The 280,490-nt window shown below is 40.4% G+C and overlaps 11 protein-coding genes, 1 long non-coding RNA gene and 1 other non-coding gene across 23 annotated transcripts in view; 9 read left to right on the top strand and 4 right to left on the bottom strand.

Moving 5' to 3' along the window:
• The first annotated feature begins 3,044 nt into the window (after positions 1–3,044).
• LOC105452682 (mitochondrial genome maintenance exonuclease 1-like) lies at positions 3,045–6,537 on the top strand. 2 transcript variants are annotated; one of them, XM_011694020.1, is made up of 6 exons: positions 3,045–3,271; positions 3,575–3,699; positions 3,793–4,452; positions 4,536–4,743; positions 5,564–5,696; positions 5,937–6,537. In XM_011694020.1, exons 2-6 carry the CDS (start codon positions 3,651–3,653, stop codon positions 6,117–6,119), a joined length of 1,233 nt encoding a protein of 410 aa, XP_011692322.1. In that variant the 5' UTR covers positions 3,045–3,271; positions 3,575–3,650; the 3' UTR covers positions 6,120–6,537. The 2 variants fall into 2 exon arrangements, with proteins under 2 accessions (XP_011692322.1, XP_011692321.1); XM_011694019.1 differs by having other exon boundaries at positions 3,575–4,452; positions 5,937–6,120; positions 6,187–6,537.
• Positions 6,538–62,759: 56,222 nt separating this feature from the next.
• LOC105452681 (fasciclin-2) lies at positions 62,760–155,780 on the top strand. 5 transcript variants are annotated; one of them, XM_011694015.1, is made up of 11 exons: positions 62,760–63,110; positions 131,243–131,414; positions 132,126–132,134; positions 134,071–134,234; positions 134,687–134,955; positions 135,290–136,352; positions 136,652–137,104; positions 148,103–148,234; positions 148,751–148,820; positions 149,402–149,527; positions 151,656–155,780. In XM_011694015.1, exons 1-11 carry the CDS (start codon positions 63,044–63,046, stop codon positions 151,795–151,797), a joined length of 2,667 nt encoding a protein of 888 aa, XP_011692317.1. In that variant the 5' UTR covers positions 62,760–63,043; the 3' UTR covers positions 151,798–155,780. The 5 variants fall into 5 exon arrangements, with proteins under 5 accessions (XP_011692317.1, XP_011692316.1, XP_011692318.1 ...); XM_011694014.1 differs by having other exon boundaries at positions 132,099–132,134; XM_011694016.1 differs by lacking the exon at positions 132,126–132,134.
• A 98-nt stretch (positions 155,781–155,878) lies between these two features.
• On the bottom strand, positions 155,879–158,492 carry LOC105452680 (galactosylgalactosylxylosylprotein 3-beta-glucuronosyltransferase I). Of its 2 annotated transcripts, none has more exons than XM_011694011.1 (4): positions 158,318–158,492; positions 156,976–157,502; positions 156,553–156,849; positions 155,879–156,450 (listed from the first exon to the last, which is right to left on the bottom strand). In XM_011694011.1, exons 1-4 carry the CDS (start codon positions 158,442–158,444, stop codon positions 156,352–156,354), a joined length of 1,050 nt encoding a protein of 349 aa, XP_011692313.1. In that variant the 5' UTR covers positions 158,445–158,492; the 3' UTR covers positions 155,879–156,351. The 2 variants fall into 2 exon arrangements, with proteins under 2 accessions (XP_011692313.1, XP_011692314.1); XM_011694012.1 differs by having other exon boundaries at positions 158,322–158,397.
• A 1,425-nt stretch (positions 158,493–159,917) lies between these two features.
• Positions 159,918–185,823, top strand: LOC105452679 (protein FAM135A). Of its 3 annotated transcripts, XM_011694009.1 has the most exons (18): positions 159,918–160,436; positions 176,507–176,763; positions 176,894–176,970; positions 177,416–177,629; positions 178,324–178,458; positions 178,593–178,622; positions 179,021–179,105; positions 179,229–179,423; positions 179,495–179,629; positions 179,771–180,011; positions 180,221–180,452; positions 180,534–180,901; positions 181,284–182,239; positions 182,349–183,139; positions 183,586–183,901; positions 184,144–184,393; positions 184,484–184,711; positions 184,867–185,823. In XM_011694009.1, exons 2-18 carry the CDS (start codon positions 176,687–176,689, stop codon positions 185,070–185,072), a joined length of 4,536 nt encoding a protein of 1,511 aa, XP_011692311.1. In that variant the 5' UTR covers positions 159,918–160,436; positions 176,507–176,686; the 3' UTR covers positions 185,073–185,823. The 3 variants fall into 3 exon arrangements, with proteins under 3 accessions (XP_011692311.1, XP_011692312.1, XP_011692310.1); XM_011694010.1 differs by having other exon boundaries at positions 180,221–180,901; positions 183,700–183,901; XM_011694008.1 differs by having other exon boundaries at positions 180,221–180,901.
• A 5,934-nt stretch (positions 185,824–191,757) lies between these two features.
• Positions 191,758–198,143, bottom strand: LOC105452892 (kelch-like protein 10). The gene is made up of 9 exons (XM_011694445.1): positions 197,851–198,143; positions 196,986–197,320; positions 196,413–196,744; positions 195,779–195,960; positions 195,072–195,283; positions 193,959–194,294; positions 193,196–193,318; positions 192,651–192,818; positions 191,758–192,196 (listed from the first exon to the last, which is right to left on the bottom strand). Exons 1-9 carry the CDS (start codon positions 198,141–198,143, stop codon positions 191,964–191,966), a joined length of 2,214 nt encoding a protein of 737 aa, XP_011692747.1. The 3' UTR covers positions 191,758–191,963.
• Positions 198,144–198,256: 113 nt separating this feature from the next.
• Positions 198,257–199,171, top strand: LOC105452678. Its single transcript, XR_974766.1, has 2 exons — positions 198,257–198,341; positions 198,669–199,171. It is a non-coding gene; the product is annotated as an uncharacterized LOC105452678 (long non-coding RNA).
• A 28,117-nt stretch (positions 199,172–227,288) lies between these two features.
• On the top strand, positions 227,289–249,915 carry LOC105452677 (retinal guanylyl cyclase 2). The gene is made up of 21 exons (XM_011694007.1): positions 227,289–227,565; positions 229,071–229,234; positions 230,835–230,961; positions 231,891–232,043; positions 234,732–235,113; positions 236,455–236,753; positions 237,213–237,315; positions 237,902–238,004; positions 239,149–239,337; positions 240,206–240,286; positions 240,375–240,551; positions 240,913–241,072; positions 241,546–241,695; positions 242,256–242,427; positions 242,803–242,943; positions 243,370–243,562; positions 243,917–244,088; positions 244,517–244,787; positions 246,074–246,085; positions 247,015–247,619; positions 248,023–249,915. Exons 1-21 carry the CDS (start codon positions 227,289–227,291, stop codon positions 248,274–248,276), a joined length of 4,185 nt encoding a protein of 1,394 aa, XP_011692309.1. The 3' UTR covers positions 248,277–249,915.
• A 3,396-nt stretch (positions 249,916–253,311) lies between these two features.
• Positions 253,312–256,222, bottom strand: LOC105452676. Its single transcript, XM_011694006.1, has 4 exons — positions 256,105–256,222; positions 255,363–255,595; positions 254,868–255,047; positions 253,312–254,561 (listed from the first exon to the last, which is right to left on the bottom strand). Exons 2-4 carry the CDS (start codon positions 255,593–255,595, stop codon positions 254,552–254,554), a joined length of 423 nt encoding a protein of 140 aa, XP_011692308.1. The 5' UTR covers positions 256,105–256,222; the 3' UTR covers positions 253,312–254,551.
• Positions 256,223–259,967: 3,745 nt separating this feature from the next.
• LOC105452674 (MAM and LDL-receptor class A domain-containing protein 1-like) lies at positions 259,968–268,305 on the bottom strand. Of its 2 annotated transcripts, none has more exons than XM_011694002.1 (10): positions 267,896–268,305; positions 266,633–266,803; positions 265,872–266,036; positions 264,388–264,558; positions 264,166–264,274; positions 263,632–263,785; positions 262,784–262,910; positions 262,155–262,322; positions 261,720–262,040; positions 259,968–261,113 (listed from the first exon to the last, which is right to left on the bottom strand). In XM_011694002.1, the coding sequence occupies exons 1-10, from the start codon at positions 267,969–267,971 to the stop codon at positions 260,851–260,853; spliced, it is 1,725 nt and encodes a 574-aa protein (XP_011692304.1). In that variant the 5' UTR covers positions 267,972–268,305; the 3' UTR covers positions 259,968–260,850. The 2 variants fall into 2 exon arrangements, with proteins under 2 accessions (XP_011692304.1, XP_011692305.1); XM_011694003.1 differs by lacking the exon at positions 267,896–268,305 and adding an exon at positions 266,379–266,475 and having other exon boundaries at positions 266,633–266,719.
• A 749-nt stretch (positions 268,306–269,054) lies between these two features.
• On the top strand, positions 269,055–269,126 carry Trnat-cgu. The gene has a single exon. It is a non-coding gene; the product is annotated as a tRNA-Thr (tRNA).
• Positions 269,127–269,837: 711 nt separating this feature from the next.
• Positions 269,838–274,173, top strand: LOC105452675 (poly [ADP-ribose] polymerase-like). Its single transcript, XM_011694004.1, has 5 exons — positions 269,838–270,051; positions 270,701–270,842; positions 270,929–271,461; positions 271,589–271,794; positions 271,913–274,173. Exons 1-5 carry the CDS (start codon positions 269,938–269,940, stop codon positions 273,867–273,869), a joined length of 2,952 nt encoding a protein of 983 aa, XP_011692306.1. The 5' UTR covers positions 269,838–269,937; the 3' UTR covers positions 273,870–274,173.
• An 872-nt stretch (positions 274,174–275,045) lies between these two features.
• Positions 275,046–277,888, top strand: LOC105452670 (poly [ADP-ribose] polymerase-like). Its single transcript, XM_011693993.1, has 4 exons — positions 275,046–275,338; positions 275,980–276,588; positions 276,703–276,908; positions 277,043–277,888. The coding sequence occupies exons 1-4, from the start codon at positions 275,156–275,158 to the stop codon at positions 277,518–277,520; spliced, it is 1,476 nt and encodes a 491-aa protein (XP_011692295.1). The 5' UTR covers positions 275,046–275,155; the 3' UTR covers positions 277,521–277,888.
• Positions 277,276–280,490, top strand: part of LOC105452671 (poly [ADP-ribose] polymerase 1-like) — a 4,976-nt gene continuing 1,761 nt past the window's right edge. The window contains exons 1-3 of one of the 2 annotated variants that reach the window (XM_011693995.1): positions 277,276–277,364; positions 278,644–279,033; positions 279,584–280,420. In XM_011693995.1, coding sequence (XP_011692297.1) covers positions 278,701–279,033; positions 279,584–280,420 — 1,170 coding nt within the window. In that variant the 5' untranslated portion in view covers positions 277,276–277,364; positions 278,644–278,700. Of the gene's footprint in view, positions 277,365–277,991; positions 279,034–279,583; positions 280,421–280,490 lie in introns of those variants that run through there. The other variant, XM_011693994.1, reaches the window with a different exon arrangement.

Here is a 280,490-nt window from a genome sequence, read left to right as displayed (position 1 = left end):
CCAAGGAGGAGCAGTCGTTATTCTCGAGAGATGAAATGTTTGGATTAACTGCATAATTCAAGTACGATGTAGAATTAACAGGTTTCTCGTAGAACTTCTCTTGGATTGAATTAGAAGGGTTGAGAATTGCAAATGAGATACCTACCTAAGATCGATTGGACGATGTAATTATTGACATGTCACATCTATCTTCTATTAATTTGTAAGCGCTGAATTCTTTCAACAGAATAAACTAAGAACTTTCGCGCAAGTTGAGTTGATTGAACAATTTTTATCGCATTAAGAGTACACATTCAATCTTGCTATTTTTTAAACTGAAACTTTCGGTAAGCTCAACCATTTTTATCGCATTAAAGGTACATGTAATCTCGTCACTTTTTAAAATTGAAATCTCGTAAATCCTTGGACTTTCAAAGTGATTATCTCAAGGTAGAGCCAGGGCACTTTACCCGGTCAAATCCCTTTATTCCGTCATTATGGATAGGATTATAATTCGAAAGGACAATGGGTTACTCAACCCAGAATTAGTTAACTTGAACTCGAGCCGAACTCGATACAATTAATCCTCATGAATGTGGAAAGAGAGATATCGCATGACATCGCTGATATACCTCCTATTATATCTTTGGCGTATCTACTATATACAATATTATATACGTATTACGTAAATGTAATTTTCCTGCTTTAAATATACGTAATAATGTGTGATCCATTGGTACTCATTTCGATTCATTGATTGCAACAACGTGCTTTTTCTGTTACACATACGCTTTTTCTGTATACATCTTAAATTTCATACATGACGAAACTTTCACTGTTGCACGGCTCTGCGACGATGGTTTTCAGTTGCAGCATTACGTAAAAACGTGCATGGAGACATTTTTTCGTCCAGTTCACCTCTTGCTGCAGTTCCTTTCTGTAACAACCTATCGTATGTCCCGTGATTGACGAAACAGAAAGAAGAGAAAAAATACAAACAGCAAAAATAGTAAATAAATGAAAAAATCTGAATAAAATTTAGAATCGATTTTTATCTCTTTTTTCAGAGATTCTTAAAAAATTTGCCTATAAAAATAATACGAATAATATACGAGTATTTTAATTGTGTGGCTCTTTTAACGTGTCGTATAATTATTCGAAATATACGGCAAAAAATCCTGTTTACAACTAAATGGCGAAAAAAAGGATTAATTTCTAAATAAACGGCGCCATATATCACTGTCCGCTGCAAGCGTTATCTTCCTGTTACTTCGACGCCACTCGGGATAATCGCCGTTTTACAAATGGTCTGCCATGAACTCGATTCGACAGCAGGCCGTTATTAAATTAACAGAAAAATCCTCGTTAATCATGGGAAAGAGGGCAGGAGGTACACCCTCGAGCCTTCGAAAGGGCCATAAGTCCGGTAAGGTCTTACGTCAGCGCGCAGCCGATAGGCTCACAATCAGCGGTATCGGGGCACGTCAAACAATAAAGCACGTCATATCGTTAATTTTCTGCGCGAGGGGGGGAAAGGGAGAAAGTTCTACCGCATCAAAGGTCGCCCGTGAACGATTGTTGCGTAAGCCCGCAATGAGGGGCAGGGGGTTGCACCAGGCATACCCCGCCTGACCAATGCTGGCTAGGCGAGAAATCGCGGTGATCGGACTTGCAATGTATGTAACTATGACTACCACGATACCGGATATAAGCGCTACATCCTTTGTTCACACTGTGCCACCCCCCGTCTTTTTCTATATGTTCCAGAACTTATGTAGTATCGACTAATTAGTTTCGCCATGATCTAAATGATGAAATATATGTATTTTACGAATGCATTTCTTAAAACCGAATCAATAAGGATTTCTAAATACATAACTACTATACATACAGAACGAGAATATTTTTTACTAAAAAAGTTCTAGGATATGCTTTACATATATACTTGACGAATAAAAAAAATGGCATTTTATTTTCTGCAAAAGGCTCACAATGCTCGCATTCCTTTTTATCTATATAAATTTTTATTTAAAATATTTTAATGATAATTGTGTATACCTATCATGAATCGCATATGATAAAGATAAACATCGATTTTTCTTTAGAGAGTACGAACGTCGAAATCGATAAAGAGCGGCGTAAAAATGATACTTCTTTTAATAGTACGCAATTCGAGGCAATGAAATAAAACGTACGATCAAACGGCTGCTTCAGGCTCAGCTTTGCGGATTCTTATTGCGAAATGCGCTCGTAATACCGCGATCGCGCGAATGCCGATAACGCGAAAATATGTCGGCGATAATATAAGAGCGATGGCTGATAGTATATCAATGCATCTTATTACTATCCCGCCACAGTAGTGCAAAATTAGATTTAATTGTTGGATATAAAACGGCCTCAATGATCGTATAAGATTGTACAAAGTCTGGAATTTTTCATTCAGTAAAATTGTTCGCGGATGTATGATTTGTACATAGTTAGCGTAACTGACGCAATATTCTACAGGTATTTATCTATATGCTTGCAACGTACGCATATAATACATATATATTTCATATACGTTCACGTACGTATATACATTGCGTTAAAGCGCACTGGTAATTATAATTAGCAATTCTAAAATGATAAAAAAATTAAAATGTAAAATTATGTTAATTACATATAGATTTAATAATTATTAAAGTAATATATATTATCATTAAAATTAATATTTCCTGATTATTAAATATATTAACTGTATTATAATAGTAAAAAATAATAATAATATACTGCAGCAATACTATTCATTTCCTATTCAATTAGTATTTAAATATTTAATCAAGATTTAATATGATATGTTACATAAATAAAATTACGAAAATTCTGTTATAATAATTTCTTCATAATTAAAAACTTGAAAATTTTTTATGACATAATAATAATAATTAAAAAATTACAATTGATTACCCGACAGATATTATCATTGTGACATTTATACCAAATATCGATAACGAAATAATGTGGAAAAATTATACACGATTCATTTGTAGATGGCAGTAAAATGCTTTTGGTTAAGTTGGGTTAAGTTTATCACATGATAACATAACCTCTCTTTAGTGTTTTGAAGTTGTGTAGTGTATAGAGCAGATTATATATTTTTATATAATTAAAGGGTCAAATAAAAATTAATTTTAGTGGATTTCTAAAGATATTATTTGAGATTATATATAATTTTTATTTTTATATCTAGCTCTTTTATAATAATTGTTTCCTGGACTACAAAATCAGCTAAAGACAAAAGGCTCTTTTCCCGGTAAGTTTTGTTTAGATTTTATTAATTTTATTTAACTCTATCGCAATCGAAAAGTATAAATATATTTATGTAAAATATTTTGACAACTAAAAATTACAACAGAAAAATTTAAATTTTTTTACCTGTAGTATCTCTCTATGTAAAATTATTTAATATGATATATAATGTACATAATTACTGATTTATCAGACATCAATATCTCTTTATATTTCAAAATGAAACATTAGACGTTTTTCAATATTCTAAGAAAAAACAGAATATTATTGCTTATTCATAGTGTATTATTTAATTATTTATTAATAGAGCTATCAGAGGATCAAGTATATGTAAGGCAAGAAATAAGCAGCTATATATTTTAAATATCCACAACACTACAATTATGTTGGTTACTTCGAAATATGTTTCATATATATCTCCTAGTATACAAGGTATATGTCAGCCGTTCATTAAAAGATACTCTTCAAAGTCTGACAGAATTAAAAGGTTGATGAAAGAACATAATTCACTATTTGGTCCGTTAGTTGAAACAAGAGCCCAAAAGAAGAAAAGACTAAAATTAGAGAAAAAAGGAAAGATACTCCCTCAAAAGCCGAATATGGTAGATACAGAAAAGTTCTGGATTATGGAGAAAACTCGCCAAAAACTCACAAAGATTATTTTCACTGAGCCACAAAACGAGTCATCAAATGATAAAGATTATAGTTCTGTGAAAAACTTTAGCGAGATGGAAGTTCAAAGCTCAACTGATCAACCTACAGAAACTCTTTTTCATTCTGAATCCAATCAAGTTGCCAAAGAAATAGAACTTGGGTTTACTAACACAACATCTGATTTGTCAACAAAAAATAGTAATAACGAAGTTGCATTGCCCAACTCAAATGTATCTGATAATGAAGACGCAACCACAAAACACATATCTTCTAAGTTTGAAGGACTGCCTGACATTATTATAAAGAACTTGCTATCTTTTCCAATTACGAGCAGCAAGCAAGAATTGCCCATGCAACCAACAGAAATATTATCTGTATCTGGGAGAGATGATCTAGAGACAATGAAATTTCCTAGTGTAACTAAGATTCTTTCGCAAACCATGTCACCAGAGTCAAAGTTAGCTTTAGAGGCATGGAAGGAGAGAATGATAAAGAAACTCGGGCAAGAAGGATTTGAAACGCATCAGAAAGGTATTTGATAAGTTGTTTCACGAAAAAGAGGAATTTTAATTTTTATATATGATAAGCTTAATAAATCTATTTGCTCCTGGCAGCATTGCTAGAAGATGGAGCATCTTTTCATTCGTGCATAGCACACAACCTGCTCGGAAAAGAGTATGAAGTGCCATCAAGAATCGAACCGGTTTTTCAGAGCATTCGATGCGTCTTAGGGGATGTGCACGACGTGAAAGCGATCGAAACACATGTAGCTCATATGAAATTGCGTTACAAAGGCGTAGTCGACTGCATAGCCTCTTATAGGTAAAACAGAAGTTTTGCTTTGCCATCGTCAGAAAACTCTATTTCTAATCGAAACAGGCAAGAGGTCACTGCCTGGTTTCTAATCAGCTCTTTATTTTATATTTTTTATTGTAAAATATGTGTATATGCTCTAAATATGGCTAATATAAACTGATTTAACCAACTACTCTATATTATTCAAGTAAATGATAATTTTAGATTGAATTCTTAATATTTACAGTTTATTTATTAAATAAAAAAAATTATACTTTTATGAAAAATTGAAATTATCTTTTTTTAAAGATCGATTTAAATATCAGAGATATAAATTTTGAAGATGTTTTCTCGAATATTCAAAGGATAAAGCTGAAAATACTCATTCATTATAAATACTTATTCATTATAAATATTTTTTATAAATAATATCCATGATATTTTTCAATACTTTTCTCTTTGGTACATTTTTAATTTGTTTTTAATAAACAGATTTTTGAGAATATGGTATTTATAACTTATTTTACGTAAAAGTTTTGTTTGAAATAATATCCCGAATCTTGACATTATTTGATTTTCTCAAATATAGTCGACGTCTAGTAAATTTATTATTTTTATATACTATAATTTTTCAGATTTTATTAATTGGCCTGATTTCTCTGTTAATCCATATTCACAGAAATAGAGTTTCCTGAAATTTGTTATATATACTTTGTACAATACATGTAGGATTTTAAATTATAACAATTTTTATTTTCACGTTTTCCAATGATAAAATTTAAAATCATATATATATATGTATGTATGTATATACAAAATAGTCTCACATGTACATACTAACCCGCAGGGATGAAAAATACTTAATCGATTGGAAAAAATCAGATAGAAAAAAATTGAACTTGAAGGAAACGTATGACGCGCCTGTACAACTCGCCGCTTACATTGGAGCTATCAATGCCTCTAATCTGTATCCCTTTGTGGTAAATATCCCGTCACAATAAAAATCTCACTTAAAAATGATAGTCAAAAACGTTTTTTATTTTATGGAAATTAATTCGTTTTCAAGTATTGTCACTTTATTTACTATATTTGTTCGTCAAGTGCTTCGCGTAATAAAGATAGTTGCTTTCTTTTTTTATTAATGTTACTTTCTAAAGATATAATTGAACAGACAGCAGAGCCACTTTTCTAAGACAGTCGTGTTCCTCGTGTTTCTTCAGATAAAACGAGGATTACTCGTGATTGCCTACACGTGCGGCACACCGGCAACAATCCACGAAGTGTCCAACAACACGCTGCAGCAATACTGGACAGCGTGGCTGCGCCGCCTGCAAAAGTACCACGTGGAAACGGCGACGGGCGGCGATGACAACGGGAACATTCATACCCCAATAAAGCATTAATGTACCATGTCGCATATATTCATTAAAACTTTCCCGCACAAAAGCCAATTAAATCCTTATCCGTCAGCCACAGGTAACTCCCGGCAGGAGTCGGGCGGGAGAAGTTTTTAATTCCATCCTTTGCGCGTCAGAAGTTGCAATAATCTATAGTCTTCGGGGAGTAGTTGGGAAAGCCCTCTCCGTAGGAAACCGAGAGGACGCGGGGATACACAGCAAGAGAGGAAAAGGGACCGCGCCGATACGCCGACTTATTAAGCCCTGCGGTCGGCTCGGCATTTATGATTTATGACAAACCTATGCGCGCATTTTCCGCGCAACGCTACGGGGTAGCGGGGGTTATTAAGAAAATACGCGACGGACGCACTGTAATTTGCAGAATACATTTACGCTGTTATTAAAAGTATTGCAATTTATAAAAGCTTGTATTTTTTCAAAGTTCGTGAAACCTCAGAAGATTAATGTTCCCCGATCGAGCTCGGAGAAGTTTAACGATTAAAGCTTTTTCCGACGAAGGAGATATTGTCTTTTTTTAAAAAAAGTTCGCAGATTCGACGTAAACATATTAATTTTTTATGCTATTGTTGCATCGCTCCAATCCAAGTTAACTAAGAAGTTAACTTTTCCATTTTGGACCTTGATTTCATGATAGTTTTATGCTCAATTTTGATATTTATTATTGAGTTGTTTGTCGAGAACTTATCTCGCTTCCAAACAGACTTTTGATTTCGCGAGCACTAGCGTCGCAGGTGAAGAATAGTGTAACACTAAGAACGTAATGAGCAGGCCGGAAAAACGCGGTCACCATCCCGGTCGTCGAGTTAACATACAGCAATTATAACTTTCGCCAGCAGGGCGGAGGAGGTCTGAAGGGGGCACTACGTTACGCGGCACCCCGTTACAGAGCCCTATAAACATTGCGACCAACCCTTCGTGCGCCCTTGGGGATCGTAAACTAATGGTGAAGCGGTGTAGCAGAATTATATCGTTCGTTGTTTCCGCATACCTGGATCACACATAGAGATCGGGCGTATATCGCGCTAGGATATCAGATATTACGCATCCTGTACGTCCAAACGGTCTGTGACATATGTGGCAGTATCAATTTGCAATAATATTGTTGTCATAATGGTACGTTAGCTTGAATTTTCACATTTTCGTTTTATTCTTTTTTTTCACCTATTTCCTGTTTGCAAAAATACTGTGTGCTGTGAGACGTTCATCACTTCTTGCTGCATTTTTTTCGGATATTAATATAAATTTAGAACCTTTTATAAATTCATATTAGCTTTTAAATAAATAAGGAAATAAAATTGAAAGATAATAGAGTATTATAATAGAGTAAATATTTTTTGCTTTTGATATTAAAATTCAACTTCTTTACTATATTACGTTATAATAAACTAAAAATTTAAAATGTTTAAAAAGCTGCTTATAATTACGATGACAAAAGAAATCATAAAAATTTTAAAAAGTCCTTAAAAAATTGTATTTAATGAAAAAAATATACTTACTGGAATGTCAACTCATTATTTCACTCGAGAATTTCTTTTTCTTTTAAAATTGTTTATTTCCTGTGTTATCTTTTATTCCGCTAATAATACTTTCATACGCTTTCCACGATATTCAGCTTTACAAGCCCCTGCAAGCGGGGTACTGTTTTACATCAAAGAAATTTTTTATTAAAATGCAAAGCAGCTACACAAAGCAGTTACTGATCTTTGTTTTTCGTGAAGCAGATATCATTATGGAACAAATGCAACATGTTGACGTACCGATAAATAGAAAAATGAGAGAGAGAGAGAGAGAGAGACTTATGACTTATTTTGTCTGCTCGTACTGCTTTCACAATAGCTATAATTAAAAATCCTTTGAAGAAATTAATTCACTGATATATTATCAACTCGATTCAGTACATTTCTGTTAATTAGAAAATATTGAAAAGATCATTTTGAGTGAGCGGATATTGCTAGGAAAATTCAGTGATGATGCAGACGCAAACGAGAGATAATCGTGAGATAATCACAAAGTATACCACGGTAAACCTGACAACGTTGATTCAGTGCAAGCATCGTTACTTATGATGCATTTCTTTCATTTCCTTGCCAGGAGGATTCCAGATCAGAAGAACGAGGACCTACTGTACCGCAATCCGTTTTACGTAATACAACGCTAACGTTGCAAAGTGATATTTAGTGCGGGTCGCGGATTTATCCGTCGAGAATTCCGTCCGTTTGCGCGTAAGTACATCCCCCGGCGTCCTGCCGACATCCTGAGAGCAAAGACAACCATATTTCCGGATTAGATATTTAGCGAGCGCCCAGTCCCCAGATGAATCTAAATCTCACGGCTAAGCCCCGCTAATCCTCCCCGTAACAGCGGCATATTTTCATCGGCCGGTCGATTCCCCCCTTTGAACGCGAAGAGTTATGAAAACGATAACTTTAACTCGTCGGACGAACCCTCGCTCCCTCCCCGCCTTTGTCCCCCTACGGACGCGCAAGATCGGAGAAAACTCGGGGAAAATGTGCCGCTGGAACTATTGAGCTCGCAATTTATCGAAGACCTTCCAAGCAGGATGCCCTCCAAGCGATTTCTTATATTGCTCGTCTTTAATGCAGCGACGAATGGCAGCGGATTTTTATTAAGTCCACACCACGATCCGATAAACCTCCAGCAATTTCTCATTCTACTATAAATATTGTGCGAAAGCTTTCAATAATTCTTAATTATATTTTCAATTCCGAGATATGTTTTCGAAGCCGCAGAATAATTGCAAATACTAAATTCGAAATGCGATATCTTGATAAAGACACATTTAATACGAAAGCTGAGACTTTTAACAATTTCTTAATGTAAAAATTAATGATTATTTTAAATGTGTGATATTAAAAAAGGGTAAAAGAATAATAATCTTAATAATTTTTATTAATGAAAATATTTTATGCGTTATATAAAGTGTATTAAAATATATGCGGCGTACTCTTGATAATTGTGCTTTTTATCTCTTTAAAGCTTTATACATATGCAATACTTTTTCCTGGAATTGTAAAACATTTTCACGCCAGACTGCGCTATCGGGAGCAATCGCGAAATTGTTCTCCATGATAGAACCGTCGGCGTATTTCTCCTATTAATAGCCGGTCGAGTACGCCGCTCAAAACTTTTCGTCTCGACGCGTAACAGTCCCCGGGAGCGTAAGCGCGTCTGCAAGAGATCGCAATAGAGCTCGGCTGAAGTCATCAACGGGCAAACTGGAGCACGTCCGAAATTACGAAGTTTTCATCGTCCTGCCAACGTCGAGAAATCTCTCGACGTCAATATCCTTCAGAGAAGTTCGGACCGGGGTAGGGGTAGGGTCCGCGTCGAGACTCTTCCGACTGACGCCACGCCGAGTGGCGAGTGCCTTCCAACGGCGAAAAGTTTATAAATACGATGGATGGGGGGGGGAGGGGGGTCGACGTTCCGACGGAAAATCGACGAGCACGAAGACCGATGATAAAGGCAGAAGCGTCCATCCGTCCGAGGAGGAGTCTCGCTTGCCCGAATTAATCCTCCTCGGGCGCGCGGCGCGGCGCGACGCGACGCGACGCGACGCGACGCGCGGCGCTTCATCGTGCATGAATTATCGATCGCCACCGCGCGCGCAACGGTCACGCTACATTTGCCTTCCAATAATAATTAATAATCAAGCGAAGCGAAGCGCGCCAGGGCCAACTTACAAAGGACCGGATTACACGCGAGACGGGAAAACGACCATGCTGGTGTCAGTGGATCTCTCTGAGCGTTAGAGGATGCACCCCGCGCGTCTTTACGCCGTAACTTCGGCGAACCTGACTCCCTGCATACTGCGGTAACTGAATCGATAAGTAATTGTTTACCAATAAGGGGAATCTGTATTTTTTGGGAAGCTTGTGAAGTAATGCAACGTCGATACATGATATATAAAATTATAAATATATATGGATAATTTTTTGGAAATAAATATATAATATTCATTTGCTTCTTTATTATTTTAATATCATCAGTTATAAATTGTTTATAATATATATTAGCCCTTTCAACCATTTCGTCTTTTAACTTTGAAAGGTGTATTTATTTTACTATAGGGTAAAAAGCGCCCTTCGCGGTAAAATTAAGTAAAATAAAGTGCCTTTACGTTGTTACACGTACTAACAAGAGCAATTTTGTCGCTTCTACAAAATGATCGTCGTTTCGTAAACACTGCGTCGGGCGGCTTATGCACTTATAGTGCACATTTCGCAACGCGGTTTCTCCTTGGGGGACTTGCTCAGGTAGCACACCTGTGGCCAATTAGCGAGCGCGCATTAAAAGCTGTTCAAACTGCGTTCTGAAACGAAACGTCGTGTAATTGTGTCCCGTTATTGTTGGCCCGCGCCCAGACCGCGTGTGCGTAATAATGCGGCATCTTGCCGTCGCCGAAATCAATAAGGCACGCGGATAAAACATTCGCGGGATACAGCGGGAAGGAATCTGCTAGGTTTCATCCGCGATGGTGGCGAGTGCTCTTAATGAAATTAGTTTCATTTAACAGCCGCAATATATAATTTCACGAGATCCTCAAGTTCTTTATACACTGAATATATAAGTATCATATTTCAAAGAATATACTTTAATCTACGAAACGCACATCAGATAACCTGCAGCTTTATTTTTTTGAAATTAATTAGTGAAGTTTTTAAAGAGTCAGAAGAGTAAAAAAAACGTATGGAGATCGATTTTTTGAAAATTTAATTTTTTCGAGAAAAATTCGTTGAGAACTCTGTCGTTGAAAAAAAAAAATAACGGATTTTGTGAAATATTCTCTTAAACAGAAAAGAACATTATTTTTTCGGGGTTTTTTTTCGAACTAGATGTTGCACTTTAGCGCGATCCCGAAAAGCGCCGATTAAACCGAAGCGAGTGGGGAATCAGGGTGCAAGTAGTTTTCCTCTGTGTGTCGTCAAATTCGCATACCGTAGTACTTTCGCAACCGGCTTGGCTCGTATTGCACAACTCTCGCTTATACCCGGTGTGTTCCTCGTCGCGCAATACGTCATCGAGCCGCTCGCGAGCAATTTCACGGGGTGCTATATCTCACCGGGGGGGAGAAAACTCCCCGGCAGAGGTATATTGCGAAATCGGCGAGAGATCTGCCGCAAGCCTGAAAATATAACTCCGGCTATAGCGGGAGGGCCGTACTCTCAGTTCCCCGATGCTCCTATTTCTCGGGTTCGCGCGCCGGATTTCGGTCGAAAACAACGCGAGGAATCAAACTATCTTTTTCTCATACGTTTCTAAATGCACCAAAATAGATTTTTCACCAGCGATCTTCGTACGTAATTATTTACCGTAACTTTTCAACGTTAGATGAGTTTCTCGGCAATTAAAACCTAGAGTGAATTTCTGTTGAAATTATATTGAAATATATAGTTGAAATGAATTTAATCTCCGCCTTTGCTTGACCAATGTGAACTTCTAAAAACATTAATCTTCCTCTAACTTAAACTTCAAGTCTTTAATCTATATGATATTCTGAATATTAATTTCAAAATCCTCTATCGTTATCATATAATTATTTATAAAAGCCGATCTGCAGAATCTCAATGATAGAGCAACTGTTATTACGAATTGCTATTGAATATCCATTGTGAAGAAGAGCTCGCGATAAATCTAAAACATTCTCTCTACGTCTTTAACTCAATAAATTTAAGTGTTTCACGGGACGCTGCAAGTTTACGAGGCGTTTGAAAAATTTTCAATTTTCTTCGTCTCAACTGCGCTCGCGAGCGGTAACGTAAGACGCAACTAAAATGCGAGTTATGCGTCGGTATTACACGCGCCCAGAACGTCGGCCGAATATTCTTCCAGCTTTAAAAATGGCATAATTGTGCGAGGAGAGGAAGGCTCAATTTCCTGAAAGATAAACCAACGGAAGCCGTGGAAAGTCATGGGGCTACGGATTTTCAAGAGCGGCGTTCTGTTGGATAAATTTCCGCATTTTTCAAGCTTCACTCCGAGTTGTCATTGAAAAGAACCGGGGTCTGGCGAGGTTTCTTTGTCGACAAGTTATGGCCGATGGGTGGCACTTAGTCTTCTCGCAAAGAAAAATTCCAGGGGGAGGGAAGGAGTCGGGCGTCGTGCTGGGTGCGCACCAACACCACGAGTGCAATGCCGGAAGTGCATTACTTAATTAAACTTTAGCCGCCCGAAGTTATGCTGGTCGTAAAAAAGAGCCGCGGTATTTTCCGGGTATAGAAATCATCGGGTTACTCGAAGGAAGATTAAGAGCAGCAAGAGTCTGAGTTCGTCGCGAGTTTTTCCTTTCCCCTTTTTTTTCAAGCACGTTAAGCGAACCGGGTCAACGAGATCTTGTATCCGCAGGAGTTATTTGCACACGTGAACGACAATTCTGAGCGAGTTCTGATTATTATCGATTAGCGTCCTCGAAAAGTTGAAGGGTGTATATCATAACACAAGGTTACGCTGCACTAGATATATAATTTTAGACAAAGTTACGGCAAGCATACAGCGTTCAGGAACTTATTGTAATAATGCTGGCACGAAAATAATAATTTATGTTCCTCTTCGAAAGTACAAATAAAAAATAAAATCGCTGATGCATACTTAATACTTTTGTGGTTTATTGACGGCACAAAGTCGTCCCTCAAATATCGATGTTATAGTTCACACGGCACACAGGTGGTATAAGAATATTAAGGATAGATTTTCAAAAAGATTTTTCATGCCATTTATGAAATTCGAGATGTTAAAAGTCTTTCTTGAAAATGGTTAAATTTTTAATTATATTTTTTGTCCATTTCTAACAATCGGTGCCTTGAAAATTTTTCTTATTTAAATTTTCGATTATATCTTTTGTCCGTTTCTAGCAATCGATGTTTTGAACATTTGACATTTTTCTCATTTTCTCTTTTAATATAAATCTCAACAAAATTTTTTTCTATTGTCTTTGGCGAGATAAAAGTTTAAAATTTATATCTTTTCAGAATAGTTTCAATCGAGTTCTTGTAAAAAAATTCTATCGTGAAAGTAGTCGAAAATGCCGAATATCAAAGTTCGAAAAGCAGACGGAGTTATCTAACAATAGTCGGCCTAACAAAAGACGATATTCAAGGGAATCAATCAATTGATATAGATACTCGACAATCCCTTGAGGATCGTATAGTCGGGGTGACAAAGAGATATTGAATTCCTATTCTCCAATCTTAAATGATGTTTGTAATCAGAAAAAAAATTCAGTCTTTCTATCACGATAAAAAAAGGAGGTCGTCTGCAAATGCAGGACAAAATGCAGTTTGTAGCAGTGCGGTCGTTTCCGCCGTTCGGAATTGATGTTCCTCGCTCGAGTTCCACGCCGTGTCGATCGTGGCATGCCCGAGGAACCGAGCGGAATTCCACAAGCGGCTTGGGGAGACGATAGTTCGAGTGCGTCCGCAATTCCGCGGAAGAGGAGACGCGCGCGCGCGCGCGACGAAAGAGAAAGAAGCGGGGAAAACGCTCGATTTCACAGCCATTGGCTCGAGAAAATGCGACTATACGGGGTAGTCATGTGCGCCGGAACGTGCATACGCGCGAAAGCGGTCGGTGGCGACGATAGAAGTGCCCCGTTACGTGTGCAAGGACATGCTGAATGCGGACACGTACGTGGGGAGGGTAGACTTGCTAGGTAGGTAGAGAGAGGCGACGCGCGCGGTTTTCGTACGTGCACGCTGACGCGACGTCGCCGACGTGTGCGTGTCATGGCAAGCGCATCGCCGCGCGCGTGACGTGAACGCTCGTATATTCTTCTTCTATCCCGTGAATCCCCGTGATATAGTTGCAGCATGCCTTGCGGCGGAAAGAAGGAAGAGATTTTTTTTTGTGACCTATCCAATTCTTCGAGGGTTTTTCGTTAAATTTGAAAAATAGTTCTTTTCCGAAGAACGTTTAACCGTGCGTACCGATTTTTCCGTACCTATTTTATTTTAATTTAATAATATCTCGCCCGACTTTATAACCAATCTCTTCTTTATCTTGATTCGAAATTCTACGAAGGAAGGAAGAGAGTCGATTTGAAAATAAATGGAGCGCTTTCGTCGAAGTATAACGTATAATTTTGCGGAACGTTCCGCGTTCACTCGTTTACATCCTACCGCTTTCGGGAATTTTCTAAATCTGCCGACCGTCAGGAAACAAACGTGGAAGAACGCGAAACGATTTTCACCGTCCAAGTAACTTTCGGCCGGGTCCGGGTCTTAAGCGCTCCTATAGACGCCAGCCTATAGCATCCCCAAGGAGCTCGAAGGTGAAACTTGGAGCGGTTTGCGGCATCGGGCGGGTGGCAGGACCGCATGAAAAGGGCAAGGAGACGAAGAGCGGGAGTATCGCACGCACGACGTGGCAGGAACCTTCTCGGTTAAATGAGGCTACCTCTCTTTCTCTCTCTTCCCCTCACTTCTCCATCTCTCTCTCTCTCTCTCTCTCCCTCTTTCTCTTCCCGCCGCCCCTTTTATCCCGTCATTCTCTCCCTCGCAGAGAACCTCCTCTCCTACCCTCTCGCTCGAAGTCGAACTCTCGCCGTGTCGGGCTCACTGGGCGCGGCCCCGCACCGACCGAAATCGATTTTGGGAAGACGAAGAGAGCGAGGGGACGATGGTTGTGTAAAGGAGAAAGATGTGATACAGATTACGGACCAGCCGAGCTTCCCTCTGATCTCCTCTGTATGTATCGGGAGGGTTTCCCTCTTTCCCCACCATAGGAGGTCGCGGCTGGTAAGCAGCTCTTCTCCCTTGCCAGCTCTGCCCCGGTCACAGGAGGACCCACCAAAACGCGTCTCCATGTGCCATGCACAGCGATTTCCTGGCTCTCGTTTGGCTTGTCCAAAACTGGGATCGTAGAAATCCACTTAATACCTATATATTCTTTTTAATAGAGCGCGTCTAAGGCATCGACGTGAGAGAAGGGAGGGACGGAGTGGAGGAAGATATGAGAAGAAGAAATGGCGAAGACACGTGAATGGACAGAAAAAAATGCATCTGTTTTAAGATTTGCAGCGTAGAATCAAAACTACTGACACGCGTCTCAGAAAGGCGAAAGACATGTATATAAAACATTGTTGCAGGTACTTTCGTTTTATCGTCGTCATCTGCGCCAATGTCCACCGTCGTTTACGACGATGATGAAAATAATACTACATGTAACCGCTGGCCTCTCGCTATGAAATATTCAATGAAAATGTAATACGTACCACAAGCCAGAGATATTGGTAGCAAAAATTTTATGGAAGAAAATCGCGTGCAAAATCGGTAAATTGATCTTCTAATGGAGATACACGAGAAGCGATATTTTGTTCGAAGCACAGCTCCTCCCGTAACTGTGAATTTTTCCTCTAAATGGGAAATGTGAAAATATCGTTTATAATTATATTTGATTATAATTGACAGCTTGTCCTATTCATCTTTCACGTTCGTTATTTTATTTTAATAACATGCTTGACGAATTTATAATTAATCTATTTTTAACTAATTTTCATGCTACATAAAAAAAATTTCGTTATTAAACTTGATATTAATATTGCTAACACATAGATACATCAAAAAGTTGCAAATTTTTTGCTATATACTGCACTTTATTAATTCAGTTTAACTCACCGTTAAATCAAATAGATTTTTTTACTCATACAACCTTTTTGTAATCCGAATTGCATAGACAATAGAAGAAGGGAATACGGAATGACCCAGAAATGTCTCTGTAATCTTGCGCATCCCAAATAATTTCGTTAAAAATGCGTGGTTTGCTTCATAAAAAAAAGCCTCATTAGTCTCTACATCAAAGGAACGTTACGTAACGAGACACTGAAATGCAAGGAAATGCAAGCAACGAAATGTTCCATAAATTGTACACGAGATGCAACGAGAATTTCATATCGACATTTCAGACATTTGTTATCTGCTGTTGCACATTTCTTTTCCATCACGGAAGATGCATAGAATTTTCTAAATAATCGGTAGCCGCTTTTCATTAACAAGATCATTTATCGATTATACTTCAATGTTCTATGATCGTGACGGTGAAAAGCGCGAGATTCTATCGATCTATTATACGCCAGAGTATACGATGCAGATCACGCAGGATGTCGTGCACTCCCGGATTTTCCCTGATCTGACATATCGAGAGGGTTCTTCTCAGGTAGAAAGCTCGACGCTTCTCTTCCCTCTTTCGATAGAACGAGCTTAAGCCCACGACATACAGAACTCGTTTTGTTTCCTTACGGACTGTGTCTCAAGACCTATCCGACGCGTACAAGCGAATCACGTGCAAGGCATGTGCTTTAGAGCTTACGAAAAATTAAATTTTTATTTGTTCCACATACCTCAGTCTATACTACCAATCTTACACGGGATTATGGCTTCATTGGACAATAATTTTTATAAATTCTGCATGCAGTGTAAGATTCAAAAAATTCTAACACAAAAAATATTAATTTCTCTACTATTCTAACACAAAATGTATTCGTTTCTCTAATCCAATTTGTATATTAAAACAAGTTATGCCGTGTGTGTCGCAGACTCTATATTCGTATCGAGAATCGCGCGACATCTGTAACGAGCGTTGCTCGATGAGCGTTATGAGCGAGATGGGTCGATTGAATTTTGTCCAGAAGGGGTCCAGCCTGCGTTTGAAAATTAGATTTTAAGCCGGCGCTCGCATGTATCCGGTTATCGAACATTGAATTTTCCTCCCGCGGGGCGGAATTTTTTTTTCTTCTTTAACGCAGCGTCACATTGAAGAGTGCACGGCGTATAACCGCTATCCAGGATTTTGATACAAACGATATTAATCAATGGAAAGTGAAATTGATTATTGCAATCGTTTGCATGATATTACTTGCTGCGATTTATAACGCCGCGTACCTACAACGTAACGATTTGTTTGAGTGTATGTTTATGTCCTATAATCCTTGTAGTAATATAATTGTACTAAAACAATTTTTGAAAAAAAATAGAGAATGTTTGCGAAAATACTTATTCTTTATATTTTTTCATTTTTAACGGTTTAAAAGCGAATCAAGATTATTGTTAAGAAAAAATTCACTTTAAATTGCAATACGGATATGTTATAAAATCATCGAAGAAATAGCCTTCGTAAGTATTATAAAATTTATCACTGACGTGGAATCGATATTTCCGCGTGACTGTTGACGGGGAAAAAGAAGCTTAACGATCCGCTTCTTACGATCGTCGCTCTTGCCAGTGTTTTCCTTCAGGAATTTTCCGCGAGACGACGACGGTCCCATCGCGAGAGGGATCAATACCGCGTCGTACCCAACGAAAGCTCCTTTTATCCCGTATCGGGACACATTCTCGTCTCCTTCGGTTAGGCATGAGTGCCACCTCGCCGTCACAGGCGACCCCGAATAAAAGTCGCGTGAGACCTATCTCCGTTCGCGTAAGATGACGTTCCGCCTTCAGCCTTCCAATTTTAGAACGTCTCACTAGATATCTCATTTAATATTCCCGAAATGTCCTGCTGTACTTTAAAGTTAAACTCACGTTCGTATTCATAGTCAAATGAATCTTCTTGCGAACTAATTTAATTTAAAACCTCGTCTTCGTTGAGTAACTCGTTTAGGAATCTAAGGAAAGAGAGATTATTTTTTCTTAGTCCTTTTCCTAGGTTTTTTTTTGTAACAATAATTACAGCTTTGATATTTCTAAAAATATTTTGAATTCAAAACTTTAATTAAATTTTAATTTTTTCGATAATTTAATTTAACGGCATATTTTTTAATGAGATGGATTTTTCCAAGAATAAAAACGGATATTATTCTTTTAGAGAACGATATCATTCATACCACATAGTTCAAGTATAAAATATTTAATATTCTATTGTACTTTCACAATTCAAAAATCTGGCCTCACAGTTTTTTTTCCACAAGTGAATTTGTCGTTTCAACCGCGAATTTTGATCAAACTTTCTCGTTTCTGAATTCTTCGCGGAGAGAATAATACCGAACTATGCCGTTTTTAACTCCGATCGTGGTGATCTTTTTAAAAAAAATGCAAATGCCACACGGAAATACATATGGAAATCATATCCGGGATGTTCGACTCTGTTTCAAGCACAATGCGAGCTGGATATTCGAGAAAGTCAGAAGCGCATGGGTGGATGTAAAAGTAATAAGACGTCTCGTTGCGACGGGCGTAAACTAATGCATTCCCGGGAAAAGTGAGAGAAGCGACGTTACGCTTGACGGTAGCTTTGTTTCTAGACGAGCTCTTTTTGCAATTCTGACATTTACACAAGTACTTTTTACTTCTCTCCTTGAAATTTTACTGATGTAATCGCGCGTAAGTAATTTCTTTTTAATCAGTCTTATTTTACTTGTTCCATCTAGGTTGTTCCTGAATATTAGAACCCTCATTATTACGATTACCAAGTGCAATCGTTTATAAAAAATTTTAAGATCTTTATTTTATTTTGAGTCTTTAATTTGTTAACTAGGATTTTTAACTAAAAATATCCTTTGCACGTAGTTACAAATCTGAAAAGTTAACTCATTTATCCACTATAGTAGTCTTTTCAAATGACGAATTAACTTGTCTTAGACCGGTTAAGAATTTAAAGTCGACTTCTCGTATGAAAATTTCATGATAGCTCAATCTATTACTTAATTTTAAATAAGCCTTTAAAGCTTATAAAGCGACTAAAAATTCAATTAAAAATATTACTATAACGAAGATGTGAAAAGTAGAGTATTCAGAGATTGAATATTCAAATAAACTTTACTGAAAAATTTCTTCTAATTTGCTCAAATATCCATAGATGATGAGAAATGCGGTAACCAGAAACACTCTTTGCAGAAACGTGCTGCATATCGCTAATTGCACTTCAATAAATAATGAGTATACATTTTCGCCGATGAGCCGCAGTTTGTATAAGATAATTCGAACTTAAGATCTCTAGTTTACACTTTGATAGCACGCACTTACCTTACGCGGTAACCGCATAAATCGTGGAAAATGTAACACACTTAGGCGCAGAATTAAACTTCAAGATGCGCGACATACGTAGGGCGACGTTTCGTCTACGCGAGACTTCCGTTCCGAGTGCCGAGACGCAAATAAGTTAGCGTGCGCGCGCGGTAATCAGCCGGTTGCCGAGGGACCGTTATGAGAAACGTGTCTGGCATGTCGTATATCCGCCGGTAATTAAATTGTTGCGCCTACATATCCGTCTACGTAGCCGCTCGCTAAGTAACCTGTCGTCGGATTACGCGAGACATGTCCCGCCTCATTCAGAATCAATTCACGTCGCGCTACCCTAATTCGAGCCTCCGCCGATTCGTTTCGCGATACTCGCCCCTTCATTTGGGAAGGGAGAGAGGAGCGGGGTATACGTATCGATTTTTACCTCTGCTGCACATTTCCCAAATTCCTGCCCCAAAATACACAGAGGGCAATCGATCTCACAATGCGCGACTCCGCTTTTTACTGCAGCGTTATTATTTTCGAAACCGTGACACACGAAATCGTGCGGATCAAAATGTAGTTCTCATATTCTGTAACGTTATAAAAAAAAATACAATCTCATCGCAAGCGCGAACAGAATGCAGATTAAATATTGATTAAATTGATTTTAAAATATATGAGCAAAATTTAGATACGCGCGGTGTCATTTTGGAAATTCGTGATTCACCGATTGTTAACAATATTGTCGACGGAACAAATTTTTATTTCTGAAATTTTTCGTGGCTTGCGATAAAAAAAGGTACGAAAAATTGAAAGGACTCTATTATATGCCTTCCTGTAGATATAGTAATATAATATCTATGTCCTCGCGAGTAACTGACAATCATGACTTATTTTCAATCCTGAATTATTTACTTTTTATACTTTTTATTCCAACTAGATTTGTAAAGCGGCTTAGTACCCAATAGAAACCTTAAGAATCTAAGTTATATCGTCAAGCGTGTGTCGCGTTTCAAGCCACTCGCGGCTTTTATTGGTCCGCGTCCAAAGGAAACGTGGGATCGATAGAGCCTCTCAATTTTCGTCTCTTTCCCGGAGTGCTCTCGTGGTGGCTAGCGAAAGAGAAAGAAAGAAGGAAAGAGAAAGAGAGAAAGAAGAAACAGAGAGAGTTCGTGCTGTAATTTGGCATGTTTCAGGATCAGGGGTCAGGCCGTAAAGCACGCCCGGACGTAGCCATAAAATCACTCACAAAACCGCTGGTGTAGCGCGGCGCCATCGTATAACGAAAAGTAACCCGACCGCTCGTGCTTCATTTCCTCGTTAATTTTATACGCATTTATAGGCACTGACATTTACCCGCTTTATAGCAAGCGCGGATGTTTAGCTCTCTCGCGCGCGTATGGTATTACTCGCGCTTTCCGCCTTATCTAAAATTCGTACGTAACACACGATCGTTTCCAAAGTGGTGCACAAGCGCGGTTTTAAACATTATAAATTTTAATGAGCACAAGCCAATGTACGCTGATGGCGGTATATCGATTTTAGTGCAACGCGAAATTAAATTACGACCAGGATAAATCAGTCGTTAAACCTTCGTAAAACCGTGAGATGAGGTAGGGCAGGCATCAAGTTTCGGATAAATTAAGGACATTCTACTAGGTGCATGTCATACCGTATATTACATCGAATCACAAAATATAACGAAAAAGTTAACCGTCGGCACGTCGGCTGCGGCGATTCAAACTTGCTCGTCTGTGAAAAATTGCTAAATCGTGAGCTCAGAAATTTTGACTGATCATTCAAAAGTTTCGAATCAAGTAAGTTCCAAAGTTTGAGAATGTTTTACAATGATATTAGAAGGCAGTATCCAATAAGTAACACTTATACATAATACAGTAATTCTCAATGCAATAAAAATTGTTGCAGTGAATAAAACGGGACAGTTTCTCAAATAATTTTAAACTTTCTTTTCACTTTTGCCCGAAGTATACATTCACCTCTTATCGTTTCGCTTTGTACAGTTCTCAGAGGTCCAATTAATTCCTGCTCAACCGTACCATGTCGTCATGGTTTGTTACTCAGGGCTTCAGACCCCGAAATAGGTGGCATCAGAAACAACGGATAGCATTGTTGCCCTGGAATGTCTTGAATTTCGTCAAACAGAACGCACGTCGCGGGTGCCGATACCCGGAATTCCTACTGACGGTGATTGCATTATTCCGAGCACATCCCATCGCATGGCTGCCGCCGGCATGAGCTTTAACCCGATATGCAGTATTCGCAAACATCGACGGATCCGTTTCCTAACGGACTTTAGCAGGAAACGAACGAAGATTTCGTGCACGAAATTATGACAACATGGCGCATCCGTCGAAGTAAATATCGCACGATGGCATGAATATTTTGTAAGTAAATATTTTAACGCATCTTTTCCAACAGTACTTCTATCGGTAAAAAATTACTGCTTTCTCGCATTTAAAAATATACAAGATATGTAAGATAAGCAAAGTATGTATCATATAATACTAAAAGTATGTATGTCTGAACCATTTAATTAAATTTAATTAAAAGTATCTTGATATATTTCGCTGGAGACACCAATGTCGCTACTGATTAATCACGCAATTAGGGATAAAACGCAAGTCGTGATGAAAAGTACCGTGTATTCGGTTTTTGTGAGGGTAATATCTGTCCTCAGGGACGTTACATCGTGCGAGAAAGGATCGACACCTTGTCGACGGCACTTCATTAATCACTCCCAGTCTCCCGCATGTGCTTTTCTTTGATGTATACACACTTTTCCAGATATGTATATTCACAGAAACTTTTCGTATTATATGTATACATGTGCTCATCGTTGTCGTTCAATGGAATTTTTTATATGAAATTTTTTTTCACAAAATGTGATTATATTTAATGTTAAAAATTAAGTGTATATAGTTATTAATATTTTAAATATTAAAAAATAAGAGGCCCGTTTTTTAAATTTTCTATAAAATCGAAAATGCTAATTTACATTATTAGAATTTAAAAAAATTGTAAGATGTTCCATAAATACTTAAATCTTTTTTTTATATAAAAATATAATAAATATAAAATTAAAGCTTGTACATATATTAATTTATATACATCTTTAATTTGAAACATCAATTTCATTATTAATACTTTTCGACGAAGCGGGTCTTAGAATATCTAGCTTGTAAAGCCACGTTTTCCTTGGCTGAACCAAAGTTTCCTGTAATCTCGCAGTTGTTTTAGCGAAGGGGATGAAGCACAAAAGCGACAACCCTAAGAATTGTCCTCCGCGAGAAGCGCTCGTGAAACAATAATTAGATCGCCCCTTAGAGAAAGTGCGGAAGGAAGGGGTGAACCGGTAGGCTTAATTAGGTGATTGGCCTGCCTATATCTAGAATCGATCGGTCCCTAGGACAGTCGTACTAATGCCGTTTTAATCAACCGCACGGTATGCGAGACCTTGTTAGGCCTCGGAGAGATGCCAAAGGAAAGTTCTGTAACCTTCAGCGGGTTCCGGCTATTACTCTACCCCTAATTTGATGGAATGAATAAGTAAAAGTTCTCTCTTTTGTGGTACTTGAATCGGATGAAAAAAGTTGGCGTTCTCTCTGTTTCTATGTGCTTTCATGAATAATGCTGGCTAAGTTTGTTATCCAGCTTTCATTTAAATTGACATCAAGTTGAATTGACATTGATCGATTAAGTTGCAACAAAAAAAAATGAATATAGAGAATTTATATTGACAGTTGAAACGTAGTTGAAATAGTTAAAGAGATAAATGCTTTTTAAATTCATCGACTTCTCGTAACAATTCGGCATTTATCACATACATTAGAGAAAGACTTCACACAATGCTTTCGTTAAAAAATCAAATTGTAATTGTTCTCTTTCTGCTTTTGAAACTATAAAAGGGATAATAATACTAAAAGAAATAGGACATTATTATAATAAAATTTTCGAGCAAATTATTAAACTCCGTGCGACACCGATCGATATTTTAAAGCGGCTAGGACAACTGGACGACTTAATATAAAATTATACTCGATTCTATTCAAATATACGCGCGACAAAGGGATGTTTTACGATCGCCATGAATGCAACAGAAGCGCGAGAGCTAGTGATTTTTCTTCGACACCGAGAAGAGAGAAGATTCGCCGCACGGATCTCTCGGCGTGCCGAGCAAACTGATGTACTTTAAAGCGATGCTCGTAGCCTTGTAACCGAGACATCTGAGACACGAGCACATGTTATCGATACATCTACGTGCCTACATACATAGTATCGGAAGGTACGTGGAACAGGCAGGAGAGAACGGAGGAAGGAGGAGGAGACAGCAGGTTTGAGCATCTAATCCGAGGTTTAACGTGCGCGGCTCGCCGGGTTCGTGCCCGCTAATGGAACGCTAAGCCAGCTGAGCCTGGGCTAACTTTGTACACCTTATCGAGCAAGGAGGGCCTGATCGAAAGCTCTCGTTTACCTCGGCGTCGCGACGCCTTGTTCTCGTCGATCAAACAGGTGTTCGCCTCGGGCAGACGTTTACGACGACAACGATCCGTTTAAAAGGTCTCGCGCGATCAGGGGATATTTCCTTCGAGCGCGCGAACGTCGCTCTCAATTATAAAATACACCGACGCCCGACAGACTAGTTTCGATAATCGGATACTTAATCATCGATAGGAGATGAGAAATGAAACTTCATAAGTTATCTAGCATGTATATAGTAGGGACGTCACGGATCATTAAGACTTGGCTGATAACGATAGAGAAGTTGATAAGAGCGCCGTAGTACTATGTCATTAAGCAATTAAGTTATAATGATACTAATTAATTATGCTAATTAAAGTATAATTCTTTTATAGCCTGTTACAGTATGTACGAACTTTTATCAGTAATGTGACGTCTGATGCTCAGCATTCGTCACTTCTATTTTAATATTCGACATTCTTCAGAAACTTAAAATACATATATACAGCTGAAATTTGTTAATTAACAGATTAATAAATCAATTTAACGAGCAGTTTCGCTTGACACCGAAACTTGGACCGAGCGCAACGACATTATCGAGCAACGCACAATCTTTCTCTGTTGACAATAAATCGTGCCGCGCAAGAAGTATTAGTCGCGTTATTAGACGCATAAGTTCATTCTCTCGTGCAATTAAGTCGTAAAGCTAAGTATTTCGTAGAAGATGTTTGCCTCTCGCGACATCAGGCGCGGTTACGAAACCACACAGGTGCTAGACCTCGTGATATTTGCCTTTTGGAAGGCAACTGGAAGAAGCGCGCTACGGAACACGCTCGGATAAGATAAGACCTGCCCGCGGTTCGCCTGTCTGCGATCGCAGCCAAGTTTCCAAGGCTCGTCTTCCCCACGGATTCACCGCGAAAGAAGCGGAAAGCTCCGATATCAGGAGAGCAGCAAAATCGCATTCGTGCGATTAGCCTCATGCGAAGTTTCGCGAACCGCTGAATTCAAATGGCGAAGTTAACACTTGAGATCGCGGCCAGTGGCGTAACGGGATCCCTCTGCCCTTTTAGTTGCCATCCTTTTTACTTAGAACGAAGCGAGCGCGATACGAATACAAAATCGTTGAATGTTCTGCGAACGGCAAATTATCCAGAGAGCGAGCCAATTAAGGGTAACGATTGTTCTAATAACACAGCGTCCGTTATTTAACACGTTTTTCGCAAATAAAAGCTCGAAATTGTAATTAAATAGTAAAAATATAGTTTTAATTAATTTTATTTCATTTAGCTTTGCATCCTCCCAGTTACGCCGCTCGATTCGCGAGCACCGTGTACACCGTAGGGAGGGAGCATTAAATCCAATCGGATCTAAATCGTGCGTGCAAGTCGGAAAGCTCGGAAGCACAAGGACCTGGTTCAGGAGAGGAGAGAAACTCAAGCTCGTACATTTATTTCACAAATTACAGCCCGCGGATGCGGGCAACGTTCGAATACACCTGCAGCTAAAGAAAACTTATGGCCTCGATCGAAGTCGTATATCGAGGTAGGAAGTATCGCGGGATAAGTGTCTTCGCTTCGAAGAAAATCCGTTAAGCAACTGGGAGGGGGGGAAGGGGGAGGAGGGGGAGATATCGGCTGTTTCCTGAACTACATTTTCTGCAGCGACAAAGTTAGCTAAAAGATTGCGTTTTCTCTTTGTAAGCTCAAAAGATATGCTTTAATCTTTAGAAATTGTTTCATGGAAATAAGAACTCGCGTATCGAATTACGATATAAATGATATTATCGCAAAAACTTTACAAAATTATAAATAATACCAATATATGCACTATAAAGAAGAATTAAGATTCAATAAAATTTACGTTCTCAATTCCTAAATATTCTTTATAAAAATTATTTTAAAAATTTATGTAATGAGTTGTAGGCATTTAGTTATTATAGAAATCAAAACTGTATTGACAATATCATCTAATTTTATAAATTTGAAAACAGTACCCATTAAGATAGCTTAGTCCGTACAAATTCGAACGTACTATTATTAGGATTTCGAATCACATAATTTATAACGACGTAAAAAATCGGACTTGTCAGGAATATATTTGTTAACAGAACAGCATTGAGTAGCAATTCAATAGCGGACCTGCCAAAGTTCCACAATGTCACTATCTTCTTACCAGCACAGAGTACCGTGAAAATCCTGTTATCTACTTAGTATGAATAAATTTCAAGCCTGCGTGCTCGGTACAGCGACGTCATTACCATAGAATTTACTAACTATAAAATATGGCTTCCGAGGTTCGTCGTTTTACGTGCTTAACGTGCTCAGATTTTTCCAAAGAGCGCGTCGCCGCCGAAGATTCTCGCCGAGAGGAAACTTTAAATAGCAAACGGTGAGTGGAGTATCGATTCACCGTTCAGAATCCTGTCGCGACAACGTCGTAGTTCGACAGAAATAGCGCAAATTACATGAACCGATTAGTGTAAGTCAATTTTTACCGATCTCCTCGTAAAATAAAAATTTCAGGTAGGAAATGGGAAGAAATATTTTTATATGGAGATAAAATGAGACTTGCAATACCTAACATAATTCAAATTTTTTTCTTAAGGCAGATTGATCTGGAAAAGTTCAAAAAAACTTATCCGTTCTATTTCTGACCATTAATGTGCAAAAATTATCAACATAAAATATACATGAATTAAACGTGTCTGGAAATTTGTGCTAAAAAAACTGATTTAAAATTTACTCAAAACTTTTCCTAGAATAATTTTTTGGACAACTTTTGCATATTAGAAAAATAATATTACAAAGCGGGATACATAACAATATCGTACTTACAGTCACTTTCTGAAATGCACTTCTAGTGCGTACCAACCAAAATTACCGAGCTGGACTTCAAACACTTTGGAAACTAAGGGTAACTCACGTGCCGCTGAGAGACTCGTTCCGGTTCGTTTCTTCCGCGGATGCGTCACAGGGTGACGCAGGAGAAGAATGAGACGAAGGGAAGGAAACGAGAAGACGGACGCGCGCGTGGCACTTAATTTGTTTCCTAGGGCACGTTGCGCGATGCAGCCATTAAGCGAGAATGGGCAAGAGGGCGATTTATGCGCGCCGAGATTATCCGACGGATAACCGACAGCGGCCAGATAACCAACGGAATTTCGGCGGCCTCTCCGCTTCCGTATACGGAGGACAGATCAAATTTATCACCATCGACCTACTTAACTACTATCGCGCCGTGCGCGCTCTCGGGGCGCGGTTCCATAGGGCGCCCAAGTAAACGAAACTTTTGTAATTGTTCTATCGAATCCCCGGCCCGGTCCCTGCCTTCCCCTTTGTTGTCCTTTAACGATCATCGAATACATTGTCTCGACTTGGGAACGAGCGGCGGGATGAAATTAGCGAAAGTCCGTCGAAATGTATGTCGTTGTTGAACAATGGGGGTTGAACGTATATAAGCGTGCGCGCGATCAATTTTACGCATTTTTCATGAAGTTATAAAGGCAATGGATAATAACCGCAGGCATTATATAGATTTATAGAGTATACATTTGACGTGCATATAATTGCGAAACATTAATATGCGCTATTTAAAATTTCACGAATTTTACGTATTTATATTGAATTTGTAAACACTGAATAATAACAGTGAGAGCCTATACGTATATATTTTGAATATTTAAACGATCAAATAGAATGTGCAATGGATTATTACATATTAATTTGAAATGTTTATATTTAGTAATTTGCATAATTCTTTTACACCATTGCTAATCAATGAAATACATAGAAATATTATTGCAAATATTGATGCGTTTAGCATGAAATCTGAAATCTTTTTTTTTCCGTTTATGTCAATGTCCAGAATAAGATCTTTTACTGGGCTAGTAGCTTTACAGTCCAATCTTATATCTTATTCAAGATCTTTTTAAGTGCGGATCTCAAGTATTCATTGGTCATTTCATTGGTTGGATGGAGATTTAAGACTGCCCAGATTTAAGACGATCTTGAAGATCGGACTATGAATACCGTCAAGTCAAGTCATGGGCGATCTTAAAATTTTATCTAACCGATGCAATGAAATTACTTGTGAAGACGTAGACAATCTTAAATATAAGATTGGATTGCGGAAATAGTTTACTTTCACATCAGAAGATGCATTACCAAAAATGCCATAATGTTTATAACCGGAATGACGTGAAATTAGTACAATTATGCCGATTTCAAATCTGCTCTCTTCTCTTAATCGCTAATTATACGTAAATGTACGAGAATGCGCGGCAGTGCAATATTAACTCGACACGAATTATGAAAACGCATAAATTTTGGAAAACGTGCGAGTGCAAAATAAATTGCTAATTCCTTAAAATGCCTCACCGAGTAATTCCGGGTTATTAATGCAAATACGAGCGCGAAAGCGGAGTGGAACCATTCCATTATCATCGCAGAACGTTATAAAATGTTAAAAGCATGTCGTGTTTTCTGGTTCTATAATGTTTGCGGGCCTCGGTTAATTTTCAGTCGAAAAACTGAAAAATCTATTGTTTTATTCAGGCACAATTAAAAAGTGTAACCGAGATTAAAAACGAGCGCGCTCGGCGGCTCGCGGAGCCGTGATTCACGCAGAACGAAACTTTCGTAATTGTTCTATCGATTTCCTTTCGTTTCGCCCTACCTCTCTCTTTCCATTTCCTTGGAAAATAAATGCTCTCGTCGTATACCTAGCCGTAGCCGACCGAACGACGCGCAACTATTCAAAATTAAAATAAACGGTCAGAACCCTGAGTTTCTCTCGTCATCATTAAATAAATTATGCACGTGAGTTGTAGTAGAATCTTTTCACGATCAACTCGTGGGCCATTGTCACGCTGAATGTATTGCTCGAAAATTTGATTATGACGAATTTCCTGTACGGGATAAATACTAGCCGGAATCGATCGGGACAATTCAGTAAAATTTTATTATAACCCAAATTTCGTTCGCTCTGTAACGTGATTTTTCGTTTGTTTTTGCCAGTGTCCGATTCGTCGATCGTCAAATGAAGCGGGTGCCGGGCAAGTTCGCGGACAAACAAGCCGTGGCGACTCGTAAATTTTCAGACGGATCTTGCGTATACAGCTCACGCGACAACGCGTCACCGGGTCGTTTTAATAAGGGCACCCAGCCACGTAACTGCAGAAGTCAGGGTATACTCGCTTCGTATTACTCCCGTTTTATATATATACATATATGTATCTGTTGTGCGTATACAGCCGCTATCACATTACTAAAGCCCGGCGGGGGCGACGAGACGCAGAGAGGTTTCCTCGCGGCAACGAGTCGGTCGGCTGGTCGATTTTGGTCTAAACTAAATATAAACATATTCGCTAAACAAATTGAATTAACATTATTTCCCCAAATAAAATTTAAATATCCTATAAATCTTGAAATGTGAGGAAAATGATCTGAAATGTATAAATATATAAATATCATATAAAAAATCAATACAATCTAAGCTGGCTAAAGAAAGAATTTTCCTGTAAACTAGTTTAATGATTCTCGAATTTGAATAATTGTGTGTGTGCTGGAATAATGTACCGCAACATTTCATATCATATATTAGAGATCACAATTAATACACCTGCGACAACCATCAGATTTAGCACCACATAAAATCGTTCCTTTGACGCAATTCGATCTAATCGTCCCTGACTCATTTTACGCACGTTTTAGCAAATGACAGTGTGATGCAATATAGCACGTTGCCCGACTTGTTGGGCGTATACATATAGTATTTTAGGCTGGTAGGATCGCGTCGACGACGAGAGGCAGAGGCCGAGGGGAAAGCAGCAGGCGCGTATCACCTTTATACCGCTACTACTCGCGAGTTATTTATTTTTATGGGGTTTCCCTCCTTCACCTCCCTTCCTCCCGCGCCGTGGTCTTCCAGAACTTGAGGAGCGGACGAGGAGAGGAACGAGTTCGGATAGTCGAACGACGGGCGAGGGTGGGCGACGGCAGGGCGGCGTTACGGCCTTCTCTCGTCTCCCGCTTCTGCCGGAGATACCCTCAGCGCGCCGGGGAGAGAAACCCCGTGCCCGCTTAATGGCGTTACGGGGTTGCCATGGCTACGGGGAACCCCATGGAACCGACGCCACCGCCGCGCCCAGCGGAAAGCCCATTTATTCTGGAAAAACATTATAAGAACGCGCGCGCGGCACGAGCCGCACCAAGGTCGTTGCTCGCCGCCACTTGCATCCCCGTCCGTCCATCCGTCCGTCCGTCCATCCATCCATCGGACTCACCCTCTGTTGCGCGCCCGGTGAGAGAGTGCAATCCGAGTGCTCGTGCGTTTTTCGAAGAGATGACGATAAGCTGCGGGGAAGGTAACCCTCCGCGAGACGTACAGATTGCCGGGCGCGTGAGACCGATGAGAAAAGCAGCACGTGAAGTCAGAAATCACGAGTTTCCGCCTCCCGCGTTGGAGGTCTTCTTGCGACTTTCGCGAGGGGGAATCGATTCGGTTTATTATCTCGCGTCAGGCGAGAGGCTGACATACGCTTCCTCCGCTTCCTCCTGCTTCCTTGATTAGCTTCGGCGGCTCCCCTCGTAGAAATTTAAAAAGAATAGCGGAAAAATTAATTAAAATATTTCGTGAGCTAATTTGTAAAAAAATCTTATTCTCTATACAAGGTAATTATAACAAAATAGATATTTATTTAAATAAATAGTTACACTATTGTATATTACCGTGATTCGAATAAAATGAAGAGATTAATAAAGGAAGGTAATCAGTGTGTTTGCATATAAAATTTAGCTGTTCAAAAGGAAGGTTTGAATTCCAAACAAGAGCAAACGATTTATTGCCTTAGATCGCTAATATATTATGTTGCATGAATTAATACACTGATTAGCATTTTTCCACCGACGACGTGATGTGAAAACTGTATGCAGAGGACCTCATCGTTCAACCCGGTTTTGATCCAATTTATCACAGTACATCAGCCGAAAATAGCTTACACATACACAATTTTATTGTGCGGGAGAACGAGAGAGGGAAAGAGGCGTATGGTCTTCCACTCAGTGCAGCGTCAAAGCGGAGAGAGACGAGACGTATTAATTAAAACAACATAGAATTGCATTGCGCAAATACCAACCGCTACTGTAAACACATACGTCGCGGTATGATACCGTAGTGTATCACGGTGACGATATTACCATCACAAACTGATGAATTGGTAGACATATTAAACGTATTAATAAATCCGCTTACACGCTGCGTTGCGAAATAATAATCCACTGAATAATTCGCGAAATATGCCACCGCAATCGACCATACGCGCTTGTTGGTACATAAAGGCTATTTTAGAATTGTTCAACGGTAGTTTTAATCACGGATTTTCCGGTTAATTTATAAACAATTTTCACAAAAATATTAAATATCAGTTTCAATATCAACATCAATAACAAATAAAGTAAGACAGTTCTCGATTTGTATACAACTGTCAGTGTAAGTCTTTTAATAAACTAAATTTCTGAGGTTAAAATTGTTAAGTACTTTTTTTACTTAAATTATGTATGGTATATAATATAATCTTGATTTAAAGTCACATCATCAAAATATTTTATAAAACTATAGTAAGATTCAATCAATATGGTTAAATTTGAACGTAAAAATCAAGAAGCTATACTGTATCCAAACATAAATGTAATTTTTAATTCAAAAACATGCAATCCTAAAAATCACAACAAAGAATTTGTTGATTTGTTAATTTCGTACTAATCGATGTATAATAAATGACGCGGATAAGTTCTTACTTTCAAAAATTTAATTTTCTCTCTTTTAATTCCGTTCAAATTCTCGAGCTCGTGCAATCGTACGAAACGGCGCACAGGGAAAATAGTTAAAGCTCGCCGCTAGTGACTGTGGCCAGCCGTAAAAACCCTTTGTGGATAACTCGCGCGTCAAAACATCGGGCAATTAACCCTCGAGGGAATTTAAAAGCGGGCGCAAGGAGCGTCGTGCGAGAGACAGAGAGGGGAACAATGGGCACTCATATGTCCCAAGAGGGGAGGGGGTGGGAGGATGGGGGAGGATGGTGGTACTCGCCAAGGGAGGCCAAGTCGTGGGTTCCTGCGCGACCACAAGGGAATTATTGAGGATTACATGAAAATTCTATTATCGTCTTAACGTCGCGCCTCATGAACCCCGACGAAATCGGACCCGATGTTACGTATCAGTCCTCGTTTGAACGCGATGCGTCCCGATGGATGCGCCGCGCCGGATGCACTTCAGCTGTGCTGCGCGCGACATGCTTTTATTCAGTTTGCAGCTGGCAGATCTTGACACGTATCACTATCAGCGTCGATATCGCAGTTATGGATATACAAACTCGTGGTTTTCCCATGCTACCTATACAGACATTTATCAGAAAGGGAGCCAGAGATAGTGTGGTATCTGGTTTACTTTTTTGCTAACCAGGACATGTCAAATGTTCGGTCGTGCAAGTTAATAGATCGTTCTACATTCTGCATCGAGCTTCACATATATAGACTTTGAGTTTATCAATAGTGCGCTAGAAGATTACTATTCTGAAACAGGAATTCAGTGCTCAATTTGGGATGACGGTCAATTTTGAAAACTCGGTTAACGCTGAACCATGCAAACGATTTTGAGATTTTTAGACGTATAATTATAATTACGTCACTTATGATGTAATTACGTTTCGTATATAAAAAAAAGATGTTTCTCATTTGGCCTGATATTGTCTTTAAAATATAATATTCAATAATTATTTATAAAACCATCATTGTGTTAAACGAAAGTAAATTCAAATATCATATAGAGTTTGGAAACAAATTGGAACTGATTGTGAATGGCGAAATGCATTCGTCGAAAGCAATCATATTTTACGATGGCTAAAATTTATAGGAAAACTCAATATGCGATCCACTTAACGGACCGCGCCGCGTACGTGAGAAACGAAGGCAGGCAAATCCCATGTCCATTATCCAAAACGACCCCTGGCTAAGCGGTCTTAACGTTATGTTTAACGTCACTGACGCGTGTGTGATGCGCGATCCGATAATGCGAGGCGCGAAACGCCGAGCGATTGCTCGCGCAACTCTCGAAATTGGCGTCACGCAATAAATTGATGACCCGACCCGTTGTTCGTCATGTTGCCGGCAACGCCGGTGTATATACGCGACGCCATGTATCGCGGGGCTTTATAAGGGGATGTGGTCCAGAGCGAGAGAGAGGGGAGGGAGGGAAGAGGGACGCGAGCTCTCGCCGCAGCCAATTACCGCTCCCTCATTAATCCGATTAATCATGAATTACACAAAAAGTCCGTTATCGCCTTAAAACGCGTGTCGCGCCGGCTCTATAATGAATAATGAAATCACACACACACACACACACACGTGTCGGCGACGCGTAGCAAGTTCAACGTGTCATCGATCGCCTCTCGCGTATATTTCCATACGCCTCATTAACCGTCAGAGCGATGTTCTCGCGAAGAGACGCGAGTGCGAGAGCCCTTAACCCTGAATATGAACAACGTTACGAAATTAGAGCTTTAACCAACACGAGGGGAGGAATATCACACCTCGGATGAAATCTTCCCGAATTCAAGAGAGGAGATAATTTCACGAATAAAAGCACTGCCTGCTAGAATTATTGTACTAATTCCTTTTGGTTAAAATCATAAGCCTTACACACAGTTACACAATTCTCAACACTTCAAACGTTTTTGAAACAGAGAAATAAATAAATACTAAAAAGGTTCTAAATGTCAAAAATATTCTATACAAATACAAATTCTTACTCAGATTGGTACAATAATCACAAATAAGATTGTTATTTTAAAATATTCGAATTTTTAATAGGTACCTGAAAATATACATTGATTACATTGATGTTTCTGTCAATTGCAATCAGTAACAGACATGAAACAGTAAAATAAATTTAATCATTGCATAAAAAATAAACTAATTATATCAGTTTCATTAAAGATTTAAGCTAATTATCGTTATTCATCACTCATTTATGATTAGCACATGTATATTTCCTCATTAATGATTAATTAAAATGTAACGTTGAAATGTTACTCTAACAAAACGTACTAAGCGACAATCATTTTCGTATTAGAACGAAGAACTTGGTTGGCTCCCGCGTGCGCCCCTGACCTGGTCGGGGGTTGTCGCCACGTCATCGTATTTTCCGACAATTACCCTGTATACGCAGAGACAAATACGCGAGTGCTCTCTCTCTCTCTCTCTCTCTCTCTGTTTCTCTCTCTGTTTCTCCTCCTGCGCGCGTGTCTCGCTCGCCCTCGCACGCTCTCAAATTGAACGTGACGATCGGTGCCCAGGACCAGCAAGTGTAGCGAACGATCGGCGGTGGTTGGTCGGCGTGGGCGGCTCGCCGCAACCAATTACCGCTCTCTCATTAACCCTGTAATAATCGCCACGCTGTCTGCATCTCTCTTGCACTCCCTCGCTTTAGATGCACAACTCGTGCGCAACACGCGGGTATATAATTGTACATGAAAAAGGGAGAACGGTACTCGAAAATGAAATAATCAACGGCGGATGCAACGTACGGCGCCAGGATCGGATCTAATGCGAGGCGGTCGCTTAGGATTTCTCTCTTAACACGCTATCGGTTGACGACATTTTGCACGGATTATCTATAGTCGGTGAAATTTAGAAATAGATGTATACGTTACAAAATCGCTGACAGACTGAATATTCGAAGAGTAATCGATATCTTTTATACGTACTTAAATAGACAACATTTATTTTTATCGATCGTTAAAGCTAGAATCGTCTAATTTTAGGCGATCAATCTTTAATGTATTAGGAAAAGAATTTTTAGATAACTATTCGTTTTCTTTAAATAATTTTTTAGCTTAGTTTATCATTAGATTGACAATAAGATATAGAAAATGAGATAAATTTCTCGAAGGTAACACTCGTTTCTTTGTTATACAAATTCGCAAAAATGCCCTATTCGAATCTTTCTACTTCAAGCTCTGACAATGAGATATATATAACGCCGAGTCTGGCTGGCACACGCATATGCATATGTTTGTACAATAATCGCTGTTCGAGAGCCAAGGATTCCGAGAATAGTCCAAGTTTCGAGAATTATATAGACACGAGAAAATGCGTCTTAGGCCGATCCCTGGTGGGTTTTCGCCATCATGAATAAACATGAAGTCGTTTAATTTAATGGATGCCGCCAGCCAATATCAGTCAGTCCAAACCGCATTAACTAAATTGTCTTTCTCCATCTGTATCATAGATAAGCGCTACAATCGAGGAGAACAAGATTAATAATAGCTAACTATATTTACTAAAACAAACTCGTCGACAGAAGTCGACGTTTAGAGACCCTTCTCAAGTGCCTGCGGCAACGGAATCTGAATCGACCGATGTTACGTCGCTCTCGATTTATCGTCGTATTGTAGAAAACGTATTTCTATTTCGTCCAGACGATAGACTGATGTTAATTAAGAAAATTAAGCTACTTATTGCGGAGTCCGTCTTCCTCTTTTCTCTCTATCCCTCTCTTTGCCTACTCCTCGTCGTTCTCCCTCTAACTTCCTTCTCAATTCGCGCACAAAGCAAACCTGACCCTTGGCGCGCCCCTCACTTGGTGTGCCAGTCCTCCTTAATGAGCGCGTGGCTAATTGGTCGGAACTTTATTAACGCCAGAAGCATCGAAATCGGCGGCGATATCGGAGAAGTTCGCGGATGAAGAACGGCGACGCGATTTTACGCGAGTACTCGAGTGTTCATTAAATACGACGACTGTTCCCGTGGCGCGACCCCTGGGAACGATACTCTCGTATCGGAAAAATCGATCGAGTCGTTCATTCCGCGCCGCGATGCAATTGCTGCAACCACGGCGACGTTTCCCAATTTATAAATCTTCGCAAACGATTTCGCGAAAAATAATTCACTGTAATCTTGTTTTAAGCAAGATTATTTCTATTGCTTTCCGCTTTTAACTGACAAGAAGAAAAATCGATTAAATTAAATTCAGTGATGTAGATATATAGGAAGAATAATTATTTCATTATCATATGTATTTGCGGATTTTATAAACCAATATATGAGTGCCATCAATAATATTTCATAACAATGAAAATTAAACCCACTCTGTATTATGTATCGGTCGTATCGGATTTCAGGACAGATTTTTATTTAGAATTTTATGCGTATTTTACAATAATATATATATATATATATAATATATATAATATATATGTATATATACATGGATTAATAATTTATTATTATTATATAAAAAATTATTCTATTCCGTTCGCGTTAAATATTTTATTCATCTGTTTCAAAGTAAATGTTAAATAAAATCAACATATAATTTTTAGCAAAAAACCTCTTTTCTTAAAAATGAAATTTATAAAATTTTATAAATAAAAACCGATTCTTAAAAAATTTTAAAAATTATAAATTGTAAACGCGTATATAAAAACCATGTGTGTCGCGCAGGGATTAATTCCGTCCAGATAACAAATAACAAATAAATAATAAGTTTCATTTATATATGATTATTTTGCCGTTACCAGATATTTCCTTCTTCTCTTTTTTTTTCTTTTTCTCAGATTTCTTCGTTACTTATACACACTCACGATTAATTATACTTAATTGCACGTGCATTAATTACATAATCGCGACACCTTATACGGACACTCGCAACGCGCGCTTAATGACATCGTGACAGAAGAAGAACACGAGAAAAATAAAGTTACACATGAAACTACATATAATTTGCTCGAAGTATCTCGAGACGTTTCGAAAATTAGCAGACAAATAAATCTTGGAAAGTACAAAGATTTAATAAATTACTGTAAATACAAACAACGAATTTATACTGCACTGCAAATATTAAAATACAGAATTAATTACGACTTATGTACATATTTAGGTAAAACCGTTCAACTTGAAGTCAACCCACTCCGCTCAGTCAATAAATTAAGTTGACAGCTAATTAAGAATTTCATGTTGGACCATCTGTAAATCTACTGTCAAAATTTAATATTGCAATCTATTCCGAGAATATATCGAAGAAGTAATTATCGCTTATAATATCGTGAAGCAATAATCTGCGATTTCCATTCCGTACAGTTTGAATTCGTATTTTAATTAAACAATTTGCGCAAAATGTCAATTTCGACAAATTATCGTTGCGAATTACGCTTAAGAGTCGTTGATTGTAAGTATATTAATTAATTTAGACTAACAATCATTACTTATTCATAGTAAATACTTGCGTCGGCATTTGTCGCGAGAGAAAATAAATAAAATAATATATGAAGCATCTTGCGTGGCTACCTGCTCGAGTCTCGTTGCGCAAATAATAATACCGAGCAACATGAAGGAACTTCTATATGCCATAACATGTTACTAGTAAACGAACACCAAGGCTGTGTATCAGTCAGCCTTGCTTTTACAAAATTTCGTACACTGAAATAACTACAACGTATTGGGAAGAAAGTGTATACAACGGTCGTACGCCGTTATACAAAAATAAATGTACCGTGCGTCTCAATCGATTTCTTCTAAAATAATGTTTGATTTGCTGTAAAGTAAATATATTTTCTCCGTTTTTTTTTTACGTTTTAGATCATTAAAACAAATGATTAATTAGAGTTTTTCGTTACTAGAACTACTAATCTAGCGTCTCATAAGTTGTGCTCTCCGTTTTCTCAATGAAAATGATGCAACTTATACTTGAATGGGTAAAAGATTAAAAAAAAAAACAAAATGAAATATGCATTGCGATGCGAGAATGTATAAGCCGTAATTAACTTCGTATTTTAATATCTGTCTGCGCCTCACAAACTCTTGCCGTTTGTACATACGATGATTCATTAAAATCCTCTACTTTTCAAGTTTCATCTGTTACTCAAATTTGCGAAACATCACGAGACTGGAATCCAAGTGTAACAAAAGAGAACATTTTCTTCGCGATAAATATCGTAATATAAATTATATTTGTCATTTTTCTTATTTCTTTTCTCAAAAAGTAAATGTCACGTGAAATATTCAGTGGAATAAACAACTGATACATCATGAGCTATTAATCGTGGGAGTTAATTGATCGCTTGTCGATAGTGTAATTTCATCAATCGTGCGGAATGGCAGCGTTTAAACGTCTCCGGCTACTCGCAATCGCGTTTCGGAAGGTAATAACGACGACACCATGTCGGAGCGGCCCATGCTGTTACCTGTTCCCGCCGAATCCCATCGCGTAAATGACAAAATTTGCGTGGCGTGTGGCATCACGTACGAGAGCGCGTCGCACGCCGCAACACAAACAGACAGATAACAAATTAAATCATCAGCTAATCTCACCGTTATGATTTGACATATTATATAAAATACTTAATTTAATTTAAATCAACACCGATAAGTGGTTTGGAAATAACATACACATTTTGCGTCCTGTGGACTCTTTATTATCTCACAGCAAGTAGTACTTGCTGTAAGATAACGATTATAATTCTGCCTAATTTATAAAAAGTTACTGAAAAGCTTAGTAGAGATATTACTGCTTGAATCCTAATTTAACAGGTGTGCTGCAATGCGAGACGTAAACAACAAATTTTAATTATAATCTGCTAATATATTAACTGATTCCTATATAAGTAAGTGATGTATTTATAATTGGAAATAACGTTCATCATAACTGATTTCATATCTTCTGCAAGAATGTTTTTGATGGAAAATGAAATCGATTATACCGTTAATTTATTCCATCAGAGTACAATATAAACAGACTTTTATGAAAAATATAAACGATCTGTCTACGATCTGAGTCGACGGGAATCCCGGATATTTCCTCCTCATACATTTTGAGCACATTTTTTTTTATACTAGCCTACGGATCTCTTTATTGCAACTTTTCGTTTTCGCGATTTAACATCTGACTGATAAAATATTGCGTTTCTCGTTATAAAGGTCTCACTTATAAGAAAATGCGAACTCGCTGTATCGTAAAAAGGAGTGAAGCGAAGTCATACCAACTAAGATAACTCCAATTCCGTAGTAAAAAAATTGTGAAATTATATGTAGTTTTTTTCTAAGTTATCAATAAGCAACAAAATTCTATAATGAAAATAAGATTTTTTTATTTGATTAAATGTATCTTTGCTCAATTAGAATTTTAAATTAAGTTAAATGAATTAAGATAATGTTTAATCAAATTTTTACTAAGCATAGATTCGTTTCAACTGGATAAAAAATACGCAGATCTTGCGGAACTAATACAAAAATCAAAAGACACGAATTCATACCTTGTACCAAATATCATTGTCACATGCAGCAAGCAAAATAGATATCGTATATCTGCATATTTTGTATCTTCAAGAAAACATCGTAAATCTTTACTTTTCCTTATCTGCTTTTGTGTCAAATTAATATCGCGAGGAACGAATGGAAAATAGCATGGGCTTATTCATATTCCAGAAAATGAAAATAATATAAGCTTATTTCGCGCATAACGTCATGTCATCCGACTAAGATATTCACGGGACAAGAATGGAAATTTACGGTAAAGATCGACGATAAAAATGCCAAAGATTCCGCCTGATTCTTTCTTCCGTATTTCGTAGTAACCCACTTCGCCTTATTTCGACTTTTTCGACGACTCTCGTACCTCTCGGGCGGAATATTGAAATTTTCGTCACACACGCCGAGACATAAGGGCCCGTTCGCACATATACAGCTGCGTGATAAAGGACACGCTGCTTATTGCGGAACGGAAAGTCATACACTAGGTGGAGATCGTTGTTTTCCCTTTATGGGGTGCGTGCAACTGCGAATGGAATATACATGAGCGGATCCGCGGTCATAGGCATGCGAGGGATACTACTCGGCAGCTATAGTGTTAGCGCATCCCGGCACGTGAACCGGCAGGAGCCTCTCCAAGGAGGATGTGCCCCCGGAGACCGTAGGAATGTATCCCGTTTACCGAACATCTCGGGACGACCCTTAATTTTGTACTTACCATTGGTGCGACAGACTTTTGTCAGTTCTCGGTCCGTTCCCGTGGGAACTCTCGCGAAAAAAAAGCGCGCCACACCCGGGAATATGTCGAATTCCTTCCTGCAATTTTTATGTTACAATATAACATGTTAAATATAACATAAATTAAAATAGATTAAAATAAAAATTTAAGTTGAAGTGATTGCACAGGACACATTATTTACTTGATTATTCCTATTTTAAGATTGATTTAAAAGATTATCTTTTTGCTATTATATCTTATATTTCATATAGCATACCACATGTATAAAATAAAGTTTTCAATATTTTTTCTAAAAATTGCACTCTATATATCTACAATGTTTCTTTATAGACCGAGATGCAGCTCGCGCATTGTTACGTCACAGACGCATTTTTACGGTTGTCGCGAAAGCAAAAACATCCTGATATTCGTTGCGCCGCAGGTCTATTTTTACACATTCCACTCGTTATCGCGGCGTTCTGACGTTACTTTTATTATGCGTCAAATTCACAAGCCGAAATTTATCGCAGCACGAGGGCGAGAGAGGAAATATCGGATGGCGCAGACGACGCGGAATTTTCGGTTCCACCGGAGAGTTTATCGAAACATCGTTAAGCAGTTAGCTTCGACACGGTCGATGGCGTCATTCGTTTTGTTGCAGTCGATGGTGCTGGAGGACCACGTAAGTGTTTCTTGTGAAATGTTTAGGTTCGGAAAGGCGAAACCGGTCACGTTCTCGATATCGGAGGCGTCGCCGTGCTTAGTACACATACACGGAAAGAACAATTTTGCTGGATCCAGATCAAAAAAATAATTTTTGTTCAATAATCAAAATAATTTTGTTGAAAAGTCAAAATGATTGCTAGAATATCAAAATATATAGTTTTATAGCAATGCCTATATTTTTAACTTTCCAACAAATTATTTTGACTATTGAACAAAAATTATTTTCATATCTGTATTCAACAAAATTTTTGAACCTTTCTTTAGATTTTTAGACCTTTCAACAAAATCGTTCTTTCCGTATATACGAACCCTCCTTTCAGCGAAGAATTAATGGGTCAACGAACTGACCGAGTAAGTCGCACAAGAGATCTCTGTGTTTTTCGACCTGCCCTCATACTTATAAATTTCAAAATTTTGTTGCTTTAGTTTTTAGTTAAAGTAATAATTCTTACTTATTGTTAGATATAAATGTTAAAATATAAATCTATGTTTTCTGTAAACAAAAGTGATATTAAAACAGAAAAAATATTTTAAATTCTATTTGATAAATATTGCTCGTTGTGTGTATATATTGTATAATAAGTAAAATAATATATAATTAAAATTAAAAATTAGAAAATTAGAACGCGCGCAAGAATAATCAATGGCTCTTTATCTATCTCAAAATTTCCTTTGAAGATATCCTGTATAACCACAGCGCTTTTCCTACAATATTTTTCACGTGGTTAGACATGGACATGCCTTCGTTCTTTTTTCTTATCGATTTTCGCAAACCTAGTTTCTTCTCCCCTATATTTCTTTCAGCCGTCTGATACCTATATATTATATGATTTAGTAACTTAATAAAATTTTGAGATAATTGAGATCTCGAGTGATCATCTTGAAGCTGTCAATCCGTTCTGGAAATTCTCTGCATGCCACTTAAAAGTTCACAATAAAGAACAGATGAATAATTTCATGCCTTGTAAGGTCGACTCGAAATTGTCGACTTGTCAGCTTGACGAAAGTATTCTAAACTTCGAAGTTAATAAACTTTTCGAAGTAAATATGTTTGTTTCTATTAGCCCGCGATATTTTCATCTTAATTGATACTTTAGTTAGAAACTATTATTAGTTTTAACACAATTTTGCCTCTGGCAAATATCCTCAATTTTCTCGACAAATTGCGTGCCAAAGTTGCCTTAAATATGTACTCAAGTACAAAATATTTAAGTCATTTTCCGATGTGTTTCGATATTTTATTTAAGATAACAACGAATTTACGTTTAAAATTATATATGTTGACTTTAATAATAATATTTCAATTCCTCAAAACTTTAATACTTCTGATATTAAATAACTTCGCAACTATTTGTATTTGAAATCCATCATTATCCTGATGTTATCTTGTTTAATTTATACAACATTCACGGTTCCCAAAATTGTCTCCCTGTATAATTTTAGAAATATATTATTTTTTTCTGAACAGCAGACTGTGACTCATGAAATACAACAGTAACTCTTCGATCGGAGGACATCATCCCTATGTGCTCGGTTGACAAGAGTAACGTTCAATATAGGGACTATTCGGTCCGTATTGACAGCACAAAAGTATATCTACAACTGACAATGCACTGCATTTCCAAATTGTCCACGATATAAGTTCGTCGACATCCATATTAATGTCCACTTGTCTGCGTTACATCTTCACCGAGGAAGGATCACCGCGCGAATCCATCATGCACGAGCGGATCTTCAAATAATCAACATATTTTGCAAATGATAAATATGCTTGACAATAGATTGCACGTCGCCATGATTAATCGTTTCTCTTCAACGCGACCCTTTGCATTTATGAATCGCGACGGTGCAAAGACGTAGGGAGACGGGGAGGAGGGGCGATCCCTCCCGAGTTCTTTATCAATATTCGCACGAACTGCCGTTGCGTAAGTCACAGTACATCGGTATTAATATTCGTTTGCCCTCGTCCCTCCATTTTCGCCTCTGCGTTCTTCGTTCTAATGATGCTTTTTCCGCTCTCTTTCATTTTCCTGGCGTACAAAGCGTCTCCGGTAAATTATATGCGCATTAAATAAAAAATACGCGAAAACTACCTGAGTTGATGATCGCTTTTAAGTTCATGCTTATTAAAAATTTCGTTTCATTTATTTCAGTTATAGAATTTCTCAAAAATTTCCTTTCTACTCCTCTCTCAAACGTGGTCTAAAGATACTCCTATATCATATTCTGAATGTGTCATCGCACGTGGGCATCTTCAGTATAGAATACAACATATAGTAGCTTGATGCGCTGGCTGCTGGTGCTTCAATGTAACGCTACCACGCGCCTCTCATAGACGAAGTTCAACCCCGAAGCCGCAGATTGATGCGTCGAATTATATTTGTCGCGCCGCGCAGCTGCTGTCTAAATTATACGCTACATTTAGCTGCCGTTCTATCCTGTGGACGTCCCTCGACCCCGCCGCGACTGTCCTTTCCCCCGCTTTATCGGCTTTGATGTACTCTCAGGATCATGGCAGTCGATGAATTTTATTCCACCTTTGCGGCTGCCGAGAACCGGAATCTTCCAACGCGATCAATGTCGGATTACGATTAAGCTCTTTTTAACGAGGACTAAAACTCGTCGTTATTGGCGTGTGCCTCTGATCAATGCAGCAGTCAAAAATAAGCCTAATTGCAACGAGGGAAAAAAATTTAACGACATAAATAGTTTATTAATGTACGATTTAAATATATTTATAATGTATAACTCTGGCATATTTGTAATTTTAATATTTCTCCAAAATTTCATTAGGTTCGATAGAAAAAAATATATTTAGAAATTTTTTTATTAAATTTAAATTTTTGAACTTAAGTTTTGGATACGTCATATATGATAGATCTTTTAAATGGATCAACTTGAAGCCGAGAAGATTTTCAACCTGAGTCTGACGACGATCTAAAATTTTATTCATCCCCATATCTTCCATTATTCAAAACAGGAGTCCCTCAAATCTGGGCAAGAAAAGACGTCGTCTATGCAAACATTACCACCATTTTCCCGAAGACGTTTATTCCAAGTGATTTCGATAAAAGTAAAAAACGAATATTAGTGGGATCGACCTGATAAAAACTGAAGGTACAATAGGATTTCATTCGTCGGAAATTCTTTTATCCGCAAGAATTGCGTAAAAGCTCGACGGAAAACGACTGTCATCACAATTCTCGCTTCGAAGATTACGATACACTTTAAACTCAGTTAAACTCACTTAATATCATTACTCTCTTTTGCTATAAATTATATTTTTATTCAGATATTTTTTTAAACATTTCTAAGCTTTTCTTTTAAAGTAAATATCTAGTAGAAAAAAGTGATTAATATTAACATTAAGTGACTGCAGAAGCTTATATAAAATTAATAAACGCGGGTAATTTTGAGTTTAACTTCTTTTTTATGGTCACCGGGGCACAATGCCGCATAAAGGTTTTTCCAACCATTAACCATCACAGACCTTGTTCTATGAACTGTAAGACCCCGGTTTTCTGTATCGCTTCCAATGAATTCAACGCCTACGGCTAGGCAAGCTTGATAACAGCGGTAGACAGCTGGTAAACAGGGAAGTAACTGAGGTCCCAGTATGCAAGAGAAGAGAAGAGCTGGCGTTAATTCCACGGGACGAAAATTTACAAAGCAGGCACCGAGGACACGGAAGATCATCTTTTATAGTAGGTCATAATCGCCGGAAACGATAAAGACCCATCTGACCCAGCTCTCAAGCGAACAAGCTAAAAACTAACGTCGACGGCGTTGAAGTTAATACAATGTGGCTTAGTATCGAGAATACCATGTCCATAAAAGACTTGTAGAGTCATTATTTAAAGAGACGCGGCCAGTCTTAGCATATATTATACGTATATAATATATAAATATATATTTTTTTCTTTTTTAATACTTGACACCAAGCCACTACCGTCTCCTGATGACTCATATATCGTCACTATTATATATTAAAGCGATACCTTTTAAAATAGAAACTGATGAGATATTTAATCACAGGATTAATTAAAAATGTCACGTATTATTATTATCACATATTGATCTTATTGTTAGTGTTAAGTTGTTCTAGTTAATCCTAAGATATCCTAAGATATCCTAAGATTAATACATCTAGTTAAATTGAACTTAGCCAATACATCACTTTTGATTTGAAACTATCGACACATTGTGATGTAGACAATTACGTTACGTGTCACATGCAATAACTCCTATAAATTAAGATCAGTATATTGAATAACGGAGGAAATATTCATTTTTCAATGCAAAGTGTGTCACACAAAAAGTAAAAATGACTCAAAAATTCTTTCGTTACAAAAGAATAAAACTGTCATAGTTATCTAAGAAATAGTTGAAATACTGTAAAAGCAAATATGTGAGTATCAAATTTTAGAAATATTTTCATACTTAAAAAATCATGTCTAACTCCCTATGCTGACTTTCCGCATCGCAACAGTGTGAAAAAGAGACATCATCGCCCGCAGCAACGTATAACTTGCATAATTCATCAGATTTCGTTGAGTTTCGCGTGATGACGCGATCGGTCGTGCGCGTTAAAGTCGATAGCACACGTGGGAGTAGGTGGACTTGTCGATAGCGTGTCGACGATGAAGAGACCGTATTAGCGACACGCTGTTCCACGAAGATGTGGGTGACAGCGCCGGGTCTCGCTGAGCTGACAGACACGTGTTACACGCGGAACGCTAGCCGCGCGCACCGTGGAGCGGAGCAGCACGGCCGCTCTCGCGTCGCGTCGTATCGAGCCGGCGGTGCGTGCGCGTGTGTGCATGCAGTTTCTCTCTCTCTCGCAGCATTTCCCCACGAATTCCGGATAGGCGGACAACGCGACGCCCGGCTGCCGGGGAAATTCGTCGACCTTTAGCGTAATAACCCGGGGGCCGTCGCCGGGAACGACGACGACGTCGCGCGATCGTTGTTGTTCCCCCGCTCGGCCGGTTATCCTCTTTATTCGTCGACGTCGGGGGACCCCGTCGTGCCTCTCATACGTGACTCGCAAAAATGAAAGGCGAGACGACGATCGCGCGGATAAAAACTAACGGAAATGCGGAAGGAAGGTAGCACAATGCATACTTTTGTGCATGCGTCGCTGTACATGTGAGAGGAATTGCTATGATTCTCGAGAATAACGATAGGTCTGCGGCGGCATTCCAGGAATCGTAAGGATAACAATTTTCAAGACCGGTACTCGACGTTATTATTGTTATCGTTTCGCGACCAATTTTTCGCTGGCTGCAATTTGCAGACTTACGGTTTTAGCATATTCCAGTTTCTTGACATAAATCTTAACGAAAATGATATAAGATTTGACGCATGTTTAAAAACGCATGTTTAAAAACGCATTTATGCAATTATATATGATTTACAATTTTATATGCTGTCTAAGAAAATGTCTATCACGTTGTTGCAACTCTTCATCGACATTTCATTGTCTCGGTGCATTTTGCCGTACATCGAAAATTCGCTAAATCTCCTCGGCAGAGAGTTAATGTTATACCTCGTCTCCCGCGTCCCGCCATTGAACGCGGCGATTCGATCGATAAAATTAATCCATTTAGATATTTCAAATGAACCTGGCGGGTGCGCCTGAATGCACCCCATCCGCCGGGGCTCACGGCGCTCCACATCGAGCATACAAATTCGAGTAGCGGCGAGTTTTCAAGTGGTCGATCGCGAACCGAGGCTCGGGTAGCGCGCCTCGTCCGCCGACCTTCGCGGAATATTGTACGCGGCACACGCCGGGCTCCATGAATTATGCATATTTTCCGCGATATGAGTGCCTGAGTGATGGCCCGGCACATAGCTTTGACAGGCTGTAAATTAGAATGCCGGAAAACCGGCGGAGGCGGCTACGAGCATCGCTCGATTTCGACCGAAGAAGCGACGAAGGGGCCTCGAGTGGTTTTCTCGAGGATACGCCAACTTCCTCACCGACACTCTGTATTTTATGTAGTGTCTTATTACCGTGTACGTACCGCAAGATAGAAAGATTTTTACATCTCTCCTTTTGCACGAAATTTGTTACGACATTCATTACATTCTGTTGCCTTCCACGAGATTAATATTACGATCAACACAAAAGAATAAATGTTTTATCAATAGAACGATAAATTCTAATATTAATTTTAATATTTCGCGGTAAAATCTTACAAAATCATTTTAACTGTATAAAAAGAGCTTAAATAAATAGAATAAAAAAATGTTCGGATTTTTTATAGGAACAATTGTATATTTTGCAGTCTCTGCGTGTTGCCGTTAGGATTGAAATCGTGCACCCACGACTGCCGTTAAGTTCCGAGAGAATGGTGCATTCCGAAATCGTCATGCGGTCCGCCAATCCGTCAGCTGCGCCCCATGACACACGTGGGACGGGGGCACGTATCGGAAAACGGCGGAAGGAAGTATACGTAAAATATGAACGCGACGACTGTGCTACGCTTGTGTTTTTCACCCGCAACAAATTGGTGAGATATGTGGATGCGCCATAGGGACATGTGTACTTTGCGTGTTACGATGTTTTGGAATTGATCCAAGCGAAAACTGGTGCTCGTTTATTGTGGTTATTCGAACAACGCCGGGTCGCAATCACGTATCACGAGAGATAAGGTGGCAAAGGTAATAAAATCAATCCCTACCAATTAATGCTGTCAAATTAAGAATGATTTTGTGATTAATATGATTAATATCCCGAAATACTCGACGTTGATTTTAATAAGAGATTTTTGACAAATGTTGGAGAGGTGTCAACACATCACGTTTTCGGTATATACGAAATTTGCAGTCGGACTTCGCGCATTCTAGCACATAAAATAAATATGAATATTCGATTCCCATGTCATATGCTATCCTCGTGCGGCTCCGTCTGCGTTAAAAAATACATGCGATACAATATATATATGCTGTCTGCGCCACCAATAGTTTAGGAGAACATACTGTGCGTATATAAAATATAGAATTCTGTACAATATTCAACATTATAATGGCGCCGCAATTTTTATATATATCGAGTATTGCAACAATTTTAATATCAACATTGGAATATTTTAATATAATAACGCTAAAATATTAATATAAAATTTTTGCGTATTTTTCTCGCGAGATAATTTTATATTTATATACCTTTGATGCCTTCAAAACAGAGGATGTACAAAAAATGTATGATCATATTTTTTACAATATATGGAGATGCGACACATTCTCTACCTTTCTTCATCAAATTTTCCGTTACTCTCTCTTCATCCCTGATGTATTTTTATCATTTCATCATACGTTGACCTTATATTCAATATGTAAAGGATATATAATATATTATGCAGGTTCTTACAATATTATGTGGGATACCCTGATCTCCTCACGTTTGAGCCAAGTAACGCCAATGTCGTGAATATGATGGATATCTATGACTATACATAAAAAGCAGTAATCTGTCAGACTTTTCATGATATAAGACGCTTTTGGAAAAGTTCGATTAAACCAAGGAATTTAATACACTATTTTTAGAATTATTTTTTAGTAAGCAATACAAAATACGATAAAATATTTATATACCTAGATTTAATAGATTCAATTTGGACAATAAACTTTTGAAAATATTTTCGACGAGAACGATCGCACAATGCTATGAAATTAAAATTATTTCCTTCTTATTCTTTTTTTTTTGTATGCGTTTAAAATTTTATGTATGAGAACCTCGAACTAACGTATCATCGCTTCATTGTTCGTTTGATGATAATATAATATGTTGAAGAAGATTTTAGAAAACATGTTGCAAAGCCACGGCCGTTCAACAACGTGACATACATACGCACAATAACGCATGGGAGACCGTTTTCAATAGCAAATGAACACCGATATTCGTGCACGAATGCTACATGCGAGCGGAGTTGGAGGAGGACACATCTCAATGATCGTTATTCCATTATTCAACGATCACTTGACCCTTTCGGTAGCGTTAAAGAGCCTATCGAGTGCTTCCAATTATACACAAAGCTACGGGGGGTGTTTCACCTCGTGTAAAAATTTCCCCGTTCAGCGTTACACACGTCGATCGCAATACAATGACGGGCGGGCATCCGCGGAACTTTCCAAACACGTCGTTCAAATCCTTCTCTCCAAACCGTGCACACGCACCACGGTCGTTTTATTGCGCGTGACGATGCCGCAAAAGTTAGAAGGTATATATCCGCGAAAGTTTCGTTGTCGGAATAAAAGGCGAAATAGGTACATCGGTCAGCTCTGATAACGGCGTAGCCGTATAACGCGCGACGCGAGTTGTCCCGCCTAATCGATATCTTGGTTGCATCTGTCGAATTTACCCTTCCGCAGGTTGAACGCACCATAATTCCGCTTCGTGATCCACCCATGGCGCTTTTATATCCCTCTCCAACCGTCCGCCTCGTCCCACCCCTACGGATCCCGCTCTCTCCGATCGGCCCAAACAATACTGCAGCATATTGCTGCGTATTATACGAATTATTACGCAGGCACGGCATTAAGCGCATCGGCCTTGAACAAATATAATATATATACCGGGTGGTCTGGACGATCTAGGCGCATACCGCACGCGGACGCCGGGCGCGCTGTTAACGCGCGCCAGACCTTATGGCATCGATGTTTCCGCTTACGCTACATTTATCAGTGACCCCGTCGGCATGAATGCCCCCCGCCTAACGTACGTACGTATGTATCTGGGTCGAAAGATAATGGTCTGAAATCTCGTAATACACGCGCTCCATCGCATTTCGGTTAATACGCGAATCGATCGAGGACGGAATCGATCATCCCCGGATGATCAATTGCGGGAGATGTCGAAAATATTACCGAACAATGACAACGTAATGGTTATATTAAAGTGCAAAGTTCGCTCTAATGCGAAATACGTGGAGCGGTATGCCGGGAGCGGCGTTAAAAATATAGTCGTTACGTGCGAGCTGTAACGAAAGGTCAGTGGTTTCGTACCCTCCCCCGTCTATGCGCCTTAACGTGCAGTTAATCACTTGGCAGTGTTTCGCACAATAATTCGATATCTTTCGGTATATAATGACTTAAAAACCCGTTTCCACGCGATCTACAATTCCGCGCGTATATTCTTTATACGCGACAGTTTCTATACCCGATGCTTAGCGATACATGAAATATTCGTGCCGACATTGCCAACGTCGCCCGATCAGTACAGTAATCGAAGATTAATTTGATAGCTCGACTTGAATGTTACCTTCGCCGGCGAAAGTTGCTTTTCAGGCCTTCTTTCGAGAAATACGTAAACGTGACTGCATGCACGTTCGTATACATTTTCTATAGACTTTTCTAAGACGTTGCTTCGCATTTGCGATGTTCCGCGCGCCACATCGTCGTCCCGGGGGTAAGCGAAAGGGTTGCTAACCCCGCCGCGCAATAACATTTCGCCCGCCCACAATCGACGACGCGTTCGCAAGATACGTCGACTCGACCTGAAAAATTTGCAAACGCGCTCACAGCCCTTTATTCGCCTTACCACCACCGGGCTTTATCTCCTTCGGGATATCCCTTTATGGTAACATCGCCGCAAAACGGGTGAATCGATTCGCTGGCAACGGTGTTAGCTTCAAAGCCAATTCGTCAGGCTTGTCTCAGAAAGTGGCGTCGGCACGAATTCGCGACGTTAACCCAGAATCGTTGTCCTTGGAGGTGGTCCAGCCGCGTCGCGCCGCGCCGCGCCGGCTGGGTCGCCGGTTGCCAGGATACCCCGGACTTCTGCGAGAGATCGCCGTGGAAAATACGCGGCGGGCGCTTTTTGCGAGCCACCCGCTCTCGGCCCGAAACGGGATTCAAGCCAGCGCACGGTGTTTCCCCGTTAAAGAGATCGTCGCGAGGGTTTTCATGCTTCGTAAAAGGATAAAACTGCTGCTGCCACTCGTAACGCGAATGACAAGAGAGACGGGGAGTTTTAACGAGACAAATTTGTAACCAACCGTTTTTAAATGTGTTTTAACTTAATCCTTTCAGCCTGTGTTTTTCAAACAATCGCGGATATGATTCTTTATTTGTAACGGAGAAAGAACATTAACGTAATATTCTATAGAGAAATAACAAATATATCTTTTATATTCGATGCTGAATATATATAAATATAAATATAAATATATATATATATATATATATATATACACGATCCAAGAGCACATATGTATTTCCTACATGTATTTGTTTAATATTCGTCATACAATTTTGTAAAGTAAAAGTAAGTATTTTATCTAGTAAACATCACTCTGGTCGAGCTACTGTACTTGTGCGTGCACACGCAATGTTATCAGTCAAAACAAACTCTCTGCAGCTGCAATACAATGGGAACTTTGTTAAAATACGTAAATACTTTACATGAATTGCGCTTTTTATTATTACCACTCTCATCATGCTTAAAGTGCAAACTACAATTGCACTTCAACTGCAACACTATAACGGTGAGGATTTCATTGCACATTGTAGTTGTACGCGTTATTGTGTGGCAAAGTGCACTTGAGAAATTTCCGTTGGGAATTGAGATTTTCCGTATTATTCCGCATTTCTGTCCTGTCCTATTGCATTCGCAAACATTTCTACGAGAGTAAAAGGAAAATGTTTATAAAGCAAATATAAAGTTTCGTCCGTCGGCGTTATGTCTCTTATGGCAACAGTAATACGTATACTCTGAATTTAACTCGGAAATGTAAAAACTTTACCATTTTTTCATTACGAAATCTTTCATTTTTAAACTTCCATTAATACAATTTATTTTTAAATAAGAACTTTTGACATTACGAGAAAGATGTACCTAGATATGCGAAAGATATGGAGGAGAATCAGTCAGACAGATTTTAATATACCTACAAGAAAGAAAGCTTCTCGAAATATGTATTAAATCAGTGTACATTAAATGTATAAATTATTTACGAGTCCATTTAGCGAGCACGTACAAAATTACGATACTTTCCCCAACTATTTCCCTTGTCGCGTAAATTTGGGTCATGCGTCTTCAGCATTAAATTCTTTCGCGCGAATGGCACTTACGCGTTTATCGGTGTATGTACACACATGCGCGTGGCAACGTTCGCAAGTGAAATAGGGAGATGAAAGGCGCACTTTGTACTTAAGGGAAGGTATATATATCGAGTAAATGAGATATAAATTTCCTCTCCCGTGTTTCGTCGATCATTTATTCGACGGTTCTCGATCGGTCGCGGATGGAGGAACACGGAGCGAGCGCGCCAGAGGGGGGCGGCGTACACTTAAATAAAGGGTCGCCACGTCGCTCGTGGACGTCCTAAATAGATGGGCAATGGGTTCTTGAATTATGAGCATCGGTATCGACTCGGCCTAATGCAATTATCTCTTTTAGAGTATATTGGCTCCATTTGTATATTAAAATTGAGCACAGCCGCGTGTGCCATTGCACTCCTATCAGATTCGATTAAATGGACTTTAATTTGAGTAAAAGGCGAACGAAAGAATCTACAGAAAGTAGTTATTTCGACTATTAACAGCATTATGCATTCCTCCGTGACAGATGGGATATTTAAAGAGAAGAATCGCTCCTTCTAGTACATTTATCAATAATTTATTAAAATGGTTTAAGAAATAACTTTTACCATTAACTACAATAGTTATAATTTACTCTCTAAATTGATTTTTTTTTAACCAAACACCGTTGTTGAAAATACGAGAAATTAAAAATCGACCGTTGAAATTACATACATACACATGGTTCAATTCTCTGCAGAGGAGAATTGTTACCGTTGAGATTGTCGCTTATAAAAGAAAGGTTTAATATGAAAAGAACAAAATACTAAAAGCGGCAAATTGAATATGTAGAATGTCAAGAATCTGTTTTTATTTTGCATCGTAAATAGTAAAGAATGGAAAAGCCAGTGTTCCGCAACGCCCGAGGCGTTGCGTTGCAAACGAGAAAATGTGTTCGCAGCTAATGTACAAGGGGAGATCCAATTATGACAGCAAAGCATTTAGCAGATAGCCCAACGCAAAATATAGCTTCTCATCTTTATCATATATTTACGACGTTCGTGCGATATTTTATCTGCTTACCTTGTCGGATTACAAACACGCACTGATTTCAAGGTGAATTTTGTTGTTTTGGCTCGCACAAACTCCATGTGACCACTATTGAATGCTTCTGAAACAAATATTTAAAGAGTGACTATTAATAAAAATATTTGTAAAAAAAAACAACTGCTTCATTATTTCAGTGCACTACAAAAAAAAATCCGAAATAAAACAAGAGCCAACTAACAAGAAAGATTTATTTTAATGAAAACATTGTAATATTAAAAATCAATTGCGCGTATAAAATATAAAACAGAAATAAAAGGAATCGTTTATATATTAAAATATTATTTAATGGCAGTTATTTGAATAATATTTGTTTGAATAAGTCACACACGCAATTTTTGTTTACTTTTATTAAAATTTTCAAATATTGACGCTTGCAGTGCATGTTTGCTAAAAAATAAATTCTTCTTTATTTGTGCAAATATACACGTATCATATAATATGTAAAAGATATCTTTCTATAGAAATATTTTTGTCAGCTATAAAACCATGTCGGGATGATCAGAAATGGCGCATGAGCAGCTTTCGCGATATATCGAAAGCCGCACGTTTTACAGTATCGAGGGAACGTGGGATACGCGGGAAACCTTCGTCAGGGATTTACGCCGCGAGGTTTTTCGTGCGGTATAGCTGTATTGATAAGCGCGGCGAGAGGATGCGGCTCTCGAGATGCTTTTGTACGTATCGTTCCGGCCGCAACCAGTAAAGATAGCGGTTTCAGTAGTGTCCAAGGGTGAGAGGGTTTCGCTCGCGGTACAAATTCGAGGACCACGGTAATTCCGCAATACGAGCGGCAACGAGGGTAACGAGCTTCCCGCCAGATTATCTGGCCGACGGCGAGGGGGAGGGGAGGGGGGGGGCGGAGGATTGTGTTGGCAACGCGTATCCTTCTGCCCACCGCTGTGTTCCACCGCCGGGGGAGCACGTCGCGGAAAATATCGATCCTCGTCTCCGTTCCGCGCGGCCTTCTCTCCGCGGGCGGCGTTTAACAAGCGCATTACGTTAGCCCCTTTTAAAAGATCGCACTTCTGACTTCAATGGGCCGTGTAATCGGATTAGGATCGACACAATGCGCCTGTGCCGCGAACGTGTAACGTTCCGCGTCGATTCCATCTGCCAAGTCTCGCCATCGGGCTGTACGTCCGATGCATATGTCCGGCCGTCGCCGTATCTCTCTGTGGCATCCTCGAAGACGAAGGGTCGCAATACGAGGAGATGTAAGAACGACACGAGAGATACAAGCCGTAGTAGAGATACAAACGAAGATTACTTCGTTTATTTCGATTATTAAATCGCGCTGTGGGAGATGTGACCAAAAGCTTTTAATTTAATTCCAAATTCGAGTCCAGAACGTGAGGCTTGTGAAAATATTAATTAAAAATATTAAAAAAAAATATCTGTAAATTCATCTGTAAATTTCTTCTAAAAGAGATATTATCGTTATAAATGATAATATAATACACGTGATAAAATGATATTGTAATTAGTTAATTCTAAATACATCCTCATTAAAATATTGATTTATGATTCCTCTCACGATCCGCATAATACAGAGAGAGAACGAAGGACAGAATATTCGCATTACGAAATTGTTTGCTCCTAACCGAGGATTTATTGCCATTTTGTCCCTCTCTTTCCCTTTTCCCTCTGTCTTCCATTCTCTCGAATATTCACGATAAGCGAACGGAATTGCGGACACTGAAATAAAGACGCATTACGCAGTACGATAATTAACGTATTTCAAACGCGCAATTATCATGTTTCAAATGCGCAATTCTCATCGTAAATGGATGTCAAACCGCGTGTCTTTTCCTCAATTATCCGCAAAATTAATCCGTTAAGTTTATCCGAATGAATATTTCGTCATCACGAACGATCCGTCAACGTCAACTCGTGTGGCGGTTATGCGCGTTCGAATGAACCGTTAATTATCAGTTGCACTCTGCAGTCTGCACGCTTCTCAGAACCATACATCAGCATCGGGCCCATGGCGTGTCTCGAGCTAAAGCACATTACTTCGTAACGATAATATTTACTGAATTCAAATCGCAGACTCGAGTTGATATCGCGAGCGTATTAAATTTGCGATAAACAGTCGGCTGCATTGAATAACGTGTACACACACGGAGTATGTCGAATTTTTCCTATCAGCACCGAAAAAATATCCGGTAACAGTTGAGCCGTTGCGATACCATTATCTTACGTGCGATTACAATATTTGATAAAAAATGAGAAATCGAGAAGTCAATACGTCACAGCAGTTTTATTTATCACAAACAATCTGTGATTTTTCTGAACAAATTTATGATCGCTTTAATAATTCCTATTGAAAATAAAATTAAATTTCAGAATTTAGTTATTAAGAGTTAAAACGGATATAAATATTAGAGAGAAGCTTTTAATTAATCATAAACTCAAGTAATAAGCATTATATGCGAATTTCAGAATATTTTATATGCGTAAGATTATATTTCCTTTTCATTCGTTTCATAAAACTTCAATATACACACTATTACGCCCTTCGATATTGAGGCAGAAAGAATTGTCTATCGTGAAAAGCCGTTATGTATCCCGCTTGCTTCATTTTCCCGGCGTAGCCCTACAAAACGCAACATAAAATTCAATATAGTGTGTTTACGCCTCTGGAAAACGGTAGGCGGTTATTCAAAATGAAACAAATGGGCGAACCCATTTTTAGGAAGCTGCGGCGCGGCGGCGAAGCGGCCTTCGCGGTTTAAATTATTCAAGCCGTTTCATATTAACCGGCAGCCCGCCTTATTCCGCGTTGAATTTCTCCGAACATCCTCTTTTCATCCGCGAATTACCATAATTCGTCGGCCTGACAGCGTAATTTTTCGTTTAAATATCACGTAAAGCTTCATGTAAGGCGACGGTTTTAATCCACGAGTATTCCACGAACGGAGCGAGACGTCGCGGTCGTGCCGCGACTGCGGGAGGCTCGTGCGTTAAATAAGTGAGCGCTTTTCGTGTCCTGGAAGAAATTTTGCAGCAACCAAGCGAATTTGCGAGTCCGCCCTCGGTTCTCCTCGGTAACGCGGCTCCTCGTATCCCCGAGATCTGGGACTGCGGTTCGTCAATCAGTAAGTTACGAGGGACATTCGGGCTTTACGGGCCCTCATACGTCTCCTTCGTCTTATCGGGGGCGCACGCGAAACGAACGAGAAATAAATCCATCTGTCCTTCTTTCTGCCACGCTCTCGTCCCCCCTCCACCCCCCCCTCCTTTACCGTGGCATCGTTCAGACCAAACTTCTGCCTTCCGGCCGTCGCAAAGTGTTTATACTCTCTCGCCAGGAAGAAGAGAGAGAGAGAGAGAGGTGAGACAAAGTGATATCCCTCCGCAAAATAGAACGAGAGGGCGAGAGAGGAACCGGGAGAGGCGTGGACACAATGCCGCCCTTTTACGGCAAGAAGCAGTCACGCCGTCGGCGTTTGAAAGTTTCCCCCCTTGGAAAAATATCACCTTCCTGCTCGGGGGACCAAATAAATGTAACTCCGTTACCGCGGGAGAAGCACCCCCCTGTCGCGCCTCGCGCCTTTCCACGGAAACTCGGGCTCGATTTCTCCTTGCCTCTCATTTCCTCCTGGGAACTCGCGGTTAAGATTGCACTCAGCCTTTACTTATCTAACGGAATCGAAACCGACTTTCTTGGAATTCTAACGACGGCAGGGACTCCATACGTATGCGCCTATTGATATGAAAATCCTCCGATAAGTGATGGGATTAAGTGGATGAAGAAAATGTGTATCGCGCGATTAGTAAGTTCGCAGATGTCGAAACTGATAATAAAAGTGACGATAAATCGAACGATTTGTCCGCGGTATTATTGGACTGTACCATAATGCTATACCTTACCTTTGAAATATTGCGCTACGAAGTTTGATCGACGAAAACGATTCGACAAACCAATAGAATGCTATCATAACCGCTGATGCAATTTATTTTCTAGTTCATGGCGGCAACTGACAGAAAACGATGTCGTTAGCAACGTATATGTAGGTTTCTATATAAGTGGAAATATTGGACTATTTGATCACGTATTGATTGCACGCTGTTTGTCTAATCGATCAAGGAGAGTACATTTAATCTCAACCAAACTCAAATAAAGTATAGATATTTTTTAATAAAGCGTAGAGTTTTAATATTTAGATATAGAGAGTATAAGATATTTCTGTAAAAAAAAAGTAATACCAGAGAAAATGAAACGAAATTCATGAACATATGCTGCAGTTCTGAATCGGAATTAAAACAACGTGTAGATATATTCCGTAATGCTACTAATTAATAACATATTTTCAGTCAGTAACTAAAATTATGACGATAGCGGTATCACGTATTAATCTTTGCTTGACGATTGAACAGTAATCGCGCTTATTTCCCAGTAAACACGCCGACATCAAACGAGCCCCCTTTGAAACGCATATCCGCCTCTTTATTTCCAGCCGCGCTCTCCTCTCGTGTATTTACCTCTGTTGCGTTAACGAGTTTCGCGTACTTTGCCCAGCCTCCGGGCGCTTTTCATATCCCTGTGGCGCGCGCGGTTCGCGGCGGCATCAAAAAACAGCACCGGGGGACGCCTCGCCTCTTTCTTTCCGAGCAGTCGACCGGCCTTTCCATCCAGGCCAGGACGAGGACGTTGCCGGGGTGTCGTCTTCCAGGCTGTTGCCTTGCCACGATACGGTCTCCGAGGCGTGCATCGACGGAGCAACCTCTCCTTCTCCTTCCCGGCCTCTCTGCCACCGTCTCCGTCTCTCTGCCTTTCTCGCACTCGTTCCTCGGTGCGCTCGGTGTTCCGTATTATCCCGCCCTCGCTCTCGTTTTATCTGTCCCGCTCCGGCTCGCGGATGAACGGCGACGACAGACGCCGCCGTTCTCGTCGGTGGAACGAGGCGAAACCCTTTCGAGCGACGGCGGCGCCCGCCTGGCTGCCTGCTTTTCAGGCGCCGGCGAACCTGCTCCAACACCAAGGCGCGTACGCGCACAGACTGAACGTGTACAAACACAAACGCCGCAACGCGCGCCGGACGAAGGTACGAAAGAGAAAGAGGACATAGAAGTGGAAATGGCGAAAGTGAGAGAAGAGGAAATGCGGACGAATAGAATCGGATTCATCATTCAGTTTCCAAGTCTCGGCACGACCTTCCCCTTTTCGCTCTTCTCCGCTCTGGTCCTCCGACCATAATCCCGACCCTCCGCCCTATCGATGATCGACCGAATTACAGTCGACACGATAGCGCGCCTTGGATGCAAAGCGCGCACCTGTTGGCGGTTTAATCGTGTAAGCGGTTCAGCGAGATGAGATTGATCGATGCAGCGAAATTGCCATGGCGAATATACAAGGGCCGTTTGTATTTGTTTGGGAACAATTAATCGTTGTTATCGCAAACCGCTCGCGAATCGAGTTAGGCGGAAGTACCGAGGTACCGAGGTAGCTGTCTCGACTTCTCGGGGAGATATAATGCCGCAGTGTGACGCGAGCGTCGAATATGAAACGCGGCGGGCGTTGCAACGCGAAGATGTAGGCGCATCTTTAAATCGCCGTCGGCAGAATCCAAATTTTCCACGGAGATAAAATCACAAGCAGCTGCGTCTGTTCTTTTCTCCTCTCCCTCTCCCCCCTCCACCACTCTCTTTACCTCGTAAAAGGTACTATTTCATCTACTTTCTTTCCAGTTGCCTTCCCGAAGATTGATACCGAGAATGATTCATCGCGACCATTCATTTCGCCCTTGCTTTCTTTCGTATTCCTATTACTTCTTCCTCCCTTCTTCCTTCCTACGCCGACAGAGAAGTTTTCCCTTTTTTTACACGAGAAAGCCTTGTCGTGTGCCAGTAATTGTATGTAAATATAATTTCGTACAAAGCGTAAATAAACACTTTGTGGATATCACAGACATGTACATACGTAACACGCGAGATGTACAATTAATTTAATATTTCAAAAATGTACTTGGAAAAGAATATACATTTTTCTTGTTGAATACAAAAATACGCAGAGAAAAAAATGTCTGCATGAATTGAAAATCTGATTTAGGCTAGAATACAGAACAGAATGCGTCACGAATGAGGTTTCCGAATTTAACCATTCTATTCCGCAAACTCTCCCATCATGATCTGAATTGGACTTCGAGCTTGGAAATTGACAGTTTTCATTTCCGTAATCCTTTGAATATCTACTAACATTCGAAAATCTAATTCATATGCATTCGTATTTTTTTACACTCTTTTTTAGGAATCTAGGACAATTTTGCTCGTTGGTTTTTTTTCAAATGTATCTGGAACTCTAATGTCTTTCAAATGTGTCTCTTATAAATGTATCTGGAATTCTATCGCTTGCTTGTGTCAATGCAAAGACTCGATTGCATATTAAAATCGGAGAACGGCGAGCTCTCGGTATATCTCAGCTCAGCAACGGCAATTGGTGAATCGAAAATTCGATGAAACGAAATATTTCTATTTATTTATCGTCCAGAGGCTGTCGTCGTCGGAAGATCGTGGAATAAATATTTAGTTTAGCGGCAGTCGCTTTTGAAGAGGAGCAGGAACGACGCATCGCGCTGTCTCTCATAAATTTATTTCTCGCATCTCCCATCTCCTTTTCCTCCCGCTTATTGTTCCTACGGGCTTTTGGCATCGCTTTTTTTTTATTTTGTGCACCGAGGAAGATTTAAGTGTTTAATAACCGGCTCGCTCGTAAACCTGGTAGATGAAAGATACAAGCGTTTCGAGGCATTATTTAGCATGGCTCGTTCTCTAACATTTTTCTCCGTCGCTCTTGTTCCAGTCTCGGGCATCCACTTTTTTGACTTGTCCTCTTCTAGTCCCTATCTCTCTTTTAGTCCCAACGTATATGCGAGAATTGATGATCTAGCAAGAGTATTTATTAGTCCCTGTCGGTGCAACGCGGCAACGGAAGATTGAACGAAACAATTAGAAGGCAAGGGAAACGTGGTCAGTCAATTTTGTTGACGAATTAATTTTAAAGAAAGCACAAGAATTCATGGTCATAAAAAATGTTTTTGCATATTTTTCCGTATACTTTATCATAAAAATAAATATACAAAATAAATATAAGAGAGATAAATGTATAAAATAAATTGAATAATTGAATAATAAGAAAATTAAATTACTTATCAATGTAATTTCTCTTTTTCAACAATTTTTTTACTAGATTTATATTTAGTTTTAAAAATGCAATAATTTTTCAATTAAAAAATATATAATAATCTGCAAAGAATTTTTGAAATAAATTTTTTTACTAGATTTATATTTGATTTAAAAAATTCAATAATTTTTCAATTAAAAAATATATAATAATCTGCAAGAAATTTTTGAAATAATTTGATATTATATATAGAAATTAGTTTATCGAAAAAACATCTGTTATTCTTTTTTTTCTCATGTTATTTTTACGATACTGGAACGCAGAAAGAATTGTATTGCGAATATTCCAAAGCTTCACAAATATTGTTAACAAAGTTATTAAATTGCTATACTCAATTTTGTTATTAAAATATAGCGATGCCGCGGAATATTCATCGTTATGAAAAGAGTGGCGCACTTTGGTGAAACGAGATCCACTTTCGAGGCTTGCTAAGCCGTCAGAAAACCAGTGAATAGCGTGACAGATTTTCTAGGGCAGCTTTAAGACGATAAAACCTTAACGCCATGTTTTAGCAGGCGTCGCGCAAGAATTACGATCTATCATCTTAACAGACGCGGGCTCGTTTTGCCGAATTAGTCGCGCAAGAAGCGCGTTAAGTTTCTTACTAATGAATTGTAAACAATGCCGGAGATAAACTTTAAAATAATGGTGGATAATCGTGGATAGCATTTAATTAATTCTGCATGACCTTTCGCGCGGCAGTAATCGAAGATTAATTGACCTCTCTGTATTATAAATTCACGCAAATGTTGCCGCGGCATTAACGATAGGTTCATAATTATGTCTCTCCTGTATATAATTACTTGGAAATCGAAAGCTTACGGCGTGCGATATTCGTGACATAATGATGCTCCCACGACAGCTCTATTTTCCCCCAGGAATTTAATAAAAATGACGTTCAATTTTCGACTTAACCGCGCCAATTGTCCCCTAACGAGCACAGTCCTTTTTATTGCCAGACGATCGATCAATACGACAGACGTCACAAAGGACAACGTGAGTGTCACGTTGACTTCACGTTGCAGGAAAAAGATGTGAGACTGTTCTCTGTGTCCACAAGATTGTATAGTTCACGCTTCGGCGCAAATAGACCGCTGACAAATGATAAACAAGCGAGGCGCCCACTTTGTCTGCACCTTCTGCTTTTTCCTCGTCTCTCAGAATCATCATCATAAGACACAACTACGTTTTCGCCCCGTGACACGAAAGACCGAGGGTCCAACCCGCGTGAGGGGCACGCGAGGGTCGGCGAGTTTATTTGAAAAAGGACGGCCCTCTTGAGAGAAGGATGAGGTGGAGACCTCGTAACCGACGATGGAGTTTGTATACTTCTCGAAATAAGCTGGAGAGGAGGGACACTCGTGGCTGCGTCGGAGCAGCATCACCTTCGAGTTTCGGCCATGACGATACGCGTAACGGGATGAATCCAGGATCGATATATCTAGCACAATGGGTTCAAGGAATTCTCATAATAAACGTAGCAATATAGATTCGCTCTGGAGAAAAGAAAAGAGATCTCCGAATAAAGTTCCGCTTGGCGATTTTATGCGCTCGGATAGATATGATACTTTAGTTGAATTCAGACCTTTCCTGTCCCAGATAAGATTGTCGTCCTTTCTCCAGCAGAATGCGGCGAACCCGATTTTCCGCCTATTTCCATCGAGCTTGTCTCCGTGTAAATTCAGAATAAGCCGCTCCTTTCGCGCGCCGTAAGCTCTCCGAGTAATTGTATATACACAAGAGTCGTAATTACGGGCCTATCATTAACGCCGGCGTGGCAATATTTGCGTGAATATACAGCACGCGATACAGATACGCTATCAATCTTCGGGATCTTAGCTGAAGACGACGACGACGACGACGACGACGACGACGACGACGATCGTCGGATGCGCGAGGAAAGCTCCTTTGCCGTGCGTGCCATAAATCTCGCGACGGCGGGAAGGGATTCTATTCGCTAAATGACGACATTTAAGGCACGTGGCATAATAGCGACGAAAGAGGGGTATAATACTCGCACGTGTCGAGTTCCGGGTATTAATTTCCCGCAACAATGTTATTAAAAGTAAATCTAAATTGAATCGTCATTCAAACTTACTCTAGAATTAATATTACGTTATATACTTCATTTCCGTTGGTATATAATCATTTTAATTCACCACATTTCCTGAAATTAATGAGCCAATGAGTTATTCAGTTCTCAAGTCTATCAATCTTGCTGCGCGTCGTCCTGTCAAACAGATTAGATAGTGTTCAAATTTTTATCACAGTACATTGCAACGAGATACGTGTTTGTATACGTGCGCATCCGATGCGTGCGGCGTGCGCGTGTACGTGTACTTACACCGGCGCGGCGACTGGATAAGCCGGTGCCATAAATCGCCGATTTTTGCATATGCGGGCAGAGCATAGAGCGAAACAAATTCCCGAAACAAGATTGCTGTATATATACATATATCCTATAAACAAAAATCCCTCGCCGCCGAGAGATTTATATTCGTTTGGGAAAGTGTTACGCCCGCGTGTTTACGAGCGTACGATGCAACGACGTACGCGGGGAAGAGGGAAGATAAATGGTCGATCTAGGAAAAGTCGATATATGGAGGGGTAGCGCGTCCAATATTGGGCCTCGTACCTGTGAAAAATGTAGAGCTAACGCGCGGGCGCGTTTAATCCGAGTAATAAATAGCGACGCCTCGTACGCGACTTGTACAACTCGAGCGATACTTGGAGAATAATCCGCGATGCGCCGCGTATACGCTCGGGACGCGACAGCTTCGCGATTCGCCATTTTTGTGTTTTAACCCGCGATTATATTTTCAAGTCGAATTTTTAGTACGCGCTCGTCGGAATTAATACGAAATGAACTTACGTTCCCGAGAATCCCGAGGATGTCGTCGAAGTTCGGGGAGAAACGTGGTTACAGGATTCAGAAAGGTTTCGGAAGGTCTCGCGCGCGCGAAACGAAACGCGCGTCACGTTATCCCTCCTTCCGCGGCGACACGGGCCCGCGTACCTGCCTGCCTGCGTGCCGACGGAGACGGCCGAGTCACGTGAGCGGCCGGGAACGGCCGAGCGCGGCCGAAGGTCGTGCCGAGCGCGCGAGCGGCGCTCCTCGCCACAGTTCGAGATAGGCTAGCGCGACGTAGCGACGTTCCATCGTAGTCGATCGAAGAGTCGCCTGGATCGCTCGAATGCGTCGCGCCGCTTGATCCCCCCGCGTCGATCGGATCGGTGAGTTTCGGGAAAGTCGCGCGCGGTCGCGGTGTGGTGTCAGTGTGAACGGTAAAATACGGCAGCGAGAGAAATAAGGAGAGAAAGAGAACGGAATAGAACGGAAAGAAACGGTGTGGTGTGAGGACTGTCTTCCTGCCGGTGGAGAGTGAAGATAGGCAGCGATCAACGTCGCGATGGCAGCCCGTCGTGAGCAGCGTTCCACCTGCGTGGCGATCGCCGTTCTGCTGCTGCAGCTAACAGGTATGTCGGAGCAAAAGTATCCGTCGCGCGACAACGCGCCGGTATGCGCAGGAATCCCGTGTCTGTCGGTTGGAATCTCGCACATGGTTTCCCACGGGATCGCTCGCGTTACGGTACCGTTTGCCGCACCTCGGTGTAGAAGGCGCGCGAGAGAGAGAGACGGATAGACGGAGTGAGAGGGAAACGCGAGACGGGCAAGGCACGCGAGTGCACTCAGCAGGTGGTTTAACCGTCGTGCCCGCGCCACTCTGGAATTCGATGTGAAGTTCTGTGTGCGAAGTTCGGGCGCGCTCTCAATGTCGCAAGTTCGAATTTGAGCTTGAAATGGCGCGCGTTCACTGGCGTCGCATCGCGTCCCGTCCCGTTCCGTTTCTTCGTTCGTTCTGCGGCAATGCATCGCGTTGCGCGTTCGTTCAAATTCGAAACGACCGCTACGGGCCTAACGGCCGTCGGCAGTCGCGGCCGGTTTGATTTCACGAGCGTCCTTTTGTTCCGGCGGTACTTACGCGTTACTTTTCGCAGGATTCGTGCTCGACTCGACTCGACTCGACTTTCCACATTCATTCGTCCGGCCGCTGTCGTGTAATTGCGCTCGTTGCACCACGTCAAACGGAAGCGTTCAAATTCGTCAGCGATGAATCATTAGCGTTGGCTAATTCGCAATAAACGTGAATCATATCTCGAAAAGTTTGATCGTGTACGATATTTCTTAAACGATATAAAGAAATTTTCAAACTATCTTAAAAGTTATACATATATATATATATATTAATATATTTTTGTGATATAAAATTTAGATTACATATTTGGAGTATATCGCATTTAATTGTATACATTTTGAATCGTTCTTGTACGAAATGAGAGAGAGAGAATATCATTCTTATCCGATCGTTATAATTTTAATTTCTTAAATGAACTTAATGTAGATCTGGTAGAAATTTCTTAGCAGTAGAAATTTTGTTTTTAGCACTGCTTCTTTCTTCTAAAGTTTTTATCATAATATTTGGAAGCTATCCAAAATTAATATATTTGAATATTTAAATTTATCCTAAAGAATATTTAACGATGACAATTTTAAAAAATTATTGATCATCTCGAGAGAAAAGAATGAGAAGGAAAGAAAGAATGAGATTCCACAATCTCAACGGACGTTCGAGTAACGTACTACGTCGTAGTATCCATCCATTCTTCCTTTTTTTTATATATAGAAAAATTCGCAATTTTTCACGATTCTATTCGAGCTATCCCGCATAGCTTTTATCGTATCTTTTGTGTCTGAGAATGCGAGAAATCTTTGCATTCTCGGGTTCTCTCTCTCTCGGCAAATCCTTGAAATCGAGGTAGGTAGGCCCTCCGATGCCGCACCTGAGCAAACCACCCATTTCGCGCACCTGTTAAGCGCTCAGAAGGGCCCATGGTGCGTCCCTCCTGAAAAGGGTCCTCCGCTAACAATACACGCCGCGGCTGTGTAGGCCTTTGTGCAAGCTGTAGGAAAAGGAACTCGTGGAAAAGGTACCTGTAAGTCAAGGCCGCGTGGATCTATTCGTATCCCCGCGCGAGATCACTTTTCTCTCAAAATTGCTCGTTCGACCTCGACCGGGGAGGCTCTTCGTCCGTTACCTGCGGTGGATCTCGCACAAATTGCAGCGAAAGAAGGAGGACCTGCCTCTCTTCCCTTCCTATCTCTTCCTTCTCCTCTCGAGTATTTTTCCTTTCGTTTCGATCACGTTCGTTTATGATCCGGACTCTCCGCGAGGCCATCGTCGCGCGACGTCTCTTTCTTTCTTCCTTTCCGTCTTCTCCTGCGTTCCTTCTCACCGCGGTCCGGTTTTACTCCGAGTCGCTCCGAAACACGTCGTCGTCGTTGTCGTCCGTTTTCTTTTTTTATCTTCTTCTTTTCACCTTGTCCTTCCACTTTACAAGCGCCGTTGCTCCGCTCACCAATATGATTTGTAAAGTATGCGTGCCACGTGTGAGCGAAAAGAAAGGATGATAAAAAAAAGTACCGTTCGTCGCGACGTTTCACTTTCCAGTCTTCGCACCTACTTGGACGACATACTCTGCTTCTTAGACATGTCGCGTTTTCCTTTCTACGATATAAACTTGGAAACAGTGAACTTGATCGATTAGCACAACGTCTCAGTAAAACTCGCACCGATGATGGCGCATACTTGGATCAATTGAACGTGTTATTACTTCTTTCGGTTTTTTTTTCAACGAATATTGAAATAATCACGAAAATTTCAAGAATTTGGAAAGCAATTCTAGACATTTAAATTTTATGATATATTTCTGACTTTAGAAAAATTATATAATAAGTGGAAATAATTTAGCAAAAAAAAAAAGAATAGTTTTATTAGTCAGGATAAGAGATTAACTGACACCTATATTTCGCTCGTCTTTGGCCTCTTATCCTGACTATTGTTTACAATACGAGCTGGTAATTTGAATAATTTTATATATTATGTTTTATGTATTCGATTTTAGAATTACATTGTTTTAGCATTGCGTATATTTTTACCGTTGAGAAATTTAAATGTGACATTTCTCAGTTTGAATTGCTTTCGTCCGAAGAGTACAATGCATATAATAGACAGAGAGAGAGAAAGAGAGACAGGTATCGTCACGTGAATGGAGAGCGACGAGCGTGATCATCTCGCGCGTTTTTTTAACAATGAAACGTGAAGAGTCTCGGGGGGGAGAGGGGAAGGGAGGGGGGCAGCAAAGAAAGAGTCGGGTGATGTCGCGACGGATAAAGAGTTCAGCGGGTCTTTTGCAGTTTCCATCGTAAATTACGACGCGCCGTCACTCTCGATCGCGAGTTCTTTTTTCAGTCGACGATGGATCGTCTTTCCCTTCCCCCCTTTTTTTTCCGTGTCGTCTCATCGTCGCGGTCTGTCCGGCGCGCATATAAATTATGGTGGCTGATGTTACGTCTGCGTAATTGTATGGATCTTCGTCACGTCACGAGTCGGGCCGCGCGCTTGTCGTGAACCTCCTGGGAAATATTTCTCCGGTACGTTGCCGAGACTCTATGCTCGGCGGCGATAGATGCGCGTGTCCGCGGAAACTCCGGTCATCCGTCACTGTTTGAACTTCGTCCGGCACTTCAGCGAAACAGTACCGCAAATCGGAAGGGTCAGTTTATTAAAGTAGCTTCCGAAGCTGAATCAATAATATCAAATGCGAATTAGAAGAGTGCCGAAGAGTAAATTACATTAAAGTTCGTTGCAACGTCAGGTGGAAGTGTAATTACCGAGAGATACTTCGTTGGATACTAAGTAGTTAGTAGCGGCAGTGAAAAAAAATCACCAAAGTATCCGCCATTCATATTAATGACACTGGCTCGAGGGTAATTAGGTTTCATCTTGCGTTTTTTTGATATAATTATCCTTCAAATACCTCTCTGCCGTAATATACGTTCGTTATACAAGATATTCGTCGATAAATGTTCGGTCAACTTTTTTGTAAGTCAATGAGAAATTGAATTGCTTCCTATTTTCGATATTTACTGAAATGAGATCGCTCTCTCCCCCTCCCCCCCTTTCCTCCTACCTACTTTTTCCTTCCACAATGTTTTTTGACTTCTCAAGAGTTTTGTGCAAGAAACGATAAACTCGAACGCGCGGAGAGCGAACGCCGCGAAAGAAACTTTAGAGAGAGGACTTATCGTACACATCGTAGATTTTCCTGCCGTGGCCGGCCGCCTGTCGGCAAAAACCGAGATGAAAGGCGACGGGAAAACGCCGCCGCGGCGACCGCGCACCGCCCGTCGCGTCAGTGTGGTCGGGGCAGTTTATCGCGCCGTTATTCGTGAGAGAGAAAGAGATACGCGTTGATTATGGTTATTACGCTGTTCGCGCGCGCGCGGCCCGGGAAAAATGTATTCCGCGGAAACCCAGCGACGGGGCGAACCGGCGCCAGTTAATGAGCCGTGGCGGGTTTTTTTTTTAACGGACATCGTCACCGTAAAAAGTGAGTCCGAGACCCTGCTGTTGCGTTAGAGACGACGACGACGAAGACGAGGGGAGAAAAGATCCTTAACGCGTGTTACCATCATCACATCGATAATTAGCGATCCTCTTGGAGGGAAAATTTGGGCAGAGAGAGAACTCCGTGAAAATTACGCCCTGCGTTTGGGCGTAAATGCGGATCTTTCGGCGGTAAAAATGCCGGACACGCAGCAAACGTCTGCCTTCATTTATTGCTTCCGGAACCCACAACGCGTATTTTAATTACGATTCTTGCACGCAGTAATTTGCTTTGCCTCACGGCGGATCTTTTTAATGGTATCATAGTTCGCTGCCAGCGTTTCCATTATTGCTATTTCGAATTCGTTTTGCGGTCGATTGTTTTTAATTTCATTTTAAACTAAATTTATAGGAAATAGATATTTTTTTTTGATAGGAAAGACGTTAATATATATCCTGTATTTTCTATAGTATTTGCTCGTGGTTTTAATCAAAAAAGATACGTGATACGTTCTCGTTAACGAAAAAAAAAAATTGTAATTGCATACAACACTCTATAAAATTCCGGGCGATGTTTCCATTAATATGCACCGTTTGATACCGATTCGATTGCAACGATTATTGCTTATCATCTCGATTTCATTTATCTCAACGTGATCATTGCGCGTTGCAAGTATTTAGATTTCCTACCGTCGTTGTACGTGATGATACTGCGCAAATAAATGTTGCATCGTAAATCGTCAGCAGGAAGTTTCGCTCCATTACGAAGCAACTTGCACAACTAACAATACCCCAGGAGTCTTCTTTTTTCTCCGTCATGTTTTCGTGTCGATCGTAAAAAGTATTGTTCTCCAGCGAGTCGCAGATTTCCGTTTTGTATTCCCGAGAATACATACAATCTAAAATATGTGGCTTGTTTTTATCTTTCTTACTTTGCAGTTGGTTAGTCAATTGTATATTGTTTAAAGAATAAAGAAGTTGCGGATCTCAAAAATTTAATTGTATGTAATAATTTGAAATATAGTCTATGAATGGAGTAGAAAGAGACAGACAGACAGAAAGGGGGGGGGACATCATACATTATAAACAAATTTTTTAAAAATTTATTAAAATGTTTTTTTTTTTAGCATTTATCCTAATATAACATAGTATTATTATATAACATTAATATAACATAAAATTCAGATTTTTAATTTTTTTTCTGTAACAACTAGCGTATCGTAATCGTAGCGTGATAGAGTCAGAGAAAAATCACCGAATCCGCCGCCGGAAAGGGTTCGTTGTTCCGTGGAAGCGCGAATACGCCGTTAAATTGCTCTCGAACTCTCGTGAATTATCCTGCAGAACGAGAGCAGCAGTGGTTATCCTTGGATCGTAATAAGTGACGCAAGGCTTAATGAGGTAGTAAAACTCGGGCGCGTGGGTGTTTTTCAGGATAATAAAAGATTGTGTGCACACGGCGCCGCAGTTTGCAATTGCGACTGCGCACGTTTAAAGCATTACGAAAACTTCTCGCCAGCATCAATTTTCTTATCTTTTCCTTTTTATTAGGGGTCTTGAAAAAAAAACGAATTTGATACCCTATTGTGACAAAATTGCGTCATATTTCGTACAGATAGTCCTTGCGACATTCTAAACATATATTAATGTAATTTTTTTTTTAAATTAATTTACGTGTGCTAACGTTAAATTAATACAAGTAAAATTTATGTACAAAGCTTACTGTAAAGTTATGTAAATGTTATGTATTCTAGACACAGAAAGTGAATAAATTTCCATTCCGGGAATAAACTTCTAAAACTTTGTGTTGAAAATTTGTCTCATAAACTACATTAGGAATTGTTACGTAGCATTATTTGCAATTTGTTATCTAGGCCATAAAATCCACGCGTTTCGCACCGAATAGTTCAATTGCCACGTGAGGAGCGCGTGATATTCTCGCTCAGAATCGCGCGATGGAGACGTTACGCCTAATTGAATCGGCGTGTAATTGAAATACATGTTTTCAGTGCAAACGTTTGCTATATCCCAACCGTCTATAAACAGAGCGCTTCTTTTTATCGTGTAACGACGTGCGTCTGCAATATCGATCGCGCGGTCGATATCGGTAAACACCGTTTCATAAGAAAAATAGCGTACCACCTGCTCTCGTTTGCGTAGCGGGAGCAAACTCGTCGAACTCTCGTCTCGTTGGAGCACCGTCGCGTCGTGCTCTGAAAATCCGTTTCGATATCTTATCTCCGGTAAAGCCTTGCGACAAAAATGCCATGTTATCAAAGACCACTTCAGAATCGACGCTCGTCGCACGCAAAGCTTGGGAAATCGTTTGAATGAAAATAACAATCAATAATTAAAAGCTAATAAAGAATCTAAGAAAAAAAGATTTCGATACAAAATTGAACTTTGTATAAAAGTGCTCTATTTAAAGAAATTATAAATATCTCTGTTTTTTTTTTCGGTTATATTATAATTGCAAAGTAACGTACGTGGAGCGCAATAATTTCTATATAATGGAATAAGAATATGTAATAATTGTTTGCTCATAATCAAATGCAACAATTGTTTACTATTAATGATCGCTATTGTATAATTACGAATATGCATCTCGCATAAACGAACATTCATGCACTCATGTGCATATGTATTCTATAACATCGCTTCATTGCAATTACTAATCAGGTAATTGAAATACATCGATGTTCGCCGTATTTCGCCGTCACGGTCGTCGCTCTATTGCTCTCACGATCGTGGAAATACAATAAATCTCGCTGTCAGAGTCTTCTCTCTCTTTCTCTATTTCCTCTTACGCGCATCTTATGTGCATCGCTCGTATTATAGATCGTACTCGCTGCAATCTTCCCGCGCGCTGACTCGTAAATAATTGTTTCTTCTTAGTTGAGAGATCAGGTTCGATATCAATAACGGCCCTCAGATAATTTAATCACGAACTTAAAGAGACGAACGTGAGAAGATATACTCGAAATATTTTTCCTCATAACGCTTATCGTTATATTACAAAACGCGAACGTCGATTTATTCCGATGACTAAACATTCTGGATTCCGTGTTATGCAATAATAACATCATTGGCAGTAAGTGACGTTTGAAAGTCACGAACTGGAAGAATTTCAGTTTACGTAACGTTGAATAAAATAAAATAACGTAATAATTTTCTTATACATTTGTTTCTTATCGTTTGATGATACATTATTTAATTTTTTTATCGTGTGATATATATTTTAATATTGGACATTTTATCATTGTAGTAAGATATCTCAATAATCCATTTTTTCTCTTCTCTCTTTTTCTCACTCACTCACGTTTTAATAAATTTGTAGCCACCTTTCTATTCACAACGGACAGAAATTGAACATGCTCGCACAGTAGAATGCATGAATGAGATCTGGGGGATGCGCCTTGTTCAGGCCTCTATACAACGTCGAGATGAATGAAACGTTCTGTTGCATCGCGTATTCAACGCGCGCGCAATCGAGGCACGAGACTTGTTGTTAACGACTCAAAGGATTCGGTGATGTCACTAGGATTAACTAGCTAAATACCCAACGTGAATTGAACTCACATGCCCACCCGTGTCTCGCGGTCGTCGCCGGGAGGCGAAGAAGGCGGCGAGCGCTAACTTGCTGGAATAACAGTCCGTGTTATTCAAATTACCGTTCGTCTCTTGAAAAAGAAAAATATTCTCTCCGTCCCCGAGAGTGCAGTCGATATTACAATCGACAAAAATAATAGACACTGATATAATCAGAAGTGGGTACAGAAATATATTTTCAAAACGGAAATACGGACACTGTTTTAATTGTTAGACTACTTCAGTCTTGTCTGATGTCTCCTGTCTATTTTTAGGTATGTAATTAAATTGATATCGAGATAAATTCATGTCGATACCAGTACCGCTCGATGTCGACTGGGTTGAGCTTTATGCGGAGTTTTCGATTAAACTTTCATCCAGCCAAGGGTGAACTTTCGGTTTTACATTGTCGTAAAATGGCGCGCATACGAATGCCCTTTTCGGTAGAATAATTCAGCGAGCGAGCGCAGCACCCGCCCGTCGGGTCGCTTTTACGATCGGCCGTTCATAAAGGGGACAAATTACAACAACGCCGCGAGGCGTCGGCGTCGCGTCGCGTCGCGTCCCGCGCGCGGCCGTGACTTTTCCCGTTTGCGAAATTATAAAAGTCGTTCTCGAAAAGGAACAAGATAAAAACGTATTATCGCGGAAATAGGGTTTAATTAAAATATCTCGGCGTCGTCCAGATGGCGAACCGTTTCGGTGTGCAGTGCGCTTATTAAAAGAAAACGAGCGAGCTACGGTGAACGCGAAAAAAAAAGGATTCTCGAACGAATTGCTCGAGAATTAGCGGCGCGTTGTAATTCGATTTATCATGCGCAATTTTATTAACCGAATTTCTTCTTTCTGAACCTTTCCGAAGAACCGTTAATTATTAATACGCATGAATAAATTTTTTGGGGAAACAAAATTTATTATTGTTAAAAAAAATAGTCTATATAAATTCGCAAATTTCGTATGATTAAAACAATAAGAAAATTAATGTATTTCATTTAATTACAAGAAATACTATTCTCTATAGATTATCAATTCTGGATGATAATGAATTAAAGCGTCGAAGTTATTCGATTGTTGTAACATTCTTTATTACTTGTTATCCGCTAACTAAGTTTATTGGCGATTAAAAGAGTTACGAACATGTGCAAGAAGAATGAAATGTTTGACTTACACGTTTGATTTATTATTATCGAAAATTGATTACAATTCTGCAATTATTTCGGAATTATATCTCATGCTGGATTTCGCGATCGGTCGGACAAATACAGCGGCGCAATGCCGTTTGCGGCGTTCCCGAACGTCGGGGATTCCGAAACTAATAATCGTCCTTGCGTCTGTGCTGGCCGTTTCGAAACACACATGTGCGACTGACCGATACAATCGGATTCGAAAAAGCTCATCAAAGCGATATTGCGTCGTAAAGCACCTGTGATTACTAAGCGGAACAAAACCGCCGTTATACATCGCCTCCGATGTTCGCTAAATATTGCTAATATCCTGTAATCAAAGTGAATTTTTTAATTACAGTGCTTAATTAATTTTGTTGCAAAATTATCAAATTGTTTCAAAGTATACAATAATCAAAGTCTTTCCTTAAATAGATGATACATCCATAATATTATAAAATTTATAGCCAACTCCGAGTTAATTCCAGTCGAAGAGTCCCTAAATCAAAGGAAGAGAGTGCGAGTTATTTGAGACCTTTATAGTGCTCCACTTCCACGGCGGGTATAACGTATATATACGCGGGATCCGATCTGAAATACGTGGAAAGGAAAGAATGAAAGAAATAGCGGGGCACGCGAAATATTTCCTTCGAAATGAAGAGGAAGAAAGGGAGGAAGAGAGGTTAAAAAAAGCAGCCCTCATACCTCGACCGTTTTTATAAAAACCTGTTTCGGTGTTCTGCCTGCAACCTGCCTCATGCACCTGCGCGGACAAAGAAGACCCTTTTTCAACGTCTCAACGGACCACCGCGAGCCTCCCCCTTTGAGTCATCGCCTCACCGTTACAACGGGTGTCTCACGAATTATCAATCTCACGCATGAGTTAAAACTGATTTTAAAATTATATTGTAAAAAAGGAGGAGAAGAGGGGAAATGCCGAAAATCGGCGGCGCGTGCATCTCGCTATAATTCGCCGATAGAAGTTGCGATTGAATTATAAACTTTGACGAAACGCATCGACGGGTAAACCACTGAAATTTGCGCATATAAACTCGAGGCATTAGCAGTTAACAGATATTATTGAAATGGGAATTAGCGCATAAATATTTGATAACGATGGATCATCTCTTCATTTCGTGGGAAATATTGCTTGGAATAATTTTGCGCGCAAATACATTTTACAGAAATTATTGAAGTTTTTTTTTCTAAAAGCATTAGTTTAACAGTGCATTATTTTGCGTAATATCGTGAGTTACTTGCTCGATATCCGGATAGTAAACAGAAATTGGTATATAAATTTTTCGTTGGCAGTTAATCCCTCCGGTCCGAGCCGACTCGTAAAACCGAACTCGTAACACTAAATTCATGAATTTTACAAAAACCGTCGAATCCGTCGAGAGCATGTTTGTGACACGGAACGGAAGTCTCGAATTGCCCATTGGCGCGGAAGCCTTACTTTTCTCGCAATAGCGAATGGCTTTACAGTTATTTAGCGGAAATCGAGATTTACCGCTAAGTTACAGTTACAAACAACCTACGCTGACACTATAATTTTTTTTTTGCACGGATCTGCTTTTAGTTTCCTGAGTAGCATCTTGGCTCTCGATCTCCTGCTTTCTTCTTAATTCTAAGAGGCTACGTGACGACGATCACAGAGCGAAAGAGTAGCTCTCGTCGTCTTTGTGTCCAGGCTATCCACCTTGCTATCCGACCCTCTAATGGGAGTTAGGGGTCCGTCATTAAGGCGATAGGTCGGCCGTGACTCCCTGTAGCTGCTCGGCCGCGCTTCCGTTAGGTTCGTTTTCGCGTGAACTGGATTAGAACGAGCCCGAGCCGGGCCTGGCATCCCCGGGATAACGATCCGTGGGAATTGGACTAGCGGGTTAAGGCGGCGATAACGATGACGACGCCGACGAGACCCGACGATGGCGTCACACGGATTTCGACTTGACGTTCCGTATTCCTCGTCGGTCGTTAAACCCGCTTGTTGTCGCGTGAAATATACATGGGTTTACGCCGACTTGCACATTACCTGGTGTTACCACGTGTACGAGTCTACCTACGTGTATCAAATTCGACTGACTCGTCTTCTCTTACTATATCGGGTATCACTTTACACGAAAGAAGTATGATCGATTAATTCATATTTTTTATATCTTTAATCTTCCGCATAATTCAATGTCTATATTTTTACAAATTGAAGAGGAATTGGTTTGAATGTCTACTCGTAGTATTTTTTAAGTACATTGCAGGTGGTGTTTTCTTAAAAAAATTTGTTTATTAAAACGAATACTTTATTGTTGACATATATGTCAATGAAGAAGATATGATAATTTAAATAAAGAAACGTATAATAATTGTAGCACTTATAATGCAAAATTTATTAATTAGGCAAATTTTTAATTTATATTAATTAATGTTTATATATAGAGATTATTTTTCGAATCATTTTTATATTTTTAAATTAATAGCTGATAATTTGAAACGATATGTAATTAAAATAATATATTCGTGTTGCGGATTTTGCGGACACCCTGTGTAGCCTAGCAGCCGTATGACGTCCAGGCGGAAGGAAGTCCCGTCAACCGTCACGTTTTTGCAAATATTCCAATCGATGCATCAACGCTGCTGGCTACATTTATTTTCGAGTTGTACCTCACGTTACACATCACGGTTTGTCGCCTATAAATTATTTTATCATCATTTCCACGTTTCAACAATACATCGAGACTTCGCCGTCATACAAGACTATATGTTTGTCAAATTATTGTCGCGCGTTTATAATTAATCGCATGAGTTTTTTCATTTGATCGCGAAACATGGAGCCATAAATAATATCTGCCATAATAAATAGAAGTGTAAAGTGATAGGAAGTCATAAGAAATATTTCATAAAACGAACGTTCTCATTAATGACAGGATGTATAAGGCGTCGTGTTTCAATTCACCGACGACTAAACGACGCGAGCATTTGTCTCATTTAATTTTAAACTTCCTCTTTTTCTCTCGTGTTCTCCTCACATTTCTCGCTTTATACGCTTGATTATTGGTGTCATTAGCATCCGTATATCCGACAGCATCGCGGTTCGAAACGTCTTCACGCGAGTAAGGCGACATTCACATGTAAATCCCCGACACTCTCCGCTATCACTATTAAGGGTAATTATCGAGAAAGTGTCTCGTCGAAGTGCACCGAAACCGGACGATTAATCAACCTTGAATCTCGCTGATTACTTGCTGCGCGCGGGGGGCAGGACATTCCCGCAGCACACGTGTCCCGGTCCACCGCTGCATATCGCAATCCCGCGTTAATAACTCTTCGCTTTCGTGACGTAGCTACGAGCGCAATTAACACGTTTCGTTTTTTTTTCTCCGCGCTCCGAAGAGCGTAAAATCGATCCGCAACAATCCGCGTTGCCATGTTGCAATTGCAGTGAGCTATAGTTATTGAACGTATCAAACGCACAAATATAGAAAGGCTGGATTAAAATATACAGTCACGTGTTACTTTGGTTCACGTTACATCATTGTGTTGTGTCCTTTTATCAGAGAAAATACGCATGGTTTTTTTTCCCTTTTTGTTTTCCAAGTTAAAGGGAGTAATACGCCGAAGTGCTTGGTCGAGGAGGATCCATGACGTCCAATAAATATTTATCCGTTGCCACGGGCTTTATTAGTGGCAAACATTTGGTCGTATTTACGGCGCCGCGAGCGACAAATAGTACCGATAGAGCGAGTAAAGGGGGACACAGCCCCTCTCGTCTCTCGTATACGAATCTCTCTGTGCCGCCCATAAACGGACTCGACCGAGCGAATAATTTATTACTCGCAACGCGAGCGCGGTGAGATTTGCATAAAACAGGGGTTTTCGCGCGCGAATCGATCGCGAATCAAGCACGACATTCGCTCGCCTGTATTCAGCACTTATGCACTATGCGCCGGTTGTATCAAACGTGTGTGTTTTCACGTTTGCGTTACGTTTAGTATTTTGATTTCAACATTTGGATTTTCGGAGATTTTTCTATCTCTTTGACAAATTTTCTATATTTCTTGCTCCAAATATAAGTAAATTAATAAATTAATTCACCGCGAAATTAGTGATGCCATAGCAAACTAAATTATTTTAATTTCTTTTTGCAGTATAACAAAACGTAATAGATTATTTTGTTTTATTTTACGTCCGCGATCAAACGACAATAGCAACGCACTTATTTATAATGCATGTATCGCTCACTTTTGTAGCTGTATTCGTTTAGCCGCAAGCATGTTTCTATGCTGATGTTTTCCCTCGTAACTAATTGTATCTGCGGCCGCTTTAATATTGCATCCTTAAACAGCGCTGATTATGCATGTATACGCACCGCGTCGATGTGCACGATCGATGTGATTAATAAATTAGCGCGTCGCTGCGCGCCGCTCGAACGAATATCGCAATTATCGAAAACGCAGTAGCCCACGCGGTGTTGCATTATGAGCTCGTGAAAGCGGGTTGCATCGCGTGCGCGAATGATTAAGGGGATCATATCCGCCCTCTTCCTCTCCACCTGTTCCCTCTATTTACGTCTCTCCTCCCACCCCTCCCCCTCCTTCTCTTTCTCTCTCTTGTATCCCAGCGATTTGACCGATCCGACCGATTCGTTCTGATTATCTTCGCGATCGTTTCGCGCATCGACTTTCTGAAAATTACGAGTGCGTTTGAAATGATGATAGCGATCGATTTGTATTCGTGTGATCGGCACAATCGGACAGAAATACCAGCGTGGCGATGCGAACACGATATAAAACGCATTTACCGTATTTTTAGTTAAACCCGACATCCGACGCTACGTTTGGGAATACGCTTTTTCTGAAATATACCCGGCACTATTCGAAGTACTTCGCGTTACGATAGTTGTTTTATTGGCCCGCCTATCGAATAAATTTTTTTCCGCGTCCCGACGTATTTTTCTTTTACGATCTATATAAATCGTGCTTTTCGGAAACAAAACGCAGTGTCTGTTTTGTAGGTCAATATAAATATTTAAAATTTATTAAAAATTGTTACGCAACATCGGATAAAATGATATTTTCACCGGTTTTTTTTTCTGAACTTGTGCAGTATTAACTTGTGATATATTGCGTTATATTGTTTAAATATAAGTGAATAAATTCAGTAACCGACAAAACGTGTAGCTCTGGTGCTATTTAATAATTTATTAGCCTTTGATGAGATGCCTTAATCTTAATTATTTCATTAACAGGCCATGATATTTTGATGTCAAAAAAATTAGTAGCATCGTTCAAGCTATCACAAACACTCGCATGGCACATTAATTTCAAGTGTTATTTTTCGCTGCTTATCGCAGTAATTGCGTCCCGCTGCGACGAGAGGGCTTTAATTTTGTTTGAAAAACGATGTCATGTTTTCACACATCGCACGCGATTAACAAATCAGATAAGACGAATTAATACAATCCGACGTATTTTTTGTGTGAATTCTTGTATTTAAAAAACGATATTTAAAATTAGTATTACTATACATTGAATATTATTACACTAATATATGTCAAAATTAATTCTCAACATAATCTTTACATGTAATCAACAATAAAAATATTGTTAGCAATTATAATTTTGTATCCAAATACAAATTTATATAGATTCCGGTAGATGAAAAATTTGGATTCGAAGCGTAGTTAGATCCTTAGATAACGAAGCATAGTTAGATCCTTAGATAACGAAGCATAGTTAGATCCTTAGATAACGAGTTTACAAAATAATATTAGCAATTATTGAAGAAGACATTCGAACACATATTTCCGCACACATAATTCTATACGTGTCACGATGCGGCTTTCGCGAAAATTATGCCATTTCGTTATCATGTCTTAATTTCAAGTTGGACAGTCGACCGTGGATAAGGGAAGGGCAACGATCTATTTGATCTTGAGGGCAAACATTTGCCTTGGGTATGAGTGGACGCTCGATAGAGATAGGAAGGGGATTTCCTCGTTGAAATCCCGTGGATGACGAGGTCGGCTTATTGTAATTAATAACCGCGGAGTGCGGCGACCGAGTGAAGCCGGCATGCAGGCGGAGCCATTTCGTTTGAATGGACCGTAATTCAGCGTCGTTTCTTCTGAATAGGGCTTAATTCCGGACTTGCGCGTTACCACCGTGTCGCGCGCGTCTTCCACAACGAGAATCGGTGAGCGAGGCCCACATATAGGAGACGTTAAGGGTTGATTTTGATGGATTACCGCTGTCGTCCTCGTAGAATTTCAACGAATCCCGCGGGAGCGTCGTCGCGGATACGCCGTCGCTCGACGACTTGACAGGGAAATGCACTCAAGCACGCCGCACGTGTGATCTCTTCACCCTTTTTTCTCTCCCGATAGTGTCGGATAGCAAACCAATTATCTTTTTGTAATGCCAAAGTTGCTCTCGCTTTTAACGAAGTCGTGTTATCGCGACGATCAACGGGGCAATTTTCTCGTCCGCTTAACCGCGTAAACACTTTTTAAGTTTAAATCGAGTTAAATGTCCAGCGTGTAGCTCACATTAAATCGACTTTATCATCCTATCGCGTAGAAGATAGAAGTTGTTCACATCTTATCTCCTATAAAACTTTATTGAAGGACGAAATCGTTATATTCGATCTTTCGTTATAACGCGATTGTTTTTACACGAGATTTATTTGTTTTCTACGTCCACGTTCCTATAAAAATAAATTGTTTGTTCAAATATTAGAGAAGGACAGAGAAAATTCTTTCGAATGGAAATTAATATGTTAAATGAATAACGTATCATTGAAATAATATCAGATAATTCTTGTTATTATTGCAATTTTGTGCACATCAAATTTCTTTATAATTTTAAACTAATTTCAGTTGCATTTATTATGTAGCTTTACTTGTTTAATTGTTTTCTCACAATCAAAAACATCGATATTAAATTACTAATTTTATTAATACGATGTTTTTCCGTTTTGTTACAATGCACAAATGTGCAATCACGATTTATTACGGTGAATAAAGTTTGAGTGCGCGTAACCTATATATGTATGTTGCAGCCTGTTTTTAAGGCAGCAACTATTTGAACTTTTGGCAACTCATACCTTCTTGGTAATTTTAAGGTACGGTAGCTTCGCCGAGAGCCAATAAGTTTCCGAAGGGTCGTGATACATAAACGTTGGTTGCATGTCGCCAGTACACAGATTAGGGCAGCACGTGTTCCTGTTTACCATATCCATGTATATTTATGCTCTCGCGGACTGGCGAGTAGAGAACACGTGTTTCCGCGCGGCCTCACGTAAAATCCAAAAGTTCGTAAAAGTCTAACGAGCGTCGTTTGTGCGGAGGCAAATTTTTAGGCGAGCGCAAGAGAAATGGTAAAAGTTTTACTCGGGGATAGAGTTACCGAGCACATATAACTGGTACAATTGTATATTACACCAGTCGGCATTGAAAATTGCAATAACTTTCTTAGAAAAACGTAACAATTAACTACTGATTCATATTAGTAGAATTAAAAAATCATAAAACAGAGAGAGAGAGAGAAAGAGAGAGAGAGAGAATCAGTATTTATATTAGATTTTTTACTTTATTATTTGAATGTTGGATTTTTAGCCAACCTTAAAAAATGGATCAATTTTTATATTGTCGATGTATGTACATTTGATAAAATTGCTATTTTAGAAAAAAAGATAGGAAGATTCATTTAAGCATTTAAACAAACTCCTTAACATTCGTACTGTTATTGTCGTTTTAATTGGAATGTTAAACAGTTAGGAAGCGTAGAAACGTTATAACGGATTCAAGTTTGCGTAGCTGCGAGAAAAACGAACGCGTATAGCGTATCCTCTGCCTCCGTTGGCGATAATTTCGTGGGAGCACATATGACGCACATGAAATACGAGTCTGCGCCAATTAAGTTGTTTGCTCGCGCGCTAGTTATAGCCTCGCGCAAATAATTCATTAACGAATGTTGGCGAGAGGTAACGCGCTCGGGTGGATGAACTGCTCGCCCGGAGTCAGCAGGTGGTTTAAAGTCCGCGAGAGTCGACTTTAAGCTTCTTCTACCACGTGAGTCGCTCACGTAATACCCGTGTTGCGAGTTTTCGGGGTGAGGGGAGGGGGGGGGCAGTTACTGCCGGGCGAAATTTGTCTCGGCGCGCGCGCACGCCTTCGCGCGCTTCGCGTTCGGAATTACTTACGTCGGATTTTCGAGCGCTCGATACCTGGAGGCATCTCCAACGGCGAGGGGGATGGGCAAATAATTGAATTTAGATTGAAGGGTTGTTTCACGACGGCGCACGGCGTCTCCTCCACCGCCGCCGAAGTCGTCGTCTCGCTTCGTCGATTAATTTGCAGGGCTTCTCTCGCGTGTGCTTGCTTTCAATCCTCTCTTCGCACAGAGGGTTCTTACTTACCGTTGTCCTGTAAGTCTTCGACGCGCGGAAAAACACTGTCGGGGGATAATTTCGCGCCGTGCTCTCCGCTCTTCGTCGTCTCTCTCGATCGTTTATCATCCCGTTTAAAAGCGTTCGCACGGGAAGGACATTTAATTTACGCAAAGCTGCGATTGCAGCCGGCAGACGGGAAAGCGGACAGTGATTTTAAGTGTTTTCACAGGTCCTCGGCATTTGCACACGTAAAAACTTCGCAATTGTTTCATTGATCGTGATTTTAATGTCGTCAGAATATATTTTAGCTGCAGGATTTTTAACGCGTGCTGTTTTGTATGATCGTTAAAACGCGAAAAGACTCGTGATTATTAAATCTAGGAATCGTGTAAGGGAATTGAATGCGTAGTGCCCGACTTTCGTATAACGACTAAATCGCTCTCTTTAAATTTCAGTGAGTACGATGACCCATTCGCCTTTCGCGCAATCCCCTTAATGATTACTTCGCGGTACATTACCGACCGACTTTCGTAACAGGAGGAAGTCCACGCGTTGAACATTACAGATGACGAGATGTGATACGCTGACGTGGCCGCGTATTTAATATGCGAGTTGCGCAACTCCAAACATACCGACTCGGTTCCTATAATACGCGTCGCGTACAGGCGCGCGTGCCTATAAAAGGAAAAATGCGTTTCGCGGAAAATTGTCTTCCTTCTACCCGTAATTTTTCCCGCCTCGAAAACGCACATTCTTCGCGTCGCGACGCAAAAGAGGAACGGGGAGGAGGGGGGAAGCCAGTTTTTCTGCTTCTCCAGGTTTTTTTAGATTGCGAGTCGCGTCCGCGGGGCGAGACTATACGGCATCGCGAGTATTTACGGAAACTGCGTGCGTTATGAATTATTAATGGCCACTCGGTACAATCGTACGCGTCCGTGGCACGTCGGGCTAAATAAAGCATTTTTCATATCGCGTAAATTACGGGCTCCCGCAGCACCATGGCGCATTCTCTCCGACTGGAATACGTTACCATCGATGTAATTACAAAGCTGTTCGGTCGAAAGTACGCGCGACGTAAACGAGAATTTGGTCTGTTATTCCATAGCCGCGCGAACTGAATTATTTCGAGTCTCGGTTGCTCTTTCGGAATTATTCAAACGGTTTCGACGGAACGTGTTCTCTCTGGTGCAGTTGAAATACTGCACGTTTCTATCCAAGCAGACTCTTGATGAAGAAATGTGAGCTTTTGCTTTTCGTACTTGTAAATGTAACTTTCCGGGCTCGTAATGAACTTTATATGCACCTCATTTAGGAGCGCTCGTATTTAACAGTTTGCTCATCGGGATCGGATTGCGGAGATCCGCGAGAACAATTTCCGTGTTTTGCACCGCGTGCAAATAATGCATTTGCAACCGTCGATCGGAGATACACATTACGGAATATCAATAAATATTAAAAATAGATTACGTATTATTTATGTTAATACATATTATTTCTTTCGGAATCAATGTGTAACGAGATTCTAATAAACTGATAATGGTCATGATAAAATTACAGCTGTTAATTCATGCACAATTCAATTTACATTTTTATCTCTTGCGTATAACATATTACAAATCGAGTACGTTTTTTTATTTTTATTACTGATTTAAATCAACTTTTTTATCACGATTCCTCTGACGTTTTGAAATGTTTTTGAACGCAAATGTTAATAATACTTGAATTACAGCGATATGAATTTTTTGAAAGTTTTCTGTGGAGTGTCCTATATGGTGGGAAACACAAATGTATCCAGGATATAATAATAGATAGAAGATCTTATAATTAGCTAAATTATATTTATTTTTCGTTTTATGTAAAGACTGCATTTCATTTTTTTCCACATTATTTGAAAAATTATTAACTGCGCAGTCAGCATTTTTTAAATTAGCTGGTGCAGCGATACCTCAAATACGAAGACGATTATTATTGGCCTATTACCCTATCGATGCACGATAAATTACCTCAGCGGAAATGTATTGCAATTAAAAACACTATCGAGCACCCTCATTCCCATCGACTGCGTGATTTATAGGGGCGTAATTGTACTTGTGAGCATCGAAGCCGAAAGCTCGCGCGTATCGCTCACATCGCCGTGCAAATCGAGCCGAGTCAGGGGTCGGCCCGTCGAAATCCCCGAAGAGCAGCCAGGCGCAATTTTGTCGTGCGATTAATGACGGTCGCAATAATGGATCGCAGGTATTATTCAAGAGATAGCGCGGTTTCAAGGCGTACTGGACACGCGGTTTTCCCGTAGGTCATTCCTGGCGCAGACTAAAAGCTCGCGCGTAGAATATTTTTGCTCAATTTCACTGTCGGCTGATAATTGCATATCACATCTATTCACGTGGACAAAAAAGATATTCGTGGTTCTTTAATTAAGTATTTCACTTTGACATTATTCACGAATTTAGGTATACGATACACGGCGATTGTCGATAAATTTTCATATCTTCATAAAAAATAATACGTCGTCAAATATTAATTTTATTTCGAATTTGTACCTCTTGGAAAGAAGACTTTTCTCTAAAACGTCGTTTTTATTCTCTAATATAATATAATATACACGGCAAAACCGCTAGTTAGAGCGCCATTTATCGTAGCGCGACTAGCCCATTTTGGGCAAGAAGGGAAAGGTGAGAGGCGGCACAGCTGCGACGCGGTGCGTACACTTAAGATGCACAAATGGCACAATTGGCCCGCGGCGGCGGCAATGCCGGTTTGCCATAACATGACACTAACTACTTGGATTTAAAGCGAGACAAAGCGCGTGTAACTCGAGCAGCGCCAGGAAATCTCGCGATTCCGGTGTCTTTCTCAGCCCCCTTCGTCGGGACTCGACCTACGCCAGTTACGACTACCTTCTATTCCTTATCCACCCACACTGCAACGCGTACGTATGTATATATGTGAACGACTATGGTACTGTTTCCGAGTGGCTGACTGGACAAATTAAAGTTTCAGCCACTTGTCTGTCTGTTCGTGCTTGCCTTTGAAATTCCCATTGAAATTCTCGTAATGAGCTATCATGATATGGAAATATATTTACGTTTTTCTAACATTTTCTGTATCTCTTCAAAGTTAATTAAAATTATTTAAATATATTAAAATTTAGGCTTTTTAGGCAAAAATAAAAATTGATGTGAATTAATTTACAAGTAACATAAATGTTTTCTATATAGATTTTAAGAGTTTATTTAAAATTTTTTAGTTTATAACCATTGTATTTGTTTTTCAAGTAACTAATTTTGAATTTTATTCGTCTACGTATTCAACATTAATCTGTGAGAATTAGGAAAGCCTTATTTAATGCTATATATACATATATGTGATGACACAGTAGGGAGCGTCACCCGGAACGTCTTTTTATGCGACACCGCTAGCTAACTCTATTAATTTAACTTCCATGTACTCTTGGTGCCTTCAGGGCGTCGCGTCGGCGTAATTTCGTTTTTCGCGATACTTAATTCTCTCCGCTTTCTAAACGCAATTTCTCTCTTGCGTTTTTCGTGGAAAAGAAGCGCGGAGCGGAAGTGCGCGCGGAGAGCGCGCTCTTAGGCACATTTTCCCTGTGAGTAATTCTCACGATCGGCGACAACGTCATTTATTGAAGTATTCTTTTTTTTTCCCCCCTTTTGTTCGCGTATCGTCAGGCCAAAGAGGAAGCGCAGCGACCATGTAATTATCACCAGCCATCCAGGCGACGAAATAGCACGCCGCGAATGGGGAAATTAAATTTTTCTTTTCCCAGGCATTCGACTCGAGATGCGTCTTTCGCCTGCTCCGTCCTTAAAACGAGCAGCTACTTCTCCCTGTCTCTCTTTCTCTCCCTTTTTCTGTCTCGCTTTTTGCCATCTTCCACGATGTCCGACCGTTCCTCCCGACTAGTCCCACGCCCGTAATTGCGATCGTTAAAAAAAATTTACTTCCGGGGGGAACGTAAATGCGACGTGCTGCCTTCGTACCTTTGCCTAATTATAATAACTTCCTTCTGCCGAGATAGAGAGGAAAGGAAAACGGTTGAAAAGGTTAGCGCGATTTTCAGGATTCTAAAGGAAGATTGCACCCTCTTTTAGGATCCCGGCAGACCCCGAACACCAAAAGATAAAATTTACTTTATGTGAGAAACTTGCCCGCGATAAAGCGCCGCACGGCGTCGTCGCGCCTTCGCTTTGCTCTCGCGCTTCTCGCTCCGTCTCCTCTTCTCCTTACGACTTTATAAAAGAGGTATGCGCTCGGCGGAGTGTTTATCCCTCCCGGACAGAGTCAATGTTTGCCCGGACTCGGCTCGGACTTCCACGAAGAGGACCACCTGCCAAAATTAGCGAGTCAGATCAAGGAAACCGTTTTCCCGTAAGGATCACACGTCCCTCCGAATTTCTCTGGCCGAGTCTCGGCGTGCAAAGTCAATCAGAAATTCTCAAGGGGAACTTCCACGAGGAAACAAGCTGTTCAAACTTTATTCTATGGTCTTAAGAGGAGCGATATCTTCGTACGACGTGATTCTTACCGTCCGTCCTCACCGACTTCGCTAATGCTGTCATTACAACGAACGAACGCTCGTGGACTTTGCGATGCGAAAGGGGCGGGAGAAGCGTCTACGTGAAAAATATCGATCTGTCGGCCTGCATCATCCGTCAAAAGAATCGAGTTCAATAACCTGGACATCATAAATCCTTCGGCGACCCTCTCATCGAACCAGCCGTCCAATCGTAACGCCCGCTTGTCAGCGTTCCGATTCTAATTGGAATGAAATCTGTTATAGCCGATTGACGCGTTTTTTTACATTGTTTTCAATAGATCATTACTCGATTTGAGACATTGATTAGATCATCCAGAGACAAACAAAAAAATCTAACATAAAATCGGCACGATATATTTGAACGGATAATCAACGAATATGTTCTACGACTGATTGCTTTGTGTTTACACGAAAGTCTTCAGTGTTACAAAATAGGGAGATTAGATTTTTGCGTCTGACAGAAAAGGATGTTGGCATGTTTTTCTGGCGGTTTGACCTTTGATTATATTATCGACAATTTTTTGCCGCTTTCCTTTTTTTTTGTCGTCATAAATTTCGTTCCCACGTCTTTGTCCGCGTCATCTCTTTTGGAGGTTCTACGGATGCAACTGAACCTGGCACAAAGGCCCGAGATATCGTGGTCACGGACCCGGCCTTATCTGTCTACGACTCAAATATGCGTTGCGTTAAAGGCAACACAAAAACAAACAAGTGCAACTCTGGCCGCACGTGTTTCGTCTACGCTGTGCAATCGGAACGCTCGGCGTGGCGCTCGTGTGAACGCGACTTCCGCGCTTTCTCAAACATGAACGAGGCCCTTGATTAACCCTTATTCGGACATCCGGATGCTTTCATTTCTGCAAATGAAAGGAAAACGTCAGACTTATTTTAAAGCATAAAATAAACAAATTACTTGATTACAAGACAAATCGATTTGATAGAATTTTCGAAAGAAAAAAATGACAGTTTGTTAGATATTTGACGTAGTACATCTAAAAATACCGATCTGGAATTTGGTTATTAATTAATATCGGAAATCGGTTTGGAATTAAGATTTTGTAGAAATAGCAAGCGGTACAAATTGTGCTAGAATATCGAATGAATATTTCATTGCGTTTGTTTCAGATCGGAGATCCTTCGAGTACGAACGCTAACATTTAATTATAGGAGATCATTTAATTAATAAGAGTTGGTATGATATACTACCTTCGCGAGAGAGATAATTTTCGACGATCCATATCCGCACGTAATTCTGACAGAAGCAAACTTTCGCGGAGATTAACGTGCTTCTTTGTTTGACAAATTAAATATGAGTATCTGGATATACTATACTATTAAGATAATTGAATTATTCAACAAATAATTCATTAATTTCTATATATTTGTACAAGGAGAATGTATGAATTTAATATTTTATCTTACATTTACATTCGTACATTATTATTCGTTTATTATATTTTTCATTTTTTTATAATTTTGCATTATTAACAGCTATACCTTCATTTTTGTTACTACATTGTAAGAAATTCTGACATATCTATCTCTTTTTCGTGCATTACTTTTCTTTCCCTGTCACGGCGCTGTTACCTGATATCCTAATCGATTTATTCGAGAAAGTTTCTTCATGCCTTCTCGACGTTTCTCTAACTTGGGGGGGGAAAGAAATGCGGTGGTCCGTGGCGAACTCGAGAGAGAAATTCGATCTGCGAACGTAAGGACCCGTTACTTTTACGGTTTACCGCGCGTATTATCGGATCATCGGGCCAATAAGGTCCTCCGGCAGCCCTTCCACAGCCTCGACGTTAATTACAGTCCGATAATCTTTCTCTTTCCGGGGCGCGACACGAGTGGGAAATCTCCCGCCAAAGATCATTCCGAATCCTTGTATCCTTGGAAACGACCACGAATTAAGAATTAGGGAAACCTATCGCCCGAAAGGGCGCAATCTTGCCTGGCAATGATCCTCAATTGGAGGGAAGCTCCATCTCTCTTGGTGGAAGGCATCTGTCAATTTTACCACTGAGCTTTTCGAATACAAATATCGAGATTAGATCAGACAATATTAGATTCAGGGCATATTTTAGAAATAAATACCTCGAAATTTTTATGATCATATCTCTCTCTCTTTCTCTCAGAGTATGTCTTTTTTCATATTATTATTTACAATTTTGACTACCAATTATCGAGAATGGACTATCAAACAGTAGTAAACGAGTAGTCAAACGAATGCTTACAGTTATGATTACTTACGTAGTTATCTTTTTTTCTGGAAAGTCATATTTTACGAAAGAAGGGGATATCATTTCACGCGCGTATGTCTTTTATATTATTATTTATAATTTTGACTACCGATCATTGAGAATGGATTATCAAATACTACCAAACGACCACCAATCGAGTAGTAATGGTCGTTTTTTAATTTTTAGTAGTGGAGGGGGGGCAACTTTACATAGCTCGGATATTGTCAGTGCTGGAACTAAATCAGATATTTGATGAAGAAAAAATTACGGGCAATTTTCACTTCGTTAGAAGGCCGAAGGGCCGCCCTTCAGGTTTTGCCCCCTTTCGCTCTATATAGTGCATCAAATCCCGGGGGGATCGGGGGCTTTTCCATCCCTTTTCCAGCGTGCTCCACCGTTCCTTCCCCTTCCCCTCCATCCTCTCATCCCTCTCTGTCTCTCTTTCGAATTATATCCTTTGAATCTACAATTATGGGGCGCCGCGGGCATGCGGGACACGTTTTCACGAAAGTTTGCGCGCCGAATACTAAAGCCGCGTGGCAAACAGGATCAATACCTCGTGTCGCAGGAAGAAGGCATACGACGGTCCTGTCTGTGATATCCCGCTGTCCTTTGGTTGGCCGCCCGGTCGTTTTGTGTGCTTTCCTTCCGTTCTTCCTTCCTGCTCGCCGTCGCACCGCGGAGACGTCGGAGGACAACACCCTACGTCGTAAAGGACGAAGGGATATCGTGTCGTAGCGCTGAGGTCTCTTATGGTTCATGCGTTCTACCAAGGGATCTTCCTGGTTTCCCCTTTATGTGTTGTCGAGAAAGCACCGTGGCGTAATATAATTACGTATTACATAAATTTACAGAAATAAATTATATATTGGATATATTACGGCTAAAAGGATACAAATCCGTTTTTTATTACGAGAGATTCGATTTAAGCATGAGTATTTTAAATTTGAGAATTCTGAACTGTGAATTATGCAATTAATCGTGAAATGGAAGCACAGTAATTGCAAGCGCGTTGAGTAAATTGTTATGAAAGTTTAGAATAATATTAATTCAATTAGCTTCTTCGTCTGTATATATTTTAGAAAATTATAATTGTATTTTAGGAAATAATTTTTGTATTATAACACTTTTATAAGACAAAAGTCACAAAGGACAAATTTTTCTCCCTTCTCTCTCTCTCAACTAAATACGCGCTCTTTCAGATACTTCATAAAATGTATTGCATCCAGATTTTTCCCATCTATAACAAGCCGGAGTTAAAAATAACTGTCCTTGGTCCCAAGAGAGTTTTGCTGCCTCCGCATCTTTTTCCTATCACTGACATCGACGCGTCTCGAAGCGTCTTGAGGCATTCATCGTTCTTTTCGGGAGCTGCCTTTCCTTCGACGCGATTTGTCTTACGTGTTTTTTCCCCATAAAATTTCTTGGAGTTTTTTTTATCGCGAACGTTAACCCCTTCCCACGTCAAGAATGTTTGCGACAGCGTTGTAATGGAGCGTGATCTTCCGCGAAAGATATAACGCGTAGACGTAAACAAGATTCTTTCGCGATCGATATGATGTTATCTATTAATACACATGGATAAGTGTCACAGATTAAGACTTTTCGAGAAAGATAAATTCTGAGGATCGGAAGTCGCGTATGAATGATATCCGCTAGAGTTTTGAACATTAAAAATTTGCGATTAGGCAGTATTTTGTAATAAATTTTAATGCTTTTTGTTGCAGGTAAGCGACCTTCTCCTTGCAAAATGCAGTATTTATTTGCTGAATAAGTAAGTAACTCAGAGAGCCAACGAAAATATTACGCAACTGTATTTCCTCTTATTTCGTGCGTCACAACCATCTGCGTCTTGCAGCTTGTCGCGGTTGTCCATGCGAAATCGTTCTAGTTTAAAATCGTTTTGATCCTGAGAATCTTCATGGACTTCCGTTGGCAAATATTCAAGCATTTCCGAGATTGATGTCACAGGGACACTATAAGCAACTTGGCAAGACTCTAAATAAACCTCTAACTCCCACTCGTGTTGTCATGCAATAATATTATGAGGGTATATTTATTTTCTTAATCTTTTCATGTATATTTTGCTTCATATATTATCTTTTCATGCATATTTTGCTTCATATATTATCTTAAAATTTTAAGCATTACATTTTCAAATTGCTCTAAGAAATGTTCTCATTTTGTATTACTTTGCCGCGATGTGTAGTATTACGTAATTCCAGATTTTCAACTAGATCACGGTAATAAAAACGTGAACTTGACAACTCCACCATTAAAAAAAAGTTCGAACATACACATGCCATAATTAACAGATATTGCTACACGTGTTTTTCAGAAGTGGGAATGCTAGCGTAACGTGACGTTAGCGCCCCTCCACTTTTGATTCATTTCCTGTGAACGAGCAATGAATTCGGGACTAAATTAGCAATAAATTAGCAGCAAATTAACACTTAATTGTGGTATATATTCGAATTTGTTTTTAATGGTGGGGACGCTCGGGCCACAGACGTAATAAACAGTATCGATCGTCCGTCTAATCCAACACTGTAATACGCATTACGCGGTTGTAGTAACGCGCGACACGAGAAGATATACTCGAGCGTATACGTATGATATATGTATTACACGACATACGATCCCCGTTTAATCGCTTTACCCGCGTAGCGTTCTATCCGACAACACTCGCCTGTTCACCCGTACGGGGCGATCCGAAGCGAAAACGGTCGATTCATCGTGACACTTAAAGTACCGACCGAAACCACCTCCGCTTCCACGGAGAACGACGTGCCCGCAATACGGTGCAAAGTCCCAGGTGCAGCATCTTACTGTAGCACGCGAATCAGCCACTCGCAGCCACGTAACTCCGTCTTTAGCACCGCATTCACCGCTAAATGCGGTAGCTTGATTTCATTCCGGCTCCTCTTATCCTAGATTTTTCTTTTCTAAAAATCCCTTACCAAAGCTGATTAACTTTAACTGTACTTTTAAATCTTGATGCAGAAATAGAAAAAGGAAAAAAATAGTTTTAAACTGACTATTACGGAAGATAAAAATTTAATACAAGAAATTAATTTTATTAATTAGAATACAGATAAAAAATATATTTTCTTCAAAATTGCCTGATTTACTTAATTTAAATTTGCGTTCATATCAATATGAAATGAAAATTAAATGCTCTTAATTATGTTTAAAATATGCGCGTGCGAACACAGAGGGATTTCGATCATAGACTAGTTTCTTATATCTCGAAGGATTTAAGAAATGTGATTGAAACGTATTGAGTTGAACGACGCTTTTCACGATAAGATCAACATTAAAAAAATTTTTTTCTATGGAAAAAAAAATATTCCGCTCAACGGAAAAATTTTGTCGAATACATCGACCGAAATTCGATATCGGTAAATCCCCCCGTTATCGAACTCGACAGAAGGAGGACGTGTATAAGGGCGCGATGGGGAGGAAAAGGGAAGGAAGAGAGAGAGGAAGTGGAAGAAGAGGACGTTTCGAATTTCTCGATAAACTCCCTCCATGTACGCATCTCTTCCCACGTGAAACAATGGTAGAGTGGCGTGGAAAGACGTCTCGAATTTCGCTGAATCAAAGGTGGTGCGGCTTGAGAGGGGGAGTACGCGCGAGGGATAGAGGATATCGGGGAAGCGTTTCGCGGCGTGGGCCAAGAGTGAAATCGATTTCGTCTACGGCCCTGCGTGCAGCCCATATTATCCCCCGCGGTTTTCTATAGTGTCATTGTTGGCGATGAAGCCGAAAGTGGGCGATAGGAGAGAGAGAGAGACAGAGGGACCGTGTTATAAGAAAAGGTCGAGAGGTAAGGGGATGGAGAGGAAGCGCGCCGGTTTAAGTGGACTTGCCGCACAAAGCGTCTATATTACGTTTCCACTCTTATTTTTCTAGTGTCTCCACCGGAACCGACGGCACGTCGTCATTGCGTTTCGCAATGAAAAGGCTTTCTCTCTCTGCGCAGGGCGATGGAAAGCTCATATGAATTTGAATATCTCGAATCGGTATTAATGAAGATTTTGAAATATTTTACAAACACGAAAGCACGATATAAAAAAAAAATGACGATATGATCGTACGCGATCGTGCAGTTGGCAAAGTTAATTTATACAAAATTTATTCTATTTTTATTAAATTCCACATTTTTTTTATTAAGTTCTCACAAGAATATCTTCTGAAATGGCATTTTGAAACGACACATTTTGCGGGACCATAAAATTATTTAAAATCGTGTCTACAGTAATATAGTATTTCAATTTGGAATTCGAGAGATTTCAAATTTCATAATGACATATGACATGATCAGTGAGACACCTTGTATAACGAGTAAACTAGAGTTGAATGTGTCTGGAGTCGTGAAATTCACGACGCGGTTTTGCAGTCGCGCGTAATGTGTTCTCCGAAAGTCGTGTTTCGCTTCACGTCAGGATCGCGTTACAAATTAAGCGCGGAAACGTATGTATCACACCACCAGGTTCTCCCGGGCTGACGCGTTTTCAACGTACTGCGCTCGTTAGCATTCGTTGCGTATGCGAGCGTAATTGTATTACGCAACTAACCAACATTTAACACAAACCGAGATAATTGACTTGAAAATTAGAATATTATGGAGTAAAATCTATTTTTCAATGCGACATTTAAATTGCGATAACATAATTGATGTTCTTTTTGCGCTGCAACAGGACGTTGTGTGTAGCATGAGAAAAACACGACTATCCAATTAAAACTTTTGTTTCGACTATTTCCGTGTAAAGAGAAGAGTAAGCAGCGTCTCTTTTTTAGCTACAAATGTTCTTGCGGTTCTTAGAAATATTTATAGTTCTTAAAAATAATTAAGCTTAAAGCTTTTAAGGCGTCGGTTAATCTGCAAAGTAGGTTAAAAAATTAAATTTAGTTCCGTGCTGCATAATAGACGAGTCGGAGAAGAGAATCTCGAAGAGAAAAATTAATAATTCAACATTTCCCTTTATAATTCGCCACGTATATCTAGCGCTCGTCCAGTCCAGGAGGAAGGAAGGTAAATCGCACGCGATGGATTAACCCGGACTCTCTAATCCGCTTTCGCGTTGTCGAGAGAAAAAATTCATTTCTCGCGAGTCGAAGTATTAGAAAATGTAGGTTACTAGACCTTCGTGCGAAATATTGATAATTATTCATGCGCGCAAACAATATGTTAACGCCACGCCACACCTATTTTCCTGTCACACGAGTGAAAGAACGGTCTACGTGTAGTAGGCTAAAATAATTTAAGCCTAGGTCAGTCGATTTGCCGTGTTGATATCGATGAATAATAATAGTAATAGCAATAGTGATAAAGTAACGAATTATGCATATATATACTTCCCATTGTATTAAACTTATTCTTTTACTATTTTACTAGTATCATTATGAGATTAAAATTGCTTTATAATTACTATCATTTATACGAGATTATATTTTTTTAAAATTATTTTGACCTATTACGTGACGTCGAAACTGTTAGAATAACCGCTCTATCGAGGTTGAGCAAACTCCAGTATTTGAAGTTACTGCAAGTAATTTACATATCCCTCTAAATCCCTGTACAGTGTATACAAACGTGCGAGATACCTTAAGACGCGCATCGAGATTTATTTACTCTGCCTATACGTGCTTTCTCTCGAGAGCAACGAGTGGCCGTTTCATGAATCTCCCCAATTGACGGTGCAGGAAGAAAGGGAGAAATGGTATTCCGGGCCCCACACGGGCAACGCGCGCGCACGCGGGGACGGGATTTGCGGTTACCTTGAAAATTCAATCTGAAAACTCGGGTGTGCGAGTACCGCACTGGCTCGCGGGCGCGTCGAAGGATTAAAGGCGGCACGAATTGGATTAACGTCCTGTCCCGAGCGCTGCAGGCGTAGGATATGGATAGGTATACAACACAGTCGGTTTTAAATTAAAGCGCCCTTGGGCGTGCCGTTGGCACGGATCTTCCCGTATGTTTCTCTTATCCCGAGCCCGAAGGTGCGGCTAATTTTTTTAATTGAAGTTCAGCCGCACGTCGAGACGTTTCTCGCTGTCGCCTTTGATCCGTACAAACTACTCGGTTATGTCAACACGGAAAAGCTATCGCGCTGGAAGAGGAGGCTCCCCTGCGTGTTTTCTACTTGTCACGGTTTTGATAAATCACATCAGAATTGCTTCAATTGCAACTTTCACGCATGAGATCTCATCAGATTTAAAGTATGTCCTCTTCACTTCGCTTCAAAACATTCGAAATTGTATTTCCCTTCGTTTGTACACTTCGAAATGTCTAAACTTTTCTCGACTGTCTATCGAATTTTCATATCGACCCGCGCGTTACTCTTTCCCAAGAGTCCCAGTTTTCACTCGTGACATTGACTCTGTCAGGATAAAATTTTATTTGCCATGTGGCGCATTTATTATTTTCATTTTGAGGTTTTCAGAGACTTATTTTGCACCTCAATTTATTTAGCTTAAAAATATTCTTCGAAATTTTTTATTCATTCTGTATTTTATATACAAATTACTTCAAATTGAATTTATATATTCCAATAATGTAACGACTGTTTTAAAAGCTGGGAGAGAAAAGGGTTAAAGCAAACAGACTGAATAGATTAAACATAGACGTCGATTGAACGGCGATGTTTAATTTTCATGAATCGCTAATGCGGCCGTCGGATCTTTTTTCTCGGGATTGGGCGCAGATGCAACTCTTTTCATGTCGGGGCTGACATACGCGATTTCTCCCTTCCGAATTAGAGGTCCCCCCCCGACTGAATCCGCTTTCATGGCTCAATTCCATCGAGCTAAATGCACGTTACGCGGCCGAGGATGCAATTAAGAAGTCTAGGAGGAAATTAAAGGTCGGTGGTTGGTCAAAGTTCAATCTAATCCTCCCTGTCAAGGCCTCGCGTTTCAAATTAAAGGGACAGTACGACAGTACGCTGCATTGCGGATGATTCAGAGATCTTATCTTCTTCATAATAATCACATGAGAAAGTACATTTCTTGTTCTAAGATAAGAAGTTTAATCGCTAGAGAATCTTTATAATTTTTAAGCGACAAACAGAAAGACAAATATATTCAAGCGATTCTTTAATTTAACGTTTTATGGTGATGACAACGAAATATGATATCACTTTAAAAAGATTTTATATATCTGACAGTTCGTAGTGTAATTTAATTTCCTATTAATATTTTAACAGCTTTAAAGCAAATCGTTGTTAAAATTACTTAAAATATTATATATGTATTGTGTAATTAGACATTATTTATTCGCGCTTTCGAAGCTTAATATTAAATATTTGTATAATCTCCTGCTATCTCTGTAATCCCAAACTTTGTATTTATCTAAAAATACATAGAGTGCACGATGACTCAATAGATCAGGGATATTCGGCAAATATAGTTCCGGATTATTTAATCCGGATATAACGTGGAATTGGGAAAGCCAGATAACCACGGTATTTTAAACGGGATGAAAGCTTCCGCCCAGCATTCCCCGCCCCCTTCTCTCTTTCCGTCTCTCTCGCCCTTGTGACCGCAGTGTAACCATCGTCGTTTATACCGACTAGCGATTCGAATTAGCCGGTCGAGTTTACCTTGGCTTGCAAAATCCGGCTTGAAGCTTGCCGTCGTGACGAACCCCTCGTTAACCCCGACGATCGACTTTGGCTCCGGTCGTTGTCCGGAGGTGGTCCTCCTTAATTACCGCAGACCGACACTTTACCATAGCTCTCGACAAAGGAGATCGCGTTGGCGATCAGCCGGCAAGAAGTGGAGCGTGAAAAGGATATTAGAAAATCGGGCGGAGAGCACGCGAGATGCTTCGACTCTTCATGCAGCGGATAATCGGTTCGTTCGCGACGACGGACGGATTGTCCCGGAATGGCAATGAATCACGATTATCGCCGCCTGAAAACAATGACTGCCGCGCGCGGCTCAACCTCTCGCACTCCCCGACTTAGTAATCCTGATGCATAGGCATATCCGACGCTTGCGAGTTCGTGTTAGGGTATCTTCAAAGCAAGCCCCGTGTCACGCGCGAAAATTATGTGTCTGTCTTTTGGAAAGCTGGTTCGATAAAAATCTCAAAAATTTGATTTATCATATTAATGCACCTGCTGCTACTTTCGTTTAAGCAGTTATAATAAAAATTGTCAATATTTTCTCGGAAGAGTAATTAAAGTATCATTTTGGTATAATAATTATGTTTAGAAATATTACATTATCATCGTTACATGATCACCACAATTTCAATTTGAAAATTGCGATAAATATTTACTGACTATTGAAAATTTGATATTTCGTTCACGTAAATTATTTGAAAAATCATTTACACTTCTAAATTTGCAATCGTGGTCTAATCATTTAAATTATTTAAAAAAACAGCTTTTTTAAAAAAATGTAAATTTATTTTGTATCATAAATTTGTAGCGGATTTATTATCTGTAAATTCACGCGAAATAATAATAATTCACTCAGCCTGAAACGTGATAAGGGTAATAATCAAAATGCGATAATGAATTCCGCGGGATATAATGGTTTCCTAACGTACGAGTATTATAAATTATACTTTTATATTATCATGCAAAAAAGCATGCGTATAAATTTCACGTGCATACGGCACGAGAGACAGTGGTACTAGTACTACAATATATTACGGAGGAGATAAAAAAAGAGCACATAATTTACGATAGATGTTAATGATTATTCATATGAATTAAGGACGTAACATATACGCTTATTGGATAGCATCTTGAATTATTATTGCGAGCTTAAATTTGCATGGCGGATACATTTCTTTGTGTGATTCTCAAAGCCGAGATAATTACTGATTAATTAATACGATTTTTTATTTTTGATTAATATCTTTTTATGATATAATTATCTATTATTTACGTTTTATTTATTCTCTGCTTTCCTGAAAGTTATTTATAATTCAGTTAAAATTAACAAGCGAAAGCTTTCCCCCCTTCGTCATTAACCTTAATGTTAACGCTTCGTAAGCCTCAAGGTCGAAAGTTCTGCTCTCAGAAGCGGTAAACCGCAGCTTACTGCGAGATTTAATATTTTGCAACTGAAAGTTTCTACGGAAATTCTTATATTATCAAAAGCATTATACAGAAATGAAGACGGTAGAAAGCAGCATAAAATATTTTCGTTTCAATTCCCCGCAGGAAACTCCGCAAGTTCCGTGATTCTCTCTCTCGACTTGAAATGTCTGTGAATTTTCTCTCTCTCTCTCTCTCTCTCTCTCTCTCTCTCTCTCTCCCTGCGGCATTAGCACGATTCCGCCTGACGACCACCGTTAAAAAATGGCACCGTTTTATGCCAAACCCGATGCGCGCAGTAAAATGCTCTTTCTCGTAAAAAAAAAATGAGGAAGAAAAGGACACTTCAACGATAAATGATGTATATGACGCACAAAAGCCCCTGTAGACAGTGAGGATAATATTTCTGTTGAATCTGCAAAGACGCCGAGAGATGTTTCGATCGAACGAGTTCGGTTGCAATCTACAAATTCATAAAATTCCTCTTAAAAACGACGAATGGTCTCGCATCCTTTACACGGATCGTCCTTCCTCTTCTGCTACTGCACGGTGCGTTTTATTGCGAATTTTTAGAGCGCTCCGCCGAGAAACGACCACCCTCGGGAAAAAAAAACAGAAAAGCACAACGGGGAAAACGGACGTGCCTCGCCTCGACGTGAGGAGGGAGGGAGTCGCGTAACTTCGTTGCGGAGGGTTGCACTTAAGTCTCCTCCGGAGGTGGTTCGCCGTCGGAAAGATGAAAGTGATATTTTAGTTCACAGCAGGCGGAGAACGAGAGAGGGGTAGCGGGATGTTTCATCGAGCAGGGAAACCTCGATTGAGCGACACGCGTCAGTGGAATCTCCAGGATGCGTGCAGAATATCTAAAGCCTGGGCACTGCCTTGACCGTGAGGCTAAATGGATTGTGCACGAGTCATCTTTTTAGAGCACAAGTTTTATTTCTAGAGAATATCGCTATTTTATTAAAATTATTTTTATTTTTATATACAAATTTACATGAAAAGGAAAGTAGAATTATGTAAGTAAAATTCTTTCAATGTCAGGGCTTGGATATTCTACGGATAGACGATTGTTATTTGTGAGTATGCTGCCTGGCGTTTTATTTAATTTTCCACTGACACGCGTATTACTTGGTCTGGTTAGAGGCTCGGCTTAGGGAGGCCGTGAACCGCACGAGATACTATTTTCGTTCCATTACGCGCCGTAATTGCCGTGAGCGCACAAATGAGAGTATCCGCCGTACGGCTCTGTCTGCGTCTCTGTATACAGAATTTACATAAACAAATGCTGTCGAATTTCGTTTCTCGTGGATGGAATTGTTTATACACTTCTGGATACTGTTGCACTTTGGGATATAATATTTATAAAAATACACGGGTGGTTAATGCACGTAATTGTTACTATAATTATAATCCCAGTAAACATGTTATTACATTTGTGCAATATGGAAACATTAATTACACGTTTCATTTCCGCTCTTTAGCTTGTATTATTACTGATTTATGATTTTGGCGCCGAATTAATATCTTTTCTTGAACAACCAATACACCCCGTCCAAAGTGGTCCGCTCTGGAATAATTACGCATGTACTAAATCGAGAGGTTTACATATACTGTGTACTTAATATTTCGCACGGAAATATCTCCGGCTATACGAGAAGAACGAACATGAAGAAGATCGACGTGAGTTCGTTAAATGTCCCGAGGAAATTGGGAGCGCGCGTCGTACATGCGCGAGAATTAGCTCGAAAATGATATTTTGATTTACGAGTGGGAGGGGACCCTGCGTCAATGAGAGGAGAAACCCCTTCGATCGAACTTGCGTCAGCAGCTAGGGCTGCTGCTCGACCGCTCTCTGTTTTTCTTCGTAGCAACATGGTAGATACATCGTGCGATCACGGGGAGTGATGAAGGCGACGTGGATGGCTGATTGCCTTTGTCATCGAAAAAATAGAGATGACGTCATTTCCGATATTATAGATTAATCTCCAGTCTTCTAAATATAAACGTAAAACAAATAAATACAAAAATAGTAAGCGTTAATTTTTTTCTTACTCACTTGAGATAAAGCGACATTATTTCTGATAGAAGTGCAAAAAAAAATAAAATAAAAGGTTTTATTGTTAAATTAACTTAAAATTGAATTATATCGCACTTCTAATCTCGATGTGAGCGTTAACAGAAACTTAATTTAATATTAATAACGTCGATCTCTTTCTCCCCGCAACGTTCGTCTTTGGTTTATCCTCAATTAGCGGGCGCACGAAAACTTCTCATCGCCTGTACGGTCGTTAAAATTATCAGTCCGAACGAATTCAGTCTGAGCGTGCAATACGCGAGCAGCACGTACGATACGAGGGGTGTACGTGTTCTCATATTCGCGCCCCCTCGAGAAAATCGTGGATTGTCGTGTATATGCGGTACACGCACATGCGTGTGAACGTGTCCTCGCATTCACTCGTATTCGGATTCTGGACAAAGAGAGGGACAGAGAAGTGAAGCATACGTACACACGGGACGACGGGAAAATTTCCTCTTTCGTTGCTTTTCCCCCGACGGGTGAAGTCGTTTTGTCACAATGGTGATAAAAGCAACCCTGTCTCTCTCTCTCTCTCTCTCTCTCTCATTCACTCACTCACTCACTCACTCACTCTCTTCCGTTCTCCCCGAGCGACATCGACGCTACGCTCGCGCGAACGCCCCCGCAATTATGCTGTTTATGTAAGGGCGTGGTTTCCTCGAGACTAATTCGAGGCCGCATAAACGCGTCTCCTCTGCAGCCTGAGTACGTACACGGGATATACGTAAACAGAGCCGCGGGCTATATCGCTTTGAGGATCGGCAAATTCGGCCTAATGGTCAGCGATGACCTAATCATATTCGGTACATAGTGAATCATACGAAAAGGGAGGATTTGCGATCCGCGAGAGAGACCCTCGAAAATGGATATTTAATACAGGATGATAACGCATAACATAACATATATACGCTGCTTAAATTTTAATATTTTTAAAACAACTGAAAGTAGATGTTGGTAATGTCAAAATATCGGTAATATCCTTGTGATGTTTTTTTTTTACTGGATTTGTAAAACACATTCTGCATCCGAAAGTTGTGCGTATTCCATTAAAATACCGATCCCTCCACGCTAATAGTTGCGGCTTTTATCCTGAAAAGGAAATTTTAATGCTTTTTTATATATTTTAAATTAACGTTCTATGCAACGCGTTGCACCGACGGATATATGCAACGAAGCAAATAATCCATTATTATGTGACGCAGCCATGTAGAACACATTAAAACGACCGGGTGAAAAAAGTTTCTTTAATTGTTAGTAAAATTTAATATAATTCTTTTTTTCATCTTTACATTTATTTCTCATTGCGCTGTGCAGACATTTTAATAGCAGGATCATAAATCATAATCAAACTTGTAAACAGATATTAGCTAGAAAGTAGAAATAGTTTGTAACTTTTCCTATTACGACTTGCCATGTTATACAAAACGGTCAATTTTTTATTTCTTTTTAAATCTGCACTTCAGACTGTATACTAATAAATTTTCCTACTCGATTTGCAACCACGCGTGGACAAGTCAATTTTTCATTTTTAGGTAAAAAAAAGAAAAATTATCAAAATTCAAATAAAACATAGAAATCTGCGTGTTTCGACGAGATCTCGATCGACAGGCACCGCGCATTTTTTGCGTGTACCGTATACACTGTGCGTGAAGCATCTCTAACTACGAGATCGCCTCTTACCGTCGAGAGCAGCGAAAGAGCGTATTCGGCGTGGGAGGAAGCGCGTAACGATGATTGACCGGCTGTTATTATTACTGCATCGTCGCGAGAGAGGGAGAGCACGCGCGCGCGCGACGGGAGAAAAATAAACCGATGACTCCGATGGCGTGGCGCAACGCGCGCACGAGGGGACATAATCATCCGGCTGGACATTTATGATCGCCATACAGGCCGCTATTATTAATTATTGCCTCGCGTCGTTATCCTCAAATATTTGTAGCGACTGCAGCCGTCCGAACGTTTTCCACTGCCGGCGTACAGTGTATGACATAATCAGCGAATTTCACGATGCCATTACTTCGAATCGTACAAATCAGTGAATAATGCACAAAAATGGCAGAGGGGACTTACCTATGTATTCGAAATTATTTCAGTTACGCGCGCACATATAGCTCCACCGATGGCGAGAATTATTTGTCAAACTTGTCTGTTGCATTATTGCGAAGAATGTAATTGCCGGCTAACAGCCAACTGACTTATTATGGGGACGGCTTAACGGATCAATTCCACGGATCATTCCATTCGAAAATAATATATAACATATATGACGCCGTCATTAGATACGGTTACGTTACTGATTTCTGTTTACATAATAGGACCATTGCATTCGACATTGTTGGCAGAGAACCAAAGGACCGTATTTAGCTTAAATGTGATCGTTTGCCTAATATGAAGATAAATACGCTACGTTATTAATGTAGAACAAAATAGTCGCATCTCACACAAAATACGCTGCACATAATGTATATAAAAACAATGATAAATAGACAAATAATGTTTAATAATGTATATAAGCTAATTTTTAAACTTTGTTCCGGATATTTTTGTATTGCAAATCATATTTTAATTTATATTTGACGTTGAGATGCATTTACTTGACAGTCGTTGATTTATCTTTTATACATTAACATCTTTTTTATGCCAGTATTCTATTTGCTTTCCTATATTTAGAAATTTTTTCAATATTTATATATGGATTCTACGATGCGATTTTCCAAGTTTAATCCTGAGTTGTCCGTAACTCGTATATGTATATTGCATCCCGCATTTCATTACGACGTCAAAATTGCACGAACCAAAAACATTATTCGCCCGACAGAATATCCGCGGCGATAACTCTGGCGATCGCCAGTGGAGTCTACCGTCATAAATAGTACTCTCGCTATCTCCGGCGGCTCTGGTTAAATTGAAACTTGGTTTACCCTTAAATTCCCGCGGGTAAGTCTCAGTTTAATCCCCTCGGCGTAAACTTGGATCCCGATTTTCAGCCTCTCATTTCTCCGAGGTATTAACGTTTTCTTACGCGAGTTCGCGAAGCTGAGTTATTTCGGAGTTATTCTCGATGCCACTTTTAGAATTTCTTCGAAGGAAGGAAATGAAGTGTCGGGGCGATCGAATAATCCGAATAAACGAAATTACGCGGCAACAAATTTCGCGCCGTTCGTGCGAGAAGGTGAGCGAATATATATTACGCGGTTATTTAATAAAATCTAATTACGATCTCGATTAAACACCGGTAGGCTTCTCAGGTCAGGTCCTTTCACATAGTCAAATCTTCGTCATATTCTTCACGAGACAAGTGAATAAAGCGACTTATACGACGTAGCTAAATGTGCGAAGTTAACCACGCGGTTACTCTGTACGCTTTTATGACGCTCGTTATGAAAACGGGGTGCAGTATATTATGCAAATTCATCGTAAACCGGTCTTAACGCAGTTTGACGTTATTAGAAATGCCGCGTTTTCTCGCGAAGGATACAGAGCTTTTCTCATCTTTATTCCAACGTCGAAAGTTATCGTCACCGTGATCGAAGTTCTCTCCTTGACGTGTCAAGAAACGTATCCCTGAAAACGGCACGTTTACGTAGGATCAAAGATAAAGCATGAACCGTCTAGACCTAGACACCCTTTGGGCACATATTGGATATTTATAAAGCATAAAAATAAATTGAAATATATTTGATATAATAATATATATTTGGATTATCTTTTATGCTATGAAAATATAATTTAGAAAGAAATTATTTTTATCGAATGAAAGTGAGAAAGATATAATTATTTTTGGAAAAATTGTAAGAAATAATCATTGAACATTTTTAGAAAAAATATAAAATGGAATAAAAATATTCTATGAAAGAAAACTTTGGACACAGAATAACATATATAAATTATTTAATTAAAAAAACATGAAATAATTTTTAAACAGATTTGCTTATAAATATAATTCGCTTATAAATAAGTTCACACAATTATTCGATAATTGTATAATTGCCTAAAAAATGATAATTTTACTTAATTAACGTTTAGAGATACTTTGTTCTTCGAAGCGACGTAGGATATCTGATACACCGTAATGTAACGCGGCACTCGGCATAGAAATGGCACGCGAAATTTTATGCAAACGTTCTCGGATACCGTATACATACACACGAGAGACGAAGGCGCCGTAAGTAAAGGAAGCGGGCGCGATTCGCGTTGATACCTGATGCGCTCGTAATATATATGTATCTTAACGAACGCAACTCCGGCTGTAACTTTCCCGGCCGAGAACTAACTTCGCGGTCGGGGCTTCTATCCGAGTGCCGACGCGCCCTCCATGAAACTACATCTTACCAGTTTGGAGTTCAACCGCGCGGAAATTTTCCGGACTGCGTGCCGTTAATCGAGTAACTGCGCGATTGAATGGTTCTATGGGGTAACTGGACGAAACGCAGCAGGAAATCCCAAAGTCGGCCCGCGTCGTTTGGAAACTTCATCAAGCGTTTTGCTCTATCTCCGGAGAGAACTTATTAATGCAGATATTATGGCTATTATAGAAACGTAACAACTCGATCACAAAAATCAAGCAATTTCTGCGAATTTAATTATGGACTTTTTTTAAATAAATTCAATGTACTTAATTATTGCGCGCGATATTAAATGACTGAATTATTCATGTGTAAACATTAGTTTACTATCACATTATTGTAATCACTTTAATTATGAAAATGGTAGATAATTAACTTTATAGACTAAGATCTTCAAATCCTCCTTAAAGAATTAATCTTCTTTGTCTTTATCGTTGGCCACTTATTCACGGTGTATTCACAACGAAGCGTTGCACAATTTTCGGAACGTCATTATTAATTTCGTTCTCATTAAATTATATTAATTCCCTCGGAACCGACGGAAATTTCACAGTACTGCTGTGCGCTCGCGTGAAATTCAACCCGTCGGCGGCGGCACCGTTATTAATTTTCTTCGAGCGCGATGAAGTGAACACTTTTTTACGGTTTTTTTTCGGAAACTGAAACCGCATTGCTTCAGTCAATTCTCGACAATTTACGTAAACGAGCCTCACAATTATATGTACGTACTGAAAAATTTATAAAGTCAAATAATACAGTATATATATTTAATTAATTCGTAAATGAAAGTTATTAAAAATTCTGATTAATTATTGAGAAATTTTAGTACTGAAAATATTTATGAATGCTATTAAAATTTTTATGCATTTTGCTGTTAACATTGTTAATTTAAAAATATGTTTTTGAAGAAATAAAAAGATTCGGTGAAACAATTTTTAAGAAAGGGTTATTATTTAGATAAATAGTTTTGCTCGTCTTTTCTGACATATTGTGTGAATTTTTGTGAAAGAATTTTCTAGACATACAAAGGAACGCTCGCAACGTTGAAAAAGTCTTCGTGTATATAATATTGACATTGTATAAATTTTTTGTGCAAAACTGGAACCTTTTTTTCAAAGTGTAGAGACTTTCACGAATTCAACTACCACCAACGTGCAATATTGCAATCAGAATTGGAAATGAACCGGCGCAATATGAATCGCTTGCATTCTCCCCGATGAAAATTAATAACTGTTACAAGATGAAATATTGAACGTTAACATCATTTTTGTTAACATCGGTATACCGACTATCATATATCATAATGCAATTCAATCTATCTTTGATTTCACTAAATTTATAAAACATTTCGTTTTTAATGCCTTCACGATTTCACATCTAATTCTTCTTTCACTTCATGAGGTCGAGCATAAAAGTAACTCGGCTCACAAAGTTGATGCTGCTTGTCAATTTATTAATATAAAATTTATTCTACATGTAACGCCATTTTATTATTTGGATCAAAATAATTTATTAATTATTATTAGCTATACTAATTATTTAAGTTTAATATTAATAATAATATTATTGAGTTATAGTTATTGCTATAATCATCTTATCAAACGCTTAGCAATTTGACTATAATTCGCTTTATTTTATTCTTTCATCACATATATAAATTTTTTAAATACCAGTTTAAAATAATGTAGAGAATAGGTAATTATGGAAATTTTGTTACAATATTGCAGTCACTTTAAAGTTCCACAGTACGGTTTTATATTAGAAATTGATTCAAGATTATTCGATTTTCTCAAATATATTACCCTCGAGATTTTTGTTAAGAAAAATTCGATTTCCAGTTCTTGCCAACGAATATATTTCTATTGCCGATACCCACCCACTTTGTCGAACCATCTAGCATATATTGTACATAGCCGGTAGCTGTCCCGGGGGGGTATAACCGACGCGGAAAAGAAATCGCCGGAGACGGCGATAGATAACGAAACGTCAGAAGCGAAAGAAAAGCAAGGAGAGAAAGAGGGAGAGATGCAATCATGGGGCGGCGAGAAAATTCATATCACGCGGGACAAGTCCGGGAACAATTCGCCGGAGCGACATTTGATCGCCGGAGTAAACAGAAGCGCGATCGATGCCCGACGTTTGTGCAACGTGCATACATATACGCGTACGTGTGTGAATGTGTATGTGTGTACGTGCTCTCGCGTATTTGATACGTCCGCCTTTCTACGAGCGGGAGAATGATTCTTCGGCAAACAATGACGTCACCCCGTGGATATATACGAGAGAGAGACAGTTTCTTCTCAACGCTCCGTCACATTTTGCGACGTCGTTTGTAACGGATTTTCCCCCCTCCCGCACCCTCCTGACCGCGTCGGCGCTAATTTCTCCGCCATCTTCCTTCCTGCCTAATTCCGGAGGCACGGATTTAATGCGAGTGGGGTTTTGTTCCCCGTCGAGGCCACCCTTGTCGCGGCTACTGCGAAGAAGGGGGCGAGGAGAGAGAGAGAGAGAGTCTCTGAACCGTACCAGCGTGGCGCGGCGCGGCGTGGCGTGGCGACGAGTAATTTTGATATATCGACGAATACGTGGCAGGGACGGAACCACGCTCCGGGAACTGTTTTCCCGATATAATATTGCTCCGTCGGGATGCAACGGGATGTCGGCATCCGCTTTCCAGCTCGGACCCGACTCGACATAATGCTCCTCGACTCTTCGGGCCGGAAATCGATTGCGAGCTGCCGGCCAAGCAATTCCGTGAAAACGCGCTCGGGATGCCGCTCCGCGCCGAAGGGGAAATTTGTCCGACGAGTGATTTCGTTCGCGACTGCAATCTCGACTCCGGCGCGATGCGCACAATTTCTTTCTCCAAATGTACGTCCTCCGTTAAACCGTTCGTTTGAATTTTTTTGATATACTGATTCATACAGTAATAAATATGACCCTAGCGACATGTTTATTTTACTTTCACGTTTTTTGGATATATATTTATTAAATATCCGGATTTCAGGTTTGATTAATTGTTATTTTTTTCTTGAAGTTTCAAGTCAGAAAAAACTTTATCTTTTTTGTCAACTTTTAACTTGTCAGTGTTATTAAGTTGACGATTCAAAATTTTACGACAATTTATAGAGTATTGCGTGGAATGATCCTCACGCGAGAATAAATTAAGTGCGAATTACGTAACTTGATGTATAACAATATAGAAGTGCTTAAAGATTAGCAATATTTTTTTCGAGATTTTATCGTAGTTGGAAAATTAACTCATACTATGCATTCGGGAAAATCGAATTTCTCTGCTCCTCCCCGCAATTCAGCGATTCTCACAATTAATTCTTAGGGCATCGAACTTCCTAATGAAATCACATTCATGGGACCCCGTCCCCTTGATTCGTCACGATCTTCGTTGATCGTGACTCGCGGCGATAAAGCTATACCGGCTAGTCACGCGTGGTCGTTCGCCTAGGAGCTGCCGAGTCCCGGAATAGCCGGGGAAATGAGGGAAACAAGTGCCCCTGCAAGTTCATTCTTAACGAAATATGACGTATCCGCTTGTTCGGGAGGGTGCGCCAATTGACCAATTCATCAAGATTTCGGCGCTTATCGCGCCGTAGCGAGACCCTTTTTCCGACCTTCTCCCCCGCCTCTCGCGGAAAAGTCGTTCTCCCCGATTTTTCATATTTTGAACGTTAACGCCCTGCAGCTCAGCCCACCCTGTCTAACGCAGAGCGTCGGTTTACTCCCGATGGCCAATGACTCGCGATAAATCAGCCGTGTCGAATTGCCGAGGTGACATATGCCGTGCGGAAATAAATTCCGTCTGCTTATCCGCGGACGTATTTTTAGTTTTATTTTTTTTTGCAGCAGAAAAGAGAGAATACGACGCCACGCGTCGACACGTGCCGATTCGAGATGCTTATGTATGCTCTATCTAACACCCCGCCTGTTTATACGAATACACCGAGAGATCCCATTTTCGGCATTTCTGAGAGGGTGTGAATGACAAACGAAAATAGTGTCGTTTACATATAGTATTATATTCTAAAAAAATCATTCGCGATACATCAGACATGTCAATATTTAAAGTTATCTTTATAAAAATTTCAAAATAAATAACCGCGATAAAATCAAATTACATCAATCCGATTTTCATTTAAAAAATATATTAATTTTTATACAACAATATATTTGAGAAAAATATGTCAAAAAGTCTAATTAGTTCAAAAGAATAGTTTTGCGCAACATAATTCGAAATAAGAGACAATTGCAGTCAACGTCAAATGCATCAAAGTAAAAAGAATCTCAATATTATACTTTGCTATCTCAATATTATCGTTCCTTACCAAAAATCATATTGGACAAGTTAGTTATAGTGCTATTCCTCGCAATCCTTTGTTACATTCAAGGGAAAATCGAATTCAATTGTTCAGATAAATCAATGAATGCGCAGTCGTTTTTGACGTTTTACGCAAATACGCGTCGAAGCGCGACATCGTGCGTGGCGTACACAACATGCATTCCAGTCGGCGCAGATCGACGAATGCATTTTTTCGGGGCGAAAGTGGATACGCGCGCGTTGAAATTTAATTTGGCGGGGCCAATTTAACTCGCGCCTCCGATTAATGGACCGTAAACGGGCATTCGCCGAATGCAAAAACAATGGTGTTCTCGATAACGAAATATTTTAGCGTTTATTTATACCAGTCTATCATCATGCGCGATGTAGTCTTTATTAAACCTGCCTTTGTTGTTCGTAACTCGAGCAAAATATCGAATGGCGTTGTAATGGATACAGTCATTTATCGCGTTGCTATTGCGAACACTCCGTGTTGGTGGAATTACTTTTAATCGAGGTACAATGTAATGAACATGTTTTTAACCCGCATGACCATAATTCCTCAATGTTCTATATATGTTTTTCACTAAAAAACACACATTACAAAAAAATAATAGGTGTCTTTTAGCTTCTGAATAAGCTTCGATGATATAATTCTATACGCGGAATTATATATGCGCCTGAAATAGAGGCAATTATTTAGAAATATCCTATATAATGTATGTATATATATGTATATATATACACATATGCAACATACAATTTGACAAAGTAGTGTAAATTAACAGCGTGCATTTAATAATCTATAACAATAACGCTATAACATTAATGTTGTATAATATAATGTTAAACTATACGAGCGAGGAGAAATTATAGTATTGCGTATTCCCCGCGAAGTAATCGATTGAACAAATATTCAAATTTTGCGAGTATCCGGGGAAATAATTGCGCACGAAGCCAGTCGAGCAGGCAGCAGCTCGACGAGTATTGAGGCTCGACATCGTGACGCAGAGACGTACGCCAGAGCAATCAAAGCAGCGCAGCGCGGTGGATGATGAAGAGGGGTTGCCATTAAAGGATGTATCTACTTAATGACAATGGCGTGCCATTTGCATCGTTCTCTTTAGCCCCGAGGAAGCGGATAAGTGCATCGTCGTCGTTATCGTCGTCGTCGTCATCGTCGGCGCGGAGACGAGAGCGGGCTCCTCTCTCCGTGGGCGTGCTGACGACGGCAGAGACGGGAGATCGTTGCACCGAACAATAATTGAGACAAACTTCTCTTCTTAAAGTTCAACTGGCGAAGCGGCTGGTTACCGGCCGCTTCGTCGTCATCGTCGTCTCTGTAGGACATACATTATCGGTGATTATTCGGCGGCTTAATAATCGCCCTGTCGACGGAAGGACGGGGAGGCTGGGCATTGTTACCAAGAAACCGGCGCGGCGGCGTAATTGCATCGCGTGGGCGTAGATTTACGTCCGGCCGATCATTACGAGGCTAATTAAATCGAGATGAGATTCGACTAAAGCCTCGTTACGGCAACAATCACGACAAGTCGGGTCAGTGCACGAGAGTTGTTAATCGAACGATTAGCAGCTAAATCTCCTTTCCTTTCCGTTGAGCGCCAACAAGACGTACATTGTTAGATCACGAACGCGTCGTCTTTCCATTCCCGAGTAGTGAACTACATTATTCGCTCGTTACACAAAGATAACGATATACGAGAATAATCGTCGCGTAGGTCATACACCTTTGTGATAAATGAACACTTTTTGTTCTCGAAATAGAAAAGCAATTGTCTAATGTGCGCTCGCTCGCTCTCTCTTTCTCTCTCTCTCTCTCTTTCTCTCTCTTTCTCTCTCTCTCTCTCCTTCTCAATAGTATTTAATTCCAATTTTAAATGTCAAAAATAGTTACATTAAATAATTCTTGCTTATTGCTATTTATTTTTAATTTTAGAGGAAATTTTATTATGCTTTTTTAATTAATTATTTTTACGTACTTTTATTTTTTGACTCATTAATTTTTATATATTTGTCACATTTTATTTGTTTACATTGTCACATTTGATTATTATATGGTTGATAACTTTAATTAATCCAGGATATTGCGTAATAAATTTTCTGTTCAATCTCGATCGTTGCCGCTGGTAGGTACAACGCGAAAAAAATAGCCCACTCTCGTAAAAACCGAACCAACAAAGGACATTTCACCATCTCCACCCGCAGTTACAGCACGACGAGTGGAGTAGTACATTATATCTAATATACATCAATCTCACTAATGGACGTCCCAACGTCAACCCGCAATGCGTTTCGTCGCATCTATCACACGACGCGTATTTCGACACCGCGAGGCGTAATGCGCTTTTATCGGTTTCTGACCCCGTAAAAGAAACTCCTAATAATTACGTCGTCGAAGCGTAATACCACGGTGCGAGTCAGCCCGACATTAGTTATTTACAAAGTCGAGTACGTGGAATGAAAGTCCACTCGACTTCTCAATCGCGACGTAATGTATATATAAATCAGATTCCGAACCCCGACAACTATTCACTTTTCTCTCATGGCAAGCTTTCCCAGCTAGTAGTGTGTAATCGGAGAAATTTCCGATTGTGCTTCGCTAGTCTCCTGTACCGGATTTAAGAGGGAGAGAAAAAGAGAAACAGAGAGAAAGAGAGAGAGCTAGAACGACGTCGTCACTCGAGTGTACGCGTATTATGACTGATCGCGGATTAGCTTCTTTTCATTAAATATAACAGCTACACGAGGGAGAGAAGAGTAGAAACGGGTGTGACGGGGCCCTGACGAGTGACGGCTCTCTGGCATACCCAGTGCTTTATAATTGACGTTTCTCAGGGGGGTGGCCCGGTTTCCGTCTCTGGTGTTGGACCGCGTGCGGACCACCTCTCTCTCTCTCTTCTCTCGCGGAGGGATGCGCACCCATCCGATGTGGGTAGAAGGGGGGAAATTGAGATTGACAGTTAATTTCGTTGTGCCGCACGTAGTCGGGGCGGTCCGAAATTTCGAAGCGTCGGGATTGACCTTCCGCTCCGTTGGAAATCCGACCGCCACCCATCCAAGTATCGCGAGAACAGGAGATGTTCGAGGGATCTTCCAGTCACGTGTGTGTGTACCGCGTGAACGCGCGGCGTGCCGGATTAGACGCGTAGGGTCTATTCAGGCTTCTGTGATTTTGTCAATATTTAACGACGACGTCGCTTTTGTGTTAGCCGTGTTTAATGCGTAAGGATTGTTCTCGTTGTGTCTCGTGAGGGCGAGATCTGTTTGACGAAAGTTGGATGCTAATGTGATTCCGATGTCAGTTACAATTTTGGGTATACTTACCCTTGGCTGGAGTTAGCAGTCTGGCTCGGTTGGGTAAAACTCGTCAGAAAGATTATTTTTTGTTTTATGACCAAACTCAAGAATAACCTATTGTACTTGTGTCACCTTTGTGAATACGTGCGAATGAATAATTCAGCCGAAGTATAAACCTAGTAGTATAATGACTGTGGTAACAGAGTGATGGCCTTTTTGAATGGCAAGTTAAAAGAAGCAAAACAAGGGTGATTTATTTGCACGTATTCAAGTTTGGGAAGTAAATAACAGCTCTGAATTGTTCTATATAAATCTAACTTTGCATTTAATGTTCTTCCTTGACGTTTTAACGGTTATAGCGCGGCCACATATGTCATTTATAATTAGATTAATTAGATTATAACGTCCGTTAAATACCACCCACGTAAAATAGCACGCTTAACAAAGGAAATCAGATCTTTCACATTTAATAACCGCATCGATGGCGCCAGGGCAGGTCGCAGCAAAAACATCAAAAGCCCCCCTCGGTGCCGGCGCACTGTTTTGTGATTGTGTCACACTTAAGCTTCGTCCGCCGGCTGCGCGACGAATTATTAATCTTCCGGTTTGCACGACGGCGACCGGCGTGAAAATTATTCGCGCGCTGCGGGACGGTTTAATCCCCGATATAGTGACGACGACAAACGGGAACGAGTGCGGGAATTCGGTTGTAAGAACGTTTCGTTCGTTTGCGAGGCATCCCTTGAAAGCGGAAGCCCGGGATTACCGGCAGAAATCGAGTTTGCCGCGGCGCTCAATTTGCGACGTTTCCTATATGCCTTCTTACCCAATTTTCGCATTAATGGGACCGTGCCGCATACCACTCGGATGAGTCGATTTATTCTCCCTCGACGTGGATCCTTCGAGGAGTCGCTTTATTGACATTCAGTGTCGTAAAAAGCGTAAAAAAAAAATACTTTAAAAATTCATTAATTTTTTATATTTTATTTTTGCTGTTTTATTTGAAAAAAAAATTATTTACTGAACTTTAAACTTTCCTCTGCATCAACATTGATTTAAATCTATGCATTGTACACAGCTATGAAAATTAATACTCAACACGCCTCTGTGTTTCCTTGCCTTTCGCATCTACCTGACGTTTCACTTATTATCGTTGCACCAAGGCATTTCTTTTTTGCCGTCCAATGATTAATAATCCCTCATTAATCTGCGCTTGCACGCGACTGAAAATGATCGTGCGATATCCCAGTTATATAATATTATGCTGTTGCACGAGCGTGCGCAGGCGATGATCGCAGGAATTTCGGCAAGAATGATTTTCATTTCGCCCGGTCCCCGGTGTGTTTGTTCGTGCATAGTGCAATGCGGTTGTGCGGTATGTGCGCGCGAAATGCGTGCCTGTTTGCGCAAAAGGATGCATTGTGACCGTAGCATCCCGCCTCGCTCCCGCGGAATTGTACGCGCATCGCACTAATGTTAGCGCTTATCGACCGTACAATGCAGCAGTTACCTCTGTCTCTCTCTCTCCCTCCCTCCCTCCCTCCCTCCCGGCAGTCTCTATTGTAACCCGTCCGCTTGTAATGAGGGCTTACATATAGTCGCATTAATTTAAACAAGATGGCACTTAAGCTCGGTGAACAAAGCATGCTGAGGACAAGCTCTGGTCTTGTATCGGAGGTTATTACAAATATTTAATAGTCTGTGCATTTAATTCGTGCACTAACGAAATTACACGCGCGAATGTTTAACGTGCCATGGTAAGGCTTTGTCTAATTATATTGGTTATATTATCTTGATTATATTCTGCAATATTATGATATACAAACGTGACTGAAATTTCATACCTTATTCACTCTGATTAGAACAATTATAAAGTGAAGAGTTTTGTTTGATATGAATTATAGCTGTAAAGTATCAAATTATATAGCTTCGAAATTATTAATTTCGGAACAATTAAAAATACGATATACATATATTATTGTTTTGTAGCCATTTTTTCCTTCGAGGGAATTTATTAAAATATTATTGTAAGTCAGTCGCAAAAATTTCCTGCAGACAATTCTTTTTCTACGTAACTTCCCTTGAGCTTTTTACATAAGAAAATATACTCGCATAATTATGAGTTTCTTTTACTGAATAATACAATAGGTATCCTCATAGCGATGGCAGCAAAAATGCGTGTCTCAGAAAGAGCGATTTTTGTGGTAGAGTAGGCTTTAGAAACAAAGAATACAAATTTCAGTCACGTTCTCGTGTTCCCTGCGAGTCGCATTAATGACGTGCTCGTTGAAATGAGACAGGGGAATGAGAGAACTTCTACTTGAGCGCGAAGAGAGAAAAAGAGCCGGAGAACGGGGGGGAGGGGGGGGGGAGGAAGGACAGGTCTGGGTGAGAAAATCGAATTTGATATTTTCGTTCGTTTTTTATTGGCAGCACGTGCGCGCGTGAAAATATCGGACGGCGTTCACCCTCCTTTGCGTCGCGTGCGAAACGAGGATTTCTTATCTACACGGGCCTCGGGTCCCCCCGTCCTCCTGTGTTTCCACCCTTGATTCCACCCCTGATTCCACCCCTCGAGGGGGGGGGGCGAAAGGTGGTGGCATCGGGAGTTAGGGGAAACGAAGACGAAAACGTGAAGAAACGGGAGAAATGCGAAATGGCAGCTGCGGCTACGATCTCCGAGAGACGGTCGGCTCGGAGAAAGTTGTTGGAGGAGGTCTTGCGCGAAGGCCGCGACTGAATTATTTAACTCGCGCGCGCCCGGTCCGAAACTCCTCCCCCGCCATTCTTCCATGTGCCACCCTTTTATTCGCCGGGACGATTCTCTCGAGGAAATTTAATTTCACCCTCAGCGGCTAGAAGAGAGAAGCGCTGAAGAAGAGCGGAGGCCGTCTTTCGTACGAGACGAGAGAGAGCGGCCTCTCTTCTCTCCTTTTCTCCTCTCTTACGGTCGAAACGCTTTTAATTGGCCGTGGCCGGGCTCGTTAAAGGAGAATTTACGTCGAGGACCAGGGGAGGAACGAGATTGGAAACGAAGAACGATGCGCCTCGTTCGTCGCCCACGAATTTAAGAGAACGAGTGTAGGAGTGTAGAAATAGTGAGTGAGTGAGAGAGAGAGAGAGAGAGAGAGAGAGAGAGAGAGAGAGAGAGAGAGAGAGAGAGAGAGAGAGACGGTCGACGTGAAAATGCAGCACAACTACCGTTGTGTATATACAGTCAATGGGATCGATACAGGTCAAAAAATGCGAAAATATAAAGGGGCATTCTCTATCGTCTGCAAATGCAAATAAAAGAATTTGTTTGTAGACTTTATTTATCGCATTATTGATTTTATTGTTTCAAAAATGTTACAATCGAACGTATATTTCTCTGTGCTTTTATCCGTTATTTTCGGATGTATTTCCATTATCGTTTAGGATATTCATTTCAAATTCGATTTTTATAACTGGCCGGCAATCAATTCCATTTTTTTTTTCAACAACGAATCCCGAATGTTTGCGCTGCTCGCAAATCTGATTGGCGTCAGCCCGGCGAAAACCCAACCAGGGAGGAAACTACCGTGCGTTTACATACGATGCTTTACTCTCTTTAGTTTCGATTCACGACCGACGATCATCCAGCACCATCGACTTATACTCCCTTCCCGCAGTCGACGTGCAGAAAGAGGGGAGAAAAAAAGAGGAACGGCGACATGCCGGGAAAAGCCGTAGGGCAGAGGGAAAATGTAGAGCGAGACGCAGCGATGCGCGGACGCAGCTTCCGCAAAATTCGATGGATACGGTGCGCTGAGCTCTTTTAATTCCCTGTGGGCGCGCAGACCAACCCCGTATTTTTTTTCGCGAATTCGTCGGATAAGGGATTCCTTTTGCGCGCGTGTATACCCAGTATCAATATACACGTATCCGACATATCGGGTCCCCCCTCCACGGCTCCTTTCATCCGCGTACTTGGTTTGACATTATCGTTAGCTCCAAGTTTAAGCTTGTAATTAGTTACAGCGGCGGAAACTTCGGATATACGCTTCTATCAATATGTCACTATACGGACGTAAACTTGGTACGCTTTAACTGTCCTCCCCCGCGCGTAACTCCTAGCTCTTACGCGCTGCACGTCAAACGGGGACTATACCGGCGAATTCATAGCCTCGACTGCGGCTATGAATTTCATTAGAGAAATGTAATTGATTCTTGTTTGAAGAGAGATCGGTCGGTCCTCGACGTTCCCTCCGATTTCGAGAGCGCGTATAATAAATCGATCTGTCCACAAACGTGGCGCCGATACACACGCGGTGTGTAAAATTATTATCACCGCTAGATATCTGCCTCATCGCGATTGTTATACCGAAATTGTCCTTCGAAGAGCATTCCGAAGCTGTGTATCCGATTGCGGCATTTGTGACTGGACACCCCGTATGTACACACATCGCGTCGCCGACGGATCGGTCTCGTTGCCGCCGCCGGCTCGGAGAACACGCGAAATTAATTCGCCGCGGCGTTTCCGCCCTCTCGTGCGGAACGCAACCCCCGCGGGGACTGCGCGGCCGCCGTTTGTCCAACTTTTTGCATCGTCGACCGGACGTCCAATTTATTGCCAGTCGCGGTGTACTGGCATCGCGCCGATATTTGCTCGCCCGGGAAACGCGCGGCCGTTCGCGGGAAGGTTCGACGTTTCTGCAATTGCAATCTCGATGCGCGCCATCCGCGTCACACTTGACCCTGGCGGATGCATAAATCAACCGTCGCGTTGTAACGCGGACTCGCATTATCCTGAAATCACCATTTTTTATTACGCTCTTTTATCTCCCCCCTCTCTTTCTCTCCCTCCCTCTCTCCTTTCTTTCACTCTCGCTTTTTGTGTGCTCGTAAGACAAATAAGTACCGGCGGTCAGTAAATTTTGGAACGAGATTGCGCACGAGATTCCACTTCCGTCGCAGGAAAATCCGCCTTTATATCTCATTATCGTATTATGAGGTGCAGATGAACTTTTTACTAAACGCGTGAATTAATCAACGTAATATTGGACATTTGGCTCGGTAGGCTTGGTGGGAAGCGTTCAAGAGGCGAGGTATATTTAATCTATGACAAAGGCTTATTATATTGAGCATATAAACGGCGCTTTGTGACTTTCCCTTTTTACTACTAATTGCGTATCTTCATCTTCAGCTTCCGTCATTTCCATCGTGTACCATGCCGGATGCGCAAAGCGAGACGCGCTTTTGTGCTCGCTCTCGCATTTAATGAAAAGCGCATTTAATGCTGCAGGTTGGGGTATTATGGCAACCCTTTGTACCAGTTTACGCAATATATTTCTATGCGCTGAATGCATATTTTTCTTTCTTTTGATACTTGCGCTCGCGCAGCAGCCGAATTAAACAATCGCTAACGCAATTGAAGGTGTATTTATTTTATAATCGCAGTTTCCGAAACCTCTCACGGATGAACTTCAATCTGAATTATTAATTTTCGCACTGTTAGCATTGTGTAATTATATTTATTACACGTTCATTTATAGAGAGTTAAAAGGAAAATTTATCAAAGTTTTTATTGACAGAATGTAAAATATATTGGACATTAAAAACTTGCAATTTAAAATGTGATTTATTTGAGTAAATCTTCATTAAATAATGAATTTAATCGGAATCGAAAGGTATCTCTTGTTGATATTAAAATTGATAATTCCGGAATATTCCGTCTTCAAAATTAACGCATACCGCTCGAGGCGTACTTATTTTAATTAGCGTTAACTGATCTCTCCCTCGTATACCATATATGTGCGTGCTTTTCATCTTTCTGGAAAGGATTGCGCAGTTGAAATGAAATTCGCTCGCGGCTCAAAAGTCTCCGACTCCGCATTGTCCTCAATCTAATTTACCTTCCGTCCGGCGGCGTCAGAATTCCTCGGTTTTCGCGAATGTCGAAATTCTCCAGCCGGGCCCATATCACGGCCTCCGAGACTGACGTTTAAACGGAAGTTGCCCGCCTTGCTGAATGCTCGAATAGGGGAGCTTGGCATCTCAGAATTTTATCGGCTCGCGGTGGAATTCTACGCAGCAAGATGTTGAAGTACCTCACAAGTATTTTGTTTAACCGTATAGACTATAGAATATATAGACTTCATAAACGGACGGGCACCCCCCAATCAAATATTTTTCTATACGTGTAACATTTATATTTCTAAACCCACGTACTTTCGAAAATTTTATACGACTCTAGCGAATTACGTTTAACAGAGGATACCAGTAGTTCGATGCTCGTGGCCGTCTACGTCGTTCTATTACGGTTAATCCTGCCCACCCACCAATCACTCTTCCTCTCGCGAATGCGCGGTACGGAAAAAGGATTGCACGCGAGCATAGGCGCTCGCACATGTCGGTGGAGGTGACACGAGAGATGGGAAAGACAACGATAGAGAACAAGAGGACGGACCGACAACGTCCGGAAAATTGATGAAAATCGATGTGTGTGCGTGTGTGCGTGCGTGCGTGCGTGCGTGCGTGCGTACGTGCGTGCGTGCGTGCGTGCGTGCATGCGTGCGCGCGCGTGACACGATCGTTGCGTATATTCCGGGAAAGCTGCTGCCGCCACTGCTGGCTGCTGCCGTTGCCGCCGCCGTTGCTGCTGCTATTGCTGCCTCTGCCGCTCGTGAATTAGGGGAAGATAGCTTTTAGTTGAGGCACAGTGCCGTCACCAGGTGTGCGTCCGCCGACTCCACGGACTGCCGGTATATAGCCGAACCCTTTTACCGAAATTGCCGGATATCCCCTGCTGCGGCAGATTCTCTCTCTCCTCCCCCCCACCCTTCTCTTCTCTCTATCCTCCATCCCCGTGGTCCACCATGCAGCCCTTGGCAGCCGGATTCTCCGTTCCACTCTCTCTTCTCGATCCCTCTGTCCCGTTTGGGTAAGCAGGTGTCGCGAAGTGTATTGACGAAAATTTTGCGGGGAAAATCTATCACGCCTATCTTTTTCGCCTTCGTTTCTGTTCTCCTTTGTCCGTTTCTCGCTCTTTCTCGACCTACCTGCCGACAGTTATACACGAGCGTTCGTTTGCATTATACGTACTGCTTTGAAAATTTTATTTGCACATAAATGACTCGATATATAAAAAAATGGGGCCATATTTCCGGAAAATTGTTTCTCGTTCGAGCGGAAATTGGAAGTCGGCCAAGGTAGTGCAGCAAAAGACTGCAGATGTCATTTAAGAGGACGTTTGTGAGGTACAAAACGAATGTAGACTCGTTTTTCACTTATGAAAAATCTATTAGACGTCCTTTTCTGTGCCTTTCTGCTTAAGCTTCCAACTTTAAGCATCCAGGATTACTGCATTCCGAATTAAAATTCTGCCAAAGTTCCAAAAAGAACTAACTGAAACACGCCGTCTCTGAAACTCGATTCACTGAAACGATCTAACTTTTTAATCGCTGATAATTATTTAAAAACTTTTATATCTCGGCCTCTATGTTTTACTAGGCTTCTTGTATAATTAGCGCGATCGCGCGATTTTATAGGACATTGCGTGCACGTCGTGCATAAACTATCGCGATAGCAATGCGACCATGTTCCCGTAGCGGTGCGCCGATAGCAAAACTCTGAGATAGATTTTTTTTGTTGCTTGACGCTGTCATACTGCGTGCGTGCAACTGCAAATGCAGTTATGAATTGGAATATCATCGGGTACACGGGACATTTTCTTTTCGTTCAGACCTTCAAAATAATGTCGAAAGCAACGCGCGAAACGCGCGTGTACTACACGAAAATGCTTTTCCCAGAATCACTGTCACGACGCTGAAAATGCTTTCCGTGTGCCCCATGTATATTTTTTCTATCCGCAATCTCTAAGTGACATTCGATTACATCGAGGTACATGCACGATAGCCGAAGCTATTTCCAAGGCTTATCTATGCCCATTATGCACATACTGTGGTGCAAGTACACGATACATGATCGATATTTTCACGTCAGAGAAATATATTGAAAAATATTTTAATCTCTAATGTTTAAAATGAAACTGGTGCTGTAAAAAATTTTTTGAATCACTATATATTTTATAACAATCGGACCTATCTATAAACCACAGAATTAGAGTTATTATCTTTAACGACTATCTCCTTTTAATATCCGATAATTATTACTTTCAAAAATTAATTGTACGTAAATCGCAATATCCGAAAATTAATCGGCATATGAATTTGCAATACGATGCCACAGGAGTTGTGTACTCAGAGTGTTTATAGATCGTTCTGTAACTAAAATTAATATAGTAACAAGATATGAATGCAAGCAATTAGACGAAATTGATCATAAATGAGATTTGCGCGTCATCAATTCTAAAATAAACAATATCCTTAATTATTTGTAATTTTATATTTGCACAATCAAAATGTTTTAACATTTAAATCTCAACATTTGTGTGTAAATTGTAACTGTATTGTAACTTTAATTGACTTTAATTAACGTAAATTATAATTTTGTTTACATTAATTGTTTACAATAAAATATTTTCTGTTTGACAAATATTGCATTCTTAAAAAATTATATTAATGCAAATTTGAAATCTTGTAATTGCTTGTAAATTTCATTCTTGACTGCAATACAATATGATTTTGTGTTTATTATCTTAGCTATCCCGAGCTTCGAGTTAAAGCAGGCCGAATTAAGGCAGCAAATCTAATCTATAGATAAAAAAGACACTGCCCCATCATATTATACAAACACGGTATATCCGCTCAATTTTCCCATCCGCGTTTAACTGCGGTGAATATATCAAGGATGTATAAGCTATAACTAAGGTAACCGTGGCAGGACCGGAAGAGTCAACGTCCTGGATGCTTATCTCTCCCCGGCATTATGCAGAAACTGCATGGCTGCGCGCAGTCTACTTTATGCACACGCTGAATGCCAAATAAACGAGAAATACGCCGTGGCGGTCTTTCAATACGACGCCCCAAGAAAATCGCAGAATCTTTCTCTCCCTTTTTCCACCTCTCCGCCTTTTTTTCCCCTTTTTTTCCGTAGTACGTTTGCATATACACGCAACGTCAGAGAGACGCAATATTTAGATGATACTCCATTTAAATGATAAAATCGAGACGACCGCGGACAGAGCGATCGCGCGATACACGTCTCCGGACTCTCTTGTACTCTCGAGGCTTGTTGATCTGCATTATAGAGGAGGTTTCTAGTGGGTCTTCAGCCGTCCGCTGAACGTTATCAATTATGCATCGGCGGGATAAAGACCGCGTGAGTAACGTTATTCGAGATAACGTTACGACATCGCAGGACTAATGGTGATGAATGATAACTTTATCATATCAGATGATTTTTACGGAAAATATTCTGTCGATATATGTCGATTTGTCTTTAAATTATTAAAATGTCACGGCGAAAAAGAAAATTATCAGAATGCAGAGAATAGAGCATGAGATCACATTAAGAAGTTAAAAATTTTTATTATAAATGTTTAAAAAATCTGTTTTAAGATATTAATGAGATTTTTGAAATGCTGAACATTTTATATATTTATAAAGCATCTGTCTTTTCTCCTTTTCTCCTTCCTCTTTGAAATCAAAATTTACAAATTTAATGCTTAACTCGCTTTTGACACGTTTTCGTTTCATCTATTCTCGTTTACCCTCAATTCCTTCTGCGTTTCTCGTTAGTATTCCGCGGCGTCTTTCTTTATCAGGATATATTGCGATCCTCGGGTAGAGACGAGTCGCGGTTTAACGTCTTTAAGGCTTAAACGGTGACTTTTACGAGCTGTTACGTCACAAGCGTTTCGCTCTACTTAGGGAGAACTGAGACGGCCGCTCACGCGTGCGCCCGTAACGGACGCGTGTACGTGCGTGTGCCGTGAAGCACGTGTATAAACGCGTATAAAACGAGACAAAACAGGTTCGCCTCTAACGAGCCCGACCGCTTTTGAAGGCGCCGCCTTTTAGGGATGCGACTGGATGCGACTTCACGTACGCGCACGTTTTATCCCCGCTCTGCAGATTACCCGATACCCCTTGTTATATCGTGTCTCCAGGATTGCGATCACGAAGGACATCGACTTGCATTTCTCTCCCTTGTCATTATAACCAGACAATTTTACTTTTCATTTCTTTTTTTTTTTAATTTTTATTTAATTCCGATAAAGTAGCGAAGATATGTAATAAAATTAACATAATGTTCTCATTTTACTACTTTATTTTTTCTCTTTAAATGAAATCGAACTATTTAAAAAGAATTTCTAGTCTATTAAATGAATTTCGTTGAATAAAATTTTGTAACTATGTGGAAAAAATCTAAACGTTATTTGCACTTATTATAGATTTACAGGAAGGTTTACGAAATGCGGAAGGAAATTCGCGGTTTATGCACACGAATTATTTATCCCGTGAACGTACGGATAGTGTGAATAGCGGTAATCGCGTTAATTTGACTTAACTCATTCGCCAATACGTGTATCCGGCTAAATAATGGAATATGTTACCGAGAAACTTAAAGTTATGGGGGTTACATGCCTACACTGCACACGACACTAATATCGAGTGCGAAGCTACGGAAGCCGGAAACTGTGTACACACTACGTATCTCCTGCATATAGAACAGCCTGTCGAACTCGTTATACAAAGCGAACGTCCAATTTTTGCTCGAACGTAATTTGTATTTTCTCCTTTCAATTTATTTCGGTTTTACAAATTTCTGTCTTTTCCAGTTAGTTCCATTTTAGTTCGATTAAAAATACTGTCATGCATATTTATTAAATAACATTCCACATTCTCTGTTTGCTGATACGCTGTTTTGTTTTTGATTTTAGATATTTTCATTCTTGTAAGAAACTAAAAGTTATATTAAATTTTTTAAATACAACTTGGCGCTCGCGACGGGATAGGGAAATATTTTAAACGGAGCACAAGTATTGAATAGTTCTCGCGAGGAGGAAGGCAGCTATTATGTCGTCACATCTTGCTAGCACTCCGCAAATGACATTCCGGAATTTCATCCGATAACGAAAACCTCGTTATCCACGCGGCGATTGAAGCTTCTTATTAATATCATGGCACGCTACTTTCAACTAAATCAGATTAAGGGCTATAATTTAATTCATCGTTCAATTATACGCCAAGCAAATTACCACGAAGGCTTCGGTTCTATTTGACACCATTTTTTTTTTTTGCGAAATACACATTAAGTAAAAGCTGATATATATAATTAATTTTTTTTTATTGGAAGAACGTCGTTTAATTCCATTGAATAATTAATTTTAAAAAATATTTTAACTTTTTTTTAAAGATAATATATCACTCAGTTTCACGTTGCATAACACGCTTCCAACTGTCGTAATAATTTTTACAACGGCGGAGCAACAACTTGGCCGTCGAGCATGCTATTCCGTTCCGTCTGAAACTTTCCTCGGCATCCCCATAAATTTCCAGCTCCCAGGTGTCAAAGGCACGCTTGTACTTCGACATATTTCATCACGCCGTAAGAGATCGGGGATTCTCAATCCAATTCCCCTACGCCGCCGCGACATTCATAAACACCCAATGTCGCGTTCCTCAAACGCGGACCCGCCCCGCTTCGTCTCGGTCACCCCCTCGGGCGACTTGTTTGTCTCGGTTGGAATCGCCGCGTCGAGGCGTCTGCAAAAATGTTCCCTTTGCCTATCTTCGCAACGATTCCATTCCATTTATTTGTACCATAGTTTGAAGAAGACTTTGCGGAGTCAGCTTATTTTTCAGGCGAACTGATGTGAGAAAAATACAAAAGAATGGAAAGAATGACGGAAAACACGAGATAGAGAGAGAGAACTTTATTTTTAAGCTCTCATGTTAATTATTTTTATTACAATGAAAACGCGTGTTTAAAACGGAGAATATTGAGTTATTCTGTTGGACGATAACCTGTGAACTATAACTCGCGTTTACGTTGCATAATTCACACATCGATTAACTAACTTGTTATGGACAAGCAACTGATATAAACTAAACTCCAATGCTCGCTGACAGCCTCTAGCAACATTTCCTTTCCAGTATATTAATTCTACAGGAAGTTAACAAACGTACAACGTGTGTGAAATTTGCTTGTTGTTAAACAACCGTAAACGTATAATAATGTGGAAACGGAGATATTGAGAAATGAATAGACGAAGATAAAAAGGACCAGGAGATAAGAGCTAATAATTGATCTTTTAATTCTTTAATGAAGAATTTTACGAGGTGATAAAAGTCAAATTTATTATAATTTTAAAATAATTTTAATATTTATTATGTCGCAGAGCAAAAAGTTTCGATAAATCCGAAATAAAAATAATAAAACATTTTTTTAATAAATTCTTGTAAGAGGGATGACGAAACAGAATAGTCGATGGAAAGCCCGATGTTAATCAAGTCGAGGAGGAAGGGAAAGTGAAAGGGAATGTAAAAGCGCGGAAGGAAGGAAGGAAAGAGAGAGAGAGAGAGAGAGAGAGAGAGAAAGAAAGAGACTCCCGTTGAGCATTTAATTAGAGCGCCTATCTACCGCTTGGAGAAGCTGTGCGCTGGAAGAAGTTTTTATCGCTCTCTTCACGGCGCGTCTTACCGTCCCCGAGGCTATGTCCTCCCGTCTGATTTATAAGGTTTCGCCGTTACACCTTCGCATGTATACATATATACATTTATATACGGTTATATACATATATATATGTATGTACGCGGCCTTTGACCGGTCGAAAGAGAAGGTGTTCTTCCTCTGATTCCAAGATTTAGAGGATTCTCGGGTTTTGTAAAGTGAGCCCGCGTGCAACGCGATGCGACGGCACGCCGACCGGTATCAAGATGATCCTCTCACGCGTTTCTCCTTTGTGGAGCTATCCTACTTTATACTTTAACACGGGGTAAAAGCCGCAGGTCGATTCGACGGAGAAGAGTATCTCTTACGCGTCATTATTAACGTTTAATGTAGTCTTTATGTTAACGAAAATTCAGCTATTACCGCCGCTAATGACGGTAAACTCACTTTTTCTCTATCCCTTTCGCACTGTGCCTTCCGCGAAAATTTGCGTGTGAAAGCAATTATGCGAACTTTGATCTCTTTCTCTTTTTCTCTCTGCCTTTTAGTACCGCGTTCTAAAAATATTACCACGTTTTTGTTGATTTTTAGCAAAACTAATATTTTGATTTAAATTCGAATTAAAAATAAAACATGTACGTTTATACATATTGAAACATCAGAGACAAAATTTTATTATTTATTTAATTATTTATAATATATAAAATAAATTATATTATTTACAATATTATGCATTAAACTTATGTTAATTATTTATTTTATTTTATAGACGATACATTATTTTAATATTTTACATTAACTTTACAATAATTCGAATATAACTAAAATAATTATTTGATGAAAATAATTATATGATTTATTTTATTGCAACTTGTAAATTTTAATTCGCCACAATTCGCAAATCGTCACGAACGAAAGAGCTGCACAGACACAACACTCTCATTCCGATTATTATGTAATTTCGGTTTGGTGACCGACGCACCCTTCGACCACTTCATTATCCTTCCGCGCGATACCGGGCTATTTAATCGCGTGAGTTTATCGACAAGATTACTGTGGCGCAATCTCTGCAACTAATCGCGCTCGCGTGAACTTTGGGAATTGCATTGGTCCGACTAATATTTTCCCGTTTCTGCGTTCGATGCCGGTCGTTGATCCAATCTCTACCGCGGTTTTCCTCCCCTCGCCACTCTCTCTTGCCTCGATAAAAGAACGTCTTTGCACAGTTTTCCCATTTTATCTCTATTTTTGTTCACACAATGAAAAGAAAGATGCGCGCCGTAAATGCCCACTCGATTTTTATGGCTTCCTATATAGTTTATGGGCTCTTTCTTTTTATGAGAAACTACAATAGCCTTCTGGAGTAGCGCATATCTTATGAATACTGATGACAGAGGTAATCATATATTTCACGATGTGACATATTTAAGGACTTGCCAGTGTCTGTCGATCACCTGAAATTACGACTTCAAAATGGTATTTGCGATTTATATCCACGTACATAACTGCTCGCAAATAGAACATTTTAAAATTCAATATAAAATAATTTTATGTCATCCGCTAAAAAAGAATTGCAGATGACAACAATGATGATCTAGCGTATTCGCTTTTTTTAAGCTTTAAAGGTTGATATATCCGTTCTCCGACTATACATTCGCAAAAGTCTATTTGGCGTAGAAGCCTTATCATCGACACGCTGTAACGTTACCTTAATTAAATCGGTGCGTTCCTCATTCCCTTCGCTCCCTTAACAAAGCCTCGGTCTTCATTCGTAACGAGCCCTTAACAAAGCCTACAGGGTGGTGCGCATGACGGTATTCACAGTTTCGTGCAACGTTCCCCCTCACCACGCATCGAAATTCAAATGCTGCACTTTACTCCGCATTATGCTACGCGCCGTACTCCACATTGTTCGGCACTCGTAAATCCCCCGTAATTCTCTCGTAATTGAGAAAGTAACTTGCGGTACAAATCGGTACATCCGTACTATAGACAATACGAGCTAAAGATACAAATATATACCTGCAGCAAAAAAATTCCCTTCGAATCTAATGAATGAAAACAGTACATTATGATAATAAAGGAAGAAAAAAATTAAAACTTCAAAATAAAGAATTGTAAATGGAACAAATTTCCAAAAATAATTTTTGTAACTAATTATTTTAATTTAAAAAACATAAATAATATAAAATAATGCAGATTTGCATAGATAAGACAAAGAAAATATATATTCTGAAGGTTGGAAGCTGAATGAGACGGCGAAGAGGTCAGCAATATTGAATTCACCTTGCCGAGATTTCCCAGTTGGCCACATTTTTGGAAGATCCTGTCGCCGCAGCGTCGTCATTTCCTCTGTTCGACTCCTCTCATTCGATCTCGATTCCATATCGGGATCTGATCAAGACCTTTCCCAGCAAGATCTTTCCATCCAGCTACGCAGTTAGCACCACTCTCGTGGGCTTCTCTCGACCCTCCCGGATCGAATTCTTCCAGCTCGAGTGACATGTCGTCGGAGTTTACCGGGGAGCACTATTCCGGCCTCCTGTACACCGGGTGGCACGCGCGTAAGCAAACGGTGTACACACGGATCGCCTTTGAGTCGAGGGTGTACGCGAGTCGGGCGTGGTCGGGCGGGTGGATGGGCCCCGGGGGTTAGGAGGGTAGTTTTCTGGCGCGAGTGTAATGGCAAGATCCGAAATGCCGAGGAAGGACCCCTCCTAGATGTGTGTGCGTCAACGGCGGTGGAGCAGCGGGGAAGAGGGAGGGGGGTGGGAGGGTTGAAATGGGCGGCCGAGAGGCATTGAATAGCCCCTGGGGTGACTGCGCCAACAAACCCTAACTAACGTAAATAAGATGTCCTGGGAGAGAGGTGGATCTTCTTGCTCGCTCCTGCAGGACTTCGTTCGGTCTTCCTTTCGCCCGACCTTTATCTTCCTACGCCATCCGCACACACAGGCTCGACCAAAGCCGAAGCTGATGAGCTAACCTCTCGGGGCAATCACGGGATTTCTTCGCGGAGGAGAGTCCCGAGAAAAGGCTTCCAAATTCCGTTCCACATCGTGACGTTCTTGTACGAGGGCACACGTGTACGCCGGAAACGATGAATCTGTGAGTTTCGGAGGTAAATTAGATCCGGTGCGACCCGGGATGTGATGCGAGATGATAACTCCTGAATAGATAATGCCTTTGTACATCTAAATAAGTTAGAAACGCAAACTTCATATAAATGTAAAACGAGATTAGCTTGAGGAGATTGGTGTATTGCGGTTTTATTAAATAATGTTTAAGAGAACTGTAAACTGTTATTTTTTTGTGTAAAGGTTTATATAAACTTAAGTTAATTTGAAAAACATAATCTAAGATGTAATATTATATTTTTTTTATTCTGAGATTAAAATTGCATTCTTATTATTGGAACTCTTTGTAGATATGTTAGATCGCAATAAAAGCAATTTCATGCACTTTAATCGCAGAACACTTTTCAGTCTCATTGTCAGAACAACACATCTGAAGAAATTCCGCTTTTCGTATTTTCTTATCCTGTGTGTTCTTTATTCTATGTACATTTATATATATTTTAATTTATGTTTGTCACAAAAAGAAATATAATATATCATCAATGTATCAATCTGCCAATTTCGCGAGGCGACCAAAGCCGACCCCGATGAACCCAGTCAATTACGGCATTTCTTCCCGAAGATCTTTGGGAAAAGTCCTGCCACGTCCCTCGTGTATCCCTTCCCCCACGGATGAACACGCGGTGTGCGCCCCGGAAACGATGAATTTGCGAGTCTCAAGGGTGGATAATGGCTGATGCGGTACACCGTTGTAAACGCGGGGTGGCGAGAAGAAGCGGAGCGCGGTGACTCGGGCGAATTTGTGAAACGATTATAGAATCTGCCCGAGCGCATGCCCTCGAGGGATGGAGAGTGGGGGGAAGGAGAGAGGCGGAGGTGTAGGCCGAAAATGGGGGGATTCCCAGGAACAACCCTCCGTATTGTTGCTCTCTTCGGCGGTTCACGCCGAATGAGTTTCGTACGACGATATAATGGCGCATCGCGACGATGAACAGGCGGGTTTCGCGCGTAATGACGAATACATTTTGAATACGGCATTAACGAGCAATTAATGATAGTGTATTTTTCTGCGACAGCAATGATCTATCATGATATCAGCGCTTTTTTTTGTAAACGCGAACGCGATGATTTCTCTTCACGAGATGCAAACAAACATGTTTCTGAAAATCTATTACAGAAGCAATTAAGAAATTTCCAATTATATATCTTTTTTGTATTAAATTATCATTATGCAACAAAATTTATGATCTTTTTTAGAATCGGATATTATATAAATAAGACAGGTAATTAAATCGGGTGTTTTAATTTAATCAAAATTAACCTGGAATTTTAATACGGATCGATTTTTATAAGAATGATTGCTACAATGTAAAAATAGCAGGAAATTAAATATTTAAAAGTATGTTTTCTTTAGAACAGCTGTATTTAGAGAAATTACTTTTATAGATGTTATACAAGATAGAGATTGTAATTATTGTGAAAAAAAAATATTTAATTCTGTTAACAATCTAATGACTTGTAACTTGATCGGATACTTTTATCGCTGAGAGTTAACTCGGCGTAGATAAAATCGAATAAGTTCAGTGCGCCGGAAACATAATTGCGATTTATGTCTTGCCATTGTTCGAGGGGGGACCGTCTGCTCGCTTGCCCCCCTCCTTGTGAAACACATTTCGAGACGCCCAAGTGACTGTAGGAAAATCTTCACCCTAGTCTACCCGCCCACTCGCCTAAGCGGACCGGAAATGATGAATTTGCGAGTCTTATCGCGAGGACGAAATGACGTTTCATGACTGTGTGCGAGAACGGCAAATAAATAAGCTGTCCTTACGAACCAGAGACAATGCTCTCGGGGACGTAATCCTTAACGACTCGCCCCTCTCTTGATTATATACGAAATCTCTTATCGGAAATGACAGAGCCGTGAGAGCAAAATTAAGACCTCTAGTACAGGGAGTTTCGCCATTGTGCGCACAGGCTACCGAAATGACAGCTGGCCAAAATTATAATTCCTCCCTCCCCCCATTGTGTTTCGAGATAGCCCTTCGAGAGATCGGGGGCTCGATAGCAGAACGAAAGCATATTTTCGGGCTAAAGTCGAGTCATTAATCAAAACGACTGCCGCTTGATTGTGGCTATTGTACGTAATGCACGGTCGGAGACAATTAGCGACGACTCGGAAGATTTAACACATTTCTCACCATTCGCCCAGTTCGAAGTTCAAGCAAAGCTTCGCGATGTAAATGCCGGTGGCGTTAAGCGAACGTTGCAGTGTCTTATCACGATGCTCCTCCTAGATACAGACTTCAGCTCGAATGTACCGTTGAAACTTATCGCAATTTGTAAGCTCGACCTCTTACGTGTGAATTTTCGAGAAAACGAGAAGGCGCACTTCGCTTCCTATCGCGCACATTTAAAGTTGGGACGTGAATGTGTTAGTTTCTACCAGTACAATCAAACAATAGTTTAATGAAATGCCTACAGTTTAATTGTAATATAAATAATTTGGAGAAAGTATAACAAAATTTAATCGAAATTTGATCAATTCAGCCATAGTTATTTTTACACTTATATTTTTACTCGAAATAAATTCGACGAAGAATTCCATGTTTTCTATGGTTTATATAAAAAAAGAATGTGATATATTCGAGAGATTACGTACGTCAATACGAGTACGCAAACTGAAAGCTTTTGAAAAAGTTTTTTAAAAGCGAGCGTAGACTTAATGAGCAGCGCGAATTGAATGTTTTTTTTTTTATAGAAATTTATTGTAAAATATTTAGTATGCCCGTCTCATGATTGTCGTACCCGTTGCATAGTTAGATTCAATTGGTCGTTTCGACTTACAGAAAGATGTAAAAGCAGCTTAAAATCCCCCCCGAATTTGCGGGGAAGGGGGGAGGGCAGGGCGAAGCGAAACGCGCAGGCGAGATCCTTTAATTGACCGCACGCAAGAACTCATCCCGATGAGTCTTAGGCCAATTAAGGAAGTTCCTCTGTTAGGAAGGTTTGTAACCTTTCCGCGTCCTTGCGCGGGCTATTACAGAAATTAACGGGTCTCTCTCTTTCTCTCTTAGGTTTCTCAAACGGTGCATTTGTATTATCCGCGATAAAATAATCATCTCGCACAGATTTCACCGGAAATATCTTTAACGAAGCGTATTATCGTCAAAATTTAATATGGCAAAAGTAATTAAAATAAATGTATAATAAATAATTGATTCAAAAGATAAAAGGAAGGATAAACAGAAGCGGCGGATTAATGGCAAATGCAATATTTATGACATATTTATTTTTGCGAGACGATTATTTTTTTAATAGATATATATTTAGAGATAAAATCTCTGAGAGAGAAAACTGGGCCATCCGGAATCAATTTTACAGGTGACAGTTGAAAGGTAGAATTGAAACCGCCTCATTATCCTTTTTGGGACGACGTCTTTGAATTTCGCTTAAAATTTTTACCGTATTTTTGTTCAGTCTCCTGATATCTACCAACGGCACGGGAGTTTTTCGCGGCGCGGGAACGGGAGAGATCGACTTTTTTTCCGCCGGCAATTTGCGGCGGGTTTCAATTTTCGTGCCATTGTCGATTACGTCAGACGCGATCAGCGTCACACGCGAGCTGCTCGCTCGCATCAGCGGCATAGCCCCGGTACATACTATCTCGAGCCCCGCTTTTTTAATCCGTATTCAATTATTTTCGCAGCATCCACCACTGCGCGGTTTCAGTATTTACGAGATCAACTGTTACACAGCGCCGCGCTCTTGCGCGCCTAGTGAAAAAAAAAAGAGAATTATTTAGGCGAACTGGCCCCGATCCCGTGTTTCGATTACACGGCTCGCTCATCGTATTGTGCTTGCGTCGGATTACACACACAAAAAAAATATATACATATTTTTTTTCCCCCCACTGATCGCTCGATTTTTCTCCCGTGAAACGCTCGCGCTGTCAATTTGACAATCGGTGTCATGCACGTGTGCGGGAAGCGATTGGCTGCCGATACAACGCGGTACGCAAATCCATTACAAGTCCCACTTAATCCGCGCGAAACGGAAATCGACCGTCAGTTGCGAATGTGGCAAGCACTCGTCGCGCTTTAAGCTCCGTAGTTAACCGCATGTAATCGGGAATCGGCGCTTCTCCACGTGACTCTCGAGAAATTCCCACGGACTTAACGAGTAGTTTCAGTTGCTGCGGCTACCAGGCCCGCCGTAAATTCGATAATGATTCCCTCGTTGCGCCGTCATTTCCATTCGTCAGGTAACTCGGGTTTCACGTGCGCGAAGTTAACGAGCTAATGAGCTCGTAGAGAGCTGGGGCGCCGAGAGAGAGAAAGAGAGGGAGAGGGAGAACAGGCGAGTGAGCATCTATTCTGCATTACGCCCCTGATGCAGTTTACGTCCGGATGACGCGGGGCGAGGAGAAGAGGAGGAGGAGGAGGAGGAGGTCACGGAGCGTTTCCCAGTTAGGGCAATTCCGCACTTTCGCTCGCCGCAATTAATTAGCTCAATTCCCGCTTCCTGTTATGCCCGCTGCCACGCCGAGCCGGACCGAACCGACGGTGTCGGGGGCACCCGTCGCGCACGCCTGCATTCCGACGACGCTCGCATACCGTTGTCATAGTTCACGCACGCATCTCGGTCCCCGAAGGCGCTTTCCGTTAACGCGACGCGACCATGAGCGCCGAGACGACGCCGATCTGCCTCTCCGTGTTGTGCATTTACGTGATGACGGCGCCACCCCCGCTGCTGCCGGGGGCGGTGTCGCCTCGTCCGACTCGCGTGGGTAAGACTGCAACCGCGCGGTCTCTTTATCTCTCCGGAGAGTTGTTTCAAATTGTGTGAACTTAAGAAAACAACAGGTTAATCTTTATTTGCTCGTTATTTTGTAATGGGTTTAATGTGACAAATTTAGGAGGACATCTAGAAATTTGAAAATTATTTTTCTCTTATTATTAAATATATTTTTTAATTAATATATCATACACGTCTGTTTTTTAAATATATATGGAATGTTAATATCTTTAAAGAAAGGAATTAAAATTTTATTCAAGCTTATAATTAAAATATAATTTACTGAAAAATATGGTAAACTCGACGGTTTATTGTTCACTTTTGCGTAATTTTTCACACACAATTAATTATGATAATAAATTAGAACAAGATATGCAAATATAAATTATAAAAACTTTAAAGGTTTAAAACACTTTTTGTAACTAAAAATTTGCATACTTAAAATAAGTGTCTGTTTAAAATTGCGAGAGATGAGAGCGCAACCATTGCACGCTCACAGTTCTTGCATTTTTTACAGAAATAAATGTGACGATCGTCATAATGCTCCGTTAATTATATCATTATCGAAACCGGTATTTTCCGTCGATCCCTAGCAACCATGTTGCACATAAACATGTTATACACGCACGCACTTGGTCTCTTTTGTCAGCCTAATAACATTCGTGATTTTTTTCTTGCAGCTTACACGAACGCAATAGAACCGTACTTGGACATTTTGCCGCGCGGCGAGAAGCAGTCGAAGCCGGTCGGATCTAGCATCATCCTTACGTGCAAACCAAAGGTAGACAATCCGGCGCTTGTCAGTCAGATGGAATGGCTCGACCCGGAGAACCGCGTGATCGAGACTCGCAAGTAAGTCGATTATCACACCGACAGTTTCGCTTTATAAATAAATTTTCAAGATGACTCGAAAGCGGTCGTGTCAACGGCGCTTCTCTATCTATATTATAATTAGCAATCGAGATGGTTGACAGTTAATTAGTCGGAGATATAAGCCGCGCAACACTGTTATAGCGCTATACGATCCTTTTCTGACGAGCTTGTTACGTACAAGCAATTATAAGAATGATGAATCTAGAGACTCTCTTCCTTTTGTATCGTTGATATTTACATACGAATTGCTGTATTAATCAATTACACTCCTAGCGAATAATATATCTCATGTCAAGCCATCGTTAAAGTACTTGCGAAATTTATTTTAATTGAAAAATAAAATTTAGCGCGCGCGATGTAATGAAATAATTTTAAAATGACGTTTCTTTTGATTAAGATCGCGAGTAAAATGTTTACAATTCAATAATAATTATACACGTCATGCGTCTCAAAGTAATTTCACAACATGAAATTGTAAATTTCAGTCACGATTATTAATGACATAAATCTTTATAGAGAGCGCAAATTACTAGCTAAAAAGTATGGTAAAGCGTTTAATTTAACACAAAAATATTAACGTATTAAACGCACAAAAACAGAAAAGCTTTGTGGAAAGCAACACTAATTCAACGAAAATTTCTGTTATTTGTAACGCATACACAGAAACTCCGTCTTGCCGATCAATTCTAGAATCGACAGGCGAGTATAAAATCCATTGAATTGGAGACCTTAAACATGCAACCGTATAGTAGTGCTCGTTCTGTTTGCCGCTCCTCCTGTTTCCACCTTTCGCATTTGCGGATACATTCACCCGTCACTTCGCCTCCCTCGAGTTCGATACAATCATTTTCCCACGATCTAGCCACGTTTCCCGCAGTTCGCGCCACGGAGCTCTCTTAATTGCTGCAACGCGAGCCGATTGCAGTTCGCGAACCGGCTATCGCTCGTTAAGCCGGAAAAGTTTCGAACGTTCGCATCGGTGTATACCGAACCTGACTTATTGAGCACCGACCCGCACATGCCGAAGCGAGGAAACTCGTTGGCCCGGGGAGAAAAAAAATTCATCGGACGAATTTTTCGTTTATGTACGTTCGTGCATATAGAGTAACCTAGAGAGTGTCCTATTGTTCCTTCAAATTTCTGAATTGTGTCAACAATTTGGAGACTTCGTTTGTTGCGAAGAGGGAAAGAGATTCATTTCGACGACACGTAAATTTTTATAACGTCGAGCATATGAAAGTCTAAATTTTTTAACTTGTGTTAAAATAAATTTATTTAAAACCTTTTGAAAGTTATTTTCGCGTTTATTTTCATTCTTGAAATTTTATTTGGCTCGAGCTCTTTAATTTTTGAATGTTAACTAGCTTTATAATTAAACTGCTCGGGTTCACAGGATTAAAAATGAAACACGATCTTTCTAGGGCACCGCGTATGTACGTACGTGTATCCGTGCGTCCGTGTGCATCAGCAGTAATTAAGCAGCTCCATAATGGCGCAATTATGTGCATACTCGCAAACATTATTTCACCCTCATCTGCAATATTTATGTCTCTATTCGTGCAAGTCTGTCCGATATCGCTAACGGCTAATATATGTGCCGCGTGTCTCTCGTACCGCGAAGTGTATTTAATCCAGCGATCAAATAATCTAACGAACGTTAACCCTGGTAACTGATTCGTCGTGTCGCGTGTTTGCACGATTACTCGAAACTCGGAGTACGATTTGCATAATTAAGTACATTCGTCGTCAAGAGTGCCGCGTGTGACATTCCCGGACAAAATCGCCCCGTTTTCGAGCAATTTGCGCCACTCAATTATACGTTCTCCATACGTGCCATTACGTGAATATGTACAGGCTGTTACGAGAATCGATACGAGTCGAGGGTAAATTGAGCCAGAGAAAATTCACGTGCCGTCCACGTTTGAGAAAGGGCTATAAATTAGGACCGTAAATTAAATAATAAATTTTTTTGTCGGGATTTTTCGATCGTTTTGAATAATTGACAGACTGTCACAACAGTATCATATTTTCTTTCTTCTCACATCATTCATCATCAATCGCCTACCTTTATGTTCGTGTGTCGTGATTGTCGTAATATAACTCGGCTGCTCCGCGATAACGAATTAATTTTTGGACGTTTACGATATTTTCCATATATTATTCTGTTCGAGATATTGAATTCTCGACACACGTGCTTCCGACGATTTTCCATTCTCTGAAGACGGAAATGCGGTCACGGAGCAGCCGCGCTTCTCCAGCCCTATCACACCTCCACCTTCTTAATCCGCAAAATCCATATTCGTAACCTTCATTGTCGACGTCACGCGATATTACATCCGGCATCTCATCGCCCGATACACTATATGGAAATTGCTTGAATACATTATATCATCATATACCTGTACTTGCATCATATGCCGATATGCCATGCCGTACTGTACCACGTTGAATAATACGAGGTCATGTGAATGCATCTCGTCGTTTACACGTCATCCTCGCGTCATCCATACGAAGAACATGTATGAACGCGCAATATCACCATGCGATGTCATTGATCATTATCATCATTACCATTGGTTGTGCTTTTGACCGTTATCGCGAATTGTTTCGCCAACTGCGACGTTATTCTTTGCAGAACGAAGAGCACGACGCCGCCCATGTACACCGAATTGCATCAGGATGGTAGTCTGTCTCTGTTCTTTAATTCCCTTGTGGAGCATCAGCAAGGGAACTACACGTGTAAAGGGACTTACGCGCTTAATGTGCCATTAAGCAAGTCCGTGACGATTGATACTATTAGTGAGTATAGAATTGAAGGATCTGTCGCATTTTAATTTTATTTTTTTTGTGAAATTATTCCGATACAGAATAAAATATCTGCCAGCGAGGAGTATATCGGTATTTAATTAATGTCACGAGATAAAGCAATTCAAAAAATCTGTATAGTGCATGTAAATTTATAACGATAGTAGAAATTTTCCGATTAAAACGTTATTGGAAATTGTGCGTAACTTTTTAAATAAAGCAGACATACATAATATATCTAATAATGGATATTTCGTCCTAGTTTTTTGCAAATATATAGATACTTTGATATATATATATATATATGTATATATATGACAGTAAAAAAATTTTTTTAATTAAATCTAAACAGATAATTAAATGATACGCATATTTTTCTTTCCGAGAGATTTGCACAGTGTGTCGCAACATTTTTCCAAACAAAACTTCCGCTTTGTTATTAATAGTTGGAATCACATGGAAGAATGCACCACAAAATCAGTATCCGATTCTCGGGGAAGACTTTGATGTTCAGTGTCAAGTACACGCTAGGCCGCCGCCTTCGATCGATTGGCTCGACAACAACGGAGATCTGATCAGTACGAATGATCACTACATCATAGATACGTACTCCTTGAAGATCAAGAATGTCCAAGAGTCCGATGACGGCGTGTACACATGTCGCGCATCGGTCCCAACCACGGGAGAATTGCAAGAGCGACCTATCCGCGTTGAGGTACTTACAATTAAGTATCTTAAATAAATTGCATCGACTAAAAAAATTGTAAATTATTTCAGAAGTTATATAAACTATATAGTGCTATATAAATGTTATATGAATTGAATAATTATGACTATATTTTTTTATTTATACTCATTCGTCGTACGTTAATACAACAACATTACTTTTGATTTAATTTTCATTAATGTACTATTAATTTGCTAATATATTTAATTTGTTGCTAATAATTTTTAGTGACTATCTGTCTGAAAATTTGAATAAATTTGTATCTATTTTTAAGCCTTCTGATAACGTACTTTCTCCTTATCAATCATTTACTTCTTATTAGGTGCACATACGACCCGTGATCGAAGAGATCTTGAGTCCAGTCGACATCGTCGAAGGCGAAAACGCGAACATTGCGTGCAAAGCAAGCGGCAAACCGCCACCAATGTTCACGTGGGTTAAGTCTTTAACTCAACAGAATCTATCTATCACCGACCGCTTCGGCGTCGATCCGGTCACGGGTATGCTCACCATCACAAATGTGAATCGCGAGGACGTGGGCGAATATCAGTGCAGCGCGGCGAACGCCGCCGGCATCGCTACTGCCACCATCCAGGTGAACGTGATTATCAAGCCGAAAATCATGGAGTTCTTGAACAAGACCGTGGTGGAGGGTAAAAACGTGGATATCAAATGCAAGGCCTTCGGCCGACCACCACCCGAGGTGACCTTCAGGAAATTCACCCACGACAAGCCATACGTGATGGGCGCTCAGCCGCAGGACGACCGGATCGTCGTGAGGAACGACGCGGATGACGTGTCCGGCGAGACCGTCGGCACTCTGTCGATCCATGACGCTCTCACCGACAACGACGGCCTGTACGAATGCGTGACGAAAAATACCGGCGGCGTCGCCTACAAGAACGGCCATCTGACCGTGGAGTTCCCGCCCTCCTTCCGCCACATGAAGAACGAGACGGAATGGTCCTGGGAACAGCGACCAGTCAATCTCACCTGCATCGCCGAGAGCATACCGAACGCGACGATACGCTGGACCGTACATGGAGATCAGGATCCTCTCATTTACTACCCCAATATGTTTAAGCAGTTCGGAAACGGACCGAATTCCACCCTCCGAGTAACACCGATCGACCAGAGATTTTATACCACTTATAAGTGCATCGCCATGAATACTCACGGCACGCGGGAGCATTTGATCGATTTGAGGGAAGCGACGAAACCTGGCGAACTCTTGAGCGTCAAGATGGCCGAGGTCACTGCCACGACGATAACATTCGATCTAATACCACCTACGCATCCGGATTTGCCTATCACCTCTCTCACCGTGCAGTACAAAGAGGAGTATGACGTCTGGCAGCACGCGAAAAACAAAACGTGGTCTGTCGGTAAGCCTTAAATATATATTCTTTCAATTTTAATGAACTACTCGTCAAAATAGTTGCGAGTTATTTCAATTTTATTTATCAAGACATAAAATATTTAACAAAATAAATTCAATTTAGAATTTGTGGTAGTATTTATTTACAAGTACAAAAATAATAAGTTATTTGACATAAATATATTAGTCAAATTATGCCATCTTTTTAATTATTTTTCCATGTTATTTACTTTCGTGTGATTTAGCGTATTTTTATTTCAAGTTTATTTCATTTATAATAAATGTCAAGCAAACGATGCTCCCCAGGTACCATGTACGCCATCGATGGCTTGAAACCGCAGACGCCTTACGATTTCCGATTCGCGGCGAGGAACCAGGTCGGTCTGGGTAACTGGGGTAACTTCTACCGCGAGATCACGCCGGGAAGAACGGTGCCGAAAGAGCCGAGAATCCTGACCACGCCAGGCAACGAATACGAGATCTCTCGATTCTCTCAACAGTACGAGCTCAGCTGGGTGACGCCGCTCGACAATGGCCAACCCATAGACATGTACCTGATCAAGTACTGCCAGATAAGACGTGTCCTCGGCGATTGGGAGACGTTGGGGAGCACCTGCCAATCGATAGAGGTCAATGGCAGGACGACGAGACAGTACCTTAAGGAACTGAGATACGATACCTTCTACGCGGTTGAGCTGCAGGCTCACAACATGTTGGGCTACAGCAAACCTGGATACATGAAATTTAAGACGGCTAGAGGTAAGTTAGTGGCCCTTCGCAATTAATTCTCGGTGTTCCTGCGATCCATAACATAATTATTGCCATGACGTATCTACATTTCTCGTAATGATTTCCACTCGAGATATATAATTCCCTTTGAAATTTATATATATGTGCACGAAGCTACTGCACTGAATTTTTTTTTTCTTCGCGATCTTCAAATCGTTTGTCAGTTTGTCGCCCCCTATTTTTGTTCATTCAAGAGGGAGGGAAAAGGGTTATTTGAGGTCTTTCGTTTCCTCGCCTAAGAGGTTTCCACTCAGTTAAACTATCTTTTTTATTTTTTTTTATTTTTTTTTTTCAATAACTTTCCTAATTGGTTTCGTCGACGGCGAAACGATCTTGTAATCGTCAGAAAGGCCTAAATATTTATTTTATCCGCTAAACATTTTAACTTTATTTGTTTTAAGCAATTATGTGTTCTATAAATTTAATATTAATGTTAGTAGAATGCATAAAATGATAAAGAGAAAATTTTTATATTTATTTGTGAGTATGAGCATATAATATCTTACTATTTTAATAAAACGTACATTTACAGGAATAGACAATTTTTACGTTAATACTCGCGATAGTAATTTCGATCAAATCGATCGCGATTTTTTATACACGGTACGTAATTTCTACCCTTCTATTTTTACGTAGAATGTAAAGTTATTTATTATAAAGATAGAACAAGCCCCCTCTGGTCCTTCTGGCGTTAATCAAGATTACAGGATTTGAAGAAGTCCTCAGATCCCTTAACCCTACGCAAGACACCAGCTAGCTAAAGCTACCCGGTGACCGTCGGCGGGCTTGTAGAGATGTTAAAGAAAATGTTTTACGCGACGACGGCATCATCCGTACTTGGAGCGGGGAAGATCTTTTTTATTACACAGAGCCTTTTTATCCATTCAGACTCTACGGGCTCTGAGGACTACAGTAATGCTGGTGATACTTGCAAGACCGGCGTCGCCATTACCGCAGCAGTAATGCTCCTATCTATAGCCATTTAGAGTCGCCGTCAGGGATATTTGCTCCTCGCGCTCTAATCCTCCCTCCGTCGTGAACGCACGCGATAGGAAGCGAGGCGAATTCGCGAGGCCGACAGTACAAGCGAGACACCACGATGGACGAAAAGTGACACGCATAGCTCCACTTAATATAAACACACCCTCTTTCGTGATTTCCTGCGACTCTCGTGTTTCGTTCGAATCTGATCGAATTACCTGGGATTGAATCTCTCGGATACGAATGCGTATATTTCCGTTGAAAAAAGGTTTCGTGCGAGACACGATGAAAGTTGATCGCGGGACATTTGTACACGATTGTGTCCGTTCATTTATATAATCCAATTTAGCAGTAAACGAATCGACAACGAAGAGTAAATTGATACGTTCGCCGGTCTACATTCCGAGAGAATAAAGAGAGAGATATAGCGTTTAAGTGGGTTTCTGTAAGGAAGAAGTCGTGAAAAAGTCGTGATGCGAAGTGTATTTATACGTATTTGTTAAATGCTCACTGCGTGTTAGTATAAACGTACTGGTACGTTTTGTTTTTTTTTTCTTTTTTTTTTTCATGTATAAGTTAAGGCTATACTTTGGTGAGACTTCTGTAAGAAACGGGTGCCGCCACAGTGCGCAAGGATAATGTTCCCTCGCGCCGCTCTTAGTGGTGCGATGGAATTCACGTAACCAAAACGAATAACGTGCTGCACCAGTTATATTTCGCGCGTTATAATTTTTGTTTCTTAATTAAAGTCAGATCTATATATGCACTTTTTTTAAACAGAGCTAAGATACATAAGTCACGACTATGCTTCGTCAACCCTTGGAGTTTACGAAACTTTTGTATTGTATGTTATATCGATAGGTGAAAAGAGAGAAGAAATGTGCTTCCCCTACATATAGGTTGGTTCGAGCAGTAAATTTAACGATTTATATCGGATATAGATATGAACTATACAAGCGTGAGACTATAAGAGGTTAATGACCGTAAGAGAGTACTACTGCCCTGAATTGTCCTACTATACACACTCACGCGCAAAGTTTACCAACGAGAAGGAAGGATATTATAATCGATATTAAGGGGACGAAACAAGAGCTGCGATTAGAATCGCGGCTTAACTCGTGTTAAGTCGCGCACGAATACGCGAATGTAATAATCGTGTCCCGTTCGAGTACGTAAATAATTGGAGCATCCGGAGCTTGTTTGCCGAGTTCGACCTATCGGTACACGTCGAAAGTACTTTTTAGAGACGAGACTTTTTTAGTCATCACTTTTTTCACGTCTTTTGCGATTCTGATTTTTACAAAAAGGAAGTTAACGAACGTTCTAAAATCGATTGACGAGCGAAAAAAGGGAGGGAGAGAAGAATATTAGAGCGATTAAGCAAACGCGATCGAAGTATACTCGTATAACTCGCAGATCCATCATAGCAGTCAGAACAAAAAAAAATTTATAAAGTTATACAACGTGTAAGAACAACGGTGCTTGCCTTTACGAAAAATAAAAAAAAATCCGTTTTTATCGAGGCCTTGAGAGGTGGGACATTTTCCTCCTTCGTAAAAGTCGACACTTATACGCCACGATTCGTGTTCGTGCGATGTTCTTTTACGAGGCAACGAATTTCACACGAGCGAGCGGAACTCCTCGCGAAGTCGCGTCACGCACACGAAATTCAGAGGAACTTTAATCCTAGTACCCTGTATCCAACAGATATATTGCTATATTTTTTTTAGATGCATTGTATTTCTGTGTATTTTTGTATTACGCAATAATAAAATATAAAATCGTTATAGTATAAATTTTTCGACAATTCTGCGAAATGAAAATCTCAAACTTGAATGATATTATATCGCGCGTGTTTAGAAATGCGAAGAAAAGTATCCGTGGCTAAGGTCCGCTAGATGCTGCAAATGCTTCGGAGCATTTTTCGATTGGTCAATTAGTAAAAATTTTTTCTTCTAACTGGTCAATCAAATGTTTCGAAGCATTTGTAGCGTCGAGTGGACCGCACTCACGGAGTGAGTATATACCAATTTCTTTATTCATTTGTCACCTCATGGTCAGATCTCTTGTCCACGTTGGATACGTTCTATAGGATTAAAGTTCCTCTGGATCTTGTGTGCGTGACGCGACTTCGCGAGGAGTTCCGCTCGCTCATGTGAAATTCCTTGCCTCGTAAAAGAACATCGCACGAATAGAATAGGATAATCCATAATTCTATGGTCGGATTCTACGCTAATTCGCGAGACAAAATCCGAAAGAAAAAACGACGACTCACACAACTGCCAATTATTATTTTATGTTGGGTTTAATTTTTGAAAATTGCGTCTAATTTTTCTCTCCTCTCTTGCCTTTGATTTGTTCTTTTTTTTTGTACAATCTTAATATTATTTTTTGGGGAATTTATTCAGTCATCATTAGTTTTGCTTGACTAGTTTTTGAGATACGTGTTTAGTGTGCGCATGATCTGTGTGTTGCGATCATTACGATTTTTATATGATTCTAATTATATTTACAATATAATTATAAATTTGTTATCGCCGTAGCTCTTACGTATCCATAACCGCCGCTACCGGTAGTAGCCGCCATCATCACCGCCGCCGTAATTATCACTTAGTAACCACATCGTGATTAATCACTAATCTCGGTCGATGAGACATGGAATCGAGATCGAACTAATTTTAACTGGTTTAGATTTCGGCGCGAGAGATACGCAAATCCGTTCTCCAATATCGAGCGGAGTAACTGGAACATTTGTAGATTAATTGTTAAAAAACCACAATATTAAATTAAATTGTGAAATGATTTTTTTTATAATAAAAAGATTAAAGTAATTAAAATGATAAAGAGACTCTCTACCTAGAAATCACTGAAATTAAAAAGTTGCCGTTGAAAATTAAAAGTCACAGCTAGTTTTAACTTTAACGTCGCGGAAATTCGCTGAATTTTCTCATTTACTCGTTGCCGCTGTTTCGCGACGTACTCATTCCGGACCAGCGGAACGGCGCGATCACGATTGGCGTAAGGTACATTTTCCCTCTATTCTTTCACGTCGAAAATTGAACTTGGGGAAATTACAACGGTTTCGATTCCTGGATAAGAGACTACAAAAGGAGCGCGGTTTTCGATCTCGAAGGCCTGGTCGTATCCGGAACGGGCGGTCTTTTACCTCAAGTGCCTGTACACACACCTACCCACACACACATACACCCACTCACAAACACACACACATACGCATCGATCGCCTCCCCGCGAGGCTCGCGCGAAAACACCGACGATCGATCTCGATGTGACGAGGTCTTCGACCTAAATCTTTTTTACGTCTCTTTTATGTCTGTTCGCAATGCCTGGGTTTCTTAGATATTAGTCCACAACGCATGGCATGCGCTTTGTTATCATTACTCCCCTTCTTAATTTTTTTTTTTAACTTAGCGTTGCGTTACGCCGAGCCTCATCGGCGGTGTTCCCATTCCATACACCGACGTCCCCGTTTAGGTGGAGAACGCGGAGAACGCGGAGAACTCGTTCACGAGTTCTTGGCATTTGATACGACGAGAGAGCGTGTATCGGATTTTGATGACGGATTTTTTTCAACAATCTCAAGTCGAATTTATCGTGATGAGAATTTCAAACACTGCCCTTAATTTTACGAATTTATTATTAAAAATTGAAATGTTGTCAACGAATTTTAAAGGATCTCTTTAAAAGTTCTAAATTGAAATTAACTGAAGAGCCACTTTATTTTTTTTGTTTATTTTGAATTCAATTTTAGCAGAGATTTTATTTCAAATTAAGTGGCTGAGATATTTAATATTGAAAATTGAAAGATAGTTAAAAATTTTCCGGTAATAAAATATTTATTTCATATATGCACCCGCAAAAAGTCTGTCATTAAAGTTTAATACAGTGAAAGTGCGAGATGAACTATATAATACGTAATCGAACGTAGCGTAAGAACAATTCGATCTTAATTACCGATTACATCGAATAATATTACCAATAGATAAATACTGTAGTGGACCCGAGGTATTCCTTGGTGTTCGCACAGTACAACAAACTTTTATCGAGACTGAGGCACACAGGGCATACTATCGCGAATTTATGGAAACAAACACGTCCGCAAATCTTTACGAATGCCGGTTTACAAAAACAACAACTTTTCCCGCAAATGTATTCCCATGCCTCGGAAACTGAAATAACCAATAACATCCTGTGTCTCGCGAGACGAAAAGGAAATAGAATAATCGGATCCAAGAGCAGAGCTCCGAACGGGCAGTACGAATTTCTTCTTGTTCGATTTCTCTTTCGTCCGCTCTTCTGTTTCCGAGCGATAGAATGATATTGATTAATCCGGTTTCAAGGTATCGGGCACCTTATCGTCGTGTCGATAATATTAAGGCCGACGCAGTCCCACGCAGGATACGAGATTAAATGTTGTAATGTATGGACCCCGACGGACAACACAAGCTCCTTACTTCCGTTTACAGTCGTAAAAGCTCGACTGGACCCAGTCGACGGGAAGACGACAACATCTTTTACGCGCAAGTACGCCGTTTTACCTCCCGTGACAATAAACTTTCAGCGTAACTTCGGAAAACGTTCGCGAGGCGGAAGAAAGCGCGAGCGCGAGCGCGCGGATAAAGTCGCTTTTAGACGACGACGCTTCAAGCCGGGCTGAAAGACGAGCGCGGAGTCGGGCGGAAGGCTTTAAACCGATGATAAAGACAATGTCGACGAGCAGCAGACGCCGATGGCAGAAGAAAACCGATTCGAAGGGGAGACGATAGTTGCCGAAATGGCATCCCATCCGTCGCGAATCTTCCTCCGATGAGTTTTCCTCCTTTCTGGCGCGGAAATCACCGGGCGAGCCCCGGGAACGATTGTAACTGGAACTGGCCGAACGGAGAATCCCTCGAAATTCGCACTTTGTCTCGATAAAAGGATTCGTGAAATTGCAACGAGAACAGACCACGGTTTATCGATTCAGTCCGCCGCGCTGCTTCGGCAAAGACACACGGTCTTCCGTTATTCCACTTTTGCCAAACAGAGTTGCAACGTTCTGTCACAAAGCCCAGTGCATTTTTGTCAATATCGGAAAGAGAATTGTAAACTCTATTGCCCGCATTTAACGCGAATTGATCGTCTCTCTGCGCCACGTATATTTTTTCACGTTTTTCAATTTTGCTGCTCTATTTTTATTTTGTATACGAACATCGCGTCTATTGATTTTAATTCATTTTTGCAACAATACGGATGTCTTCCTCGTAGAGATTAAAATTAAGATGGTGAAATTTTGCAGCGAATTTTCGTGACGAGAATACGGAACGCATTGTGTAGCTTCTTCGTACCGAAAGGTTACAGCAATTCGGAAGCAGACAGCAATTTAACGTTAAATCCGCGTTATGCGGGGGGGGGGGATACTATAGCTATAGTCACACGAACAAACGGCTCTTTATGCGCGATTGTTCGACGTGTCGCGATTCGCGCGGACTAATTACGTGAGCACGTGTGTGCGCGCGAGATTCGTTCCTTCTCTCCTCCGCCTGGAACGGTGACGGGGCCGGTGTTTGTGGAGAGCCTCGAATCCAGAGAGAGTGAGAAAGAGAGAGAGAGAGAGACACGCGCACGCGACCGACCCCACCGCAATCCGCAGGATCAATCGATTCTCGATTCTTGCGCCGCGGCCGGAATTGTCTCTGCCGGGAAATCAAGGCGGCTTTGTGTTTTGTGCTCGAGGATCGATCCCCCTCTCTCCGCGCAAACTGCCGCCGCACCACATCCCCGGATAAATTGCGAGCGTATAAATGCTCCATTCGGCGAACGACGACGACGACTCATTGTTTGCGCGGAGCGTTTGCTTTCACCCGGACGCTTCGAGCACCGGCATCATCATCTCGAGGACGACGCGATTGCGGACGGAATCAATTAGCGGGGAATGCGGGATTATTCCGATTGACTCGCTTTGTAGGGCCGATTGTACGATTATATGGAAGTTATCTTGCGGCAAAGAAATACTGCGGCGTGCAGTCGAGTGAAGTAATTCGAGAGTAATGAAACAAATAACGATTTTTCGTTAATAAAATCAGCAATTGTCTTTTTTTTTATTTCGGTCCGAGGCACTTCTCAAAATTTCTTTCTTGATTCCAATTTGTTTAACTGAATTTCTGAAACGCGTCTTTCTTTGCCTTTGTTACTCACGCCGCGATTGTCACTTTCAATGCTATCAAAGTTGCGGTATAAATACATAGTCGCGTTTCGCAAAACGTTTCTCAAGAGGCGCGCCGAAATAATACACGTCAAATATATACACGCAATCTGAACGTGCCTGTGTTGAAGCAAGAAGTTTGCCGGCAGCAACAAACGGCTGCAGCAGCTGGAGTGTTTCTCGTTATACGGAGATAATCTCTCCGCGCGCGTACAAATGAATCGCTCGAGAGCGGGAGAGAGCCCGTGTGTTTGCGCTGGCTGATGCGCCGGGTCCATCCTCGAGTACCCACGCGCGACTTCGTGGGGGAGATAGAAACAAGGAAACGCGAACGAGAAGAGCGACGGAATAGGTCTTCGTTCTCGCGGATCCGTTGGTGGAAATTTCCGGCGGTGCCGGGTGCCACGCCACCGGCCGCGTCGCTTATAAATAGCCGTCGCGTTAAAGAAAACCGCGTCGAGAGGATAAACGCCGGAGAACTGGAACGACGAGAGGGCGAGAAACGCAGAAACATAAGCGCGATATTCTTCACGATCTATTTCCGATGGGCCGCGCATGGTTTTCGCAGTATCAAGTCCTCGAAATCGCGCAGCGAAAAGGCGTTATTTTAACTCCTTCACTGGCAAAGTATATTAAAATCGCTTTACTAAGTAATTTTTTTCAGATTTTAATCGTTTAATAAATTTTCCGTCAATGTCATTTTATCTGTCGAAATACGTAAATCAGTTAAAATATTATTCAACGAGAAACGATATTTATTTGCATAAAATTAAATTTACTAACGATTTTCTTCTTGATGATAAAAGGGTTTACTTTTGATATATTTAATACATTATTAATATACATTTAATACATATATTAGAATATTGATAAAAGATATTATAAGCGTTTTTATATGTTGTTCCACCAGTTGATAGATTTGCACCTTCAAAACTCGTGGTTAAATAACGCCTTTTGGTGTATTCAATGCCGTTTTAAATTATTAACTTTTATTATGCCGTATTATCTTTTCTATCTTCTTGATCATGTATTTAGATATATAGTCTGTATTTTCTCCCACTGTTGTTCCTTAATTAACTGATTATACTATAACGGAATATATTAACTCTTCAGACGTTATAAGTGAGTGCCTGAAGGTTCACGTACAAAATCGCGTTTCGCTCGCGTGTGGCTCGGTTAATAATAAACAGCCGTCTCTGTCTTCGGAAAAGCCTTTCCGCCAGCTCATTAGTGCATTTTTTACGGATTCTTTCAGCCTTTTTCTATTCTGTTATCTTGTTTAATCATTATGAGGTTCGGATTTCCGAGATTTACCAGCGCCGTTAAACTGAATCTCTACAAAACTGAAACACTTTTGCGTCTCGGAGAAAGAAAAACACTCAAGTTGCTTACGGAAACCAGAGTGTTAATAAAAGTTGTAATACACTTTAATTTTTTTCCCTTTTTGACGCGTTATTTTTTTCCGTAATCCGTAAACGGCGCAGTTTTTTTTTCCGGTGGAGGAAGAAGAAAAGGGTAGTGTACGTGCCGCTGTTTACTTCGGGTTGCAGAAGGTACACGGATTGTCCAGGTTTAAGAGACAATGGCGCCGACTCGGAGGCTAACGGCACGTTACGACACGGATCGAAAATAGACCGGAATGCGAAATCGAATTTCAACGCGGCCGTTCGGTTCTTCGGTTGCCGCTCCGGTTGTTTTCACAAGACGTCCGATGATCGCGCGTAGTGGGATCCCCTTGTGTTCTTCTCCGTTTTCTTCCCTTTTTTTTTATTTTTTATTACGGTACCGTGGACTCCGCTCGTATCTTCCGAAGGGTATATATTTACACACCACAGATACACAAACATACATACAGACACACACGTAACATGATACACGTATATACGATATAAACGTATATGTACAAACATATATATATATAAATAAATATAAAGAATATACATAGATAGATAGATAGATAGGTAGATAAATCATTTACATACGTCTAAGGATATGTACTAGCCTAGTGCCTACTATGTTCGTATTTATGAGGAGGATAAACTCGTATAAACTCGTTCTTTCCTGTGCGAAAACATTCAATATTGTAAATACGGAACGACGAAAAAAAAAGAAGAAATATATGTGAGTGTCTAAGGAGAAAAAAAACAATACGGATGGACAAATCCGAGCCAGCGGAGAAGCCACCTTCAAATTGTATACCGTGCCAAAATTGATCGATTTTCCCGAGCCACGGAGTGACGAGACAAAAGGAAGGAGACGGGACGGATTTTAATCTGGGAATCAGCTGCTGAGAGAGGCCCTTTTGGCCGCGCGTCTGCAATTTGAGATGGTTTCTTTTTCGGCGGTCTTGTTTATTTTTTCGCTTATCATACATTATCGCCTCTTTATTTTCATAATTATCATGATAAAAATAAACCACGGGAAGCGACGCGCGCCGCCGAAAAAAACGGTAAATATCCCCTTAAAGTACAAGCAAGTGCAAGATGTTGGCCGCTAACTAACGTAGTTGAGAGCTCTGTTGAAGACTGGCAGCGAGCGAATGAGGGAAGAGGGAGAGAGAGAGAGAGAGAGAGAGAGAGAGAGAGAGAGAGAGAGAGAGAGAGAGAGAGAGTGAGTGAGATCGAATGAATGAGACAGAACTAAATGCGAGGCACTCACAGTGGAGGGGCTTTTTGTGTGGAGGTAGCACTTTTAGACTAGTGGCGCGTAGAGACTAACATCGGTTTGTGGGAGGCTAGTGAATGAGCTTTTTTTCCCTCGTCCCCGCTTTTCCTCTCTCCTTCCCTCTCCCTTAGGCTTTTTAGCACAGCTCGTGTTGTGTGTGATGTTGCGAGACGAGACTTTCTATCGCTTCTACGCTCTGCAGTGTGCTAATTATCGCGATCCATTAACGGTGTGTAACATACACATATACACAAACCATACATATACACACACGCATTTGCACACTTATACATACACACTCTGTGTCTCCTTAACCGACAATCACCACTTGTATGTCTTGTCGTTGTTGCCTTCTGGTTTTTGGTTTCCTCCTTTGATAAAGACGGATTTTTGCCGCATCCCCCCACCCCCACCCCCATACAACCCCGCCGAGATCTTGTTTCTTTTCAGGAGACTAAAATATGATTGTTACGTGGAACGTGTTTGGTGATGCGACACTGCGGTCGACACTCGAGAAGTAATTATCTTGATTACTGTATCGACGTGAGAGAATTTTATCTCGTGTGTTTAACATTATATCATACATTTATTCAATAATATATTGACATTAATGATGTAACCGCTAATACTGTTTAATAACACTGTTTAATATCTAATAGTTTATTAACGTTCAATAATTATTTTAAATTAATTATCTGCAATGTTAGCTATTGCAGAATCGTGTATTTTAAGCTTAAACGGGCGATTACCATGTTACAATTGCTACAAAATTGCAACTATTGGCGTCGTAAAATTGACTGATAATTTTTTCATATCAATTATTTAATAATTTGTAATATAATAATGATAATGTAATAATTGTAATACTGCAATAATGATTCTCTGTTAGATCGAAGAAAAAAAAACATACCAGTACGTTTTCTCAAGCATGTCTTATCGCACCCTTCCGCTTTCCACGACGTGTATATCACCGACGTATGTACAAATACAACCGATTGTTAACCATCACCAAACATCGTTCAGTATCGCTTTTGCACTAACGGACTGCGATATATACATATACACACGCGTGCCACACGTTGGATACGTTTAAAAACGATATGCTTTTATCGTCTTTCAAGGTGTAGATACCAGCGTGCTGCAGCATCAAGGCCCGTTGTTATCGAGCGGAGCCATAATCGGCATTGTCCTCGCGACGATATTCATCATCTTTACCATCATCGATGCCACCTGCTGCTGCGTGCGCAAGACAGGTGAGGCCAGCGTTAAATCATCAAGCCGCCGCTTGAGCAGATCATTGATAGACCACTCTCGCGTTATGTGTTTGTACAATGGGAAATATCGAAGTTCAATTCGCGCTCGCGATTATTGTTAATTTACGTTCATCACGTACGTAGTTATGTGCCAATCACGTCGTTCAATAATGAAGCTCTCTGATTAACTCTAATTACGGCTAACTATGTCATTTCGATTTATGTTTTTGGAGTTCGACTGTGAAAATACGTAATTTTGACAAATTTAGGAACAGATTTAATATTAAAACGAAAATTGCATCAGTTAAAACATGATAAAAGCTTTTTAACATAATGCTTTTTTAAGTGACTCATAAAAAAATGTGTCAAACGCGCGCGGAGATATAGAAATTTAAACGCGATATAATTGACATCGTTTCACGAATTTACGAATATTGAAATATCTTGTACATCTCTCCGGTGTAATTGTTAATGTCATTTTGCCGCAATAATATTTGTCTAAATTTTGCGTTTTAGGAATTATCAACTACGTGCGCGAACGATCTCGGCGGAAACCAGTCGACGAGGAGGACACGAAACTCGGCAGGTGAGTTTCTCTCTCCCCGAATACTCAAAATTTGCGCAACGGTACTCTGAATATATATGTATTATGAGATACTCTTCTTTTTTGGATATATATATATATATACTTCTTACAATCTACCGCATCTCGTTTATACTACTACATATGTATTCTACATTGTGCTTTGGCAAGTCTAGCGCTACTTTATTATGTTATCGAACTTTGCACCCGTCATTGAACTTTCGTTCACACGTTCGGAACGGTTTCTCTTTTTTTTTTCTTTTGTCTCTTCGATCTTTCTCGACCCGTCGAGTCTGCGTTTCTTCTTCCTTTCACCGATAATTCGATTGGATTTAAATGCGTGTCAGAGTGCATCGGGAATTCTCTCCCGCGTTACCCGCGCGATTCTGCGACGAGGCGCGATCGTGCGATTTGTCCCCGCATAATCGCGTCTCGCGCGACAGAAGGGACGACAGTGGAGTGCGATGACGGTAGTAGAGTCGCGATACACTATAAATGTTAGAGAGTAGCCCGCCGGCCGACAACACAGAGACAACACTTTGACACCTCTCGTATTTTTCTCTTTTTTTTCTTTTTATCGGTAGTCTTTACGGTTGGCGGTTTCCATTGCCGTATTGCGACCAAAAAATGGCCAATGTCGCCGGGGTCACGGCCATCCCAGACTCGGGTAGTGGAAAAAATACCATTAGATTGGTCAAACACACAGCCATGTAAGAGAGAAAACGATATATAAGCGAAATCAGTAAGAAGCATGGCCCCTCACGAAGGGGCTTTTCCGACACAGCTTTTCACTTTGCATGACATTTTTTTTCTATCTTTTTTTATCTTTCTTTTCCAATTTATTTCTCTCTCTCTCTCTCACTCTCTCTTTTTTTCTCTTATTCTCTTTCTGCATACTTTAGTTTCCTGACTTCCCCGAGCGACGACGGTATCCCACCGCTGAAACTCGTCCGACTCGGCGTTGATGAACCGTCCTCGTAAGGGAAATCGTTCGATACGCATCAAAGAGAATTCGACGAGCATGGAAGAAAACACGTTCGATCCGTTGAACGCATTCGTTGTGCCGCCAACCATTCCTCGTACCTGCAACACGTTTATTTTTTACACGTTTGCGCTACGCCCGGCATCCGTATCCAGTCGTGGCTACGCATAGGCAATGGCACATTATATCTCTCCCTTTTTTAACGTCCAATAGGATGGATTATGGATAAGTTCGACGAGGGCCGTGTAGCATACAATGGATCGCGTATCTCGTTTTTCACCTTTTTCAGCAAAATGCAAAAGCGCACGGGAATACTCATACATAATGTAAAAAAAAAATTAGTAAACGTGAAATTAAAAAAAAAATTACTGCTGATTACTTTATCAATATATTTTATATGTTCCAGAAATTTAGCGACTAATGTAATGAATCAGAGATAAAAAGAATTTTTTAAATGTTTTATATGAAAGAAATAGTCTAAAAAAAAGAGAAAATATAGTAATTTTTCTTGCCTACAGTTCTTACTCGTGAATAAATTAATTTCGAATAAATTTTCATTTGTAAACTCGATATCATGTTCGCTAGATTGTTATTTTAGTGTCGAATGCTGCCCTCGACTGGACACGCTTTATAGTGCTATTTCGTAATAACGCGCCTAGAGATTGCTGTTACTCGTCTGAGCTTTGGCTATGCCGCATGCACGATACACTTTGGAATATAACGCTCACTTTGTCCTTAATTCTCTCTAGTCCGTTCCGTCACCGCACAATGTTGCAACAAGTATGCGAGTATGCGAGTCTTCTTCTCGACCTGCTAGTTTTGTGCTTTGAATGAAGCGCAAATAGCACTGCGAGTATAACGCTCACTATAACAACTCGATATATCTTGAACGGAAGTAAATTAACAAAAAAATAAGAAAATTATTAAATATCATGTGCCGAGGAAAGGGCAAAAATATCGATTCTTTGGATTATAATATATTATGATTTGGACGAAAATATAACGAAAATAGACATAATTTATATAATTATTTAAAAAATATGGAATTTTATAAGCATTTTTATCTCATATATTTTTTTATTTTTTTCTCTAATTATTTCAGAGCTCAATTAAATATTTCGTTGTTTCTGAAAATGAAGAAAATAGCTGTCCCGTTCAATGATTCGATATTTTTAACGGTATTCACGGATTTCGTTTAACGGTCGTTTGAGTTTTATTTCCTCAACAAAAAAAAACGCAGGCATCATATACAAAGCACAAGTTATAAAAAAATATATAGGTATATATATATATGTTATATATTAAAATATATATATTAAAATATATATATATATGTTATATATTAATAAAAGTGAGAAGATATTTTTAGAATTAAAAAAGTTTTATTTAAAGTATAAAAAAATATAGCATAATTACTTGATTACATTCATACATTATTACTTTAAAAAGATTAAAAAAAAGAAATAGAAATTCTTTTTTATTCTTTTGTGTACTTTGTGCATGTGCACGCTCAGAAAATTGAACGCTGTTCCTTGCTTGGACCAGCTACAAGTCTCCCTCAGAATCGTAATAAACGCAGATCCCTCCGGGATTTGTCGATCTCGATATCGAAAGTGGCATATATAGAACCGTGCAGAGGGAGATGCATCGTTTCTCCGAAGCCTCTCTCGCTGCGACAGTTCTTTTACTTTGCGAGTGACAGCATGCCTGACGTGTATATTCGATGTCGCACCACGCGCCGCATATGGAACATGCTCTCTCCTTTTTCTAATTTTTTTTTTCTGCCCGGTATTAGAAGTTAATCCGACGTCGGGAATCATGGTGCTCCAACAAATGTTATCTTGACGCTTTTGCAGAGACGAGAAGGAGCCACTGAAGGAGGAGAAGAAGATCACGCCGATCATCGACTCCGGACTGCGCCGGGAGACCTCCATCACCTTCGACGGCAAGAGGTCCGTCTCCAAGACCGGCTTCGTCGGCAAGGACTCGGCCGTCTAGATATTCTTCCGGCGTACTAGATTGTAAAAATCATTCCGGAAACGCAGCGCGGTTTCCGGCTGAAGTGTTCTCGAAAAAAAAAAAAAAGAAACCCAAGAAAATGAAAAAGCAAGAAACGAAAAGATGGACGCGCAGAGCGGGGATCATCGTTCGTACGTTCACGAGCTCGTTCGCTTGGAGGACGAGAGATCTTAGCGATTCGGCTTCCGCTGGGAAATTTTTTCCGGATGAGGTAGAGCCTCGCCCGCGAGTTCCTCTCGCGCCGTTCAGCGCCGAGTCTCTCTGCCCGAGCCTCCGTTTTTCGTTTCGCCGTCAAAACGTTGCGCGGTTTCACGGTCGCGCACCGACCCGCCTTTCCTCCCTCTCGAAAAACCTCTTACCTCGTGTACCGCGATACACTTGCCGCCTACACTTCCTCGTAGAAGCCCCTGGAAGCGCTCCCTACCCGTCGGTGAACTTATCCTTCGCTTATTACTTTGCCACGAGGTTCTCGCTGCACGTCTGATTTCGCGTGTAAGGTAAGCTAAACCGCTCAAGAGAGGCGCAAACTTTGAAAACCTGACATATCCTCCGCTGCACTTTTAGCTGTGAAACACGTTAAGATACGATTAAAGTGAAAAAAAAAAAGGGAAAATAAAACAATTTGATCGCAGTATTTTGCTAGCGCTTTGACCGTAGCAAGATCGCTCGAAAATAACATAAAAGAGGATTCGAGGTAGTTTTTGTCGACGAATATGTCACGTTTGGAAGGTTTGTTACCTTGAGCATAAAAGCAAGTCTTTAACTCTTTTGTCCCGTCAGTGTATACTCGCCGAAGCATGCGAAGGAGCACGGATAATCGATAGCTTACGAAAACGAGAAGTACGGAAGTAAGCGAAGCTTACTCACGGTAGTTGCTCTTAGGAGGAAATTATACGGATATAATTGTAACGTATAATGCAAGGAAACGAGGAGTACAGGTATAGAGATCGCTCGTGCGAACAGAAGAAGAAGGAGCTGGCAAGAAGAATGTACAAAAATTCGTCGTGCAATTGGTAGAGGTCGACTGATCGATTTAGATGAACGCTTCGAGGCACCTTTTAGATTATCACAGTCTAGTACGCTGGGTAGTAGTATCGCGTCCTTTGTCGCGCGCGGCTTCAAGAAGGCCGCTCGGAAAGTCGTACTCTGTTGCGCGTGAAGAAGAAAAAGAAAAGAAAAAACTTTGTGTTCGAAAAGAATATTGCATTTTTAAAAAAAGTACAATTGCGTGAAAATGCAACGCTCGTATTCTTCATTGTTACATCCAGGCAACTTCAATTCGTCATTACGAAAAGATTCTTTTTAATCTTTTTAACATTGAATATTCGATTAGGAAAAGATTCTAAGATTTTAAGATTCTTTGGAAATCTTTCAACAAGACATATCTTAATTCCGGTAATGAAAGAATTGAGGTATTTTTGGACAAGATGAAAATGGAGAGCAAAATTTATCGTCGTTCTAGTCTTTGACTCAGAGATGAAATGTTTTTTTTTATTTATTTATTTATCAACTGTTACGTTTACTTTCAATGTATTGATTTTGCAATTATTTTAGTGCGATAAAATTTTATTTTAGTTTTGATTCAATTTAATTGCGACACTGAATCGCCCGTCTCCAGTGTTCGTATAAAAAAAAAACAAAATCGCACCTTGTAAAAGTCATGTAAACGGGCCGCTCTCTATTTTCAGAATGTTTAGGAATGTGAGTGTTGCTTTTATACTCCGCCAACAGAGAAAACTCTCTCTTCTAAACGAAGGTGCGCGATTTTGCGGCAACCTTCGAAATTGTACATACACCTTGAACAATCTATATAACGTCTCTCTCTTCCCTCTCACGCTCATACCTCATTCTTCTTCCACGTCTTTCGATTAGGCGCGACTCTCGTCAATCGAGAGACGTAAACGGTAGATAGCTTTCACGTACATACGCGATATGTATTCGCGACACGCTTTTATTCTCGTAAATTCCCGACTCCGTGATCGTAACGTTCAATCAGTTTGTCATTGTTCTTTTTAAATCCGAGAAGACTGACTTCTTTCATATTGTCAAATCAACGGAAAACCAACGTTCAGGTAGCTGAAAGCCAACTATCGAAATGCATCTTTTTCATCATTTAAGTCGCCGATCGCGCATTGTGTTGTTCCCAATGCGCGCGTGTGTTCTCTGTTGAGTCTTACGATCATGCGTGTGACCATTTATAGTTATGAGTGAATTACTACTTAAAATCTCGCATATCCTTGTAGCGAGCTCTCGTTCGTTCTTCGTACATTTATATAATCATAACCACCCTTGTATATTTATACCTTTACTTCATATTACCTCGAGTGAGATAAGCTCTCAATTAACTTTATTTTTTTTTTTAATCGTGATAGTGTAACGTATGTGTTTAACGTTACAGTTACCTCGTGAGACGAGTAAGAGCAGCTCATCTTTTTTTTTATTACCTTTTTTTATGTTTTATTACATTTCTAAAAAATTCTTCCTTTTCTAAGGATAAAAAAAAACTTCGTTCTTTAGAAGTTGGAGAAGACAAGATGAAGATAGGCTCTTGCGACACTGTATTTGTATTGACATTGCAGAAGTCACTATGATTACGGTGATCAATTGCGGTTGTTCATACGGTGATAAAGAAAACGTAGGAAGTAAACACTCTACTCGCAGCATAGAGCGGATATTAGGCGGGACGAATTATAATAAATTTCTGACGAAATTTCAACGTGTCATCTTGACGCTAAGTCTCTCCGAATACGTATATGTATAGGGTAATCAAAAGCAAACGGAATTTGCCGTGGCGAGTGTTCAAGTCCCTTGCAGATTCACACTTGCCATTCGGATTTTATGATCCGCGAGAGAGAGTGTGTGTGTGCGCGCGTGCATGACATCCAGAAAGCTGCCATATAATTAATATATCCGATTATAGCGAGTAAAAGGAAACGTACCGCTCTTGTCCTAATGTCTAAGATGGCTTTTGCAGAAAGAAACGCAGTTTAAAATGTGATAAGTTTTTTGTAAATGCTTGTAAACGTTTTCTCCCTTAATTGTAAGACGTATTCGAGGATAAATCCTTAGGGAAGTTTTGGTAGGTTCTAGAGAAACCATGCACACGAGAGTCGCGGAATGCGTGTGCTCGCGGAAACTCGAGCTATGGGCGGTTCACATCCGACGAGGAATAACGTGTTGTAACAACATTTACTGTGTGGACAGGTGCGATGATAAATTCAGATAATTCGAAAATGTTTTTGCTCTAGCGCGCAGATTCCAGAAAGATTTTACGAACATCGATTTAGCTGTGAATGCAATTCGAGCAACCGACCTCCTTCGTCTCTCCTTTCTCGAAAATAAGCGAATTATCGTTGAAATTAAATTTTGAATTAACTACGGCCGGTCGTTAATTTTGCAAAGCGAAGATTTCTATGTAGAACCGTAGAGAGGGAAAGAACAAGAATGTAGAAAATCCTAGAAGCGAGAACGTTCGGATACTATATCATTGCACCTGTTGATACGTCGAAAGCCGGCGACGCTTCCTCGTGTTCGCGAACACGCCTTCCGTGCAGATAGCTTTTTTACGTACAGAGAGAATTTGCCAAATACCATAGTACTTATTAGTACGTAAGTCAATGAATACATATAAATAAATATATATATATTATACAAAAAAAAGATATATATGTACATGGAAAATAAACGAGTCGCGGGACATTCACGGATGTCGCGCGGCGACTTCGCATCGGCGAGCGAGACGCGTCATCGTTTCTAGCACCTCCAGCTATTTTGTATCCGTTGCCAAAAGCCTGTAAATCCTTAACAAGTAGCTTCCCACAAAAAAAAAGTATTAGTGCGCATCTTCCGATCTGGAGATAATTACGAGTATTAAAGTTCCGTAGATGTAAGGCGTATTTTTTATGTAATGCTTTTTCTGTACGCGACAAGAAATCGTGCTCTCGAATAAAAGTGAAAAAACGTTTTCAAGGTGAGGATGGATGGATCGACAGGGATGAAAACCCGCGTCTCTCTCTTCTCTCCCTCTAGTTTTCCTCTAAAAACTTTATTACAATAGTCATTAGATACAACTTTTTATTTTGTTTATAAAAATGGGTAAAGACGCGATATAACAAGATAGAACTCGTTCTGGTTGTCATAAGGATAGCGAAAGATCATTGATTCGTTACGACGAAACGTGGCACATGCGAATTAATAGTCCAAAGCACATCGCAATATCACATAATTCTTCGAGATTCAAAGAAAAATAATTCACTAGAATTATTCGATAATATTTGTTCTTTATCATCGCTACTACATCTGCAACTACAAGCAGCTATACAGAATGGCAATGTATTATTCTATATGTGTATACATATGCAAGACGCGATGAAAAGAGCGTCTATACCCTTCGTTGGCCCTATATCTTTTCTATGCTTAAAAAATATCAATATCAACAAATTTATAATATAAAATTAGATCACCGATTTCCAAGGAAATAAAAGAGAGCACGCCAGCGTTGCATGTGGACGAGCACAACCTTCTCTTCTGTGTTTATACCTCAATGCCGGCATTGGAACGCTTACCTTTCTTAATCAATATGTTTTCAACGTTCAGTAACGGCGGTTCCGTTCGGGTATGCCACACGTACACCTAAAAATATACAAGATTCGAAGTGATTTCCGAGTATTTCTTAATTTCTTTTATCAAAATTCCAAATAAATCTCTCGATTCACTTGCGATCATTGCGATTACCTTCGTGCAACAGTCCGCCAGTGGCTCCAATTGATCCTTCGTGACGATTTGCCTAAGTATCTCGCTCTCCTGGTAGCCACCTTGCACGTCGTACGAGAACCAAGCGTCCTTGTGCTCGAGTAATAACTCGAGATTAATGGCAAAGGCTGCCATGTCAAGCGGAAACGGCCGGTCCGGTTTCCACGCCGCATTAAAACCGATCACTTTATTAGTGGCGTTGTTGCAAATAGGCTTCTCTACCATTAGACCGCCGACCAGACCGACCGGCCAAACACCGACTCTTTGTATTTTCTCCATCTGAAAATAAAAAACATTATATAAAGGAGGAGAGAACAAAAAATAATTAAAGTGTCACAAAAATGATCGCGTTATAACATTGATCTTATCTAAGGGAAACCATCCTTCTCAGCAGGGGAGCCTCACCTCACGGAAGAGTTTGACAGAGTAAGTATTGTCATCGTCGGCAAAGTAGACGACGCCTTTGTTGGACGTCTTGAGATTTTCCCTGAGCCACCTTAGCGCCGCGTTCCGTTGCTCGACCCCGCGCGGCTTCTTCCAGTTCGGATCGTTCCTGCCGAGCTTGTAATTTGGCGGGGTCGCCGCGGACAGATGAGTGTAGATTAGGCCACTGGTCTCCAGGAACCGGGTGACCAGGGCGGTCTTCTGCGGCGCGTCTTCCACGACGATCCAGTGGAAGTTGGGCACGTGGAGGAATGTCTGCGCCAAACGGGTGAGCTCGGCCTTCTGCACCGGCCTGGCGAATGTGGGCGTGATCGCGTAGATCATCGGCCGGCTACCGTCGTTCCGTCCGCGGACGTTCTCGATGAAGAGGCCGGTCGCCTCCAGCCTCTTCAGCAAGCTGTCCGTCAGCCCCTGCATGTCCCGCAGATCCTCTATCACCGGCTCCAGCTTGGACCTGATCTCCTGCCATTTTCTGTGTTCCTGATAATCTGCGTGAAAGGACAGTCGGAGTTATTTATTGGTAAACGATCGTTTACTTGATACCTACAATTCGATTCGCCCGAAACTCGCGGTGATGACGTATCGCAATAAACGGCGAAAATGATATACGCGTGAAAGGAATTCGAGGGAAAGGCGAGTCATTACGAAGACGCGGCGCGCATTATAAATAGCCAAGGTATTATGACGTCACCAGGGACGGCGTTTCAGCGTAACCGACAATAATCCGCGCTTGCGAATATGCTGTACAAATTGCTTGTAATCGCGATACTACGGACAGAGCGTGGATATTGCGTAGCACCACTTATGCAACCGTAATTTCTCTTTTCTCCGCGATCTGCTTATTGAAATCGGAGAGGATCCTCTCTGATTGAAATTATGATTATTACAATATTGATGATTTTATCAGAACAACTTCAAATGTATTAAAGTCAAGAGCGATTCGTATCTCTCGTCATTCAAAACATTTGTTCAGAATCCCTTGATAATGTAATCGCTCAAATTTTATCACAATTTGATCATGTTGCGATGCATATTTAGGTAATAATCTTACTACACGGTGGTCTCGTAATTTTTTTAATTTCTACACTTCTGTTAATTAATTCACGCGAAAGAAAGTGTATAAAGCTATCATTTAACTAAAAATAAGAAAAAAATCAGACTGAACGATAGTCGAATCTCGTGCCAAACATGCGTCGTGCGCGCGCCGACTCGCTTACTCGTGTTGTCAAACGCGTGGATGCGGACGGTATGGTCGTAGGTTACTCGTGGCAACGAGAAAACCGCGATAACTAGGTGAACTCACATACGATGCTTTGGAAGACGATAACATTGAGCAGGATTATTGTCACGAAAGCACTGTTGCAGCGAAATCCGCCCAACATACTGGCCTTCGTACTGGATTCGTCGACGAGGAACACACTCCCGGTCATCGTTGTCGCGCCATGACACTGTTCTGCCTAACCGATCGCGCTGCTGCAAGCAGAGAGACCTGCTGGAAGTATCATGGCAGCTTATCAAGGTTCCCCCGTCGGTTCAATTTGCTCCCGCAGCTCCCGCTCGAGCGATACAGCACCGTCTTCGCGCGACACTCGAGACTTTCAAATTGTCATCGCAATATAATTAGAGGTCGATAGGTCGAACGATTAATTTAAAATTGTCTCATCGGTCACAGACCTTTTGATTTTGATTTGTTAATGAGAACGAACATTTGCATAAATAAAAATTGTATCTTAATGTAAAATTAAGAAAGACATTATCATCATTTGTCGTGATTCATAGACTTTTCTTTTAATCCATATAATTTTACTACAAATTTACTACATGATAAATTTAAATTTATCGTAATAATTATTATTTATACTGCATTACTAGATGATGATAACGTATCGTGAGGAGATAAAAATGCCTAATAGATCAGTGATTCTTGTTTTATGCAGATGGTTACATTGCGACATTGTAAAACGAAAAATTCTATTAGCAAGCAAGCTTATACATATAGTTATAAACATTTGCGAATTAAAGTTCTTTCACTGCATGATAAATAAAATTTTGAATTAAAATGTTTCGAATTACCATTATTAATTTAGCGCGTTCTGTAATCTTATTTTTTATTCGCTAAAATAATTATTGATTCTCTCAGCTTTTAAAGAGCTGAATTTAGAATTTAAATTCAGTTTAACAATTTTTCAGATTTTTAATTCTACAACATCTCTTCGTATACGCGAGTGTAGGTACCGTTTTGAGAAAGAGAAGAGAGGGTAGCCACCCCTGGCTAGTGTGTTCGCGCAACTCCAGATGACGCCAAGGGTGATCGCGACCCGTGAGAGGCTCGCGCGGCGCGTATCGAGGGCGCATGCCGGGGCACGCGCGTGCCACGGTCACGCGTACGCTCTTCCTAGGACAGTCAGCGACCAGTCTGAAGCAGTCAGCAACGGTACAGCGAGGGGCAGAGAGGGGTGAGACGGGGTAAGAACAGGGTGGTAGGGGACAGCTGGAGGGAGGCTGGTTTTGGCTGGCTGGTCCGCTCCGCTGGCGAAGTAGCGAGGGTATCGCGCCGCGCAGCCACCACACCGGCCACTGCGACGGCCGCGACGGAACGAGCGCGTCGCTCCTCCGGTTTACTCCTCCTACAACGTTCGTCGTGTATCCCCGTTTTTGCGCGCGCGACGGCACGCAAACGGCGCGGCGCGGCACCGCGATGTGACGGACGCACGAGAGCGGAACGATCCTCCTGGCCGACGCGATCGCGACATAAACGCGAGACCCGGCGCGGCGAGCTGCGATTAATTGCCAACGGGGGTGAGTCGATAGCTCGCGCCCGACGAAAGGCCGGAGAGGGGGGATACTAGGGCGGAAGAGGGATTGAGGGAGAGAAAAAGAGAGCGAGAGAGAGAGAGAGAGAGAGAGAGAGAGAGAGAGAGAGAGAAACGGGGAGCTCACGTGACACGCAAGGGGTGCGAAACTGTCTGACAGTACTACATCAGGCGCTACTACTGCCGTTAGTTGCTTGTTGTGGCTGTGGCAGCGACGACTACGACGGCGACAGCGGTGGCGGTGGTGGTGACAGCGGTGGTAGCGGCGGTTCATGGTAGAAGTGCTTGTGGTGGTGGTCGGCGACGACGACGACGAGGACGGCGGAGGATAACGCTGCGCCCCTGCGAACGGCGGCGAGACGGAAGGAGAGTGGTGACATCCGAGGTTACGAGGCCAGGGGAGAAAGTGGGTGTTGCCTGAACGACGACGACAACGGGGAGGATCGCCCGGGTCCTGCGGATCCATCGCCGGAAGTCCGAGGAGTTTCGAGGGTGGAAGCGGGGGAAGGGCGCGAGAGGAAGAGACGAACGGAAGGATGCTCGTGGGTCGTCGGTCGTCATCCTGCAGGAGTCGATGTCAGCCCGTCGCTGGCCTCCTTCTCGTGCCTCGTGAGTAAGCCATCATCCTCTTTCGCCTCCTCCACCCTCCGCATATACGTGTTAGGCAGGGTAGAGGAAGTTAATCACGGCAATGAATCATCTCGAATACTTAGTGTACACTAAAAAGCGTGGTCCACGCGACGCTGCTTATGTTTTGTCGATACCTCTAGAACGATTTCGTGAAACATATCGTTCGCATCTCCCTTGGACGCGATCGGTTCAAAAACATTTCCTGGACGTCGTTGTTCAGGATAATCGAGAGTGCCACGCAGCGTCGCGTTTCGCCGCGAGGAAATAGAGGTCGGATGCAAATTACGTGGATGGTATAGGCGTTGCGCGCCGGGCACGGTAATTGGGGCGAGGGAACGCCGCTTCGCGCTGGGCGCGGGCGCGACGGGGGAGGAGGTCTCGCCACGGAGGGATACCGCTGTCTCTCGTTTCCCTCGCGATTTCTTTCCCTCGCGGCCTCACCCCGCGCCGCCCTCGATTCTCCGCCATCCGCAACCCAGTCTCATCGCGTCTTTCTCTCGTATCTTTTTTTCCTCCCCCTCTTTGCATTCGGTAAACCGGAATCGTTTGTATGTGAAGCGTCTCTCTCTCTCTCTCTCTCTCTCTCTCTCTCTCTCTCTGTTTCTCGCGCACAAGTACAGACGAGAGTCCCGTACAAACAATGATGAAAGGGGTTACTGTGCACCGACGTGTGCACGCGCCCTTTGCTCTCTGCGTGCCCTCCTTCGCGCAACCCTTTCATCGTCATACGTCATGAGTATCGTACGCGAATACCAGGAATAATACTCGAGGCTTGTCGACCCCGTCCGAGAGAGGGAATCTTCTCTCTCTATCTCTCTCACTTCCCTCTTCCTTATCACCGCGTATGCATTTGTCCCGAGCGTCGCTAAAGAGAGATATTATCGGATTACTCCCTTTCTCTCCTCCTTCCCCTTTCTCCGTCACCTGCTTTTTACCGCTCATTTTTTAGAGAGGCGACAGAGAGAGGCCGCACGCTAACGACGTCATCGTGTCCCAGTGTGAGTCACGGCTTTTAAATTGATTCCCCTCTTTCTCGTCCACTCCATCCTCTCCCGCTATTATACGGAAGTAGCTACTATCTTGCCTCGTCTATGCGCGCACGTGAATCGGAAAATGTCAATTTATTTAAACGCAGGCACCTCGATCGTCCGCCAAGCGATTCAATGAACTTCTCTCTGACGCGCCTTAATTCTCAACAATTTTATACGTTTGACCCGTTTGCATTATTGTCCGGAGAAGCGGGAAGAGTTCCACACTCGATCTAAATCCGAGATTTATTTCTTTAACTTTTGAACAGACAGAAACGATTCTAAATCTTAATTATTTTTATCTGACAATTAAATGCATCTAACAGACGAATATATTTTTCGCTATATCCGTCTTGAAAAAAAAAGTTCGAAGGAACTTGAGAACGCGAACACCTGCTGTCTCCTTTCTTTTATTCTGCTGCTCCTTTTCCTTGCGCCTGCCTTTTACTACCCGTACTTGTGTATAATGCTTCAAATCTGGCGCCGACGTCTCGCCATCGAAATCCATCGCTACGATTTCTGGCACGTCGATTTTATGCCGACCGGAAATGTATATCCCGCGGAATTGCCCATGACTGCGGGCATGGACGGCGTCTAGCATGGTCGTTCAATAATTTAGCAAGGTTACGGCTGCTGCCGACACCACCGTCCCGGTAACCGCCGTATCGCGGTAAAGCACGTAAGAAGTGATCGATCAATGTGTTCCCTCTCGATACTTTGCGACGACCGTCGCTCGTCAATCCCTTTCCCGCGTGCGTGCCGCTATCACACTTGAGGGGATTATAGTCGCGCTATTCTGAGTATCCGCAAAGTAAATAGCATACTTGTGTCTACGGGCGGAAGTTTCTAAACGTTGGTATAGAGTCATGACGGCGCGTATAAAGTCGAATGTTGTTTGTTAACTCTAACAGGCTTTCTATTTCAGTCATTTCGCAATTGGATTGTTCTTTGACCTTTCTCTCTGCATAATTTTGCAAAAATATTAAAATTCGAGTTAAATTGTATATTTCGAATCTTCAAATAGTCGTTTTTTTATTATGATTATGCCTACGTTGGTATTATGCACCATTTCGCAAAACGACGTTTCCCATAATCGTGAAGGAAAAAATACTGCAAATCTGCAATAATCGCGGGATTGCAGAATGATCGTGAAGGGTAATGAAATCGTAACTTGGCTGGTGGGATTCAGTCTTTTTTAATATTGTTATCGTGTGGGTGTTTGTTTAGTTACGCAACACGATATGGATCGTGCACCGCCGTTAATGTAGCGTTAACTTCATCGGGATCGGAAGTCCGGCCCCCGTAAATTCTCCGTAATGTCAGCAAATGCGTGTACAACAGTATAACGTGCGTAAGCCGCAGTCGAGTCACGGGGCTTAATTTACTTTCTCTGTGTGGCCTTCTGCAATAGGGTGGTAACTGTATATCTTATTTAGGGGCTTCCGAACGAAAATAAAATGTATCGAAATGTCAACGATGTAAAGGATGATGTAAAACATTAAATATCGGTGGCGATATTTCTTTGATTGCAAAAGATTGAAAATAACAGACACACAGACTCGTATCGGTTCACCGTATAATCATAGCTACGGACAATTTAATGAGCCCGCCGTTCGGTCGATCAATTTCTCGTAGAAATGAATGGAATCTAAAATCGGTCGCTCGATTAGCTATTATTAAACAAGCGCGCCTTTATTTTGCGCTCCGCAATAATTCCGGCAATAGTACCATGCACTATTCCGTTATCGATTATACCTACTGACTGGCAGTGTCACATTCGATTAGTTGAAGCGAACGAGATAAAGGGCACGGAACCAATTCCTAGGAAAATTCCATCCCGTCTGCCTCCTACGAGCGACCCGCCGCGCCGCGGCCGCGCCATGCCGCGCCTCCGCGCCGCGCAGTACGATGACTTCAATAGCGTAACATATGTATAGCCCAAAGTTCATAGCCGCGGAGAGATAGTGGTACCCTGACATTTCTGAGGCGTGACCGTTTTCAGAAAAGGTCAACCGATATGGAGCAGCATTCAGAGTTGAGGGATCGCGTAGTACACAGACTGGTCGGACTCCCCAAAGGGAACAGTAGTCGCTTTTTCCCGTTCTCCCCCATCGCTCCAGGCACTTCTCCGGTATTCTCCCGGCAAAAAATAATACATACCACAGAATACGCAAACTGAATACTAATGGTGTCTCCTACGGGAAGAACCGACGGAAGAGCACCGTGGTTTCCTCTCATATCTCACTGATGGAATTCGCTGGATGTTTAAGGGGTTGAAAACGTGATGCCGATTAAAACTTAATTAATATCTGATTAATCTATTTTTGATGATCGGCTCTTTGTTGCTTAAATCTATAAATTATTTTAGATCTCTCTAATTACATTGACGAATACTTCGACAAATTTTGTATTAAATTTTGCAGAAGTTTGTTGCAATTTACATGTATAATCTGCAACATTAAATATTGTGATATAATCGCACGTTAAATTAGAATGTTCGAAAATTCAATATTTTTTTAAGCGATAAAGCTTCGTTGTTTGCATTGAGTACACATTATTCACAGTCTTATTTTAAAAATAAGTTTTTGCGCGCCGAGGCGAGCCATCCTATCTTTTCATACTCCGACAGGTATTCTGGTGCCAATGCGCTCTCGTATCTGTTGCCAAAAACATATTTCCTGGTTGCTGCCCTCGCCATTTTCTTTCCTGAAACCTCGCTCCCGTGAATTATAACTTTTCTACGGGTCTCTTATTTGTCTCGACCTACTTCCGGTCTTAATAGCAATCAGCCGGAGTGCTCTATTCGACCTGAAACCTTATCGCGAAAAGAAAAAGCCGGGTGGTTGTGTCATTTTCAATCTTTGATCGGGATGGTCATTGAACCGACTTAATGTATACATATACATATATATATACATGCCCGAATATCAGAGTGCAAGGATGCCGGTGTACATACACGCTATATAGGGCGTGTTATATTATATCTGTACATAAAACAGACGGTACAGCAGTTGGAGGGTATCGATGTGTGTACCTACCATGTACTTTTATTCGCGTTACGTCAGAGCTAGCCACGTAATACCAAGAGTTTCGCAATCGATTGTTTGTTCTGTTAAGTAATGAACGACGTATCATTTTATTGCATAAGAAATATCGCAATTACACTGGCTATTGAAACACTTTGTCCAATGAGGTCTAAAAGTTATTGAAAACGATTCGACTCCGTTGATGAATAATAGATTGAACTCGCCGACTCTTAAAAATACGATCGTTAAAACTAGCAACTTATTTTTCTTTTTTTCCCCTTGTTCTTTATCGGTATCATTACGGAGAAAATAAAAGGGTCGAAGAAAGTAAAACAAAACAGCTTTTATCATTAGCCTTTTTTCCGATAATTATAACGCGGCATTCGTTTTGAGAACAAAAGTATAATAATTACAACTGTATAGCGAATTAGCAGACCGAAGATGGGAATTTGTTTATTCGATTTAAGTTAGGTGTCGACAGATTGCGATGTGTCAGCAGATCGAAGTGGCCCACGATCTGCTCGAAAAGCAGCTTGAGAAATAATGAGTGGCAATGCGGTTAGGAGTTCCGAGTCACGGTATATAGGAGATTCTTGGCTCGTTGCACCGTGGGTGATTAGCGAGCGAATTGCTCAGCTCAGGAACGAACAATTCCGCTTTAAAATGAGATCGGGACGTGCGCCACGAGAGAGGTGGCGGGAACAAAAGAAGAATCGACCATTTATTTGATACGCCAATTTGTGCTTGCAATTTCTTTATGCTGTGTGCATTGTGTTTGTACAAGACGTACCAGGAACTTGAATTTTAATCACGGATTTTCCTTTAAGATAAATTTTTCCAGACTATTTGTTATTGTTTTTTTAAACGTTAAATACTAAATATTTGATAATTTTACGTCAAATTAAATACTTGAAATAATGCAATCTACTACTGAATTTAAGTGAAGAATATCAGGGCTTTAATTATTTAATGACACTTCAAAAATTCAAATTGTAAGAAGTACTTCGATTTCAACTCGAGAATTCTTGCTTCGACGTGCTTTAATCGGGAAAACTTAATTCTAGATGGGACGAAAATTTTCAGGTAAGCTCGAGTCATGCTGTACAACTGCGCGTCGCAAGACACCGCGTAATTTACGAGCCCGGATACAAATTTAGAAATGATGGCCTTGATTATTAAAATGGATTATACGAGATTAGTCGGCTAGCTGGTTGCCGGAAGGCCGCTTCGAAAATTTATCACCTCCCTTTATCGTCACACCCGTCGTAAAGGTACATGAAAAAAAAAAAGGTGACGCGTGTGCAGAAAACACACCCTCCCGATTATTATTATCGGAGATCTTTCGCAGAGCGGTAAGAAGAAAGGATTGTGGGCATGCGTGTTCGTATCTCCGGCAATAAAGGCCGCTTTTATCGTCCTGGAGGGTGAAACTTCTCGAGCACGCTCGCCTGGTTGTTGAACTACCGGTTTATCGGCTCGAGGAGAAAACACGTGCGCAGATATATGAGCGCATGTTACATGTACCTCCGGCCAGACTCTAAACTAGACGATGTTAGGCTTATAAGATCCGTTTCCGCATTTTATAGCTGAAGTTACGATATCTCATTTATATCGCAAAGTTTGCCTGTGGATTTTTAAGATTTAAGAAGTTTCCAATCATTAAATTTTGCTTTATCTCCAATACATTGAAAACAAGTTTTAAATGCCCTTTTTCTTCTTTTTTCTTGACGTGCTTTTAAGACGTACTTTAAAAATTTAATAGCTTCACGATTATATCAAAACAGTCGTAAATGAATAAAGTGACATTTATCGGGCAATGCCGTAAGACACGTTGGAGATTACTTACACACTGATGAGCACGCCGTGTATCGTTTCTTTAACGGATTTTTATTTAGATACCGGAGATTTCTGCGCTGCCAATTTGCGCGCATTAATCCCAGAGAGAGAGAGAGAGAGAGAGACGAAAAATTCTCGTTCCGGGAAACGAGAGAAGCGCAAAAAGAATATCCTCCGAACTGCTCGGACGAAATGAGAAAAAAGGAATCCCTCGAGCTGGCCGCTTGAGAAGGTGCACTCTTTTTCCGCTTGCTGAAGATTATACGATGCCATCCATTTGCAGGGGATGGTTCAAAGGAACTCTGTTGTTCGGTCTTCCAATTTTTAATACGTATGAATAAATAACTGAACGACGATATCAATAATATAACAAAAGGAAAATTATTTATTTGTATTAATATTTGTATAGGAAAATAAAAAACGTATACAGTATTAAATATAGCCATCTATACTTCTTATATTTATTAGTAATAAGTAATAACTTCACAGCCTTTGCAAAGGAGATCATAAATTTTTGAAATGCTTGATTAATAATACACCTTCATATCAATTATTTATAATATTTTTAGCTTATGAACTTTTAACTTTAGCTCTAATTAGTTTAAGCCTGCCATTTGTTAAAGTGCTCCAGATTTTTGGGCGAGGCTGCATTTCACCGTAGAGATACGCGACGTTGAAATCTCTTCCTGTGCCGCGCCGAGTAAATGGATTTACTATTTATCGCGCGCACTATCAGCACAATCCGCATTTTTGTACGGCGAACGCGGGCAAGGGGATGACGCGGTTGATACTCCGGACTTCTTGCGACACCGTGTCTTGGATATGGTAGACGCTAAAGTCACGTTTACAGCGAACACTAATGTAAATTCAAGATGCAAATTAGAAGAGGTTTTTGCGATACCGTACTACGAAAACGGTAGACGCCGAGATGTTCCATGGGCGAAACAGCTAGCAATTTGCATCTTGAATTTACATTACATTGAATAACGACGTTTTTGTAGTAGAATTTGAACAAGACGCTTCTTATAGGAAATCCGCCGTTGATATCACATATGTTTCTCCCCTTATCTTATCGCGTATCACGCAATCATTTTCGAGACGATCAATTTTGTTAGACAATGCTATACATCAGATTGGGACGATATTTTAACTGAATATTTAATAAATTTTAGAAACTGCTAAGTAAGAATTTTATATCTTTATTGATATATAATTTTACTTTATGTAATTTAAAAATTATATCAATAAAGATATAAAATCCTTATTTAGCAGTATCTAAAATTTATTAAATATTCAGTATGTATATTTTAATAATCCTGTTCCATTCTTATTCTATTTTGTTAAAAAAATTAAAACTTTTAATGACACAGTAAAATATCTGGTATTATTATATCCACTGTCATCAATGCAATCTCCTATTTGTCGTGTCCAAAGAAAGACATCGGAAGGTCCCAATGAATTGAACCCATAAGTGTCGAGTAAATTGTCGCGATCGATGGACAGCCCCATTGCGAAGTTTTCAGCTCTTTTCCCCGGCGGAGAGCTCCTCACGATTATTTATTACGGTAATAAGCGGTACCGGGAGGAAGCCGGGCGGTAGCCTTCGAGATTACCTCGATGTTCGATCTGATGTCGCGAGACGCCACGTATACGATGATGCCGCGAAGATAAGAAATACTTTTGATTACGCGGTGACGCCGCCGTCGCTTCATCGGATAGAAACCGTCTAGACGTCTGCCCGAACACGCACGCAACTCCTGTGAGTGAAGATGGGGGTCATTGAGACCCCGAGGGTTCAGAGGAAATCGTCTTTTGATCAAGGATTAATGTTCTGTTTACATTATACGAAGTTTTATTAAAATAATTTTCACCATATAAAATTGAATTCGTATTTTGCTTAAATAAAAATTCTTGATTTTTTATGTAATGTATTCACATAAGCTTTGATACTTTTGGACAGACTGGTTTAAGAAATTGAGAAATAACAACTTATTACACTTTACATAATGTGACGTTTCTTTGATTCTAATATTTATCTATTACATAAAGGCTGTGTTCCAAAATTCACTGCCAGCACTGAAAATTTATAGTTTACGTTACGTGCACTATATAGATTTTTAGCATTGCAGGCAGTGAAATTTGGAACACTGTCAAATATAAATTAATTTACTACATTTTCTCTTTTGTTTTTTATAACAGTAACGAAAAAACTTAGCAAGCATGTTTTCGTATTAATTCAAGGTTTTCACCTTACCAGTTACCTGGATAGTTCAATGAATTTACCATTGTATTTTAAAAAAGCACAATGAGAGAGTATACACTTTCCAAAAAGTCGAGGTCAAAGACGTCCTTTGCATAGGTATTCGTACTCTCTTTCCTGTTAAGTCCGCCGATGCAATTCGAGTCAATCTTTAAATTTGCAACACTTATACGCCGTGGGCAAGAAGTTCCATCAAATATCCAGGCCTCCCCTCGAAAGCGTTTTCGCTAGGGCGAGGGTCAAAGGGGAAAACGTGAATATCCGCCGCGGGAAGCGGAATTTCCATTTAGACAGAAATTTCTTCGCCACCTGGTCGCCGGTCGTACCATTAAGGTCATGTGAATTCGTCAAAAAGAGCGACAGATTACGATTTAATATCTTAAAAGCGAGCGCATGGGAGTAAATCTAGCGCAATAGTAGCGCTATTTTAAGGGCGGAGCGAGGGATATGATAAAAAATTTACCGGTACGAGTATAGAAACGCGCTTTCACGTCTTTGCAGAGAACTGTTCGTCGAAGTTACTTTTGACCGGGGTGGATATAAATATCGACTTTCGGATAAAAATATATGGGCGCCGTGCTTTCCAGTTGGGCACAATTTTATTTAAATGATAGCTTCTGCTTGAGAGAAAATTTATAGAATCAAATATTTTATTAAAATAAAAGCAGTTAACTTGATTAATTATTGATTAAATCAACAGTGTGGTTTAAATGATTCTTGAATGGATTGCACATTGTGAATGATAATTCATTTACTGCCCGAGTAAATAATTGAAATGAAAATAAATGATTAAATAAAAGATAATATATATATATATATATAGAGCGACACGTTCACGCAATATTGCTTTAATCTAAACGCAATCTCGAGAACGAGGATCAGAAAGCGGTAAGGCGCATTGTAAGGTAAGCTCGCGAAATTGCAATCTTATCCAATAAAAGGCCTGGGATTACTCATTCGCCTTTTCGCTTTGAACTTTTCCGCGCGGAAGCGACTCTCGAAGCCTCCACAGGTCCGAAATCGCTTTTTCCGGAAGGCACGACTCCACCGTGATTTAATATTACAAAGCATACATGGTCCAACTAAATACGAGCGGCTGAACCGAAAAAGGTCGGGGGTTAAACGCTCCGAGGGAAACGACCGAGGGAAAGGGTCAAAGACGCGGGAGAGATTGGGAAGGCGTTGCGCGGAAAGGCACGCGAGCCGAGGTGTATAGTACGAGGTCCGATCCCCATTTCTTTTTTCGTCGCGACAAAATGATTAATTTCCCATTTTCTGCGCGGTCATGAAACTCGGTGAATCTCTCGGTTACGTTTTTACGATCGAGTCCCGGGCGCCTCGTAACCGGAAGCCGGTCCGCCGATCAATCGCGCGTATAGACTGCACAGCGAGATTACGACAGATGAAACGTTTTAGGGACCGTTGAATAAATAAAATGGATAAATAACCAAGGAGAAACATTGCGCTAGATTGCATACATATTTTTACCGAGGGGAAGAAGGAATAAATCTATCAGGAAATATGAGCCAAAGAGATTTTATCGAACCATTTCTGAGATTTCTTACAGAACTCGCACACAAACGTCTCCTCGAGTTTTATTCCACGAAATTATATATATGATTGTGCCGGCAATAAATTAATTCTTATTCTGTTATACAATGCACTCATATCTTTGTACAGAATAGTGGGAAATGCGAAGTGGAAAATGCACGTGCCTGTCTGGCCGAAAGGGCGGCGGTCGGCCGATAGGTAGACGACCTGGGGGTGGATCGGCGCGGCATGGAAATTCGTCGCGGAACAGCGCGCTAATCGATACGAAATTTCAATTTTCCTTGTTAGACTTTGTTCCCTCTGCCACTGTACGGAGGGATCGAATGCCGATTGACGCTCTTCCGTCTCTTTCATTCGACGACCGCGCATGCGATTTTATAATCGATGGGATAACCGACGAGACTAATAAGTCCCTGATGGCACTTCAAGGTCTCTTGATCGTTTCAGGGGCGAGACCGTTTAGCTTTCTCCATCATCTCGCTGAGTGCAAAAGAGCGATTGCTTCAGAAATGATCACGCGGAATTTTGTAGAGATGTCACGTTGCTGAAAAATAAAATCCAGGATATCGGAATCATCCTGCATGTTACGTGCGCCCGTAAATCAAATTATTTATCTTCCAATAAGGTAAATACAATTTTTGAAAAAGTTGCAATTTGCAGCAAAGCTTTTTTTTATCGTGTATCACATTAAATAGATTATTAAATAAATTATGTTTTTCGTATGAAAATACTGCACAATTTGAAATGTGTACAAATAAATGTAATTCACTGACACATTTCGTGTCTCGAAATTTTATTTGTATCGGCTTCAAAATAAATTGCTCAATTATGTGTCGCTATTCATATTTTCCGCGAAGTCGCGTGATGGCGACTCGATGATTACACTACAGATAAAGCCGCTTTGATGTCCATCTGCTGAAAGGTTGTTGACGAAGTGAATTTGAGGATACACACCTTATGGCGTTCTAAAAATAAATAAAAATAAAGGAGAGTACGGATGTTTCTCTCTCTCTCTCTCTCTCTCTCTCTAGAAAGATCGATAGATCTCTATGCCATGTGCGTGTCACGAGAGAGTAATTTTCTAAATTACTGTTTTAGAACACGCCACGGAGACAAAGTTTTCCGACTTACACGACTTAAATTAAAACTTGCAAAAGTATCTTTTGCAGATCTTTCAGTTTTTATTATCTCAAAGGAAGGCTGTTTTATAATTCTCTGTTTCTTATGCGATCATATAGAACGAACCTTTGGTATATAAGAATTAGTAATCTTCTCCGCCGGTATATATTTATAACTCTGTATATTTAATTTAACCTACAAAGTCTATCGGAAAGAAAATCAATTTTATAGAAAGGAGATTACGCCGGCAAAACGTTACACAATAATCCCTGTTAACACCCGACCAGGAAGAAGTTTTTATTCTATTGTAGGCGCACGTACGCACCGCGGACCCGGGGCTATACATCTATTTTCAGCAGCAGCCAGCCTCGCCATTTTTCGTACGTCCTGCCGTTTAAAAAGTAACTTCGCGAAGAATTCGAGACGCGACTATTATTAAATTATAAGTTGCGCGCTCTCCGTAAATCCGAGAGCGCGCCATAAACGTATGAGGAATTAAATTTTCAGTAGTTTAAGCTCTCAGCCGCGAAATATCGAATTTACAGTCTTCGACTTTCTGCTTTTCTTTCGAGAAGATCATTTTGAAATAGGATTTTACTTTATACAGGATCCCGCAATGTAAATTCAAGTTTAATAATACATTTCTTTGACAGAGTTGGAATCCCCTTTCTTCTGAAAATAAAGTTTCAGGAAGAATTCTTCATTTCTCGTAATTTGATATACGCGAGCGCAATAAATCACTGCCTCGGCCGTAAAAGTGCCTTCGACGGTGCTGAATTCGATGAATGCAGTGCCAGCCAAAGAGAGATCGCCCCGTATAGCAAGTACGAAACGAAATAATAATGGATCATTACGTCGTTTCGAACTACGTCGCGGAAGTAATGGAAAAACGCGATAAGCTGGAAAGGAGGAGTCGTCGCGGTGCCTCCCAGGCCCTTCCTCTTTTCCCCATCCCCGGAATCGCTCTTTCACGTGCAGCATCTCGCTCGCGTTTCCGCGCACACGGGAGGAAAAACGCGCGCTCCGGTCCGTCGCGTATCGTCGTACCGTATCGTAGTACGTAAATACGCACGTCGGTCGATGTAGGCTGGTATCGCCCAGAGGCGTTAATCTGGGCCATGGTGCGTCGGCCTCGGGGCTAGAAATATCGTGTGATGCAGCGCACACACGAGGCGAGAGAGAGAGAGAGAGAGAGAGAGAGCGCTCGAGCACGATTAACCCTCATGTGACTGAAATGCGCTTGACGTGCACGAGAGGAGCCCGTGGCTTTGTCCTGTCGCAAACTATTGCACAAAAACTTGAAGCGATGATGCGCTTTTTTCGCATAAACATATATGTATATAATAATTACGCGAGTCTTATATATTAAAACTTTACTCGCTAACTTACTCGGATCCCGGACACACCCTTTATCTACGTTATTAAATAATTATTACACATATGTGTGTGAGATATATAAAATGTTGCAATATTTTCTGTTGCCCTAACTATTAAGTTAATAATGCAACTGTTGGAATAATTTGTTTCAAATAGCAAACGTTCCGTTACATTTTGTAAAAGTTCATATCTTTCATCTACTTTTATGAAGGTTGGGTTAAAAAGAAGATAAATAAACAATTACATTCTTTCAGCTGACTTTTCTCGTGTAGAGTTTTGCAATCTGTGTGATCTTAAATATATTCGTATTACAAGTTGAAGAATAAACGTGACGGTTGCGTAAAGGATTGTGCATACAAATCGAATAAAACATGTATGACTTATAAAACATATCAAAGCGATGGACTCGTACTTGAAGCTCGCGCTGGAGACCGCTTTGCATGGAGACCGAAGTATGGCACGTTAGTAATGCAAAAAGCATCAAAGGATGACGTTAATAACGTGGAATATGGATATTTTTTTTTTCATAAAGCATACATATAAAAAATTTTCTTTTTCTATAACATGATTTAAAAGTTTATTAAAATTGTATAATAAATTATATAATAAGTATAATATTGTGATGAGAGAGAAAATATGGCAAGAATGCAAAAAAATATTTTGTTTTTGGTATTATCTTTTATAAATTATTCAAGAATAATTACAATGTGATAAATTGAGGAAGATGTATCTGAATAATTTATAAATTTCTATTTATATATAAAATTTGTAAAGAATGCGCGGAGACGCATCCAGTAAAAATGCATCGTTAATTTCAATATTTAATCATTTAAGACCGCTTTTGATATTGCCGGAAGATAGACATCACGCTGGAAGGTGCAGAAATCAGAAGTATCTCAGGAATGCACGCAATGTCGCCCGGCTATTTTTCATCAGTTACACACACGTGCACACGTAACCGGATTACGTGGGCCAAGTTACAAGTGGCGGCGGAGCACAGCTGTCTGTTAGCAGCGGCCCGTGTGCGTTTCTCTCTTCTTCCGCCACACACCGCGTGTTGCGACTTAAAGGAAAATCCGACCCTTTAAATTATTGCGCGGACTTTACTTCAACGACGGAGCTTGGAAATAACCCCGCGGACTTTTGCGGTTTACGGGAAGAGGAAGAGCGCAAACTTTTCCGCATTTCAGCATAGCGGATGATAGATCACAAGCCCTACCTACTTTTTTTTCTCTGTCCCCTGAGAGGATTGTGCAGCTTTAGGTGCGGCCAATAGACAGCTCGCGTCTTTTTAATTTTTTTTATAACCCCGTTATTCTTCTAACGCGCAACTCCCAGAGATCGCTTTTAAGAATTAAGCACACGAGAGTGAGTTTCTAGTACAATTTATACGATAATTCGGAGGTACAAATTCTCTCCTCGGATGAACGACGACAAGTACCATCGTAGCGACGCCTCTCACGTTCCACTCTAGCCTGAAAATCAAAGTCGTTGATCTTCGCACCGGGTGGATAAATGTACTGGAAAAGCCGGCTTCCGGGCTGTGCCTTCGAGCGGCCGTGGCAATGACGCGAATGACGATGAGACGTCAAGATCGGTAAAGCCGTTCTTATACCTACATCTGTCAATTCTAACGTGGGATTTTTTTCACAATTTTTCAAATTTGTGACGCAAAGCTCTCTCTCTCTCTCTCTCTCTCTCTCTCTCTCTCGATTTTTCAAACTATTTTATCTACGCGAGAAGTACGTCAAATCTGTGTCACTGTACCTTCCTCCTTATTGCGTAAAAAAAAAGGATTTACGCGGGGAAAAAAAGCTGCCAGTGCGTCGACATGCTGAGAGGATGTCGCCCATCTTCTTATTTTAAAAGCGACGGAAAGAGGCGGTCGAGTGTACGCGGCCTTTGAGCAGCCTTGGCAATGGAGTGCGTTCGCCAAGAAGCACTTTCCGGCATCGTGAGCACACCGTCGTGCACGTCGAGAAAATACATCGGCCTTGGGAATATCGATGAGCGTAAATTAAGAAAGTTTTCCCCTGAGCGCGCTGTTCAGAATGGCTTCCCGTGCCGGAGATTGTCGCGTTGAAACAATCGCTCACGTATAATCCGTATCGATAAAGAGTCATAAGGGTATATGGCATTCATAATGGAACGCTCTTGCAGATTATACGAGTCTATCGGGGTCGATTAGCTTTACCAGGGATTATCCCGCCGATACCTTCGTTTATTTAGCGAAATCTTATGCAAATGAAATATTTCAATATCGCTCTTGGCATTCTTCATAATAATTAATTAACTTGAACTGGTGGAGAAGAGAGGGAGAGATTACTACATTGGCACGTAGTTATTATACATAAATAATCCAATTTGTTGCCGCCTTAATGTTTCATATGCAGTACGTCGTATCGGCAATGTGTTACCAATGGCAATAAATTGCAGCTTATTTTTATATCGAGTGAAAAAAAAAATAAAATGAAGAAAGACAATAAACGGAGATAAACGTCAAGAGTTTATACGAGTGAAGTAATTGTAATCTTAAATAGAAAATGTATAACGAATACAGAGATGATGCAAAACATTTTACGAATTATATTCGATAATCAAAGTATTAATAAATTTTTATATTTAAGGTTATGAAAGATGACAACTTCGGCAATATTTCTTAATTTTCAGTATTTTTAATCTTAAAATATTTCGATAAACCTGAAAGGAGCTTTCTCAAAGAGATAGATTTGGAATGATCTAAGACGCTATGTATATTATATAATTTTTCTCAGTTTCTAAAGACCTTTTAATTTTTAATGTAAAGTATCTTCGCTGTTAAATCTTTTATTAAGTTTTTGTTAATACATTATTGCTCCTTTATTGAGCGTGCCTTAAGAAAATTAAATTATATAGCCATTGATATATATATATATATATATATATATATAGATATATATCCTCCAGAAACGAAGTAGGAAACTGGATGAGGATAATTGCATTCGCGTGCACGCTTTTGCACGTCCTTGGCAATGAAATGCAGATCGCTGTGAAATACTTTCCACGCTATAAACATTACGTACACATCAAAGCGAGAGTAGACTACATCGGCCTTCGGTATATCGATTTGTACACGCAAAAAGAAGAGTTTATTGAAACCCAGTCCCTCTCCGCGCCATCGTATTGTCGGATCACACATCGTATTGTCTATACGACGTCCGGTCGTTGTTCTTCTGCCGACGTTCATTACAAGCCGGGTTTCGATATAGCTGAAGCAGCGATAGTCCGCCTAGAAATTAATTGGCCAGGCGGCTAAGTTTATTCCCGAACTAAATTTGGCCGCGGCTAAGTTAGATGTCGCCGATTTATTTATAGCATACGCAAACGTAGGCATGCTCCTGTTCATGTTTTTATCGCCGTGGAACGGCGAATATCGTACGGATAACGGTGAAACTTTAACGAGATGGTTATGGCTCTTCCCCGACGTACGTCTTGAAATACGAAACGCGGTTGTCCTTAAGCGTCCTTAACAATGAAAAGCTATTAAATATTTTGCGACATTATGTTCTTATTAATATTGAAGCGCCGAGTGTTGAATTTATTATATTGATAGAACTATCGATATAGATTTTATTTCGGTCATCATATTAATACAACAGCATCTTGAAAGCATACACAATTTTTATTAGAATATAATTCGCTTTCCTGCTTCCTATAATCGTTACGTCTGAAATGTTCCAACATCTCTATACCTATACAAATTCTATTTATTATATATTTACTTATAGCTTTTAAAATACTTCCATTTGTATAATAATAGGAAATACATATTAGCGGATCTAATGCAAACCGAGAACTCGTATGTTATTTCAGAGGACCTTTGGCGCTGAGATTCCTCCTCAGGATGGCTGGAGCGAACCGAGAGGTTCGGCAAGGCCCTGAAAATTTCGTACTCGCAAGTCATCGTGTTGGGCGAAGCCAGTCGTCGTGCGATTAGGGGCTGTGCCAGGGTAGCACGGGACGGGGGTGGTTCTTTCCATCGCGAGGATCGAGATGAGCGATCTACAGGCCACCCTCGAGTTCTCCCTCGAGCTCTGCAAGTTCTACAATGTCGATCTCTTCCAGCGCGGGTGAGATTATCGCTCCGTATCTCTCGGTATATGACGTCGCGTCGTAATCTCCGTAAAATATCGCGACTGCTTGCCAAGACCCGCTCGATCGTCCGTCAGGGGAACTCTGTGTGCTTTTTCCTTTTTGCAGATATTACCAGATCCGAACTGCTCTTAGAGTATCGCCGAAGTTGCCAGTCAAGGTGGAGGTCAATCAACCACGAAATCGTAAGCAAATTTCGATAATCAAAAATCAAAATTGTTTCAGGCATTTGATTTTGCATGCTACATTAAATTTACATGTACAGTCACTATACAGTTAGTGTCTTAGAGAAGATTTCTCCCCCTTTTCTTCACCCCCCTCATAAATATTTAAAATAAATATAATGCATAGTTCTTAATATCTAATGTTGCCAAATTTATCATGAAAATCTTCTAGTATCTTAAAACATTTCTTTCTACCCCTCTTCTTTCATGTCTCGATATTCCTATTTTTTACCTGCGCATCGCGTGAGTCTCGCGATCGTTTCTCGGACTGTCCGAAATTTTGCAGTCATGTCACGCGAACATGCTTTGCTGAATCCGTTTCATTCCCCCCCCCCTGATCGATCGATCTATCCCCGAGGCGAGCGACGTCGAATTCGATGGAGAGGCACGCACCGTTGTGTTGCAGACTCGCTGGAGGCGCCGGGCACGAGTAAGCGCTTTCAGATCCTCTACAGGAACGAGGAGGTGACACTCGGCACTTCCGTACTATTCCGGGCGCATGTGCTCGTGCATAGTCACAAGATTGAGGAGGCCCTGTCGCGCACCCACTTTAATCTAGGCGTCGAGCTATGGTTCAGCGAGCCGACGCAGCCGGGCAACATGGCTTGCGTGTCCTCGAGGTAAGCGTCTTGCCGTCGTAAGAACACGAACGCCAACGTATTCCTTTACCAGTGACAGCAGGGACACGCAAAGGGTTGGATTGCGAGCAATCTGAGCAATCAGCCGGCCGCGCAATTCTTATCTCTTGTTTGCGACTTTTCTCTTTCTCTCTCTCTCTCTTTCTCTTTTTCTCTCTCTCTCTCTCTCTTGAACACGACATAAGAACTTACGAGGGAATAAATTAGTGACAAAAAGATAAATTTGAAATTTAAAAAATAAAATGAGCTAAGAGCATTTTACTTCAGTTATTTTCTTAGCGTATTGGATAATTTGTGCAATGAGATAACATCAAAACAAGGGAAGACTTTTTGCAAAATTTAAGAGATATAGAAAACTCTTTTGATTATTCATTTTTTACGATACATTATAACAGCATATAATAATCCTAAGATTTTTTCGGAAAGATAAAATTGACGTGGATTTAGTAAAAACGATGTTGAAAATTTTTCCGAGCAATTTCCCGCGACACTCGTCGTGAAGACCTCTGAAAAGATGACATAATCTGTCAAACGTGTTTTAGACAGATCTATCGGACATCTGTTGGATATTTGTTCGCAAACTGTTTGGAATTGGGCCGAACTGATCGATGATAGTTTCGACTGAGGGTCCGCCCTACATCGAGTCGCCCGTGATCGATAGGTCGTTCTTTTTCAGGGCGTTGCAGTTGAACTTCACACCTACGAAGGGCCTTCACTATCATCTGCCGGTGCTCTTTGATTACTTTCATCTTGCCGCGGTGTCCATTACGATCCACGCCTGCCTCGTGGCACTTCATCAGCCCTACATCAAGTCAGTAATTCGCTCGCGTTTCGTAATTCCCGAAATATATCGTTCGCCATACATATAATCGACATTGTCCCTCACGAGAGCCGTTTTTTTTTCTGTTCTATGGCCGCGTGCTTGCATCCCCGCGGTGAACGCAGGAAGAGCATACTGCACGTAGTGCAGAGTTGGTGAGTTCTTGACACTTTAGAAAGAAGCTCAGCGCTGAAGCTCTATAAACTTTTCGCGCGCGAGTAGTCGCGCAATTTATTATTTCTTCCTCGACTTTTGAATTCCTGAACCAACTAACTTTACCTTGAATTTGAATTTACGAGGCAGTGATTATATTGACTCCCACTCGAACTTAAAAACTTAACGCTAGCGAGAGAACGTTGTGACACGCACGACCGCGATGTGTATTTTATCTAGGAAATATACCTAAACAAATAAAATATGGCATACGCGCGTGATCTGGTTTTCGTTACTGGCAGAGATAAATGAATATTTAGCAAATACTGCCGATTACATTCGTCATAAAAATGAAAATGTGTGTACATAAATACCGCAATGTGCTGAATTATGATTGCAGTGCGCCGCGAAGCGGAAAACCCTGGCTGCAATTTAAGCAATCGGCGGCGAACGGCGACAGTAATGCAACAACCTTCGGAAATATCGTGAGTTTCTTTAAAGCGGTCACCGATGTAGCGATACCGAAATAAATATTGAATGAATATTATCCAATAAATCCTAATAAAAAAATTCTAGTAGTAAGTGAATTTCTCTTTCTCTCGTTTTAGGAGACCACTACGAAATGCGTTGGATCGACGACGAGGATACAGCACGCGAGATTGGTCCAGCAAGAAGTCACGAGACTGCTCTTGGCCGCGAGGGAGTCTTTACTAAACGATTTGTCCGACTTGGCACGGCTTCTTCCTTCTTGGCAACAAAGGGCACTCGAGCTCGCACAGAATACGCACAAAGAGATCACGAAGGTTTGCGTTTTTGCATCATGCCGTGCTTTTAATTTTTAGCAGACGCTCTTTAAATCCGTTCTTTCTCGCAGTTGATGGACACCGAGGAGGCTGACATAGCCCAACTCTGCGCACAAAATATCGTTCTTTGGCAGCATTTCCTCGAAGCGTTCTCCGGCCGAGAAGCGGTTCATCAGCATTTAGCACGAATTCATCATCAATTGAGAGTAAGCAAAACTTACAAATTATTTAGATTAAGAATATTATCAGTATTGATACTAAATTTTTTAAATATTAATATTAAACTGGATAAATTTGCATACCATTCATGGCGGTTCAATTATTTGCAATTAATTATCGATTTGCAGGTGAAGCGGTTTGCGGAGGGTTTCTTCGTATTAGAGAACCCAAGAACTTCGGCAGCGGGCTGTTACGACGCGAATTATCAGTCTTATCAAGCGGTAAGCGAGGCTGCCCGAAGATCGCGTTATCTCGCAGCGTTACCTCCGTTACCTGTCCATTGTCCGGAAGTGGACGGCGACCTTCACTCGTTGCCTTTGATTTTCGAGGATCAGTACGCTGACATGCAGCAGAGACACAGAAACAGTGGTAAGTGTACACGCAATGATATTTGTTGTAATACTGACTTAAGATTATATTATTATACGATATGTTATAGCAGGTTACAAATTAAAACAGAAATATTATAATGCAATCTTGTAAAATAATGTATATATAAATAATTCTAAATTCTAAATAATAGTTTTAAAATACTGGTTCAAGTTTTTCGGGAGCTTTACACGAAATATTCTTCTCAGTTCCCAGCATGGACGATTGCAGCTGCGGCATAGCAGCGATCCTAGAATCGCGCACCGTGGGCATCTGGTCGCCCAGGAGCGAAGGCGCAGCTCAAGACATCGGATCGATCCAGGGCCGTCTCATACTGACTCCTTCCACGCTTCCCGCGAGGCACAGCAAGTCGCTCGATCAGCTGGGTCCCGAACTGGCGGCACCCCTGCAACCCAGAACGTCGCCGAAGACTCTGCCCAGGTCTGTGTCGACCCAATTGTTCACGCGAGGGCTGCGTGGCGGCGGTCGTAATGTCACCCCACCCGCGACGGTTCCTTCCAGGGGGAAATCCAGGTCGACAGTGCCGTCCATTAGCACCCTCTTCCCGCCCTCGGGTCAGCAGGCTTGTTCCGCGCCGAACCCGTCACTCGGCTCCACGCCGGTGATACCTCTGCCCCGAGCCAAGTCCACGCAGATGCTGGTACCGAACCGGCAGCAGCAACAGCAGTCCGACTATCAATCCTCTTCCATTAGCTCACTGCTGGCGGTGATGTTTCCCGAGTTGCCGCCCGGTGGGCATCTGCCCGGTTATCGACCTTCGTCGAAATCCTGCGATCAGAATCTTGCTGTGCCAACGTACGTGGGCGCCCTGGACCTTAGTCAATTGCCCGACTGCTTGACGGAAAGCAAGTCGGCAAATACAATGGAAGGTTCGATAAAATATATTTATATTTTAATAACACAATAAGAACTGGCAATGGGAATCGACTCGTGGTTAGTGATACGCAATTTAATAATATAAAAGATTTATATTATTAAAATTTATTAAATATATCTATCTAATCTAAGATTTACATATATATTTTTTATATTATTAATAAATTGTGTATCATTAACCACGCCGATTCCCATTGACAGTTCTTATTGTGTTATTTTAATATCGAGAATATCTCTTCTTATAGGAATTTTTTGTTATCTATATTTTATTTTGTTTTCAAACCAAATAAAATAGTATTGATGGAATAACGTTAACAAATTAAACAAAATTTCTTGAGAACGGATTATTAATTATATTCTCCATTTGTTTCGTAGATTACCATTCTCTCGATATCAGAAGAATACGGCTGGAGCCACGAAGTCATCGCCTGGGAAATCGCCAACCGCTGCCAACGACCACAAACGACCAAAGTAGCTTTCTATCCAAGGCGAACGTAAATGGCGACTTTTTACAGGATCCACAGCCGTTGCACACAGCGACGTTGGATAGAGTCACTTACCGAGGAAACTCTAGGAAGTCCGGACATCAGTCAGGTGGCAAGTACAATCAAACGAACGGCGTTGAGAGTCGCAGATATCATACACTCGGCAAGACATCGATGACGCAAAGAAGTCGCCCAGAGATCCCGGAGTTCTTGAATGGCAGCGCGGTGACCGGCAGCCATTCGCACCTGGCGGATTCTGCGAGCAAAAGATCCAATTATTACGCGACCACGGACTCGTTATTCTATCGCACAAACGGCAGCACCAGCGGAAGGATTCGCGATGAGATGCCGAAGAGGCCGAAGAGCACGGAACGGCTGCTCGACGACGTGGAGCGCGAGTGCTGCGACTTCCGGCGAGAGCGACCGATTCGAAGAAGAGCCGATCGGTCGGCCAAATCGCCTCGCAACGGCGCAACCCAGAATTACAACGAGGAGAAGCAACGACGCGGTCAGACCGAGAAGAAGAACGCGGAAGTGGTTCAGGAACCGATCTACGAAGTAATAGCCCTGAAACCGGAATCGAAGAAAGAGTCTCGCGAGAGAAGGAAAGACAAGCACAGCAGAAGACCGCACTCAGCGCCCGTTCTCGATACGGATCACCCAACGGAGGAGGAGAGCAATCACAAAAGTGAGAGAAAGTGTAGTCACAAAAACAGAAAACCGGCACCGCCACCCCCGGCGTATCAAGATCCCGCTGTCGCTCCCTTGCCCAAGCACCGTCATCCCTCTTCGACGCCTGCGACGAGCGTCCTCGAGGTGGAGAACAACAATAAAATTATCCTGAAGGTAAAGTGGCAAACGTAAAAAAAAAAAGTAATACAAAACTGCGTATTGAATTTAATTTTACACGTAGTTTAATTTATATTTTAATATTCTCCGCATTCTCGCCGCTTAGATGGAGCCCATAAAATCGCCCGTGGAGGCACCGACGACCAACGGCACGACGCCGTCCGAAACGACGAACTTCGGGGTGCCGCCGCCGAACGTAAAGAGACTGCGATGCGCCAGCGTGCCGGTGGCTCAGAACAAGGTGGTCGTGCCACGCAGCGCGGTCTCTCTGCCCTGCATGCCGATACGCGACAGCAAGGACAGCCTGGTCAACAACCTGCCGATCATACCGCACCTCCTCAGCCCGCCGTCCACCAGACCTAGCAGCCCCACGCCGAGCTCGAGCTCGAGCAACCTAACGTCCGAGTGCTCGGGTTGGGTCAGCAGCGGCGACACCTCCAGCTCGGAGCAGCGTCGCAATCAAGCCAAGCTCTCGAGCGAGCAGCTGCGGCAGAAGCTGTCGAAGATCGTGCCGCGCAAGGATCGTCCCCTCGTCACGAAGGATAGCGTGGAGGAGCACTCGTACGAGGAGGTGCGACTGCCGCCGCCGAAGATGTTCCAGGACGAGCCGCCGCCTCCCGAGGAGTTCCGCGACCCGCCGGCGCCGATCGACAATCCGCTCTACCACGTGTACGAGACGGTGAAGCAGACCAGGAGCCCGAAGCAGAACAAAACGGCGCCCTGCAGTCCGCAACGAAACCGGGATCGAGACAGGGAGAACGTCTACGGCGCCATTTGCTTGGACTGCTATCAGGAGGGCAAGGAGTTGTTGCAGTCTACGCAGGACGACTTCATCAACTTCAAGAAATGCAAGGAGGAGTTCAAGAGGCAGATGAGCTTCTCAGGCAAAATCTATAGGTGTGCCGAGTTTTCGCGCGTAATAACGCGATCAGCCCACCGAATTCCGCTTCCTTAAGCCTAATATTCACAAAGCAAGATTTGAAGATATTAACCAAATAATCTGTGAAGCTTAAGTCGTTTAGTTTAATTTAATATTGTTTTGTCTTTTTATTAATAAAACTAGAAAATCTGAGTAATTTATTTAAAAAACAGAACATACAGTAGTCTAAAAATCTGACAACTAATCAATCAGCAACTTTGAATTACGCTTGATGAATATTAGAATTTTATCTATTTTTTTCTTTCTTTTTTACCGCATTTCTCAACGCACGCGACGACGCTTCTTGAGATTTGGCTTCCGCCTCCCTTAAAAGCGCTAAATGCCGTTTGCATTCCGCTTTCACATTGTTCCGTCTGTCTTTCGTAGTTAAGTTCTCTTCTCTGTCTACCTTATCCTCCTCTAGAGAACACGAGGAAGCACAGTTGCATTTACATAAACGTGCCCATTCCCTCGGATACGGTGACCTTCTGAATTCCTCGCCGTCGGTTCAACCATTAAGATCCAATGTGCCTCTTAGTGACTACCCGAGCCTGGCCTCGACCCTGCCGTACTTCCACATCAGCGACGAGTATCGGCTCTTCTCGCCGGAAGGTGCGCACCTTATCATATGCGTCCACGGCCTCGACGGTAATGCCGCCGATCTCCGTCTCGTCAAGACGTACTTGGAACTGGGTCTGCCGGGGGCGAACTTGGATTTCCTCATGTCCGAGAGAAATCAGGTAAATTACATCGGAACGAATCTCGAAAAATTAATAGAAAATTCTCAAAGCGCTGATCGCGGTAAAATTAATTGTATCAATTTTTAGTATATTGCAAACGCATTTTAAATTCTTCAACTCAATACGTAATTTTTGTTTGCAGTTATCATCGTTTGATAAATAAGAATTAATAACCGTTATTTATAAATATCTTCCAAGATTTCAACATTCTCTAATAAATTGTTGTATCTTGTCTACGAAAGGGAGATACCTTTTCCGACTTTGAAACGATGACCGACCGATTAGTGTCCGAAATTCTCTATCATATTGAAACGTCGGGCCTGAATCCGAGGAAGGTGAGCTTTATCGGGCATTCTCTTGGGACCATAATCATCCGGAGTGCCCTGACGCGACCGCAGCTGCGTCCATTACTTGGTCGTCTGCACACCTTTCTCAGCTTGAGCGGACCACACTTGGGCACTCTTTACAACACGAGCGGTTTGGTGAACGCGGGTAAGCCTAATAAGTACCCTCGTCAAGAATTGTTCGATACTACAAGAGCATCAATCTCGAGTGTAATTTTTTTGTCATCAACTTGCATAGGTATGTGGTTCATGCAGAAGTGGAAGAAGTCCGGATCTCTGCTGCAGCTGGCCATGAAGGACTCACCGGACGTGAGGCGTTCCTTCATGTTTCGCTTGAGCCAGAAGAGCAATCTGCAGAAATTCAAACACGTCTTGCTGTGCGGCAGCGCTCAGGATCGATACGTACCTTTGCACTCTGCCCGAATCGAGCTCTGCAAGGCTGCCGTACGAGATCCGACGGATCAAGGTATCGTATTTAGGCATTGATCACTGATTTTGTTTTTATTGTTCGTTTTTTATTAAGATGAGTAAGCTGATTAAGTAAAGTCAATTAATCAATTAATAATCGAAACGCATCCAAATGCATCAACTGGAAATCAGACCTCCGTCTAACTCTTTCAGGTGCCGCGTACCGTGAGATGGTGCACAACATTCTGTATCCCGTGATGTCGACGCCCGGCGTCAGCCTCGTCAGATACGACGTGCATCACGCTCTACCGCCGACGGCGAACGCCCTGATAGGCCGAGCCGCGCATATCGCCGTCCTCGACTCCGAGCTTTTCATCGAGAAATTCCTGCTGGTCGCTGGACTGAAATATTTCAGATAAGGAAAGAACAGTCTAGCGCGAAAATGAATTAACTGTAGTTTATTAAAAAGAAAAAAAAATAGGAAACAGGAACTCGGAAAGCGTCGCGTTCTTCGCGATATCTTCGACCATTCCGTGATTAGCGTATAACTATAGACGTCCTTGTCCAGCGGTTGCCTCGCTTCTTCTCTTCGCTTAGAATATCTTCTTCCAAAGAAACGAACGGGATCTCGAAGCGGGGCAATCTGATCTTTTTTACATGAAAACTCGGCGCACGTCGTCGTCGATTTTAGTATCGAAAATTCTCGTTAGGTTCTCTCGTGCCATCTTGATACCGATCATAATCACGGATGCGGAAAGGTCGCGCGCATTTGTCACTGACGGTCGAATTTCGGATTCATTCCCGCTTCAACGCTTCATTCAGAGTTCGCTTCGTGAGCATTCGAATCGAATGGACCTGTAGCTCGCCGTGAAACGGACCTACTCTCTAGTGATGTGGTGATGATGGTGGTAGTGGTGATGGTGATGGTGGTTGGTGCTGATAATGATGATAATGGTAACGGTGGTAGTAATAGCAGTAGTGATACCGACCAAGAAATATATATTGAAAGAAGAGATAAGAAAACACAGATAAGATGCAAGATACATAGTACGAAAGTTAAGCATATAATATATATGCTTAGACGTCTCCAGTATGTCGTGCACGTCATTGCTATGAGCAATGCGATGTGCATGAACGATATCGAACGTACTTCAAAATTTCCATACTCGAGAAAGGAGAAACTGAAACGAAACCTGATCAGCGCGTATGGCGGCCTAGCGTAAATGAAGCAATCACGAGGGGACACGATGCGGTCGTCGGGCACATTGAGTTTCATCAACATCGTCGCGAGGAAAAAATGGATCGCGATCGTAGAAGAAAAGGGGACGAAAATTATTCATCGACATATAACCGCGGTACCGGCGATTGAAGTTGGGGATGTACTTTTTTAAAAGGAAAGGAAACGAGACTCCAGAGCGAGCGAGGACTCGGTCGCCGGATCAATTCTCCACGATGTACAGCCACGCATTACAAGGGGAGGAAAAAAAAATAATATTAATGATACAAATAAAATAATAAAAGTATAAGACAATGCAACGACACATTGTCTAGTCGTATAGGAAAGTTACGAAACGTATGTCAATTGTTATCCTCAGATAAGTGTGAATGCTGAATGCGATGAGTGCGAAGAGCGGATGGATGAGAGCCGAGTACGATGCTGAGAGAAAGAAAGGTAGATAGAGCGAGAAAGAGAAAAAATATCTGAAAGAGAAAATGATTGGACAAAAACAAAGAGAGAAAAAGACGTAGAGTAAAAAGACCGAGGATGAAGGAACGTCGGATAAAATGTGGGATGTTAAAATCAGCGCTGTCAACCAGAGGATTCGAGGTGACGGGTCTCATCAACGTCTCGGACGAACGGGTTCCCCAGTGCGGTTTCAGTGCGGTGAAACGAGGACTCGCGCTCTGAAACGCGGCAGAGGAGAGTATAACCAGGGTGCGAAACAGACGCGCGGTGACGCGACGAGAGTGACTAACGTTTCAGGTACATGAAATCCCTCCAATGCTATAGATCTCAATTGCTCAGAACAATCTATCAATGAAAAGCAAAAAAAAGATGAAAAGGAAATTACAATAATCGTAACCGAACGGTGGCAAAAAAAAAGAAACGTGAAACGTCGCGTCCGCGAGTGTTATCACTGTCGAGACCCGCGAGTCGTCGTGTAACTCAAGCGAGCTCGACAATTTTGTCACCTTAAAATCTACAGGGCGTTCCGGAACCGCTGACCTTAATTTTAATAATAAATTCGTTCGAAATAAATATTTTAATGCGTAAGTAGAGTTTTAAGTAATTTTTTAAACGAAGGATTGTTTTGAGAACTTGAATCTGTCACGTAATTACAGAAGTTAAACAGATTTTATCCATTTACTATATGCCAAAATTTTAATTTATCTGATTATATCAGATGTTTAATATTAAATATTAAAATGTGACGATTATATCCTCGAGAAATAGAAATTTCAACTTGCCAAAGATTTTATCATTAAAATTAAAAGAGTAAGTTTCTGACGCTCTGTGTACCAAAGCTACGACGTTACGAATCGTAGCAACTTCAGCGCGAAAATGGCGCCTCGTACTTGGAACGGTCAAGGAAACGTTTTTTTGTGGGAGAATAGGAATTCCGAGAAATCAAATGGATATATGTTAGATGTTTGTATTGTGCATTATACGAATATATGCATTTAACATTTTTAACGAACACGATATGTCCATTATATGTCCCTATTTGTGATGCGATGTAAAATAGTACTAATAAGCCGATATTCTGTAAACGATACTCTCGCGAATGTATATATAAACTATATATATGTATTCCACAATACACTGCAGTCGTTATAGACTCGAGAGCTCGAAGTACGAGGTATCCATTTTATCGCGCATTAAACAATTATGGAGTGGAATGTCATAAGAGCTATTATATTTCAGGAGCTATTATTTTTCAAAATGAGAGATTAGAGACTTCCCCGCGAGCCTTCGATCAACATCATATCGTGTATCATTCCAGTTATTTTTCACTTGATGATCGCAAATGAGTGTGAGTTTTGCGTTTTTATTTTATAGGACACGTGTTTTGGAGATAAACGCATGTACATGACGGGGATAGCCCTTTATAATCTTCCACTCCACAATTTCCTCTCGCGTTACAAATCTCTGAGCACACAGATACACACGTACACACACTGTCCCGGGCGCAAAACGCGCGCGTAGAAAATAATAATTTTTACAGCAATTCTATCGTAACATATGTGTTAAAAAATGGATCATACATCGGCTCTCAATATGCGAGTAATATCGTATCGCATCCGTATCACTCGTATCATCCAGTGTAAGCCATTTACATGCGTAAGAAACGTATGTACGTTTTACGTGTATCGTCATATGAAACGATTACCTATAACCACCGTTAACATGTATACTACAATCGTATATGTTGTTGCAATCGTTCTAGCTCCTGGTAATCGTGAGAAGTTATATGAACAAGTGCAACTTTGCATCAAACTAAAAGAAAGTTTACGACAAATGTGCGAGAAAATCGTCACACCCAATTCTCTCTGTCTAATATAAAAACTAAAATAAATTATTTTTCTGGACGTAATCTTGTCCTTTTAACACCGAGACGGAAGCTAGGAGATTTTGAAAAGTATTTGTACTTCATTCTTATTTCCATAAAAAAATATACTTAAAAGTGCAGGGCAAATTTACAGTAATTTATAAAAATTTATAATTTTTTTTACAAACGCGGGACAGCTTTTTAGAAAAAAAGTTTTTAAGATTCTATATTAATACATAACATCATTGAATACCTTGATTAAAATTCTTTTGTAGTAAAAGTATAGTTGCAAATGCAAATTAATTTATAATATTTGTAATTGTGTATTATTTTGTCAAATTCATCACCAATAACGATATCTTTATTCTTCCGAATTCCGAGTGTTTATTCTGAGTATTTCAAGTATGATAACTTTCAGAATCCCCCGATTGCTGCCTCCGTCCGACAGATGTCTGAGAAATCGGTCTCGCAACACTTAATATGCGTATAAAAATATTTCCCTACAATTTATCGCGCACCCTACAATAAAGTTTATTTGACGTAGGAAGTTCTCAAGTTGAAATTAAATAACCGTGCAATATTAATCACAATTCAGAATTGGGAGTTATGTTCGTCTACATTTGCCGGTCTGCGTCTGACAGGATTTATACCATTGAGAAACGTGTGACGAATGCGCATGTGAATAAAAAATTCATGTTCTGACTGTCTCTTTAATCAAATTTTCACTCCGCAGCGACACGTTTATCAGGTAAATCGCCGCGTATATATGTTGTTCCCTCAACTGCGAATAAATCTCACCGATGACGTTTACGCGCGTCATGTATCGATTGCGAGAAAGACAGGCCATCTCCTCTCTTTGTCCGTTATCAATAAACGCGTTACAAATCGTGCACGAAAAGGAGATTACGAGCGACGGAAAAATGGGGAAACGGAGGTTCGGAGAATCCGAAAAAGCTATTTCGATTTGCTCCATCACGGAGGAACACGGATCAAAAAGAATTTTCATTAGTTATTCTATTGTTTGCTCAATTATATCGTCGTTTTACATTGTAATCGACTCAGCACACTCTAGCCGCGATAATTACAACTTTGTACTCTCGTCATGTAAACTTAAGTTTTTAACTTACCACTTAAGGCAACAATTTTCTAGAGATTTATCGGGAAACGATGGGAACACGCACACACAAACACACACAGACACACACAAACGATCGGATCAATGATGATCGCGATTCGATCAAGCAATTTCCGCGTTTCGTTTCTCGACATATTTTAGAGAGATTTTCTCCGGACGGAAAAACTATTTCAGGGACATAAAATCGTTGTTGCGTTTTCTGGTGGGTATATGTCCTTGCGTAATTTACAATTCGTGTATTCATTCCTTTTCTCCATCCCGTGGCGCCATCCTAGCTGAACGGCTATGTATATAGCGAGATTTCTTTAATAAATTATAACGGCCTCTGGAGATAATTAACGAACAATTGACGAATGAAATCTTAAACGTCGGGCAATTCTGCTCTTATCGGACTAGCCAAGCGCTCTTCGGGGGCCCACGAAGAATTAAAACATAGATACATCAAAATTAAAGATAAATCTATAGAGATATAAATTAATACGAAGCAGAAAACTGGCGTCCATTGTCCTTTTCTGAAAATTATTAAACGTCTATACATACGTCTATATGTATAATTTCATTTTTGTACATATAAAACGTTTTGAACTTTATTCTTTAATAATGGAAGCACAAATTATATAGACTATTGTATAATTTTAATATTTATATGTATTTTCTTGAAGATTGGAAAATTACTTTATTTCTCAAATTTCTATTTTTATACTTATCTTCTTTTTTAATAAAACAAAAGGAGTCGAAAAGCCATAAATTTTAAAGTGGCGAGAGATTTCAAAGTGATTTTTAAAAGTTAAGTGCCAAGGCAGTGCCAAAAGCAGAAATTGCCAGTTCGACAACGATATCCTTTTTCCACTTTAAGCGTGCATCGAAGCATTCATCGACACTCAAAAAAGAAATCTCGCTACTGTATCTCGCTCGTGTCACGACTATTAGGAATGCCGTACAGCTGGGTCCGACAAAAAAGCGTCATCATGTAATCCTCAATCGAATTACTTGCAAGAGAGAAAGAGAAAAAGTGTAAGAGAGAGAGAGAGAGAGAGAGAGAGAGAGAAAGAGAGAGTGAGAGAGAAAAAGAGAAAAAGAGCGAAAGAAAAAGAGAGAATAAAAAGCGCAAACATGTAAACAGGAAGACATAATCGTCTTTAAAAGAGAAACACCAATGAAGAAATAACAATGTATACACTATACATAACATATGCGTATACAAAAAGTGAATAAATCTACGTATATATAAAATGAGAGATAGATTAATAAAAAATCTCAAGCCATTACATATCATTATTATTCATCGATGCTGTGAGTGTATTTTACCTTACCTGATAAGCATAGTTGATATTATCCCTCACTTAAAATTCAAAGGATACATTCCGCAGAATATTCAAATATCCAATTCACAAGACGAATACGATTAGTAGCGAAACCGCGATGGTATGGTAATAAAGGAACACCGTTTGATTCAAAGAGATCGATTTAATTGGCTTAAAATAACAGATTGCGCGCGGTTACATGCAAATCTTGAACAAAAGGAAAAAACGCGACATCGAACTACGAGCGTGAGCGAAGACGGAAAACGATATTCATAAAAAATAACAACGTTGCTCTCCGCGCGAATGGCGAAATGTCACGCTCTGTGGCATTTCTCGCTGCTCGTGTCCGAGAGGAGTGTAAATACTTGTTCGCGGAGAGAGGACATCGTCGAATAAAATTCCACCAATTTACAAAGAATACAGTGTCTCTCTCTCCGTGCGCGGATAAATGTCGCGTTATGTATTTGATCGCATGTTGTAATCTCTTCTCTCGTTGTTACGCGTGCCTACGAATCAAAAGTAGATTTATAAAAAAAAAACAACGTGGAAAAAAAATGTCATCTACAAAATGATGATTAAAATTCGGGGGACGCGCGGAAGCGTCGTCTCCCCACGCGAGGGCCACACGTTAATTTAATTTGCGTCGATTAAAATTTCCGTATTACGGCTAATCTGCGCGAGAAACGCGAAAACGACTTACAAAAACTTGCTAATGCGTAACGCAATTCAACTACAAGCCTCTCATTTTTTCATACCCTTCCTCCTTCCCTCGCTAACCCCGTTTACTTGCCTTTTTCGCGGCAAATTGAATTTCATTGTACAATTTAAGAAGCCCGTTTAGACTAATTCTCAAACGATGTAACAATTAAAACGCCCATTTTTTTCCGTCCGCGAATAGTAAGAGTTCGTTACTCCTGGGATATATTTTTCTGCTGCACGTTTGCTCCACGGTTTTTGCCGGGCAATTTTGGGCAATTGAAAAGTCGATTGGGACGATGCTGTATCTTTTCAAAAATTTTAAATGCTATTAGAAAATAATATTCTGCATATTTTGTCGAGTAAATAATTCTTAATGATTTAAATCGGCGATAATTAAAAATGTCGTGCGATTTAATGTATCTTTTTAAAAACATGTTTGTTTCAACTCGTTATTTATTATACAATAATTATGATATCAAATTATCATAAATCTTGTAACACATTAATCAGGTTGTTTACTCGATCAAAACATACAGGTTATTATTTTTAACGACATCTATGAACTTGTGAAATATGACGATACAGCATCGTGCCAACTGGCGCTTCAATTTTTAATGATGTTTAATCGAGCTCGTGTACGACATACAACAGCTCGCCCTGCATCTCCTTTTCATCGTTCTCCTCCTCGTAAAAATTTTCGATACCGTCGGCCATACCGTCGGTAGGACCGACAACGTACACCGACTCGCTCACATCCGTCTGCTCGTCCTCCTGCGCTAAGATTATAACGTTAGTCCCGATGGAGCCCTCGCCAGGTTGATCGGACTTCTCCCGATTCTTCGACGTCGCTTGGCCTGGAAAGGTCGCGCATTATACTTAATCTCCAATCAAAATTCTTCTTACGCGCGAAAAGGTGAGAAGCTCGCGAGACAAACAATTTGGAATAAATGATCCTCCGCGTACAGCGCGAGTGAATTTGATTCGCCGATCAGTTTTAACGCGCGCGCGCGGAATACTCTCGCGATAATCGACGATGAAATTCAGACTGCTCTCCGACTGGCACTCCGCCAATAACGCTTTTACAGGAATTGTGTAAATTTTGCGGACGCTGTAACGCCGCTCGCAACCGAAATTTCGCGGCGGGACGATCGATTGTGAGGCTGTGCCCGCTGTGCACACACGCGCTTATTTACGCATGTTCATAAATATGGAGGTGCAGAGAGCGAATAGTCGAAGGTTTAATCATCTCCTTTGAGGGGCAGAATCCGCGATAAAGGCCGCGCCAAGTCACGGATATTATATACTCACCTTGGCCGAGATCTCGCGCTTTGCCCAGATAGGAGTACTCCCGCGCGTTCGCTAAACCCGCTATCACGCAGGCACTGAGCGCGCTGCGACTAAGATTCATAGGGGATGCATCGTACCATTCATTGTAATCCGCGTCGTAGCACTCGACGTACGCGATTGTACTGGATCCTATTACGATAACGTCATTCGTTTTTAAGTTATAAGCCGCTTATATTTTTACACGAAAAGTGAAAATCGTCCTCTGGCAAGGCGTAATTTTCATACGGCTCTTACTAGTATTACATTTCGCATGGCACGTGGTCGTCGTGAATATTTCGAGTTATGATAAGAATATAAAATTCCCGAAAACTTTTTAGGTATTTTTAAACGGATAAACATTAACATTCTCATTTTTGAGAACACAAGATACAAACCGTATCTTCTGTATTGCAGCGGAAAAAAAACATTACAAGAAGATATAAATGTCTCGTTTCGAGAAAAATTACGTTCCGAGGACATAATAGAAGAGTAATAAAGGAGCAAAATAGCTTCTTTTTTTAAGTTACCATTGTAACCGCCGATGACGAAAATCATATCGTCGAGGATCACCGTGGCGAAATTGCTACGTGGGCTAAACATCTCCGAGATCTCGTGCCACTGATCCGAGTGATTTGGAGTGTAACGTTCCCCTGGAAAATAAATGTTGATTTTTCGCCAAACGATGCCAGCATGTAGCCTGTCATGTCGAACGCTCGCGTGGAAAATATTTAATGCGTAGTTATACAATCGCGGATACCGCCAAAGAATACGTCACGTACATACAACCGGCATGCCATTGAATGATATCGCGCTACTGACGTAGTTACAACTGAACGAGACTGCCATTGTCTGCGGAAACATTTCAGTATCAAACTGAAATCCTGACGAGTGTGCGGAGCATCTGTGAAACTTTTCTTGACTAATTAATTATTATTATTATAACGTATGACGTTAACACGTGCACATCTATATATTGCGCTCACGTACGCAGGTAATAATTATCAGAAGTTTTCCATATCTATTTATATAAAAATATATCAAATTAATTGCTTTCTTTAATGAAGCATTTTTTTCTTTAATAATATCTTAAAATGTCGAAAGTATCTTTTTGCGTTGCAATTGATAATGAATAATTTCAGCAGGAGAGAGAGATAACCGGAATTGCTAGAGTTAACTCTTTATCTTCAGGCGGTTTAATCCTAATAAGCGAGGCCGTAACTTCGCAGTTGCTATCGGAGGCAATCAGAAGCCCCCCGGCATTACGTCGGGATTGCAGCAAGCGAAACTAACCGGAGCTCAGTCTTGCAACGCCGCTGAATCCACCGAGGGCGTAGAGACTATCGCGGAAGGCGACCAAGGAGACGCCGGATCGCGGGCTGATCATCGAATCGATGTTGGTCCACTGGCTGGTCTCCACGTCGAAGACCTCCGCCGAGTCGAGGACCTCCTGGCCGTTGAAGCCGCCGACAATGTAAATCTTGTCGTGCAGGGCGGCCGCGCTCGCGTCCGATCGTTGCCGATGCATGGACGGTATCATCTCCCATTGATTCCGCTGCGGCTCGTATCTTTCGCCCGAGCTCATTCTCGTGCGACCATTGTATCCGCCGAGCGCATAAATCTTGCCGCCTTGAACGATATCGGAACAATGCGCAATAAGTAGACAATGGAAATGACATGAAAGAAAGGTGAGACAAATGGTCTTTAGTTTTTACCGAAAAATAGAAGGATTTGTTTTAACATCGAATAATAGCGCGAGGGGAAAGAAGCGTTTTACTTTCTGCATGAACCTTGTGCATACATTCATCTTGTTATGCGTGTGTGAAATTAGTCACCCTCGACATTAAAATTCCACAGTTCTGATAAACGGTCCCACTTCATTTTGAAGAGACAAAGAGTTTCTCTATAGTTTACATTTAATAAGCCGCTCAGAAGTATTCGATCATGAATTTTGATAAAAAGTTGGCATCCTATTTTTTTATTTTGAATTAAAAATTGTTATTAAGAAGAACTCTTGTTATAAATATTATAGGGAACGCTTCGTCTCTTCAAAATAAAGCGGAAACTCTAATCAGAACTATGAAAGTTTAATGTTGGGATGCTAACTTGACACACTTGTTATTTTCCCATTTGAAAAATAGTTTTACGCTAGTTTGAAGCTTTTTTACTCGGAAAGAAAACCCACTCATTGTTCCGGCGAGGGCAAAATCTAATTTAATTCTACTTAATTTTTTGTAACATTAAGATAAAAAAGATAAAAAGATATGAAAATAGCCGAGTTTCGAGCTATATCTAATATCAAGATGCCAGTTAATGTTATATAATAAGGAGATAAAAATTGGCGAATTATATTTGAAAAAGGATCTTTCTCTTCTTAAATTTTTATTTATCCTGCAAAAAACCAACCGTGCGTGCAAACGCTGACGTAACATCTGGCATGATACATGCATGCGCGTTCCCGCCACGTTTTCGTCGTCGGGTCGAAACATCGCACCGTGTTAAAGTGCTCGTTACCATCAAATCCACCGATCATGTAGATAAGATTGTTCAGGACACATAATCCGTGATAAGCTCTCGGCGTTACGTCCGTGTTCACTGACAGAAACCACCTGTCAGCTCTAGAGTTCATATTTAGATAAGTTACAAGATGCTCAAGGTGTATTTACTTAACGTATGCGATAACACTTAGAGTGGCGATTTTGTGTAAGGTCAATATCTCTTCCTCATTTATGATAACGTACTTTTATTCGATTATATATGCTGTCTCTAATATAATCTCATATTTTTAATTGTTCCTTTCTAACTTATAAAATAAAAAAAAATATATGTATATATATATATATATATATAAATACAATATAAGTTTAATATAGTATAATATTACAGAAATTAAGAAACATTAAAGTGTGATAAATACTTTCTTTGCTATAAGAAAGACCAACTTCGAGCGGGTTAGAAAAAAATCTGTCGCTGTTTTTAAAGGAAATATTTATTTTTATTTGAAGCCTAAATTGAAATCTAGTATGTATGCAATGATATTTTTGGAGACCTCACAAATTTCGATTTCTATGGAAATTTCGGTTATGATGTTACTTTGTAAGAGCTTGGCGCACCTTGTGTCGTAAGTCTCTACAAAACTGGTGGGCGAACCGGCACTCCATCCGCCAATCGCAAAGAGAATTTCGTATGGAACTCGAGGTCTCGCAATAGGATTTTTTAGATCGATCTCTCCGTTTTGTTTCAACTCTTGCTCGGTTAGATAAGCATTCACCGGAAGAAGAATTTGTTGGCACGCCTTAGAAAATTCGAGAGGATTTTTTTAACGTGACTAAAATATCATACAGAAATAAAAATTGCCAAAAGAGATATAGGTCTAATGAAAATTAAAAATATAACAAAAATGATCGCTCATACATAAGTCCATTTAAATGTTTATTACAATATATACTTTATTAAAATAAACATATTAACAGATTGTATTTTTATAAAAATATGTATGATATTTCGCGATTTCTGCATTTTAATATTCAATTTAATATTCCTTTCCGAGTAAAATGGGAATGTCCGAGTGAAATAGGACAATGTGAACAATGTGCTAATTCAGTTTCATGCCGCAACAATATCTTGTTAGAAAGTGATTGCGAAGGAAACATCTATCGGCACACTACGCCTAGCTCTATTATATTCGATTCGAAATGGAGCAAAACAAGATACGAGGATCAGTAGGTGATGAAGGTACGAGCTTACTTCATCCTTCTCAACGAGCTTCCAGTTGACGATGTTATTAATGAAATACTTATGACTCATGAGACCATAACGTATACATTCCAGCAACCTCGGTAAATAAACCCGTCTCTCCTCGGCTCTGGCTTCGACCCACGTCTTGACGGCGTCAAACACGATCTCCTCGTTTTTAACATTGAGCTCGTCGTCGCGCAATATTGCTTCCAGCTCGTCGCAAAGAAGATCCTTGAACTCCGCGCTCTCCTGCAGTATTCGCTTGAAGTGGTGACGTATGTAGTTCCGGCCCTGTTTCTCGAGATCGCGGCAGAAGTAGTGTCGTGCAAATTTGAAAATACCTGTAACCGTGTAACAACGGCCCAAGTTATTTCTAACATAAATGTCACGAATTGTTCGCCCGGAAAATCGAAAATCAACATCCAAGTTCGGTACGAGCAATTTAACTTTCGAACTGTTATCTCTGGCTGCAGGCCGAGTCAAACTGAAATTGTAACGTCGTATATATTATTGCCTTACGATTAATTGTTCTTGTACTTTTATATTTATATATAATACGCACACTTTTGCGTCGCGTGTTACCTAAACAATTTTCCGGTCGCAGCTCCTGCAACAAAAACTGACAGCAGAGCTGAACGATTCCGAGCACCTCGAACTGATCGGCCAGCGGTAATAATTGTTCGACATTATCGGCGTTTACGTTGCAGGTGCCCGTGTAGGCGTAGTCGAGGATCAGGCTGAAGATTTCACCGGGGGCGGAGATAACGACTTCCGTGGTCTCGGTTTTCCCGCCTTTCAGGCTGTTGGTGAATAAGGCCTTGAAATAGGGGCTCACCGCGGATAATATAGCGCGATGGACTGGGAAGACTTGATCCCCCGGGCATCTTATGACCCCGTCGCACAGCTGCTGGTTAGCCCTGAAGCCGACAGACTCTCGTCACAATTCTGAGAACGTATATATGTCGCACGTAATTTATAATTAACCATTTATTACAAAGTTTCAAAGGTGCGAGTATAATAGATACAGAAATTATAGTGCTCGATTGAATTGAAGTTATATTTGGATAAATTAATTTTTCGAATCATGAATCTTGTAGCGTATTAAAGCTAATTTCAGCCCAGTGTTCTTATGTCATAGGAAATGTGTACAATAACATGCAGCTCCAATTTATGAAACGGAATTATTGAATTTTGTTCTTAAATACATTTCTGGGAAAAGAGTTCGCGGAGGAGTAGTACTTCCCTAAATAGCTTCTCATGTAGAACAGCCGCGAACAATTCCGAAAATTGGCTAATTTCCTAAAAGCCAGCAAACATCTCGTAAACTTGCGTTTCTATCCCGGTACCACGCATTGTCCCATGAGAGAAAGTTAATAATCCGCGCCGCTGACACGAACGGGGGCGGAGAGAGTGTGTGCCTTAATTACGATGGCGCATGATTACCGACCTGAGCTCGGACCAGACCACGGGGAACTCCACGAGGGCGTAATTGGACGGTAGACACATGCATCTCCTAATTCTCGCCGACTGCTTCCGCCTGGATTGCTTGAGGAGTCTGCTGATGCCGGCGGTAGTGGAGTAGTCCACGTGCGCCCGGTGTCGCGCCGAGTAGGTCAACCCGCGTAGCCCCGAGCTTCCTACCGCCTCTTCCGCTTCGCCGCTTCCGCTGAGCTGCCAGCAGCCTTCGTATCCGTTCTCTTCGCAGATGCGAGTCTCGTTAGCGCCGAGACGCGCGGCCATGACAAACGAAGGCCAAAAATTGGCCGACTTCGATCCGATCTAATTTGCGTGTCTCTCCCCTCCCTCGATCTCTCGAGAAAATCGCATTGATACTCGATACATTTCTGTTCATTGGCGAATGAACAAATTATCTTTACTATAATTTACTATAATTTTTCTCGGAGAATATATATAGAATTGCCTTAATGCTCGTACAATGTAAGCTTATACAGCACTTTTCACTTGAAAATTTTCTCTATATTTTTCTCTCATTAATTACATCGCGATAGTACGCGCTATTTGCTACACAAGCTCACGTTTATCAGAAAGCAAAAATCTAACCAGAAGTTATTTTACAAGAACTTGTGCGGACATCTCCCGTTTCCGCAGGCATCTCGCCGGAACTATTTTATCAGAATTTTGTTGTGGAGCATAAAGCGCTTTATCATGTCTCTCTCTCTTTCTCTTTCTCTCTCTTTCTCTCTTAATTTCGAGTAATATCTTCCCTCGCAGATATATGTTTCTAACCCATTTACGACTTTGCAGCAAATAAAAAATCCACTAATCTAAAAATAAATGACTTGAAATAAAAAAGCCATATTGAGAGAGGATACAACGTTCAACATATAGCTTGGATTCAATAAAAAGATTCAATAAAGAATTATCGGTTTTTACAGGCGGAAAGTTTCAAGTGGATTTTCAATACCACTCTAAAAAGAAAGTTCTTTAGTGCCGCCGCTCGGCTGATAATGTGCCTGTTTATAAAGGATAAAGGCACAAAGCAAAAACGAAGAAACACGATTAGAGAGGAAGAGTGCCGAGGCATTCTGGATGGAATAGACCGTCTTTAATATATCGATTATATATCGGTGACTAAGGTACCCCTTTTACATTAGATGAGCGCAGCATCTTTATCTTTCCGGCATATGAATGAGCGGCAAGCTTATCCGAGAATTTTCCGAGAACCTCACGCTCATTCTTCGCGCTTTTATTATCATTAATTGCGAAACATTAAAATGAAGGCTGTGTTAATAAAATCTGCAAAATAATATTGTAGGATATTCGTTTTCTTTGTGTAAAACATATTTACGTTGATTAATTATTTATTCATTAATTCTATTAATTAAGTTCGAACACAGAAAGTTAATTGCCACGTGCTCTCACGGAGGATAACCGCGCCGGCTTTATTTTTTTTTTCTCCAGAAAGCCTTTTCCAACTCCGTCAAGCATTTTTCATACCACTCGGGAAATAATTTTACTCGCACTTCTGAGTTCTACCTCCCACGAAACCCTCTTAAATTAAATCGGTAATACAATGATCCCGGGGAACTGTTAGGCAATTTTTTATCCTTCTTATTGCCACGGCGAGAGACCCTGTATATCTGTCTCTTAAGCGGCCGCGGGGCCGCTGTACCCCGCGTCCCCGACTCGCGCTGATAAAACAATTCGCACACCGGGAAGAATATCGTCTCGGCGTTAAATAAATATGTATACGACTGGCGGAGTTAACATTTACGGACTCACTCTCGCAGGAACGCTTAAGAAAGCACAACGCCCATTTTCCCCCTTTTTCTCTTCCCGTCGCAATTTTCTTTAATTTACCCGTTCACTTTAGATAACGTCGATTCTAATTATTTTGTGCTCTCCTCTTTTTATCCCCCTTATAATCTTAATGATAAACGAAATCTGCTTGCTAAAAAAGATTAAACGTGAAAGCGTAATGTCCTTTACGACTCGCAAACAATATAGATGATTAACCTTATTACTTCTTTCTTATACGTTTTATCCTTTGTCTTTTCCTTTCTCTTTCTTTCCTCTTTTGTTATATTTCCTTTTTTCTTTTTCTCGTAGTTCTTCTCTCATTTTTCTTCTTCCTAAAGTAACTCTCCTCCTGATGTGAGCTGACCTTCGATTACGCCCATTATCGTACGAGTCCACGAATTCTATTTCCCATATCGTGCGCGAATGTTTGCATTTACAAATTTACACCGTTTACATGCAGAAAGTACACATAAATTCTACAATTCCATGCAACAACGCAGATACAATATATCGTATAGACACTGCATGAAGAAATTAGCGAGTTGTCTCGCGCAGCATACGCGATTGCTTTGTACAAATGGAGTATTCAGTGAGTTTGCTTTACGACAGTTTACACTTGAAAATGTAAACTCCGTACATGTAGAGTCGTTTGGTTCTCCCGCATTTCCAATTGCTCTTCCTTACACGACAGCCAACATCGGCGTTAATCAAACGGCGTGAATGAATTTGCTGACAAAAATTAACCTGCGGAATTAATAGCGAACTTCCCTCTTGCCTCCCTCCCCCCTCCCCCCCACACACACACATACACATATACGCACTATTAAATACTTTTGGGTCTACGCGCAATTGTACAGAAATTTACGTAAAAGTTTCCGACGTACATCACTCTTAATTTACAGCTGCGAAATACGTATGCAAATTTCTCTGCACGGACACCCGCGCACAGTTTCGCATTACGCGCATATGCAGCCGTAATCCAGCAACGCGCATATATGCATGTTCACGACTGATTGTGAGCATGACGCGCCCGTTCCTATAGGCGCCTATGCTTTTGTCCGCGATCAGTGTAAATAGGGATAGCGTTTGCACTACGACGGCTACGGAAATATCAGCCACCGAGTCAATTTGTACGGATAACACGCGTAAACGGGACGATATAACGTTCAATGTAATGCTTTTAGTATCATACGTTAGATATTTATATATGAATGTATTTTTTGGTTTTGTCTATATTTTGAAGTATTAATTATAGTGACGTTTAAATGTAAAGTGTCGAAGGAATTAAATTGAAGTATAAAGCCTCGAGAAAAAGTGCAAAAGATTTTACAGAACATAGAGATTAGTCGATCTAAGGAGATGTTGCATAATCGATTAGAATAATAATAATAATAATAATAATAATAATAATAATAACAATAATAACCTTAATACAAAAATGGTACAACGAGAATTTTTCAATTTTATGGTTGCGAACTTTAGCGAAAACTCCCAAAAACTGACGTATGTACGTAACTGTACTGAAACTGGTGACTACCAATCGTCCGAAACGCGTGGAAAACACATTCTCTAACGAGCATCGGGGGCATCGATGCCCTGAAAACGGCCGAAACTTCAAATCGTGTTTACCCGCGAGAATGGAAATAAGCGACGAGATCGCTCGGCGTTAAGTTAATAAAAACGAAATTGTCAATTTCGCACGTCAACGGTAGTCGACGTTGCAGATTGTTTTTTTTTTTTTTACGAGGAGTCGTAAAATATTCAGCGTTAGTGGACGCGTCCTCAATGTTTCACTGAATGTCGCATAAGCGTGTATAAAAAAAAATTAAATCGGTAGCTTTAATTATTTATGATTTTCAAATTTCGGAAGCTTTTCAATAAGCAATGTTAAAATTGATATATGTCGAGAAGAGGTACATATTAATTTATTTCAATAAATGTACTTTATTATACATTCAATTGTACTTGAATAAAATCCTATCTGCATGACGCTCACGGCAATTTCGCACGAGAGCGGCGATTATTTTTGACGTGCCTCGATAATTCATTCAATAACTCGGATCCCGGGTATTTCGTAGACGACGATCTTCCGCCCACTCCTTTCCACATTCCCTGGACACATTTTACTTCGCATGGTCGATAGAGCTCAATCTCATCATCAGATTCAATTTCAATTCGCGAAATGCCCTCGATAAACGAGAAATACCGAGTGGCAGTGGATTGTCAAAGGATTGGCGGGTAAAACGAGGAGAAAGAAAACATATTAAATCCGTCTTTGTACATACCGTGCCCGCGGACCCGAAAAATTTGTCGCACGGAACTAAGATGGATCGTTCGGGAGATTCCCGCTTGGAGAGAAGCGTCAGACTTTCAGCCGAGTCATGCTGCTTACAAGCTTCGAAACTTGCCGTTACTTCAGTGAGTACACATTGTAGTGCGATGATTTAATAAGCGTTTCTCATTTACGCGAACGCAATTAACGTTTTATTTAATTTTGCAGCGACGCTGGTAGAAAGCTCACTGAACAATAACAATTTCTATTATAATACCGTTTTGCGTCAAAACAAATTGAATCGTATTATTTTAATTAAAATAATGTTTATTGTAGTTGACACTTTAAAATGTATCATCACTCTTACGGTCACGGCTCGTGTGATGCGCATAATATTAATGGTTGCGCGGTTTGTGATTTATTAATGTTGAAATTCAAGTGAAAGCAGGACACACATAAGAAAGAGAGGAGGAAAATTTGAAACGACGAGACTTTCCTATAGAGAGACACGCCGTGTAGCAAGGGAATATCTCTATATGTATGTAAATCTCTTACATATATGCGAGGAGAAAGAGAGAAAGAATCGTGGACTTATACCGAAAAATATTTTAATCCTTAAAACAGTTTTTGCGGCGATTCTTGCTCCGAGTATAATACATTCGCATATCTCACTTGGCGAGATCGAGAATGCGAAGAAGACACAGAATGGGAAGTATCAATCTCAATTCTCGCAATGACAGTGTGACTGACGGCAGTAAATATACGGACTAAATCCCGAAGGTGTTATCGCGAGAGATTGTCTTTATAGTCTTCATGCAAAAGAGAATCTTTCGCGTCTTTCCCAAATCTTGCGGATCGCTCCGACGATTTTACTTAAATGTTATCGTACGCGGGATTTAAGTCCCGCTTCAGATCAAATATATTACACGCGTCGCCGGAGCTCCCGCACATTTTGCCCTCGTACGGTCGATGGCGCCCAATCAGATTGTTAGATTCAATTCCAATTCGTCGGATGCCTGCGGTAAACGGAGAGACCCTCCGACGGCGGGAGATGGGGGAAAGAAAAGTAACAGCGCGTGAAAGCTTAATTCACTTCTCGACTGTCTACGCCACCCGCGAGAAGCAATCGTCTCGCTGAAGTAGTTGCTTGGAAATTATTAACTGCCGCAGGGCGCTTCATTCGAATTAAAAATTAATAATTAATTCGTCTTAATTGACAATTGATCCTAATTGAAGTTCAATAATTCCCGACGAGTCGAACAATTTACCAATTAGACGGAAATTTGTAGATCATATCGAGCCGAATGATGAATACACTAGGGAGATGAATATTGCAAGAGATAACAAGACCATTATTGAAGTAATTCGAGAATTTGCTATCCCTTTTAATTTACGGACGCTGACTAGTTTCAGTTACCACGGTTCGGCGAAGGAATATACCCCATACTTCTCTGGCCAAGACTGTCCATAACTCCAGCGTACTTTGCTAAACTCCGCACTCCCTTGCGCGTCGAATTTACTTCGGTCTAGCCCGAAGTAATCTGGGTTACTGGTGAAAAGAATAACTATCCCGACTCTTCGTACTCTTTTCATGCTTACGTTAACAGTTCGACTTCCCAGCGTGTATTGATTTTTACATGGTCGAGGGCCACCTCATTGGATTTGCAACTTTCGCTTCAATCTGCGTTCCATTTCAATCTACAGAAAATTCCGGATTTCGCAGTGGATAAAGATATAAATGAAGAAAAGATCCTATCTCGGTTCTCATCAGCATTAACGAAATTAACATGCACATTAGATCCTAGATGGTACGAAGGAAACCTCAATGTCTCCTCATTAAAATTTATTAAAATAACACAATTTCATCGTTTATAAGTAATTAAAATACCACCAAAATATCAAAATATCATCAAAAAGGAATTCTTATAAATAATACAGTTTTATTATTTATAAGTAATTAAGTATTATTTATAATTAATTAAAATATCAAAATATTATTAAAAAGGAATTCTTATATTTTAACATTTATTGGAATACAAACAGATTAAACACATTTAACATTAAACATTTTTAAAGAAAATTACAAATAAATGTTGTATCGTATAATATAATATAAAGATGGATAGCATGGACAGTTTTATGTTTATAATATATATAACATAATAATGAATTTTAAAATATTTTTATCGCAATCTTCAATTTGTCTGAAATGTGAAATGGGATGAAAGTTCAAGACAACAAGATATGACTTTGAGATATAGTACTTTTAGAGATATACAAAGTTTGCAATATGGTTGCGTGACGGTCCGCATAATGTGCGTTTATATTACTAAAAAAATGTACGCATAAGGGTCAAAAGATAAATATAGCGGACGCAAGTCGTAAAAGTAAATGTCTAATTTTATGGATCAGAAACACGCGCATGTAAATATTTCACGGTTTTATCTTCTTCTCCGTATCGTATAATCTGCATACACGACATTTAGAGAGTTCTGAAAATTTTTGCGAACTCCGTGGATCGTATAGAGGATCCGAATACATGTATGGGAACTAAAACGAGATTGTGTGTCACATAAGAGACCACTCGATGACGGAGACCCCGAAGAGGCGCACGCTGACCGCACGAGACCGCACCGAGATGCACGTTCCATTTCGCACGGGCGGGGGCACCCAATCAAGCTCCTAGTCCAGTTTCAATTCCGATCCGCGGAATGTTCTAGTGAACGAGAGAAAAAGCGAGCACGCGCGCGAAAAAAGGAGAGAGAAAGAGCGAAGGAAGGAAGAGAGAAAGCGAACACACAATTCGGATGTAGGACGACGAGGCCAGGGGAAAAGTCTGCGGCGACGAGGAGCCTCTCTCTCTCCCTCCCTCCCTTGCCTCTCGCCCTCCTTCTCGCTCTTTCTCTCGAGCGCAAGGGGGGAAGGTAGGGATGATCTGGCCTACCCTCTGGTGCTGCTGGCGCGCGCGCTGGTGCTTTTGGCTTCCCCGGGACGGACTCGCGCTCTCGCCCGCCGCCGCTCTCTCTTCGTCGCCGCGCGATAGCGAGCGCGGCGTCGCACGTATCCGAGTAAGAGTAGGAGTGAGCTGGCCAGAGCTTGCTCAGTCAGTTCGATACCGAGCGCCGAAGCGTTCGGTACGCTCACGATTCCGGCGTGCGCCGTTATCGTCGTCGTTTTTTTTCCCGTCCCGGTTAACCACGTCGCGCGCCACTCCGCGAGCACGTCCGCGCGCTGAACGGGGGCCCCTCTCCTGCCCCAACCACCCCGCGCGCGCGCGCGCGCGCGCGCAAGTCCGGGGGTACCGCCGTGCTTTGCCGGGGAACGACGGGGTATGGAGCGCGCCGTGTGGGGTTGCCTGCGACACGCGGAAACGCACCGCGCGGGACATGTGCGCTCCGCGACGTTAAAGGAGCCGCTGTAAGAGTATTATTATCCGGACGGAAAAAGATTGCGCGCGAGCGAGATTGAGGGGTAGCATTTCGCTCGTCTCGCGAAGCCGCAGGGGCTTCCCATTTTTCCCATTCGCGATAGAAGTAAGTTCGCCGTGGTCGACGAACGGGACGTTTATTACATTGACCGGACCGGTGCGGGACAATGCCTTTGGACCATGTGCACCTTTGAGAGGCTTCGCTTTGTGAATGAGCTTTTGAATTCCCGGGCCGTGGCGAGCGGCGGTGAGACCGCGGAGGGGATCACGGTGCCACCTCTTCAATGGGCCCTCGTGCGAGGATAGAAGGGCGTCGGGAGAAGAAAACGCAGCTTAAGTGCTATCGTTACCGATCGCCTTGTGAGTACACTCAACTCGTACATTACATTCGGTTTATCGCGTGTATACCAGTTAAAGCTTCCTTTTCACACGGAACGTACGTCGGCGGATTACTTCGAATCGTATAACAGACGGTATTTACGTGGCTCGCACGGCGAAGACGGCTGTCGAATTCCCTCGGGAAACTGCGAAAAATGAGGTTACTCGCCTGCGGCGAATTTCCCTTTGACGAAAGTCTCTCTCGCGCGATAAGCAACTCCGCGCAACACCGAGCCTCGAAACGTTAATATACGAACCCCCTCGTCGCCCCCCGCCTTCCTCAACTTAATCTAGAGCTTGTTTTAATGACTTGTTAAGAAAACGCCGCCGCTCCTAGCGAACGCGATTCCGCAGAGCTATAGAAGAGCCGTTTAATTTCTTGGTGCTGATGGCGCACGCCGCCGCGCCGTCTGCGGCGACGATTTATTTAATTGCTCGCATGAGGAGCGCGCTCGTTCGCGGATTATTTGCGGAAAATTAACAATTTCGCGGGAGGAAGCGATGCGCACGGTGGTATGTAGCGCGAATAATATGCCGCACACGCCGTAGAGTATGCGCGGTTAGCTCCGCTGTGCACGGGTAAATGGCGGGATGGTTCATAGTGAGCGAGCATATCCCACGCACTTCGCATATCGACCCTCTCTTCTCGCGCCTCTCTCTCTCTCTCTCTCTCGTCCTATTAATTAAGCCGCTAAGCGATGTGATTTCGGATACCAAAACAGCTCTGCAACACGGAACAAGAACATCGTCGGGGATGCTTTGGCGCGAAGCACAGACATCAGAGGAATAGGATTGACTGATCGTGCGTTAGAAGTGCGCAGCGATTAAATCCAAAGCGTAACGATTGCACGCGTATATGTGCAAACGTATCTTCATTATCGTTAATAGGTTATGATTAAATGAGATATCAGTCGTGACTTAGAATCGCGGGTCGCTTTTAGTATTTTCTCGAAGGTAGCACAAGAAAACGTGCCAACAAACAGAAATTTTCCGTTCATTTTTCAGTCGTCTTGCTTTAAGGTATTTTAATCTGTCAAACCACATACATCAATTTAAGACACATTACTAAAAAATATTTTTTTTGCGTATTAAGTATTTAAATACTACTTGAATATATAACACTTTTCTAGGATTTGAGTACTGATTTTCTCTCAATGTCTCGAATTCCAAGAATATGTAAATGTAATCTTTAAATATTGCTACAACTTTTCATCAAGTGGTACCGCTTCCGAATCCTCCGTGAAAACAAGAGGACAACTCTTTCCACTCTTTAAAAATAAAACCGAATGGTTTTTCTTGTGTAAATCGATATTCCTCATTATTCTGTAGAAAGTATAATACTAAAAAATACACGGAAAGAACGATTTTGCTGAAAGGTCTAAAAATTTTGCTAAATATAGATCTGAAAATAATTCTTTTTGAATCATCATTTTTAATTTTCCAACAAAATTATTTTGATTGTAATAACAAAAATTATTTTCAGATCTGAATCCAGCAAAATCATTCTTTCCGTGTACCAATTATCCCGATTACATTCTAATTTGAAGGATGAAATAACTCTACCTCGTAAAGTATTCACTTTTTGACATAAATAAATATATAAAGACAATTTGAAATTTTTGTTATATGAAAATTGCAAATAACTTTTCTCATTGCAATCTTCATTCGTGTGAATTATAATATTTTGTAATAGCACTGTACTGAAGCGTTATCCTGGATTTCCGAAAAAATGCTAGATTTGCGAAAAAAATTTTTACTTGAAAATTATAAAAATCCTCACCACTTTCCTGTTTTGAATTTTATCGTTAGAAGTGTTAATTGCAAAAGTTGTTTATTAAGATGAAGATCTCTCTAGGGATGAAAATGAAAAGTCAGTCATATCAAAATCTTAAAATTATGGATGTGTGTATCTTTATTCTTTATAAAAAGATTTTGATAAACCTTGAAACATCAATCTGTTCCACGACTCGAACTAATTTTAAAACAAAGAGCTCTCTTGGATAGAGACTACTTCGTAGGATCTCTTTTATTACTTTCGATTAAATTTGCTATCTCAAAGTAACAAAATTCACAATTCAATTTTATTTATTTAAAAATACAGATTATTAATTCACAGAGAAAATTCGCATAGTCGCAATTATTTTCGCTTTAATTCCGTTTTCTTTTCTTATTCCTTCGACTCTTTATTTCTATATATATATATATATATTTAATGTAATTTAATTTCTTCGTAAATTACAACAGAATTGCGAAGCGTCGTTCAAAGGAAGTTTCTCTTGCATTAACGTATACGCATATACAGCGAAAACTCGCAGGTTTTTCAGATACTTGATAAGTATTGCGGCTCGTTTTGCGCCGCGCTGGCACATGCGGCACTCGTACTCCGTTCTCGTTTCAAACAGGACACGCTAAATTGGGATGCACGGGCAGTGGCAGCGGAAGTGGCAGCATTTTGTCGGGGCTGCGAAAGTCCTGTAATTCGTGAGAGGACTCGGCGCTCTTAAAAACGTGCCGCGATAAAAGGGTGGGGGGTGGGAGAGGAATTCTCGCTCGCGTACGCGGCGAGTAAAAGCCTGCGTGTTTTATAAAACGAGTACAGCATCGAATTACGTCCGTATCTCGCTGAAACAAGTGTCAGACGTGCAAGAACAGGGGAGGAGAAGTAGGGTGCGAGGGAGAGAGAAGAAATTTATTATATTCTGGGAAATATTCCCCTAAAACTATATAAAGCAATATCATAAGAAGAGCAGTGTATAAATTTCTAGCATATATAGATCATGCGCCGCGTTCGCGAAAATTACTGTTAAGTATTTTTCTTTCTATTTGTTTTTCATCTCATCGCTCTTAAAACTTAAAACAACGGTGAAAGTACGCGCGGAAAGTACATGCATCCGGAAGAAGCCTCTTTTCCGCGTTATAAATCCTTCTCCACTTTCAAAAGTTTTCGGTAGATAAAGTCGAGGTACAGAGAGAGTCACAAAATTGCGCGCGACTTGTTCCGCGGGAGATTTTACGCCGAGGCGCAAAAGAGCTCCATAACTCGAAAACGAGATCTCCCCCGGGGCCATATAGATCTCACCGAGAACTTTTGTCATTACGTTAATGAGGGTGGTACAACCGGAGGATATTTACCTTCAATTTCGAAACGACACACGCGTGATAACGGATTAAGGCCGACGAGACGACCGAGAGCGCGGGAGAGAAAACGAAAGCGGAGAGAAAAACGGAGGCGAAGTTAAACGCCCCGCGTCACTGATACGGGGGTATTGAGAAAAAGCGCTCGCGCGCGGGCGGATCCCCCGTTTCAGAGCCTGAAAGGAATAGCCTTTTTCTCGTTCGGTAATATTGAATATAACGCTTCAAGGTCGTCCCGAAGTTCCGATCGTACACCCTTTATTAGGATACGTCCGGAAGATCCGCGTTGATCCACCATTATCGCCTCTCCTCTTCCCACCTCCCTTCCCCCGGTGCGGAATATGAAACGAAAGTGCTGGCTCGCCGTGGCGAGATGTGCTCTCGGCGCTTATTTGTAACTCCGTTACCGGAGCGACGCGACCAGGATTTTCAGAGCGGGAATCGCGCGCGCGACGACAAAGAGACGTTCGGGATTGTTATTATTATTATGAATTATGCGACGCGACGCGACTTTCGAGAAGCGGCGCGGAGTTCGGCGATTAAGTTAATGACTTTAACTTTCAGACCGTGGCTTTTGTTTAATTGTCGATATTAAAATGTCGCTCGCGCGAAATAACTCGAGCGCTCTATAATCAGCGTTCCCTGCAACTCCCACCGTTATATAGGAAGCTTATAATAAAATTAAATGTTTCCAAGTTTTGCGTGCTCTCGCGAAAGTGCGCCGACGTGATTTCACGTCCGCGAAGTATCTCGCAGTCCCAGTGAAAAAGGTCATACGTGAAGTATTTCACGTATTAGCGCCCGGCCGCGCTATGTAGCTAGCTGCCCGGCGTAAATTTATATGGATTAAACCATAACTCCGGGGGTGGAAATGCTCACGGTGCGATTTTCGCGATCGCTTTCGTAATCCTCGATTATAACGAAAAATTGAAAAATAGACGATTCCCGATTTATTCCGATGAAAAGGGATTTGAATCATTAAGCCGCGTATACGCTGCGCGCGATCCGTCAAAGCTGGATTATACCATTGTAAAATGTGCAAAATTGGTAGAGGAAATAAAGCAGCGCGAAATGACAAGGGCATTTAATATGCGGGGCGAGCAAATTTTATTTAGCTCGTTGATTGAAAAATAACATATCGCCCGCTGCCTTCCGTCCCTCTCTTCCTACGCGCAACCTATTATCATTTCGGTATAGCCGGAATAACACTTGCGTTCTTTCACACGCGAAATAAGTTAATCGTTAAATCTGAGCGATCGTGTCGATGCTTCACGAGGAGAGTTAATTTCCGCGTTTAAAGTACCTGAGTATCGATTAATAAAGCGCGCTCTAAATAAAGAGCGCGTCTCGGCACCGTCGTCGTTAGATACGCGATGCAGACGCGACGATAAAGCGTGGCCGGGCGGGCGGGTGACGGTGACGGATTGTATTTTCGTTGCGACTATCGGAAAATACTGCGCGTCGTTTTATATAATGAGCCGACAATTATCTGCGACGGAGAAATATTGAATGCGCCCGGTTATGGGTATTTTTAGTGGCGACGGTACGATCCCTCTCGCGACCGGCCTGCTGGAAAATATTTACAGCGCGGCAGTTTACCGTGATTAACAAGGAGGAAACGCGCTTCTTCTGCGCGTCCCCGTCGCTCCCCGATTTTCGCACGAGGCTCACAGGATCTCTCGACTCGGAGTGGCTAGAAGAGGGATTTCCCCCCCGATTTCTTTTTTTATATATTCTTCTTTTGCGGATTTTAGGGGCTGGTTTTACAGCCCCTTGAAGCGAAGTGTCGATAAACGTGTCAACAGAATAAAATGCGAAGAGCTCCGCTATGGGATAGGGGAACTCGTCGGCATTTAACTTTTTTGCACGCGGTACTTACGGGGAGGGTGGAGGGAGTTTTGAAAGTTTTGTTTTCCATGGATGCGCGCGTATTGCTCGCGCGCGGGCAGCGCGTTTTTATTTCATTGATATTGAAATTTCTATTAAATAACAGCTGCAGTTTTATTTTGTTGATATTAAACTTCCATAAAGTTACAGCTGTCATTTTATCGATATTAAATTTCCATCAATTCGACGGCACTCGAACGTACGGTAGTACGTGGAAACTATCGAGCGCGGATTATAATGTCGGCAATAAACAATTAACAGCGTGAGAGTCCGGGGATTTTGTGAAAACAACGGGAACCGCGCGCCGCGCGGTTCTTTCCCTCTATATATAATTCTGACCGCCGAAATTATTCTACATTAAGCTGGGAGCTCAGGTTTTATAGGACAGATAAGAGGAAAGAGAGAGAGAGAGAGAGAGAGAGAGGGGGGGGCTGTCAAAAACCGTCTGTCCCAAGCTTTATCCAAGTTTATCCCTTGGGCTGCAGGCTCTTCAAGTTGGAACTATCAGGCTGTGTAGTAGACTGTGGTGCAGACTGTCGGTCGGGTTGTCTCGATTGTTTCGGTGACTAAACATTTTCATCCGAAATGCTGCACGCAACGCTTCGCAATCGAAAACTAATCGCTTTCGAGAGCGTACCGATCGTCGCACCGAATAGCACAAAGTCGATTTCGTGTACAATACAAATAGCTCTGCATGTATCGCGAGCGGGAGGGACAATATATATCGGCCAAAATGGAAAACCTGCCGCGCTGTCGATGGACATCACTGTCTCTTTCTCTCTCTCTCTCTTTTATCGCTTTTTACTTTTTCTCAACTAGGCCAACGCGCCGTCAGAATGAAACCATAGCTCTACGGCTGCAACCGTCACCGCCGAACTCCCCCGTCGACGTTCCGTCTTAACTTAAGCGGTCTGGTTTGCTTGCAAATATTTGGACGAGACCGGCAAAGTCGTTTCCACACTCGCAGAACAATCTCGTGAGCCAAGAGAGGCAAGAGAGACACAGATGGTGATGAGACTATCGCATGACTGAGAATGTGGGCTCTCGTGTCTATACAATGTAACTGCTGGAATGTGTTTCCATCCAGCCGCGCGAGCGAGGACAAAGAACGGAGAAATGGCAGTTGTTTCAATATTTAGTAACGAAAACTAGAGCGTTTCGGCGAATTAAGTTCCGAAAGTGTAAATAATGAAACCTCGTTATCTAAAGTTAATTTTATTTGACTTTACCTCAATAGAAGTTCCAGAGCTAAATTGCCAAAGTTGATTGTAAATTAAAAGCCTTCGGCCTGATGTAATCGTTTCCCATTAGAATTTTGTTGGAGAATATAGTTGAATTTAAATTTACTTCTCTATTTACTTTTATCAAATCGATAAAGTGATTATAATTCTGCGAATCAATTCCGCAGATATAAATGTATTTTATGATCAATCGCAACTTTATTGAGATTTCAGTTTTAAAATAATTTTTTACGCAAAGCTAATGAAATTATTTGAAAAATTACAGATATTTTTTCAGTGCCACACCAGAACGACTAAATCAAAATTTGTGTTAATTGCGGTTACTCTAAATTTATTTAATTGATTCAAATTTCAGTATAATTAAGAAACTCGATGCTACTTATTCTTAACTCATCATTAAAGACATTTGACTGCAAATACACGGACCTCATAATTTAATCTGTGCTAATGATATACGCATACAGCAGTATCCATTGCCGGAAGGAGTTGCTTAACAAATTCGCTAAATACTCGGATCGTTAAAAGTCAAAGCTTTTAATTAAAAGCAAATGCTAGCACTTTCATGATTTCCTCTAGGGCGAGATTACAAAGCGGGGAACATGAAGTGGTCTTGTCCGGGTTAATAAAAAATTCATCTCAACATGCAGAAATGGAAAGGTCTTGCTCCCACGCTTCAATTGCGAATTTAAAATATCGGATATAAAGCAGCAGCCCGGCGTAATCCGAGAACTCTGTATTTTCGCTGGAATACTTTGTAGTAAATGATTATAATTTCAACGATATTAAATGACGCACGAGAGCGAGGGAATTCACGGCGTAAGACTCTTCTTGTGTTCCGTAGACGTTTTCGTTATCAGAGACCGTCTCGTTCATTTCCCGACAATCTCTGCGTTTTCAATTTACATTCTTAGACTCCCTCGCAGTTACTGCAATGCACCATGCATAAAATATGATTCGACAATAATAAAAGTGATCTCTTTCCGCCTCGAATGAACAACTCTTTTCTAACTTGCATGTCGGGACAGGAGCTCGTTGGGCTGCTTAATATATGATTTACGAGCCCGACTGCGGGGACACGCCTGTAGTGGGTGGTGGTTTTTCCGCGGAACATTCTTCTCCGTTTATTCCCTCTCTCGCCCGTGTGTTCACCCTCGGGCGTATATAGCAGGCACCGTGTGCCTGCTCAATAAGAGATACAACGTCCATTCGTTCTTGTTGCAACTCGCTGCAGCGGTTCTCCCCAGGGGAGCCAGTATCTCCCAAGCAGGCGACAGCCGCATGGATTTTCTTGGCGGTTTTGACGCGTGTCATTCGAGATTAGTCGGATGACTCAGCGACGCTACTAAACAGGTTGTTACACGTCACATATTTTCTGTAAATTGAAACAAATGACGTTTGTCCGCGCGAGTAATTCCTCAGGACATAAACAATGGGACATCGGTTTAGCAAACTAGATAAACATGACTGCAGCTGATTAGTATTTTTATTTAATAAAAGTCTATTAAATACTAAATGAATTTCATAATAGGTGAGCAACTACCGAGAGTTATTAAGTGCCGCTAATTGGAATATCATTGAAAAGGTGTGACCATTCATTAAAATATAATTGATACCCGAAAATCGATTTCAATTTGCGACCGAGGGTAAATGTGCAAATTGCGTTGCATTATAACGTAACACGTATGTAAATATTGCTAATTTGCGGGAAATTTAGGTTAATTAATATTCGATAGTTAACTAATTCTATATTTTGCAATTGACAAGATAGCAAATGTAAAATTCATTGCGAGCGAAAAGTAGCGTTGCCTCGCTGTGACATCCCCGATTTGTTGCCCGTGCACGCGACAACAGGTCTCAATCACCTCGCGGGACAATATATACATTTTTTATTCAGCCCTCTGCTTCCTTGTATTTCGATTTCACATAACTTATTCACTTGTACGGCTGCTTTGTATCCCCGCGAAGTACGCGCGCACGAGCGCGCGGTCGGTTATACGTTATATAAAATGATTGACTTGCTACTGGTTGAATAACTGGTCACAATAACGCAACGAAATCAATAATCATACCGCACCTCCGTGTTGTTGGTAATTTTAGAGTGCTATCCCCCTATTGTGTGTGCCAGCTGTTCAGTGTCGTGTATATTACATTTTGGAAATTTAATATCTACGGAAACAACGGTCTTAACAGTTTATCCATATAGATATCTTCGATATCATTTACGCTTTCACGGAATTCCGTGAATCAAAGCACATGCTTATAAAACGCATCTAATAACTATTCACCGTTACATTCATTGAATATATTGCTACTCTTTGCCGGGAAGCATTTCAGTGCGCTTAAAAAAAGAAAGACAAAATCATCTCTCGCGGAAATATTCATAAAATACTCATAATTCATAAATAATATATTATGTACGTATATTATGTATGTATATTCATAAAACAATTCGGACTTTATGAAATATTTTTCTTACTCGCGATAAATAAAGTGTAATTTAAGAACAGCAGCTTCCGAGCTATTTTGTTATTTGTACTCTATTTTACATCGGGTATGTTTAATTATTCCTCGCCATTCGGGCAGATGATGCTTGGTCGCCTGAGAAAAAGCGCCCTAGAGCATCGAACATTAATGAACGCGCTAAGACTGCTTCCGACTTTCATAACAACGCTCTCACAAACTCGCGCGCGCTATCACCCACGCCAAGCCCACACCTGCGCCATTTGACATTTCCACATTGTTACGACGGAATTGTATAAGACGTTGCTCTCTTTCTCTCTCTCTCTCTCTCTCTCTCTTTCTCTCTGTGGCATCGGTCGTTTGACGCGTAAACCGCGCTGTTGATCTCAAAGTCACAGACGATCGACGATAACTGTACAGTCGGGCGACCCGTCGTTGGGGCCGACTCCGACTGCGGGGCAGACGGCAATTAAGAGAGGATTATGCCGTAAGGGGGAGAGATTTTGCGGCCGTCGCAAAACCGTCTTCCAGGACATTGGCTCCCGCATTCTTAACAAGTATATACGCTGAATTCTCGCCATTTCGCCGAATCGTAGGATCGATACTCTTTTCTTCACAGCGATGCACGAAGTTTCCCCGACGACGACGACGATGTGAAGCGGGGGGACATTAAGGAAAAACGTACGACGTCGTGCTCGGACACACGGGGCTACGAGAGGTTCGGAATTGCTACCGCGGAGGTTCGCACAGCGTCGTATGTAACGTGCGCCTCGGGCTAAATATTGATTTCTGTTTTAACTCGCGGGTAAAAGACTCCTTTCTACCGTAAACAATCGCGCAGAGTGCGTTTTATATACTTTTACAAATTGTACACGTAATATATCGCGCTCTGATATTCCGTCAATGAAACGAAATTGGTTACAAGCTAATTGAATATACGATGGCAAATATGTAATAGGTACACATTTACAGGAAATTAATTATACAATCGTTAATTAAGCGAAGAATCACACTAGGGTAAACCAAAAAAATATGATCGTTATTATCGTTGTCTCAGTAATGTAACAATATATTATTGTTAAGGTCTATCTACAATGAGAGTGATATACCGTAAGCTGTAAGAAATTGACCAATTACAGTCGAATATGAGAAGAATAATCGACTGTGATTGGTCAATTTCTTACGGCTTACGACTTACTACTCTCATTGTAAATGGACCTTTAACTTTCTAATTACGTGAATTATAGTTAGAGGCGCCCTACGTACGCAAATAAGCCTTGCGCTTGCCTTTGGATTGGCTCTTTGTGCTCGGCTTTCGAACAATGCGAATTTCTAAACAAACGCGTTCGTTATAAGCGATTACACCGTGCGTGCAGGCGACGCGCGTGGAATGTGACGGGGATTCTCGTGGGCAATAGACGATATTTTCATGTCGACGGATACAAATGGCAGCGTGCGCGACGCAAAAGCCAAGAGGAACGTCGCGCGGACGTAAACAGACTGCTTTTATTTGCGCCGGCCGCGGTTTTATGCCGGGTCGGCCGCAATCTTTTCGCGCATTTAGTCCGGTCCATCAAGTTACGACCATGCCCGTGCGGCGGACGTGCGGCTACGGAAATTCGAGGGCGAGGAGGATAAATTTGCGCACCGCCTTGTGTACCGTGTAATTGAGGGATTATCCCCCGCAAACACACGCGATTGACTAATTTTCATTATCTCGATCGATACGCACGTGTGCGCGAGCTCCACCGCTGTGATTTTGCATGATTATCGGGATTTACCCCGTGTACCGAAAGGGAAACGGGGCTTTCTTTGTTTAGTTTCAAGTAAACATTATACTTACAAATTCGATTTGTGTTGCGCTTACCGCTCGTGCCGGAAAATTCAATTTATGCGGTACAACCGCCGCGACCAAGTTGAACGCAGCGACCACATCGACGCACGATTCTCGATCTAATGGTCTTCATGCACGAAACGCATGTGACGTTGTAAATTTCCCGCGATGAAAAACGTAATTTGGTCTTTAATAATAAATTAACGTGACTGTCAGTTCTTAAATAAAACACGCGCGGCGTGATTGAAATCCGTGGCAGAAAATGTATGCAATACGTTTTTCAATCAAATTAAAGGATCGCTTTGAGTCGCGGTGGAGAGGAAAAAAAATGATGAAACACAAATTTAACATAACTTTGCGAAAAAAAGCCCGTCGTAAAGTGACGTTCAGAGAAGCGTTTTAAAACCTGGAGACTCAGCTTTTAAATTCCACCATGTTTTTTCACGACGCTTCTACTTCAAGCGACCTCATTTTTGCGATTCAAAATGATACTTTAATTTTGATGAGAAGTGCATTTTTTAACTAAAGAAATGTACGTATAAAATATTTTTCCGTCGCGCGAGGGACTTAAATTTAAAAAAATTCAAATTAACATTAAATTGATTTCTTATATACCGTGTGCGAGTAGATTAAATATTCATCTAATCCTCTAGAAAGTTAATTGACTGCGGGATGAAGAGGTGGATCAAGTGGACAACGCGCCGCACCGTTTTAGTGTAATTTATGCTAAGAGAAGGATTATCCACGCGTAGCCCCCCCCCTCTTTCGCGTAATTTGTATTCCACGTTGAAAATTAACTAAAACACTATTTTGAGTAAAGGGTCACTTTTTTAAATATTTTCCGCGCGACGTATAAATTACAAACACTCTCTCGCACCCAGTCTCATGAATACAACGTCAGAATTTGTACACCTTACGTCTATTTCTGAAGTTTAATAACGGCAGAGAGTCATTTGGATCGTGGAGAGCGAATTTATACGGACGGAAGATGAGATATCCGGAGAGCTTTCGAAGATCGATTCGATTCTACGGTTTCGGATGGCTGGACGGCGAAAGAAAGGGACGTATATCACACGGTTTATTCGCGATACCGGCAGCTGCGCGACGCATTACATTCTGCGGTATGTATGCAGCATATTTCATGATAAAGAGAACAAAAAGTAGGCCATTATTGCGCGATTCTGATGGGCACCGCACCGTTCAGCTATAATCGAAAAACTTTACTCGTTATCGCGAACCGCGATTCCCATATAATCGTTTTTATTTGCAAATTTTCGATCTTTTGTTTTTCCCTCTTTAACCAGAGAAACGCGGCAGCCAATCTCCTCGACCGTACCTCTCATTAAATATAAATAACTTATGCATATGAATCCGACGGATGAAAAGCGAATCCGTCAAACGTCATTCTTGCTATCCTCAACGAATGGTTTGTGTGCACGATACTGTAACAAATGAAAATCCTCTTTTTTTTTTAAATATAATCTTTTTAACATTTTTGAAACGTATACAACACAAGAGATAAATTATTGCGGAAAAAGTGAGTACGCACCGGTGTATTGTTTTATCATGTTAATCGGTAACAACGTAATTTACAGTCTGCCGTAATCCGGGAAAATCCGTTTTATATTTATAAATATTTTTTAATATATCCACATGACGGATAATGATCAGCAACGTTCTCCCGCGTTTCACAACTCGATCGTGATAGTCACGTTAAAATTAATTGCCCCCCGGATTGCCCGCGTTCACCATGCGCCATTAATTCTGCTGCGAATGCAAACGCGTATAGAAATCGATTCCTTGTAATTTCGTTGCCGCAAATGTCGCAACTGTATTCAGATGATCCGCAGGATGGGATAATGCTTGATCCGCTCTCGGTATATTTAATGAAATATCTTCGAGCCTTGAGCGATAATTAACTCATCCTTAGTCCACCGCTGAGCACAGAACTCGATAGGATTAAGCTGCAGGAGTAATATGGCGGGCTCTCGTAAACGCGGACTTCCATTAGCTGCCAGGTGCACGATGTGCATTTACATGCGCGCATCAATCTTTAGTTAGTAGCTCTCTATAAACGTACTTTCAATTTTCCCTAACGGATTTAACGACCGTATTTCCAACACGCGGATAATGGCCGCTCTGTCGATGTTAAAAACCAAAACTCTGCGTTCCCGATGAATGAATTCTATCTATATCATCCATCACACACGGTGATCTCTCGACGGGACACGGATAGAATTAATCTGATATTATTCCACTGGCTTGTAAGTACTGGCTTTCATCGGCTGTTACAAATTGTGATTAAAAAACGGGCATATCGATATTCTTGTTTGCAGCATCCGCGTTTACAATCGCGTTTACAAGAGGTTTAATAAATGTATTCTTAATATTCAGAAAATATTTGTTTTTTTTCCGATAAATGATTGTTTAGCATTAGGTACTCACCGTGTGTAACATCTCGAGGGTCTCTCGACCGAATTAATATTAAAATTACATTAACAGTTTATAATTATTGGCTTTTATTACAGATTGCGATGTTTCAAATATATATATATATACACGTGTCGATATCAACCCTTAACTTCCATAAACGACCTCCTCAAATTCGCGTATAATAGATTCAATGAACGCGCCCCTAATATCCAGACAATGTTCGAAGAGATTCATTGTTCTCCGCCGCGCGTAACATCTCGGGGCACGACAGGATTAACCCGAAATTATTGGCAGCCCATAATTACTGGCTTTCATTACCTGTTACAGATCATGACGCTGCGAACGCGCACGACCTCCTCGTCCGCCAATCATCGCGCCTCGTACGTCGCTTCAGGTGCAATATCGCCCCCGCGTCAGTGATAACGTACGGCCACAGGTGCGTCGGTCCCGATTCCGCTCCAATTCGCCCAATTTGGCATCGTCAACCAGACCCGGAAAACCCGGGCGGTACCGGGATGCGGTGGACCCTTCGACGGGCGTTATCGAGCCGGATGTTGCGCCGCGCGATCAGCGGCAATTCGAGCGCGTCGGGATGAGGTGGCGGCCGGACGGCCGGCACCGGACGGACTTCCGAATTGGGACGAATAAGCTGCGCCGGCGATCGAACGGCGGGCACTCGCCCCTTGAAGCTGCGGCGGCGGCAGCGGCGGCGGCGGCGGCGACGACGACGTCGACGGCACTCACCCTCTCGAGGCGGACATCCCGAAAAACAACGACCTCGATCCACGCCGCGCTCTCGCGCCCGCCATCGTTCCGGCGCGATCGATATATCTCCGCGTCCAGATAGGCGCTTCTTCCGGGACGGGAACGCGGATCCCATGCATATGTATAGCCGCGCGTTAAAGTGCGCGAGCGATCGGAGTCAAGGTCGAATCGGCCATCCCGCTCCGCCAGACCGATATCTGAATCATGGACAGACGTAGTCGGAAATAGCGCGCTCGATATCGCCGCCTGGTATATGCTGCTCCCTGTGTGGCTAAAGCGAGCGTATGTTATTGTCTCTGATTGGCAGTAACCAAGAGCTAAGATCGAGCTTGGTTCTATCTCCCGCACATAGACACGCGAATACATGATATACACACGCTCTCTCGCTCTCTTATTAGAAACTTGAAGCGGATATATCGCGACTGTAATGTGAACATCGTGTAGACAACGGTCTTTCTGGAGGAATGGAGACATCGGAAATGGAATTTGGTTTACGAGTGGTATAAGTGAAGTATATAAAAATTTAATGGTCGTCCGCGTGAATGTCAACGTGTACTGCGAACAGAGAGACGTTTCCGACGGCGGAAATATTCGACAGATAGAATCGAATTTACGAGTGAAAAACGGTATAGAAAGTAATCGTTGAGAGTATAAAATTTTTACCAGACGAACCAAGTTCAACGTGCTCGCGATGACCGCAAAAATGCTTCTGTTCACCGGACTCTAAAACGTTGGAATGAAATTTATTTTGAAATTTGGATAATTCCACCACGCTCGACCAATATACATACTTTGATAACTCTCTGCAGATTATCTCTGTAATGGTGGAAAATTAAAACGTGCATTGCGGATCGTCGGGACAGTGGACGCGACGTCAAGCGCGACAGAGGAACGTTGGGAATATTTGATGATCGCAAATTGACAATATTGAAAACGTTACGAAAGCGGGGCCTTGGACAAAAAAAAATCGCGGACGGAAATAACGGTGCAACTGTTGCTGCCATAAATTAGGTCAATGTTTCAGAATCTCTTGTTCAATCTCCGCGTGCGAGGCGCGCTAACGCGGCTTTAAAACCCGACGGGGCTAAAAACTGCGCGCGTTGACGCGGTGTTTTTCCCCCGCGGCGACGGTACGACAAAATGTGTAAGCGCGAAAGTGGTTCGCGCGATATCCATTTTGAGGGGAACCGTTTTAACCGCTCTCCGCGCGGAGGGGCGTTTTATTAAGAAAGCAGGCGTGACGCAGGCGGACGACGACGGCGCCGTCGTCATGTGAAAACCCGAGGACTCGGCAGCATGTCAACCCAAAGGGACGAGAATTCCGCCGCGTGTAGTGCTTTACAGGTATGTGGTATCTCGTTATGTTTTTTTGTTTCGAAAAAATAAAATTCACCGCCCCGACTTGGAAACACCGATTTTTCAAGGGAACATAAAGCACCTTACTTAAGCTGAGGCTTTTAGAAGAAAATATAAGAAGTTGTAAGAAAGTTGTAACGACGGCGAAACGTACACAAGCGCCAAGTTCAGTTCTTCTTCATTTTTCGACACGTCGCTCTAACTCTACACTTAAAAGATTCTAACTACCGTTCGCAAAGTACTTTTAATTTTTAAATTGCAAGCTTCCGCGTATTAAAAATTACACTCGATCGTTGAATTTTACCGTTCGCACTATACAATACATCTACTGGCATCACTATGTGTCCATTGTTATTTTAGCGATATATCAATACGAAGACCAAAGTTACATAGAACTGTGTGTAACACTTGACCCGATTTTCCAACTTGCGATGTACGACGCCACCACGAGTCACCACGACGACTGGGATCGGCGAACCTTGTTTATCCTTGCCTCTTTGACAACATTCAGGACTAATATTCCATGGGATTACAGACTCTTCCTCTCGGAAAGGCCTTTACTGCGTATAAAGGAGAAAAAGATAGGATTCATCTTGGGGAGACGGAGAGTTAAAACTAAGAGAAAACTTAATAATGATAGAATTAAAATGAGAAATATCACATTACTATATGCAAAAATAAATTAATAACAAAAAATAGACAAAGTAATTGTCGTAAATTTTAATCAATATTTTGAAACGTTAGCATTCGATCGTCTCTCTGGCTCGTTTTCCCAGAAATTTTTCCGGATCGAAGAATTACAAACATAAAATTTTGCACTTGTAGAGAGCAAACATTTGCGTCAACGATTTAAACGAACCGTGCTCGGCGCAACAATTCATTTTCGAATCGCCGGTAGATCGTGCGACAGCCGCGACTGATATGTTAAATTTCTCAAGTCCGCTAATTTACTGTGCTCTATGCCGCAGCAGATTCATCACCTGTTGATCTCATTCTTTCTGTATTTGACGCGAATTGGATCGGATTCAGTGTGCCAACATACCGTCAGTCTTGCGGAATTTACGATCCGACGGGAATTAAGTGATTGAGTAGTGCAAACGTTGCTTTAGGCGAGCATTACCACGTCGCGTACAGCTTTTGATCAGAAGTACTTGGTGCACTTTTGATAAATTGGAAAATTTCTCCTGTAAGGACCGTGTGTGTAAGCAATGGCGATGTTTCTGAAAATAAACTTAAAAAGATCAGAGCTCCTTGCCGCGAAAAAAAAAGATGTGAAAAAGAAAAATTACGGAACATACGGTGGTGAAATATAAACTGAAATAATATGTTAAAATTATAGTTAAAAATAAAAATTTACTTTCAATTACTTAATTAATTGTTTAATTATAGCATTAATATAATAAATTATTTATGTACACACGTAATTTTCATTTGCACAATTTGTTAAAAATGTACCGTACTTCCATTTACAGAAAATTGTTTTATCTCTTTACGTGAAAAATATTTACATATAAAAATGTTATAAAACTTAATTAAAGTTGAAATTATCACAAATGTTGTCAAAACCTGTCAAGTACATTTCATTAAACAAATTGAATAGGCGCGATCGATGAGAAGTAATTGCGCTAAATTTTGCAAAAGGCGTAACACAAGTTGCTTGAAAGATTAATCTAAACTCGATGATAAGCGCGAACGACATATTGATCTGTATGGAGAAAAATGTATAAGAAGATAGTAAAAAGAAGTAATGGAATTGTTAGAGTGCGAACGTGGACTTCTAAATTATGCAATGTTAAGAATTTTCCACAATGAAGAAGTGAAGTTGATTATATATATAGTAAAATCGATTGCATATGATATAATGTGATTCCATTTTAGCATCATTATGAAATAATGAGTAACGTATCGAGTTGCATAAAGCTCCGATGCAGATGTTATATTGAGAAAGATTAAGTTAAGACGACAACATACATTTTTAATGCTCTTTCTTGTAATTGCATTATTGAGAAAAAAAATTGGACTTAATAAGAATCGACAGAATAATTTCGCAATTACATCTGTGAAATAGAGATACCTATGTTTTCGAATGCTTATTAGAGTCAAGTACAAAATGAGGATGAGTTTGACGATGAGTCCGTGGGAACGAAAATAATCATTTCTGCAGTAAATGGCCGGAGAATGTTTTACGCTCTTACTCCTCGACTCTTGTTGTCGTCTATAAAGTGACGTGGAACGATGTTTTGACGAGCGGTCGTAAAAATTCAGGAGATCGTTGTGTCATTTTCAGTTTAAAATCACTCGACGTCTTCCACACATTTTTCTGTCTCTCCCGTGCGTTTTTACTATCTCCCGTGCACGTTTCCAATTTAGAATGTTGAATCATGATTATCCCGGCGTGTCTCCCGGGTGCCGCCGTGCAGCTCGCCGGAAATCGTTACGAGTACCCATCAGGGACCGATGCATCTGATTCAATGCATTCATCGATGACGGTTCTCGACGTGCGCTTGAAACTCGTTCGGACTACGTAAACAGGAAAATCATCCTCTCGAAGTGCCCCGCAGATGTTAGGGCAAATTTCCCCGGTTAATTGGCACGTTACCGCCATTGGCATTTAAACCGCGCTAATGAGAAAGGAGGGGAAGGGAAGGGGAGAGATAGATAGAGAGAGAGAGAGAGAGAGAGAAATAGAAGGAGAATCCTAAGCGTCGCAGCGCGACAATTTTCTTTAATCAATGTCGAGTGCACATGAACTCGATAATAACTCGGCATTATCGTGTCTTGTAATTACATCACGGCAATTTTCCCGGGGGCGCGTAACAAGCTCGTAATCGATCGTAAATGTCCGCGTAAAATGAGACCAACGCCTGATGTTGTCCGCAACACACTAGTATCGGATCATCTCGGGTGTCTCAGATTGCAACCTCGTGAAAGACGAGGCGCTTTAGGACGCGTTTCAATTGTGTATGCTAACGTCTCACGTTTCTGACGAGAAGATCGGGTAAAAATGAATCTCTGTGTGCGCGACCCCGAGTGGTCCCCGAGATTACGTTTATTCGTAGGAGGAGCTTAAACAGACTCGAAGTATAGATTTGCCGCCTGTCGGATTTCCTGAAGTCCCGGGATAAAAGACCCCCTCGATTCAAATACATGAGAAACGCGACTCGAGAAACGCTTACGTTCCCTTTACAGAGACGGGATACAATCGAGAGAGAATGATATTCTTTCCGTCAGAAAAATTCATCTACCTATTTATTTCCGCCGTTGCGCATTCCATCGCCGCGGGTGATTCTCTTCCATCGATATCCGGCCTGAGAACCAATTTAGTATTCCGTGTCGCGGTGGATAAAGTTCGTCCTTCTTCTCTTCCAACACGGAATAACGATAGTAATTATCCGTGGCCAATAATAGCTACGGACATGACAAGCGTCATAAAACTTTTCACGGAAATTCATGCCGCAAGAATCTCATTTGAAAATTTATTACAATGTGAACTCGTTGTACTGCGTATTATTATTTATTTTGGAGGGGACCAGTGCAATTTATATCCCGGCAATTACAAATTGTAACTCATTGACGTAATATATCATTATGAGTTTAACATCGCATCGAGCCAAATTAATTAAATAACTCAATGTGACATATTTTGCTCTCGTTTCAATCCCATCAACGCGGCTCGACGTATACATCGGTGCCAATCAATCTGAAATTAAAGATATGTATATTTACATCTCTTTCCTCTTTAAAACTTCGTTACGTAAACGAAATAAAAATCGTCAATTAATACATCATGAATGACTTGACGAACTACAAACGGCGGGGATTTTAAACCGATGGAACAATCCTGTTTCCAATTCGGATCCTCTTCCCGGAAAATCCGCGGAGCAAGAGAAGTCACGTGCGAGCGGTATTCAATTTTGCAGCGATGACGTTAGAGAGAAAGCTAGAGAGATGGAAAACGCGAGCTCCGAATTACGCGCAAATCTACTTACGCACAGAGCGCACGGAATCTGACATTATCCGAGAAGCGTCGGATAGGGGGAAGGTGGAGGACGCGCGCGTTAGGGCGCGCGCCCTATTCATCATCGAGATAATCCCATGCGAAATCGAACCGGCAATCAACCGCGGCTCGATAATCACGCTAAACGGAATTAAGCCGATAAACGTCATAAGTTCACACGTGGCCTTTATCGCGCGTCGCTCGCGCGCGTGTGTGTGTGTGTGTGTGTGTGTCATAGGGCAACTGTTATCCGGTTATCATCGTCAAAAGGATAGCTGTGCAAACAGAGTTAGTATGCAATTTCTGTCCGCCTGGTAACACTGTAAAAAACTACCATGTACCGTGCACATCGTGTGTAGTTTTGATCGTGTACTAACGTTGTAAAAACTGTACACAGTTAGTGCATGGGGTTCTTTTTTTTTACGGCGCGATAACGTTATAACGGAGCGCGTGTTTTTCGATGAAACCGGAGCGCATCTCTGTTGTTCGACTTCGCGCGTATCAAAAAGGTTTTAAAGCCGATGGATTGGACCAAAGGGCACCTGGTGTGGGCGAAAAGGGAAATGACTCTCTTTTTTTCGGCTATTTTTCACTTCGGTAGCTTCCACACAACACATTTTCCGCGGGCTTTTTTTTTCCTTTCTCAGTCACTCCATAAATTTCGTTACGACGATAGCGTTAACCATTGCACGTTGAATTACGAGTTTAACGCGGTACACGTGAGTTTAAAATAATTATTTTAACATTTATCAAACGATAACGACGTTCAACTTTCATACTCCATGAAGTACGATAAATGATATAATTATAAACGGAAAGTTTCAAAGTTTCTCTTCCATACGTGCTTCTACCTAATGACCCTTTTACCATTTATTAAAAAGGTCTGCGCTGATCGAAATGTCGCAGATGAAAAGAGACCCGGCGAGTCAGGAAGTATGCCATGCGTTCCAATATTTTCTTTCGTTATTTTCTCTCGTCATTGTGAGCACGTAAAAAAAAAACACTACGAAATTTGTGTTGTATAGAGATAATATTTCGCCGACTATATATACGTAACACCGTTTGCCTGTTGCTCGTAAAGTTACGGAAGTTCATATAACTTTGTGATCGCAATTTTTCACGTCAGTATTCATCTCATCACCAAACTCTGACTTTTCTCACACAAAACAATAAGGGAGCAGACGCGCGTCAATCGCGGCTCGTTAGAAAAATCTCACCTTGTTGCTGGATTCAGTTGCAGCATCTCAAAGAGCTAATTACGCCGCCGGAGCTCCTTGTTCTTGCAGCATTAAAGGGAAGGAAAACACAATCACGTATTCCGTGACAAACAAAGAGCCGTTCCGATTCCATTGACTCGTGATATCTACCTTCAAGTCGTATCACGCATTTTCTCGACGCGAACAGTTTGCTTTGTAATATATCCCTGCAAAATCGAATGTGATTTTTGAAATCAAAATTAAAAGCAGATATCTTAAATATTATATTGTAATATTTTTGGATAATATAAAAATATTTTGATTAAATTTGAAAAATTAATTACTACACTGAGAAAAAAAATTGATTGTACGAACTAAATTTGTATAGTTGTATTGTTGTATTGTTTGATCGAACGGTTGATTTAACAAGTTTTTAGTTACACAAAAAAAAAGTATAGTTCATTCATGTCAACCATCAAAATTTTTTAATCAAGAATAACTCAATTAAATTATTTTGTTTGAAATACTAGTAGTATTTATTTGTGTTTGCATGTTATTTAGTTATCCAAGTAATATAATTGTTCAAATTCCAAGTATCAAACTAACTAAACGATGCTGATAGGAATAATAAATAGTGTGTATTTTTAATCAAACGGTTAAGTTAAATACGCTCAATTTTTGTTGAAACAAAATATTTTAGTTAAAAAGTAGTATTTTGTTTATAATAGTAACAAATTATTTTGTGTCATCGTAGTAACGTTTAGTTAAACGTATCGGACTAAATATTTTGATAAAATAAAACAAATTTCGCATTTTTCAACAAATTTTTTTTCTCAGTGTATTATAGTAATATTAGAAAAAGTGTATGTGTATGAAGAAGAACATTATAATATTATTAATAGCAAAACTCAGCTGTAAGGTGTTTTATAATATGATCTAAAATAAAGACATCCTGTAACTGTATTAAAAGACTAATTATTTGAGAAAGAAATGTTATAGGTAGATTTTACACGTATAATGCATATATGCGTTGTTCTTAATGTCATTATAAAGTTATAACTTTGATATAACTCTCAGCCCCGGATGCAAAAGAGTTAGTCTTGTTGCGCACGTCTAAATTAGGTCAGCATGCCTGCACGTTTACGTATTCCGCAGGCGAGGGTGAATCGGCGGAACAGGGTGTTCTCCCGCCGTTCCCCGCCTTGGTGGCAGTGACAACGCGGTCGGCAGGGTCCAGGGGCCCATGGCCGGGAACTGTTTTCGCCGGTTCTGGTGGTGGCTCCCGTTCGCGATCCTATCCGGGTGCTTCCTCCCCGCGGTGGTCGTCGAAGCCGGTCGTATTTCGTGCACGTCCACCTTCCTCACGGAGGCAGCGCGCGACGGGCGGTCCGACGCGGACGTGATAATCTTCCTGGGCGAGAGATGCGACGGGGAGATCAACATCACCGAGATACAGGATCACTTGGAGCGCGCGCCCAATCTGGCCGGCGAGCTCTCGATCAGCGTGATGCCGCGATCTCGTGAGTATACATACGACTTGCGTCCGACTTTATCCGACCGGACGCTATAGGTACTCATTCAGTAAACGTGCCGCGGCGTCGAATGGAAGCGCCGAGTATTGCAAGTTTTATACGCGCGATACCTGGTTGGAAAAAACGTTTTTTTTCCCCCGTGCAGATATCTCACAAATATTTTATGTATAAATTACAGTGAGAGATGTGTAACTAGAAAATGGTCCAAACGAATGGACATTGAGAATTTATAAGTGACCAATGATACCTAGCGACGCCGAATAATTAATTATAAGGAGGATTCATGTTGGGAAGACAACGCTAAACCTAAGACATACCGCGCACCACGTAGGATAGTAGTCTTGAATACATTAATTAATTCGAGGGTTATTTCTCTCACCTATAGTAATAAATTATACGCGCCTGTACGTGCAACGTGCAACGGTAACGTTAAATTTTAACGTAATACGTTTGCTCCACACCGAGAGTAATGATATTATGCGTATATCCGCAACATATATAGACCGTAATATAATCATTTCGCGCGCTTCCGTTACGCGTTATCAAGCCGGCCCTAAATTTGCACCCGCATGAATCACGATGATGTCCAATAATCCAATTACGTATTCAAATCGAAACTCGGTCGGTTATGCGTTTGGCATAAGCGCGCTGGTCTCTGGCGAGCCGCAAAGAGCCCGAGCTCTCGAGCGTCGTTTGTCCTGTGGATGCCGCCGGTACGCGCGTCTCGCGCGCGGAAATGACGTAGCGAACTGTCTCTGGAGTGCCGTCTCGTCTCGAGGACACGAGACCGGAATATAATGCGATTTGCGTGGCAGGAAGTTGATACGTCGAGCTCTAGAGTGGCTCAGACGATTCCACGTTCGCAAACCCGATCTTCCCGTAAGAGAAAGAGAGAGAGAGGGGTGTGTGTGTGTGGTCGAGAGAGATTCGCATTCAGGAAGCGCTACTAATAGCATCTCCACCGTATTGTTTGCACCGTCGTATCTTGCACAATCGCCAACGGCGGCACAGAGACACGCGGTACGTATCCACTCAGCGCGGAGTGATATGTACCTATCCGGCAGCAGCGCTTCTGAATAGAATCGGGTTTCAATGCGACGAGCCAAACATCAGGGGCTTCGATGTTGCGTCGAGTGCTGACTGTAACGAGGGAAGTACCGCGTATATATATATATAATATATATAGGAGTAAGCGCGTAACTGCGGCTGTCTCGTTATTATCATCCCGCGGGATGAAAGAGGATAGCGAGCTTATCGGAATCGATAGCCGACTCGCGAGCCTATTGAAAATTTGCGCCATTAAATCAATATACGTCACACCCGCTCTCTCACCAACCACCCTGTAACGCGGTGTCTCTCGCTCGCGTGCTGCGGTAACAAGTTGCCGGGAGTCGAGGATCGCCCGACCCCGAAGTCTTCCGAAGTCTAGCCTCGCCGATCGTCGCCGTCCGCTCCCCCGGGGAATTAAATGGTCCGATTAATTAATTTTCCAGTGACGTGTGAGACGGAAACCGCGGGCCTCGGCGCGCTGATCCACGCTCTCGGCGAGAGCAACACGAAGGCGGTGATAGCCGCGCTCGACAGCTCGATCTGCGAGGTCGCCGCCAAACTCGCGCATCTTGGGAATAAGCCGCTGCTAACTTGGACTTGTCCGCTGGTGAGTGTTATCGCGCTTACACTCGCAGCCGGTCTTCGGTAGTTTACACAGTTATCGGAGCCGTTGAACGGCAATTAAGGTCCTCGTATCTTGAGGAATGGCCTCGTGAAAATACTTGGTATGAAACAAAGATGCTACATTGCAGCTTTATCTGAAAAAGAAATCACGGAATGAAAGAGAAAGATCTAAAATTTTATGTCGCGTCGAAATTAAGCATCACGTATGCCTGACTATTGTTGACTTGTATCACCGATTCGTTAAAAAAACTATTCTCTCTATGACATTTTGACAATTTTTATTTTACACAAATCCATAAAACTATTTCAAAAATTTTTTAAATTAATTTTCCTGTCCGAGTGACATTTATGGCCTATATTGACGTTTCGCTTTGTATTCAGATTAAAAATTAGTGCAAACTTTTTTATACGCAGATTCCGACATGTGTTTCTCGGAATTCCAGAATATGTCATTGGATGTTAATATTATTAATAAAAAACAAACCGTAATCTATGGAGTAATAAAAATGTGAAACAACAAGGTTTGCGTCGCCAGCGACGTGCAGCGAAAGGAAATATCAAATACCTACAAATTTTACGTGTTTATTGCGGGGCGCGTTTGTAGCAAACCGTGAAATACGGCGCGACGTTATTTAGTCCCGTTGCATTTTTTTTCCCCCCCGGCGAGCAAAAGTTAAAATAATGAAAATTTGTGTGCTCGTAAATAATTGCATACCAACGTAATATCCGGACTGAAATTAGAGAGACCGTAAATTTCGGGCCTGTCGGCCCTCGCGCAATTGATTCTACTGGAGGAGCTAATTTTAATTTTAATTTTCGACTTTCGAGCGTCATTTGAACCTTCGGGGCCGGATAAATGGTTATTTCCCGTTATTTGGTTTTCTAATTGGCGCACGTCCAATTATAGACATTTCCGATGCACAATTAAGCGGCAAACTCGTAGTGTATCTCCGCGTCGGGTGTCTCGACGAGGCAGTAATATAGAGCCTCGTCAGAGCTCCTTTGATTCACCGTGAACTTCGTCAACGGTAAAGCGCAATTTGCTTGAACGAAAAAAAGTCGCCATCTTCGCGAAAAAGCTCGTCTTTATATTCGCTCGTATAGATATTTCATACGGTTTCCCCAAGGCAAAACTTGTATCATCGTTTCAACGAATCCCGACGTATACTTTCGCATATCCTGTGACTCGCCTAAAAAAAATAGAACTGAATTTCACAGCCCCGTTATGTACATTTAACCTTTAGCCCTTTTCTGAAACAGTTTTCAACTAAAAAAAAAACGCGAAACACAAATTGTTTTAAAATGTTATTATTGCGGAGTATACCAGTAAGGAATATTTGGATTTTATTTTACTACGAGAAACACAAATAAACCATACGTACATATATACGTGTTATTTCTTTTGAAGAGATATACGCATAAAAATAAATATCCCGCAAATTTTTCACAAATATTTTTCTGTAAAACGATTTTGTTCTGGTCGTGATGGTATATTGATTTTAAATAGATGCGAAAATAAAACGTCTCGGGTATCGTCTCTCGTTAAAATTTGAGATCATGAATGTCGATAACTCATGTTCCAGAGAGATTTAAAGGAAAGGGATCTATCCTCGATCATTAGGCTGTCTCCGTCATTACCGTCGATGGCCGATGCTGTAACGGAAATATTTCTGCACTTGCAGTGGAAGACCGCGGCCGTTATCAGTATAGGTAAGTTCCCGAATAACATCGTAATAATATATAATTGCTCTAAATAAATTCTGTTGAGCGAATGACGTAAGTGATAGAAAAAAATAAAATAAAATAGTATTATTTCAATTTTGGTTGTACTTCAATACTTTTTTACCGTCTATTTAAACAAATAATATTTTTTTCGCTGTTCTCATCCAATTTAAATTATTTTGAAATAGAAACATCATGAAATAAAAGAATAATAAAAAATGATTTTTTAAGGAATAAATAACGAAGGTATATAAATTGTTTAATTTAGCTAAATTAAACTATTTTATTTTTGCGAATATATTCATAAAAACGGATATTTTTATAGAGATTGCACGTGATAAGTTATACAAAAAGTTTTTTTATTCGTCAGGGCAATCACTTCAATTGCCATGGCTTGTTCGAAACAAGCACTGACTCGGCGCAGTCCTTTTCTCGCTTCTCTCCCACAAAAGAATGCCACGAAATTTAACCTAAATATGTTATGCATTTCCCAAAAATATATATAACTTTGTGACAGTTGATTAAAACTTACAATCCTCATAAATTCAGCTTGAGAATTACGTAATGTATTTTGCAAGTCGGCCCCGTCAAACAATGTGCGCAAAATTCGCGGTGCAAAAAAAAAGCTCATTTATTGCAACGTGCGCTGCATGAGAAAATTACGTATGGCTTCGCGTCCCTGACGTCAACGGTCCAATCTGGCTCAGTCGAGTCCAGGGCTTAGGGATTAAATCGCAAATGCGAACAATGCGAAAGGATCCGAAAGGGACGATAACGACGATAACAACCAGTGACGGGACCGAATCATGCCCGACTGCCCCGACTGTCCATTAAAACGCGATTCGCCGCCCGACGCGACGCGCGCGCGTTGAATTTTAATGCGCACTTGACGGTGAGAGACACGATTAATGCCGCAGATCGCGAACCGTGGTCCAGCCTGGACCGTGCCGTGATCAATGCATTCCGAAGGCTCGGCGTCGTTCTGCGGTACCACCTGATTCTACCCCATCGCGCCACCCTCGAGCAGATCCGCAGGATTCTAAGGTCCATGCACAGCGTCTCCCGTCGTGGTAAGTAACGCATCCTTAATCCCATTATACGGAAACTCACGGGCGTTACTCGGCACTTACAATCCCGACTCTCTCTCTCTCTCCCCCTCTCTCTCTGCTGAAGTAACTACCGACTAACTATTGGATTGGAGGATTAAATGGCGCAAGGTAACGCACCTTCGTCCTGAATGGCAAACGACATGTACACGCGTCTCTCTCATCCTCTCCTACTGCCATCCCTTCGTGATCGAGAACGTTTATGCAGTTCGCTCCGCGATTGGTGCGACGCAGTTTGATGGCGATGCCATCAACTCTGAACCATTCCCAGATAGTGCTCGCGACTTAATCCTTTGATTACGTTCCTTTGTCGCTGTAAAATTTACATAGGGTGCCTCGGTACCTTCGACTTTAACTCAATTTGATCCTAATCAAAGCCGATTTCCTTTCTTTGTTATAATAACATCTCTCGAGGTGTCGGAGCTCTTTCAGCAGCGATCTTTTGGCCCTTGCGCGGAAATAACAAAATTTTATCACTTTCCGAGAAATGAGTGTGTAACATCGAAAGAGAGGGAATTCATCGTTAAAATAAACATGCAGATTTATTACATCCCTTTGCAAAGTAAATTGGCATTCGAAAATTAATATTTTCCCAAAACCAACTACCGAAGTAGAATAAACATAGCGTTTTGCAATGACAGGTGCGAGTTATTGCCTGTTTACATGCTCTTTGAGAATTGGATCTAAGGGGAAATCTATTTCTGAAAATCTCTTTACAAATCTTTTATTCCCTTCATAGGGATTAAGATAACTCGGCAAGCGAAATTCTCCGAGTAAAAATAACAGAACAAGAAAATTACACTCGCGTGCGCGCGGTATGTGTTTATAGAGGGTCGTGAAGTTAACAACGTCTTTCTAAATGTTTCCGCGGTACATAAAAGACGTAGCCGAGAACTCGCGGCCGGCTGCTGCTGAGCCAGGCTTAGCGGCGATGAAACCCACCTGCAGCCAATCCACAGGTCTTCCAACTGCAACATGTACGAAAAAGGAGGAGAACGTTTGTAGGGGCCGTTCGAGGATCGTTACGCGAATTAAAATTTCGACGTGCAGATTTTTGCAATTCTTTTGCCCGACACATCGACCGCCGCGTAAATCGCGCGCGTTTTAGCATCTCCGCGAAAACAGCTTGGTTAACGACAATTTACGACGCCCGGCGGTGTACTCGCGGATGCAAATGAAACGAGTAATGGCACGACGTGACCCATTCAGAAACGGGCCCAAGCGAATGTACATATATCTCCATATATACGAGATATAATGTAGTCAAAGTCCGTTTTAATTAATTTCAGCCTTATGAATGAAAGGTTCGCTTCGCGTTCGACTCGTTAAAGTGAGCACGATTCGTCGCGGGTCTGGGGAGGATATAATTACCGCGCGTCGTTTACGCAAATGTAAAGCGTACGAAATCGCGAAATGGCGACGAACGAGAGGACCTTGCCCGCTCAATTATTGCGTCAGGGATCCGTTTCGCGTCATCACAATGTTTCAGAGAGAAACAATGTTACGATTGTATTTTATGAAAGGGAGTATCCCTTTTTGTTTCTCTGTTTCTTCCTGTTGCTAATTAATATTAATTAGTCTTATTTAGTGCTTCATCTCCAGCCTGTAACATTTTAATTAAAATCTCCGGCTTTAATGTACTTCCGAACGGTATAGGGCCATAAATTCAATCTCCACTCGATTGGTCATCCTCTGGTCGTTAGCTAATATATCATTTTTCATGTGATTTATTCTTCTCTTCTCATATGTCTTTTTTCCTCGCTCGTCCCTTTACTCTTCTCCTCTCGTCCATGCACATACATTTACAATGTATCGCATGTTATACCTAGAGGCAAATATACGAATTCACGATTCAATATCGTGAAAAAGATGGGTTTTACTATTTCCTCATTTTTCGTTTGATTAAACATATTTTAACTTTTCAAATATTGTTTTTATAGAAAATCAATAACTCATCGGAAACGTTTCGAATTTTTATTGAATATTTCGTTTCATCCAATAAGACATGTAAATACTAAACGCGCCGTTTTTATGATCAATGTTCAAAATATATAACAGTTACTATATTATCTTAATTCATTAATGACAAAGCTAAGCAGGTAGAACTTGTCGACTAATAAATTTAATTAGTTTCATTAATAAGACTAAAGTACCATAGGTTTTGCTTAAATACAATTCCCTAAATACCATAATATTACATGTGAATTTATGTTTTTTAAAAACATTTTTAAATCAATTTTGGTGTTAGTTAGAATACTTTAAATGACCGAGTGGGTAGTTTATCGTGCCTTCCGACGCGTGCATTTGATCGGAACATTTATTATTTTGTGTCTGGCACTTAGGAGTTACTTTGTGCAAAAGTAGAAATGGGCCAAATCATTTTTGGCGTAGCTAGAATTTTTTAAGTGACTGAGAGGATGGTTTATCGAGCATAAGGGTGCCTTCCGACGCGTGCGTTTGATCGAAATATTTTGTATTGTGTTTGTGGCACTTGAGTTACTCTGTGCGAACCTAGATATGGGACGAATCTTTTTTTTTTAAATCGCTCCGGGAACGTTCCAACGTTCAACCAGCTGCGAGTATTTCATATTGCTCTTTACATCACGCACGTCCAGGCACGTTATAAACTTGATTCTTTTTTCTCCTTGCCAGCCACGGTGCTCTGTCTACCACTGCTCGACGAGATGACGAGCCGCGTTCTGATCGAATTGAACGTCGCGTGGCAAACGCACATCCAGAATTCCGTCATTCTGATGATCCACACGGAGGATATCGACCCCTTTCTACCGACAGACGACTCGCCCGCGCCGCCCACGTCGCTCCCCACCGAACCGTCGACCTTGGCCCGCTCCGCGATTACTCAGTCTTCCAATTTTTCTACCTCGAATGTAACTCGCGCCGGCCCGTACGCGACCCCGGATAGAGACGAGAGGATGCAGATGGTGCAGCGGACCGCGCGAAGATTCGCCCCACCGCGGAATCTCAGCAGCACCACGTTGGAGAATCTACTTGTGATCGCGCCGCTTGATCAGAGGTAATCAATCATTAACGACGTTAACCCGGGGACATTTTATCGATGTAAGCAGGTTGCGGGTTTGGAACATTCTCAGCCCGAGGAATAATACAGCTTCTTCCACGGAATATAAAATCAGACGCTCGGGCAGAATATCAATTGACAAAGAGATATGGGCTATTTAGTTACAAAATCAATTTCAATTTTCTTATTTATTGAATTCGAGATCAATGCAAAGGGTCTTGCAATATCTATAGCTTCTCTTCTTACAATTGGACTAAAATCTGCCTTCGTTACATCCCAAAAGTAAACGGTGTATCATTCGTGATGAATAATATTCTCTCTGCGACATTAATATATGTTTTTTTTTTAAACCTCGCGAAAATTGGTATCAATAAGTTAAGGCATCTTAAGTCCAATGATAAGTTTCAATTGTTATTAAATAATCGCGATTATGTCATCCACAAATGTCGCAATTGAGCAAGAACAGCAACGGATCATGAATAATTCTGCAGTCACGTTGGCAAATTAATTAACGTCCTCGGAATTACGTAATTAATCACCTGTTCTTCAGAATACTTGTAGCTTATTTTCTTCGTACATACTTGATAAGAAGGGATATAAGTACGAGAGAGAGAAGATTTATAATGGCAAAAATTGCACGTTGCCTAGAAAATCCTTCCTAGATGAACTTTTAAAAGTTCTCGGAAAATAGTCGCAAAAAATATCAGCGCGCTGTAATGCACCGGCAGCTTTCATCTCTCTTCAGGGACATGTTTATAATAATTATAAATATATAGCTTTGGTTAAAAATATTTTCACTATATGGAAACGTTTTTACTATACGTTCTGTATAAATTAACATTAATATATTTAAAAACACGTTTGCAAAACACGCGATAATAACAAATGTTGAAATAATTCGGCTAAAATATCCCCGAATATCCGTTGCCTTTTAATTTGCAATTATCGATCATTTTATTCGAGGTACATTATATTCTTATCTATACAGTCATTTAATTGTTTAACACGAATCTAACCGACAAAATTCAATTAGGATACAGATTGTCGGTGTGAGTCAGCTGAGAAGTTGACCTTAATCGAAGGGCTTTCCCTTGTTCAATTGAGGCAACGAGGCTACGTAATTACGAAATTCCGAACATGATGATGTCTCGAATTATAATACAAATCGCGCCTGTCGGATCATCGAGCCGAGTTAATTGTAGGCGTCGATCCGTGTAATTCGCCCCGTGATTAACTCGTGAGTGAACGGGTGCCGCGGTGCCTTCGGCGCGGCGGGACGTCGCGACGCCGCGTCGCCTCGCCTTACGTGACGCTCCCGCGGGGGGTTTTCTTATGCAGGTACGACGTGAAGAAGGTCCTCAACGGCACGCAGGATTACGCGACGCTGGCGTTGCTCGATCGACTGAACGAATCGCTGACCGTGCTGACACGCGACAACAGCAGTCTCGACAGCCACAACAACAAAATGTACACGTACGCCCTGATGAACTGGCGTGACGCCGGCTGGGAGCCGATCCTTGCGGTGGTCGAGCGGCACCAGCAGCTGCTGGTCCAGCAGCTGACGCCAAGCGCGGTGGCGTTTCTCAACGTCGAGGCGCCCGATCTGCCGTCTTGCGACGTCGACGGCGATTGCCCGAGTGAGTTTGCAGGAGATATGATAATAAGCACTGTGCGCGTCAATTTTATCGCGTAACTAATATAACATTAAACGCAATAGTATTTCAAACGGAAAATCGCACTTGGTAACAGTGTACCTAAACTGTGAACCAGAGTCTGCGGATGACCTGCAATTAATAATGCATAATTGGCGTTGCATGTCTCGTGGCGAGCGATTTTATTCATTGGGGTTTTATAATGCACGACGCTGGTGCAGCGATCGCGCGCGTTTGCGGATAGACGATCGGAAGAGATACTGTCAAAAATAGGACGGGATAATTGCGGAATGGGGAAAAGGTGCGAAGGAAGGGATCCCTCTCCCTTCGTATCTTTCACCGCCGGGATCGGGATCGATATAGGCGGTTTCCCTCGATTCTGAAAATATCGCCCGTACTGACAACACCGTAATGAGGTAATGCAGTGCATTAATTATTTAACAGATGGCTTGGCCGACATGTCTTTCCGTACCACACATATCGTAGCTATTATTCTGGGGTCGCTGCTGTTCACCTTTGTCGTCATTGCCGTCGCGATTATAATCCGGTGAGCGATCACTTTTATCACGTTATACATCATATCATTTATAGCCCGTAGCCAAACCGTAGAATCGTGGCATGCGTCGACGCTCCCCGTCCGTCCCTAACTGCCAGAAATACCTACCTTTTTTTTTATTTCTGATGCGCAAATGTATACAGTTTTTAGAATTATAATATTAGTTTTTCAGAGTAACGTCCTGATTACTGACTTAAATTTATTTGGCATTATTTCATTTCTTATTGAAATAATAATTAGAAAACGAACAAGAAGTTACGATATATAAATCCTGTTCTCCAATAAATTTTATCTTCAAAGATTATGACTAATGTAATGCATGCATTAAAAATGTATTATGATAAATGTAAACGAAAGATATAATTTAATACAGATTTAAATTAATTGTTATTACAGAATTTCAATATAATACAAAATTCAGAAAGCATCGAGTAAAACTTTCATCCTGAAACATCGATTTTCGAAGCGTTTATTTACATACATACATAAATTCATGGAAATTCTCTACTTCTTGTGATTCTTAATTAGTAGAGACTTTTTCTCTGTGTACGTTGGGTACGTCAACAATTTATTGCAGGAAGCGGCTGCTTAAAAAAAGGATGTCCAAGGGTCCGTACAAAATCATTCTAACGACGTCGGACTTCGTTTTTCCTCAAGTGCCTCCAGTAGATTCGAGAACGGTGAGTGGAATTTCATTCAGGAGACATGACAGGAGCTTTTAATCCTTCCCTTTCAGGCGCCGGCGAAAGGATTAAAGAATCCTCGGGTAGAATTACTTGAGTTATTAATGAAGTTACTTGATTACTTCTTTTATCAATGTCTTTGATCGTTCCTACGTGAAATATTGGCGTGAAAGGAATTAATATCTGTTGCTAAACTCGCCGCGGAGTTTGTGCTATAAAAATTCTGCGACGTTTACTTTTTATTGCACGTCGAAACAAAACCGTAATCCGACGTCCTATACGTCGGCGAAAACAATTTTTCACTGTCAGTTGGCTCAGGATTGTGGAGTCATGTTAGTACTGCGGACGAACTTTTTCTTTTACGGGGTGGAGGGGGGGGGGGAGTCTTCTTAATATAACGCAACGGATAACCGTGCCGTATACACGGGAGTTAAGATTTGCTCGGGGTCTTGATAGGATTATCTATTTCACGCGGGAGAACGATCGCTATGTGAGCTCCTAAATTATTAGCAGAAATACGTAGTAGAAATAGCCGATAAAAGTGCTAAATGTCATCGTGACACCCAGTTCAGACGGTTTAATTGAAGCCTCTGGGCGAACTTTTATATACGCTAGTGTACATTAAACGCCATACCCGTCGTAATCTTTACTTTAAAAAAGTGACGCTTACAACTCTTTTACGATTTTGATACTATATTTAACGACTGCAATGCTCGACGTAAAAGAACGTCGTATTTCCGGAATGTGATTTTTCCCTCGAAGAAAGAAATTATACACAAAGTTGAGATAACTCAAAATCACTGTGTAAAGAAATATATATAAAAGAGAAATATACATAATAAAGGAGGGATTTGTGAAGCACAATAGGCAACACAATGAGTACTCTTTCTGCGAGCTTGCTCATGCGTATAAAGCATTATATTACGTGCAACTTCGATTTCTCATTTCCGCACTTACAGCTTTTTTATGTCAAGGATCAGGCAGGGGTCGGGTGCTTTTCCAGTAAACATTCTGTATAACTACTCGATCCTATTACTTCGCATCGTGTACCTTCCTCCCCCTCCTCCCGGTTTGTATCCGTTCGAGTAATTTCCGCGGTAAAGGCGCACTTTATCGCATACCGGCTCGCGCGTGTTCTCAGGTAGACGAGGGCATCGAGGCGATGCTGTGCTGCTGGCTGCAGCAGCTGCAGGAGTTCGGCGGGCCGGAAGTCGAGAAGCCGGATCTGCTCCAGCTCGGGAGCGTCAACTCGCTGAGGCCGTACCTGCAGGCCAGCGGCGGCAACATACCGCGGCACACCTTCTTCAAGGATCCGCGTGCTAGATATAACGTGAGTGTACCTATATATAGTATATGAGCACGACGAGCGTTGCCGTCTAACGCAATCGCGAAACCCAGATACACCTCTCGCGTCCACTTCCGTCGCGGCTTCCGTACGAGAAACGCAGCGCGCCTCCCGCGATCCTGCGGTTACCTCGACCTCACCCTCGCTACAGATTTTAATCTCCGTTGATCGAGTTTCCGTGTTGATTCCACCAGACTCCGCTAAACTTAAATCATTTACGAGGAGCGACACGCGATAGGAGGATAATAGCACGTGGAAATAGTTCACCAATATCTTCCAGTGTCCAATTTTATCCCGTAACCCGTGTTTATATATAAAAAAGAAAATATAGAGCGAGAATCAGCGCGGCGGGGAAAAAGAAGACTCAGGACGTTCCATATATCCGCTTTCAAGGCATTATCGGTATCCTACATTGTACATACCTTCGCCGCCCTTGCAAACAATTTCACCCTTGATCACTTCCGAGAATTTTCTGCTTGACATGACGCGCGGTATTATCCGACAGCGCTAAGAATATATATTCCGAGACGCACGTCGATATTCATTTTCGCGCGTCGTGGACGTCAGTGTCCCTTATGCGGTGACGCTGATTAATACCGTAAGTTCCGTAAGTTCCGGAATATGCTAGGACTACCGATAAGAACCTCTTGTGTACCTAATGAAGATTGATAAGACAGCATTAAAACTATCTAAAACGCGTTCGCAATGGCCAGGAGCTAATCTCCGATTTACTTCGATCGAACGTCAAATCCTTTTTCTCCCCGCGGGCGACATAAGTCGATAGATTACACCAAGACGGATGCTGCGCTACACGGGCGCTCGGAGTTAATGATCCGATCTTGATTTCTGGTAGGGTGACTTGGTACAATTGAAGGAGCTGCCCTTTCAAGGTACGTTCGAACTGAAGAACAAGGCCATGGACGTGCTGGTCACGGTAAAGGCGCACATCCTTTTATTCATACTTCTGAGTTAGATTTGATCGAATTTCTTTCCACTTTTCTACGTTTTCTACTTTTGAGCAGATCCACGGGCTGCGACACGAGAACCTCAATCCCCTGATTGGATGCCTTAACGAACCTACGAGACCCTGTCTAGTGTCGGAGTACTGCTCTAGAGGCTCCTTGGAGGACGTACTCGTCCAGGACGAGATTAAACTCGACTGGTCCTTCAGATTATCCTTGCTCACCGATCTCGTACGGGTGAGTACGATCTCAAACACGATACGTTAAACGTAAGTTAAGAGGCCAAGAAGATTTCCGTGAACCAGAAGGATTAAAAGAGATCGAAAAATTTTATAGAATACATATTATATATCCCGTTAATTTTTTAAATTAATATAATGAGATAAATAATCAATAATATAAAAATTAAAATAGAACACTGAATGTTTGACATCCATATACGATTGGAAATATTAAAATTATTATACGAAATTATCAGGGATTTCAAATTTTAATTTCGATGGTAAATGTTTTAATATGATTTAGAGTTTCGAAACTTGAAATTGATTCTGTGCACACTCTGAAACTACGATAATTTTGGGTGGTTTGTTCGCTTCAGGGCATGAAATATCTTCACGGCACTCCGATACGCGTCCACGGCTATCTCACGTCACGGAATTGCGTGATCGATGCGAGGTGGGTCTTGAAAGTCACCGATTACGGGTTGCCTGCATTTTATGAAGCTCAGAACATAGTGCCGCCGGTGAAAACAGCTCGAGGTGAGTCTCCTTTGCCTCGACTTCTGCTCCGCCTCATTATATCTTCTTCAGTGTACACTCGATGTGATCTTTCGCGAAATAGAATTTTTAAATTAAAACTTATACAAGCAAGAAAGATCATAATAACTCCAACAGAGCCCCTCGAGAATATCATATTATTACAAGTTTATCTTTAGATCTACTTTTAGAATTGAATAAATATTGCATTTCGCGCTCATCAGACGCCATTATCTAAGTGTTTGCGCGCTGTTTAGAAATTTTGCCGAGGTTACTATTACTTAAGTTATAAAGTTTCGCTAATTAAAAGTTAAACTGCGTGCTTTACTAATTGAAGATATTCAGACCGAGAGCCAGGGTTTTGCATTATTTTAGAAGATAGGATTATAGCGGGGGAGTGTGAGAATAGAATAATTAACATAATTGAGCCGCTATTAATTTCGTTAATAATACTGTCGGCTTAATCTGTTGGGTAGACCTGTTATGGACCGCGCCGGAGCTGCTTAGGCATCCGAATTTACAGAAAAAGGGAACCCAGCCGGGGGATGTTTACAGTTTCGGAATTATCATGCAGGAAGTCGTTGTTCGCGGAGAACCATTTTGTATGCTCGCCCTATCTCCGGAAGGTAATGTGTGTGCGAAACTTCTATTAACAAACATTTAAAGTAGCGCGGACATTCTGTTCTTTTCCTATGATATTTCAGATCTGAAATAATAAAATAGATCGAGAAAAATGCGTTTTTTTAATGTCTGTATAATTTTTAATTATACATCTAATAAATTAATGTTGAAAGGACTACCAGCAATTTTTAAGTTATGCTTAGTGCGATAATTACTCCGCAAACGTCTCGTATTACTGCGAATTGCATTTATCGAACAAATAATTATAATATATGAATGAGAAATGAGATAAGAACGAGCCAATTCCTCGTGCGTATCGTTTTCCGATAAAATGATTAACGACACAGACACATAATTAGAACTCCGATTTTACGATTACTATAAATCCAAATCATATTCACTAATTTAATGGCATCGATTATCCAAGAACGCAAGCGTGAAACTTCGAAATCTTGCAACAGTCGGTTGCGGTCGATCGTTAGCGATTTGAAATTCTAACGCTAGAATTTTATAATCGCTACACTCGAGGACCGAAATGTCAGGCGTCGTCTCACGTATCCCGCAGATATAATCGAGAAAGTTATGAAGCCACCGCCCCTGATCAGACCGTCGGTCAGCAAAGGCGCCGCGCCACCGGAAGCCATAAACATTATGCGCCAGTGCTGGGCGGAAACTGCTGAAATGAGGCCCGACTTTGACGACGTGCACGATCTCTTCAAGAAGCTAAATCATGGGAGGTAAAATCGATGTCCGACCATATAATCCCTGAGGCATTGTGCCTTGCGCCCTTAGAGGGGAAATATTAGATGTAACATTGGCCGGAAGTTGAGGGCTGCGCTGTCAAAATCTATTTCTCGCAGATCTAATCACGATTTAATAGCCTTGAACAGTTTTAGCACCGATTATAGAGATTTCTTTGTATTATGAATATTAGGAAAATATATTTTTCTAAAAAATACATAATAAAATAAATTGATTAGACTCTATAAGGTCTTCAATTTCAAAGAAATGTCTTTTTTAAATTAGCTTCGTAAATATCATCAACTTGAGACACGTATATTTTGATAATAATCGAAAAGACATCACCGACAAACCACGCGTGTTATTTTCAGAAAGGTAAACTTCGTGGACACGATGTTTCAAATGCTCGAAAAATACTCGAACAATCTGGAGGAACTCATTCGCGAGCGAACGGAACAGCTTGACATGGAGAAGAAAAAGACCGAGCAATTATTGAATAGAATGTTACCTGGGTAAACAATAGAAACATCTAAAATTTTGTTACTTCATGAAAACAATATTTTTTTTTCTCTCGGAATTGGTCGGATAAAGTTACTGTCGATATCAAAATTTAATAATTCACTTCAATTAGGGTACAGTGGGGTATTTTGAATAGTGGGATAATTTGGATAACAGTAAGTATTTGCAAGAATTTCGGAAAAATAAGAGATTTTAAGATACATTTTATTAGATCAATGTCTGATCTAATAAAATGTATCTTAAAATCTTCTATTTTTCCGAAATTCTTGCAAATGCTTACTGCTATCCAAATTACCCCGCTGTACCCTACCTAAGAATTAGAACTTGAAATTGACAATTTGTCAAAATTCTTTTAAATTGACAAACTGACAATTTTAATATTCCCGGAAAAATGAACGTATTTGACTCGGTGTTTTTAGTTCGGTCGCGGAAAAGCTGAAGCTCGGCATGCCTGTCGATCCCGAAGAGTTTCGCGAGGTCACAATTTATTTCTCAGACATCGTTGGCTTCACGACGATATCCGCGCGCTCGACGCCCTTCCAAGTGGTTGATCTTCTCAACGATCTGTATACTTGCTTCGACGATACGATTAACGCGTACACAGTTTACAAGGTAATCGCAATAAATCATAACTGCGTGGCCATATCGGTTTTTGACAAGTTTATCATACATATAAATAATCTTATTCGTATAAAGATAAAGTAGCATAACATAATTATGTTTACAGAAGAATACATTGCAATATGAAATAATAAGGTTAAATATCAAGCCTAATTTTACGAAGAATACAAATGTACATTTTAAGTGAAAATCGTACTTGTGGATTCAAATTTTGCTTTTCTAAAAATATCCAAAAGTCTTTGAATATTTTTGTGTATATAAATTGTGTTATAACGTTAAACGACATTTTTGTCACAAGACTGTCAGATTCCCGCACTACAGAATGCATGTATTCGAATATCACAGGTGGAAACTATCGGGGATGCCTACATGGTTGTAGGCGGCTGCCCGGTGAGAATACCAGATCATGCCACTCAAGTAGCAACTATGGCGCTTGACCTGTTACATCAGAGTGGAAAATTCAAGCTAAAACACCTTCCGGACACGCCGCTCAGATTACGCATCGGTCTTCACACGGGTTAGATATTCGAATAATTTCTACTTAATTTAATCATCGTTAAAAGTACAATAATCGAAAGATGGAAATTACCTTAAACCTTTTATCTTACTTCGCTTTTTGCTGTTGAAGCTGAAACAAATTATGATAACGATTAATGTCACATCATTTTAATCGACCGATTAATCAATTAACTCTCAATCAACCGTGAAAACTTCGCGATGAAAACATATAAAATTTCATATAAATGATTGAAATCCTCTCTCGTTTGGAGATTTATATCGTCTCTATATTTCACGCTGATTAAATCCGTGCTGAAATAGCAAATCTGGATGACATGCCGACGGCGTTTCTATTATTGGTAACTTCGGCGAAAGAAAAAAGAAAATGTTTTCACGTACCTCGGTCGACGTATTAAGGAAAGGAATTCACTTTTCCTCCCTTGTCAGGCCCGTGCTGTGCCGGCGTGGTAGGTTTAACAATGCCGCGTTATTGCTTATTCGGCGACACGGTGAACACCGCCTCGAGGATGGAGTCGACCGGGGCGCCGTGGCGTATCCATTTGAGCCAGGCGACGAGGGATCGATTGACGCAGGTCGGCGGTTACCACATCGAATACCGCGGGCCCACCGACGTCAAGGGTAAAGGCAAGATGCCGACCTACTGGCTGCTCGGCAAGCAGGGTTTCGACAAGGAGCTCCCCAAGCCGCCACCCCTTAGGTAAGTCGCTCCATCGGCAGCATTTTCCGAATTCCCACCCCACCCCGAGCGCCCCTCTGACTCCCTGCAAGCGCGGGGCTCGTCGACGTGTAAACGTGGCTCGGCCCGTGATTTAACGCTTCGCGCGCATCCGACAGGTCTGATTAAGTTCAATTTATTGCGGCGGGTCCTCTCCCTCTTTTATATTCGACGCCGGGTGTCACCACTCTTTCTTCATTCGTGCTCGTTTTGCCTGGAATGTAACGTGACGAGGGTAGTCGCCAAATAAGTTCCTTGAGCATCTTTTTAGCCTAAGCGAAGCGTGTCGTGCGCCCGAGTCGTCGTCGTCGTCGTCGTCGGAGAAATTAAGGGTCGGATTTAATCAACGAACTTTACCGCGTGTTCCTTTGATTAAGTGTCGGAGAACGCCGAGCGCGGTGGCCGCGGAAGGCGCTCGAGAGTTTTTAATTATGTAACAAATGGGTTGCGGCGCGGCGGGCGGCCCAGTACACACTGTGCGCGTAAAGTTCGTTCCAAACAACCCCGCGCGCGACTCTTACCTCGTATTTTACTACTTATAATTGTCCGACGTTACTCGCGCGAAAGTGATATAACAACGAAAGTTTTCTTTCTTTCTCTCTCTCTCTCTCTCTCTCGCGCGCGCGCATTAACTATTCTTTTATAACACCCGTGGGCAAAAAGTGACCTACTCCTCCGGTATAACGGTGCGTACAAGCGGGGGCAGGAAAGAACCTGGTATATTCTTAAAATTAACGTTTATATTATGCGGGGTGTTTCCGATCTGACGCGCAACCTTTCAGCCGCAGATGGCAGACGCGAATCTAAGAAAAATAGCTGTCTCACGAAACCCGAGGTAGTCAGTTTTATGTTAATGCGCGCGGCGATGGAGAGAGCGCGCGGAGAGAAAATTTAATAATTTCCTCCCACAATTTACGCACAAGTGTAATAAAAATTCAGACCTTCGATCGAGTAATTAATTTCGAAATGGATTTTAATGGAAATTTAATTTGTTACTCGATCTTAAAATTAAATATAACTAAAATACATATTTATACTGCGAGGTACTAATTGAAATGCATCATAAATTAAATTAATTGGATTTTATTAGTCGTTTAACGATGTGTGATAATCTGATAATTTGAATATGTGGCGCAGGTAAATTTGATTAAAAAGGCGTCAGTTTGTTTCCATTCATACTCTTCTCGCATTTTTTTAATACAGTTTTATTCGCACTATTTGATTTCCAGATATTTAATGCTTTTATCTGTTGCTATTATGCTGCTCAGAGAGAACCATGGGTAAGTAGATTCGCATATAAATAATTCAACATTCAAATTGATCACATTGTTGCTTTATGTTGAATAAATCTAGTCGCATACCGATGTAGCAAAAATTTGAACCTTAATTTCAATATCATCTGCCTAACATATTTCGCATGATCGTTTATTAAATTCTTTTTTTTTGTCTAAGCGTTAAAAAAAATCAGGAATTTTTATATAAAAAGTTGATCGCCGACTTTTATCAGCCAGTTACGAGCAACGTGGACTAAAATGAGAATGCAAAAACGCGGCGCATGAATAAACATACACCGGGGACTATCAGAGCATCAAAACGACGTTTACGTCAAAATGTCAATTACTCTAAAAGTTGCCTCCCAGGTCCTTACTTAAAGTTCATTCGTTCGTCGCCTAAAGTTAAAACACCCCTCCCTTCCGTAGTGATGTAATCATATCATTCCTTGGATGCAGCTATAATCACTTTTACAACTTTCCCGTTTCTGTCAGCTTTTCACGATACCGGGCGCTAAAACCATATGCGGCGTTTCATGAATAAACACACGTATGGAACATCTGGGTCCACTGGTATCGAAATGCCGTTCGCGTCGAAATGTCAATTTACGCGAAAAATTCTCAACGTTTCCGGCATATGAACCATTCGGCGGAAAATAGTGGTATACATAAGCAACGTAAACGTTCGATGCATACCAATTTTCGTGCGCTAGCACTTCGATACGACATGAAGTTTGAGCTCTTTTCCCTTATACAAGATCATAAAAACCTGTAATAAAAATTGCATTTGAAATTTATTGGATTTTCGCAAAACGCGAATATGTATCTTTTATTTTTCTTTCGTTCTTCAAACTCAAAACGCGAAAAATGGCTTACAGCCACTATTCCGTCCAACGGTTCATACATATTTCCCCTGAATTCTCCCGAATTTTCTGAAGGCTCGACGGCAGCCTCATGCTGGGCGGCCACCAGAACGGAATGCCGAGCGAGTTGATGTGTCCGCCGCTACCGATGATCCCGTCGCAGGACGAGACGCACGAGGACGAGGAACTGGCGACTCCTGTCGAGGTCAAACCCGACCGTCAGGACTCCGTCAGCAGCGGAGTCACCAACGGCAGCAGTCGAGCCGCGTCCTTCGAGGAGGCCACCGGCACCAGGAAGGTCGCCGTGTCCGTGCACGACGAGCGCACGTTGTTGCCGAGCTACTCCCTGAAGTCCACCAGCGACTTCATCGAGGTGCTGCAGGGCAAGCAGGACACGGGGGCGACGAGGACGGGCGAGGCGGCCCACGGCGGCATGACCAAGAGCACGTCCGGCGACAACCAGGCCTCCCTCGGCGTGTCGTCCTCGGTATCCAGTGTCGAACCGACCGCGTCGTTCCTCGGCGCGTCCACCAGCTCGCTCACGTCGATCACCAGCTCGGCGGCGTATCGACAGCCGCTGGCGAGGCATCGCCGCTTCGCCGCCGGATGCATCGACGAGAACGACCTCAGCACACCGTACAATCATTACAGATGTCTGTCGCCCAACGAGTCGCATCACGGTACGTGTTCGAACATTTTAATATCTCACGCCAGTCCTTTACTTTTCAAAAAGTCTGAAAGTCCGAAAGTCAAGTTCTTTCAAAATCGATCGATTAATGAAATGTTATTGTTTGTCTTCACAATTTGAAAATTTTTAATTTAAAAATTTGTAATTTTTAGAGAGGAAATTCTTTGAACGTATACGAAGATATTTCAAGATATCTAACTTCAATTTTGAATTATTATATAAAAATGAGACGCGATTTTATATGTACATATAAAGTTTTTTAAATTATTATATTTTATTAAGAAGATATTGGATTATTCAAATATTTTCAATATTCCAAAAATATATGGGACATTCGTCGCATCTGGCATTGATTTTGCGTCCCTAACTGATCGTATAACTTTCTCTGATCTCAGGGAAGAGTCCCGGATGTCGAATGCTCAAGAGGCAGTTTAGCCTGGACCGTCCGGATGAATCGTCGGTGTCCATAATCCCGGAGCAGCCCCAGCCGCGGTTGACTCCTCGTCTCTACAAGCAAAATAGCGCGGGCGCGGCCAACGACTTGGAGAGAATCGAGGAAGTGCCACCGGCCACTCCTAAGTCCCTCCTTCAGAATTACCGTCATGCCGCTTCCGTATCCCTCTCCGTCGAATCCCTATCGTTACGTTAAAAAATCCCCCGTCGAGAGAAGTTTTTACGAGCAGAAAATCGAACATCGATACGACGCGAGTCGCGATACGTGAGCGTGTCGCGTTTGGAGCAGCGCACGATTCACGCGCCAGTAATTGATAAAAAGTCGTGTGAGCAAAAGATATACGAATTCGAGTTTTACGTCTAGCTGTAAGAAAACTACTTTTAAAAAAAAAAAGAGATCTCTGTTAAATCGAGATTAGAACGTTGACGACCACCGATCCTTGACGAGCACGACCGAGATAAAGAAACGTCGACTCGAAAACTCGCAATAATTTGTCTTTGAGGATCGGTATCTTTAAAGACGCATCCATACGCGAATGCGTAAGTGGACGAATGGATTGCCGTGACTCGTTGCTGCTCCGTTTGTATTCTTATCTGAGTGTGTATATTGTATTGATGTCTGATAATACCCGCGGGCAGGGGATCGAACGAACGCAATTTCGCGATTAGAGATTTAATGGTTTTAGGCGTGTGTTATGTAAATCGTTTACAAATCCTCGTTGGTGCAAAGGGAAACTTTCTAGGACTCACGATCAATCCGCTCTTTCCCCCCGACGTGTCTGTACCTGTCTCACATATTTCAACGTTTCATCGATGAACTATACCGCTCAACGACGATGTCATCCACACGATCTTCGATCGCTGAACTAGGCGGCATTCCAGGCAGCACAGACATTTAACGAATCCTCTTGGATACCTATCGAACGTTCAGACGACACGCGATATTCAGGATTCTGAATATTCTGGATGTCCAAGAGGTTCCACTAAATTTCTATGCCTCCACTTGAACTAGATATAACTCAATTCCTTCATTAGAACGTCGAAATCTTAAGCAAATAATGTAAACTTCTCGTTTTCAGATTTTTTCACAATACTGCGTAAGAGCGATCGTTTTTTACCTTGCAAGAATTAAAAATTGTCCCCCCCTCCCACAATTATCAACTGTTTATAGTCGTCAACGATCGTATGCTCTCGTTAGATGTACCTACTTATAAAATGAAGATCTAAAGTCGGTTTTGCTGAGTGGAATTTTAATGTTATAAAATTTCCGCTTCCACGCATTTCTCGTGGAAGGTAAGAAAGTTCCAATTTCATAAATTTAACGTGGATCTTAGGCTATTAACGGAGGCAAGAGGCAGATAACAAAATAACACAAAAGAACAGATATTTAACTAATTGATCAGTCATATTTATAATTTTTTGCTAAATATATCTCGATAAAGAAATTATATTCTTCAAGAAAGAATCGTTGAATATATTGCTCTCTCGTACATGTATAGTCTTTATGTAACAATTTACATTTCGGTCAAAACTCACGATGAACTAATGATGTCAATCGAGAAAGAAAGTTACATAGGAAGTAATTATCTACCATCTCGCGATTATGGCAGCAGAGAAGTACTTCGTCGGTCAGCAGGTACGTAAATATAAATGTGACTATAATATTGTTGTTATTTCCGGCCTAATAATTTCGTGATGGAAGTCCGAAGGAACCCTTGATCTTCGGTGTTGCGCGTTTTATAATAGCGAGTGGATTAACGAGAAGCATCCTCTTAAAGCGTTGCGCGAGAAAAATGGACAATTTAATTATGAATAAATAAAAACTTTATCCACAATTGAATAAAAATGTTACGCGCAAGCAGACAAAGCATAATTATATTTTTACGATAAATCCTACATTTTTTTCGATGTTTTTTATTTTAGATATTTCCAGCATTTGAAAAGTAAAATATTTTTGAATTTGTTCAATTACAGATTTCTTAAATTGAATAAATTTTCTAGCAAATTTTTAAATATTTGTTAATAATTTTTTTATCAACTTTTAAATCAGATTCTATTAAAATACAATTAACTTAAAATTCGGTTTAAAAAAAATACAGTTTATTTATAATTTAAAGCCCAGAGTTATTTAAACAAGTTATTAATTGTGGTCAATTGTAGTTTGCGTTAATGACGACAGTTTTGGGACAATCTGTAAATCTTCGTAAGACTATGGCTTAGATAGTTACAGTATCTTGGAGCCATCTGTGTTAAAGATTCTCTGAAGCCAATATAATCGCATGGATTATGACAGGACGGAGTTATCCAACTGGCTTTCCTAATTCATCGCTTTAGAAAATCTCTTGCGGTCGACGAACGAAAATCAATCTTGCGGCGAGTCACGGGTGACATAAGAGACGATAGACCGGCGACGGAGAAGAACTTTCTTGTTAAACGTTCTCGTGCCAAAGTGAGATTGCCATGCGGCACGGGTTCTCACTTTATGATCGTAAACGCTGGTAATGTGACGCCAAGCGCACGGATGACGGAGTGCGGAGACGTAAACATCCGGAGATCTCGCCAAGTGATCACAATGGACGATACTTCGATCGGCTTCCCGAGTACGAGACGTGCTGTGGCTAAGGGACGTATTTTATTGTCGAGTTGGGACAGTACAGACGTTTTCGATAAAGCTTTCAACTGTTTTATTGATTTCTGCATCCCGATTTGAATGTGACTTCGAAATTGCTATACACGGCGTCGCACACAAAACAATTCGACCACAGAGTTTCTGTAAATGCGAAACATTTGTTATGTTTGATTTTTAATGGTTTTTTTTTTCAATTGTATTAATTTGCGTGAAATTTCCTGTAATATGAATTTATGAATAATCATATGAATATTAGAGAAGACCCGTACTCTCATTTTAACAAAAGCGCGGTCATTCCTTTAGTACAAAGAGGCTTTTGCACTGAATTAAAATGTGTCAATTGTACATTAAAAATTTTCAACATTTGACAATACGAATGTACAGAGCGAGATAAAAATCATAATGAAGATATTATAATTAAATATTCAAAATGTATAACTTTTTAAATCTTCCTCAAAGTATTACAGTCGCTTCGTTCACGGTCGATTTAACGACGTTTAAAGGAGATTACGATAGTAAATTAAACAAAAATAGATGATTAAGAAAATTAGGGAGCCTGACGACGATGAATACGATCCTCAGACACGAATGGCTGATAACAGAGAGGAAAGGCACCTTCTTATCGCGGACGACAATCTCCATTACGCTAATCTCTCGTCTCCTTTGGTATCGTTTCTAACAATCGCGCCGGAATCGGATTATTCCGTTGGGGTCTAGTTTCGCCAAAGCAGTAGCTGTAAGACAAATTCATGTTTTGCATATACTAGAATTCTCGCATATATGTCCGAGCGCGAATATCCATAAACGGATGGTCGGCCAACTTTAAATCAGAATCCCGTATTTGAATTTTTATGTCGGAAAATCCGGATAAAACGCTACTTACGACGTTCGGATATTTTATAACTCTATCGTGAACGTATCGTGTCGCCCATGCATTAACTTTAATTCCAGTCCGATTCTTAAAGCAGCTGCATTCTGATGTCGATGTCCATTCGCAAATCCTTGCAGAATGTATATATATATTGTTTGATAATAATTATGTAAAAATGTAATTAATACTTCATATCCACACGTCCGTCTCCCACATACGTTGTTCGCGTGTCAACATTTCATTATCTTTAGCTTCGTCTGCCTTAGGTTTAGCTTTACTTCTTATAGTGATAATAATTAACTGATTTCACCTTTCGTTATAAATTCGACTGCGAGCACTGTGGCAATATTTTCCTAAATTCTTCTAAACGACTCACGAGATTTTATCACGACTATGTCTGCTTGCCTATCTCAAGATTCAACCTAGCGTTGTATCGGTGCCGCTTTGGCGTGGCACTTTCAATATATAATTCTGTATCCGTAACGACAAATACCAAATACGTATACGATGTTGATTACAATCTCTGACTGTATTCCATGTACAATAATAAGTGTGCGAAGAGAGGGAGCGAAAACGAGACGCGTTGCGTATACTCCTCACGAATAACGTTCATCAAAGCGAGATGGTAAAAAAAAAAAAACCAGTTAGTACGCTATGAACCATTTTCCCGAATCAAAAGAGGATTCCTTTGGGTAAAGGAATCCCCTTTCATCCGCGGTCTATGAGTCTCGAATCAAATACGCTCGTCGAGACAGATTAGCTCTCTCGACGAGCTCACTTGTTTTTATTCCGGGTAGAGAATAAAGCTAATACTATCCGATCTTTTCTAAATCAGCCTCGACGCGGTCGGTGCTAATCCGGACGACAATCGTTAAGGGATATAATCGCATTTTTTTTAACGTCACCGTAACAATAGTTATCCGATCATTTCTCGATGGCTGTCGCGTATAGCTCGCGCGGGAGAAAGAGTCTCTTCGGCAGCTTGAATTTGCGCAAAAAGAGCTCTCTCGCGCGAATAAAGAGATCGGGTTCATATAAATATTCCATTGCTCGGAAAACATCTGCGCAAAATGTGTACACGTGGCCAGGCCCACGTACTCAACGGATATACGTACCTCGATGTAATTCGTGTAGTCACGTAGTCCACTAATGTTAGAAACTTAAGTATAAGTAGCTTGTATCTCGAAACAATTCGCGTTCCATGCGACAGGCATCCTCGGATTGCATACGAATGGATTGTACAATTCCTGGAGATGCTCGATTGACTCATCGCTATCAATATTTTAATTATCTTTTCACTACACGCCCGATATTCAACATCGATAGTTCCACCCACAAATTTTTTTACATTAACATTTCCTCCTATCTTACTTCCATTTCGAGGAGTTTAATAATCTTATTTATCTTACGGTGTATAATATATAAACAGATAGAATATAAAACATAACAAGAAAACATTAATTAAATTTAATTAAAAACATAATTAAACGTAATATTAATAACGAGTGAATGAAGAGTTAAAGAGTCAAAATCAAAATTTTAATTCATTTTATTAAAATTGCTAATTAAAAAGTAGATACTTTTAATATTTAATGCATCTTCTTCAGGAATTTTAAGCTGTCTACTTAATTATTGTTTAATTTCACTCATTTACACCATTGTTATAAAAAAATTAAAAATAATACGTTTGTTAAAACCAAACCAAAGTAAAAGCATGTATGAAAACGTTAATACGTTTTTCACAAGGATGTCTGTCGACCAGTTTATTATAGTGATCATTTGTTATCATTTGTGGCGTAGCAAATATGCACTTGATAGCCACTCATAGATAATTAAATGACAGGACGTAACATCGGAACGCTCAATTTGCTCCACATTTTTTTACATGTTAATTATTATTTAAATTAAATGAGCAAGAAAATTATTATAATTAATAGAATTCTTTTATAAACGATAAACACACATTAAAAAAATCTGTAACCATCGCAAATGGTTGAAATCGTCCGAGGACGAATTGTGCATTCTCATACGTTTTAATATTAATACGCATATTTAACAGATCAATATGGGCTTATGTTTCTCTGTTGAGTACTTAAAACGGCAGGATATTCGCTACGCTACTGGCCATCGTTTCTACACCTGTAGAACTGACCTGTGACACCTGTATCTGACTGTGTGAACAGAAGAGAACTTAATTGTACACGTATGAATGTTACATGTTAAAAGATGTTATTGGAAGAAATTATTATCTAAATACATAGCGTAGAGTGATCGATGGAGACGGTTGGATATTTGTATATTTCAGACGCATCGTGCGATTATATACTCGTTATTAATACTTCAATGTTACTCTTCGTAACATCTTCGGCAATAAAGATAATCATGCGGCCGTAAAATGTGTCCGTTTTCTACCTCTTACGTGAATAGCAATATCCTCTGTCTTCAATAATTCATCGTCGAGAAACGACCGCAGGCTTTGTGTAATTTTCTAATTTACGCAATTCGTTATTAAAATTCTCATAAAGTAAAGTAAGAATTAACGATAAAATTATGTAATTACATATTAATTATATTAATTGTATATGATATAAATCTTTTTTTTTTAATTCTAAAATATTGTGCTCGAAAAGAATTTTAGATTAAAAATAACGTTCTTCTCTGAATTTTTCTCGTGTTTTTCTGAGTAGAAATAAAAGAAGTAAATAATTTTAATAATAAATACGCTACGTGTGTGCGATATTTACAGGCTGTGATTTATTAATCTGTAACATCGGTAACAAAAATAACAATTTCTCTGCTATTACTACCGCTAAATAATCTTATTGTTATCCTTACACTTAAAGTTGGGTGATCTGACTGAGACTCACAATCAACGTGATGCATGCGCAATTATTGGCTGTTCCTAGAATTTCGAGGTAAAGCAAGGAGATCAGACTGATACGTTGTTATTAATGGGAATTGCACTCTGGATTTACCAGCCGCTGCAAAGAAAAATCGAAGAGATGTCAGAGAGATTATCAAGAAATAATTATCCTGAAATCGATTTCTCAATAATAGTTGTAATTTGTATCTTTAGTTATTCATTTAAGCTATGTATTTAATATCTGTTCGAGCAAGTAGAAATAATGTTTCAGTTTTTCTAAATGTCGCGATATACAAATAAAATTTTCTTTTTATCGTCAAACAGAATATAAATCTAACTGCAATAAAGTATATAGATATCGTATTTTAGTGGTACTAATAATTATTAGAGAGGACAGAAGAGATTAGCGACTGGTTTTCCTCACCCGTAAGACGGATCTGGTTGCGACCAGACTGGCGCAGCATACTCGGCATGCGGTTTGTAAATAGGTTTTGGAACAATTCTCTCTATATAAATGGGTTTCTCGACGTACTCCACGTACTTCACCGGTGGTGAGAGGTAGACGTGATGTACTTCCGGTGCACTAAAGTAACCAGCCTTGTAACTGAAAATGAAATAAGAAGTAGTAGTCAAAAAGACATTCTCGTATTACGCAGAAGGTAAAGTACGTTAATTTGACTGTCACGTTGACATAATTTTACACATCGATTGAACAAGATATAAATTTTAGCGTTAGAAAAGAAAATAATGAGATTATATTTCTCGTGACCAAAGTAATATAAATAGCAACTCTATATCATTGAGATACAATATATCTTGCTTTTCTTTTGCAAAATTGAACTCTTATTAATAATCAATTGCAATAATGCAAGAAAAAATAAAACGAAATGAGAGAGAATATAAATTATAAATTTGTTACCCCTTTGCGACGCCAAGACCAAAACCAAGAAGACCGGCTCCGAACAGCTTCTTCTTTAAGAACAACGTTCTCTTTTCTCTGGTGTGTACTTCGCCGCCATCGACCTGATCTTCGATAGCGACGTTTCCGAGGTCCAGCGACTGTTGATTCTGTTGGACAGCCTCTTCCGCCGTTGCTCTCAATACGAGGAAACAACAGACGATGGCGATCATGGTGATGGTAGCGCGATGCATCTGTGTCCACGAAAAACAGATACTTCGTATCTCGCTATCGTATTTACTATCAATTTCTTCGAGTGATATAACAGCATTCACACAAAGTGCAAAACATCTAACACAATTTTATAACAACGTACAAAACTTTATTCAAGTAACACATACACGCGCACATGTTTCAAATAGTATGTGACAAGAATTTAATTCTAATTTTACTTTAATTTTAATTTTAAATGTGAATCACATTTAAAATTAAATACTTTGAGAAAATTTTTAATCCAATAAACTAATCATATAATTTACACTACGCGTCTCTTCGAATGTAACGCTGAGGTGTACGTTTTTTTTTTTTTTTTACGATAAAGTTTCAGTAAAACATAAACTCGTTTTATTTGCCTGCGCGTTGTTGTTTCTTACCATCGAAATCAGAATCGCGATCGACAAGGAAAGCACGTGCAAAGAATTCCACGTGCCTTTTCCCTACAGGATTCTCTTTAATGTCGGGAAACCGATTTTTCGGTGCTTACCTTACGTCTTAGATAATGCACGGTAGGAATCACAGTGACGATACACCACGAGGACCGGCCCGAATACTGCGACTTTGATCAAGGAATCGTTCGATTTTATACCGACTTGCCTACCTCGACCGCTGTTTGCGGCCGGTATAAGCAATTCCGAAACCGTCTCCCCTTCCACGGCGCCGGGAATGGGCGGTTTAATATCGGATTTAGGACGATTAAACCTTATTGTGACACCTGGGAAGCATTATTGCATACATCACGATAACAACATTTCGGCCCGGTGCCACGCCGAGTGGAAGTTCCGTTGGAAATTTCACGAATCTCTTCGGGTTTCCTTAAATGAAGAAAGAGATTTAATCTCTGGCGTGATTAATGTGCTCAAAAAATATCTCGCTTTAGTACAATCAAAGCGTTAATATTTTTCCTATAATATTCAAAGTTTTTAATTATATTTTATCGCCAAAATCCATTATTTATTAAAACATTTAAAGCGAAATAAAGAGAAATAAAAAATAATGAATCACGAATCTCTGTTGAAGCTACGTGAAGTACATAAATAGACTCCAACGTGCCAGTCGACTGTGCATGCAAAGCGATTAATTATACTACACAAATATATCTAAGATGTGCATTCGTTATACTTTTGCATTGCAATATAATATTATTTTTATAATTATAAATGCTATCGTTTCCGTAACGAGGCGGCGCTTCTCTTCTAACAATAAAACGCCATATTTGGCGGTCGCGATGATGCTTTTGCAAGTCCAATGATTTCTATAGAAAACCTGTTCGAGGGTTTCCTCCGTTAGGAAAAATACCATGAAAGAATAATCCATTACTATAACCATCTAGATATCTGGATGGGACTTATATAGACAGAACTTGGCAGATCCGCTTGGAGAGAACGAATTCGAGGAAGTGAAAGAAAGCGGAGAGGTAATAGGAACATGACGCGGACGTTCGCTTCGATTTATCAACCCCGCGCGACGTGACAGGCAGGTAATGCACACTATTGTCAGCTGCAACAAGTAGAGCAACGGAGGAAAGAATGGAAAGACAGAGAAAGAGAGAAAGAAGCGCGAGGAGGAAACAGGGAGAAAGCGAGAGACTGCGCAACGAATTTTCCCATTCTTCCTTCGCGGCGTGTGTTTGCCCCACGTGGCTCGCCTTTCAGCGATACACGTGCTCCCGCCGCACGCAATCGCGCTCGTTACGTTGCGATTTGATATACATATACGCGTAATCATTGGCACGCACGCGGCCACACGCGCGCGCGTACGCGAAATGCGATCGACGACGAGCGAATGACAATGAAACCCGATTCGCGCGCCGCGATCATAATCCGACTTTACGGACGAGGCGACGTCGATCACCAGGTGATCATCGATATACTGCTGGCGTACTTATAGGCATTACAGCATTGTGGATATCTTGTCGCAATAAAGCTGGCGTGAATGTTTCTCGTAATGGTATAGCGATGACTTTAATTTATCGAGAAGAAATATAAAACTTATACAATAAATATAAAATTAATGAGCTCTCATTTAAAATCTCGTGTTAACGAGTTTACAATGCATCTATTGCAATACGATTAATCGGTAAAATGATTGCACGTGCGATACTTGTTAACAAATATCAATTTCTTTCCTGAAAGATATCGCGTTTCATCGAGTTCTCCATTATCCTGCATTTTACACTTCGCGCTCCTTTTATTTTATAAATTAAATTTATTAAAATTTTTGAATTATATTAAATTTGTGTTTAAAAGTTAAAGCGTAAATTCTGATTCTTCAAAAAAAAATAGTTTTCTGTTTTGGCACATGGACTTAAATCCTAAGCCTAATTCCACCGCTGGACAGGATCAGGCTGGTATACCGGTGGGAGATGACACGCGACGCAATTCGGTAATCGACGTAGAAAGTGTCCGAGAGTAAGAGCGAGCTTTCGCAAGCAGAACGTGAAGAAGGCGCGAAATTTCACCGGGTCGCGAAGGTCGCCGCGAGGTATTTCCAATATTTTTTCGACGCTATCCCCGCTCTAAGGGTCGTACCCCTCAGTCCCAACGCGGTGGAAGACGTGCCTCCACGTCTCGCAAGTACAAGTCTCGTTGGAAACTGACAGGCCATTTGTGCGGGGAGATTAGCATGGAAATGGAAGTTCACTCCGCGCTCTAATAAGAGACGCTTCCGTGCCGGAGGTATAGACAGCTTGTCGGGACAAAGAAAAGTTCACCATTTTTGCTATCCTTTAAATTGCATTCCGAGAAATAAATATGTTGCTTGTTACGAATTACAATTCCCCCGTACTCAAATTGCTTTTGCAATTCTGATATTTTATTTATAACAATATTAATATTCTATATGAAATTTAATATAATTTAACATAAAATTAAAATTAAAATTATATTAAATATTAAATCTAGTAATTAATATACTAAACTCTTTTTATAACATATAAAGCTTAAATAAAAAATGTTTTTTTTATTATTATATAATTTAAAATGAACTTGAATTCTTAACGAGATTTTATATCGAAATTGAGATTCAAAAATTTGCTGAGTGTGAAAATAGACATGCGGGAATTTTAAAGAATATAGCAGGTAGAAATACGGCACTCTCCTTTGAAGAACTTCATGTCTCATACTCGCGTAGAAGAGGCTTCATAAAGGAAACGTAATGATCCAAACCGCACACACAATGCGTTTGTACATACATGTCGGAACGTGAAACGCGACCGAAACTGCGCCGTGCAGCAAATCGACCACGCACGTACTAAATTCGATATTCACTTTTCGCTTTGTATTCCTCTTCGGCACTCTCTCCCGAGAGAAAAGCGACGTTTCACGACATCCGCGAACCTGTATAGTTCACCACAAAAACTCCGCATGCCGCGACTACAGAGTGGCTTCATAAATAATTTATCAGGCCGACATTTTCGCGCGTTTTTTTACGAGAGGTGGTCGCTTAATTAAAAAAAGTTTCTTTTCGAAAAATTGTAAACTGAGATCCTCCCTCCGTGCTCCGGTGCGAATGTATGCTGTTATTCATCGGGCACCTCGAGGACCGTGGATTACGCAATCTATAACTATATCTAAGCGTCTAGACGCTTTAGAACGTCCATCTGTCTAGGCAACCGATTGTCTAGACGTGCTATTGAAACTACGTGTCCCGGCATACATATTTTGGCAATGACGTATCCGCAGAGTGAAATCAATCGCAGTGCGCCCGACATCGATTCCAAGTGCGTGTTTGACTTCCCAAATAGAACGTTGCACAATGGCGCTATCGGTTAAATCTCGCGATCAGTGTTACCTTTGATCATCGAAGAAACAGTTCGCACTGTGCTGAAATTGTGAAAATCTATAAAAGCATGTTGAAGTAATTAGGAAATGTGACGTAAAACTATATATAAATTATAACACAGTGCATTTACATCAAATTAAAATAATTTGAAAAATGTTTAAAGAAAATTATTGAATTAAATAGAAAGTAATTCAATTGAAATAATCTCGAATTTTGTAAATAATTTATTAATAATAAATAATAATTTTATATTGAACAATAATTATAAAGGTTCAATATAATATTATAATTTTTCCTATTTCCTTCATGTAAAATGTTAAAATTGTATATACATTAATATCTTAACTTTTTGAAAAATCTTCTATAATAATATAATACTTGTGTTAGAGTAAGTTTGCAATAATATTTGTTATTTTTATTAGCGTAAACCTTAAATATTTATCATTCATTTCTCATTTTCGAGATAGTTTTAATTTTAGCGTGGCTTATGGTTTATTAATTGTTTCGGCTGGATATTGAAGAGCGATGCGATGGAATGAACGATATGTCTTAAATCAAGTCTTTATATTCGGGCACAAACTAAGTTCGATTTATTTGATTGTCTTACAATAGTGTTCACACGTTCGCGTAGAACGTTCACTGCGTCCGCCAGCCGAATTATTATTTCTCATTATTTGTCGGTCACCAGTCAAATTCAGTCTCCTTGATATTTAAATGTCTCTTTGGTTTGACTACTATTTATAAGGAGACATTTAAATATCAAACCCTAGTATTGTTATACTTTCTTTTCAGCGCTTACAATTTGTAATTATTATTTATTTTATTATTTGACGCGTACAGCATTACGATTATGTACAGATAAACGTTCGCCGCACTAAGTCTATGCAATTTAGTAAAAATCGGTTTTATAAATCCACGTCGTTATTTTCCTATCTATTCACCAACGACCTAACTGTCTCCTGTATCTGTCTCCTTCTGTTTTTGCTAAGTTTATGCTGTCATTTTTTGCTTCGACCTAACAGCTGATCGGTTCCGCGAATTCATCTGCCTGAATACGTTTAACTGCTTCCTTATATTCTTGTTTAAGTTTTTATGCAAATTGAATTTTATAATTAAAAGAATATTTTACGTAGATTAAATTTTACAATTAGTTAGGGTAGAGATCCAATCGCCACATAGTCATAAAAATATACATATGTAATATTTCAAACAACCAGGTAATTAAGGATTTTTCCTCAGATGAGGCAAAAATCAAATAATTTCTATTCGTCTGTAATTGGAAAAAAAATCAGAAAATAAAAATTCTCAATAAATGTAAAATACAGCTGCGATTATGGAACTATATTCGCTCTCGTCGAGTTTTCTACGCTTAATCAAATGATTTAGTCAAAGAATAAATTTAATTTAATTCTATTTAATCTCGTTTTAAAAGAATTTTGATAACGTAAGGCTATAACATTTCATCGTTATCATTAGGTCGAGCTAAATTAAAGTCAAGTATTTCGTCCGATGTTAAAAAACGGACGTCGCTGTCTTCTGAGAGCGCCGATCCGCTCGCTCCTCTCTTATAAGTTTTTCTCCTCCTGATAACGATAATCACAATCGCCATGGAGAGCAAGACCAAAGTTACACACACTCCGGCGACGATCATCAGTATTTCGATGCCTCTATCTTGTTTCATCTTTCTCGGATTCTGCTCCATATTGTGTAGATCTGCAAATTTTTCTTATCGTTAATAAACAGCCCATATATAGTCCTAGCAACACAAATTTATTGTCGAAAAATGTCGACATTTTAAATCATTAAATTAATTAGATTTAAATACAATAGTTCACATATTATAGTGAGTAATTAGAGTTTCTTTTAAATAATTAAATTTATTTATCTCAAGACTTATTATTTATGTAAAAATTAATTTTTTTTCCCTCATTATCAGCCAATAATTGTAATACATACAGAAAAGGATCAATCTTAAAATATATGTATAGATGTAAAACATTTCTATGTAGGTTTAATTGAATAAGTATTCATAAATACATTTAAAATAAAATTAAATAAAGAGAGAAAAAAGAGCGGTGCACTCAAAACTTGAGAAAATTTTAGATGCATTATAAATCTGTAATGCATTCCTCAAAACTGGTAAATCTATACTTTAACTTTTCCACTCACTACGGACTCTTTTCAATAACTAAACCAGACCGAGAAGACCCATCGCGATTTAATATCAGATAATCTTTCTTTATACTCTCTTTATTCTCTCTCTCTCTCTCTCTCTCTCGATATATATATATATATATATATATAATAAAAGAAATATACCTAATCGATCCTCAAGTTCTACATATTTTGTTGTCGAAGTCATCTTGGATACGAAAGGCGTTTCCTTCATTTCCGTCTGCTGCGTTATTGTTCGCAAGGGTTTCATAGTTTGACTCTTGACTGTTACAACCGAAGGCATACTTCGTCTTCGCGTTGTAGCCGTCGTCGTTGTTCTTCGCGGTGTGATCGACGAGTTGGACACACCTGGGTCGATGTCATCCTTCGGATTTATAGGAAATCCTGTCAGAGTGGAATTCTTCGCCGGTGCAACCGTCGCCTTACTCGGCGACCCCGTCGTGATATTATCGTACATTGTGACTCCTGCAATCGTAATTAAATTTTATAATTCGATCCGATTCGATCGACCGATCCCAATATAGCATCCCGTCAAAACACATCCCCATTGAGAATCCTATTAAATTAGTAAACAGTTACCCAGTATGCAATATTCAGGATAATCTGGGCAGCAAATAGAGCGGACCATACAATCGATCGTGCAAAGGCAACTCTCCGGCCCAAATGACGGGGCGGAAGGAGCAATGCTTTCCGTCCAAACGCATCTGTCCCGACAGGTTTGTTGCGCGTTAACTATTTCGATTTGATCTAAAACAGATTTTTCAGAATAGATATTTGTCTGTTGCTCTCTCTTTGTCCTATCTGTGCGTACAACATTTTTTTTACAATCTAATATTTCTGTGTATTAAGATATAATTAAATTTTTAATACTTTTTTAAATTGCTATGGAAATTGATATCACATTGTAAAAAAAAAAATATTTGCAAAATTTGTTCAAATATTTTAATGGCCTGTACATTTTTATTTTGTTGCAAGGCTGAAATCGTTGAAATAAAACTGCGACATTTGGAGTTGACAGTGATCGTCGCGCCACTGAAATATTTTACGTGAAATTCATTTTAGAAGAATTTAACCCAAACACGTTATTTTTTGCAAATATTTTTTCAAAATTTTGTCGATAAATCTATATGACGCAATTACTCTACCGCAAAATATATCAATTGAACTATATTCAATAAAAATTAATTTAAAAAATAGATAAAATTTACCTTCATTGCTTACGGTCACGCTGGTAGACTCGTTTTTAACAATACACTCATCCCCTTGTAAAACAGCGACATCGTCTATCGCGATATCACTCACGTAAGTACTACCTCGTACTCCTTCTATGACAATCTGTAAAGAATAATCAAATTTTTTTAAATTCGAAACTTAATACTGAAATTATAATTATCTATTAACGAGACAAGCAAATCGAATTTAAACATTCAAAATATATATGGAAGGCTCAGCAGGAATTTCTGATTTCGTATTAGACTTAAGATATTTTAATGATTATATTATGACTTGCGTGAATGTGCTTAAATGCTTAAAAGTTATGTGCAGATGGGTGAGTATGCGTGTATTCGTGTATGCGTGGTTATATATTTCTGCCGGTATACTGCTACTCTTATAATGTCCTGTGTATATAGATGCGTGGTGTACGTAAGTATTTCTGCCGGTATACTGCTATTCTTATAATGTTCTGTGTATATAGATGCGTGGTGTACGTATGTATTTCTGCCGTATACTGCTATTCTTGTAATGTCCTGCCATAAATATTGCAAATTAGACTTACTTAGGATTCTTAGGAATACTATTTTATACTAAATGCTTATTTTATGCTAAAACAGGTAGGCATAATAGCAGCATTTCGCTGACGCCTAGCTTTTGCTACTGTAATATTCTTGTATTCTCATTATGTATATGTATTAGTGCAATAGCAAAAAATAATAATTATTATTATTATTTTTATTTTTATTATTATTAAACATTACATTTTCGCATAAACAATGTTCCAATAGTCCAAAAGCCTAATTTAATTATATAAAGAATAAGATTGAAACCACACATCTACCTGAAAGCTGACATTAGTTTTCGGTAGATTGGAAATGCCATGAAGCCACTGATTTCCTTGATTTCCACTTTTGGTGAATATTAATTGAAGCGGAGCATTCTCTTGCTTGAAATATATATTCAATGAGCCGATTGTGGCACCATACATATGATACCTATCGAAACAATTTATAAACTATTAATAAATGAAATATAAAGTTTTATGAAATTATTCATTACATGAGTTTTATTTTAATATAATACAAATTAAATGTTGAAATTTTCTCAAATTTTAAATACGCCGCATTTCCCTCTTTATTTCATTCTATTTTATTCCATTTTATTTTGATAAATTTATGAATATTTTATTCAACTAAACATAGATAGAAATACTTTTAAAAAATTTAATTTATATTCAAAAAAATATGATGGTAAACTCAAGTATAAAATATATAGATAGAAATAATTTTAAAAAATTTAATTTATGTTCAAAAAAATATGACGGTAAACTCAAGTATAAAAACTTATAAATTAAAGCAATATTGTATTTTATCACCAGAATGAAAAACATCCTGATTCAGTCAATGAGGAATTATATAACGGAGATATAATTCTCGCCGTGTCGTTCACTAATCGTCCGGATGCCTCGATATAAAGATAATGTCCTGAAATCACCAAGTGAGTGTGTTTATTCGGAAAAAAAAACAATTTATTTCCTTTCTTTATTAGTCTAATCTAGCATTCCAACTAAATGTTGACGTCATACGAAGATACGTACCCTCGTTTCCGGCTCCCAGAGTATGGTCGTGCGTAGGACCGGTGCCGATATGTAAAGACGGTGTCTCAAAGTTATGACGTTTCCAATCGAAATCGTGCAATGGATCCTGTTCCCACCAGCAAAGATCCGGGTTTTCAAAATCGCATTTTGTCGGCGCGGGTACGTTCGCCACTTATCATAAATTATTACAAAGAACGTTGCATTAACGCGAATAAAACTTGCGACGTTATTGTCACACAAAGAGAAAAGATTGGAAAAATTAAATTAATTAAAATTAAGAGAAAAAAATTTGAAAAGAGAAAGAAAAAGGATAAAAGCAATACGTGCAGTTATTTAAAAATAAATATGTACAGTGGCGGACAAAAGTAAGTTTAAAGTCGATATCCGCGTGTATATGAGTATTGTAACTTTAATACTAGATTGTTTTTTGTAATATTAAACACACTGAACTGTTCCGCGGCATCTCACCACTTTAAACGACGTAGAATTTCTTTCGTTTATTCCACTTTTCTTGCATTGTTCATTAAATAATCTATTTTATTCGAAATTTCCGGCGGCAAAAGTAAGTTTAAAATACATATTTTATAATAAACTACTAAAAATTTTGTTGATTTTTCTCTTTCTGTATATATTTTGTTTTTTCTAGCTTGTTCATTTTTAATTACCTACATAGATGAATGGAAGTAATAAAAGAAAATCCGTCGATGTTAAACAGATGATAGTTAAGGATAGAAAAAAATGGCCTAGGATTCAAAGAAAATTCAAAAAGATACGAAATTTCCATGATGAAGGCGTAAAGAAAATTTATGACAAATACGGTAAATGATTTAGTAAAATTTGGTAAATCAAGAAAAACATCGATGAGAGATGACAGGATGATAATTCGAGAAGTAAAAAAAAATTCCATTATATCAGCTCGAGTTATCAAAGAAAATTTACATTTTGTTCACATACATAAAAGAATAGTGAGAATCAAGCTAAGGAGATTAAGCGAAAATAAATTAAAAAATTACAATAGCAAGAAAGAAACCTTTTATTAACGCTAAAAATAAAAAAACCTCTATTATTTGCATAAACAATATATATTACTAAGCTTTATCATTTTGGAAACGTATTATATGATTTGACGAATCTAAATTTGAGCTAACGAACAAAAAGAAACGGAAAATCTAAGCTTACTATTTAATAAATAGAATACATTTTTTTTATTTTTACCAATACGCATATACATGGGTACCGACTGCTTTGAACTTACTTTTACTCTGCCACTATATACCTATTGCAAACTGCGCGAATGCGATGCATGAAGCACCTCAGTAGCAAAAATTAAGTAATTATTTGATCCTCTGCTAAAAATAAATAAATAAATAAAAATAATAAATTTTTGTTTTACAGGACCCTGTGACTCTATTGTAAATTCCAGTGCATTTATCAAGCGGATGAAGCAATAATAATAAAATAAAATTAATTCTTTATTGCAATACTTCGACAACTAGGAATCGTTCCATTCCACTTGCGTCCGTCGCAATAAATTTCAGCGTTGCCGATCAGGGTGTAACCAAATTCGCAGAAAAACATCAATATTGCGCCATTCAATTTCTCTGCCATAATTGCATGTTTTGGAGTCGTCGGTACGGGACATTCCGCGTCTAAATGTCAAAAAGATAAATCATATCTACCAATCGCGTATTATTCCATTTAAAAACTTTACATCGTTGCATTTAATATATATCTAGTGTTACATTTCCTTCATTAAAACCGATTGAAATGTATTGACAGCGCAAGCTAAAGGATGCTAAATATTTTAATCAGAATATGAACTAATTAAATATATAAAAACACGTGTGTCGAATAGAAGAATGCGACAAAATAATCGCATCCATAACGTGTGACACATGTGTTTTTATATATTTTAGTTCACATTCTGATTAAAATATTTAGCATCCTTTAGCTTGCGAACAATAAAAAATGGAACAAAGAGAATACATTACGTGTAAGACTTTATAACTTTGCTTCTTCCTCGAAGCTGCAGAATTTGTTGGTAGATACTTTGTTAGGAGAACTTGTTAAGAGAATTCCTGCATCTCTCTCCAGATATTTAATTATTAAAGATTATTAAACTATTTTGAGAAAGACGATCGATCATGAAGAAACGCGGCAGACGTACGTCGCGTATCATACAACGTACGTCAGCATTTTCCGATTAATAGTTTTACTAGCTATTCTTACGTCAAATTTTACTTACTCACACATACGGGAGCAGGGGTATCCCATTCGCCACGTACGCACGTGGCATACCTGTTGCCCACAAGTGTGTATCCATCGTGACAACTAAACCTTAAGATTCTACCTCGACCCCGATTACGAATTTTTCCGTTAGTCAGTCGTATCTGGGGACATCCGCGGGACGACGAACCTGAAAGGAAATGATTTTACGATACGCCGTTAAACGTAGGGCTTCTAAGTATTCGGATATCCGAGATCGATTCAATTCGATTCTCAAAACCGGATTATTCCGATTATTCGGGTGATCCGGATATCCGAATTATTTGGATCCGAATCTGAGTTAGGATCCGAATCTAAATTCGGATAAAATACAATACATCCACAATGTATTTTATTTTATTATAATTTTAAAATAACATAAATTTGCTTTGTGAAAAATGCATTTTAATTTATTTATTATATTTAAAGCTATACCCATCTAGCTATAAAACATTTTTTCACTCTCATATTTAGTTATCGAATCCAAATCCGCTACAACTTAAATTTGATTTTGAATCTAAATTTATTGCAAATCCAGATTCGAATTTGAAATACGGATCCAGATCCGATACTTTTATTATTCGGGTATCCGGATAACGCGAATTTGAAGCGTCATATTTATTCGCAATCTGGATAAACGGATATCCGGATAGCGTCAAATCCGAACGAATCTTAAAGCCCTACGTTAAAGGCATGTCATAAATCATCAATTTATAAATCGATCCGATTCTAACCAAGTCCGCAGAAGTAATTGTAATAGTCGGAATAGATTTATTTATAAAACTGTAGCACCTTTTAATGTAATAAGATTAATAATAATATAAGATATATTAAAAATGCAATAAAACAAGAATTTATAATATTACCAATCAATTGTAATATTTATTATTAATTTTTCTACTAAAGCGAACATGTCGCAATAATAACATAGTGAAATATACATTAGTTATTTATTGCGTCAGTTATTAGATGCGCGTATTTGCTTTTAAATTAATATTTTCTAAATTTGTCTCGTGAGTATAAAGGGATGGCAATTCAATCGCGAGCGTAATAACAATTTTCTGTTAAAAACAATTTCTCTCGTGGATAGTAATCTGTAACCATTAAAGATTCGAAACAACTCTCGCTATCAATTTTATAGGAAAATGTTGCTCTTGTTGCGCGACTCGCTCCGCTTTCTGTTTCATTCGAATTTTAATTGTTTCATCGAAGATACGTGTTATTTTTCATTATTTCTGCTTACTCTGCTGCCAAGAGTAATCGAGGCATTGACCGAAGAAAGCGAGTAGCAGTATCATCGACGAATATTCCATCTTCATGCGAGTATACAGAATGCGCGTAAAATGTACATGTAACTGTCGCGTGCACAACAAAATTAAGTCACTGAGAAATCTTAACGAATTTTTATTCCGAGATTTATTCCGCTATTCAATTAGACAGATGTATCTTATTTCGAGAGCAAAGACGCACACCGCCACTATGTCGGAATAATACGCGAAATGTTATGCGGTGTTAAATACTTCCGGCTTTATAAATACTTCACGCACGATAATCACAGCGACGCGAGGAAGATCTCGACAAAGAGAACAACGGGTTTACACCATTAAGCGCGGCGACGACATAAATGGAACTTATTTGGGATACATTTGGGGCTGCATTTGTAGCCGAGGGCGGGAACACAGTTTCCGCACGAGAGCGATAGTTCTATCGTGCTTCCGCTGTTTTTATCTTCGTCGCGCGTCGCCAGGCCTTGAGGAAAATCCCTGGAGATTGTATTTCGCGCGAAACATGTTCGGCGCCAATTCGATAATCTTGATTCGGGGATACGAACTTTTCGACCTCGGACTGTCTGAGAGTCTCTACCGACGATTTATTCGCCCATGATCTCGTGATCTCGGGCTCAGAAAGACCTCAAATTCCACGAAGCCCTGATCCAGATAGGTTCGTCGAAGAAATATTATTATCCATTTGTTCCAGTAATTCTTCCCATTTAAATCAACTCATTTTATATTTCGATTTCCCCTACTTAATTAATGACGTAAATTCTTTTATTTTTGTCTCTACATCACACATTTTTACGAAATGTACTTCTTTTATAACAAAATTCAATTGTCGCTAATCTTTTGTTACAATCTCTACAAATGCTAATTTACTTTTAATTATAAATACACAAAGAGAGAGAGAGAGAGAGAGAGAGAGAGAGGGAAAACAAAAAATATGATAGTAAGAAAAAATTGTTCGTTTTTGAAGCAGTCGACGGATATGCAAACAAATTTGGAGAGCTTTTTAAAATGCAGTTGCGCATCTTTAAAAAAATTATTTTTACAGAAATTATTTTATTATAATTTTATTTATCTGAGCAAGGAAAGGTTTATGGCGTTCTAAGCAAACACTAATCTGAAGCCTCTTTAGCTCAGTGGTAGAGCACTGGTCTCGTAAACCAGGGGTCGTGAGTTCAAACCTCACAGGAGGCAACTTTTTTTTGCGTTTTATGTATAAGTATTGCAAATAAGTTATTTTTTACCAAAACTAAAATGAGCGCAACGGAACATCATTAATTTCCCGATATGACCAATTTTTTAATTACAGTAAAAAACGATTTTTAATTTATTTGTGCATATAGGTACATGTATGCGTGTATTTCTGCGCACATTTCCCTTCTTCCATTTAAATTTTGATATTTAAAAAATTTTTAATTTATAAATTTATGAATTAAAATGTAAGAAAAGATTTTTTATTAAAAATTTTAATTTAATTTAATTTAATTTTAGTTAATTGTAAATTTTTAATTCAAATTAAATTCTAAATAATTTATAGATTTAAGATTGTTTTTGAACTAAGAATTAATTAAAATTTCATAATTTTTCTAAAATTATCATGCTTCACGACTTAAAATTCTCTGATATCTATTTGACATTTATGAAGGATCAAATATACAAGAAATCCGAAATAAATAGCAGCATAGATAAGATTAAAATTAATCGATAAAAAATACACAAAGTTTTGCAGTTTTAATTAATAATCATCGAGGCACGAATATCTAAATACGCGGCTGATGGTCGGAAGCGCCGGTAACGGGATAGCGTCGAAACTTCGATGAAAGAGTGTATATACGTTCAAAACCTACCGTTACCTACGTAACCTATCAACCTATGCCCAACGTGACCGGTGTCAGCGCCACATGTTAACCGGCATTGTCGCGAAGGCCGCGTCGTCTCCTGCTGCGTATTGTTTTCGACAATTTCGACCGTTCGAGGTGACTGCGTGTGACATACGTTCGGCAAGATGAGCAACGATTTGCCGTATCTGGTGGAATACGCGAAGAGCGATCGGTCCAAGTGCCAATTATGCAAGCAGCAGATCAGGATGCAGAGCCTGAGGCTCGCCGCCGTTGTTCAGGTATGTCACGCCTCGGATTTTGCGACGGAGAAACCGCGCGAATGAATGGCGCGTCGTTATGCCCCGACGAGTACTTCAATCTCCGAAGATCAACGGCGAGATGATACATTTCCCGCTATGCGACACGAATGCGTGCGTTTGTCATTGAACTATCGATCTCTTGTAATGATAACGCACCCGGTGGCGTCGTTCTAATTAATTGCGTCACCTGCTATCGCTATCGCGACACTGTTGATTATTCAGTTATTTTATCTGTGTGCACTTGCTTTGCAGAACATTTCCTCTCTTTTTTTTCGTTTTACTCCACCGGCTGGTGGATTATAGCGCCTTAAACCTTTTTGCAAGGTTACATAGCGCCGGAACATTTCTTTGTTCCGTTCAGATTATAAAATAAAATATATAAATGTATATAAACACACGTTTTCCACTATGTCACTTTGAAAGCTAAACAATTTATCCCTTTCCCTGCAACGTAAAATCGATACGCTCTTCTTATTGCTTTGTTTTTATTTTAGGCCATAAATTAAATAAACCTAATAAATTGTGTGTTATATTAAAAGATTCTCTGATTTTCTGTATTCTTGAGACATTTTTATAGCATATAAAAGAATGAGACTTGTTGAAATAAAAATATTTATAATATTTTTAGAGCCCTGTTCATGATGGAAAGATACCTAAATGGTATCACTTCAAATGCTTCTTCACGAAACAAAGACCAAAGTCTACTGATGACATAGCTCGTTTCGATGAGATTCGCAACACTGATCAAGATGCAATTCGAAAAAAACTTGGTTGGTATTCGACCTAAATAGAATCTATAATTTTTTTAACTAATTTATTTTATCATCTTGGCTATTTCTTATATTTTTGCATGCAGAGGAATCTCAGAAGGCACCTGCTGCTCAACCAAAAGGAAAGAAAAGGACAAAAGGTGGCAAAGGCTCTGGAGATTTCAGAGTGGAATATGCCAAGTCTAGCAGATCCACCTGTATAGGATGCCAAGAAAAGATTGTGAAAGGCGAAACAAGAATAGCGAAGAAGGATTACGAGACCGAGGAAGCTAGGAGGTTTGGTGGTATGGACAGATGGCATCATGTGGAGTGCTTCGCGAAATTAAGAGCCGATTTGGGATATTATGGGCGAGGAGATGAGCTTCCAGGTGCCGCAGAGCTCTCGAAAGAAGATCTAGAAAGCCTCAAGGCTTCATTGCCCAAAATGAATCAGGGTGACATACCACCACCTCCTAAAAAGATTAAGGATGAACCAGAAGACGCAGAAGAGGAAAAGTTAATGAAAAAACAAAATGAACAGCTGTACGCTATAAAGGATAAAATATCATGCCTGGAAAAGAAAGAGATGATGGAATTATTGGCAGAAAATAATCAGGAGGTTCCATCTGGCGTATCAAATGTAAGTATATATTTATAATATATATTACAACACTTAATAAATATTTTTTCCTTTAATAATAAATTTATTTAATACATGACTTTTAAGCAGGTTTATTATATCACTTTAATTGAATTTTTATTTATAGATCACAAGTCTTTTGTCTGATATACTATGTTTTGGAGCTCTACAACCCTGTCCAAAATGTAAAGGACAACTCATATATAAATCTGGTGTGGGTTATAAGTGCACTGGCAATGTAACGGAATGGGCTAAATGCGAGTATGTTACACAAGATCCAAAAAGAAAAAAATGCGAAATACCAAGTGACATGAAGGAAGATTTTCCGATTAAGTAAGTTCTCTCATCAGACAATGTGGAACTTAATGAATTAATTCTATGCACTTCTTTATTTCAATATTAATAAATACATTATAAAGATAATTCATTAATAATCGTGATTTGTTCTCAGGTCGTACAAGTCCAAGGTAAAAAAACGAATATTTAAAGTAACAATGCCGTCATCTTCAAGTTCCGTTAAAAAAGAGGAAGATGAAGCGGATGGACCGAAGGTACAAGGAAAGCCACGTCCTTTGAAGAACATGCAGTTCGTTATATTAGGTAAAACGCAGAAAGATAAAGAGGAATTGAAAAAGGAAATTTCACTGTTGGGTGGTACCGTTACAACAAAAATCCATCAAGATTTGGCAGCGGTAATTTCGAATCAGGCGGAGGTGGATAAAATGAATAAGAGAATGGAAGATGTTCAGGCACACGACATTCAAGTGATAACGGAGGATTTTGTAGAAGAAGCGAAAGAGTATACAGACGCTCCTGTCATGCTCCTAAAGAAGAAGACTATTTCTAGCTGGGGTGGCGATGTTAACGCTCGACTTTCCAATGTCATCGCAAAATCCGCCTCCAAGAGTAAGAGCAGATTTGAGAAATCGGTTTCCGGTAAGGTAAAGGTAAAGGTGAAGGGCGGCGGGGCTGTTGATCCCGATAGCGGTCTGGATGATCTCGCGCACATTTATCAACGGGGCAAAGATAAGTACACCGTGACTTTAGGTCTGACGGACATACAGTCGAAGAAGAACAGTTACTACAAGATGCAAATTCTGAAGCATGACCATCGCGAGACGTATCACCTGTTCAGAAGCTGGGGCCGAATCGGCACCACAATTGGCGGTAACAAGTTGGAAAGAATGTCCTTGGAAGAGTGTATAGAGCAGTTCGAATCGTTGTACGAGGAGAAGACGGGCAACGAGTGGAAGAATAGAGAGCACTTCGTCAAGGTACCGAATTGTATGTATCCGATCGACATAGACCACGGGGATCAGGAGGTTGCCTCCCTGGATTCGGATATCAAGAGTAACCTGCAGAAACCGATTCAGGACCTGATGCGCCTTATCTTCGACGTGGCCGAGATGAAGAAGGTCATGCTGGAGTTCGAGATAGACATGGAGAAGATGCCGCTCGGGAAGTTGTCCAAGAAACAAATTGACAAAGCTTACGCCGTTTTAACGCAACTGCAGGAGATACTGAAGAAGAGCAACGTGGACCGCACCGCGCTGATCGACGCCTCCAACAGATTCTACACGCTGATACCGCACAACTTCGGGGTCTCCGGACCGAAGATTCTCGAATCGCCGGAGGAGATTCGTGCCAAATGCGACATGCTGGACGCGCTGCTCGAGATGGAGATCGCGTACAATCTTCTGTCCTCCGACAAGACCAACGAGAAGGAGAATCCGCTCGACGTGCATTACAAGCAGCTGAAGACCAACATCGACGTGCTGGACAAGACGAGCGAGGAGTTCAAGATGATCGAGAAGTACGTCAAGAACACCCACGCGGCCACTCACACGCAGTACGATCTCGAGATCGCGGAGGTGTTTGTCGTCAGGAGGAACGGCGAGGAGCAGAGGTACAAGCCCTTCAAGAAATTGCCCAACCGAAAGCTGCTCTGGCACGGATCCAGAACTACGAATTACGCCGGGATACTGTCGCAGGGTCTGCGTATCGCGCCGCCGGAGGCGCCCGTCACCGGTTACATGTTCGGCAAGGGTATATACTTCGCCGATATGGTGTCCAAGTCCGCGAATTATTGCTGTACGCACAGCCAGAATCCGACCGGTTTGCTGCTGCTTTGCGAGGTCGCTTTGGGCAATATTTACGAGAGGTATCAAGCGGATTACATCGAGAAGCTGCCGAAAGGGAAGCATTCGACGATGGGTCGTGGCCAGACGCATCCCGATCCGAAGGACGTCCACAAGACCGAGGACGGCATCGAGGTGCCCTACGGAATGGGAGTGCCTGCCAAGCTCAGCAAAAATTCGGCATTACTGTACAATGAATACATCGTGTACGATGTGGCTCAGGTCAAAGTACGATATATGATAAGAATGAATTTCAAATACAAATACTAAGTATACGTAACGCAAAAAAGTGTGTGATGTTCAAGCTCGTATTAAAGTTAGGGTTTTTAATTTTGTGAGATTACATTTCATTCTGCTAATTGTTAATTTAAGATGTGTTACTATAAATTCCAGTGAAAATATTTTGCTAGTATTATAACTATTAAACTTCGTAAAACCGTTTTACCGTAATTGATAATCTTCAATTTTCAGTGTTTTGTTTCAATTGTATGCAATTTGTTTATGCGCACCGAATAATGTTTGCTACCTCGAATATTGATATTGCAAGAACGTAATAAATTTTTTATAAAATAAATATTTTCCGTCAATTTTTACATTACATACGCATCTTTCCTTTTGTCGTCCTTTACGTCAATATTTTATTACATAATTTGAGATTTAAAAATAAAATTTGCTAATTTGGATTATTTTTGTTATAACATATTCATGATTTATTTAGAATAAGTAAATTCTCTTGTCTGATAACAACGCGTCAGTTATAATACATGATGTCCATCCCTTCCTCCCGCCACTCTCTCTCTCTCTCTCTCTCTCTCTCTCTCTCTCTCTCTCTCTCTCTCTCTCTCTCTGCCTATATGTATATATACTGAAATTGCCGAACGTGAACATTGTCAGCGCTACATGTTAATTAAGGGTATACTAAAGAGACTAAATTCGGTAACACCGTTTTAATTCGTGCATATGTGTGCGATATCAATGTAGTTGTGTGTACTGTGTAGTGATGTGTGACGTTCTACACATGAATATCGCGCGCGCACACACACGTATGCATGTATATACATACATGTATTTTCATACAGCTTCTGATATTAAAACACTAGGTTTATTAATAAAAAACATAATTACTGAATTCTTTTATGTAATCCCGAGTGGATAAAATCTTTATATATCGTACTGTTTTATCGTACAAAGAATAATATTCTCTTAAATATATATTAATTGCAGATAATACCGGCTGTTGTTACGAGTCGACACCGAAAGTCGATAAAAAAATTCTAATTTTCGAAAATTTTTTCGTTTTTTCACATAAAATAATTGCATCCGCACTCCGTTACTGTCTATACTTTAATTACGGAAAAGGACTTCCAAATCTGTGAAGGCAATGCATACGAAAAATTTGTACGAAAATTATTGCGTTTAGTAGGTAAAACAGGTGATTTTACGATTAACTTTTAATTTAATTGGCATTGTCGGCGTCGCGAAAATTGTGTCGTAAGTCGTTTTCAGTCGTTCCCTATTGTTTTCGCGAAGTGACTGTGTGATAAACGTTCGGCAAGATGGGCGCATCTCAATCGAGATACAATTTCGACAATTCGCGATACAGAAACAGAAGAGATTCCGACGATTTCGAAACCCCTTTAGGCTATCAGGTGGAATACGCGAAAAGCTCTCGGGCCCACTGCTGTTTATGCAAGCAACGTATCGAAAAGGAGTCCCTCAGGCTCGGCATTATTGTTGAGGTACATGTTGAATTTTGTGATGAAGAAATTGCGCGAATGTATTATAAATCGCGCGTCGTTGTGCCCAGGAGTACTTTAAATATCTTCTCAGGATTAACGGCTACCTACATTTCGCGACGCAATAGTATGAACGCGTGTGTTTATCATTGCACTGTCGAATGTCGATCTTGTGTAACGATAAATAAAGCATGGCACCCTATGGTCTCCTGAATAATTGCGTCCTCTAATGCTATCACCATGGTGTAAGAAAATACCATGGTGATAGCCATGATGTTTTTCTTACACCATGGCTATCACTATCGCGACACATGTTGAAACATTCACTTATTTTATTTGCAGCTGTTTTCCCTTTGAAAAAACATTCCTTATTCCGTTATAAAAAAAAAAAAACATAAACATACATGTTTTCTGCTATGTATATCACTTGGAAAGCTAAACAATATACTTATTTCTTTCCTTGCAACATAGAATTGATATGTCCTTCATTGCTTTGTGTTAAATTTTAGGCAACAAATTAAATAAATATAATAAATAGCGCATTATATTAGGAAATTATCTGAGCTTTCTAAACGGCGTTTCTGAGATATTTTTATAATACATAAAATAAATCTTTAAAATAAAAATATTTGTTGTATTTTCAGAGTCCCTTTCATAAGGGAACAATACCCAGATGGTATCACTTCCCATGCTTCTTTTCACTAGAACATGAAGAACATATCTCGACCTATAAATTAGTTGGCTTCAATGAGATTCGCAATGAAGATCAAGCTGCAATTCGAGAGAGACTTAGCTTAGCAGATTTTAGAGTGGAATATGCCAAGTCTGGCAGGGCCACCTGTGTAGGATGTCATGAAAAGATAATAAAAGGCGAAACAAGAATAGGGAAGAAGGATTATGACGCCGAGCAGGCAATGAGGTTTAATGGTTTCGTCGACAGATGGTATCATGTGGAGTGCTTCGCGCAATTAAGAGATGCTTTGGGATATAATGGGCAAGGAATTGAGCTTCCAGGTGCCGGACAACTCTTGAAAGAAGATCTAGAGAAACTCAAGGCTTTGTTGTCCAAAAATATTCAGGATGATATGCCATCGCCCCCTAAAAAATTTAAGATTGAACCAGAAGACATGGAATTGATGAAGCAAATTGAAGAGCTGTACGCTATAAAGAATCAAATATCGCGTCTCGAAAAGAAAGATATGGTTGCGTTATTGGCAAAAAATAATCAAGAGGTTCCAGCTGATACATCAGATGTAAGTAAATATATATATTTGTGTTATGACACTCAATAGATATTTTTCCTCAAACCTTATTATATGATTTTTAAGCAGGTTTATTATGTCACTTTAATCCGATTTTATTTATAGATCATAAATTTTTTGTCTGATATGTTGTATTTTGGAGCTCTACAACCCTGTCCACAATGTCAAAGACAACTCATATACGACTCTGGTTTGGGTTATAAGTGTATTGGCAATGCAACGGAATGGTATAAATGCGAGTACGTTACACAAGATCCAGAGAGAAAAGAATGCGAAATACCAAGTGAAATGAAGGAAAATTTTCCAATTCAGTAAGTTTTCATCAGATGTGGAACAATGTGGGATTTAATTGAACGAATCAATTCTATGTGTATACACATCTTTATTTCAATATTAATAAATACGATGTAAAGATGATTTATTAATAATCGTGATTTATTTTTAGATCATACACATCTATAGTGAGAAAACGATTGCTTGAAGTAAATATGCCATCATCGTCAAGTTCCGTTGAAAGAGTTGTAGCCAAAAATTGGGATGGACAAATACCCAGAATACAAGGAAGGCCACGTCCGTTGAAAAATATGCAGTTTGTTATAATAGGTCGTACAAACAAAGATAAGAAGGAATTGAAAAAGGATATTTTACTGTTGGGTGGTACTGTTATAACAAAAATCCATCAAAATCTGACTGCTGTAATTTCGAATGAAACGGAGGTTAAAAAAATGAATAAGAGAATGAAGGATGTTCAGGCACACAACGTTCAGGTAGTAACAGAAGATTTTATAGAAGAAGCGAAAAAGCATAGAGACGCTCCCGTCATGCTCCTAAGAGAGAAAACTATTTCTAGTTGGGGTAGCGATATTAATGCTCGACTTTCTGACGTAATCGCAAAATCCCCATCTGAGGTTGTGAATATTTAGAATATATAACGCATAAAAAGTGTAATGTTCAAGTTTATGTCCTATTTTTTTTTAACTTTGTGAGATTACATTTCATTTGCTGATTATTAGTTTAAGATATTATATTAATTCCAGTGAATACTTCATTATGACCAAAACTTCATAAAACTTTTAACTTTAAATGATAATTTTTTGTTTTGTGTAGTTGCATGTTTACGCGCACATTTGATTACGCGCACATTTGATTACGCGCATATTTGTTCAAGCGTATATTTGTTTACGCATATATTATTTACATGCATTTTGTTTTCATGTATTGTCTTACTAAAGTGTTTGCTACATCGAATATTGATTGTAAGAACATACAGTAAATTTCTTACAAAATAAAATATTTTTTGTTATCTTTTACATTAATGTTTAATAATTAATAATTAAATCGTCAAACCAGAGACAATTCAATGAGATTTATAAAAAGGATGCTGGCGTGACGGCTGAACTCCGTATCCAGTCGCTTTTATCGTCGATTTGTGTGTATGCATACATGCGATTGATGCAGTAGTGTGTGTGATGTGTGGTGATGCGTAACGATTACAATTAATTTACTACTCATAAATATTACACGCATACGTATGCATACGCATTTTCGTGCAATCTTTTCTCATATATTAAAGTATTAAGATTTATTAATTAAAACTGCAGTATCATCTCTCTCATGTAAGCCGCGGCTGAAGCTTATTTTTAAAAGCTTAGTTTATAAAATATAAAATCCTTATACCAAACAAATATATATATTGTAATTACATTTGTACGAGTCGATAGCAAAACTGTAATTCTCGAAATTTTTTTCGTTTTCATACATAAAATTTTTATCCGCGTTCCGTTATTGTCTGTACTTTAATTCTGGAAAAAGGTTTTCAAATTTATCAAAGTAATGTATGCGAAAAGCTTGTACAAAAATTATTGCATTTCGTCAGTAAAACAGACGCCTCAAGCATCGCTGCATCCGGCATCGCTTTGCCTTAACCTGTCCGTAACCGGCATTGTTGCCGAAATCGCCATTTCTTATTATCGTTTTCGCGTGTTCGCGACCGTTCGAGATGACTGACAAACGTTCGGCAACTAGCCAAGTTTATCTCTGTTAAAGCGGACCAGGTAGGATCAGGGCCACTAAAGGAAAAAAAGAGAAGAAACATTCGGCAAGATGGGCTCATCGATGAGCTCTGACGAGTTTGACGATTACAACGATTACGGCGCGGATTGCGACTGTTTGGACTGTTGCGGCCATTCCCAAAATTTTGACGATTCCACCGATTCTATTAGTTTCGACAATTCCGATTTCGACGAATTCAACGAGTACGATGAATACTACAATACTGCCCATACCGACGATTCCGACAGTTCTAACAATTCTGACGATTTCGACGATTCGGATTTGCCGTATATGGTGGAGTACGCGAAAAGCGGTCGGTCCAAGTGTCAAAAATGCAAGCATTTGATCAGCGAGCGCAACTTGAGGCTCGCCACCGTTTCTCAGGTACTTATGTTGTCGAATTTTTTGCGACGAAGAAATCACGCAAATAAATAGCGCATTGTGCTCAGAATAATATCTTGAAAGATACGCGGCGAGCTACAAAATGCTATGAATACGTGCGTTTATCATTACACAAGATAGATCTTGTGTAATGATAACGCACACGATCGTCTCATTCTAATTAATTGTGTTACCTGATTCTATTACTATCGCGACATATGCACGTTGAATTATTTTATTATTTTATGCAGTTTTGCTTTCCCTTTGCAGAACGTTTCCTTATTCGGTTATAAAAAATATATATAAACATATGTTTCCTGCTATGTCACTTTGATCACTTCGAAAGCTAAACAATATATTTCTCTCCTAGCAATTGTAAAATGATACGTTCTTCACTGCTTTGTGTTTTCATGTTAGACAATAAATTTAATAAATATAGTAAATCACAAATTATATTAAGAGATCCTTAAGTTGTTCTTATGATATCATAAGAATTTTTTATAATGTATAAAAAAATAAATCGATAAAATTAAAATATTTATAATATTTTCAGTTTCCTTATATTAGAGGAATGGTAGTCATACCTAGATGGTATCACTTCAGATGCTTCTTCTTAGTACACAGACCAACCTCGACCAATGACATAGCTGGTTTCCGTAGTAAGATTCGCAGGACACATCGAAATTTAATTCGGAAGAAACTTATTTGGCAAAGGATGGACGATAATTCTGCAGATTTCAGAGTAGAATATGCCAGGTCTAGCAAATCTATCTGTAAGGGTTGCCAAAAAAAGATAATGAAAGGAGAAACAAGAATAGCGAAGAAGGAGAAGGATTACGAGTTCGAAATAGTTAAGAGGTTTGGAGATTTGGACAGATTATATCATATGGAATGCTTTGCGAAATTAAGAGCAGAATTGGGATATTACGGGCAAGGAGATGAGCTTCCAGGTGCTGCACAGCTTTCAAACGAAGATTTGGAACGTCTCAAGGCTTCATTGTCCAAAATGTCTCAAGATGATATGCCACCACCTCCTAAAAAGATTAAGGTTGAATCAGAAGACGCGGAGTTGATGAAGAAGCAAAATGAAGAGCTGTATGCTATGAAGGATCAAATATCACATCTCGAAAAGAACGATATGGTTGCGTTATGGGTAAAAAATAATCAAGAGTTGAAAGAAGATTTGGAAAGTCGCGAGGCTTCATTGTCTCAAGATGATATGCCACCACCTCCTAAAAAGATTAAGGTTGAATCAGAAGACGCGAAGTTGATGAAAAAGCAAAATGAAGAACTGTATGCTATAAAGGATCAAATATCACATCTCGAAAAGAGCGATATGGTTGCGTTATTGGTAAAAAATAATCAAGAGGTTCCAACTGATACATCAAGTGTAAATACAAGATAATATATATATATATTGTACTTAAAAATCACATAATAGATTTGAGGAAAAATATTTA

This window comes from Wasmannia auropunctata, unplaced genomic scaffold (assembly GCF_000956235.1).
Source record: "Wasmannia auropunctata unplaced genomic scaffold, wasmannia.A_1.0 LD336026.1, whole genome shotgun sequence".
In the NCBI taxonomy this organism is placed as follows: domain Eukaryota; kingdom Metazoa; phylum Arthropoda; class Insecta; order Hymenoptera; family Formicidae; genus Wasmannia; species Wasmannia auropunctata.
The sequence above is the reverse complement of the archived record's forward strand: the minus strand, read 5'-3'. Positions and strand labels throughout refer to the sequence as shown.

What these genes read in the sequence shown, in the direction of transcription:
- LOC105452675 (XM_011694004.1), top strand. Translation starts at nt 269,938, where the DNA reads ATGAGCAACGATTTGCCGTATCTGGTGGAATACGCGAAGAGCGATCGG. An exon ending in GGCTCGCCGCCGTTGTTCAG is followed by an intron (nt 270,052 to 270,700) that starts GTATGTCACGCC and finishes TAATATTTTTAG; the next exon opens with AGCCCTGTTCATGATGGAAA. An exon ending in AAGGAAGATTTTCCGATTAA is followed by an intron (nt 271,795 to 271,912) that starts GTAAGTTCTCTC and finishes ATTTGTTCTCAG; the next exon opens with GTCGTACAAGTCCAAGGTAA.
- LOC105452670 (XM_011693993.1), top strand. Translation starts at nt 275,156, where the DNA reads ATGGGCGCATCTCAATCGAGATACAATTTCGACAATTCGCGATACAGA. An exon ending in GGCTCGGCATTATTGTTGAG is followed by an intron (nt 275,339 to 275,979) that starts GTACATGTTGAA and finishes TTGTATTTTCAG; the next exon opens with AGTCCCTTTCATAAGGGAAC. An exon ending in AAGGAAAATTTTCCAATTCA is followed by an intron (nt 276,909 to 277,042) that starts GTAAGTTTTCAT and finishes ATTTATTTTTAG; the next exon opens with ATCATACACATCTATAGTGA.
- LOC105452892 (XM_011694445.1), bottom strand. Translation starts at nt 198,143, where the DNA reads ATGGCCGCGCGTCTCGGCGCTAACGAGACTCGCATCTGCGAAGAGAAC. An exon ending in GCGACCGGAAAATTGTTTAG is followed by an intron (nt 196,745 to 196,985) that starts GTAACACGCGAC and finishes ACACGGTTACAG; the next exon opens with GTATTTTCAAATTTGCACGA. An exon ending in AGCGCGAGATCTCGGCCAAG is followed by an intron (nt 192,197 to 192,650) that starts GTGAGTATATAA and finishes CGACCTTTCCAG; the next exon opens with GCCAAGCGACGTCGAAGAAT.
- LOC105452679 (XM_011694008.1), top strand. Translation starts at nt 176,687, where the DNA reads ATGAGCGATCTACAGGCCACCCTCGAGTTCTCCCTCGAGCTCTGCAAG. An exon ending in GGTCAATCAACCACGAAATC is followed by an intron (nt 176,971 to 177,415) that starts GTAAGCAAATTT and finishes GTTGTGTTGCAG; the next exon opens with ACTCGCTGGAGGCGCCGGGC. An exon ending in TCATGTCCGAGAGAAATCAG is followed by an intron (nt 183,902 to 184,143) that starts GTAAATTACATC and finishes TGTCTACGAAAG; the next exon opens with GGAGATACCTTTTCCGACTT.
- LOC105452682 (XM_011694019.1), top strand. Translation starts at nt 3,651, where the DNA reads ATGTTGGTTACTTCGAAATATGTTTCATATATATCTCCTAGTATACAA. An exon ending in GACTGCATAGCCTCTTATAG is followed by an intron (nt 4,744 to 5,563) that starts GTAAAACAGAAG and finishes ACTAACCCGCAG; the next exon opens with GGATGAAAAATACTTAATCG. An exon ending in CTAATCTGTATCCCTTTGTG is followed by an intron (nt 5,697 to 5,936) that starts GTAAATATCCCG and finishes GTGTTTCTTCAG; the next exon opens with ATAAAACGAGGATTACTCGT.
- LOC105452681 (XM_011694014.1), top strand. Translation starts at nt 63,044, where the DNA reads ATGGCAGCCCGTCGTGAGCAGCGTTCCACCTGCGTGGCGATCGCCGTT. An exon ending in CGCGTGATCGAGACTCGCAA is followed by an intron (nt 131,415 to 132,098) that starts GTAAGTCGATTA and finishes ACGCATACACAG; the next exon opens with AAACTCCGTCTTGCCGATCA. An exon ending in ATCAATTCTAGAATCGACAG is followed by an intron (nt 132,135 to 134,070) that starts GCGAGTATAAAA and finishes TATTCTTTGCAG; the next exon opens with AACGAAGAGCACGACGCCGC.
- LOC105452674 (XM_011694002.1), bottom strand. Translation starts at nt 267,971, where the DNA reads ATGAAGATGGAATATTCGTCGATGATACTGCTACTCGCTTTCTTCGGT. An exon ending in CGATTACTCTTGGCAGCAGA is followed by an intron (nt 266,804 to 267,895) that starts GTAAGCAGAAAT and finishes ATTTCCTTTCAG; the next exon opens with GTTCGTCGTCCCGCGGATGT. An exon ending in TCAGGATGTTTTTCATTCTG is followed by an intron (nt 263,786 to 264,165) that starts GTGATAAAATAC and finishes TTGTTTCGATAG; the next exon opens with GTATCATATGTATGGTGCCA.
- LOC105452677 (XM_011694007.1), top strand. Translation starts at nt 227,289, where the DNA reads ATGGCCGGGAACTGTTTTCGCCGGTTCTGGTGGTGGCTCCCGTTCGCG. An exon ending in GCCGGTGAAAACAGCTCGAG is followed by an intron (nt 241,073 to 241,545) that starts GTGAGTCTCCTT and finishes TCTGTTGGGTAG; the next exon opens with ACCTGTTATGGACCGCGCCG. An exon ending in TTGAATAGAATGTTACCTGG is followed by an intron (nt 242,944 to 243,369) that starts GTAAACAATAGA and finishes CGGTGTTTTTAG; the next exon opens with TTCGGTCGCGGAAAAGCTGA.
- LOC105452680 (XM_011694011.1), bottom strand. Translation starts at nt 158,444, where the DNA reads ATGACCGGGAGTGTGTTCCTCGTCGACGAATCCAGTACGAAGGCCAGT. An exon ending in CGTCTTCCAAAGCATCGTAT is followed by an intron (nt 157,503 to 158,317) that starts GTGAGTTCACCT and finishes CCTTTCACGCAG; the next exon opens with ATTATCAGGAACACAGAAAA. An exon ending in CTGTCAAACTCTTCCGTGAG is followed by an intron (nt 156,850 to 156,975) that starts GTGAGGCTCCCC and finishes TTTTATTTTCAG; the next exon opens with ATGGAGAAAATACAAAGAGT.
- LOC105452676 (XM_011694006.1), bottom strand. Translation starts at nt 255,595, where the DNA reads ATGCATCGCGCTACCATCACCATGATCGCCATCGTCTGTTGTTTCCTC. An exon ending in GGTCTTGGCGTCGCAAAGGG is followed by an intron (nt 255,048 to 255,362) that starts GTAACAAATTTA and finishes TTTCATTTTCAG; the next exon opens with TTACAAGGCTGGTTACTTTA.